The 288,358-nt window shown below is 42.4% G+C and overlaps 5 protein-coding genes across 5 annotated transcripts; all 5 read right to left on the bottom strand.

Moving 5' to 3' along the window:
• Positions 1-20,620: 20,620 nt before the first annotated feature.
• LOC138770486 (vomeronasal type-2 receptor 26-like) lies at positions 20,621-34,899 on the bottom strand. The gene is made up of 4 exons (XM_069949591.1): positions 34,828-34,899; positions 27,316-27,511; positions 22,202-22,325; positions 20,621-21,528 (listed from the first exon to the last, which is right to left on the bottom strand). The coding sequence occupies exons 1-4, from the start codon at positions 34,833-34,835 to the stop codon at positions 20,621-20,623; spliced, it is 1,236 nt and encodes a 411-aa protein (XP_069805692.1). The 5' UTR covers positions 34,836-34,899.
• A 20,676-nt stretch (positions 34,900-55,575) lies between these two features.
• LOC138770485 (vomeronasal type-2 receptor 26-like) lies at positions 55,576-85,885 on the bottom strand. Its single transcript, XM_069949590.1, has 6 exons — positions 85,638-85,885; positions 84,223-84,514; positions 83,027-83,463; positions 82,666-82,861; positions 61,079-61,202; positions 55,576-56,486 (listed from the first exon to the last, which is right to left on the bottom strand). The coding sequence occupies exons 1-6, from the start codon at positions 85,883-85,885 to the stop codon at positions 55,576-55,578; spliced, it is 2,208 nt and encodes a 735-aa protein (XP_069805691.1).
• Positions 85,886-88,474: 2,589 nt separating this feature from the next.
• Positions 88,475-89,434, bottom strand: LOC138770483 (olfactory receptor 10A7-like). The gene has a single exon (XM_069949589.1). The coding sequence runs from the start codon at positions 89,432-89,434 to the stop codon at positions 88,475-88,477; it is 960 nt and encodes a 319-aa protein (XP_069805690.1).
• A 47,168-nt stretch (positions 89,435-136,602) lies between these two features.
• LOC138770482 (scavenger receptor cysteine-rich type 1 protein M130-like) lies at positions 136,603-199,041 on the bottom strand. The gene is made up of 9 exons (XM_069949588.1): positions 198,951-199,041; positions 184,261-184,569; positions 180,648-180,950; positions 168,120-168,434; positions 143,020-143,334; positions 142,626-142,940; positions 142,050-142,359; positions 139,792-139,845; positions 136,603-137,158 (listed from the first exon to the last, which is right to left on the bottom strand). Exons 1-9 carry the CDS (start codon positions 199,039-199,041, stop codon positions 136,603-136,605), a joined length of 2,568 nt encoding a protein of 855 aa, XP_069805689.1.
• A 35,791-nt stretch (positions 199,042-234,832) lies between these two features.
• Positions 234,833-280,658, bottom strand: LOC138770481 (antigen WC1.1-like). The gene is made up of 19 exons (XM_069949587.1): positions 280,594-280,658; positions 278,653-278,765; positions 275,475-275,628; positions 274,008-274,123; positions 264,793-265,095; positions 261,829-262,137; positions 259,594-259,908; positions 256,424-256,735; positions 255,991-256,305; positions 251,829-252,137; positions 250,770-250,829; positions 248,997-249,322; positions 248,065-248,079; positions 247,851-247,885; positions 247,418-247,548; positions 245,708-245,806; positions 243,519-243,587; positions 240,995-241,066; positions 234,833-234,901 (listed from the first exon to the last, which is right to left on the bottom strand). The coding sequence occupies exons 1-19, from the start codon at positions 280,656-280,658 to the stop codon at positions 234,846-234,848; spliced, it is 3,174 nt and encodes a 1,057-aa protein (XP_069805688.1). The 3' UTR covers positions 234,833-234,845.
• Between the last annotated feature and the right edge of the window lie 7,700 nt (positions 280,659-288,358).

Below are 288,358 nucleotides of genomic sequence, written 5' to 3'. Positions count from 1 at the left end.
TGCAGCTAATTATATCACCTGTGTTTGCAGTGAGGAGATTTTCCCATTCATCTCTATGGGGCGCCTCTCTTTCCCCTTCCCCTCCCCTCCTGTACATCTGGCGGGGACGGGACCTTCGCAATAACCTTCCCGGGCACCCAATGTATCTGTGTGCCAAATTTGGGGTCAAACGGTTCAGGCGTTTGGAAGTCTATAGAGGACAAACAGACAGAAGGACAGACAGACAGACAGACAGACTTTGATTTTTATGATATAGATAGGAAGCAGCACAGGGGCTAGTCTGCATCCACACTGCAACTGAGTATAGGGAAAGCAGACAGAGAATTTGCGTTTGCAGAGTGGTAACAAGGGGGTAAATACTCGCGATAGAATGGCCAGAACTAGCACTGCTCTTCATGTACAAACACAGAGCCAGGGGCTTAGGCAGGAGGCCCGCATAACTGCAGATGTAGGAATTCTCCAGGGGTGATGAAGGTCTTTAGAAAGGGCTAAAGGGGGGTATTATAGGGGAAAAGTGAGAAAAGCAGCCCTTCCGCGTGGGTTAGCAGAGTTGCTCACCCTCCTACCCTTTGATTTTCCCCATTTTTTAAGTAGTCCCATGGAGCGCTTACCTAGTTGTGACTGTGGCCTTGGCTTGGGTTACTGCCAGGGCAGAGTCAGCTTTGGGGGGAAAATAAATAGCTAATAAGGGGATTCGGTGCGGGATACGGTCCCCTCATCCTTAAATCATGTTGCAATTGGTGTCGTCTGCCATATTGTTGGCTCTCCCAAGAGGGGCGGTCCTTCTTGGGGAGTCAGTGGTTAATTTTTTCCATTATTGTGGTTTGGTGTCCTCGACCCTGTGATCGTTGCTGGTGATAAGGGGGCAATGTAATATTGCATTATTAGTGCTGTACTGGGTGAATAAAGAGGTCAGAGTGTAGACTTTGGCTATCATGGGTGAAGAAAGGGGGCAGGATTGTGGAGTCCTTCTTTACTGGGTTAAGAAAGAGGTTGAAAGATCTGGGGTACAAATATATTTATGGGTCTGGAGTATGAACATTTCATGGTGTTTCCATAAAGGCTGAGGATGAATGTAGAGGCAATGAGCCAAAGCTATCTCAGCAGCAAACTTGCAGTTGTCAGGAGAATTCATGATGGTGGTCTGGGCCAGATGAAGAAAAAAGGAGAATAACTCTGTAAGTCACTGAATATTTCTACACTGCAATCACATATGGTTGCATATGTTTGTAACTGATTTCCAACTCTATATGGTCGCAGTATTGTATGGATGGGGAACATGCGCAAACGTGCTGCTGGTGTAGTGGAGAGCTGTAGAGAGCACATGTGGCCATATCATGGCAGTCATTTTCTGGCAGTAATGGTAATGTTTATGAGGTTCTATGATGTGCTTTATGGCCTACTTTAGTACTTAGTATGTAAATGTGTTTTTGTCACTTTTTTATTTTATTTTACTAAGGCCCACACAAACTAAATCCAGGCCAACAAAGATATTTCTCTTACTCTACATAGAAGTTTTTTTAATGTCAGTAAAAAGAAAACAGAAGAACCTGTAGCCATAGCCTCAAAATAGGTTAATCTGGGGCTCTGTTAAAGGGGTAATCCACTAAAAATGTTCATATGTCGCTGCCCATGGTGAGACTAACAATTCCTTCTATACGTGTTAGGGTATGTTCACACTGAGAGAAATTCTACAAAAAAGGACACCACTACAAATATCCAAATCACAAGTCCTTTATTAAACATATTCAAAAATTAACATGATTAAAAACATATAAAGCAGAAATGCAGAAGTGGTATGGGTACACCACAGATCCCACCTGGACAATACAATTATAAGGGAAGCACATAAATATCAGAGGGGAGCATGAAAATAAATATAAAGTGCGAGTGCTGCAAGCGTAACTCCTGTAGTCCCCCTGACATGAAATGCTGCTCCTGTATCCGTTCCCCAATGGGGCAATCAGCTTCCAAAAATGAGTAAACACAAAGCAAAGTGCCAGTGCAGCTAAATAGGTATACCTAGATGTCCAATGGTCCGTGGGCACCTTCCTTTCCCCTACGCACGTTTCGCGTACCAGAGCTTCATCACGGTCTGGTACGTGTGACGAAACTCTGGTACGCGAAACGGGTGACAGTGGCGGAGCATGCGCCCTCCCATAGAAGGGATATGACACACTGAGAAAGGCGGGATTCCGTCTGAATTATTTAGTGTGAACGTACTCTTATTATCTATATAGTCTCCTTCTCCCAGTTCTGAACTGCTGCTTTCTGATGAAGACTGTGTGTGAGCTTTACTCTCTTGTAATGCTGTAATTCTGATGGACTCACTGTGATTAATCCTCCTGGCAATACAAAAACTGAAGTTCTAGTTATATGACAGAAGAAGAGTGGTGGGGGGTAGAGGAGGATGATGATTAAGTACAGGGTCCTCTATAAGGCTATGCTTTTTAGTAGGGGGGTGGGTGGGAGGGAGTAGGGGGGTGGGTGGGAGGGTAAATAAGGGGAAAGGTCAGATATATTTGATTCCTTTTGGCAAAATAACTATAATAAGAAAGTTTATTCCTGCTATTCTAAACCACACTATCTACTATTCTACTATTTAGAATCGCTTTGGCACCAAAGAATTCTGAATTGGCAAAAAATTAAAAAAGAAATGATGAAATATGGTATAAAAATATTTGTGATCAATCACCTTTCTGGGTGGCAGTGGGTATACAAGAGTTGGACAATGGAAGGAATATACACATTTGAGTTGAGGATACACTCTTTCTCATTAAGGGTGAGAGTTAAATTTAGTCAGTTTATATTAATTAATAAAGGGTCAACACAAGTTGAGACATATTGCAATGCACTAAAAGCCTTTTTAAGAAGGATCTTAGTGAGAAATTACAAATTACTAAGAAAAAGAATGGAATAACTGCTATACTTTCTTTTCAATAAGCAGCCAGGGACAGCAACTATTAGCTGGCACGAGCTGATCAGCGGCATTTAAATGCTCTAATAATGGTATCCCAGGTGGTCTAGTGGACAGAACCCCCCCCCCCCCTGCGCGCAATGCGATTGTTAAGGGGTGATCTGTGCTTGTAGCAGGCGATCAGGACCATAATGATGCTGATCCGTTTGATTCGTTTAATTCATATTCCCGGTAAATAGAGCAAACTGTACTAATCAACACTTTACTGCGGACCAGCGAAGAGGACACATCGGGGTGAGTATAAAGCTCTCCCCACCCCCTCCCCAGCACTGCACCCAACCCAGTAAGGACGGGGGGTCACTTAACCCCTTCCTTGCTGGGATGGGTGCAGTCTGACAACCGTCTGGCCCCAAGCGGTTAAGGAGGATGCAATACATCCTCCCTTAACCCCTTGGGGGTCAGACTGTAAGCAGCGATCTGTAAAGATGCTGCATACTGTAAGGAGCACAACACCGCTCACAATGATGGGTGTTGTGCTCCTGTTTGTGTGTTTTTTGTGTGTTTCTCCCTTTTTGTTTTTCAGATATCGGTATCCTGTGGATTACGTCGGATTCGGTGGACTACGTCGATGACCAGCGGTTGTTTGGTGTGTTTTCTTTTTTATAAAATGGTCAATGAGGGGTGTGGGGGTGTTTTTATTTGAATTAAAAAAAAAATCCACTTGTGTGTTATCTTTATTTCTTTACTTTATAGACTTAGTAGTGAAAGCCGTCTAATAGACGGAATCCATTACTAAGTCGGGGCCTAGTGTTAGCCGGTATTAAATGGCTAACACTAACCCCCCATTATTATAATTTAAAAAAAAAACGCATAGGGTCCCCCCTATTTTTATAACCAGCCGGGTTAAAAACCAAACGACAGCAACCTGGTAACTCCAGGGTGGGAAGAGCCATTGGTTTAGGCCCTCCCCAGCCTAAATCTTACCAACCTGCTGCCGCCCCAGTCCAGGAGCACCAATTTTGATGCTCCGGGACCACTGGCACCCGGCTCTTCCCAGTACCCCTGGTGGCATTGGGTACTGGGGTAATAATGGGGGGTTAGTGTTAGCCATTTTATACCGGCTAACACTAGGTCCCGCCGTAGTAATGGATTCCGTCTATTAGACGGCTTTCACTACTAAGTCTATAAAGTAAAGAAATAAAGACAACACACAAGTGAATTTTTTTTTATTCAAATAAAAACACCCGCACACCCATCATTGACCATTTTATTTAAAAAATAAAAACACCAAACAACCGCTGGTCATCGACGTAGTCCATCGAATCCGACGTAATCCACAGGATACCGATATCTGAAAAACAAAAAAGGAGAAAAACACAAAAAACACACAAACAGGAGCATGACACCCATCATTGTGAGCGGTGTTGTGCACCTTACAGTATGCAGCATCTTTACAGATCGCTGCTTACAGTCTGGCCCCCAAGGGGTTAAGGGAGGATGTGTTGCATCCCCCTTAACCCCTTGGGGGCCAGACTGATGTCAGACTGCACCCATCCCAGCAAGGAAGGGGTTAAGTGACCCCCCTTCCTTACTGGGATGGGTGCAGTGCTGGGGAGGGGGTGGGGAGAGCTTTATACTCACCCCGATGTGTCCTCTTCGCTGGTCCGCAGCACAATGAAGTCACTGTACTGCGGATTGGCTCTTTATATGTGCACTCAGCCGATCAGCCAATCAGCTGAGCGCACATATAATTCAAAATGTTTCTTCTAATAATGCTATTGTGATAACATAATTAGAAGAAACATTTGATGTTTTAATTAATGTAAAGTGTTGATTAGTACAGAATGCTCTATTACCGGGAATATGAATTAACCGCTTAATGGAGCTTCCTGTACTAATTAATTTTTAATTAATAAAACACATTTTTGTTGTAATAAAATCAGTTTCGTTGTTCAATAATTTAATTTAAACAAATCCATCATTGGGCAATTAAATATACTGTCAAAAAATAAATATATATAAAAATATACATTTATTTATTTATATATATATATATATATATATATATATATATATATATATATATATATATATTTATTTATTTTAACAGTATATTTAATTGCAAAATGATGGATTCATTTAAATTTAATTATTGAACAATGAAAGGGACTTTATTACAACGAAAATGTGTTTTATTAATTAAATATATTAACCATGAGAGGCATCGGCATTACTGCAGAGGATCGCAAACCCCGGTAATAGCGATTCATGTAAACTGTTTCCCTGCTTTCCCAGATGCATTCCAGAGGTGTTTGCATCACTTTCTAAAGATTTTATTTGTTATTTTTAGTTGAACCAGATTTCCAAGTAAATGACCGTATGTTTTGAGCCGCATGTCTATTTTTCCCACGGCTGTAGTTTCATCCGCACATTTCCAGCCGCATAAAAATCACAGCCGCACAGATACATAGTGTGAACATAGCCTTAAAGTGTATTTTAGGGGACTGTATGTTAGAAAGCCCCACAAAGCATCCCATTTCAGAAACTGCACCCACACACTCTGCAAAAGCACATCCAGAAAGTGTTTTAACCCTTTAGGGGAGTCACAGAAATAAAAGCTAAGTATGTAAGAAATTTGAAAATTTTAATTTTCTGTGCAGAGATTTTATTGTAATCCAATATTTTTCATAATTATAAACCTATTACCAGAGAAATGCACCCCAATATTTATTGCCCCGTTTCTGCAGTATATAGAAATACCCCATATGTGGCCCTAATGCATTGTTTGAGCCTCAGATATAAAGGAGTGCCCAGGGAATTTCAATGGCTCCGTTATATTTGGTCATTTCTGACTGTACCACTTCAGGTTGGTGGAGGCTCTGGGGTGCCAAAACCTAAAAAAACACCCCTAAAGGGACACCATTTAGAAAACCACACCCCTCAAGGAATGTAACAAGGGGTGCGGTGAGCATCTGGACCCCACAGGTGCTTCAAAGATTTTCCGAACAAAATGGCGTGAAAAAAGACAAAAGTATTTTTTACACTAAAATGTTGTTCTAGCCTTCAATTTTTCATTTTCTCAAAGGGATAAAAGGAAAAAAAAAACACAAAACATGTAGTGCAGTTTCTCCAGAGTCCGTAAATACCCAACATGTGGACATAAAGTGCCAAGCGGGCGCAGGACGAGCCTCCAAAGGGAAGGAGCGCCAATTGGCTTTTGGAAGCTGGATTTCACTGGAATGGATTTCAAGGGCCATGTCGCATTTACAGAGCACTAAAGAGCTGCTAAACCTTTGGAAACACCCCACAAGTGATCCCATTATGGAAACGACACCCCTTAAGGAATCTAACAAGGGGTGCACTGAGCATATGGACCCTACTGGTGACGGGCACAAATGTGGAAAAATGTGACGTGAAAGTGAAAATTTTAATTTTTTCACTTTCACAGCACAAATGTGCCCGTCATCAAGGGGTCCATATCCTCATTGCACCCCTTGTTAGATTCCTTGAGGGGTGTAGTTTCCAGAATGGGGTCACTTGGGGGGTTTACAGTGTTTTGGCAGCATGAGGGCTCTGTTAATGCGACATGGCGTTCATCATCCATTCTACCCAAATCCAACCTCCAAAATCCAAATGGCGCTCCTTCCCTTTGGAGGCTTACCCTGCACCCGCAGACATTTTGTGTTTTTTTTATCTTTTAGCCCCTTGTGAAAATGAAAAAATCAAGACAAGATCAATGATTTAGTATAAAAAAATTTAAAAAATTACACTAAATGTTTGTCTAGCTTTGATTTTTTCATTTTCACAAGGGGCTAAAAGATAAAAAAAAAAAACACAAAATGTGTAGAGCAATTTCCCCTGAGTACAGAAATACCCCACTTGTGGATATAAAGTGCCATATGGGCACAGGGCAAGTCACCAAAGGGACAGAGCGCTATTTAAAGGCTGGAATGGAGGATGGAGGCCTTGTCGCAATTACAAAGCTCCTGTGCTGCCAGAACAGTAGAAACCCCCAACAAGTGACCCCATTTTGGAAACTACACCCCATAAGGAATCTAACAAGGGGTGCAGTGAGCATATGGACCCAACTGGTGACGGGCACATATGTAGAATATGTGGTGTGAAAATAAAAAATACCATTTTTTTTTTTCATTTTCATGTCCCAAATGTGGCCGTCACCAGGGGGCCATATCCCCACAGCCCCCCCATTCCTTATGGGGTGTAGTTTCCAGAATGGGGTCACATGTGGGGGATTATACTGTCCTGGCCGCACAGAGGCTTTCTAATTGCATCATGGTATCCTCTAATGGGAATGGCGGCCATACCTATTTAGTTGGGGAAAAGGGACAATTCTAATTTATTTTGGGGGTATTAGGCCAATTATTAGTTTATAAGGTTGGAAATGACAGGTGTCCATCAAATTCAACCTGTGTTGATCCAGAGGAAGGCAAAAAACCCTCGTGAGGCAGACGACAGTGGCCTCATCACTGGGAAAAAATTCCTTCCCGACTCCATAATGGCGATCAGAATAATCCCTGGATCAACGTGACCCCTGAAATAGGAATAAGGGACAGAATTTAGAAAATGTAGAACCCCAATGACGTGTGGTGCGCCTGGAAGCGATCCAGTATGCAGAGGTCGGGGTGATGAGGACAGGTGTCACACTGGAAAATGGTGTCCTTCCTGATCCCCCTGTTACGCCACACTCTGCACTTCTTCTGGGGTCTCCTGTTTTCCAGTGTGGGGGACGTCACCTGGAAAATGTTATCCTGGTGCGATACGGGGTCCTTCATATCCAGAAGCGCTGGGTCCGCTTCATGGCTGCTAAATATTAGGGCTTTATTACTGCTTCTCATATGTTCGGATCATGATGCAAGCTACAGTAGCTCGGGCAGCGAGGGACCGAAACAGGGGGTGCTGGTATAAAAGTTATCCCCGTACAGGAGGTGACCTTTATCGAGCAGTGGGAAGATCAGGTCCCAAACGATCTTCCCACTAACTCTGAGGATGGGGGGGGGGGGCATTTGGGGACTGGATTTGAGTGTCCCTTCCTTCATACACTCTAAGGGTACGTGCACACTGCGGAATGGAGAAGGATAACCCTTTGTGCATTCTGCAGCTGGCACCCGCCCGCGGACTGATGGAGGCGCTCTTCTCCCCCCCCCCCCCATGTCATAGACTCCATTCTATGCACGGGCGGATTCCGCTCTCCGTCCAATGTATTCATTGTTTGGATGGACGATGGAATCTGCCCGTGCATAGAATGGAGTCTATGACATGTGCGGAGACATGCGTACCCGCATCAGTCCGCCTGTGGGTGCCAGCTGCGGAATGCACGAAGGGTTATCAGGGTGTACCCTGAGGTACTCTCACAGAGTTTGTAGAATTTCACGCCATACCGCCATCTCTTATTGGGACGGTACTGGCGGAAAAGACGTGTCTGGGGGGCAGCGTACGCTACGCTACCCCCAGACACATCACTGGATGATGAGGATGAATAGAGGAAAAGTGTAATATAGTTTTTTTAACGTTTTTTTTTACATTCAGTATAAAAAAAAACCTATGACAAAAATGGTGTTGCTGATAAATGCTGCACTTATGTTAGCAGCGCACTTACAAATACAAAAAAATACAATACAAATACAAAAAAAATTGAAAAAAAAATTGAAAAAAAAAAAAAAAACATTTACTACATGCTGAACATCCCTATAGCTGCTGATAAGTGTATAACAGTTATCAGCCGCTAGAGGGCAGCAGAGCGCCGAAAAAAAGTTGAGGACATTCGAGGGGCCAACGGAGAAGGCCGAAGTCCCGAATAGAAGAAGATGACGTCACGGAACCCGGAAGACACCGATCGGGCCCCCCAGGATCCGTTGAGTATGGCCAAATTCCTGCTCTGGACCCCTCGGCTACCTAGCTGAGGGGTCCAGAGCAGGTATTTATTACTTTTGGGGACTTTGATTGCCGTGATCGGCCGGCCGGTACCGGACAGCGACGGCCGCCATTATTTTCCGGGTCATCGGGTCACCGATGGCCCAGAAAGGTTCTGATCGCCGCTATTGGCTGATCTGAACTGATCAGCCAATAGCGTCGATTGTCGGCATGGGGGGGGGTTAACAACCCCCCATGCCGACAGCGAGAGATGGCCTGCAGTGTATTTCAGCAGACCATCTGTCGCAATCGTGTACCGGCCGGCCGCGGCGCCCTCTTGAAGGACCCGCGTACCGGTACGTCATGGGTCCTTAAAGCGTAACTGTCATTTCAGGGTCATTTTTCTGAAAAAATTAATTATCAACAGTACAAGCGATTTTAAGAAACTCTGTAATAGGTTTTATGTACTAAAAGAGTTTCCTTCTGTAGTGAAAAAGCAATCTCCCAGCCTCCCCCCTCACATCAGATGAAGCAGGATTTCTGTCTCCATTATGTGGCTATAGAGAGGGGAGGGGCTGTTAGGAGTGACTGAGCACGGAGCAGTCTTGCACAGCACAACACCCTGCAATCTTCTCTCAGTAAGTTCATAGACAAGCACTGACCTTTCTGACACCTGAATTTAGCGTTTTAGGTGCCCAGAGAGTCTACAAACAGCTGACCTTCATGTCACCTCTTCCTGCTCCCTCATCTCCCTCAGCCCCTCCCCCCTTCATAGGCTTACAATGGAAAGAGCAGAGCCCATCTTCACTGGCTTCTCTGTAATGAAGACGTGTTTCCCTGATGATGCACAGATAAGAAGTCGGGGGGAGGGGGGGGGGGCTGGGAGATTGCTTCTTGAGTACAGAAGGAGGCTTTTTTGGCTGATGAAACCTATTACAGAGTTTCTTAAAATCGCTTATACTACTGATTTCTGCAATAAAAAAAAAAAACATGACAGTTACACTTTAACCCCTAGACGACCCAGAGCATATAATTATGCCATGGAAGTCTGTCCCCAGACGACCTAGGGCGTAACTGTACGCCCTGGGTGTTTCTCCCGCTATGAAGCATGCTCCGGAGCGGAGCGCGCTTCACAGCAGGTGGGGGCCGGCTGCAATCAGCAGCCGGGACCTCACCGGTAATGACACGCTGCAGCGATCGCGGCGTTTAAGTGTAAGTGACAGGGGGAGTCCCCTGTCACTTACCGATCGGGACCCTCGCAGTGTGACTGCGGGGGTCCCGATTGGTAAAACGGACTGCCGGAGGTCTCTCACCTGCCTCCGTGTGGTCTGATCGGCGATCTGCTACACTGAGCCTGCACAGGCAGGCTCAATGAGCAGATCGCCGATAACACTGATCAATGCTATGCCTATGGCATAGCATTGATCAGTGTAGAAATCAAACTAATGTATGTAAAAGTCCCCCAAAGGGACTTCAAATGTGTAAAAAAAAAAAAGTTAAAAACACCAATACACTACCCCAAAACCCCTCCCCCAATAAAAGTTGAAATCACCCCCCTTTCCCATTATATAAATAAAACATATAAAAATAAATAAACAAATAAACATATAATATACCGTAGTGTGCATAATTGTCCGATCTATTAAAATATAACAAGCCTCATTGCGAACGGTAAACGGCGTACACGAAAAGAGGGAAAAAAGTGCGCGGATTACCGATTTTATGTTACATTATATATAAAAAAAAATTAATAAAAAGTGATCAAAACGTCCGATCTTCACAAATATGGTATTAATAAAAACTAGAGATCATGGCGGAAAAAATGACACCCCATACAGCCCCGTAGGTGAAAAAATAAACCGTTATAAGTGTCACAATAGGCCCATTTTATTTATAATTAATTGCCAAAAAAAAAGGATTTCATTTAAAAAAATTTATAACATTAGAGAATCTGTGTAACCTGCATATGGTTGTGTTCGGGCTGACCTATAGAATAATAGTATCATGTCGCTGTTACCATATAGTGCATTACGTAGACACAATAACCCCCCAAACGTTACCATATTGCATTCTTTTTTGCAATTTCACCAATTTATATCTTCATAAATAATATATTTAGAATTCCATCATACATGTTATGGTAAAATGAATGACGCCATTACAAAGTAAAACTATTCCTGTAACAAACAAGCACTTACATGGCCTGTAGATAAAAAACTGAAAGTGCTAGAGCTCTTAGAAGGGGAGGAGGGAAAAACGGAAACACTAAGATTAAAATTTGCGCGGTCCACTGGGTCATTTTGGGCCTGGTCCTCAAAGGGTTAAGAGGCTAAACCAAAGCAATGCTCTTAAACCAATTCACAATTTTTAAAAACTGTGAGCTCTTAAACCAAAACGCTCTTAAAAGAAAGGTACCACTGTACTGTAAATATTATATATTACAGCATGCATTATCGCCCGACCTATAGAATGACTGCTTTCCTGATCTTGTATAGTAAACGGCGTAAGCTAAAAATAACTGCCAACATGCAAAATTTTTGGTCACATAAAATCTAAAAAATAGTAAAAAAAGTGTTCACAAAATCACACATACCTGTATGCAAGCAAGATACCCATAGAAAGTACAGATCATGACACAAAAAATATTACACCCCATATAGCCCCATAGACCAAATAAAAGCGTTATAAGGATCATAATAGAGTACTTTTAAAAACATTTAGTTATTTTTTAAAGGTTTTAATTTGTTAAAAGTAGTCAAATAAAATAAATTGTTGTAATCGTACTGGCTTGAGGAACATAGATAACATGTCTGTTTTACCATAGGATGACCGGCGAAAACACGAAACCCTTCTAAAATATATTTCCTTATATTCCCTTTACTTTCACCGTACAAATAACTTTTTTCCAGTTTGGCAGAATATTTTATGTAAATTTTTTTTTGCAAAGTACAATTGTTCTTGTAAAAATAAGAGCTCGTGTTTCTCTGTAGGTTAAAAAAATGCAAACGCAATGGCCTTTTAAACACAAACAAGGGAAAAAAAAAAGGAAAACTGAAAATTTGCTCCGTCCTTAAGGAGTTAAACAAGTGCCCCTTCAGTCAGTTGATTGGCGATTGTGCAAAAATTGGATCCCAACAACGGTCACTGAAAAAAACTTCCACCTAAATAGTTGATGGATGTAGATACACTACATGAACATAGAAACAACTATCACTGAAAAACATGTAGGTTTAAAACTTCTAACAGATTTTATTGGATATACATTAAAAACGTGGTCCAAAGAAAAAGCAAAATATATCACCAAACATAGAAAAAACATAGAAGTAGTGTGTCTATTTATTCATCTATTCCCACACTACACCCTAATCGTTGCATAAATATACAGTATAGTGGCATCAATCTACCACCCCGGTCTCAACGCGTTTCTCCCCTCCGGGATCATCAGGAGACCAAAACCTGTAAACTCAAATGACAACAAACATATGTTGCCACTATATCCCGTGTCCCTAGGGACAATTAGGGATGGTATTGCAAGGGCACTGTAAACTTTCACTCAATAAATAATGTATAAGTTATGCTTAGAAAGTGTCACAATCGACCAACCAGTGCCATAATAAAACCGGGCTCAAACGAGCCACTTACGATCCCCACAGACAGATGTCCGGTCTCACATAGTAGTGCCGAGGACGCGGAGGCTCGATCCCGCCCCGCTAATGTACTGGAGCGGTTCGCGCCCTTAGAATGAACGGCGCCGCCCCCCGCTCAAGTTACTGCATCTCAAGGTGGAACGCAGCGTCCCAGGTGGAACGCAGCATCCCATCATGGAACGCAGCGTCGGGAGAGACAAGGTGATCTCCCGCTAATCACATGGGCTAATCACATGACCGGCCCAGTGCTAGGTCACATGATGGAGCTCTGATAGAATGCGTGTCAGGGTGAACCGCATATCTAGTGCATACCCGGCACGCATCCACAACGCTCACAAGATTCAGCATACTCAATCTTAAATTCCACCAGTCAAATACATAAGGCACCAGTAGATGTTAAATAAACCTACACAGCAGGAAATGTGCAAATCAAATCAACACCAACGTGTCTATACTTGTGTATATAGCACATCCCTGTCTGTAAGAATATGGGAGGCATAAATAAAAGGCACAACGGGCTTATTGGATTAGTGAAGGGAAACCTAATAAAAAGAGGGCCAATGATTGCCATACAGGGGGGACAGGCATGATACCACAGAAGGACAGCTAGGGTATGAGTCACTATAAATTAGTGAAAAAATGGTCAGGGGGCTGGATATCGGAGAAAGTGTAAGTCCCCGGGATTCCCGAAGGTCTAAATTGCCCGGTATGAAGCGACTAACTGTCCTTAAATTGCCCTAACAGTTCCCCTAATGTCCTATTCTAATACGGAGCACTCGCCCTAAAAAGGGCGACCCCGTCCGGAACCTGTCCCTACCCTGTCCCCAACACTCGCCCTGAACTAATTATTACCGAGACAAGGGGATATAAAATTAAGGGACCATTCATAAATAGGTGACGTCACTAGGTCTAACTGACCGATTAAAAGATTTCAAAAAGTGTCGCACCAACATCATAATGGAAACGGGGGCGGTGCCTCTCTTGCACTATATCCCCACAAACTGAGCTACTCAAATTGACGGCACTAAACTGTGGAATTGGAGCTAAATGAAATTAACTCTGAAAGAGGTTGTGTGGTGACCACAGGTATCTTAATAAGTGTTGGCACAGATATTTAACCTGTACTATGTCTCAATAAAGCAAGTAAAGGTGAGGCGTTCATTAAGTCCTCCCGGAGTTTGAGATCGGAACCTATAGATCCATTCGCTTTCCTTCTGCAGTATCCTCCTGTCCCAATCTCCTCCCCGCACTGACGGCCGAACTCTTTCAATGATGGAAAATTTAAGACATTTGGGATCTCCGTCATGTACGGAATTAACATGGCGTGCAATGGGTGTATCCCTCTTGTGCTGAATGTCTCCTAGGTGTTCAAGGATCCTTCTTCTAAGCTCACGCTTCGTCTTTCCCACATAATCAAGGGGGCAGGTGCAGGTACATAAATACACCAGCCCCTTGGTTTTGCAATTCACCAGGTCCCGGATTAGGAAAGTTTCCCCAGTGTTAGCACAGATATTGCTTTTAGTAGGAGCTACAAAGGGACATGCTTTGCATGTGCCACAACGGTACATGCCCTTTGTCCTACCCTCCAACCAAGTCGGAGCCATATGGGGTCGCGTGTAATGACTGTGTACTAATCTGTCACGTAGACTTCTCCCTTTTCTATATGTGACACTCGGATGTTGTGTAATGACTCCTGCAATATCATTATCGGCAAGTAAGATAGGCCAGTATCTACGAAGAATTTCCAAAACTGATGTCGCTTGGTTATCATAGGTGCCAATCAGCCTCAGGGGTTCTGCATCATGTGGGTTATCTCTAGGAGTAAGTAACTCTTGTCGATTGCAGTCTCTAGCATGTTTAAATGCTTTAGACAGGACATTCTGTGGGTATCCCCTCTGCAGAAACCTCCTCTGCAAATCTCTCGCCTGGGTATGGAATTCCTCCATTTGGGAGCAGTTACGACGAACCCTGAGGTACTGCCCTTTCGGGATACCCTTGCGGAGGGTCATCGGGTGGTAACTACCCCAATGGAGGAGTCCATTGTTCGCTGTGGGTTTTCTAAATAGAGTAGAACACAAACGACCATCCCGTTTAGAAATTTTTAGGTCAAGAAAAGCGATTGTCTCTTTTTGTATTTCATAAGTGAACCTAAGTCCAATTTCGTTGTTATTAATCAGGGTCATAAATTCAGTAAACTCCCTCTCTGTGCCATGCAACGATTAGGGTGTAGTGTGGGAATAGATGAATAAATAGACACACTACTTCTATGTTTTTTCTATGTTTGGTGATATATTTTGCTTTTTCTTTGGACCACGTTTTTAATGTATATCCAATAAAATCTGTTAGAAGTTTTAAACCTACATGTTTTTCAGTGATAGTTGTTTCTATGTTCATGTAGTGTATCTACATCCATCAACTATTTAGGTGGAAGTTTTTTTCAGTGACCGTTGTTGCGATTTTTTTGGCCTATGAGTTATGGCTGAGTTTTTGACTGGCACCATTGATACTGATACTCTCCTGAATGAAGCTAAAGAGGTTTTTTCTGAATGTGAACTGACAGAAACTAGTGGTGTGTCCACGTCTTTAAAGACGCTATTTAAAGAACTTTACGTCACATATAGAGACAATTTAAAGTCCTGGTGGGAACTCCAATCCCTGGAGAACTTTATCCAAAATCGGATAGTTCCACAGGGGTTGAGAATTCAAATCATCCCAGCCCAGAGATCAAGCTCCTCACTACTTCTGGAAAAGTGGGAAAAGGAGTCAATTGACAGCTCAATACGCTTTATGCGTCTCCTACTAGACGAGGAAAAACTGATTTTTGAGACTACGTCTAGAAAACTAAAAGAACTTACTGAGAGAGTCCTAAGTCAGAAATCAGACCCGGATTTCTGCCGGAGGGAGACGATTCTTAAAGCATCCATTGAGAGGTATCGGGCACAATTGAAAGATAGGAAACATAATCGCTTTGTCAAAGATTTGGCAGAGTTTAGGGCAAAAAAAGCATATAACTTTAGCCCAGCCCCAGATGCCCCCATTATTGAATCTGAGGTTTCCTCCTCTGACTGTGACCCCTCCGACTCAGAAGCAGCACCAGTGGGTGGTGCCCGACGCAGGGAGACTAGACCCACACACAGTCAGGGAAGACGAAGATGGGGAGAGCACAACAACACAAGTTATGGGCCATCTACCTCATCATATCAATCACAACCTCCCCAGGAACGCAACCTGGGGCAGGAGTATGTAGCACACACCTTCCCGGAACAGACACAACGTCCTTTTTTGGAGGGAGGCACAGCATACCACCTTCGGGAGAGACCTCCTCGCCAAATGCCGCAACCCCAAAGAGGGAGAGGGAGGGGGAGAGGAGGACCCATAGGGGGGCGGGGACGCAGGAAATATTAAATATAGAAAACACCATGCAGATTATCAACCTATCACATAGACCCTTGACAGCAATGGAAGAAACGGTGCTGAGGAAGGGCCTATCATTTGTTCCCACCACGCGCTTTAGTCCATTCACGTGGATTAAAGATCTGAATTTGTTTATTCGCAAGCTTAAGTGGCACAAATTCTTCAGACACCACGATCGCCGTGTGTGCACTGAGTTAGGGGTGCCGCTTGAGGACTTGCCTGATATCCAAATACTAACTGACCTGTTGGAAGAGGGCTCCAGACCCCCTGGGGAGGGTCCATTTACAGGGCTTCGCCCTAAGAGTACAAGGCTGCCCCCAATAGGGAACACGGAGAATATGGACATTTTCCTTGAGATGGTGTGTCGAGATATTGAACGTCTATCGCCAAGGAAAGGATTACAGAATAACCTCTCCACTGATGAATTAAAGGCCCTCCTGACTTTGGAGGGGGATGATTCCATTATAATTAAACCCTCGGACAAGGGGGGGAATCTGGTTGTTTTGGATCATCCCCAATATCGAACTATGTGCCTGGATATCTTGGGTGATGGGGGATGCTATGAAGTATTGCATCAGGACCCCACCCGCGTTTATGCACATAGACTACAAGGGATATTGGAGGAGGGTCGTGATAAGAGGTTGATTTCAAAAGAGGAGTTCAACTTTATGTACCCCAAGACACCTCAAACAGCAAAATTTTATGGACTCCCCAAAGTACATAAGGGGATGGACCCTCTAAAGGGGAGACCTATCGTTTCAGGTGTCAACTCCATTTCACAGAATTCAAGCCTCTACGTCGATAAAGTTCTCCGCCAGTTTGTTACATCATTACCATCGTATACACGTGATAGCATGGACCTGTTGAACAAGATTGAGTCCATAGAAGTAGAACCACACGTGTTGCTGGCCAGTATCGACGTAGAGGCTTTGTATAGTTCTATCCCCCATGAAAAGGGCCTGATGGCCGTGGAGTATTATTTGAACTCACGGGGGAGCCATTGTCGGGCGCATAACGGATTTGTTTTGCAGTTAGTTGAGTATATTTTGACACACAATTTCTTTTTGTTTGACAACCGCTTCTACCACCAGCTTAGGGGGACGGCAATGGGGAGCCCATGTGCCCCCACTTATGCCAACCTCCTCCTGGGCTGGTGGGAGGACACGATTGTGTTTCCGGCTGAGGAAACATGGTGGACTTCCAGGATCATATCATGGTCAAGATATATTGACGATATTCTCCTCTTGTGGAATGGCACAGAGAGGGAGTTTACTGAATTTATGACCCTGATTAATAACAACGAAATTGGACTTAGGTTCACTTATGAAATACAAAAAGAGACAATCGCTTTTCTTGACCTAAAAATTTCTAAACGGGATGGTCGTTTGTGTTCTACTCTATTTAGAAAACCCACAGCGAACAATGGACTCCTCCATTGGGGTAGTTACCACCCGATGACCCTCCGCAAGGGTATCCCGAAAGGGCAGTACCTCAGGGTTCGTCGTAACTGCTCCCAAATGGAGGAATTCCATACCCAGGCGAGAGATTTGCAGAGGAGGTTTCTGCAGAGGGGATACCCACAGAATGTCCTGTCTAAAGCATTTAAACATGCTAGAGACTGCAATCGACAAGAGTTACTTACTCCTAGAGATAACCCACATGATGCAGAACCCCTGAGGCTGATTGGCACCTATGATAACCAAGCGACATCAGTTTTGGAAATTCTTCGTAGATACTGGCCTATCTTACTTGCCGATAATGATATTGCAGGAGTCATTACACAACATCCGAGTGTCACATATAGAAAAGGGAGAAGTCTACGTGACAGATTAGTACACAGTCATTACACGCGACCCCATATGGCTCCGACTTGGTTGGAGGGTAGGACAAAGGGCATGTACCGTTGTGGCACATGCAAAGCATGTCCCTTTTTAGCTCCTACTAAAAGCAATATCTGTGCTAACACTGGGGAAACTTTCCTAATCCGGGACCTGGTGAATTGCAAAACCAAGGGGCTGGTGTATTTATGTACCTGCACCTGCCCCCTTGATTATGTGGGAAAGACGAAGCGTGAGCTTAGAAGAAGGATCCTTGAACACCTAGGAGACATTCAGCACAAGAGGGATACACCCATTGCACGCCATGTTAATTCCGTACATGACGGAGATCCCAAATGTCTTAAATTTTCCATCATTGAAAGAGTTCGGCCGTCAGTGCGGGGAGGAGATTGGGACAGGAGGATACTGCAGAAGGAAAGCGAATGGATCTTTAGGTTCCGATCTCAAACTCCGGGAGGACTTAATGAACGCCTCACCTTTACTTGCTTTATTGAGACATAGTACAGGTTAAATATCTGTGCCAACACTTATTAAGATACCTGTGGTCACCACACAACCTCTTTCAGAGTTAATTTCATTTAGCTCCAATTCCACAGTTTAGTGCCGTCAATTTGAGTAGCTCAGTTTGTGGGGATATAGTGCAAGAGAGGCACCGCCCCCGTTTCCATTATGATGTTGGTGCGACACTTTTTGAAATCTTTTAATCGGTCAGTTAGACCTAGTGACGTCACCTATTTATGAATGGTCCCTTAATTTTATATCCCCTTGTCTCGGTAATAATTAGTTTAGGGCGAGTGTTGGGGACAGGGTAGGGACAGGTTCCGGACGGGGTCGCCCTTTTTAGGGCGAGTGCTCCGTATTAGAATAGGACATTAGGGGAACTGTTAGGGCAATTTAAGGACAGTTAGTCGCTTCATACCGGGCAATTTAGACCTTCGGGAAACCCAGGGACTTACACTTTCTCCGATATCCAGCCCCCTGACCATTTTTTCACTAATTTATAGTGACTCATACCCTAGCTGTCCTTCTGTGGTATCATGCCTGTCCCCCCTGTATGGCAATCATTGGCCCTCTTTTTATTAGGTTTCCCTTCACTAATCCAATAAGCCCGTTGTGCCTTTTATTTATGCCTCCCATATTCTTACAGACAGGGATGTGCTATATACACAAGTATAGACACGTTGGTGTTGATTTGATTTGCACATTTCCTGCTGTGTAGGTTTATTTAACATCTACTGGTGCCTTATGTATTTGACTGGTGGAATTTAAGATTGAGTATGCTGAATCTTGTGAGCGTTGTGGATGCGTGCCGGGTATGCACTAGATATGCGGTTCACCCTGACACGCATTCTATCAGAGCTCCATCATGTGACCTAGCACTGGGCCGGTCATGTGATTAGCCCATGTGATTAGCGGGAGATCACCTTGTCTCTCCCGACGCTGCGTTCCATGATGGGATGCTGCGTTCCACCCGGGACGCTGCGTTCCACCTTGAGACGCAGTAACTTGAGCGGGGGGCGGCGCCGTTCATTCTAAGGGCGCGAACCGCTCCAGTACATTAGCGGGGCGGGATCGAGCCTCGGCGTCCTCGGCACTACTATGTGAGACCGGACATCTGTCTGTGGGGATCGTAAGTGGCTCGTTTGAGCCCGGTTTTATTATGGCACTGGTTGGTCGATTGTGACACTTTCTAAGCATAACTTATACATTATTTATTGAGTGAAAGTTTACAGTGCCCTTGCAATACCATCCCTAATTGTCCCTAGGGACACGGGATATAGTGGCAACATATTTTTGTTGTCATTTGAGTTTACAGGTTTGGTCTCCTGATGATCCCGGAGGGGAGAAACGCGTTGAGACCGGGGTGGTAGATTGATGCCACTATACTGTATATTTATGCAACGATTAGGGTGTAGTGTGGGAATAGATGAATAAATAGACACACTACTTCTATGTTTTTTCTATGTTTGGTGATATATTTTGCTTTTTCTTTGGACCACGTTTTTAATGTATATCCAATAAAATCTGTTAGAAGTTTTAAACCTACATGTTTTTCAGTGATAGTTGTCAAAAATTGGATCCCCCAGATCTTGATGGCCTATGCTAAAGATAATTGTGCAGAGCTGTAGAATTTTTTTTAGATTGTTGTCCCTATTTTTAAAGTATTCAGTAATTTGGACTCTATACCACTTGCATCTAATGATTAAAAAAAAATCTGATAAAAAAAATATAGGTGACAATAGTTTATTTTTTATCAATTAATAAAATGCACAGAAAAGAAATCTAAATCAGATCAGGATTTTGTGTGGTCAGCTCTTTAAGGTACCCCTGTACACAGCTTCTGAAGGAACTCAGAGAAGAGAGGTTGTTCTAAACATCTTGGAGAACTAATCCCAGATCTTCTGTGGATGTCAGCTTGCTTGGATTGTTCTGTCTCTTCATGTGATCCCAGACAAGCTGGATGACAATGAGATCAGAGGTCTATGGGGGTCTTAGTATCACAGCCCTCAGTCAGCACTGTATATACGGATATATCAAGACTTACATTTCATTTAAACTCTTTAAATACCTACTCCCTCTCAGCTTGTGTGGTTTTCTTCTTGGTAAAATTTAACAGAAGACTGGTAACAAATTTATTTATGCAGGCCTATAGTCTATCTAAATAGTGGCTGCCTTCTATGTTACCTTTACTAGTTTACAATAATATTTAATTGATTTCTACAAAATAAAAAGCTTAAACAATAAAACAACACTACACACTGTACATAAAACAACAATATAGAAATATTGTATTAGAATGTAATATATTGCAGTTCATTTAGCCTATGCTGCAAAATATAGGTAAAATACTACTACTACTACTACTACTACTACTACTACTACTACTACTACTACTACTAATAATAATAATAATAATAATAATTGAAACTTTGTTACGTTTGGCGCCTTTTATCATGTATTGTCTCTTTGATGTTAAGATCAGGTCTTACAAGCACAATGTAACATTTAGGAAAAAATATGCATACGAGCAATCCTCCAGTGGAAGCTAACATAGCAAATAGCTGAACTACTACCAGATATTTTCCTTTGACACTAAGATATGCCGGTATAAATGCAATCCAAACACTACAGAACACTAGCATACTAAATGTAATGCACTGAGCCTCATTGAATCTATCTGGTAGTTTTCTGACCTTAAAAGCAACAATAAAACTAGAAAGTGCTAACAAACCAATGTAGGCAATTGTTGTATAGAAAGCAGCGATGGATCCTTGGTTGCACTGCAAAATCATTTTGTCTTTTATGGCGGTTACATCAAAATCAAGAAATGGTGGAGCAACTATCAACCACGTGATACATATGATAAATTCGCCCAATGAAAAGACTATGACCAACGAAAGAGAAAACATAGGACTTATACATATTCTCATGGTGTTACCAGGTTTTATAGAGTTAAAAGCAGCTATAACTGTCAAAGCTTTTCCTAGAACTGAAGAAATGGCTGTAGCGTAGGTCACCAAAAAGAAAGCTTCTCTTAGACGACAAATCAGTTCTGTTGGATGTCCAATGAAAAGCAAACAGCTTAGGAAAGAAAGCATAAGACATGAGAGCAAGATATAAGTCAAGTTCCGGTTGTTGGTTTTAGCTATAGGAGTATTTCTGTATCGTACAAATATCCAAAGAACAACGGCAGAAATAGCACACATAGTGACAGCAAAACTGGTCAGAAGAACTCCAAGGCTATCCGCAAAGGAGAGGAAGTCAGGTTGTCTTTTCACGCATCTGTCTCTTGTATAGGACGAATAATGATCAAGGGGACACTTCATGCATTCGTCTCTGTCTTTAAGAAAAATACAAATTTTATAATTTATATTTATTTCAAAGAACTGTATGAAAAATTTAGTTTACCTCAATATTGCAATAGAGAATAGGAACTCAAGTGTTAAGAAGTAATGTATGTAGGATGGCACCCTATGTAGGAGCATGTGACCATCAGTCAGCCCCTTTGCCTTCAGCAACCAACATCTTCCAAGAGATCTCTCATTGAGTTTATCTTCACCAATCCCATTCCAGACATCAGCATTGGTAAAAGCTAAACTGTTCTTGCATAGAAACAAGATCCACCCAAAAGCTGTTATTATTTTTTAGTTATTTTTCAGTATCATGGTCAAAACTCTTGTTGTTAATTTTGCATTATGCGTCTGGTTTTGGGTTGTCAATGATATATTTAGAGCCCCAAACCTTCTACTTTTGCTCCAAAATTACATTACATTATTTGCTTCTAGTAAATCTATTACTCTCTATATGATATATAGATATTGGGGGAGATTATTCAAACATGGTGTAAAGTGAAACTGGCTCAGTTGCCCCTAGCAACCAATCAGATTCCACCTTTCATTTTTCAAAGCGCCTGTGAGGAATGAAAGGTGGAATCTGATTGGTTGCTAGGGGCAACTGAGCCAGTGTCACTTTACACCATGTTTGATAACTCTCCCCCAATGTGTCCATCTTACCTGTAAGGTTTGTAAATTCTCCTTCAGGACAAAGAAGACACATAAAACAGCATTTTTGCTTTCCTCTGTGAAAACTTTTTCTATGACCAGTTGAACAGGCTTTACTGCATGTTGAAGATGGAGTCTAGATAGATAAAAAATAATATTTTGAGCCTTATTAATTAAAAAGCAGACACAACATTTTTTACCGTATGCAGTGTACAGTATGTAAGGCAAAGCACATCACATAGATGGCACTGAAACAGCAAAGGCACAGATACTGTCATGTCAGAATGGGGGCTGTGATCCCTAAGCTGAACCCAGCCTTTTAGTCTTGTGTACTTGACGTGACAAGTAACACGCCAAGGGTCAAAACAGAGAGAGCAAACAAAGGACAAAATCAGAACCAAAGAGAGACCCGTTAAGCTGAGGCCATGAATCACAGACTGGAACAAGATCCAAAATCAGAAGCAGAATCAGGAAACAAGCCAAGGTCAGGCCACGGTCAGGCCACACAGTAAACGTAGGAGAAAGCTAGTGACATGGGGCAAATCGCAAACAATCATAGGTGCAGCAGCATAGCTATAGGGGTCACAGTGGTCGCCATGACAACTGGGCCCAAAGCTAGGGGGGCCCGCCGGCCTCTCTTTACCACTTTCTATCACTCAGCAGTTCTCCCCAATCTCTGTGATAATGACAGACCCTTTGAAAGATCTGCACTAGGCAATCCTGCTCTCCTTCCATGCCCAGATTGTCAGTCCATAGGGGGTCGCCTGGGTTGTACAAGTACATGTATACAGAAAGTATACAGTGGGTTACAGGGCAATTACCCTATGCAGAGAAAAATCTGCCCACACACTGCCTGGCAACATACAGGAGGGGAGAGAAGGAATACATGTATGGACTGTATGTAAGTGCCTTAGTGTACAGAACTGTGTGTTTGTGTGTGTGCCTGTTTGTGTCCCTGTATGAGTATATATGTGGCTGACTGTATGTACAGTATGTGCCTCTGTGTACAGCATGTGTGTGTGTCCCTGTATGAGTATATATGTCCTGACTTCTATGTGTACATGAGGCTGTATGTATGTGCTTCTGTGTACCGTGTTGTGTGTGTGTGTCTGTATGAGTATATATGTCCTGACTTCTATGTGTACATGAGACTGTATGATGTGCTTCTGTGTATCACATTTTGTGTGTGTGTGTGTGTGTGTGTGTGTCTCTCTCTCTCTCTCTGCATGGGTACATATATGCTTGACTATATGTGCCTGTGTATATGTAATTGTATGTGTCTCTCTGTATGTATGTTCATGTTCTTATGTGTATACGGGACTGTATGTATGTATCTTTGTATACAGTATGTGTGTGTGTGGGTATATGTGCCTGTCTGTATGTGTGCATGTGACTGTATGTATGTGCTTGTGTGTACAGCTTGTGTGTGTATGGGTATATATGTGGCTGTGTGTGTGTGTGTGTGTGTGTGTGTGTGTGTGTGACTGTATGCTTGTGTGTACAGCTTGTGTGTGTGTGTTCTCTGTATGGGTATATATGTGCCTGACCGTGTGTACATGTGACTGTATGTGTCTCTATGTATGTATGTATGTGCTTGTATGTATAGCATATGTGTCTCTGTATGGGTACATAGGTGCTTGACCATATGTAGTTTTGTGACTGTATGTGTAAGACGTATTCACATAGAGACACACATATACATACACATATTAATATGTATAAGTGTGTGCCTGAATGTCAATTCTTTGAGCGGCGAGCCGCACAAGAGATCCCATTGAATCAATGGGACAGGCAAAATTTCAAGTGGAGTTCATGGGGCGAGCTCTTTTTCTCTCTGTGAACAGGGCATATGATGATTACCAGCATAGATAGACACATAGGAGATAGATAGACACATAGGAGATAGATAGATAGATACATACATACATACATACACACATACATACATAGCCAGACACATGGCTGATTAAGCCTTATGTTACTATTTAATAAGAGAATGTTAAGGAATGTGAGCGAAAACAACTAAACTCACTGCAGTGCACATTTACGTGGTGGGGGAGAATTATGATATTTTTATGGGGGCTTTAAGGGTGCTTTGTATGCCAGGGCTGCTTTTGAGTCCCAGTCCGGCCTTGTCTCCTTCCCTATTCAGTTGTGTCAGCAATTGCTGATACAGCTGAAAATACTGCTGGCAGCTGCCCTGTGCTCCCTCTCATGCCCCCAGGCACTTCTGCTCTGTGTAATGAGGAGCAGAGCGATTAGCTCCACCCCCATACACAACAGCCAGGCCTGAACAGAGGAGGCCAGAGCATCCAGAAAATGAGCTTTTAGCTACGTGCCTGTCTGCATTTAAATATATATGATTTGCATTGGGCTACTTGTGATTGGTCTAGAACTCCTGTATTAATAATTGGCTGGCTAGCGCCTGCACCGCTGGGGCTGGCTGAAACCACCCACCCTGTGGGGTGGTGCCATGTTATTGCATTGTTCTTTGAAATGCATAAAAAAAAGATTTTGAAAAAAGAATCAATACTTACCCACCCCAATTTCCCCGCAGCACCACATCACTACCTTGCCCTTACCCTCCGGTCACCAGTTTATCCCATCATCCGGTGTTGTCCGTGAGTGGTGATGCAACGATGCAGGATCACAGGGATAGGTAAGTATAGATTTTTTGTTATGTTTCCACACCACCTGCCCACACTGGATTTTTGGAGTTCTCCTTTAACAGTTTTTTTCTGTGTGCAACATACTAATTTTTTTACTGGAAAAAGGGAGGAGAGAGCAAAGGGAGCAGTTCATGTAATTCTTAAACTGATCACAGCCAGAAGTAGAGTGTTATTGTATATATGTCTCAAGCAGCACCAGTAAAGTCTGCTATGTACAAGTATTACACAAACCCAACAGCAGTAAATTGATAAAAAAATATTTGAAGACTTTTTTTAAAAAGTTGTTAAATTTAGGAATGGAATTAACAATAGGAATAAATAAATCTAAGCAGACACAATGCTCATTGTTACTGTCTATATCCACATAGTAGGACATTGAAGGTTGCCCCTGAGGAGACCATTAGAGGACTAAATCTTTGCTAATATGTGAGAGCTACTAAAGGCTAAAACACCCAGAGCTCACAACCAGCATGTATTATTGGAAGGAATACATCTACAATCCTCATTACTTATTAAATTATATTTGTTACAATGTGACACTTACTAAAGAAAACAACAATGTTTACCTCATTAAATGATGGGTTCCACAAGATCTGTGTGTCATTTATATAACACTGTGGGTTCAAGGAAATAAAGAATTTCCCAATTTGTACTTTTTGTATTACATTATTTTTATAGACAAACCAATTTAAAAAGTCAAAATTTGCAGGGGCATCTCCTTTGTGATCAAAGAACATTTCTTCCCCAGATACAAACCGGAAATATAGATTTCTTAAATAGTATTTTAACTATTTAAACAGAGAGAGAGATAAGTCATGATTACAACAAGATCGGAGTTTAATATAAGTTCAATCAAACATAATAATTAATCCACCTAACCAGACACCCTAATATTATAGCCTGCACTACAATACTACAGCCTCTAAACCATGAGAAGCTGATATTGACACCTTCCCCTCAAGTCTACATTAATATCATTAATATCATTAATAGGCTGGGGTCCAATTACTGTTCTGTGTTCTCTTTTAGATCTTTTATTTTTCCTTTTATAAGCATTTAAAAGAGAACATCAGTATACTACAGTGGTACCTCAGTTCTCAAACACCTCTGTGTTTGAATAATTCCGTGTTCGGACCGCAATTTTCCCCAAGGAAACTTGCTTGTTATTTAAACAAACCTGGGGAAGATAACTGTCGGCTGAAGTATTATTAATATGTAACTTGCGTAGCCCAATACAGCCATTTGTGGCAGTAAAGTGACCTTGTTGCCCCGTATTAGGTATTAGGTACAGCTGCAGTGGACAGGGAAGACTATTAGGTACAGTAACAGGAGAAAGGGGAGACTATTAGGTACAGCAATGTAGGATGGGTGGCGATTAGATACAGCAACAGAGGATCAGACCATGCTGTGTTTATGCCTACTTTGTGCTGGGGCTGTTCTTATCTCATGTGACCACTCACTGACTTCACTCACAGTTAAATGGTTAAACTCATTCACATGCATGTACATTACGTTGCACTAAGGTGCAGAAAACCTGGATGTACATGCATGTGAATATGCATTAAGGTGTTAAGGAATTGTAAAATACCCCCTTTTAATGAAATCCTGATTCAGAGTGCTCTGGCTTACCTGGGAGCTGCTTATCGACTACTCTATGAATGTCCTTAGTAGCCCAGACAGAGCCCTAACCTGAACCCAATGGAAAATCTCTGAAAAGATCTAAAAATTGCTGTAATAACTGCCAAAGGTGCTTCAACTAGTGAAAACACCCTGAATACATATGTAATGCAGAAAAAAAATGCATTTTTTTGTCTATATAGTTTACCTTTTGCTAGGGCACATTAAAAAAAACAAACAAACATGTAACTTGCTCCCTCGGGGTCCCCTTGCTTGTTATTTCTGAGACAGACTCATCAGTGACAGGCCAATCTCCAACTGAGGTAGGACACTGCTAAAGATTTTGATTAGCCGAACAGATCATCACTGCCAAGATCAATTTGAGAATAGCTGCCAATTAGGGATGGTCCGAAACTGCCGAGGTTGGGGTTTATATGAACCCGAACGCTCGGCATTAGATTCCCGCTGTCTGCCCGCTCCTTGGATACAGTGGTAGGACCGCCTGGAAAACTGGCTATGGCTATGGCTGTATCCCAGTTTTCCAGGAGGTCCTCCCGCTGTATCCACCCTCTCCACGGAGCGGGCAGACAGCGGGAATCATTACCGAGAGTTTGGGTTCGTACGAACCCGAACCGAACTTGGTTCGGACCATCCCTACTGCCAATGTATGTAGATATGATATGTGTGTGTGTGTTTGTGTGTTTTTCCCTTTCTTTTTTTTCAACAATTGTAGAAAGAAAGAAAGAAAGAAAGAAAGAAAGAAAGAAAGAAAGAAAGAAAGAAAGAAAGAAAGAAAGAAAGAAAGAAAGAAAGAAAGAAAGAGAATGAATACAGGCTTACCTCATATTTGGCTCTGGGGAGCCATTCTTTAGAAGTTAATACTTTTGGGGCCAAATCCATTTTATTTAAGGCATGCGCTACAGCATATACAGCAGCATATAATGTAAATGTCATATGGTAGATTTCAGACTTATCTTCCAATAAATGGTGATTCCATAAGGTTTTCTTGGAGCAGCCACCTGTTCCACTAAGGTTACTGAGGAACAAATGAGGACAATACATATTAAATAATAGAAAATGTCTAATGAATCTGTTACTTGGATTATCGGTCCATATTGTTTCTAAAGTAAACTTTGGTAAGCCCGGGATTTTACCGCCGTGCACAGAAATCATAAGGGATCCATTTATAACATGTGAATACCTTGTAAAGTCATAGTCAGTAAAAATACTCATCGATACGGATAATAAATAGACTTTGTCAACAAATAGATGATCTGAGGCGTAGTAAAGTAGTCTTAATAACAGAACAGTACTACAGTATAGTAAAATCACATTACTGGTGGATTTATTAATAACCTTGACAATTCGAGGTATGAGGAGAGCATTTATTTCTAAATCCAGAGGAATGTGCATGTTGAATTCTATACAGATTCCCATCATTTTTAGTTCATGTTTAAAATATTCACTAGCATCATCATTCATACCATCTGATGATATAAATCCTACCCAAGTCCATCTAAAATGAATCAGAGGCTGAATGATAACATTAAATCGGGAATATTCATTTGGGACAGTTCGGTAAATTTTTGGAAGCCCAATATATTCCTTATTTTCTGGATTCAGTGCACTGTAACTTATCTATATAGACAAAAACAATTTAAAATATACTTAGTATCCAGTATGGGACTTACGGGACTATATTAACAGTTTGAACACCATGTCCAAGCATCAATCAAAAAGTGACTACATGCTATCAATCTTAAAATTACTATATATGGGGATTTTTCTACCCCAATATTATACCCAATTATTTTTCTCTGTACACAACTTTAAAGAATACCTGTCATTAGGAAGAAACTTTTGACATGTCACAAAGGCATAACAAGAGTCCAACAGTATTGTGGAACTTGGTCCAATTGTGCAAGTAGAGAGGATGCATGCTGGAGTGTGTTATTCCAAAAACTGACTAATGAAAGAGGATTGAAGAATCCAACAGCATCCAATATTCAGAAGTAGTCTTCCAACTTTATTTTCTTTTTCCAAAAACACAGTACACAGTACACATCAGCACATTGTGTCCACAAATCACACAATACTTTAAAAGCAAATACTACAGACCTTTACCGTTTGCTCTTTTCGGCAGACTACCCGGGACATGGCTACATGCACAAATGGGAGCGGGACCACCCAACATATTTTCTTCAACTCTTTCCAAGTTTTCACTAAACCCTCTGACCATGATCCACTTCTTCCATACTCCCCTTTCTAATATCCCTGGTTACAATTTCTGGAAGATATCTAGGGAGGCATGCACCTCGCTCTTCCCCACCATCTCCAAGAAAATGCTTCTATTATTCGACATAAGCCAGTAACATTGTGGCGCTAGATGATTCAACTTGGCCTCTTGTATCCGTCCTGACCCCTTGTAGCACACAGGAGATCCAGTTTTATTCTGACCCTCCTCCGACCCCATATCAGAAAATTGAAAATTGTTTTAATCCTCCTAAAATATTTCTCCTCAATAAACACTGTGGATACACCAAACAAAAATAACAATTTCGGTAGACAAACGCTTTTGAGCAAAACAATTCTATCAGCTTTAGTAATGGGGAGTTTCTGCCAAGTATCAACTTTTCTCCCTATTTCTTCAATAATGGGGCTCGTGTTTAAAAGGTCAAAGTCTATCTATAACTGGCATCCCTCTCAAGTTGTTTCATCAGGTAAAAGTCAAATGATTTCTCTGGATTTAAGAGGCATTAGAATGGATTTTGACCAGTTTATGTCCAAAACAGAAAAATTACCCTCCTCCCCAATTATTTTTATTTTCCTGGGAACTGCAATCATCGGATCTTTTAAATACAACAGCGGATCATCCGCATAGAGGGACACCCTGTCCCCCTCATCTGCCGCCCCCAAACCAACCGATAGAGGGTCTGATCTTAACTTAATTGATAATGGCTCCATACTAAGAGCGAAAAGCAAGGGGGAGAGGGGACACCCCTGATGCGTCCCCCTGGTCAAAAAGAAGGATTCAGAAGATTTACCATTTATATTATATTTAAGGAGGCACACACTCCACTACAGCCACTTTACCATTTCAATAAATTTCTGCCCAATTCCAAATTGTCCCATAACCTCCCACAGATATTCCAACTCCACCCTATCAAACGCCTTGGTTTGCGTCCAGCGACAGGATGGGAGCCTGGACCCCTCGTAACCTCTGTGTATTCCCAGAGCTGTCTCACATTATATTTGGTTATACGTCCAGGAATAAATACGCACTGGTCCTGATGTACAATCTCCACCACCACCTTACATAACCTACTTGCCAGCACCTTTGCGAAGAGCTTTGCATCCGCAGTAAAAATAATAATGGCTTCCCTCATTGAGGCCGGGAGAATCCTGATGAGAAAAGAGTGTTTCCTGAATACCCTAAATGGAAGCCCATCACTTCCTGGTGCTGACCCTCTGCTTAAACCATCCAGGGCCTCTTCAAGTTCACTAATCATAATGAAACCATCTAACATTTCTCTTTGTGACCCATTTAATACTGGAAATGAAATGCCCCCAAGAAAGGTTTTTGTAGTTCCTCTTTACAGTTCCTTCCTAAGTGTATAATTTAGGAAAATAATTTCTAAATATTTCTCTAATGTTAACATCTGGTGTCAGGACAGTTCAGGGCACACAAAGGAAACACTCACAAAGACAGGTGAAGCCCTGACACTGTCCCACTCCCGCTGTCCCTACCTACTTTCCACTAGACCAACCTAAATGATGGCGGACAACTAGGTGATGTTCCCTGCACTGCAATAGGGTGACACGTGAAACAAGACAAGGACTATAACAAAGACAGACAAAACACAATGGTGGATAGTCGGGCAAAAATGGGTCAGAACCAGGAGAATCAAAATATAGATCAGAATCACTGAGCCAAAGAACAGTCAGAAGCAAGCCGAGGTCAGGTAAAAAAGAAGTTCAGAATACACAGGAATCGCAAGCTTGAAACAGGTACACCAAGCGATCTGGCAGAAGCATGCTAGGTTTCCGCTGCAGGCTCTGGATAGGAAAAACAGGGGCTAAAAAAGTGACAGGTGAGGCAGCAGTGTCAGATGAATGGGTAGTCATGGCATTTAGACATTGTAAAATTTGATCAACAACACCCGCCAATCCCTGGCACTGAGTTGCCAACTCAGCCAAGCGGTCACTGACTAACGGATCAGCACTCATAGTGAACCGCCAGGAGGGTTGGCTGGAATAGGAACCTGCTATAATGTCAGGACAGTTCAGGGCACACAAAGGAAACACTCACAAAGCCAGGTGAAGCCCTGACACTGTCCCACTCCCGCTGTCCCTACCTACTTGCCACTAGACCACCCTAAATGATGGCGGACAACTAGGTGACGTTCCCTGCACTGCAATAGGGTGACACGTGAAACAAGACAAGGACTATAACAAAGACAGACAAAAATGGGTCAGAACAAGGAGAATCAAAATATAGATCAGAATCACTGAGCAGGGCCTTAACCTGAATCAATAGAAATGCCAGAGCAGAATAAAACTGTGTTCACACTAATAAAATGATGCAAGTAAACAACTAGTGTGCACGTAAATTTTGCCGCCATGATCGTAGTCGGTGACCAGAGCTCGAGAACGTTGTTTTACCAGGTACAATCCTGACACCTGGTCTATTATCTGTCCACTCTTCAACCTGATGGCATCTATTGTTTACTTTCCCTCCTGAGATTTAATCAGGGCCATCAGTCCCTTCTTAGGAACCCCTGACCCCAAGTATTCTTTTTGCCCCAAAAAAGGCCATCTGATCTTTAGCTTTATCCATTTGGTACCGATCTAGTTCATTCTGCCCTTTTTCTAACCTCTCTCATGATTCCGGTGAAGGTGACCTAATATATTTTTATTCAAATTTCCCCAAACTATTTTTCAAGTTCATTTCTTTAACCTTTAGTGCTTTTTTAGTGCTACAAATTACCCCAAAATAAATTCCTCTTATAATTGCTTTAAGAGTATCCGATACCACCTGTACCGAAGAAGTCCCCACGTTAGTCTCCCAGGCTTCCTTTACCTCACTTTTAATTTTTCCCCTATCTTCTATTAATTCTAGCCAGTGCGGATTTATTTTTATTATACGTGGTAGTATATCATTACCAGTGAAAATCTCTAATAAAAGTGGAGAGTGATCTGATAAACAACAATGTAAATACTTAATTTGTTAAATTTTTTTGTACCATAAAAAACGTTACTAAACCCATATCTATCCTTGACATAGTGTTACTAGATTTGTTCCAACATGAAAATTCTTTCTTATTGGGATTTCTTACCCTTTATAAGTTAATCAATCCTAGTTCATTTAGGAGAGAAGTAAAGGGGGAACTACTTGGGGGTTTCACTGTATTATTCATTCTAAGCCTGTCCAGCTTCTTATTTACTACAGTGTTGAAGTCTCCTGCAACTAGGATCGGGCAATCCAAGAAATCCTTCGAGAACCCGAACAAAGCTTCCAACACTGCAGCACTGAAAGGTGGAGGGACATACACAAAGGCCAGGACACAGACCAAGCCGTCCAAGCAACATTGAAAAAATATAAAGTGGCCTTCATGATCTACCTATCTAACACAAGGCAGGTAATCTCTTAACTTGGAGCTATTCCGATTAGCTTCTTACCTTCACATAATAATTATTGTAATTTTTACATGCCCTTCGACTCCATCCATTTTTCTGCCTCGCTGGGAGAAAAAAAACCTGCATTCATTAATCACCCTCAGTTTTGCTGAAAAAAATAAGGGAGTACTTGACCTTTTTTTAGTTGTAACCTTTTTTTTTTTATCTGTATAACAGCTGCTATTTTCCTCTGGTTTTCCATGGCAAAATCTGGGAAGGCATTATTAGGCTATTATTAGGCTATGTTCACATCACAAAAGAGCCGGCCGGGTCACGGAACGGCCGGTCTCTGCAAAGATCATCCTGCAGTACCGGCCGGATGATCTTTCCGACCGCAGTGTAGGATTTTTCCCTACACTCCCTTCAGAGAAGCCTACAAACCTTTAAGTTGAAACGTCTCGACTTGTCCTCCAGGTCAATCATTTTCTTCTTAAGATCTTGATGGCTTCTCTTGAGGTTTTTCCACTTGTCTTTTATGCCTCTTACTTTCCCCTCTAAGTATGTTATGCGAGTTTCTGCCTCAAAAAATTTTTCTCGCATTTTATTCAGATCCATCTGCATTGTCCCAATTTCAGTGCCTCAGAGTCTCTACTTGATCCTGATTTGACAATTTATCGAGGAGTCACATTTTTTTTATTGCAGACAGAATTTCACCTAGCCAACTAGGCTGCTCTGACCCTTCTCTCCCCTCCATACTAATTAATGTCTCAAGGAAAGAGTTACCACCTGGTCTCCCTCCCCCTTTACCTTTGCCCTTGCCCATTATACCAGGGTAGGTGTACATTTTCTCAATTTTCCCTGTAGTATTGTTGTGACTGTTTCCTTTATTAGCTTTTCAGCTCATGATTAGCCCTGTGGGTAGTCACCCAGTGCTGTTGGCTTCGCACTGCCCAAGCCCACACCTTTTACTCTAAAAAGCACTACCACCCTATTCCCCAAGGCCAAACCACCACTACAGCCCCTTAGAATAAAGTAAAGCACCGCCACACCAGCACCGGACTCATCCCAACACAAAAGTACACTCAACCTACTCAATATTACCTAAAACCAAAGGTTAGTTCAGTTATAATGGTTCCGTATTAAGAAAAACAATCTACTCAGACTTTCTTGATCCCTTAACCAGACTGAGACCAATTTCTAGACCAGGAGAGATGGTGATTTTATTTATTTTTTAAACTTTATTGCATTATTGCAAAAGGTTTAAGTGTCACTGCAATGTACTTTAACCCCTTAAGGTCAAAGCCAATTTTCGTTTTTGTGCTTTTGCTTTTTCCACTTTATGCTTAAAAGGCGCCGTTAAGAGTGGGGTTCCGGTGGGACCCCTCTCTGAACTCCCCCCGCGGCACCATGACGTATCAGATACGTCATGGGTCGCTAAGGGGTTAAATGCAATAAAGCTTGAAGATTACTTCTGATTACTGGATAATGTTGGACTTTTCCATCTTTTATGTCACAGAGACATGTTAAAAGGTTTGTTTTGTCAGGGTTAGAGTGTTAAGGCCATGTTCACACTATGTATAACACCGGCTGTTTTGTGACCTGAACGGATCACTGAACGGCTGGTGTTACTGAAGATCATCCTGGCCAGTACTGGATGATCTTCACTACTAATGAATTCTGATGCGGGTGCATCAGTGTGCGCCCACATCCCAATTTCCCACTGTACGCTGCATTGTATGAACCGACAGGTTCTCTGTTGCTGCTATTCGATGAATAGCGGCCACAGGAAACTGACATGTCAGTCTTTTGCATGGCTTCTAGCAATCCCGGCCGGAGTGTATACTATGTGCATACACTCCGGACAGGATTCCCTCTCTCTGCAGCACAATGTAAGTAAATCGGTAACAACGGCCGTGATTAATACTTTACTTTACGTTGTTGAAACATGGCCTAAGACTGCAACTGATCAGGGAAAAAAAACAACAGCATGTCCCCCTCGGCTCTGTGTCACATGACCCAAACGACCGCATAAGGAGCAGTCCCACTCACACAGACACAGAACAGGGAGAGGAATGCATGGAAGCTTGGCTGTCTCAATGCTAATTTAATGCTCATTCTCCTCATCAGTCAACTTTTGACATGTCAAAGGAAGGTTATGCCAGCTGGAGGTACAACCGTGCAGGAAGATCCAGGACATTTAGTGGCGCTGATGGCATCAGATGGACATCACTCGTTCAATGATGGGAGTAGTAGTACTTTATGAAGAGGCTGTGCCTTGAAACGCGTAATTCCTGCAATAAAACTTTAATTATACATCAAGCTTTGATTTTACATCAAGTACTACTACTCCCATCATTGAAGGAATAATGTCTATCTGATGCCGTCAGCTGGCATAACCTTCATTTGATTCTCCACCGGGATCTCCCGGCCCGCGGACTGGCTGCAAGAGGCTCGTTATTTGATTATGCGATTGGCGGTGCGGGCTCGTAGCACGACCATCCCGGGTGAGCGGCTCCAAAGCCACAATTTCTATTCAAATGTCCAGTTTGCAGTAACACACTATGTGCGCCCACGGTGTTTTTTAATCTCTCCAGTTTCAACTTTTGACATGTGACATATAAAAACAGAAAAATACTGCAGCAAACTGAAAGTGCCAGAACTTACCATATATGCTACCTCTGTCGTACACACAATAAAAAGCTGTTCTAAAGATTTTTTTTTAAATGAGGTCCTTACCAAACCATTTGATCTAATAGAGTGTACCATCTCACCACGTTAAGGGGTCTTCAGAGAGAGGTGATTCCTAACACTGGACACAAAGGAGGAGATTTATCAAACATGGTGTAAAGTGAAACTGGCTCAGTTGCCCCTAGCAACCAATCAGATTCAACCTTTCTTTCCTCTCAGACTCTTTGGAAAATGAAAGGTGGAATCTGATTGGTTGCTAGGGGCAACTGAGCCAGTTTCACTTTACACCATGTTTGATAAATCTCCCCCAAAGGATTTAAGTAAATTCTGTTTAAAACAGCCCCAGGAGATGGGAGGGGTACTAGCCAAAAGGAGGTAGCCACATACCCCACATATAGCACAAAAAGCAAGAAAATGGCCAGCACTCCAATGCCACTATTCAAACAGTATATATACTAAGTCCTGATACTTGCAGGTTGCTGCATCATTTTTCTTTTTTTGTCTGTATATTAGCAAAGAGGAGTTACCTTGCAACTACATCTGATATTAAAAAAAAGTTCTACAATTCTTCTGGAAAAAAATGTTCTGCGAACAAGAGTGGGGCACAAAAAGGACTGTGATACACCAACACCAAAACATCATCCCAACTGTGTAGCATCATGGAAGGAGCATTATGGGTTGATGTTGCTTTGCTGCCTTAGGGCCCTATTCCACGGGCCGAGCAGGGACCAATCAATGATGTAAACGAGCGCCGATCTGCTAGATCGCCGCTCGTTTACTGGGCCTATTCCATGGCCCGATGATTGTTGAGCGAAGGCTGCAGGGACATCGTTACCGATGTCCTTGCAGCCCTTGCAGCATACATTACTTGTCAGGTCTTCTCCTCCACTCTGTCTTCCTCCCCGGGTCCCGCGCACTGTAGCTTCAGAATGACCTGTCAGCTGACAGGCCACTCAGCCAATCACAGGCCCTAGTGGTCCCAGCGCTCCGTCAGCTGACAGGCCACTCTGAAGCTAGAGCGTGTGGGACCCGGGGAGGAAGACAGAGTGGAGGAGAAGCCCTGCAGGTAATGTATTGTGCTTCTCAATTTGTCGGTCGCCCCGGGGGAACGATGATTTTAGGTCTGGCCCTAAATGAACAATCAACCGATGACACGATCTTTGGCTGATAGTTCGCTCTATTCCACTGAGCGATAATCGGCCGATTATTGTTCCTGTGGAATAGGGCCCTTAGACATAGGTCATTGACAATTGACGGAACAACAATGGTGTATTAAAACATTTGACAGGTTATTATAAGAACAGTAGTCCATGTCCTATAGTTAAAGGGACATCAGGTGAGGAAGTAAGACAATGTTTCATAAAATGCAAGCAGATCAGCAAAAAAAAATGGTCTAAAAAGAAGACTTTTGTTTTAGAAGTAGTCCTGCCTTTAAATAAGCTGATCAAATCAAGATCAATCAGATTTGGTTTAACCTCTTAAGGACGCATGACGTACCGGTACATCATGCGTCCGCAAGAGGTGTTCAGATCAGGGCCGCGGCTATTAGCGGGCATGGTCCGATCGCCGTGCCCGCTAATACAGTAATCAGATGCAGCTGTCAAAGATGACAACTGCATCCGATTACCGGATGCAGCACTTCCCTGGTGTCTAGTGGGGTGGATCGTTCCTCCGTGACGTTGTCCTGGAGGAGTGATCCACACATCATTACCGCCCGGGTGTCAGCTCCAAAATGGCGCTGATCACGGCTCGGCACTCGTTTGTTTTCGGCTGCAGCAGCCTAAAGCATCCGAGTGCCGATCTTATTGATCTTTGCTGTATAAGTATACAGCAAAGATCTCAATGAGAGATTAGTATAAGGGGGGCTTCTAGTATAAGTGTAAAAAAAAAAAAAAGGGTTATTAGTAAAATGCCCCCTCCCCTAATAAAAGTTTGAATCACCCCCCTTTTCCCATGTTTTAAATAAAAGTAAATAAATAAATATGTTTGCTATCGCCGCAAACTGCAAATTGCTCGAACTATTAATTTATCACATTCCTGATCTCGCACGGTAAACTGCGCAAGCGCAAAAAAATCCCAAAGTGCAAAATTGTGCATTTTTGGTCGCATCAAATCCAGAAATTTTTTTATAAAAAGCGATCAAAAAGTCATATGTATGCAGCAATCAAGGTACCGATAGAAAGTAAACATCATGGTGCAAAAAATGACACCTCATACAGCCCCATAGACCAAAGGATAAAAGCGCTATAAGCCTGGGAATAGAGAGATTTTAAGGAACATATATTTGTTCAAACAATGGTTTGAATTTTTTACAGGCCATCAGATAAAAGAAAAGTTATACATGTTATATATCGTTGTAATTGTAATGACTTGAGGAACATGCATAACAAGTCAGTTTTACCCCAGGGCGAATGGCGTAAAAACAAAAAAACCCTAAATAAAAAAAATGCCTGTTATTGCAAAGTACAATTAGTGACGCAAAAAAATAAGGGTTTATGTGGGTCTCTAGGTGGAAAAATGCAAGTGCTATGGCCTTTTAAACACAAGGAAGAGGAAAAAAAAACGCAAAAACGCAAAATTGGCTCCGTTCTTAAGAGGTTAAATTTGAAATTGCTTATAATATGATTCCAAAACCTAATTAAAGGGCTGGTGATTTACATACAGCAAACTATTTTATGTCATGTCACTATAAAACCAAAAACATACCTGGGGATAGCCATAAAGCTGGGCAATCTGTGATATTACTTTAGTAACTGGAAATAATAAATGTCCGATGAGACCAAGCATTTTTTGTCTCTTTTGGCAAAAATAGTTTGGTGTTGGTAACTCATCTTCCGATATGATACAAAGAACGCTTCTCAATGCTATTACTTCATTCTCACAAGCATCATAGATATTGAATCCCAGGGTAATGTTTGGAAGGATTTCACTGCTGTTATTGATCTCCTCTATGGCGTACATAAAGGCCAACATATGTCTTAGGTAGTGAAACGAAGATCTGCAAAAACAAAGTATCAAGTGTTATGGTGCCTGTTTTGATCAACATTTTTTTGCTTTACTTATATAAATTTCCTTTATGACATTTCCCATACAAAATGACACTCTAGTTTCTTCTTCTTACTTATCATGGTGTATATATTAACATCACTGATAACTAGTAGATATAAAATATCTCAACAAAATTTTTGTAAGCATAAAACTGTTGAAAAACATGGACCAGCTGTAATAATAAATCTAAATCTTAACTGTCTCCATTTGGACATCTGAGTTATTAGAGAGTATGCTGCTAGTGTGCTTACCACTGTTACTCATAGTAGTTAACGTAATAACAGTAATAGTATTACATATTTATTTATTTTTTAACACAATATATTGACCACTTCTTTGGTACTTACATAAGACAAAATGGTTCAATCGGATAGTTATTAAACTCATATTTTTCTTCTCTATGGTGTAAAGATATCTGCAAGATTCCACCAATTATAATGTCTCCATCTCTTGAGTAACTATTAGGCCAGTCGTCTGATGTTTTCTTTATATTGTTGTTATGTCTTTTCATATAGTCACCATATTTTGCCTGTGAGAACCTAAGAGAAACAAAAACTTTGTCTATTGAAAATAAGGTGCAGCACCATATAACAAATATGTGTTTAATCTTCATTTTCAGTAGCTTCTGACAGACAGCATCAATGTACAAAGAGGATAAATCTATCAAATCAATTGCCTTGCTTATATAGTATTGCTGATCTTTTTCACAAACATCCAGGGACTTGAGCAGTTATTACAGTGTCTAAAATCATATGATTTTTTTTTTACCGGTAATAGAACATAACTGAATAACACACGTTACTTTTATTTATTTCTATATTGCATTGTATTTTTTGTATATTTTTGTTCCAGATAACAATCATTCAGATTCCAATTCCTATACCCCCCCATTTCTCTAAAAAAAATTGCTGGCAATGAACAATTAGGGGGACATTTACAAAAGTCCCGCCAACGGCGTCCGACAGGAAGGAGGCACAGCCCCCTCTCTCTGGAGTATGCCTGCCATATTCCCTTCTCGCCAGATGGGTGGCAAGGGGCGCTCCAGGGGCGCAGCAAGGCTGGGAGGAAGTGTGGACTCATCCTGCCCCCCATTTATCTTGAATTACACCTGCTGATCCAAATCTACACCTGCTGAGACCAGGTGTAGATTTAGGGCACCCGGCTGGCCAGATTCACTAAAAGGCGTGTGTCTCTTAGTAAATCTGGCAGGGGAAAAAGGGTGTGGCCTAATGAATTTTAATACCCCCCAATGCTTCTTAGCAGAGTCTATTGAATTCAAATATTTATAAGATGCTGACTGTGGTGTTTAGGTTAGGGCTTTATACTATATACTCAAGTTCATTCACATTAAACCCATCAATTTATGGTTTTATGGTCTTTGCTTTGATCTTAGCAAAAGATCCTCTTGAAACTATTGCCACAGATTGGAAGCCTATTGTTTAAAATGTACATACCTGGCCACGCTCCAGTGGCGGTCTCCTCTGCAGCAATGGAAATGGGCTTCCAGCCCCATACCTACAGCACTGGGTGCAAATCAACAGAACTTTTGCGCAGAGAATGCAGCAGCAGAAGGTTTCTCAGATACATAATGTTTCTGAAAATCACGCTATCCCACTAAAACCCCCAGTTCAGTTGACCGATGATATTGTTTTTGACCTATCAGGAGGGATGTAGATTATATATTTTTTGTCTCCGTCCCTGTTGTCCGGTGATGATGCCCAAAGAGTGGGTATTGTGATGTTACTCCTGTAGAGCCAACTGCTGAAGTAGGCCTTCTCACTTTCTCTAGATGCTGCTAAGTTGATATAGGTTAATGCATTGTTTTGAAGCCGTCGGTCTGTTATATGATGATCCTGACAAGGTGGCGGTAGCTGAGACATAATAAACAACCTTGAAACAGGGTAGAAGTACTGTGGAGTATTGCTCCGAGTTTTATTGGTGGTGTCTACCATCTGGGTGGATTGATCTGTCACTTGCCAGACATCAGTTCAAAATAGGATTAGCTTACCATCTAAAGTAGATGCCTCCAAATCCATTATGAATAATTACAATTAATATTGACTCTAATCCCTTAGTGAAGGGAGTAATCCAGTATTGCACTCTTAAGGCTGAGATACAGGTTGGTTCAGTACATTAAGAAGTAGGTACGTTATTAGTGGTGAAGGGATTACCTACTAATATGGTGCTGGGGTTAGCTGTTTTCAATTGGAACTCTGGAATTAATTAAATAGGGTCAGAATGTTTTTGAAAATGTTTCCGGATAGCACACAGCAATCTTGAGGTTGAGCAGGTTCCTGCCTCCTATTCAATATAGGGTATGGTTGTAGAAGATGAAGGCTATCTAGCCGAAACGCGTCCTCCTGTATATACTGCACCAATAAACTAAGCAGAATTCAACTTAATGTGTGCCGGGATCTATTTTTCTCCTATTCATTATAGGGCATTGAATAAAATTACTTAAAGAATCAATATCCCTTACCCCTTCCAGACTTATACAATCAGATCCATGAAGAAGTGGATTTATGAGTTAAACCTGGGAAGGTGGTAGTGGGGGGTCTGTGTCTTTTTCTCCCTGACGTTTTCTTCGGCTGAGAGGAATTATGATGTGGGGAACCACAAACTCTTGACTACTAAATGGGCTTTCGAGGAATGGCGATACTTAATTGAAGCCAGCCGTCACAGTTCTTACTGATCATAAAAACCTAACCTTTTTGGAGAATGCCAAGTAGTCAAACCCACATCAAGCGCAATGGGCATTGATTTTTTTTCTTTACACTTTTTAATTCAATTTTGTTAAAGCTCATGTTTTATCTAGGAGTTCTTGTGCTAGCCACTCTCCTTGGGAGGAATCTGAGCCTACTGTGCCCCCAGGAGACCATTGTCTCAGTCATTGCCACTGATTTAGCACTCCATATTTTCTTTCAACCTTTTGCCCTTTTACTATCTTTACACCTCTACAGTTCCAGTCTCAATATATTATCCCCCACCCTTTTCCACTCCATAAGCTTTGGAGTGCTTGTAGATGTCTAGTTTCTTGCGAGAATTAAACGGCTGAAAAAAATAATTCATACACAGTCCCCTAAAAAATATTACTTATATGAATCCAAATTATAGATGCACAATGGAAAACTCGGCATACAGTGAAATTTGGGTTGTTTATTCCGGCAAAGTCTACTACATTGCAGGTATTGTCATTGTGGGAGCGTTACACTAGAGCAAAGTCTGTTTCGCGAACATGCACATGGGTGAAACAGACGAATATTGTGGACCTGCAAAACGGCTGTTGCATGTGCATGTATTTGTGTCCCAGTACCACGTGTGTTTTTATTAAAACAAGCTGCATTTATCACAATTTTTTTTTTACATCTATCCAAGCAGTTAGTAGCCTAATCCTAAAAAAATCTTTCCCTGTGCAGTACAGCCTATGAGTGACAAAATATTGCACTTTTTGACTTTTATTAGTGAGACCCAATTCCCCCTATCTATAAACCTCCTCCAAATAAATTTAATGAAGGCCGAAGAGTAATCTGAGGAAATGTGTTTTCAAGTTGCTTTTATAGGTTTTAATGGTGGATGACAGTACTATCTGCTTAAGTGAGGAGTTCTAAAGTATGGGGGAAGCTGGGGAAAAGCCTTGTGGACATGGGAAAAACACAAACGGAGATCTTAGATGTTAGATCAGAGCTAACATGAAGGGATGAAGCTAGAGATTAGTGATGAGCGAGCATGCTCGTCCAAGCTTGGTACTCGATCGAGTATTAGGGCACTCGATGGTACTCGTTACTTGGACGAGCATCTCGGGATACTCGAGAAAATCTCATCATCTGTTTCCTGTAAGTTTGGACACTATTTCTCAGCCAATAAACATGCAGGAGACTCTTTGGTACATCATGCGATCACGTGGGACCAATACATGTCGATAGCAGTGATTGGTTGGCCAGTAGTGCTCGCTTCAGACGAGTGCTGGAAGAGATTAGGGACAGAGCTGCTGCTGGTCAGGGAGAGCGTCAGTGTAGGATTTAGCGTTCCAGTAGGCAGGGAATACTAGCAATACAAACAAACAGCCCTTTTCAGGGCTTCAAATCTTTTTTTAATAGTATTACTACAGACTGCTGGCTGGGACTTGCAGTGCTGCTACCACAATTTCACCAACACACTGTGGTGATCAGCTGCTGGCAGAAAGGGGACATTACTATGGTCACATTAGGAGTTGCATACAGACCCCTAAGAGGTGTTAAGTGTACTCTTTTTTTATTTTGTGGCTGGTGGTGCTGCTGTACTACATTGTATTGCTGGGATTTATGGTACACCTGCATAGAACCTCACTGCCCATTGTAAGGGTGTGTCACAGAGTATGTATAGGTGCAGCCACTACCGGATTGTATCCCATAGCCCCCCAAAACTAGTGGGACCCCAAGTATTTTTCCTGATTCCTGTATTTCATACGCAAGGTGTATCTAAGTTCACAACTGCTTGCACAGAGTAAAGGATGTGTCACAGAGTGTGTATAGGTCCAGTTTCTACCGGATTGTATCCCACAGCCCCCCAAAACTAGTGGGCCCACAAGTATTTTTCCTGATTTCTGTATTTCATACGCAAGGCCTATCTAAGTTCACAACTGCTTGCATAGAGCAAAGGGTGTGTCACAGAGTGTGTATAGGTGCAACTACTACCGGATTGTATCCCACAGCCCCCAAAAACTAGTGGGACCACAAGTATTTTTCCTGATTTCTGTATTTCATACGCAAGGCATATATAAGTTCCATACTGTGCAGTGTCCATAAAATGGTGAACCCCAGGGGTAAGGGTCAAGGAAGAGGGTGTAGGCGTAGGGCTCCAAGCGATGCCATTGGCAGAGGCCGTGGTTCAGGGCAGGGTTACACAGCAGCACCCGTTGAGGAGGGAGCAACGGCACACCGCAGACGTCCACTCCCTAGCTTCTTTGCCCAACTTACACAGTCTCAGGGTAGACCGATATTGAAACCGCAGCAGTGTGAACAGGTGATCACGTGGATAACGGATAATGTGTCCAGTAACTTATCCACTACCCAGTCTTCCACGCAGTCCACCCACACTACCCAAGGGAGTGGAACACTTGCTCTATTAGTTCAGCCTCCTTCCCCACAGCCTGGCCCCTCCAGGGAAAGAGGGGATTCAGATCCACCACCACCACCATGCTCCCAGGAACTCTTTTCTGGACCCTTCCCTGAGTCTGAGCAACCAGAGGAGTCGATCTGTCCCGATGCCCAAACTATGCAGCTCATGCAGTCAATGGGTGATAAGAGTGGAGACGCGGTTGTCAGACAGTGAGGTTGTTGTCATGGATGTAACTCAAAGTGAGGAGGAGAGTGAGGAATTGGAGGAAGAGCTGGTGGATGAGGACGAGGTGACTGACCCAAGCAGGGTGGATAAGCCTAGTGAAGATCGTGCTTCTGAAGGGGAGGCAAGTCCACCCATAGGACCGGTTGGAAGAGGCAGAGGGAGAAGCAGGGGCAGAGAGAGTAGATCAGCAACTGTTTCCCGGGGTCAAACTCCTGTGGCCAGGGCTAGATGTTCCAACTCTAGAGGTTTTTTAAAGAAAGTGCGGATGATCGACGGACTGTAGTGTGCAATGTGTGCCACGCCAGGATCAGCAGGGGAGCCACCACTACCAGCTTAACCACTACCAGCATGCGCAAGCATATGAGTGCTAAACACCACATTTAGTGGAACCAAGACCGTTCAGTGACTGTAAGTCGCACCCCTGCTCCTTCCCCTGTGTCATGTGCTGGCTCTGTCAGTCCCCCCGCCCAGGCCCCAGGCATGAGTGCCTCCCGCCCTACATGCACCCCTCCACCTCCACTATGCTCCACACTCTCCAGCAAGGTGTCCAAGTGCAGTGTTCAACTGTCCCTGCAGCAGACCTTTGAACAGAAGGGCAAAAACACTGCCACTCACCCATGCACCAGCCATTAATGTGCACATAGACAAACAGCTGAGCTTGGAGATGCTGCCCTATCGGTTGGGAGAGACAGAGGCTTTTAGGAACCTCATGGCGGTGGCTGTCCCTCGGTACTCTGTCCCCAGCCGCCACTACTTTTCACAGTGTGCTGTCCTAGCCCTACACCAGCACGTGTTGGATAACATCATCCGTGCCCTCAAAAACTCGGTCAGCGACAAAGTCCACCTAACAACGGACATGTGGACAAGTGCTGGAGGTCAGGGACACTATATCTGCTTGACGGCACATTGTGTCAACTTGGTGGAGGCTGGGACAGAGTCTGACCCTTGTTCCGCTCATGTGCTGCCCACACCGAGGATTATGGGGCCCACCTCGGTCACGGTCTCTCATGAGTTGTACACCTCTTTCTCCTCCTCTTCTATCTCATCCTCTCTATTACCCTCCACGAGCATGTCGCCTCCATTTCGTAGCGCTAGCTGCATCAGCAGTGCGGTGGGTCAGCGGCAACAGGCGGTGTTGAAACTGCTGAGCTTAGGCGACAAGAGGTACACAGCCCAGCAGCTATTGCAAGGCATCACGGCGCAGTCAGATTTTTGGCTCGCGCCACGGAGCCCCAAACCAGGCAGGGTTGTGTGTGACAACGACTGGAACCTGGTGGCGGCTCTGCAACTCGGCAGCCTCACACATGTACCATGCCTGGCCCACGTTTTCAAACTAGTAGTGCAGCGGTTCCTTAAGACCTACCTCAATTTGTCTGACTTGCTCACCACGGTGCGGCGCATCTGTGTGCATTTCCGCAAGTCAACCATGGATGCTTCCACCTTTAGGGCAATGTAAAGGCGCTTGCAACTGCCAGCTCACAGACTGCTGTGCGACGTGCCCACGAGGTGGAATTCCACCTTTCAGATGGTAGCCAGTGTTTACCGGCAAGGCAGAGCCATTGTGGAATACGAGATGTCAACCTCGGTGCGAAGCGGTAGTCAGGTCAGTCAGCTACCTCAAATCTACAATGAGGAGTGGACGTGGATGTCTGCTATCTCTCAGGTACTGGGCCCCTTTGAGGAGTCAACACAGATGGTCAGCGTTGATAAAGCCATCATCAGCCTCACCATCCCGCTGCTGTGTCTGCTTCAAAACTCCCTGCTCAGCCTGAAGTCTGACACTTTGTCTTCGTCTCAGGAGACGGCAGAAGAACAGCCTCCGCTAGATAGCCAGACCACCCTGGCGTTAGTTTCTCACCACGGAGTAGGGGATGAGGAGGATGAAGAGGAGGAGGAAGAGGAGCAGACTGCTGCCGCCACTGAAGAGGGTACCCATGCTCAATCCTTAGTTGTTAAGTGTGTGTGGCCTGAAGAGGAGGATTTGGTGGAGGAGGAGGAGGAAGAAATTGAGGCTAGTAAGGAGAGAGAGTTCTTGCGTGTTGGGACCCTGGCGCACATGGCTGACTTTTTGTTAGGCGGTCTTTCCTGTGACCCTCGGGTTAAAGTTTCTTTTGACAACACAGATTACTAGGTGTTCACCCTCCTGGACCCTCGGTATAAACACAACTTTTCCACTCATTCCTGCCGAGGAACGCAGTATGAGAGTGAATCAATATCAACAGGCCCTGGTGCAGAAGCTGAAAATGTACTTCCCATCTGACACCACTAGCGCCATAGGACGTAGAGCAGGGGAGAGGAGAGGTGGAGCAGGCAGCTTGTCAAGGGTCAGGGGAACACTCTCCAAGGCCTTTGACAGTTTCATGGCACCCCAGCAAGACTATGTCAACCGTACCCAGTCTAGACAGAGTAGGGGGGAAGCCTTCAGGGAGATGGTGAGCATACCAACGTCCTTCCCGATCACTCTGCTACCTACATTTACTGGGTTGCAAAGCTGGATACGTGGCCCGAACTGCCCCTTTACGCCTTGAAGGTGCTGTGCTGCCCTGCTGCTAGCGTGTTGTCAGAGCGGGTCTTTAGTGCAGCTGGTGCCATCATCACTGATAAGCACAAAGGCCTGTCCACTGACAGCGCTTACAGGCTGACGTTTATAAAAATGAACAAAGCCTGTATTTCACCTGAATTCAACCGTCCACCCGGGGAAAGCAGCTCAACATGAAGATTCTTGGTATCTCCTCTCCTCCTCCTCTTCCTAATCTTCCTTCAATTATCAGCCAATTATTGGGAGGCGAAATTGCTTCCTCACTCACTTCTAATGGTTCTCTGTGTCCTCACTGCCATGCTCTGACGTCACACTACATCTGCAGAGGAGCGGGACTGGTTGCCGGGGGCCCGCTGATTGCACCCCCAGCAACTAGCCCGCTGTTTTTTTGTCTAGCTGTGGCCGGGCCCTCACCACCTCCGGTCAAAAGGCATCAGGTGTATCCTTGATGGTGACTGACAGCTGGCCTAGCCAGTTAGCTGTCAACACCTAGGTTCGTGTCCAATAAAAATCCCAGCCCCTGGACTCACTCCAATTTTTGGCTGGGCTCACTTGCTTCCTGATTCACTTTTAATGGTTCTCTGTGTGCTCAATGTCATGCAGTGTCTGGCCTAATTTTTAGGAGGCTCACTTGCTTCCACACTCACTTTAATGGTTCTCTGTGTGCTCAATGCCATGCAGTGTCTGGCCTAATTTTTGGGAGGCTCACTTGCTTCCTCACTCACTTTTAATGGTTCTCAGTGTCCTCAATGCCATGCAGTGTCTTGCCTAATTTTGGGGAGGCTCACTTGCTTCCTCACTCATTTTTAATGGTTCTCTGTGTGCTCAATACCATGCAGTGTCTGGCCTAATTTTGGCAAGGCTCACCTGTTTACTCACTCACTTCTAATGGTTCTCTGTGTCCTCACTGCCATGCTCTGAAGTCACACTACGTCTGCTGAGGAGCGGGATTAGTTGCCGGGGGTCCGCCGATCGCACCCCTGCCAACCAGCCAGCTGTTTTTTTTTTTTGTCTAGCCGTGGCCGGGGCCTCACCACCCTTGGTCTAAAGGCATCAGGTGTAACCTTGATGGTGACTGACAGCTGGCCTAGCCAGTAAGCTGTCAGCACCTAGGTTCGTGTCCACTAAAAATCCCAGCCCCTGGACTTATTCCAATTTTTGGGTGGGCTCACTTGCTTCCTCACTCACTTTTAATGGTTCTCTGTGTGCTCAATGCCATGCAGTGTCTGGGCAAATTTTTAGGAGGCTCACTTGCTTCCACACTCACTTTCTTTTTTTTCTTTTTTTATATTATATTATTTTTATTTTATTTTCCATAAAAAGACAATACAAATAGTTCTCCTCGCAGGGAGTACAAATACCTACTAATCCAAAGTACTATAAATCCCCCCCACCCCTGAGACTGGCGAGAGAGGGAAAAAAAAAAAAAACATACAACTCCTTTATTCCTCAGACCATTTCCCCCAGGTTTTCAAATATTTTTTCCTGGGTTTATCCCTTGCCCCAGCTAATATTTTTTCATACTTTTGTATTTTCCCCATGAGTTTAAACCACCGTTCAAACACAGGAGGATTGGGGTCCAGCCAAACCCTCAGAATTACTATCCTGGCTAAGAGCAAAGCTTTAAGTACAAAGGTCTGATGGCTATCCAAGCCCACCGAGCAGCCAAGTATAATATATTTTGTACAATATGGTACCACAATCTCCATTTTCTCAACCATACAGTCCACAACCTTCCTCCAGAAGGCCTGTATTACATTGCACCTCCATAACATGTGGATATAATTTGCCCCAACCTGGCGACATATAGGACATGTGTCATCCAATCTAACCCCAACCTTACGTAAAAAGGTCAGATGATAATGTAAACGATGTAAGATTTTAAACTGGACCATCTGATGGTTTTTATTCAAACTAGACTTCCTAACATTACCTAGGATATTATCCCACTCTACTTCTGTCACCTCTCCTACTTCTTCTTCCCACTCTGTTCTTTTCTTACCACTAATAAACCAATCTGCGTATAAATTTTCTGTGAAAATCATATATAGTCTCTTCAGTTCCCATTTCTTATTACTGTGCATTTCTTCTACTGTCTCCATAAAACTAAAAATATGAAACTTAGCCCTACTCCCACCCATCTTGGTTTTCATTGCGCGAAATAATTGCCTAAATCTTAACCAGTGAGATTCGTGTAGTGCAAATTCTATTTTAATTTCCTCAAAGGTCTTCAAATATCCAGTCTTAAATATATGCTCCACACGAGTGATCCCGTGAGTGTACCAAAAACCATGATCACTGACCGTATCCAATTGTGTCAACTGTAATTTCCCCCACAGGGGTGTATAAGATGTGTACCCACAAATTTCTTAATTTTTCCCCATACTTTTTCCCACATTCGGACCATCTTCCAATCTTTATATGTGGGAAGAGACCACCTATGAGATTCCAAAAATTCAAACAACGATTGATAATTCAAATTTTCAATCCTAAAAACCACCTCTATCCAGTGTACATTATCATTACCCCTAATCTGAAGAATTTTATACATAAAAAAATAAAAAGAAAATCTGGCAAAGACCAACCCCCCATATCGGATGGAAGAGTAAAAGTATGATACCTAAGTCGGCATCTCTTACCTCCCCAAATCAGTTTACCTAGCAACACTTCAAGACGCACAAAATATCCATCCGGGATCCAGGCCAATGCTGCCTTAAGAAAATAAAGTACTTGTGGCTGAACCACAATTTTCACCAGTCTAAGCCAAACCTTGATCTTTCCCTCCAATCTATGCAAATAAGGCTTAAGGTTTAACATGGCATATCTTTCCAGTTTTGCAGAAACTTTTACTCCCAAATACTCTATAAAGTCCACCCGTCTCTGAAGCTCTAGATTCTCTGCTGTTTCCATTTGAGGGTGGTCAAGTTCTAACAGTGTTGATTTGGACCAATTAATCTGAAACCCTGAGTAGGAGCCAAATAATGTAAATAGTTCCATCGCGGCTGGCAAGCCCGTACCTGGGTCCCGGATGAACATCAGCACATCATCGGCATACATAATCACTTTACTATCTCTGCTCTTTAGCCCAAAACCCTCTATCCTTTGATCTTTTTTTAATAACTGGGAAAGGGGTTCTATGTAAAGAGCAAACAGGACTGGCGAAAGGGGACAGCCTTGTCTAGTACCTCTATTTAGGCAAAATGCCTCCGAGACTTCCCCGTTCACCATTATGCTCGCTACAGGCTTTAAATACAACATTTTTATATACCGACAGATTCCCTCCCCCAAACCAAACGCCCTAAGGGCTTCCCACAAGAACCCCCACTCCACCCTGTCGAACGCTTTAACAGCATCTATCGACAGGATGGAGCAGGGAATCCCCCCAGTCATCTGAATATTAGCAAATGTCTCCTCTATATTGCAGAATACTGATCTGCCAGCTATGACTCCCCTCTGATCTTCACTAATCAATACCGGCATTAAATCTATGAGCCTTTGAACAATTACTTTTGCAAAAATTTTAGTATCCGTATTTAATAATGAGATCGGCCTATATGATCCTACATCAAGAGGGTCTTTCCCTTTTTTTGGTGAAAGTATAATCGTAGCTTCATACATTGAAGGGGGTAGTTCACCTAGTATACAGGATTCTTTAATCATCTCATACATTATGGGCAGGAAAGCTTTTTTATATTTCTTGTACACTGCAAATGGAATACCATCAGGGCCAGGCGCAGAATTTTTCCCCAACGATCTCAGGGAACATTCTATCTCAGATTCTGTAATAGAAGAATCCAGCTCTGTTTTTTGTTCCTCTGAGACCTTTGGAAGATTCAGATCCTCTAGAAACTGAGAAATCAACTCCGGCTCAGGATGACTTTGGCTGGTATATAGCCCCTCAAAATATCTTTCCAGGCCCTGGGACACGGATGAGGTGCCCAGCACGAATTCTCCCCTCTCATTCCTAATAGCCGGGATCTCAGGTCTAGAGTCCTGGGCCCTCACTACGTCTCCCAGAGTTTTATTTGGTTTCCCTGACTCAACAAAATTTTTCTGCCCCTGGAAAAACAACTTATGCTGAGCTTTTTCCAAGAGAAACCCAGTGAGTTTATCTTGAGCTAATTTAATCAGATCAAAGGTCTCTATTGTCTCTTATAAGAAGCCTCTGAGGTCCTAACCTCCTCTATGAGTTTATTTTCTTCTTGTCTAAAGTTCTTTTTAAGGCGTACTACCTCCCGATAGAGGAGGCCCTTAACAAAAGCTTTCAATGTGTCCCAAACTATTAGAACCGAAGTGGACCCTTTATTAATAGCCCAAAATTCATTTATTTCCTTATTTATTAGTTCTGTGTTGTTCATCAGTTCTAACCAGTATGAGTTGATCCTAAAACAATTAATTTTTACATTCCCAGGATCCCCCACCCTGGCTGGCCTTATTTCGAATGTAACAGGGACATGGCAGACAGTGATTTACCTTCGTACCTCATGTTATTGATTTTAGGGAGTGCAAGTGCATCCGACAAAACCATGTCAATTCTAGAAGCCGTTTTATAGGATGCACTATAACAAGAAAAAGCTATCCTATTAGAATAAAGAGAGCGCCACACATCCCTCCACCCCACCTCCCCAGCAAACCTCGCAAGGGAGGAGGGATGCGGGGAGGGGGGGACACCCTCTGAACGCCTGTCCAATTCTGGACACATTACTGCATTAAAATCCCCTGATATTATCAGGGGGGTGTTAGGCTTATCCTTCATATATTCAACCAGCGTTCTAAGTACATCCGTTTTAAATGGTGGAGGCAGATACACAAATGCTAGGATCATTACTTCTCCATTAATTTTTGCGTGTAAGAAAAAATATCGACCCCTTTTATCCATCCTTTTATGTATCAAAGAAAAATAAATCTGTCTGTGAATATAAATGGAGAGACCCGAAGAGTAACTTGTAAAGGGGGGGTGAAATTCCTGTGCCGCCCATCTCTGCTGCAGTCTGAAGGTTGTATCCTCTGTGGCATGAGTCTCTGTCAGACAGACTACAGCAGGGAGGTGGCGCTTTACCAAGTCAAAAACTGCTCTTCTCTTAACCTCTCCCCTTCCCCCCCTTCCCCCCTTCCCTGCCAATCCCCTTCCCACCCCCAAATTGTCCCACAGGAAGGTAGTCCCTCACTGTTCACCTCTATCTTCCACTAGCACCCCCTCTTCCCCCTCCTCTCCGACCAGCAGACCAACACTGATAATACAAAAATCATAAACACATCAAATCAAATCAGCCCCCCCCCCCCCCCCCCCCCTTCAAACCACCTCTAAAGCCCCTTGCTTTCTATCCATTCATTTGCATCTTCAGGAGACACAAAAAAATAAACTCTCTCCATATAGGTAACCCGGAGCCTAGAAGGAAAAAGCAGGGAAAAGGGTATATGCAATTCTCTGAGCCTACGTTTAACATCCCTAAAAGATTCCCTCCGCTTCTGTGTATTTTTAGAATAGTCTGGGTACAACGCCACCTTGTTACCATTGACTGACACTTCACCCTTCTGTCTAAAGCATCTAAGAATTACATCCCTATCCCTGGAGGACATGATTTTTACCAGGATAGTTCTAGGTGGGGAGCCCGGAGGTAACGGTTTAGAAGGCACCCTATGTGCCCTTTCTATATCAAAATGTGGAGAGAGAAGAGATGCATCCATATTATCCCTTATCCATTGAACACAGAATTCAATGCACTTCTCTCCCTCCGTCCCCTCCGGGAAACTCACCATTCGTATGTTAGCCCGCCTAGACCTGTCCTCCATTTCTGTAAGACCATTAGCTACTGCCCAGTAGTTAGATTTAAGCGACTTCATTTCAACCTCTAAACCCTTAAGTTGAGACTGAATAGGATCTACAGTTTTTTCCACATTATGGACCCGGTCTCGGATTTTGTTGAGATCATCCCGGATCAAAGAAACGTCCGTAACTAAACCACCTATTTGTAGTTGCATTTCAGACATTCCAACATTGCATCTCTGCACTTCGGACCGAATTTTTGAGAGTATAGGATCCTCTGTCTCTTGTCCCTCGGATATAGAGGCCCCCGAAAGTGAGGCACCGTCTTCTGATTCCAAACCTGAACAGCGAGATCCCTTATTTGCAGCAGGCAAGTTGGGTGAAACATTTTTCTGACCTCTAGACTTATTGTTCATTGGAGGTGACTTTAAATATTTTTCTATTTTCTGGGGTGGTTGGAGTTCTTGCACTCCCCCCGATTTCCTAGGTTGAGCCTTTGGAGGCATGCTGATTCCCCAAGTACTATCTGAATCAGCAGGTGACTGATAGACGGTCCCAGAAAAGTCTGAAGCTGCGACCAGGTAGCCAAATCAAGTTATACAGCTTTTATGGTGGAGGCTTCATCAACAACCTACCAGTCCCCACAGAAATATTTCATTTAGGGAACCTGCCCAATAGAAAAAATAAAGTCAGACATAAATCCAAGGCTGCCTCCAACAGGGAGGGAGTAGGGGAGAGGATACCAGCCATGGCGGAGTTAATTTGCAGTAATAAATAACTTTACTCCATTAGTAACAAGGCTCTTACCCCGCTATGGCAACATATATCAAACACTGCAGCAGGGCGAGTTGATCATGCTATTAGCTTTAAACCAGGTGTTCTGAGCAGTGTATATACTCCTTTTTAGGGACCTGTTCAAGCAAAACAATGTGATCAGTGCTGGCCAAGGTTACATAAAAAAAAAAAAAACTCCTTTTATGTCCCTCCATTCTTCCCCACACAAAAATAAGGCTAAGGGGTGGGTAACCATAGCAGGATAACCGCAACAAGGACAGTCAGAAAGTGGTGTGGGGCAGTCAGAGTTCTCTTACCCCGTCCATGTGCCAAACAGTTCTAATTAGAAGTCTCCGGTGGCAACCTCTGTAGCGTCCTCTGCTCACTGTGGTGCTGCTCCGTGTGCAGGTCCGGACGCCATCTTGGATCACACAAGCGCCGGCTCTACTTGTACGCCAGGATAACCCTCCGCGGCCAAGGACCCCAGACCGGGCCCGAGCCATCCACTGAATTCGCCGGAGCGGCCTCCATTCTCCACCACAGGCCCCCGGCATCTTCATCCAGCTGTACCCACACCAGGCACCCGGCTGAGACAACCGCCATCCACGCAGGAGCCCTAGAGCATCCGCAGCCAAGCCATCCACTGTCGCTCCCGATACAGGCACCCCAAACACAGGGCTCCCCCCGCCAACAGCTGAAAGGGAGGGAAGCGGCCAGACCAGCAGACATCACCCGGTCAGGGGGGCAGGGCTCGGGCTGTCAAACAAAACAGGTCCCGCTGGTCATTCCTGGAGGGGGAGAGAAAGCGCACTCAGCAGCTTTTACATGCTGCTACGTGGCCACACCCTCTGTCTGACTTCCACATTTACTTTTAATGGTTCTTTGTCTGCTCAATGCCATGTTGTGTCTGGCCTAATTTTTGGGAGGCTCATTTGCTTCCTCACTCACTTTTAATGGTTCTCTGTTTGCTCGATGCCATATAGTGTCTTGCCTAATTTTTTGGGAGGCTCACTTGCTTCCTCACTCACTTTTAATGGTTCTCTGTGTGCTCAATGCCATGCAGTGTCTGACCTAATTTTGGGGAGGCTCACTTGCTTACTCACTCACTTCTAATGGTTCTCTGTGTCCTCACTGCCTTGCTCTGTGGAGGAGCAGCACTGGTTGCTAACCAGCCAGCAGCCAGCCAATTTTTTTTTGTCTAGTTTTGTCTAGTTATTTTTAATGGTTCTCTGTGTGCTGTGGATCACTGGTTCACTGTCATGCTGTGTCTGATATAATTTTTGGAAGGCTCACTTGCTTCCTCACTCACTTTTAATGGTTCTGTGTGCTCACTGCCATGCTGTGTCTGGTATAATTTTTGGAAGGCTCACTGGCTACCGCTTCTACCTTGTTCACTCTGTTCTCACCGCCATGCTGTGTCAGGCAAAATTTTGGTGTGGTTCATCATATGCTACCTCTGTTTTAATGGTTTCCTGATTTCTCACTGCCATGCTGTATCAGGTTTTTGGGTGGTCCATATGTATACCTCTTTTTTAACCAGGCTGTTGCACAGAATTTGGCACAATGGTGCAATTAGGCAGCCTCAGAGGCATGCATACATGCTGCCCCTGCTGTTTCCTGTCCATTTCCTTTGTGTTTCATTCAATTTTTGAGGTTAACAGGTTTTCACACGACCTTCCCTCTACCGAACTTGAGTCTCCTGCAAAAATGCTCAAGTCTCCCATTGACTTAAATGGGGTTTGTTACTCGAAACAAGCACTTGCATATCGGGAAATACTCGTCTCGAGTAACGAGCACCCGAGCATTTTAGTACTCACTCATGACTACTAGAGATATTGTCAAAGATATATAAAGAGGACAGGATGTGAACAGCCTAGTATGTTGTCTTGTAACAACAGCTTGAATTGAATCTACTAGACAATGTGTGACCAGTTAAGGTACTGGTGAGGCAGAAGAGGAGAAAGGGACGGGGAGGGTGTTTTTTTTAATCATGTTCTAATAAAGATGGAATTGTTTCATGTTTTTTTTTTGTTTTTTTGTTTTTTGGGGGGGGGGGGTGCGCTTGCGTGTATAGTGTCTAGCTTTCCCTTTCTTTTGATAATTGGTATGTGTTTAAGACACTACTGTAAATTGCACCCCATTGTATTGTGATTTTTGTGAGATCTCCCTTATTTGTTAATTGAGTGTCACTTCATTTTAAGCATTACTTATAGGGGTACTTCTGCCAAGTTTACTTTGTATAGAGCCCTGCTGCCAAAAATGTGACGGCCAGACACGACTGCGATCCAGAGCCAACATTTTAGGGTTGTGGCTTCAGCTGCAGAGGGTGTCACTTTCTTCAGGCTGTGCCGTCCTCCTCTTCAGGCACAGCAGTGCGCCATACTCAGGCAATAAGCGAGGGAACAGCTGACATAACAGAGCCCTACTCTTGCTTATCACTGAGTACGTCACAGCAGCAGCAGAACTCCGTACTAATTAAGCTTAGCCAGAGTACCCCTTTAATTGCTATCTAAAAAGTTAGTAGTTTAGAATGTAAATTGCAGATAAAAATGTTACCTTGAGCATAGAATGGAGATTGAATGGCCACAGTGCAAGATGTTGCAGTAGTCCATGCAGGAGATTATGAGACTAGCATTTATGTTGAATTACTTTGAAGAAAAGTGCATATGTAGGCTAAGTTCACATAACGTAAATTTTCTATTAAAGGCAGTTGTTGCTGATTTCTAACAATGGTCGTGTTTAAAATAGAAAATTTATGTTGCACTGCAGTCAATGGAATCCCTGCCAAAGTGTATACACATACCATACACTCGGGCCTGGAGTCCTAGAGGCTGCATGAAAAACTGACATGTTTTTCGCATTCTCTATTGTGTGCTATGGTGAATTGAGATGAGAGCATACGTGGATATGCCCGCATCCCAATTCGGCACAAATTAAGTTCAGCCGGGATGATATTCACTGACACCGACCTTTCTGTGACACCGCCAGTGTCATACAGCGTGTTAACCGTCCTTAAGAAACATTTTTGAGGTGGAAAAAGAAGGAAATGATAAGGGCCTGGATGTGAAGTTTGAAGTAAAAGACAAAGGTTTTCCTGAGGCAGTTTATTTGTTGAATTGGATGTCCTATGGAGCCTTCTAAACCTTAAAGGAGTTATCCAGAGAGCAGAAAAGGTTCTAACGTCTGTGATCACGTCTGCAGGCTTGGTTTTACCCACATACAATTCCCACAACATGTATCTTCCCTCTCATCTGCGGAAGTTATCAACACGAAAGGGCAGAGGGAGTAAATACAGCGCAGGAGAGTGGAAGAGCTAGGACCTGCTCTCCAGTTAACCCCTTTAAACTCAATTAATTTGGTGCCTTTTAGCTTTAATTGCCTCTTTGATGTTAAGATCAGGTCTTACAAGCACAATGTAACATTTAGGAAAAAATATGCATACGAGCAATCCTCCAGTGGAAGCTAACATAGCAAATAGCTGAACTACTACCAGATATTTTCCTTTGGCACTAAGATATGCCGGTATAAATGCAATCCAAACACTACAAAACAAAAGCATACTAAATGTAATGCACTGAGCTTCATTGAATCTATCTGGTAGTTTTCTGACCTTAAAAGCAACAATGAAACTAGAAAGCGCTAACAAACCAATGTAGGCGATTGTTGTATAGAAAGCAGCGATGGATCCTTGGTTGCACTGCAAAATCATTTTGTCTTTTATGGCGGTTACATCAAAATCAAGAAATGGTGGAGCAACTATCAACCACGTGATACATATGATAAATTCGCCTAATGAAAAGACTATGACCAACGAAAGAGAAAACATAGGACTTATACATATTCTCATGGTGTTACCAGGTTTTATAGAGTTAAAAGCAGCTATAACTGTCAAAGCTTTTCCTAGAACTGAAGAAATGGCTGTAGCGTAGGTCACCAAAAAGAAAGCTTCTCTTAGACGACAAATCAGTTCTGTTGGATGTCCAATGAAAAGCAAACAGCTTAGGAAAGAAAGCATAAGACATGAGAGCAAGATATAAGTCAAGTTCCGGTTATTGGTTTTAGCTATAGGAGTATTTCTGTATCGTACAAATATCCAAAGAACAACGGCAGAAATAGCACACATAGTGACAGCAAAACTGGTCAGAAGAACTCCAAGGCTATCCGCAAAGGAGAGGAAGTCAGGTTGTCTTTTCACGCATCTGTCTCTTGTATAGGACGAATAATGATCAAGGGGACACTTCATGCATTCGTCTCTGTCTTTAAGAAACAAATATAATTTTTATTTTATTTAATATATTAGCAAAAATATCAGCTATATATTAGCAAAATATTTAATATATTAGCAAAAATATCCTGTCTAAAACGTTACTATGGCAAGTTATTCCGATATACATAGAAATCTGGGATAAAGTGAAAAAAAGGTATTCAAACTTATCTTCCTGCTTGTATAGATATTGCTGATGTTCTAGTGAGGGGAAAGGTTTTGAGATATGCAGCAATATGGTAGAATTTTTGCATGGAAATCAATGGTTTGACGGCTGCCCAATAAACAAAGTGGGGCTTTAAAAGCCGTTATGCTGTCAGTGGTGTCTGTTTTTTTTTCCATCAAAAAAACGTAAAAATAATAACGGTTTGCCTAGTAAATCTGTTGGCTGTGGGTTTTAAAGGACACACTCTTGACACACCCACGGTCACCCACTTGGCTTTTTGGACAACAATTACAGATTTAAAAAAAAAAATTGTGTTGTACACCTTTATGTCAGAACACTAAAACCGGAATACATTAGTAAATCAATCCCAGTATATTAAATATTGGACATTGTTTGGGTGGACGTCAAAACAATGATCTTGACAATTATTGGCGGATGTCTTTTGCAAACAATAGGCGGGTATTTTTTTGTTGTTCACACACGGTTCCTCTTTTTTCATCGTCCTTTCACCGTCTTTACTAATAATTTCAATGGACTTTTTAATTAAAGACACATCCAATTAGCAATCAGTCCACCTAAACTATAATAATGTACCAACAGCCATCACTGTAATGGCGGGCAGCCAAAACGCAAAATGAGTGACGTAATTTAAAACATAATAAACGGAAAGGAAAAAATGTCATGCGAATATAGCCAAGGGCACCCTAACCTGCTGTTAGATTGTAATAGAGGATGTTACAAAGCAACATATGGTACTGCTACTAAGGGACTTAAGTGTGCCAATCCTATTTTATTCATATGTATTTATGATGAGACAGCACTCCAGGTACAACATTTGTTGATGTGGAATTTTCTGGATTTGATGCAACCAAAAAATGCACAAATTTGCACTTTGGGATTTTTTTTTGCCCCTACGCCGTTTACCGTGCAAGATCAGGAATGTGATAAATTAATAGTTCGGTCGATTGCACACGCGGCGATACCAAACATGTTTATTTCTTTATTTTTATTTATAACATGGGAAAAGGGTGTTGATTTAAACTTTTATTAGGGGAGGGGGCTTTCTGCTAATAATAACATTTTTTTTTTTTTTACACTTATAGTAGAAGCCCCCCTGAGGGAATTCTAGCATAAGTACACTGATCTCTCATTGAGATCTATGCTGAATAGAAATACAGCATAGATCGATGAGATAGGCACTCAATTGCTTTTAGCTGCTGCAGCCGGAAGCAACCGAGTGCCGAGCAGGGGTTAGCGCCATTGCGGCACAGACCCTGGACGGCAGCAGACACGGAGATCGCTCCTCCAGGATAACGTCCTGGGGGGTGATCTCAGCCACTAGACCACAACGGATCGGGCTGCATAAGTAATCAGATGCAGCTGTTAATTTGACAGCTGCATCTGATTACTTTATTAGCGGGCACGGCGCAAATTAACGTAATGTTCCTCCCCGTCTTCTAAGAGCCATAGTGCTTTTATTTTTCTACCTACAGGGCTGTTTGGGGTGTCATTTTTTGCGCCATGATCTCTAGTTTTTATTAATATCATAATGGTGTAGCAGAAAAATTTTGATAGCTCTTTATGATTTTTTTTTGTGATATAATAAAATCCGCAATCCTGGTGCTTTTTTTCAGTTTCCATTTACGCTGTTCACCGTGCCGGAATAATAATGTTATATTTTTATATATCGGACAATTCTGCACGCTATGATATGTAATATGTTTAGTTTGTAACACTTTTAACACTGCAATATATGCAATCATTAAATTACATATACTGATCTATGCTATGCCATAGCATAGCATAGATCAGTGTTATCGGCGATCTATGTATAGAGCCTGCCTGAGAGCAGACTCTATACATAGATCGCGGATCCGACAAGATGGAGGTAAGGAGCTTGATCTGTCACTGAGGACCTTAAACGCTGCGATCGCTGTAGGTTGCGGCGTTAAAGGGATTGATGAGAGTCAGCTGCGAGATTGAAGCTGACTCTCATTACCTGCAGCCCCGGACACAGATGAGAACGGGATCCCTATCCCTGCAGCGATCTCACTCTCATCACAAAGCCCTGTCAGTGTAGGAACATATATATTCATTCCTACTGCACGGGGTATGTGCAGTAGGAACGTATATATACAGATTACTGACGTGAAGAGGTTAAGATTGCTGTCTTCAACCAAATCCATTGTTTCGAGGACGTCAGATTTTTTTTAACCCTTTCCCGCACGAGGACGTAACTGTACGTCCTCGCACGGGTGCGGGCGTTCAGAGCGGCTACAAGCGGCACCCGGGACCGCTGCGGTTCAGAGCGGGGTCGCCGCGCGGCCCCGCTCCGAACACCCGCACCCGTGCGAGGACGTACAGTTACGTCCTTGTGCGGGAAAGGGTTAAAAAAAATCTGACGTCCTCGAAACAATGCAGTAATCAGATGCAGCTGTCAAACATGACAGCTGCATCCGATTACCGGATTCAGCACTTCCCTGGTGTCTAGTGGCGGAGATCGCTCCCCCGGGACGTTTGCTCCAAGATGGCGCCGTCCCCGGCTCGGCACTCGTTTACTTCCGGCTGCAGCAGCCAGAAGTAAACGAGTGCCTATCTCATGGATCTCTGCAGCATCTATGCTGCAGAGATCTCTATGAGAGATCAGTGCACTTATACTAGAAGTCCCCCAGGGGGGCTTCTAGTATAAGTGTAAAAGTTAAAAAAAAAGTATTGTTATTAGTAAAAAGCCCCCTCCCCTAATAAAAGTCTGAATCACCCCCCTTTTACCAGGTTATAAATAAAAGTAAATAAATAAATAAATAAACATAATCCAAAATAAAAAAACGCCCAAAAATAACTAGTCCCAAAATGCACCAAAAGCATCAAATACAACAAGAAAAAGATCCCATTACGGATCAAAGAAATGCGGGACAATCATAAATCAATATATCAAACAAAATTTTTATTTAGACAATTCATATGAATAAAATACAATATAATACATTATCATCGAAAGAAAAAACACAAAGGAATAAAACACGACCAAACAGATGAAAAAACATACAGATGGTGAGGTTAGATCTACACATACTTTATAGGATCATATATTGCACATGCTATTCAGGATATATGTAATTGAAGGAATGCAGGCAGCCTCCACTAGATGGCGCACTAAATGCAATTATATACAATACTTGATGTCATCCCTTGATAAAGCCACGCGAAACGCGCGTAGGGTGAGTGGGTGAGTGGGACTATATCGAATGCAGTCATCCTCCATTACTTATAAATTTTGGATATTAGTTTATTTTTTGTGGGGGAGACACTTATTTGTGTATCTCCCATACTCTTTTGCCAACGCTTTTGCCAGGTTATACACTATCAAGTATTGTATATAATTGCATTTAGTGCGCCATCTAGTGGAGGCTGCCTGCATTCCTTCAATTACATATATCCTGAATAGCATGTGCAATATATGATCCTATAAAGTATGTGTAGATCTCCCCTCACCATCTGTATGTTTTTTCATCTGTTTGGTCGTGTTTTATTCCTTTGTGTTTTTTCTTTCCATGATAATGTGTTATATTGTATTTTATTCATATGAATTGTCTAAATAAAAATTTTGTTTGATATATTGATTTATGATTGTCCCGCATTTCTTTGATCCGTAATGGGATCTTTTTCTTGTTGTAAATAAATAAACATGTTTGGTATCACCGCGCGCGTAATCGCCCGAAATATTAATTTATCACATTCCTGATCTCGCACGGTAAACGGCGTCAGCGCAAAAAAATCCCAAAGTGCAAAATTGCGCATTTTTGGTCGCATGAAATCCAGAAAAAATGTAATAAAAAGTGATCAAAAAGTTGTATATGCGCAATCAAGGTATCAATAGAAAGTAAACATCATGGCGCAAAAAATGACACCTCACACAGCCCAATAGACCAAAGGATAAAAGCGCTATAAGCCTGGGAATGGAGCGATTTTAAGAAACTTATATTTGTTAACAATGGTTTGAATTTTTTACAGGCCATCAGATACAATATAATTTATACATGTTATATATAGTTTTAATCGTAACGACTTGAGGAACGTGCATAACAAGTCAGTTTTACCCCAGGGCGAATGGCGTAAAAACACATTTCCCCCAAATAAAAGAAATGCGTTTTTTTTTTTTTTTCAATTTCACCACACTTTGTATTTATTTCTGGTTTCGTAGTGTACTTTATGCAAAAATTCAGCCTGTCATTGCAAAGTACAATTAGTGACGCAAAAAATAAGGGCTCATGTGGGTCTCTAGGTGGAAAAATGCAAGTGCTATGGCCTTTTAAGCACAAGGAGGAAAAAACGAAAACGCAAAAACGAAAATTCGCCAGGTCCTGAAGGGGTTAAAAGTGACAGTTACTTTTTAAAAGGCAGATACATTGTACAACTAACCTGTGAGATTGGTGATTTCTCCTTCTGGACACGGAATACAGTCAAAACAACATTTCTGCTTTTCTCTGTGAAAACTTTTTCTATGACCAATTGAACAGGGCTTACTGCATGCTGAAGATGGCACCTGAAATTAGACACAAAAATTTGAGCCCTATTGTTGAAAAATATTATACAACATGTTGTGGCAGTTATCATGGTGGCATTAAAGGGGTTATCTGGCATTAGCAAACCTTTGACATAAAGCTGCAGTATAGAAAATAGTAAAGAGACTATGTTTACCTCTACATGCCCAGGTGTTTCCTGCTGCGACTCTGGTTCCCTGCAGGTTCCACCACTTCCAAAACAGACTCGTCGACTAACTGAGACATAACAGCGCCATGGCCAGTAATTGGCTGTGCTGGCTGTCACTCCCAAGATGATTTTCTCTCAGAAGTGGTGGTGGCTGCGGTCACTGGGGGACCCATAGGCACTACAGGAAGACACTGGGGAGTGCTAAGAGGTAACTTGTAGCTTTTTTTTTTATGATGTCATATATAACCGCATAAATATCAAAAGTTTTCTAAGCCAGATAACCCCTTTAAGGAAGTAAGTTGCAGGCAGGGCCGCCATCAAGGAAATATTCACAGTAATGCCATAAGGGGCTCAGTAATGCATTCTACACTGCACTTGTGTTGGTAAGAAGACCTGTATTGGGGGTAACTACTGTGTGGGGGGCACTATTAGGGAGCAAACTATTGTGTGAGGGCACACTGGGAGGCACTTTTATAGTTTTGTGCACTATGGATAGGACATGTATATAAGCATAGGATGCGTAAAATGTGCAGAGCCTAAGATGTTTGTCTGGCGGATTCTGCGGAGATGAGTCATGGCTGGAAGAAGTCCCACTTATTAATCTAGACAGAAAAGAAAAGGAAAAGAAAGGGAAAGCCTCTGATCAGAGAAGACATCATCTATATGGAGCAGCGTTGTAGTTAGTTTATTAGGCTAATGTTATCCTTTGCATTGTATTTTTTGTACTGTGACTGGACATACTGTCCAATCATCTGTGGGTGGTAATTTGTAGTCATGCTGTAGCTGATTATTTGGTGGTACAGTTAAACACTGCAGATTTTCTGCACTCAAACCTGCTGCAGGAAATAGTCACTGTATCTGCCCCTTTGTTAACATACACTTGGCTTATGTGGTTCTCTGCTTCTTTGCTCTTTTAAATAAAAAAAATGTTCTAATTTGTTTTACCAACATATCATGCCACATCAGCAAAGCGATAGGTACTATTTAACCTCTTAAGGACATATGACGTCCCCGTAGGTCATATGTCCGCATTAGCACTTCAAAGCGGGGCCGCACGGCGAGCCCGCTTTGAAGCGCAGCGGTCCCGGGTGCCGCGTGTAGTCCGGGACCGCCGCTTTTAGCGGCCACGGTCTGATCGCCGTGCCCACTAATTAGCTAATCGGAGGCAGCTGTCAAAGTTCACAGCTGCCTCCGATTACCGGAGGCAACCGTTCCCTGGAGTCTAGTGGGGGAGATCGCTCCTCCGGGACGTTGTCCCGGAGGAATGATCTCCGTTACTGATGCCGGCCGGGGACTCGTCCAAGATGGCGCCGTCCCCAGCTTGGCACTCAATTACTTCCGGCTGCAGCAGCCAGAAAAAATGTAATAAAAAGCGATCAAAAAGTCGTATATGCACAATCAAGGTACTGATAGAAAAATCACATCATGGCGCAAAAAATGACACCTGACACAGCCCCATAGACCAAAGGATAAAAGCGTTATAAGCCTGGGAATGGAGCGATTTTAAGGAACGTATATTTGTTAACAATGGTTTGAATTTTTTATAGGCCATCAGATACAATATAAGTTATACATGTTATATATCGTTTTAATCGTAACGTCTTGAGGAACATGCATAACAAGTCAGTATTACCCCAGGGCGAATGGCGTAAAAATACAGTTCCCCCAAATAAAAGAAATGCGTTTTTTTTTTTCAATTTCACCACACTTTGGATTTTTTTCTGGTTTTGTAGTGTACCAAATGCAAAAATTCAGCCTGTCATTGCAAAGTACAATTAGTGACGCAAAAAATAAGGGCTCGTATGGGTTTCTAGGTGGAAAAATGCGAGTGCTATGGCCTTTTAAACACAAGGATGAAAAACCGAAAACGCAAAAACGAAAATAGGCCCCGTCCTTAAGGGGTTAAAGGGTTGGCCACTTTATAGTAAAATAGATCAGTACAAAGTATTAGTAAGTGTACTCACTGTATATTCTGACAGCAGCTCCCTGTGTACCTCATAGAGCTAAAATCAGACTCCTCTCCTCCAGGCTGTGGTGCCCTGCTCTGCTTTGTTTCTGTCCATAAAATGGCCGATATGGAATAGCATGTGACCATGCCCTGCCCCCTGTGTCCTCCATAGACATATATAGGCTCAGTGGTGGACACAGGGGGGTGGAGCATGGTCACATGCTCCTCCATGTAAGCAATCTTATGGACCAAGACACCACAGAGCAGGGCAGTCCAGCCTGGAGGAGGGGAGTTTGATTTTAGCTGTATGAGGTACATAAGGAGCCCCTGTCAGGAAGGGCTGTGAGTACACTTACTAATACTGTACACTGATCAATTTGACTATAAAGAAGCCAACCCGTTTAATGATCCAATACAGATGCTCCGGTGTCAGCAATGATATACTATAACCAACCAATCACAGCCCTGCTATGAGAATATGTCCCAAATTGACTTAGAAGTTTTTTTTTTTATTTATTGCTTTTGGCAAGGTGGGGGCCTAGACAAGTCATTAGTATGGGACCCTGAAATTCCTCATGGAGGCCCTGACTGCAGGATCCATAAATGGCAGATGCAATCTGTTATCTAATAAAATCAATTTCTCGGCACTCACCAATATGCTGAATTCGTAGTGTTTATTGCATCTTCAAAGATGAAAACAAATCAGGTACAGAAAAATATGGAACGCTTCACGAATCGTGAAGCGTTCCATATTTTTCTGTACCTGATTTGTTTTCATCTATTAAGAAGCAAGAAACACTACGAATTCAGCATATTGGTGAGTGCCGAGAAAATCCTTGTTGCCTAACCACAGTAATGCCTTCGTAAATAGCAACTGTGACATCTAGGCAGTTATATAATATCGACCATTTCAGGTCTCAGCTGAATAAACTTCCAACACCTACACCAATGCCATTTGGTTTTCCAGGTATCCAATACAAAAGTACTGCATTACCATAGCACTGACCACATATTCTCATATAAGAATCAATAATCTCATAAGTCTCATACAGGAAATAAAAAATTTAATTAAATTTAAAAAAGGCCAACATATTCTACAGCTCTTTACATATACAGGTTCATAAACAGACAAAATCAAACATTACAAAAAAATATGTATAACCGTCAAACATGAAGGAGTGAGGACCCTGCTTGCAAATGCTTACAATATTAATTTATCAAAGAAATAATAAAAATAAGGATTGCTACTCAACCAAAGATACTTATATTTTTGCTGTCACTGTAAGTCCATCTTTAAAGAAGTGGATACTATGGTGAGTGGGGCACCAAAACACCATAGAGGGACACTGGGGGAACATGGAGCGGTAAGGACAAGATGTTTATGACATCTAAGGGCAGCAACATACAAAAAGTTTTTAAGTCCCAGATAACCCCTTTAAGATCCAGAAAAAGTGCTAATAAAAAAAAAATAGAACAATGTTTACCTCATTAAAAGATGGATTCCATGAAATCAGTGTGTCGTTTAGATAAAGCTGTGGGTTCAAGGAAACAAAGAAATTTCCAAACTGTACTTTTCTTACTGTGTTATTTTCATAGATAAGCCAGCTTATAAAGTCAAAATTTGCAGGGGCGTCTCCATTATGATCAAAGAATATTTCTTTGCCAGACTCAAGCTGTAATCTTATATTTTTTAAATAGTATTTTAACTAAATCAACACAGATATAAAAAAAATTGAGGAATTTTCCAAGAAGATCACAGTTTAACATAACCACAATTAAAGTAGTTTTCTAGCCACCATCTATAGATTGCTTACCTACACGATAGACAAATGTCCATCAGTGGGGTTCCGACACTCAAGACCCCGTCAATCAGCTGTGACACAAGATGCAAATAAGGGAGACCAAAGTTGTATGTTGAGAGGGTAAGGCCACTAACTGAGAAGTAATGTTACAGAATCAGGCTATGTTCACACTACGTATATGTCCGGCCCCATATTTTTTGCGGACGGTCATATATGCGTAAAACTCCGGTCGGGATTTACGCAAGTTGCGGCTTGCTACGTACGGTCCGTGAACTTACGCCCATAAGCTACGTATGCTTCCCAAGCGGCGTAAGTAGCGATCTGAAAGCGGTATTTTACTTGGATATCTTCGGCTAGCCCCGGACACCCCACAGAACCTTTTGGATCGGCAAATCAAAGTGTAAAAAAGAAGAAATCACCACTCCGTACGGGACCGCATGTTACGCTACGGGGGTAAGTTACAGCATTTCTGTCCCAAAACAATGGTCTGGTTCATTTTTTGCATACAATCCGGCCGTAAGTTCTTACGTAGTGTGAACTGTGCAGCCGTAGATTGTATACTTTCCATTGTACGCAAACTACGTAAATGTCCGGCTGGTTATTCACGGAGCGCGCTACGGCCGGAAACTTACGTAGTGTGAACCTAGCCTTACTGTCATGAAAAATCAGAGAAGGCTAGAAAATATGAAAGGTGCCATAGGGTGATAAAAACTAAATTAATGTATAGATAAAGATGATCAAAGATCCAGAGCCAAGGGATCCTTGATGGATAGGCAGATAAGTGTGGTTTCCTCTGAGATTACCGGAGAGAAAAGCAGGAACCTTGAATGGCTTTGGATGGCTTAGAAACAGATGAAGTAGAATTAGCATATATAAACGATTTATTGGTCTCAAGGAGCAATGTGTTTCGGGGTGTGCACCTGTGGTGTCCTATTGGTATTGGTTACACCCTTCGTAAAAGCCTGTACTTATTGTTTGCATGGGGCAATGAAGGTAATGATAAAGTTGCACAACTAGATGCCGCTGTATTAGATATATGTACTTAGATGTATGCAAAGGGTTATTGTTTATTTGTGTGTCACAGGGATCTGTGAACCTATAGGAATCTTTTCTTCTTCTCTCCTATCATCTCTCTCTTTACTTCTATTGAACTCTTCACCCTTTCACAGCGCACTTTAGGTACGCTGAGGAAGGAAGTCACATGGGTAAAGGAGGTGCATGGCACTTTTGTGTTGGACATTGTAAAGGAAGGATGCAAGCTAGAAAACTCTGCCAGGTCCCCCTTCCTTGAGGTTCAGTCTTAGCCAGAACCCAGCATGGGTAAGAAGCAACACAAGACACAGCTAATGGTTTCTACTCAGTAACGCTACACAACACTATGCAGAGTTAAACCCCTTTCAGGAGAGGACAAGTCAGAGACAACCTCAACCCACGCCATGGACTAGGACAGTCACAGAGCAGGACATTATCTACAGACAGCATTAAGCTAGGAACTGATCCGGATAGAGCAAAGTTCCTAAGGCCTATGAACTCTATCTTGTTGCGGTTGTCAGCAAGAAATTCTCAGTATTCCTCTCATCCCAAGAAACAAGGTCTGGGGCCTTGTGTCACCCTCATAGGACGGTTAAGCCGACACTGGTGGGCATTAGGTGATGTGAAAACCCAAAGATCAATACACGATCACAAGTATTCTCTTCTTCTTCTAAGTATTCTTCTACCTCATCCTCTAACATCCTGGCAGAGCACAGTACTACTTGGGTTGGGACTCTCACAACATCCTCTCTGCTACTCTGCTTCTCTGAACTTCTCAACACGCTACTCAGTCGGCACGACTGTTTTCTTCACTGTATTCCTATCACAGATCTGGTTGTTGTATTGTCGAGTGTCTTATTAAGTGCTTTATCAAGGAAACTCTCAAGTGTACCATACTCTGTCAAAGTGAAGCTGTATAACTTGCTGCACACAAGTACCCTTCAAGTAAAAACAAGGTTGTTTATGCTAAAGACACTTTGTCATTCTTCTCTTCACATGGATACAGTATACATATCTGTGGGTGGCAGTTCCGATAGGCAGGGAGGGTCACTACACCACGACCAACCATTATATTATCCCAAGAGACGAGGTAGCCACCCTGCAGGACACTCTCCACAGGGGAAAAAGGTTCAACCGGCCTTCTAAAATAAAAGCAGGCGTGCCAGCACACATGTGTGCCTACTCAGCACTTTTCTCACGACATAACATCTTAAGGTCCAGCTGTATCTCGGCCAACCACCACCGGAGTGGTGTCACACTTCACCACCTAGCAAGTAATCGGCTGATGCTCCAACACAACACCCCGGGGGCATACCACACACCCCTTTCTCAAGCTAAGGTGTGTCTCTTTTAGCTTGAGAAAGGGGTGCCCTGTATCGCTTTGCTCCTTGAGACCAATAAATTGTTTATATGCAAATTCTATGTTGCCTGTTTTCAAGCCGTCCAGCGCCGTTCAAGGCTCCTGCATACCTTTTCAGTAAGTTTCGAGGAGAAGACACTTAAAGGAGAAGTCCAACAAAAGTTTTTTTATTAAAGTATAGTATTGTCCCCCAGAAGTTATACAAATCAGCAATATACACTTATTATGGGAAATGATTATAAAGTGCTTTTTTCCCTGCACTACTGCATCAAGGCTTCACTTCCTGGATAAAATGGTGATGTCATGACCCGACTCCCAGAGGTGTGCAGGCTACGGCTGCTTGAGAGGATGATGGCATGATTAGGGGGATGCTCAGTGTCCCTCCAGTGCCCTGTGTCCCTCAGTGTCCCCCTGCCATCATCCTCTCCAGCAACCACAGCCCGCACAGTTCTGGCAGTAGGGCGTGACATCACCATTTTATCCAGAAAGTAAAGCCTTGTTGCAGTAGAAAGTGCAGGAAAAAAAAAAAACTTTATAAGAATTTCCCATAAAAGTGTATATTGGTGATTTGTATAACCTTTAGGGGGCAATGCAATACTTAAAGTATAAAAATGTTCACTGGACCTCACTTTTAACGGTCATGAAAAAGAGCTTCTGACATGTCATTAGGCATATCAAAAGTTATTGATAACAGCAGGTCTCACTGCAGTGACCCTCTGTGATCAGAAGATATAGCCGGGGAGAGAGCGTGGCTATCCACTTATCAGACGGCCACTAATTCCGACAATGTAAGTCTATGAGGCATTGGTCATTACGGAGATACAGCTGGGGAGGCAATTTGGCTCTTTCCATGACTATATCTCTTGATCACAGAGGGTCCCAGCAATGCCTGATGACATGTTAAAAGTAGGGATGAGCGAACTTTTGAAAAGTTCGGTTCGGTTCGATCCGGCGAACTTTCGTGAAGTTCGGATTCGTACAAACCGAACCTAAAACGAACCTTGCTAATAGTGATGAGCGAATGGTGAAATATTCGAATATTCGATATTCGTATGCATATCTCCTAAAATTCGAATATTGATCGAATATTCGATGCCATTAAAGTCTATGGGAACAAGTATTCGATTATTGAAAAACATCTATTGGACCACTTGGAGGTCACCAAGTCCACAATGACACCTCAGCAAATGATGCCAACACCACTGGAATGCAACTGGGACAGCAGGGGAAGCATCTGACACCCCAAAATCGCCGGTAATAAAGTCACAAGTCGATGTTATACAGGTGAATTACCTGGTTATTAGAGATGAGTGAATAGTGAAATATTAGATTCGATTGGATTAGATTGAAATAGCTCCCGATATTCTACTATTCGAACGAATATCGGATCCCATTATAGTCTATGGGAGAAAAATCCTTGGGACCTGGAAATCAAGATTAGACAAATTGGAGGTCACCAAGTGCACAATGAAACCTCAGGAAATGATGCCAACACCTCTGGATGCATATGGGACAGGAGGGGAAGCATGCATGGATGCCTCTGAGGCTGCCTACTCGCACCATTACGCCAAATTCTGGGCAACAGCATGGCAGTGATCACACAGTGAACCATTATTTCTTTTTTTATTTAATTATCTCTTTATTATTATTATAAAAATCGGGATACCGGCAAAACAGAGCTTTCACATCATTACACATATAATACCGTCAAAAAAATAGCTGATAATGGTATATAATATATTAACAAATATCTATATAAACCGTATAAAACCCCGATGACATACACCCACCCACCCATCCCCATCCGCCCACCCCAGGTCTGGTGACCGTAGTCAAGAAGAAGAAAAAAAGAGAGAAAAAGGAGAAAGAGGGGGAAAAAAAAGGAAAAGAAAAAAAAAGGGAAAAGAAGGGGGGGGGGGTACCAGCAGATTAGTTATCTCTCCATCTTCCCAAGATTTTATCAAAGGTCTTGAGTCGGTTTGTGACACTGTAGTACTTCTTCTCATAACTCATGACTTTACACGTTAGAGCTTCCCATTCCTTCACAACTGGCGGCTCTTCCCTCATCCATGCTCTCATAATAATAACTTTAGCAATAGTTATTACACGGAGTAATATCAACCGATCTTTCTATGTCCCGTCTATCAGGCCCAGTACAAGAAAAACAGGATTGAAAGGTATACTCTTACCCAGTTTGCTTTCATTAAGTTGAACAACGGCCCCCCAGAATCCCTGTAGTCGAGAGCAACTCCAAAGCACATGATGCATATCTGCATCATCTATCTTACATCTCGGACATCTAGTATGGTTCTGGAAACCCATCTTAAAAAGGGTGCATGGGGTATAATACAGGTAGCAGACAATTCTAAATTGCAAAAGTCTATAACTAGAATTCAGGGATGCAAGCGTAGTGTTTTTGTGAATCTGTGTCCACTCTACCTCTGATAAAGTCCCCACCTCTTTTTCCCATCTAACGTGATTTTTTCTATATAGCTCATCCCGATTAAAGTGTTTAATGCTTCGATATAGTTTCCCTAATTCCACGGCTTTATTGCCTCTATAATTAATCAGTGCCTCGATTAAATAATGTGTCTGAATTTTTAAGTATTCTTTATTCTGACTACTCTCTAGTGCATGTGAAAGCTGATAGTAATAAAGTATGTGATTTATATGAATATTATATTCTTGCGTGAGAACATCCCATTTTTTTCATTTTACCCCTATCAATAACTTGATATAATTTTGTGATACCCCGATTTATCCAAAACCTTTTGTCTATAATTTTATTCACCTCCACCAAATCAGGATTCCCCCATAATGGTGTATATTTAGTCCCTGCTGATATCCCTGCATAGCCCCTAAACACAGCCCATGCTCTACGCCACATTTTTAGATATGTAATTATACCTCCTTTGCCTAAATCGGCTTCCTCCATCTCCAAGCAACTCCATAAATCTAATTCAGGGATGCCAACCGTTTCCCTTATTCTCTTACCCAAATCTGACTCCGCATGGTATATGATTTTCAAAATTTGAATTGCACAAAAGTATACACAGAGATCGGGTAGTTCACAGCCACCCTCTTGATTTAAATCTGTCATGGCCCTGTATCCGATACGCGGTTTTTTACCTTCCCATATCAGACGATTAAGGATGACATCTAAATCCTTAAACCATTTATTCCCAATCCATATCGGGGCAGCCCTGAGTAAATATAATATTTGGGGTTGTAGAATCATTTTGATTAATGAAACCCTGTCCGACATGGATAGGGGAAGACGGAGCCAGACCTCTATTTTTTTTCCTTAATTTGATGAGTAAAGGCTTTAGATTTTGTTCAGCAAAGAGCCCGATATTACCTGTTTATATTTACTCCCAAGTACATAAATGACTCTTGTGGAGCCAGTACCTTTAAATTAAAATTTGATGAATCGTGTTCACCCCATAAATTCATTAGAACGGATTTGCACCAATTAATCTGCATACCAGATACCCCTCCAAACTCCTCAAATCTGGAAATGATATGTGGGATGCAGACTGAGGGATGACGTACAAAAAGCAATACGTCATCCGCATATAACATGATTTTGTCACTAGTACCCCTCAAACCAAATCCCTCAATCCTCTGATCTTGACGGATAAGAGCAGCCAGCGGCCCTATATACAAGGCGAACAATAAAGGCGATGCAGGACATCCTCGTCTCGTGCCATGTGTCAAGCCGATCTCACCCGACATTTTGCCATTTATTAATATACGTGCAGATGGCGAAGAATATAACACTTTAATCCAGCTGATGAGAGCTCCCATCTTAAATTTCTCCAAAACCTGCCAGAGAAAACCCCACTCCACCCTGTCGAAAGCTTTAACAGCATCGATCGACAGGATGGAGCGGGGCGCCTCCCCCCCAAGCTGGAGATTTACAAAAAGTCTTTCGATGTTGGTGCCAGTAGACCGTCCGGGGATAAACCCATTCTGATCGTCCTGCACCAAGGCCAATATGACCTGCTGTAGTCTAGTAGCTACAACCCTTGCTAGTATTTTGTAATCTGAATTCAGTAAAGATATAGGACGATACGAGCCCATATCAAGAGGGTCTTTATTTGGACGATGGCAGAGAACCGAAACTACAGGATTCATCTAATACTTCCCTTAAAATTGGCAACAATACTTCTATATATTTCTTATAAAATTCGATAGGGACTCCATCGGGACCTGATGCAGACCCATTAGCTAGAGAACCCACAGCCTGTCGTATCTCCCCGAGCGTTAAAGGACCATTAATTTTCGCCCTATCATCATTAGATAATTTAGGCAGGTGTAATTTATCGAGAAATTCCCTGATCCTAAACGTCGGCTTCTCTCCTTCGGACTTATACAGGTCTTCAAAAAAGATTTAAATTCCCTTTCTATCTGTTCTTGTCCTTGCACTACTTTCCCCCCGGCATCCCGAACTGCTGCAATATGGGACCTAGCATCGTCTTGTGCTTTCACCACTTCTGATAACAGTTTCCCAGGTTTCTCGCCCTCACAAAAAAATTCTGTCCAGAAAAAAAAACGCGATGTTGAGCCTTTTCATTCATAAAAGTCGCAAGTTTACTCTGCGCATTTTTAAGCTCAGTCAAAGATTTGTCCCCGAGATCCTCGCTAAATCTCTTCTCACATTTCTGGACCATCTCACCAAGATTCCTTTCCTTCTGCCTAAATAGTTTTTTGTTCCTACAGATCTCTTTATAAACTATACCTCTAATGAACGCCTTAAAGGCGTCCCATACAATTTGGGTCCGAGCTGAGCCTTTATTACACTGCCAGAAAAAAACTGATCTCGTGAGTTATCTTCTGTTCCTCATCTATTATTGTTAACCAATAGGGATTAATTCTAAATGGCTTGATTTCCCGGTCTCTGCAATAGTCCACTTCAAGCCTAATTGGAGCATGATCCGAAATCGAACAACTTTCATATCTAATTTTGATTACCCTGCCCAGCGCCCCCTGATTACAGAGACATAAATCGATACGGGAGGCGGCATTATAAGACGTACTAAAACATGAGAACACCCGTGTATTGGGGTTAAACTTCCGCCACGCATCCTCCCAACCCACCTCTCGGGCGAAATGTTCCAGGGGGGAGTGTTGGGAGGAGGTAATACCTTTACTACCCCTTCTATGCAGGAGGGGATCCCAGACCTCATTGAAGTCTCCGATTACATATAGTGGTATGTTTCCCTTATCTTTCATAAAGCTAAGTAACTGCATAAAAATTCCTAGGGAAAAGGGAGGAGGTACATATACAAATGCCAAAACAATCACTTCACCCTCCAAATGACCAAATAAAAAAATATATCTTCCACTATCATCGATCTTTTTCTCTTTAACAACCAGCGAAATAGATTTGTGCACTAGAAATCCCCTAAGAATAAGTAGAAAACCCAGTGTGAAATATATGAACTGCCCATCTACGATTTATCCGTTCAAAATTTTCTGAGGTAGTATGTGTTTCGAGCAATAGCTACTATTGCTGGCAGATGCTGATCTATTGCATCAAATATAGCGAGCCTTTTTAATCTATCACCCGTCCCTCTTACATTCCAGGCTAAGATCTTACAAACCATATTCGACTAGAGAAGAGAGAGGAAAAAAAAAACAAGCGAAAAACCACTGTATCATCACGGCCACCATACCCCGCCCACCCAGCCCCCCCACCCCACTACCTGCCCTAACCCATCTATTCCCTCCCAAACCCCACAACCCTCTGCGTTGGCTCCTCCGGATCAAGAGCCTTAAATCCACCACTTAGCTTTGGAATATCCACCCATCCGACCAGAATAATATAACTCAAATCCTCATAAACTATTACAACGCTGTGCAATCCTGTATCATCCTCCCATTTCTTAATCCCTGACTATCAAGCCACTCCATCGCATCCTTAGCTGAATCAAAAAAATTAGTGCGTCCATTTACTACTACTCTCAATCTAGCGGGGAATAATAAGGAGAAGGCAATTTTCGCTTCAAACAGTCGCTTTTTGATTTCCTTAAAAGATTCACGTTTTTTTGCGTTGGTCTGGAAAAGTCGGGGAACAACGAGACTTTGGCCCCATTGTACATGATAAACTTTAACTCACGTGCTTTACACAAAATCAAATCTCTGTCCCTATCATGCAGCAACTTGACCAACATTGTTCGCGGCGGAGAGCCCGGAGGGGGCGACCTAGAGGGGACGCAGTGGGCTCTAATTACTTCAAAGAACTGAGTGAAATCCACTTCCCCAAAATATTCTTTAAGCCATGTAGCACAGAATCTTGTGGGGTCTGCTCCCTTCACCCCCTCCACCAGCCCGATAATCCTAATATTGGCTCTGCGGGACCTATCTTCCAGACTAATAATTCGATAATATTGCATCCAGGACTGAAGGGTGTTGTACATATGATTCATCAGCATTGGCCTGTTCAGAGCTAATAGTATTATCGAGCAAACTCGCTCCATCCCCACGAGCCCCCCCGTGCTGCATACCCGGAGACTTTAGATATTTATCCATTTTTTGTGGTAGCCCCCCATTTTTGTTATTTCCCCCTGTCTTTCTACCCGCTCCTTTTGTTGCCATCCCACCGTCCCTCAACAACAGCACAGTGGTTCACAGAGAATACCGCCAAGATTAGCGCATTGCCTCCCAGAAACACAAAACGCTTCCTCCTCCCCCAGACAAGAAATCCGATCCCTGAAGTCCACACTTAGCCAGTCGATATACAGATATTTGACAAATGCCAAACCCACACACTGACAGACCCCAAACCCACACCCTCTGCCGGCGATAATATCGGTTCGGCTACAGATCATCATATAAAGCACATTGATAATACAGCCGTTGTGTCATTACTTGGTAAACCACGGATTAGCTCATTCCCATCCACTTTGCAGATAAAATATTCAGTTGGGGTAGTATATCACCATTATGTTGTTAGTTAGTAATACACAACTTTATTCAGTCTTTTCCTAGGCCGAGAGTAAGATCACTTCAAGTGTCAATAACTTGATTAATATGCGGCCATTCAATTGTTAGTTGTTAGGATCCAATTTATCTGCACCCTTCCACACTGCAAGTGAGGACAGATCGGGGTTAGTTCATATTAGCTCAATTAGTTTATGGTCATGCATGGGTTAATCAGAAAACGCTGTTTCAGTTAGTTACAACATACAAGCTCTCCAGGACCAGTCTTATCCAGAGATTCCCAGCTCAGATTCCCCTTGATTGAAAGTGCTGCTGATTCAATTTCTCATAAAGGCCAGCCAACACTTTCTCCCATTCAGCCGGCTGAGCCAAACATGCGGGGAGAAAAACAAAGGAGAAATAGGAGAGCACAGGGAAATAAGTATATAGTTCCAATGCCAATCCGAACGCGCCTTATCTTATTGTTAGCCAAACAGTCAGCAACATTGGCAGCATCCCATGGTCATTGCAAAGTACCTGGAGTCTAATGGAGGGTACATGCCACTGGCACTTATTCTAAGAGTAGGGCCGATCAGGTTCATCCTTAGTCCAGGCCGCGCTACCTCTGGGCCACCAGAAAAAACTCCGACCGCGCAGTCCAGCTCTCACCTGTCCCTGCGGGTCGATCCTGACTGCAGCACATGGTGGGCGGGCCTTTTCATAGCGCCGGCCGACATCTCCTCCCTGCTTGCTAACCAGGAAGTCTGGAGCCCGCGGACAGCACATTGCACCTTCACAGCAGAGACGCTGGCCGGTCCTCGCCGCTTCGGCCATAACCTCCGCCATTTCATCGCCCTGGAGCTCAGGGTCTGCAGCGCTCCTCCTCCTCAGCGTTGTCCTACATCGGATAGGTGGATCCGGAGCCCCGACGGCCTAGCGTGACGTCATGCCGTCACGAGGACGTCTCCCACACAGTGAACCATTAAAACAGAGGTAGCATATAAACCATGCTAAAATTGGTGACAGCAAGCAAGGTTACTGTGTGTTTTCATTCAGTGACAGCAAACAAGGCTACTAGGTGTTTCCATTCATTGACAGTAAACAAGTGTACTGGGTGTTTCCATTCATTGCAGCAAACAGGGACACTGGATGTTTCCATTCATTGACAGCAAACAAGGTTACTGGGTGTTTCCATTCAAATATGTGGTAGCAAATCTACAAGGGGTAGTGCAAGCACTCTGCTGGCCAAGTGCTTTGTGCTGCTGATATGTGCTAAACTGCTTGATCTAAAAAAAAGAGTAGTACGTGTGTTCATCCAGTGCTATGTGCTGCTACGTCATACATAAATACACAGGGTGGTACAAGCAGGCTGCTGTGCTACTATAAGGCAACCTGTTTACCAAGTGCTACCTGCTACATAATAGAGCCGCCCAGCTTTACCTATAAAATATTCATACACCCTTTAATAACCAGGTAATTCACCTGTATAACATTGACTTGTGACTTTATTACCGGCAATTTTGGGGTGTCAGATGCTTCCCCTGCTGTCCCAGTTGCATTCCAGTGGTGTTGGCATCATTTCCTGAGGTGTCATTGTGGACTTGGAGACCTCAAAGTGGTCAAATAGATGTTTTTCAATAATCGAATACTTGTTGCCATAGACTTTAACCCCTTGCCGCAAAATGACGTTTGGGAAACGTCATGTAAAGCAGGTAGTTCCCGCAACATGACGTTTCCCAAACGTCATATCTTCCCTGCCTCCCCCCGCTAACCCTAGGTGAGATCGGGCAGCGGGAGGAAGCTATGTCACATAGCCTCCTCCCGCTGCCTCTGCCCGGAGGGGAGCCGCACTCCCCCCGGGCAGTTAACCCCATAGACGCCGCCGTCAATGCGACCGCAGCGTCTATGGGGATATTTCTGCATTGGGAGGCGATCGGGCGGCGGAAGGGGGCTGTGGCATGTTGCTTCCTCCCGCCACCACTACAGATCCTCCCTCGGCAGTTCCCTGCCCCCCCCCGGTACTGGCGGATCGCCGCTATTACCGTTATAGCGGCGATCCGCCAGTACCGGCGCCGCCGCTGCATTTCATTTCCCCCCACCGTGATTCACGGTGGGGGGAGATGAAATAAGTATTAATCAGACTTCAGATCAGTCCCCTAGTGGCCGATCTCTAACCCCCCCCTCCCCGGGCGGCCATCAAATCCAAGATGGCCGCCCCCATCGCTGCGAACAAACGATGTTTGTTCGCAGCGATGGAAATAAAAAAATGAATGAAAACCCCATGCTCTCCGCCACCGGAGGTAGCGGAGAGCATGGGGCAGTGGGGCATTTGGTCTCTGTCACTAAACTATGATTACTGTGATAGAAAATATTACAGTAATCATAGTAATATAGTAAAAATGAAAGTGTAAAAAGTACAAGTGAAAAAGTGTAAATGTGAAAAAGTGAAAAACATACAAACAAAATAAAACACACTTTTTATTATAGTAATAATTGCGGTTTACTCCCAGATTACCCGTAACCACCGCAGGTTGCCCGTATCCGCCCCAGTTTGCCCGTAACCGCCGCAGGTTGCCCGCAAACACGCCAGATTACATGTAACCACCGCACGTTGCCCATAACCACCACATCTTGACCGTAACCACCCCAAATTGCCAGTGACCCCCTCCAGATTGCCCGTAACTACCGCACGCTGCCTCTGACCACCGCACGTTGCTTCTGACCACTGCACGTTGCCTCTAACCACCGCATGTTGCCCATTACCTTTGCACATTGCCTATAACCACCGCACGTTGCCTGTAACCACCACATGTTGACCGTAACCACCCCGAATTGCCAGTGACCCCCTCCAGATGGTGCGTAATCAGCCCCGATTGCCCGTAACCCCCCAGATTGCACGTAACCACCGCACGTTGCCTCTGACCACCGCACGTTGCCTCTGACCACCGCACGTTGCCTATAACCACCGCACGTTGCCTCTAACCACCCCAAATTGCCAGTGACCCTCTCCAGATTGCCCGTAACCATGCCAGATTGCCTGTAACGGCCCCAAATTACAGGTATCCATCCCAGATTACCTATAAGCACTTCAGTTTATCCGTAACCACCCACGTTGCCTGTAACCACCCCACGTTTCCCGTAACCACCCCACGTTGCCCGTAACCACCCCACGTTGCCCGTAACCACCCCAGATTGTCTGTAACCACCACAGGTTGCCCATAACCACCCCAGGTTGCCCATAACCACCCCAGGTTGCCCGTGACCACACCAGGTTGCCCGTGACCACCCCAGGTTGCCTGTGACCACCCCAGGTTGCCAGTGACCACCCCATATTACCTGTAATCTCATTTTTTATTGTATTTTAGTAACTGCGCTATTCTAATAACTATTACTAGCTGCGGTTTTGCTCCAGCAAATTGGCGCTCCCTTCCTTCTGAGCCCGGCTGTGTGCCCATACTGTGGTTTATGCCCACATATGGGGTACCGTTTTACTCAGAAGAAGCTGTGTTACAGATTTTGGGGTACGTTTTCTCTCCTGTTCCTCGTGAAATTAAGAAATTTTTAACTAAACAAACATATTATTGGAAAAATTTGAGTTTTTCATTTTTACTGTCTTATTTTGAATACTTTCCTCTAATACCTGTGGGGTCAAACCGCTCACTGCACCCCAAGATGAATTCTTTCAGGGGTGTACTTTCCTAAATGGGGTGACTTTTGCTGGGGTTCTATTCTGCTGACACTACAGGGGCACTGCAAACGCACCTGGCACTCAGAAACTTCTTCGAAAAAATCTACACTGAAAATGCTAATTGGCGCTCCTTCCCTTCTGAGCCCGGCTGGGTGCCCATACAGTGGTTTATGCCCACATATGGGGTACCGTTCTACTCAGGGGAACCTGCGTTACAGATTTGGCCATGCAGATTCTCCCCTGTTCCTAGTGAAATTGAGAAATTTCAAACTAAACGAACATATTATTGGAAAAATTCTAGTTTTTCAATTTTACTGTCTTATTTTGAATACTTTCCTCTAATACCTGTGGGGTCAAAATGGTCACCACACCCCAAGATGAATTCTTTGACGGGTGTACTTTCCAAAATAGGGTGACTTTTGGGGGGGTTCTCTTCTGCGGACACTACAGGGGCACTGCAAACGCACCTGGCTCTCAGAAACTACTTCAGCAAAATCTGAACTGAAAATGCTAATAGGAGCTCCCTTCCTTCTGAGCCCTCCTGTGTGGCCATACAGTGGTTTATGCCCACATATGGGGTACAGTTGTACTCAGGAGAACCTGCGTTACAAATTTTGGGGTGCAGATTCTCTCTTGTTCCTTGTGAAATTGAGAAATTTCAAACTAAACGAACATATTATAGGAAAAATTCAAGTTTTTCGTTTTTACTGTCTAATTTTAAATACTTTCCTCTAATACCTGTGGGGTCAAAATGGTTACCACACCCCAAGATGAATTCTTTGAGGGGTGTACTTTCCAAAATGGGGTGACTTTTGTGGGGGTTCTCTTCTGCGGACACTACAGGGGCGCTGCAAACGCACCTGGCGCTCAGAAACTTCTTCAGCAAAATCGGCATTGAAAAAGCTAATTGGCGCTCCTTTTCTTCTGAGCCCGGCTGTGTACCCATACAGTGGTTTATGCCCACATATGGGGTACCGTTGTATTCAGGAGAACCTTCTTTACAAATTTTGGGGTACTTTTTTTCTCTTGTTCCTCGTGAAATTGAGAAATTTCAAACTAAACAAACATATTATTGGAAAAATTCGTGTTTTTCATTTTTACTGTCTAATTTTGAATACTTTCCTCTAATGCATGTGGGGTCAAAATGCTCATCCTACCCAAAGATGAATTCTTTGAGGGGTGTACTTTCGAAAAAGTGGTGACTTTTGGGGGGATTCTATTCTGCGGACACTACAGGGGCTCTGCAAATGCACCTGGCACTCAGAAACTTCTTCAGCAAAATCTGCATTAAAAAAGCTAATTGGCGCTCCTTTACTTCTGAGCCCGGCTGTGTGCCCATACAGTGCCCACATCTGGGGTTTCGTTGTATTCAGGAGAACCTTCTTTACAAATTTTGGCATGCTTTTTTTCTCATGTTCCTTTTGAAAATGAGAAACTTTAATCTAAACGTATATATTATTTGAAAATTTAAATTTTCGATTTTTTTACGGCCTACTTGTGAATACTTTCCTCCAGCCCCTGTAGGGTTAAAATGCTCATTATACCCCTAGATTAATTCTTTAAGGTGTCTAGTTTCCAAAATGGGGTCACTTATGGGGGTTTCCAGTATACAAGCCTTTTAAATCCATTTAAAAAAAGAACTGGTCCCTAAAAAAAAATCAGTTTTGGAAATTTAGACAAAATGTGATAATTTGCTCATAAATTTCTAAGCCCCGTAACACCCTAAAAAAGTAAAATATGTTTCCCAAATTATGCCAGAATAAAGAGGACATATTGGTAATGTGATTTAGTAACTAATTTATGTGCTATGACTTCCTTTTTTAGAAGCAGAGAATTTCAGAAGTTCATAAAATGCAAAATTTTAAAATTTTTCTTGATATTTTGATGTTTTTCACAAAAAATACACAAAGTAGTGACCAAATTTTGCTACTAATATAAAGTGTCATATGTGACGAAAAAACAATCTCAGAATCGCTAGCATACGTTAAAGCATCACTGAGCTATAAGCGCATAAAGTGAGACAGGTCAGATTTTGAAAAATTAGCCTGGTCATTAAGGCCAAAACAGGCTTTAGAGGCAAGGGGTTAATGGGATTGAATTTTTGATCAAATATTCGAATTTTAGGAGATATGCGTACGAATATCGAATATTCCAGATTCATTACGAACTTTCTCAAAGTTTGGTTCGGTGATGAACCAAACTTTTTGCAAAGTTCATAACGAATCTGGTTCGTTACGGTTCGGTTCGCTCATCCCTAGTTAAAAGTTATTTTTCATGACAAGTACTTTTTGTGTAATGTGCTAGGATAACTTATTTTGACTTCAGCAGTGTAGTTGAATATTTTATCAAACAAGGATTGTGATGAAGCTAGCTATATCTGTAGATACCTAAATAGATACTTAAAAGGACTCTGTACCCACAATCTGCCCCCCCCCCCCAACCCCCCCGCCCCAAAACTACTTGTACCTTCAGATAGCTGTTTTTAATCCAAAATCTGTCCTGCGGTCTGTTCGGCAGCGGATGCAGTTATTGTCATAAAAACAACTTTTAATCCGGCAGCGCTGTGTCTAACGGCCGGGGCTTACATTTGAATATGCATTAGGCTGGCACACCCTCTCTGTCCTTTCTCCCCACCCTCCTCATCATTAGGAATGCTCCATGCAGATTGCCTCCTATTCCCCACCTGGGTGAATAATGAACATGAGCTGGATCGTTAAGACACCTTTGCAAAGCTCAAACAGCAGAAAATGTTCCTGGAACATTCCTAATGATGAGGAGGGTGGGGAGGAAGGACGGAGAGGTGGCGCCAGCCTAATGCATATACAAATGTAAGCCCCCGCCGTTAGACACAGTGCTGCAGGATTAAAATTTGTTTTTATGACAATAACTGCATCCCCTGCCGAACAGACCACAGGACAGATCTTGGATTAAAAGCAGCCATCGGAAGGTACAAGTGGTTTAAGGGGGACAGATTATGGGTACAAAATCGCTTTAAATACATAAATGATGCAGAGTCTCCTATAATTAAAGCAAATCTACCATCAACAGATTGGCTTTAATTTTTGCCCATGGATGGACCGACACCAGCGTGGGGAAGCCGGTGTAGCAGTCCTTTTTTTTGAACTGCCGTTCCCGTGTACAGAGCTGTTCTATTGCCAGGGGTGTAGCACAGGAGGTGGGCCAGCCTATGCCCAGTGGGAGAAAACACCTGCCCCTCTTTGATGCAGCTCCATTGATTCTAAAGGAGCTGCGTCATAGAGGGGCGGGGCTTTCCTCCCACTGGCGGGTGGCCGGGTGTCTGGGAATAAAACAGCTCAGTAGGCAGGAATCGGCCAGCGGTTCCAAAAAAGGACTGTGGCACTGGCTTTCCTGTGCCAGCGCCGTTCTATCCATGTGCACAACTTAAAGCAAATGTACTGATGGTACATTTGCTTAACCCTTAGAGGACCGGGCCAATTTCAATTTTTGTATTTTCGTTTTTACCACCTTGCTCTTAAAAGGCCATTTTTGCATTTTTTTTTACCTAGAAACCCACGTGATCCCTTATTTTTTGGGACACTAATTGTACTTTAAAATGACAGGCTGAATTTGCTCATAAAGTACACAGCAAAAACAGGAAAAAATTAAATGTGTGGTGAAATTGAAAAAAAAAAAATGCATTTTTTTATTTGGAGGGTTTTTGTTTTTACACCCGTTTACCCTGGCGTGAAACTGGCTTGTTATATATGTTCCTCAAGTTGTTACGATTACAACGATATGAAACATGTATAACTTTTATTTTATCTGATGGCTTGTAAAAAATTGAAACCATTGTTAACATAAATATGTTCCTTAAAATCGCTCTCTTTCCGTGCTTATAGCGCATTTATCCTTTGGTCTATGGGGCTGACTGAGAGGTCATTTTTTGCGCCATGATGTTTTCTTTCTATCGGTACTTTGATTGCCCATATGCAAGTTTTTGATCACTTTTTATTTACAATTTTTCTGGATTTGATGCGACCAAAAATGTGCAATTTGGCACTTTTTTACACTTATACTAGAAGCCCCCCTGGGGTTAGGGTTACTCCCCCTTGGGTTATGGTTATTCCCCTGGGGGACTTGTAGTATAAGTACACTGATCTCTCATTGAAATCTATGCAGTATAGTTATACTGCATAGATCAATAAGATCGGCACTGCAGCTGCAGCCGAAAGAATTCAAATGCCAAGCCAGGATCAGCGCCATTACGGCGCAGACCCCGGCCAGGTAAGGACACAGGGATTGCCCCACTAGACACCGGGGAACGTGCTACAAGTAGTAATCAGATGCAGCTGTCAACTTTGACAGCTGCACCTGTTTACTTAATTAGCGGTCACGGTCAGATCGCCGTGCCCGCTAATTAAGTAATCAGGTGCAGCTGTCAAAGTTACAAGTGGCACCCGGGACTGCGGCGGTTCAGAGCGGGGCTGCCACGCGGCCCCGCTCTGGACTCCCCTAGGTGGCCCAGAACGTGCCTGTATGCCCAGGGTCGTCTAGGGGGTTAAAGTGTGCATACTCTCTTACCTTATATGCAGCGCTGGCGATCCATTCTTTGGACTCTACTACTTTTTGGGCCACATACATTTTATTTAAAGCATGTGCTACAGCATATACAGAAGTATACATTGTATATGTCATATAGTAGGTTTCCGCCTTATCTTCCAATAAATGGCGCCTCCATAAGGTTTCCTTGGAGCAATCTCCTGTTTCACTAAGATTACTGAGAAATAGATGAGGGCAACGCATATTAAATAATAAAAATTCTCTAATGAACATGTTACTTGGATTATCTGTCCAAACTGTTTCTAGACTAAACTTTGGTAAGCCCGGCATTTTTCCGCCGTGCACAGAAATCATTAGGGATCCATTTATAACATGTAAATACCTTGTAAATTCATAGTCAGTAAGAATAGTCATTGATACGGATAATAAATAGACTTTGTCTGTAAAAAAGTTGTCTGAGGTATACAGAAGTAGACCTAATAAGAGAAAACTATTGCAGTATAGTAAGACAACATTACTGGTGGATCGATTAATAACTTTCGCCATGTGCGGTATTATAAGATGATTTGTTTGGGAATCATGAGGAATGTGCATGTCGAATTCTATACAGATTCCCATCCTCTTCAGTTCATGTCTAAAATATTCACTAGCATCATCATTCATACCATCTGATGTGATAAATCCTACCCAAGTCCATCTGAAATGAATCAGAAGTTGGATGATCACATGAAACTGGGAGTACTCGTTTGGAACAGTTCGGTAAAGCGTTGGAGCGCCAATCTTTTTCTTGAATTCTGGATTTAATGCACCGTAACTAATCTGCATAGACAAAGTGTCAAGTATTATGTCTTACTACAAGGTACAATACAGCTATGCTATTATATGAGTAAAGCACTGGAGGCCTAATATGAATTTATTTAAAATAGGAAATATCAGACACAAACACTGAAGGAGCCATGGTAGGTATTGCAAACTCTCAACGTAGCTGATTCTGAGGGACTCTATGGTTGGTTAATCTTAAAGAGGCCGACGAGTGTTGTTATTTTTCGTTCGTTATTTTCCACTGACGGCAGTCTACAATGATCATGATCATTATAAACGGCTGTTAATGGCAAATAACGGACCTCTTTTTTACCCAAGGCTGGATGCACACACTGTAAAATGTAAAAGAATAAAGAAAAAAAAAAGCACAAAAATAGATATAAAAAAAGCATTAAAATAGATATAAAAATAAAAATACAGGGTGTGTGTGGGGGTTATCATTGCTTTTTTTTTTGTGTGTGTGTTAATCTCTGTACTTGTTTTTTTCTGATCTACCGTATTTGTGATTTAAAATTCACAACGTGTGTACAATTTTTTTTTGTCTTTATACTGTGCCTAACTAAATCAGTTTGTAGTCTGCTTGGTTAGACAAAATCATTTTATTTTTCTTTGAAACTGCAAAAATCAGAAAGGTCTCTGCACATAGAAGATACATTTTGTGCAAAAACAAATCTGCAAACAATAAGTACACCCCCCCCCCCCCCACACACACACACACCCCCTTTCCAATGAACACATTATTAGATAATTTCATACCTGGGGATAGCCATATAGATGGGTAACTTGTGATATTACTTTGGTAATTGGAGATAATACATGTCCGACTACAGCAATCATTCTTTGTCTCTTTTTGCAAAAATAGTTCAGTGTTGGAAATTCATCTTCTGATATAGTACAAAAAACACTTTTTAATGCTACCAGTTCATTTGCACAAGCATCATAGATATGGAATCCCAGGGTAATGTTTGGAAGGATTTCAGTGCTGTTATTGATCTCTTCTATGGCATAGATGAAGGCCAACATATGTCTTAGGTAGCGGAATGAAGGTCTGCCAAAACAAAGTATAACATCCCTTTATGAGTGTTATGGTGCCTGTTTTTGATCAACAATGTCCCCCTATGACGGGACACTTTTTATTATTATTTTATCTAAAATACATTTTTATTAGGATTTTTACCATCTAAAAATCATAGTATGGATACTGCACATTAGCTGCCATAATAAGTATAATAACATCACTGATGACTGGTTCATATCAATATGTGCATTTAGGTAAATTTTTGTAAATCTAAGACTATTTTTAGATGAATATATGGATTTTTTGCCCAGTTTTCGCCTAACTCTATTTGTAAACCAGTATTCGACAGGCGAATTTTTTTAGATGCTACTTTTTTAAAAAAATCGGCCTGTTTTGAGTATTCACCCAAAAGTTTGCATAATGCAGGATTAGCGCCCAATTTATCGTTTGCGACTTTTTTATAAGTCGCACAAACAGGTGCAGGTCTGGTCAGTACCAGGCGAATATGCTTGCACAATTTTTGTGCGACATTTTTGTGAGTTTTTACTTAGATACATACTCTGGCAGTGCTACATATTAATAAATCAGTTACAAGCTATTGGAACAAAATATACACCAATGCCCATTAGAATAGTTGCACACATTAGATTCCTTAGTAAATGTCCATCAGTGTTTCCACACACACAATTTTTTTTTTTTTTTTTTTTTTTATAATCACGATCATTATTAATATGCAACATTCTAAAAAAAAAAGTAATTTTTTTGCCTTTAAAAAAGTTTAGAGAACATAGATGGAAATTGCTGAAAAACATGGACCTGCTGTAATAATACTTTTTTTTTTTTTTTTTTTACAGATTTAGGCTTTGTTTACACAATGTTGTTTTGCTGCCTTCCTTTTGGACGGCCATCATTCTAACTCTGAAAGACAAATATCGTTTGATAATGAGGGCCCCAAATAATGATCATGGTCACTATTTTTGGCCGTTATTATCAAAAGACATCTGTCTTTTGGCATCAAAAGGATGACCCTATAAAAAGAAATAGTGTTGAACAGACCCTGAATCCTAGCTGTACCCTTTGAAAATACAAATTATTAGGAGGTGTAATGCCACTATGACAATAGTAATAGAATGATCACTGCTATGGTACTTACAAAAAACAAACCGGTACAGTAGGATACTCATTGAATGTATAGTCAACATCTCCGTGATGCAAAGATATCTGCAGAATTCCATCAATTGCAATATCCCCATCTTTAGAATAACTTGTTGGCCATTCATGTGAATTTTTCTTCAAGACGCAGCTTTGTCTTTTGTAATATTCAGTGTCTTTTGCAAGTGGAAACATAAGAAAATCCAAAACTATTAACAATAGACACATAATTACATGCAGAGTCTTCATTTTCAATTGTTTCTGACAGGTGGCAACAATATACAAAGTGGAGAGCTAAATCCATCAAATCGATGTGCCTTGCCTTTATAGTATTGCTGATTCCCTTCACAAGCACCCAGGGATTTGTCTGGTTGTTACATTGTCTAAAATCATATCTAAGTATATATTCTGGTAATAGAACATAATTGAAAAACAAGCATTATTTTTTTTCTTAACACAATATGGCATTACATTTTCAACCTGGTTTCAAAATCACAGAAAATGGGAAGTACGTTTTTATACATTGTTTCAGAACTTGGGGAAGTTTTTTGCATTAGTAAATCCCTACTTGTTAGAGTCCCTTGATCTGCTGACCACAAAGGGTACCAAGCAATCTGTTAAGAAATTAGTCAGTATTGGTCAATTTCAAAAGTGGTAAATTTTACATGAGAAATTTGTGGTAGAAAATTCCTCCGGCACCAGAAATTATATTTTTGGCAGATTGGCTGGTGGCTGGCTCATCTACCGTTATGTGGATGACCCTATTTATAGAAGATTGCTGGATCATTATACAAAACACTTTCTGTCTTTTGTCTCAGTCCTGTTTCCTCCTGGTGCGGTATTGCAGGAAAAAAATGCTTTGAGTCTTGCGGCGCAGGATCAAGGAGGCGGGCCTAAAATATTTTTGCCCTAGGTCTGTAACGCCTCTTTCTTCTTGCTGCCAACTCCTCTTTTCTAGCTACGCCCCTTGTTTGGCTTTTCCTAATTTGCACCAAACCAGTCACAAGCATGCGCCATTGCAACATGAGGCAGTCCAGGGAGCAGAAAGTATCTTTTTCAGGTACATGCAACTTTTTGGTCATTATTAGAGAGGAGCAAACATGCTCGTTCAAGCTCACTATTTGCTGGAGTTCTGTAGTACTTGAAAGTACTCAATATTAAAATGAATTCTGGGACATGCAGCATGGTGGCTTGGTCTTTAGCACTGTAGCCTTGCAGCGCTGGGGTCCTGGGTTCAAATCCCATAGAGGGCAACAGCTGCTAAGAATTTGTATGTTCCCTTTGTGTTTGTGTGGGTTTCCTCCCAAAACATACAGACAGGTCAATTTAGATTGTGAGCCCTTATAGGGACAGGGTCCAAAATTGGTAAACCTCAGTACTTTATGTAAGTGCTGCATGCATAGCAGTGGTTACCTGGGTGTAAATAGTACAATATAGTTTATTTATTTATTTATTTGCGGGGTTGGCGGTCGCTGACCGACACATTGTGGAGTTAGCGTAGGGACCCGTGTGGACCAGAGGACCTGCGCGGTGGTACACGGGGCAATATGGCTTGATCAATTCATATACAGACACTCTGGTGTTGATTTTTAATATAGGCCTAGCGGCATTAGTATCAGCCATAGATGGGATGTGCAGCCGTTCCACTCTCTCCAGTTCGTGTTTCACAATATAGTTTATACTATAGGTGGAATGGTATATAGCTAGTAAATGTCAGTTATATCCACAACTATCCAAAAGTCCTTTTTAGGGCAAGAAAAATAAATCATCGGCCATGTAGTATATTACCAGAATTATACAGTCTAACCAGTGTCTAATCTAGTGTGACAGTCTAGTGGTGGTGCTTGAGTATACACCACTGTGGTACTCTTTTTTGCTGACAGTAGTATACAGTATGTACTACTATCCAAAACTTCAAACAGTTATTTTTCCTACTAATGTTATGCTTTCTTGAATAATAAACCCCAAAGTTCATCTGCCATGCAATATAATACCAGTATTTTATAGTCAAACCTGTGTCCTAGTGCGACAGTCTAGTGGTGCTCACTGAGTATACGCCATTGTATACTGTGGAGTATGTGTTAAATAAAGGAATGTTACGTGTTGTAATCTGATAGTAACAGAAATCATGGGCAAGACTAGTGGGAAGGGATGAGGATGTGGGTGTGGTGAGTCACGGGCTGCTGAGAGACCACGAGAATGCAGCTTAGCCAGGATCTCTGACTTTGTCTGTCGGTTCTTATTAAGACCCTATGGTGCCTTTCATATTGTTTTAGCCCTACTGAGCTGTGTGCATCATTTTGCAGATTTTAATTTTTGGTAAGGGCCACAATGGAAATATTTCTGATAAAAAGCGATATGGAGTAATATTCTTAAGTGAGGTTCTTCATAATCATGTGGTACAAAAAAACGCATGAACACGTTCATGAAAAAAATTGGAATTTTTTTTTAACAATTTAAGAGGTAAAAGCAATAAAACAAAATTACACTCTCCCGTGTTGAAATGATTACGTGAAATACATCGATTGACTTAAAACTTTTTTTCTTATGAGAAATTTACCAATCAAATCCATTGTTTATTGTATATTCAGAAGATTAATAAGATGTGGTGGTAGAACAACAGATTCTAGTAGCATCTTGGTCCTGGTTAATGACGGCATTTACGTAAGAAGCAATAATGTTTCATAGGTGGTAGGTGGTAATATGTGTGGAGAGTATATTACAGATTTGATATCAAGACCCAAACTATACCTGTTCTAGGGTCATTGGATTAAGTTTAAAGTGACATATGGGCACAGTAGGTTTGACACCCTACCCTAGTTTAACATCTACTGTATATCATGAGGATTTTTCTAAGAATATGTTTGATTGGAGAAGATCTTGCATTATGTTTTTTCTTACGGTGCCTATGACAACTTTATTTCTGACACTGTAGATAATAGGGTTTAGCATGGGAGTCACAGCTGAGTAGAGTACAGAGACAGATTTGTCCAGGTCTGGAGAGGAATGTGAATGTGGACGTAAATACAGAATCATAATGGTCCCATAGTAAACAGTGACCACAATGATGTGGGAAGCACACGTGGAAAGAACTTTATACCTCCCATCAGAAGAACTGATTTTTAAGATGGTGGAAAGAATATGAATGTATGAAATCAGAATTAGAACGAATGATAGACTGACTATGATCCCTGCTGTAATATACATTGACAGCTCATGGAGCCAGGTATCACTGCAGGATATTTGTAAAAATGGGGGGACCTCACAAAAGAAGTGGTTGAGATGGCGGGAATGGCAGAAGGACATCTGGAAGGTGTAGACCACTTGTATCATTGAGTTGATGAAGCAAGAGGTCCATGATACTGTAGTAAGACCAATACATAGCTTTTTGCTCATGATAGTATTGTAGTGTAGTGGCTTACAGATGGCAGCAAATCTATCATAGGCCATAATGGTAATTATCAAACACTCGGTAGAACCGAAAGCCAAATGAAAGTACATCTGGACCACACATTCTGCTAGAGAGATACTCTTGTCCTTGGATAATGAGTTCTTCAAGATTTTAGGTACCACGGTGGTCGAGAAGCAAATGTCGATGAAGGAAAGATTAGTGAGAAAAAAGTACATGGGAGTGTGAAGTTTTGTATTAACACTCACCACAAGGATCAGTAGAAAGTTTGCTAACAACGTAATGAGATATATCACCAAGAATGTAAGGAAGCCAATAGTTTGTAAGTAGGGAATAGAGGACAAACCAAGGAGAATAAATCTTGAAGAGGATTGGTTAAACAGTTCCATAACTAATAAAGTAGAACCTGTCATGGACAAGAAGTTAAAGGGGTTATGTAAGCAGTGTGTAAGCGACCCAATGTTCAGAAGACAAGGAGATCTTTGCTTTACTGCTGGTTCACTGATAACCCCTGACCTCTGCACATTTTCCTACTTGATTGCAGAAGCCCAGAGGTCAGGGGTTATCAGTACAGTGAAGCAGAGCTCTCTTTGTCTTCTGCTTGTTAAACCTTTTTTGTGTTGCAGCATGTAAGTAAACATTGGGTCACTTACACACTGCAGTACATTAGGGGTTAAGCAGAAGGACACAGGACAGCTCTTACTTTCTCCCCTGGGCCCCCCCTCCGGCACCGGTCCCATAGCAGATGCCTACCCTGGTAGGTGCACCACTGCCGCATTTACACATTCAGTGATTTTTAAGGTCCCTGGATAAAGTCCACTATGTATCTCCGTGATCCGTGAAAAAACATTGGTTTTGCATCCGTGTCTGTGTTTTTATCAAGGCTCTGTTTAAAGCTTTTTTAAATTACACTTATTACATCACAATTGTGTTTTTAACAAATTGCAGGGATGTACACGCCTGTTAGAATGTGCAGTCCCTGAAAAACACAATAGATTCCAGGTGGGAAACTTTGGCGTGATCTTGTACTAGTTCTATTTTTTCATGAAAGGGATTGTGGATCCGTGAAAACAACAGACCAGGTGAATAGCCCATTCGAAAGCAATGGGCTATAAAATTGTCCACAACTTGTTGGAATGTGTGAATAAGACTTTATTCTTACATCATGACCTTTTTGGTACAGCAGTGTAATCTCTTTTTGCCATTATTAAGATTTCTCTAAAGGGCTGAAGATTCCCCATCCCCGATATGGTGGCTAAAGTTGTTAAAGCAAAACCTGAAAGCTAAGGGTTATGATCTGTTTTTCTGTATATCTTTTACATCAATGAACTGTGTTTTTGTACCTGTGGATTATGTTTCTTGATGTTCAGCTATCCAGTTGTGTGGTTTCCAATATATGGTAGTACTGTAAATACAGTACTGTGTGCTAGAAATGTGCCCTTACATATATATAATGTTACAAAATCTCTAATTGTCCCTGGAGCGATCACTGGACCATGAAAACAAATCCCACTGTCTTTGGGGATTGTTTCTTAATTGGAACATTTATTTCCTTTCTATGCTTGTATTTTATGCAAATATTGATGTAAAAAATGTAATAATATTTCACTTTAACCCCTTAACGACATCGGGCGTAAGAATACGCCCCCGCAGGGTGGGCTTTAACGCAAACGGGCGTATACTTACGCCCGATATTTCCCCGATCGCTGTGTGTTCACACACAGCGGTCGGGGAAGATGGCCTGCTATAATGTATAGCAGGCCATCTCTGCTCGTCGGCACGGGGGGTAATTAACCCCTCCCGTGCCGACAATCGCTGCTATATGCTGATCAATACAGATCAGCATATAGCAGCTAAAAACAGCTTTCCAGGTCATCAGTGACCCGGTGACCCGGAAAGCAATGGCGATTGGTGCTGTCCGAGATAGCACCAATTGCCATAAGTGTCCCCACCAAAGATGGCGCCGATGCCACCCCCACGATCGCCGTGATAGGCCAGCCAGTACCGGCCGGCCCATCAAGGCGATCATACTGTAAAAACACAGTTTTGCCGGGTTCTGCACCCCTCAGCTAGGTAGCTGAGAGGTGCAGAACAGATGTGTGTGGTGCAGGTGTACCATACTCACCTGATCTGGGCGTCCGGAGCGACGATCTGCGGTCCGCGCCGTCCTCGTGTCTTCTTCGCTTCACTTCCGAGTTCGGTCGTCCAGCGTCGGAAATCTTCGGAAACGCTGGGGTCCTCGGGTTCGGCGGGTCTCGGCAATCTCCGGCAGTGTCGCTCTACTGCCCCCTAGCGGCTGATCAGTGAATATCATTCACTGATCAGTTGCTTTGGGTTAAAAAGATTTTTTTTTATAATTTTTTTTCCGAATTTTTTTTTTTTTTGCACCCTAACGCCGCTGAGTGCTGATCAGCATCGCACATAAGTGCGCCGCCGATCAGCAACTCCTCCATTTTGGTGTAGGGGTGTTTTTTCCCCCCTATATCCTAGCGCCACTGTCTGCTGATAAGTGCCAACACATAAGTTCGGCATTTATCAGCAGCTCCTTTCTTGGCGTAGGGATATTTTTTCTTACTGTCAAAAAAACACGTAAAAAACACTACACTACACCACACTACATGGAATAAAGTTTTACACTACACTACATTACACATTTAAATACCCCATTTACCAATCCCCATATAAAGATTGCCCCCAGGGTGTTTTCGGTGGCGGAGGCATACGCTATTATTGCCTCCGACACCGAAACAACCAGTGAGGATGAATGGGGGGATCCTTCGTTCCTCCATTCATCCTCATCGTCCTCATCATCCAGTGACGTGTCTGGGGGTAGCGTAGCGTACGCTGCCCCCCAGACACGTCTTTTCCGCCAGAACCATCCCAATAAGAGATCACGGTATGGCGTGAAATTCTACAAACTCTGTGAGCGTACCTCGGGGTGCACTTACAGATTTAGGGCACGTGCACACTGCGGAATGGCGAAGGATAACCCTTTGTGCATTCCGTAGCTGGCACCCACCGGCGCGCGTCTCCGCCCGTGTCATAGATTCCATTCTATGCACGGGCGGATTCCGTTGTCCGTCCAAAGAATGAACACGTTCATTCTTTGGACAGAGGGCGGAATCCGTCCGTGCATAGAATGGAGTGTGACACGAGAGGAGACGCGCGCCTCCATCAGTCCGCCGGTGGGTGCCAGCTGCGGAATGCACAAAGGGTTATCCTTCTCCATTCCGCAGTGTGCAGGTACCATTACAGTGTATGAAGAAAGGGACACCCGAATCCAGCCCCCAGATGCCCCCCCATCCTCGGAGTTAGTGGGGAGATCATTTGGGAACTGATCTTCCCACTGCTGGATAAAGGTTACCACCCGTACGGGGATAACTCTTATACTAGCACCCCCTCTTCTGGTCCCTCGCTGCCCGAGCTACTGTAGCTTGCGGCACGATCCGAAAATATCAGAAGCAGTAATAGAGCCCTAATATTTAGTAGTCATGGAGCGGACCCAGCGCTTCTGGATATGAGGGACCCCGTATCGCACCAGGACAACATTTTCCAGGTGACGTCCCCCACACTGGAAAACAGGAGACCCCAGAAGAAGTGCAGAGTGTGGTGTAACAGGGGGATCAGGAAGGACACCTTTTTCCAGTGTGACACCTGTCCTCATCACCCCGACCTCTGCATACTGGATCGCTTCAAGGCGTACCACACGTCATTGGAGATCTACATTTTCTAAATTCTGTCCCTTATTCCTATTTCAGGGGTCATGTTGATCCAGGGATTATTCTGATCGCCATTATGGAGTCGGGAAGGAATTTTTCCCCTGTGATGAGGCTACTGTCGTCTGCCTTACGTAGGGTTTTTTTGCCTTCCTCTGGATCAACACAGGTTGAATTTGATGGACACCTGTCATTTTCAACCTTATAAACTAATAATTGGCCTAATACCCCCAAATAAATTAGAATTGTCCCTTTTCCCCAGCTAAATAGGTATGGTCGCCATTCCCATTAGAGGATGCCATGATGCAATTACAAAGCCTCTGTGCGGCCAGGACAGTAGAAACCCCCCACAAGTGACCCCATTCTGGAAACTAAACCACTTAAGGAATCTAACGAGGGGGGAAGCGGGGATATGGCCCCCTGGTGACAGGCACATTTGTGGCGTGAAAATGAAAAAAATTGTATTTTTTATTTTCACGGTACATGTTCCACATATGTGCCCGTCACCAGTGGGGTCCATATGCTCACTGTACCCCTCGTTGGATTTCTTATGGGGTGTAGTTTCCATAATGGGGTCACTTGTGAGGGATTTTTACTGTCCTGGCAGCACAGGAGCTTTTTAATTGCGACATGGCCTCCATCCTCCATTCCAGCCTCTAAATGGCGCTCTGTCCCTTTGGTGGCTTGCCCTGTGCCCATATGGCACATTATGTCCACATGTGGGGTATTTTCGTACTCAGGGGAAATTACCCTACACGTTTTGTGTTCACTTTCTTTTTTAACCCCTTGTGGAAAAGGAAAAAAATCAAGGCTAGTCTAACATATAGTGTAAAAAATTTTTAATTTCTACACTAATTTATTGATCTTGTCTTGATTTTTTCATTTTCACAAGGGGTTAAAAGATAAAAAAAACACTAAATGTGTAGAGGAATTTCACCTGAGTATGGAAATACCCCACATGTGGACATAAAGCACCATGCGGGTGCAGGGTAAGCCTCCAAAAGGAAGGAGCGCCATTTGGCTTTTGGAGGCTGGATTTGGCTGGAATGGATTTTAAGGGGCCATGTTGCATTCAAAAGGCCCCTGTGTTGCCAAGACAGTTGAACCCCCCCACAAGTGACCCCATTATGGAAACTATACCCCTCAGGGAATGTAACAAGGGGTGTATTAAGCATATGGACCCCACTGGTGACGGGCACAAATGTGGAACTATATGGCATGAAAATAAAATATTAAATTTTTTACACTATAATGTTGGTTTAGCCTTAAATTTTTCATTTTCACAAGAGGTTAAAAGAGAAAAAAACACACATAATGTGTAGAGCAGTTTCCCCCGAGTCTGTAAGTACCCCACATGTGGACATAAAGCGCCATGTGGGTGCAGGGCAAGCCTCTGAAGGTAAGGAGCGCCATTTGGATTTTGACGGTTGGATTTGGCCAGAATGGATGATGAACGCCATGTCGCATTTACAGAGACCTCGTGCTGCCAGAACATTGGAAACCCCCCACAAGTGACCCCATTCTGGAAACTACACCCCTCAAGGAATCTAACAAGGGGTGCAGTGAGGATATGGACCCCTTGATGACGGGCACATTTGTGCCGTGAAAGTGAAAAAATGAAAATTTTCACTTTCACGTCACATTGTTCCACATTTGTGCCCGTCACCAGTGGGTCCATATCCTCATTGCACCCCTTGTTAGATTCCTTGAGGGGTGCAGTTTCCAGAATGGGGTCACTTGTGAGTGTTTTGGCAGCACGAGGGCTCTGTAAATGCGACATGACCCTTGAAATCCATTCCAGTAAAATACAGCTTCCAAAAGCCAATTGGCACTCCTTCCCTTTGGAGGCCCGTCCTGCGCCCGCTTGGCACTTTATGTCCACATGTGGGGTATTTCTGTACTCGGGAGAAACTGCGCTTCACGATTGGTGTTTTTTTTTCTTTTATCCCCTTGTAAAAATGAAAAATGAAGGCTAGAACAACATTTTAGTGTAAAAAATAGAATTTTTCCTTTTTTACACCACATTGTTCTGAAAATCTGTGAAGCACCTGTGGGGTCCAGATCCTCACCACACCCCTTGTTACATTCCTTGAGGGGTGTCGTTTTCTAAATGGTGTCCCTTTAGCCTCTGCCAACCTGAAGTGGTACAGTCAAAAATGACCAAATATAACGGAGGCGTTAAAATTCACTAGGCGCTCCCTTATATCTGAGGCTTGTGGTTGCGTCAAAAAGCGCAATAAGGCCACATATGGGGTATTTCTATAAACGGCAGAAACGGGGCAATCAATATTGGGGTGCATTTTTCTGCTAATAGGTTTATCGTTATGAAAGATATTGGATTACAATAAAATCTCTGCACAGAAAATAAAAATGTTCAAATTTCTTACACACTTAGCTTTTATTTCTGTGACTCCCCTAAAGGGTTAAAAAACTTTCTGGATGAGCTTTTGCAGAGTTTGGAGTTTGGGGGGTGCAGTTTCTGAAATGGGGTGCTTTGTGGGGCTTTCTAACATACAGTCCCCTCAAATACACTTTAAAGTAAACCTGAACAGGTCCCTAAAAATATCTGATTTTGAAATTTTACAGAAAATTTGGAAAATTGCTGCTAATGTTTTAAGCTTTCTATTGTCTAAAAAAAAATGAAATATAGTTTAATAAATGCTACCAACATAAAGTAGAGATGTTGCTAATGCTATTTAATATATAATTTATGTGGCATAACCATTTTCTGTATAAGCAGAAAGGTTTCAAAGTTGGAAAAATGCATTTTTTCACATTTTTTCACGTTATTTTGGTGTTTTTCATAAAGATTTGTTATAAGTATCGACTTCATTTTACGAGAAATGTAAAGTACAATATGTCACGAGAAAATCTCAGAATCAGCCAGATAGGTAAAAGCATCCCGAAGTTATTGATGAATAAAGTAACACTGGTCATATTCATAAAATTTGTCTCTGTCCTTAAGGCCATTTCAGGCTCTGTCCTTAAGGTGTTAAGACTACACATAAACAAAGTTTGCTTTGCGGCTGTATTTTTAGTTCTGTTCGTCAGGTTCATAATTTTTTGTCGTAAAAATTGAGCTTGCCCGAGCTGAACCCTAAACAGCCCACACAAAAACAGCTACTATGGCAGCTACACTACTGTGATGGTTGGGGCTCTTTTGTAGTGCCCATTATCAGTCAGTGGCTTCTCTGAAACTGGTGTCCATTATCAGTCAGTGGCTGCTGTGAAACCAATTTACATTATCAGTTAGTGGGTGCTCTTAAATCAGTGTCCATAATCAGTCAGGGGGTGCTGTGAAGCCAGTGTCCATTATATCAGTGGGTGCTGTTAAACCAGTGTGCATTATGGGTCAGTTGGTACCCTGAAACCAGTGTGGATTATCAGTCAGTGGGTGCTGTAAAAACAGTGTCCATTATCAGTCAGTGGGTGCAGTAAAAACAGTGTCCATTATCAGTCAGTGGCTGCTGTGAGTTCAGTGTCCATTATCAGTCAGTGGCTGCTGTGAAAATAGTTTCCATTATCAATTAGTGGCTGCCGTGAAAATATTGTCCATTATCAGTCAGTGGCTGCTGTGAATTCTGTGTCCATTATCAGTCAGTTGGTGCTGTGAAGCCTGTGTCCTTTATCAGTCAGTGTGTGCTGTGATGACAGTGCCCATTATAAGTCAGTGGGTGCTGTGAATTCAGTGACCAATATCAGTCAGTGGATTCTCTAAAACCAGTGTTCATTATCAATCAGGGAGTACTTTTAAATCAGTCTCCATTATTGGTCAGTGGTTGCTGTGAATTAGGTGTCTATTATCTGTCAGAGACTGCTTTCAAAATAGTTTTGAGTATCAGTCTGTGGAGGCTCTGAAACCAGTGTCAATTATCAGTCAGTGGGTGCTGTGAAACCAGTTTACTTTATCAGTTAGTGGGTGCTGTGAAACCAGTTTACTTTATCAGTTAGTGGCTACTCTCAAATCAGTGTACATTTTCAGTCGCTGAGTGATGCAAATTCAGCGTCCATTATCAGTCAGTGGCTGCTGTGAAACCAGTGTCCATTATATGTCAGTGGCTGCTGTGAAATCAGTGTCCATGATCAGTCAGGAGGTACTCTGAAACCAGTGTCCATTATCAGTCAGTTGGTGCTGTGAAGCCAATGTCTATTATCAGTCAGTGTGTGCTGTGATGCCAGCAGTCGCGCAGCTACCAGCTACCGCCACTGCGACCCCGCTCACCATGAAGGGGGCCCGCGAGGACCCCCCCCCCTTGCCACTGCACCCCCTCCCCCGTTAATCACTCTTGTGACCGCAAGCCTTGTTTTGATGACCCCCTTCTAATCTCTGTACAATAAAGTATTCAACCCATTCCATTCCCAGTGGACCACCCTACCTCCTATTAGGTTACATCTGTAGACTGCCCCTTCTATTGAGGCACCAGTAGTGGCACTATCCACCATATAAATAAAATATTTAGCTCCCTCTTAATTTATTTGGCTCCCTTAACCATTCACATGTGAATGCACACAAAATTAGGCAAGGTAACCTGCCTTTCAGCAAAAAATTGCTGCTGGTAGTAGCTTTAGAAGGTTGTCAGAGGAAATCATCCTCCTTGATATACAGTATACCCCATAAAAAAAAACCTCCCTAAAGCCTTATGTCACTTAAGAAACTATGAGAGCCATTAAAAGCTCACACAATAAGTACCCTTTGTTAAACCATTGTGCAACATCTAACTACCATGGCTATATTATAAAACCCCCAAGAAAATTCATCAGCCAGTCACTATGGCTGTAAAAATGGAACATGAAAGCTACTATTCCTTGTCCCAAATACCAGTGAATAAAAACCCCATTACTATGGTAACAAAAAGGAAAATGTCTGACTGCTGGCTGATTTTTTTTAGTCCTTAACATCAGACATGGGGGTGTTGAAATCTGTGATAACCAGACGAGGTGTTGGAGGCTGACAATGAGTTCTCTGGATGATGTCCACATAGAATTCTAGGAGGAGATAGCAGTTTGACCTCCATTTCTTGTTGCTACTGATGCAGCTCTCCCAGATGGACTGTTATCCAGTGTGCTGTCACAGACATATACTTTTCATGGCCATTGCTGGAACTTCAGAGGTCTGTTCCTAGGTACACCCAATGTAGGACAGAAAGCGGCAAAGAGTCACCAACCTTCTTCTGCAGAGAATAACCTTGTTGGCAAAGAAATGGTGACTTGGCACTCTCCATCTCGGTTAAGCACAAGCTCAGGTCCCTAAATGGCTTTAACTCCAATGACTGAAATGGTAGAGACTGCAGGGCAATAAACTTAGCCAGGTGGGTGCTAATGGTGGTGTGTTGTATATAGTAGTGTATACAGTTCATAAATATGTGATGGTTAGAAGTAGTTAAATTTTTTGGGGGATATATTGTAGATAAGATTGTATAGGTTGTTAGCGGAGAGGAATGACTGTAGGAATGGACTCATTTAACTTCTGGTTCTTATGGTGCAGGTAATAATGTTTTGAAAATTTTTATTGTTTTGTACACTTAAGAAATTGTATGTTTATTTTTGTATTTGGTTATTATTATATTTAAAAATGTAATAAAAGAAATACATGACAATAACTTAGCCAGTTGTCCATTTATCATCTTTGCCGTAAGGTGGTTGTTGGAGTAGTGCTGTCTCCTGGTGATGGCTTTAGAGTGCGACTGTTGTCTCTGCAGTGGCAGTGTTTTCCCCCAGTCCAGATGTTGGAGTCAGAGGTAAATGTGAGGGACCTACTACTTTCAATCAAGGCTGCATAATCCTGACTTGCAGAGATGAGACTGCATGATGGTAGCTGCAAAAAGTGAAAAGGGGGTCCTGGTTTATCCAGGTAATGGGGTGGTGGCATTCCAAGTGCTAAAGCATAGATGTAGTACCAGGGTTTGAACCCGAGCCAACCCACTTTATGGTCACAATTGCTACAGACAGCATCATGATCTTTGCTGCCACTGCCACAGAAAAACTGCCACACTACTTATCACAGTGGGTGGTTCTTTGTAGCAGGTGCACTGCTAGACTGTTGAGTTCTGCTGTTGCCTTGGGGTACCCATTGAGTGCCTGTGCCTTCCTGAACATCAGTCTGGCGACTAGCTGATGCTGTACCCCTCTCCCTTTTTCCTCTGGAATGACAAGCTGTGGATGGGATCTGACGCTTGGTCAGTGGAACAAATACTTTAACCCCTGATGATGATGGTGATGACATCTGGGGACCAAGATTTCACGGAGGGTTTGCTACCTCATCATCATAGTCTGCAACAATGTTATATTCTAACTTTTCTTCTTCTAGTGGCATGCAATGCGATCCTGTACTTTTGTCATAGGCCACCCCTCCCTTGCACTCTTGACTGCTTTGTGGCCTAGAAACCCCTGGAATATCAATGCTGCCTTCTAATTGCTGACTGACCTAACATTGCTCTAAAAGATTTTCAGAGTACAGTGTCTGAGACTCTGGCGGGAGGAGGGTGCTAGGCTTGATAGAAGCTCTTTTGCTGATGGTCCTTCAAAGCTGACTTGTGGCTGAGACACGGTAGGAGATGGGGCAGAGGAAATTTTCCACCCTTGGCATGTATTGGTTTGTGAACTGCTTCGTGAGGACCCTTTTGATGATTGATGGCTCCAGGATTGACTTCTGACTGCCGTGGAGCTGAACTTTGAAGGATCTTTTCCACAATACCAACCTAGCTAGTAGTCACATGACGACTGGGTCTTACTGGGAGCTGCAACCTTCATCCAAGCCTGTGAAGATGGCCATTACCATGACCCTGTGTGCCTATTTTTTCCCAGGTGAGTGATAAAAAGCTGCAACATTAAGTGCAGAGCACACTCACCAGTCCCACCAGTCATTCCTGAAGGCCATTAAAGATCATGGCCTGGCATTTGAACTGTTACCAAACTGCAGCCCATGCCGGGTCACTCTACATCTACAACCTAATTAGGGAGGCCGAGTGAGCCCACGGATGTGCCACCTACTATGTCTGACAGCCTTCTCCTTCCAATGACCTCAAGCTGAACACTCAATTATAGAAGTCTGACCTAATATCACATGTATCCAGATCAATCTATTCACATATGAGTGGCAAATCCCTGCAAAATATTTAAGGACACTGTGGAACCTTTAGATGATTGCTGGCTCTGGGATTAACTACTGACTGCCATGGAGCTGAAACTTTGAGGGATCTTTTCAGCTTGGCTAGTATTCACTTGACCACTGGGAGCTGCAACCATCGTCCAATCCTGTTAGGATCGCCATTGCCACAATCCTGTGTTTCACCACTTTCACCCACTTGACTGCTACCTCTCCTGCTGCCACTGACCAAACCTTGAAAAGGGCGAGACTCCTCAGACGCTTTGAGGGGGAGAATTTATTGCAATCAAAATTAACTTAATAAAAATCAGCAAGAATAAAAATCAGCAAAGGCCGCAAGCAAGGGAGGTCAAAGATACAAAGGCAAAGATCAGGAGATGCAAATAAACAGAAGACACTAGCAGGCAAAGACAAAGTCAATAACCAGCAATGAGTGCACAGACTGGGGTTAGTTATATAGGAGGCCAGGGCTCTGGTCCAGAACACAATGGGCCATTCCCCTGATCTCCAAGCACATAAACCTGAGAATAAACACATCCGCTGGCAGGGAAACCTGTCAGTCACAGCAGAACCAAAACTCAGATAACCCATGACATGGCCAGATAGAATTCAGCAGGTGAAGTCGGGTGTGTCCACCAAACCAAGTGAGCAGATAAACCAGTGTTCAGACACTACAAAGCAAAACAGAATCCAAAAAAATGAGCACCTTCTCGGCCGCACAGCACAAGCCGAGGGGCGCATCACGCTCCGCAAAGATACAATCCTGATACAGATATAACAGAAGCTCTATGTTATAATATTACTCTTGTGATAGATTTATCAACAATCTAAAGTTAGTCTTCTAGTTTACGTCTGGGTCATGCAGACATGGAGTCATCATAATCTTGGTCATCAAAAAGAAGAACCTTATCCTGGTTGCCAGGTCTGAAGTTATTTTGATCATTGCTCAGGTGAATGTAGCCTAAAACAGTAAAAAGAATAAAAATAGGAGTATATTATACACTTGTATAAGTCTTATCATACACCTAGGAACAAGAGTGAAAGCCCGATCAGCCAATCACTGGCTGACTGGGATGGACAGCAGCTGAGGCCACTGATTGGCTAAACGGGCTGTAACCAAAGAATAGGAATTGGAGAATATGGATACCGAGGGGTGTGGACAGGTAAGTATAGATGAGTGAACTTTGAACCTGATTAAAACAGCCAAATGCCTGCAATCGTTTAGCTCTTTTAGTGAGGTTTGTTTAAAGTTCGGTCCAGACGAACCTGAACTTTACATTAAAGTGACACTGTCACCCCCTTTGTGCATTCTGACATCTCTACACAGGTGTAAAGGGTAAATTTTGCGGTTTTCATACCTTTTTTTATATCATACGTCATGGTGCTTGTTTAAGTAAAAAGTGATCTTTTATCAACTGCAGATTGTGTTAAGTGGGCTGGGCCTCGCGGCATTAGCGCCACTTAGCCCCGCCCACAATGCCACCATTGGCCACACACCCTTGATGCCCATTGGTGGCCTGACCTAGAGGGGGTGGGGCCTAGACATTTTGGCCAGCCTGTTCCAATGGCCGGTGAGGGGGCGGGGCCAATGGAGACGTTCTGGGCGTCTCCATTGGTGTATCTGCAGTTGATAAAAGATGACTTTTTACTTGAACAAGCTCCATAACGTATGATATAAAATAAGGTATGAAAACCGCTAAATTTACCCTTTACACCTGTGTAGAGATGTCAGAATGCACAAAGGGGGGTGACAGTGTCACTTTAAAGTTTGGCAAACCTGCTGAACCAAACGTTTGAAAAGTTTGCTCATCTCTAATATATTATATATATATATATATATATATATATATATATATATATATATATATATATATATAATATATACATTTACACCTTATAGACGTGATATGTTAATGTTACTTTGTCAAGTTTAATTGTGGTCCGTAGTTCGCAAACTTTGTCAAGGTTTACAAACCCCAGAAATTGGTATGATAAATAACATGTCTGATTTTTAATATTATTTTTTAGATTAATGGCCACTATATACATTGTTTGAGTGCAGGGAATAATTAAAATGGTTCATAGACACAAAATCCAGAAGGTATAATGAAAAGCCGGATTATGGACAGGCTAAAAAAAAGTCAACATCTCAACAAGTTTCTCTTAGCATATGCCAGATTCATCAGGACATCGATACTGGAACAAAAAAAACTGACTAGATATATGACAGATATTCGGTGTATATTGGCCGCAGAAAACGGATGCTCCATTGTGTGCAGTGAAGAAGTCGGATGTGGGCGCACATCCGAATTCAACTGCAGTGGAGGATCTTCTGTGACACCGGCCGTTCCATGACCAGGCCGGGTCACGGAACGGCTGGTCTCTTACTACCTGGTAACATGGCCTCAAAGTGAACGCACAATCTCTTAAAATATATTCTGACAAGATTTTACAATAACAAGTCTTATGTTCTGTTTATTCAGTTGGACAATAACAAAAACAGTTGTCATTATGCCGCCAGATAAACAGGATGTGAGCAATTATTTTTTTAAATTGACATAGTACAATGCTGATACGTGTGGTGCATTTACGTTAAACAATTTTTTTTCCTGTCAAATTATTATTTTTAGTTCAATTCTGAGTAACCCTGAGGGTATGTTCGCACTCTTTGGAGTTTCATAGCAGTAACACAATGAAGGACGGCTAGAAAGAAATTAAAAAAATAATTACTACAATTAAATGATGTCTGAAAGTCAATCCAATTTCTGTGTTCTAGTTACTAAATATTTTTATGTGCGAAGGGCATTTACAAGGTTAGACTACTCGGTTACTAATAAATATATGTGTTTATATTTTATCAATACAAACCTTTTCCCAATAGTCCCAACAGGTTGTTGTTACCATGAGCTCTGACTTCTCTATCAGAACTTGAAAGCCGAGACAAATCATTAATATCCAAATCATCATATCCATCTTCTTCTTCTTCTGGTTACAGAATCACAATGAGATGTTATTCATTGTTATTACATGGACACTGCCATTGCCAAAAAAATTATGTTAAATCACCAGGAGAGGAGATATACTATATCTTTGCAACTGACTTCTTTTTTTTATTTTTCATATGTAATGAAATTTGGTAACTATGTGTCTCTCTTACTGACTCTTACTCTTTAATGGCCAACACTATAGCCATTTGGGCTTTAGTAGTGATGAGTGGACCCGTGGATATTCGGGTTTACTCAAACTCGAATAAAAAACAAGTTTACCGACCTGGACTTTTACCCGAACTTTCGGATGGACCCAAACCCCATTGAAGTCAACAGTGACCAGTTAAATTAGAATAACGAAAGAAATAAACAATATGGAAAGAGGACACGGCCATCCAGGTGAAAATAAAGAAGGAGGAGTAGGTGGAGGTAGCAGTAAAAGGTAAAACAACCCTGTAGGTTGGTATTTAAAAGCGCTTTGGCTCTTAGTAAGTGCGAAATAAAAATGAAAGTGCAAAAATGAAAATTGGTGTGGACCAAAATCCTTTGTGTGCTTAAGAATTTAAAGTGACACTGTCACCCCCTATTTGCAGTTTGACTGCTCTCCACAGACGTAAAGGGTAAATGTTACAGCTTTCATTACTCATTTTATATTATACCTCATGGTGCTTGTTCTGGTAAAAAGTCATTTTTATCACCTGTGGATTGGTATATGTGGGCAGGGCCTCGCGCCCTATGTGCCACATCACTCCGCCTCTAGCACCACTTAGCCCCGCCCCATCGATGACGCCATAACCACATAGGCCCCGCCCCCTCTGCAGCCATTGGAAGGGCCAGCCTAAAGCTCTAGGCAATGATGACGGATGGGGCGGGGCTAAGTGGTGCTAGGGGCGGAGCGATGTGGCACATAGGGCACGAGGCCCCGCCCACATATACCTATCCACAGGTGATAAAATGACTTTTTACCAGAACAAGCACCATGAGGTATAATATAATATAAGTAATGAAGGCTGTAACATTTACCCTTTACACCTGTGGAGAGCAGTCAAAATGCAAATACGAATAAAGACGAATTACAGTGGACAGAACTATGTAACAGGCCTCCCACTTTTACAAATTTAAAGATTTTAAGGAATCAGTGGACTAAACTTGGCCTTTTCACTTAGCCTATAGCCATTTTCAATCAGCCCAGCTGTAGTTATTCTCATGTAGCATAGACTCTATTTGCAATACACTTGCTAAAACTTGGTCCCCCTGCTTCCTTCTCACTGATGATCTGACAGCTACCTGCTGCTCAGCACAAACAATCCCACTTTTTCCTACCCTTTCCTCAGTTTTCCAGTTTGGTGAAACATATGCTCAATCGACCCCCCCAACCCCCCCAACCCCCCCCCCCCCCCCCCCCCCCGCACACACAGACGGCTCTGGAGACTAACAATTAATTGAATACACTTCTTTACCTGTTTTCTCTCCTCTTAGTTTTGAGCATGCTGCTTTCTGCTAAAGACATAAAGACTGTATCTGAGCTGTTCAGTCTCTCTTTGCTCTCTTCCCACCTTCCTTCTAAGACAATATGTGGAAACAAGTTCCTATCTGCAACTCTGTAGCCACTTTGGATTAATCACGGCAAGTTCATCAGCAACTTGACCCCAGATTAACCTCCAGGGTATTACAAATAAGCTAAAAAGTTGCAGAAAAAGCCTTTCAGGGACTTGTCTACATCAGCTGTCGCGGAAAGGAGGGGGAAGGAGGAGGAGGGGGAGAGAGCAGCTGACACAGAGATTTTTGTGTCTTCAGGAGAAAGCAGCAGCTCAGAACTGGGGGAAGGAGAATAAAAAGATAATGGCGTGTATGAAAAAAATGTTATTCTTTAGGAGGGGGATGATTGATATATTTTACCTAACTGAATAAACCCATTAAGAAAGCTCTGTACAAAGGTTGGATTTGTGCAATGTATATAGTTTTATGCCTATAGTTATATGTATATAAATGCTTCCTCAAGGCAAACAAACAGCGACTGCTGGGATCATTGTATTCTACTTGACAAATGTCAGAACTGGTCTCATATTATGTGACTACTGATAAATCACAGGACAACAACCATAAAAACAATCCATTCTCACCTCTGCACTGGGTTCTTTTGAATTTTAGCAGAAGGGGTACAGGGAGGTACCGACTCGGCTTTCAGACTAACAGCAACAAATTTCAACTATAAACTTCAGCATCAATGTCTTCTTTGTTTGCAAATAAAGGCATTTGCTTTATTAGAAACAGAATAAAAACGCCTGTGCACAGTGTTATAAAATGCCTACATTTTCCCAATGTATACTGTTTCTAAAAAAAAAAAAAAAAAAAAGAAAATCCACCCAAGAAGACATTGGTGCTGAAGTGTATGGTAGAAATTGATGGATGTTGTCACTGCTGAATATGATTATTATTATAGTCTCATTCATTATTGGGGTCGAAATTGGAAATAATATCAATTTGTATTGTCCATTTTTATATTAAAATTCCCCTGTTTTTATAATTTGCTAAAAGAGTAGACTGTAAAGTATATATCATTTTTTGAGATTATAAAAATCCTGACTCTAAGACCAAAAAAATAAAAGAAATATCTTGCTAATATAAATTTTCCTTGTGGACTAAAGAGGTGGAGGGGTTATTAATACTAATGGTGCTCTAGCCTGGATGGAATTAGGGTTAAATGTTGAGTTTGTGAGCCAAAAAATTATTGATGACCTATTGATCGGCAGGGTGCTTAGATCCAATGATTTAACTGGTTAGCACATCTGTGGCACCTGCAGCACTGTGTGAATGGGGGCAGAAGCAGTTGGCCACGCCCCTTAATGTCAGCCCGATTTTGTACACAAAACCTACAGCTTCACATACGAAATGTATAGACAGAAAGATTCCCTGTGCCCGTAGTCCAGCACACACAGAACTACTGCAGGATTATCACCCACAATCATGCCGACCTTATATTCTCCTCTTACAGGTATCTCTCTTCCTGTGGTCCCAATGCAAATTAGAATCTAAGTAGAGGAATAAGTGACTGAAAGTGTACAACTAAAACTCTCTGCATGGATCTCTCAGTGACAGAAAGCTGAACATGAAGTGAAAAGAGAACCATAATACTCGTCCATTCCACAATAAGACTATGTTCACACACAGAGTATTTTGATCAGTATTTTTTCAACCAAAACCAGGAGTGAGTTAAAGACACAAAAACTGTGCAAATCTTTCTATTATGCATTTCTTCTCTTGGTTCCACACATGATTTTGGCTGCAAATACTGACAGAAAAACTAATCTACTATGGGGGAGATTTATCAAACTGGTGTAAAGTAGAATTGTCTTAGTTGCCCCTAACAACCAATCAGATTCCACTTTTCATTCCTCACAGATTCACCACTGTCCCAACTTTAAGATGGCATGGAGTCAGCCACGAGAGGATTTCCGTCTCGAGCAGGCGGTGCAGCTCTTCCCCTGTGTGTCTCCTTTCCCCGTGACACCCCAGTGCTACACCCAAGTGGTACAAGGGAGGACCACAGGCGGTTGAGGAGGCTTTGGACCTACTGGAGGAGGTGGAGGAGGACCGCGACACAGGATTCCTGCTGTGACAACAGGGTGGTGTCATCGCCCTTCCCTGGCCAAGTTGCTGGGGGTCCGCCGGCCATATTACATTTACCCACTGAGCAGTAATGGACATATACTGCCCTTGCCTGTTATTACAGTTCCAGATGTCTGTGGTTAAATGTACATTTGCTTACTGAATGGCTCAGCGAGTCAGCAACCTTTTGGCGAACATAGCTATACATGGCCGGGATAGCTGTGTTGGAAAAGTAGTGTCGACTCGGCACCTTCCACCGTGGCTCCGCACATGACATCGGTTCACGGAAAGGTGGTGAGTTGACAACTTTAAACGGCAGAGCCTGGATCACCATGAACTTAGCCAGGTGGGCGTTCAGCTTGACTGCTGAGGGATTGCTGGGTGCATATGTCTGCCTCCTGTATAGGGACTCCATGATGCCAGGCTCCCTACTGCTAGCAACACAGGGGCCACCAGCCGAAGAAGGGAGTGAAGCCACACTCCCTTCCACAGAGGAGGTCTGACTCTGTGAAAGGCCCCCCTGACTATTGCTGCTTCCTGCTGCTGTTGACGGCGGCTCTGCCTGGGCCTGCTGTGACCCACTATCACCCCGTTTCTCCCAGGCGGAAAGGTGGTGGCACTTCATATGGGCAGCCATGGCGCTGGTGCCAGGATGGCAACTCTTGCCTCTTTTAATGCGCCTGCCGCACAGGCGACAGATGACCACATAGGTATCCTCCAGACACTTTTTGAAAAACTGCCATACAGGCGAGGTGTAGAGTCTGGTACCGACAGGCTGCGAGGATGGGCGGGCGCTGCCGATACCAGGACCTGCAGTGGAGGAGGTTTCCCCAGTGGTCATCTGCTTGTCCCCGCTACACTTTCGACTTATTAGTTGACTACTGCTGCCTGTCTGCTCTTTAGTTGTGGCGGGCCTGCTGGCGGACGGATTCCCGGTTGACGAATCCGTCAAATAAGCCAAATCCTGCCTACTGCTCTCCTGCCTGGCCTAACATGGGCCTGCTCTGATATCGCCGCACAGCTGTGCCCTGCACTTGATTGTCCCCTGTCTCTTCCTCCACGTGCTCATCATCATCAAAGAGCAGTTGGCTGCTCATAGACGCCAACAGTTCCCTTGCAGGCGGCGGTTCAAAAGTTAGCGGGATGTTGCCGAGGATGTCAGATGGAGGACGTGTGGAAATTGCTGCGTGCCCGTGCCAAGTCAGGGTCGTGTTCGAGGTACCCACAGATACCTGGCTGGCTGTCTCACTACTCATCCTTGTGGATGTCGAAGTGTGAGCCAGCCACTCCAGGACTGTGGAATTAGATATAGTGAATGAGCTGTCAGCTTTACAGCTGACAGCTCATTCAAACACTCAAGTCCCTACAGTGCAGGGACCAGATTGTTAACCACCGGGAGGAAGCCGGAGCCGGGCGGGGGTGAGCCTTGGGAGGGAAAGGAAGCTGGGGAGGGGAGCCGAAGCAGGAGCGAGGGGGGAACGGGGGAGCACGGGGAGTGAATGCAAAGCCGGATCTATGGGGTTAACTGCCCGGGGGGGAGCGGCACCCGTCCGGGAAGATACGGACAGCTGGAAGAGGCAGAGAAGGCATGAGGTACAGGGACGTCATGCTGCAAAATGGCACTGCTTTTAATGACGTCCCTGGATGTCACATTGGCGGAAGGGGTTGATGAATCAGTGCAGAAAGGTGAAAAAGACGGGCACCAGGTACTTTATATACTCAGCATTTAGGCTATGTTCACACAATGTGTGTGTATATATATATATATATATATATAATTATTATTCTTTTTTTACAAGAATTGTCATTGTTAGACAATTTAAACAACGGCCGTTCTTATAAAAAAAAAAAGAAAAGAAAAAGAATTCACTGTGTAGAATCCAATGGGTAACACTGGCTGCCATGCACACAATGTCAATTATTTCCAGCCGGCAGACTGTGAACAACGGCTGTTGTTCAACATCTGTTCTCACAATGTATGGCCGTTCTCACAGTTTTAGGCTATGTTCACACTATGTATGTGTGCGGCTGTATTTTTTATGCAGCTGGAAATGTGCGGCTGAAACTACGGCCGTGGGAAAAAATAGACATGCGGCTGAAAACATACGGTCATTTACTTGGAAATCTGGTTCAACTAAAAATAACAAATAAAATCTTTAGAAAGTGATGCAAACACCTCTGGATGCATCTGGGAAAGCAGGGAAACAGTTTACAGGAATCGCTATTACCGGGGTTTGCGATCCTCTGCAGTAATGCCGATGTCTCTCATGGTTAATATATTTAATTAATAAAACACATTTTCGTTGTAATAAAGTCCCTTTCATTGTTCAATAATTAAATTTAAACAAATCCATCATCTTGCAATTAAATATACTGTTAAAATAAATAAATAAATAAATATATATATATATATATATATATATATAAATATATATATAAATAAATGTATTTATATATATATATATATATATATATATATATATATATATATATATATATATATTTCTTTCTTGACAGTATATTTAATTGCACAATAATGGATTCGTTTAAATTAAATAATTGAACAACGAAAATGTGTTTTATTAATTAAATATTAATTAGTACAGGAAGCTCCATTAAGCCGTTAATTCATATTGCCGGCAATAGAGCTTTCTGTACTAATCATCACTTTACTTTAATTAAAACATCAAATGTTTCTTCTAATTATGTTATCACAATAGCATTATTAGAAGAAACATTTAGAATTATATGTGCGCTCAGCTGATTGGCTGATCGGCTGAGCGCACATATAAAGAGCCGGTCCGCAGCACAGTGACTTTATTTATTTATTCGGACCAGCGAAGAGGACACATCGGGGTGAGTATAGAGCTCTCCCCACCCCCTCCCCGGCACTGCACCCCTCCCAGCAAGGAAGGGGGGTCACTTAACCCCTTCCTTGCTGGGATGAGTGCAGTATGACATCAGTCTGGCCCCCAAGGGGCTAAGGGGGATGCAATACATCCTCCCTTAACCCCTTGGGGGCCAGACTGTAAGCAGCGATCTGTAAAGATGCTGCATACTGTAAGGAGCACAAAACCGCTCACAATGATGGGTGTTGTGCTCCTGTTTGTGTGTTTTTTTTGTGTTACTCCCTTTTTTTCCCCCAGATATCGGTATCCTGTGGATTACGTCGGATTCCAGGACTACGTCGATGACCAGCGGTTGTTTGGTGTTTTTTTTAATAAAATGGTCAATGAGGGGTGTGGGGGTGTTTTTATTTGAATAAAAAAAAAATTTCACTTGTGTGTTGTCTTTATTTCTTTACTTTATAGACTTAGTAGTGGAAGCCGTCTAATAGACGGAATCCATTACTAAGTCGGGGCCTAGTGTTAGCCGGTATAAAATGGCTAACACTAACCCCCCATTATTACCCCAGTACCCAATGCCACCAGGGGTACTGGGAAGAGCCGGATGCCAGTGGTCCCGACGCATCAAAATTGGCGCTCCTGGACCGGGCGGCAGCAGGCTGGTAAGATTTAGGCTGGGGAGGGCCTAAACCAATGGCTCTTCCCACCCTGGTGTTACCAGGCTGCTGTCGTTTGGTTTTTAACCCGGCTGGTTATAAAAATATGGGGGACCCTATGCATTTTTTTAAAATAAATAAATAATTAAAAAAAAAACGCATAGGGTCCCCCCTATTTTTATAATTAGCCGGGTTAAAAACCAAGCGACAGCAGCCTGGTAACACCAGGGTGGGAAGAGCCATTGGTTTAGGCCCTCCCCAGCCTAAACATTACCAGCCTGCTGCCGCCCGGTCCAGGAGCGCCAATATTGACGCTCCGGGACCACTGGCACTCGGCTCTTCCCAGTACCCCTGGTGGCATTGGGTACTGGGGTAATAATGGGGGGTTAGTGTTAGCCATTTCATACCGGCTAACACTAGGCCCCGACTTAGTAATGGATTCCGTCTATTAGACAGCTTCCACTACTAAGTCTATAAAGTAAAGAAATAAAGACAACACACAAGTGAAATTTTTTTTTATTCAAATAAAAACACCCCTACACCCCTCATTGACCATTTTATAAAAAAAAAAACACCAAACAACCGCTGGTCATCGACGTAGTCCACGGAATCCGACGTAATCCCCAGGATACCGATATCTGAAAAACAAAAAAGGAGAAACACACAAAAAACACACAAACAGGAGCACAACACCCATCATTGTGAGCGGTGTTGTGCTCCTTACAGTATGCAGCATCTTTACAGATCGCTGCTTACAGTCTGGCCCCCAAGGGGTTAAGGGAGGATGTATTGCATCCCCCTTAACCCCTTGGGGGCCAGACTGATGTCAGACTGCACCCATCCCAGCAAGGAAGGGGTTAAGTGACCCCCCTTCCTTGCTGGGAGGGGTGCAGTGCCGGGGAGGGGGTGGGGAGAGCTTTATACTCACCCCGATGTGTCCTCTTCGCTGGTCCGCAGCACAATGAAGTCACTGTGCTGCGGACCGGCTCTTTATATGTGCACTCAGCCGATCAGCCAATCAGCTGAGCATACATATAATTCTAAATGTTTCTACTAATAATGCTATTGTGATAACATAATTAGAAGAAACATTTGATGTTTTAATTAAAGTAAAGTGATGATTAGTACAGAATGCTCTTTTGCCGGCAATATGAATTAAGGGCTTATGGAGCTTCCTGTACTAATTAATATTTAATTAATAAAACACATTTTCGTTGTAATAAAATCAGTTTAGTTGTTCAATAATTAAATTTAAACGAATCCATTATTGTGCAATTAAATATACTGTCAAAAAATAAATATATATATAAATATACATTTATTTATATATATATTTATTTTAACAGTATATTTAATTGCACAATGATGGATTTGTTAGAATTAAATTATTGAACAATGAAAGGGACTTTATTACAAAGAAAATGTGTTTTATTAATTTAATATATTAACTATTAGAGGCATCGGCATTCAGCATCATTGTCAGCTATTTTTGAAGTACTCCGTACGGACCGCCTGTCAATCCACGGCCGTGAATTTGCACCTTTCCAGCCGCAAACCATGGTCTTGTTCATCTTTTACGGGTCCGTTTACGATAGGGCCATAGATTCATACATAGTGTGCACTGTGCAGCCGTTTATCGTATACTTTCCAGCGTACGCATGAACCGGAAAAATCCGGCCGATGATTTACCGCCCGCAATACAGCCGCACAGATACATAGTGTGAACCTAGCCTTACATTGTATTAAGGTCAATAGTTAATTGAAATGCAGGCATACCCAAATGTGCCTGAAATCAAAATGCAACAAAAATGATGTTCGTCCAGCCCATACTGCAGTAACGGCCGGGTGAACATGTAAGACAGCGGCTTTTGTTTGACAAGGCCATGTCAAACAAAGGCCATTGTCATTACAAAGTGTAAACATAGCCTTAAAGTGAAATGAGGAACCAGAGGGCTGCTTTAATTCACATATAAATCTTCCCTTTATAATCAGTATTGTGTGTTTGAATAAAAATGCTTTTCAGTAATTCATCACCATGTCTCGCAGATGTAGCTGTTAAATCATTGTTGCTCAGATTTTCATAAGATAATCCAACGTCATCATAGCCATCTTCTGAAGTCTTGTTTTTCAGAGGAAAACCTAAAATAATACAGAAATAGTATATTTAAAGTCATGATAGTTGTTATAGATATATAATATGTTACTAATAAAAAAATAAAAGTCATATCTTACTAATATAAATTTTCCTGATGGCCTAAAGAGGTGGACGGGTTATTGTTGCTAATGGCGCAATACCATGCATGGAATTAGGGTTATATGTTGAGTTTGTGGGCTAAAAAATAATTGTTGGCCTATCCCCAGAAAAGGCCATGATTTGCTGCTCGGCAGGGTGCTTAGATCCAATGATTTAACCGGTTAGCACATCTGTGACACCTGCAGCACTGTGTGAATGTGGGCAGAAACAGTTGGCCACGCCCCTAAATGTCAGCCTGATTCTGTACACAAAACCTACAGCTTCACATACAAAATGTATAACCAGCAAGTAAGTGACTGAAAGTGTACAACTAAAACTCTCTGCATGGATCTCTCAGTGACAGAAAGCTGAACATGAAGTGAGAAGAGAACCTTAAAGGGATTATCCAGCGCTACAAAAACATGGCCACTTTTTCCCCCTACTGTTGTCTCCAGTTCAGGTGCAGTTTGCACTTAAGCTCCATTTACTTTAATGAAACTGAGTTTCAAAACCCCACCCAAACTGGAGACAACAGTAGGGGGAAAGTGGCCATGTTTTTGTAGCGCTGGATAACCCCTTTAATACTTGTCCATTCCACAATAGGACTATGTTCATGCGCAGAGTATTTTGATCAGTATTTTTTCAACCAAAACCAGGAGTGAGTTAAAGACACAGAAACTGTAAAAATCTTTCCATTATGCATTTCCTCTCTTGGTTCCACACTTGATTTTGGCTGCAAATACTGACGGAAATACCAATCTACTATGGGGGAGATTTATCAAACATGGTGTAAAGTGAAACTGGCTCAGTTGCCCCTAGCAACCAATCAGATTCCACCTTTAATTCCTCACAGACTCTTTGGAAAATGAAGGGTGGAATCTGATTGGTTGCTAGGGGCAACAGAGACAGTTTCACTTTACACCATGTTTGATAAATCTCCCCTATGATGAACATAGTCTAAGAGGGCTGTGTATTCGAATCCTGAAGCATAATGTTGCATATGGTAATGTGAGCAGGAAGGTCGACATCCTATATAAATGAAGAGGTGATATGACATTTAATGAATCAGTGCAGAAAGGTGAAAAAGACGGGCACCAGGTACTTTATATACTCAGCATTTAGGCTATGTTCACACAGTATGTATATATATATATATATATATATATATATATATATATATATATATATATAATTTTTTTTTTTTTTTTTACAAGAATGGCCATTGTTAGAAATTCAAACAACCGCCATTCTTATTAAAAAAAATAATTCACTGTGTAGAATCCTACGGTTAACGGGCTGCCATGCACATAATGTCAATTATTTCCAGCCGGCAGACTGTGAACCATGGCTGTTGTTCCCAATCTGTTCTCACAATGTCTGGCCATTCTCACAGCTTATGGCTATATTCACACAACGTATGAGACCGGCCGGATGTTCTTTGAGGCTGCAGAGTTCTGATGCAGGCTCATCCACGTGCGTCCGCATCAGAACACTCCACTGCACGCTATGGAGCGAGTGGCCGGAGCCGATCACTCCATAGCGTGCACTAACATGGTTTTCTGTGGCCACTATTCAGTGAATAGCGGCCGCAGAAAACTGACATGTCAGTTGTTTGTGGCGCCGCTAGGGATCCCGGCTGGAGCGTATACCATGTGTATATGCTCCGGCTGGGATCCCATAGACAGCAAGGTAACGTATATTTTTGTAATAATCACAGCCGTTGTACAACGGCCATGGTTTTGCGAAAATATACGTTGTGTGAACATGAGGAAAATGAGGAACCAGAGGGCTGCTTTAATTCACATATAAATCTTCCCTCTATAATCAGTATTGTGTGTTAGAATAAAAATGCTTTTCAGTAATTCATCACCATGTCTCGCAGATGAAGCTGTTAAATCATTGTTGCTCAGATTTTCATAAGATAATCCAACGTCATCATAGCCATCTTCTGAAGTCTTGTTCTTCAGAGGAAAACCTAAAATAATACAGAAATGGTGCATTAAAAGTCATGATAGTTGTTATAGATATATAATATCTTACTAATAAAATGAAATGAGATACCATATCATTATAACCGTCATTATAATGTTTAATATATTAACCCTCAAAGTCTATTCTAAGAAATAATCCTTAACAACGCATTTTTATACGTTTTAAATATATACATGAAGATCTTTACAGTGATGTAAGAAACGATGAAGCAGATTTCACAATATAGGAGAAACCAACTGACATCATCTCATATGATCAAACATGATCCTCCTATCAGTCACAGGTTACTATCTCTTCGCTCATGCTGGGTTATACAGCTACAGTATACAGTTATTATATTCTGCACTGCCAGAAGAGTACAGAAGGTCAGCTGGGTTTAACCAACACCTTTTGTCCACACTGGCACAGGAAGGCTGGTAGCACTAGCACCAGCTGCTAGTTTAAATATAATATTATATCAGGCCAGAAACCGGCCCTATTGCATGTAGTGTTAGCCTGAGAACACAGACATGTGGATTAGTAGATCAAGATAAAAGAACAACCCAAGAGTAAATGGGATTTTTAATTGCCTTAAAGGGGTACTCCACTCACCTCCCCGGTTCCAGCGGCGGGTCCCGCATCGCGGCGCTACGGTTCCCGGTTCCCATCTCAGGTCCGCTCAGCCACTCAGTGAAGGAGGCGGGACCTGGGACATTACGTCTCGGGCCCGCGTCAGACACCCGGAAGCCGCCAGGAGCCGGGCACCGGAGCGCCGCGATGCGGGACCCGCCGCTGGAACCGGGGAGGTGAGTGGACGTCTTTTCTTTCAGCCACCTCCTCCCCGGCAATATGTAAAAATAGCCCCGATGCTGGAGTACCCCTTTAAAGCGAATGTACCATCAGGTACATTTGCTTTGAGTATTACCCATGTATGGAATGGCGCTGGGAAGCTGGTGGTACTGTCCTTTTTTTTTAACTGCGGCCCGGGTCCCGTGTACGGTGCTGTTCTATTCACAGGTGCTAGGCCAGGGGTGAAGCACTGGAGGCGGGATGGACGGCCCCCCAGTGAGAGGAAACCCCCACCCCTCTATGACGCGGCTACCTTGGTTTTAATAGAGGGGGTTCTCCCTCTGTGGGTGGGCCAGCCCGCTTCCAGTGCTTCACCCCCGGCCCGCTACCCGTGAATAGAACGGCACCTTACACGGGAACGGGCCACAGTTCAAAAAAAGGACTGCAGCACTGGCTTCCTGGCACCGTTCTATACATGGGTAATACTTAAAGTGAATGTACCAGATGTTACATTTGCTTTAAAGTGTCACTGTCGTTAAAACTTTCTAAATCTAAATCAGCAGTAGATGTGATATAAAGCAAGTTTGCAGTTTACATTCTTTTTTTTTTTGTTGTTGTTATTATGCTTAAAAACAAAGCTGAACTTACCAGAAATCCAGGTCCAGTCTCCTGAAGGCCGATTTTCTGACTTGTGCTGGTTGAAAAAATCAAACTAAACACAAGAATTCCGGCCAGTACAGAGAATCGCGGTTTAATATATCCATCACATGACTGCCTTCTCTCTGTGAGTGCTCAGATGGCCTGGAATATACACAGGACTTCCTGTTTTCTGACTGTTTCCTGTTTTTTGAGAAAAAAAAAATGCTGTGTTTTCCCTGATAACTAAAAAAAGAAATAATGAATGTAAATTGAAAACTTGCTTTATATCACATCTACTGTTGATTTAGATTTTGAAACAAGATACTACATGCATGTTGACAGATATATACAAATGTCAGATGGAGGGTCACCGCCTCCCCTTCTCCTGGCAGGTGACATACAGGGAGGGTGCAAGCCTCCCGCTCATGATGCTGCTTCATCATGCTCATGGGGGCATGTCCTGGACAAGTACCCACACCCTTTGACCCACCTAATATGTCCTCTCACAAGTATTCTGCTCATACAGTACTATCACTGAGCTTGAGCCATATTATCATGCACTAGCTGGGTCAAAGGTTGCATCTTGTCCCAAAATTACACAACATACCCTATGACTGACACCTAAAGGGTGGCTAATTTCCCCTCATTGGCTTTCTTTACCAGAGACAGGGGCTTTGCAACTAAGACCCGCATCATAAGGATAAATTACTACTAATAGAACTGTTGTATCACTGCCTGTATTCACATCAAGGAAAAATATTCCATACTCCTCACCGGGCCCTTCACACATTCCATGCACGGTCCGTATATACAGACAATGTGCTACGGAACAGACTTTGGAACTCCTGCCATTATGATTGATGATTGAGTTCCAAAGTCTGTTCCCTAGCACACTGTCCTTGAAGAGACAAAGAGAATGAATGACCCCTAAGGGTACTATTACACGGAACGATAATTGGCCAAATCGGGCCGATTCGGCCAATTATCGCTCCATGTAATAAATACAACGTTCAGCCGATGATCGTTGTCATCGGCTGATCGTTTATATAGGTTTGGACCTATATTTATCGGGCAGCGACTGACGATATACATTAACTATCCACGTCCCAGGGCTGCTGCTGCGGTCTTCTCCCCGAGTACCGCTCGCTCTAGCTTCAGAGCGGCCCTTCAGCCGACAGGCCACTGGGCCAATCATAGGCCGCGACGGTCCCGGCCTGTGATTGGCTGAGCGGCCTGTCGGCTGACAGGCCACTCTGAAGTTAGAACGCGTGGGACCCGTGGAGAAGAAGACCGCAGCAGCAGCCCTGGAACGTGGATAGGTAATATATATAGTTAAGGAAGGGCTGCAAGGACATCGGTAACGATGTCCCTGCAGCCCTTGTTTAACGATTATCCGCCCGTGTAATAGGCCCAGTAAACGAGCAACGATCTAGCAAATTACTGCTCGTTTACAGGTATTATTGGTCCCCCATCGGCCCGTGTAATACCACCCTAAGGCTGTGCCAGCATTATAAGCCACAATTTGCCACCTTATCAATAGATGGTTGCCTTTTCCCGATATAATCCCATAGTTGGAACATAGCAATAGGCTTTAGTTTCAGATTACTCTATCTAGCTGTTAAACAGCATTGATAGATATGGGCCATTTTAATAACCTTAATGAAATAATTACCTTGTGAACCTTCTATATTGTCAATGAGGTCTACATCATCATAAGAAGGTATCATGTCTCTTTCTGTTCCTAGAAATGAAAGGTTCAACAGAAGTAACAAACTTATAGATATAAAATTAAAATTCAGAGTATAAGAGCTGACATTATCTCCCACTCCTCTCATCCCCCTAAACTGCTGGGGTGTGGGCACTGAACTCCTTCTGTTTAAAATATGGGGGGATTAGTATGTATATCTGTGTATGGCAATGTTCACACCACGCTTTTTCAGCTCTGTTTAAAATGACATCAGTCATTTTGAGTCAAAAATGACGGACGTCATTTAGCTGTCTGGCCTCCCCTTTAGTGCAATGACAATATTTAAGCTCAGGTGGACAAATTGGCCTTTGGGTGTTTCTATAATTGAAAAGTCCATTGTATTTAATAGTAAAAACGGTGAAAGGTGACAAAAGATAAACTGTGTGTGAAAAACGAAAAATAACGTCCACTGTTTGCAAAAGACAGAAAATAATTGTCATGATCATTATTTTGATGTCTGCGCAGACAACGTCCGTTATTTAATACATTGTGTGCATTGGACGTCCGTCATCCCATTGACTTCAATGCATTGCATGTTTCTTTGTTATGGAAGCAGAAATGAATATATGAAAGTTACCATGCGTCTCCTTGACCTAACAGCTATGTAACTTTGACAGTAGTTTTGAACTTGAATTGCACCTGATACCCCCCAACCTCCAAAACGTAGCAATAACTAAGGACCTTTACTTATAAAATACAATGTATATTACCTTGGTCTGGCATCTTATCACTTCTCCCTTCAGATGTATAATATTCCAGCTTCTCATGAAGGTTACTGAGATTATCCACTACAGGAAATAATGTACAATAGCTTCATATATATATATATATATATATATATATATATATATATATATGTGTATATATATATATAATCTGACTTTAGGCTTCAATAGAGGATCTGATTTAAAGTATCTTATTCATTATGTATATGGTTTCTGTTCAGTAGTGTGTTAGTATTTGTAAGTTACATTAGGTCCTGTCCATGTCGGGAACTGTCCAGAGTAGTAGCAAATCACCATAGAAAAACTCTACTTTGCTTTGGACAGTTCCTGCCATGGACAGAGGTGGCAACAGAGAGCACTGTGTCAAATTGGAAAAAATACACCACTTCCTGTAGGACAGGGATGGGGAACCTTCGGCCCTCCAGCTGTTCCAAAACTACAATTCCCATCATGCCTGGTCAGCCAAAGCGAAGCTTCGGCTGTCCAGGCATGATGGAAAATGTAGTTTTGCAACAGCTGGAGGGCCGAAAGTTCCCCATCCCTGCTGCAGGTCATACAGCAGCTGATAAGTAATGGAAGACTGGAGACTTTTATATACAAGTATTTTATACATTTATATAACTTTCTGACACCAGTTGATTCCCCCTCCCCCTCCAGAGTGCCCCTTTAATAAATGACTCCTGGAGCTCTTATCTTTAGGGGTTTATCTGTCAGCTGTGTTTGGTGTTTCCGATCTATCCACTTATATGAATATATATAAGCTGTTATAACTGTTGTTATACAAGCTAGACATAGCTATTTTGCTTTGAAAGTTAGGCCACAACTGTCTATAGGTTGTATTTTTTTTATTTATTTATTTTTTATGCAGCTACAGTTTTCTTATCCTATGAAATCCCTAAAATGAAACATTGTGCAAGAAAGTATTGCTACACTTGAAGGGGTTATCCAGCAAAAAAAAATAAATCATTCAGATCACCTGGTTTCAGAAAGTTATATAGATTTTTTTTAATTTACTTCTATTTAAACATCTCAGGTCTTCCAGTACTGTGAGCATTGTGTAAGACTGAAAAGAAAACAACATTTCTTGCAGGACATACAGCAGCTGGTAAGTAGGGGAAGACTGGATATTTTTAAATAGAAGTCAATTACAAATCTATATAACTTTCAGGAAACCAGTTGTTTTGAAAGAAAAATTTTTTCGCTGAATAACCCCTTTAAAGTATTTGTGGAAAATCAGCTTTTTTAGCAAAGTGAATTTCAACGCACTTTGTTTTAAAAGTGGCTTAAAAAAATTAAATAAAAATGATATGCTCACCTGTCTGGGCTTCCCCAGTGTCATCTTCTGTGTCTCCAACATTTTGTGTGTCTCCGGTTCACTCAGATGATCAGTTACTGACTGAGAGAGGACAATTGGTGATTGGCTGAAAGGGCTGTCACTCATCAGACATCACTAACCACCGCCGTCCCGTCTATGTCAGTCCCTGGTAGCTGGGCGGGCTGAAGATGTAGAAGACACCAGAGACACAGAAAAGGACACCAGGGGAGCCCAGACAGGTAGGTATTGCATCAAAACTGTCGTTTTAGTGCGGCTTGTTAAGGTTCGGAGAGCAAGTTTGTGAATTATGTGCAAAAAATTTGCAAACCTGGCAAAACTGCTCTTATCTACTTATAATTTATTAATGTGACGTCACACTTTATATCACCTAAGTTATCATCTTACTACTACTACTACTACTACTACTACTACTACTACTACTACTAATAATAATAATAATAATAATAATAATAATAATAATAATAATAATCAGATATTTCTATATAGTAGAATTCTAAGTTCCCTGATTTCACCTGATTTCTGGGACAAACTCTTGATTTTTTCCATCATCTTGAATTCTACTTCTTCATACACTTGCTCCTGGAAAGCAGCTGAAGTGACATTTCTGGGGACTAAGCAAATAATAGAATAAAGATAGATAGATAGATAGATAGATAGATAGATAGATAGATAGATAGATAGATAGATAGATAGAATAAACAAATTTCCAGCAGCACTTCCACGGTTAAAAATATCTTCAGTGATTTATTCCATAAAAATTAGAAATACGAAAGTGCAGCACAGCAAATCAAGATATGATGCGACGTTTCAGTAGCCTCCGCTACCTTTTTCAAGCATATCTTGCTAGTATACAACTTCCTTCTTATACAAGTGTGAGTAATTAACAAAGCAAACTGATTGGTGCATGCATATGCAAATGCGTGAGTATTCATCAAGCCGTGATCAATCCCATGTGTAAGGTACGCCCCTTCCAACTCGGCGTACTACATATCCCATAATGTCCATTGTATCCTAAGTGTCCTCTTAATTTCTATAATAGAGAAAACAGTAAGTATAAATAAAGTTGTTAACTATATACTGTTAGTAACAAACAACATCCTACGTGGAGAAATTATGGACCGATATATCACCTTCTAATATGTTTTGATGTCTTGTACTCTACATTTAGACCATAAGGTCCGAGTGCATCTGTATCGAAAATCCATTTCAATTCTCTCTTTTTCAAAATTAACTGTCTATCACCCCCTTTGTCCAAGGGTGGAATGCGATCTACTATCATACATTTAAGGTCTTTTTCACTATGATTTGCATCTGAAAAATGTTTTGAAACCGGCAAATCTTGTTTTTTAGTTCTCACCGTATACCTGTGTTGATTCATTCTTGTCTTAAAGTCGTAACTTGTTTCCCCGACATAAATTTTGTTACATGGGCACCACAATATATACACTACCCAATCTGAATTACATGTTAGATATTGGTTGATGTTAAATTCTTGACCTGTATGGGGATGAACAAATTTGGGACCTTTTTCCATGTACTTGCAATTGATGCAATTCAAACATGGGAATGATCCAGTTTTCCTCTTCTGTGTTAAAGATTGTTGTACTTTGATTTTACTGACATCAGTTTTAATCAATCTATCTTTCAGGTTAGTCACACGTCTGTACGAGGCTAGAGGCAGTACTTGGAAATCAGGAATGTGCGGGTAAGTGTTTTTTATGACATACCAATATTTATTCACTATCCTGGTGATCTTTGGAGAGAAGTGTGTATATGTTGTTATAAATGGTATTCTTTGTGTCGATTTCTGTTTGGATTTCTCCTGTAACAGTTTCTCTCTGTCTAATTGTATTACCTTATTTCTTCTCTGTTGTATAACTCCACCAGGGTAACCTCTCTCTTTGAACTGTTTGGTTATTCTGTCTAGAGAAATCTGTAAGTCCTGTCTCTGATCTGTTATTATGTGTGCTCTAAGCATCTGGCTTTTGGGTAGAGACTTTTTCATTTTTGGAGGGTGGCAGCTCTGGTATTGTAAAATATTATTGCAACCTGTGTCTTTCACAAACATTTTAGTTGTAAGCCTGTTGTTTTGTTTTGTAACTGTCACATCTAGATAATGTATGGAATGTGTATCATAAGTTATAGTAAATTTAATTGTATTATCAATTGTGTTTAGATATCTCATGAAATCATGTAATGTTGTTGTATCTCCCATCCATATCATAAACACGTAGTCTATGAAACGTTTCCAAGTTAATACCTGCTGAAAAAAAGGCACATTGTAAATGCGTTGTTCCTCTAATTGGGCTACCACAATGTTTGCATACGTGGGTGCTGCATTAGCACCCATGGCCACGCCCCCTGTCTGCATATACCATTTACCATCAAATTTAAAGTAATTGTATGTCAAAATTACCTCCAATAGTCTCATGACAAAATCCTTTTCTTTTCCTTGCAATGACAGCGTCTCCATCGCTCTATCTATTGCTCCTAGTCCCATTGATTGTTCGATCGATGTGAAGAGGCTAGTTATGTCCATAGTTACCAGTATCGCTGTCTCTGGAACCTCTAGATCTTTAATCACTCTCAAAAATTCTGTCGTATCCTTTATATATGATTTAGCACTTGTAACTAGGGGTCTCAAGATCTTGTCCAAAAATATCCCCTAATGTGAACACGGTGGAACCGGGGTTTTTTAATAAAAAACTTGTCTTTACAGGCCCTAGATCTAAGACTAGAAAGTACATTTAACCCTACCAATGTGTCACCTGCAATAGAGGCATATACCAAATTGATTAGGATGGAAGTAAAAAAACGACAAAGTCTATATGATAAGGGTGAGGTAGTTTTCCCCAATATGTCTGCACAAGATCTAAAGGCTCTTAACTCCCTGATCCATGACCACAGAATCGTTATTAAACCGGCTGATAAAGGCGGGGCGATAGTGGTCATGGACAGGGAGTTATATATGGAAGAAGCACACCGACAGCTTCAAGATGTTAATGTATATCAACCTCTGACTAATGATCCCAGATTTAAAATAGCAAAAATCATTGAAAACATCATAAATGAAGGTATGAATAATGACATTATTGATGAAAAAATGAGTGAATATTTAATTGTGAAATATCCTAAGACAACACAATTGTACTTCTTACCAAAAATACACAAACGCCTCACTAGACCACCAGGGCGACCGATTGTATCGGGACGTGACTCGGTTTTTACTCACGTCTCGATATTTTTGGACAAGGTCTTGAGACCCCTAGTTACAAGTGCTAAATCATATATAAAGGATACGACAGAATTTTTGAGAGTGATTAAAGATCTAGAGGTTGCAGAGACAGCGATACTGTTAACTATGGACATAACTAGCCTCTACACATCGATCGAACAATCAATGGGACTAGGAACAATAGATAAAGCGATGGAGACGCTGTCATTGCAAGGAAAAGAAAAGGATTTTGTCATGAGACTATTGGAGGTAATTTTGACATACAATTACTTTAAATTTGATGGTAAATGGTATATGCAGACAAGGGGCGTGGCCATGGGTGCTAATGCAGCACCCACGTATGCAAACATTGTGGTAGCCCAATTAGAGGAACAACGCATTTACAATGTGCCTTTTTTTCAGCAGGTATTAACTTGGAAAAGTTTCATAGACAACGTGTTTATGATATGGATGGGAGATACAACAACATTACATGAATTCATGAGATATCTAAACACAATTGATAATACAATTAAATTTACTATAACTTATGATACACATTCCATACATTATCTAGATGTGACAGTTACAAAACAAAACAAAACAACAGGCTTACAACTAAAATGTTTGTGAAAGACACAGGTTGCAATAATATTTTACAATACCAGAGCTGCCACCCTCCAAAAATGAAAAAGTCTCTACCCAAAAGCCAGATGCTTAGAGCACACATAATAACAGATCAGAGACAGGACTTACAGATTTCTCTAGACAGAATAACCAAACAGTTCAAAGAGAGAGGTTACCCTGGTGGAGTTATACAACAGAGCAGAAATGAGGTAATACAATTAGACAGAGAGAAACTGTTACAGGAGAAATCCAAACAGAAATCGACACAAAGAATACCATTTATAACAACATATACACACTTCTCTCCAAAGATCACCAGGATAGTGAATAAATATTGGTATGTCATAAAAAACACTTACCCGCACATTCCTGATTTCCAAGTACCGCCTCTAGCCTCGTACAGACGTGTGACTAACCTGAAAGATAGATTGATTAAAACTGATGTCAGTAAAATCAAAGTACAACAATCTTTAACACAGAAGAGGAATACTGGATCATTCCCATGTTTGAATTGCATCAATTGCAAGTACATGAAAAAAGGTCCCAAATTTGTACATCCCCATACAGGTCAAGAATTTAACATCAACCAATATCTAACATGTAATTCAGATTGGGTAGTGTATATATTGTGGTGCCCATGTAACAAAATTTATGTCGGGGAAACAAGTTACGACTTTAAGACAAGAATGAATCAACACAGGTATACGGTGAGAACTAAAAAACAAGATTTGCCGGTTTCAAAACATTTTTCAGATGCAAATCATAGTGAAAAAGACCTTAAATGTATGATAGTAGATCGCATTCCACCCTTGGACAAAGGGGGTGATAGACAGTTAATTTTGAAAAAGAGAGAATTGAAATGGATTTTCGATACAGATGCACTCGGACCTTATGGTCTAAATGTAGAATACAAGACATCAAAACATATTAGAAGGTGATATATCGGTCCATAATTTCTCCACGTAGGATGTTGTTTGTTACTAACAGTATATAGTTAACAACTTTATTTATACTTACTGTTTTCTCTATTATATCTTATAGATAATATGAATCTTTTTGCCCGGCCGACGAACTCACCACCTCAGGGATGGGAGAAGAAGTTATTTTGTTCATTTTAGACAATGTTCAGACGGACCAGAGGGACGTGCGGTATTCCGTTCAAGATGTCGTGTACAATAGCCTGGAGAGGCTTAATGGCCAGGTACGAGTGGACGAACAGATCGAATGGATGTCAACCGGGATGGCGGCCAGCTGTTGAGGAGGACGTCCTGAGGAGATATGTCTTCACTTTACTACCTGTGCCACGACATGGATACGGTACTTACGTTACTGCAACGCCCCCTGGACGGTCCAACTGACGTAGGGACCTAGTGGTCTAACCTGATTACGTCAACAAAGGGAACTGTTGATCTTCGAGTTACCTCACACTCCTGATATCCACTGAAAGTGTTGTGGTGAGTTCAGACGCCGCGTTTATACTGTAAAGGATCTCTGCAATATTTTTCAAGTTTTCTGCACTGATAACACTTTATGGAAAATGTGGGACTTTTTTCACAAGATAATAATGAGGACACTTAGGATACAATGGACATTATGGGATATGAAGTACGCCGAGTTGAAAGGGGCGTACCTTACACATGGAATTGATCACGGCTTGATGAATACTCACGCATTTGCATATGCATGCACCAATCAGTTTGCTTTGTTAATTACTCACACTTGTATAAGAAGGAAGATGTATACTAGCAAGATATGCTTGAAAAAGGTAGCGTAGGCTACTGAAACGTCGCATCATATCTTGATTTGCTGTGCTGCACTTTTGTATTTCTAATTTTTATGGAATAAATCACTGAAGATATTTTTCACCACGGAAGTGCTGCTGGAAATTTGTTTATTCTAGCTATAAAGTATCGTTGGTCAGATACTATCCCGTGGGCACTCATACTCAATATCTGAAGGTGGTGCCACTTGCATTACATTGGACTAGATAGATAGATAGATAGATAGATAGATAGATAGAAAGATAGGAGATGGATAGATATAACATGATGCCAACAGCTTAGGTAGCATTTCAGATAGATAGATAGATAGATAGATAGATAGGAGATGGATAGATAGATAGGAGATAGGAGATAGATAGATAGATAGATAGATAGATAATCCCGAAACCAAGATTTGTTCCGAACGTTGCAAAAAATTTGACTCGGGAACAAACAACATTTTTTTGAAAGTTCACCCCAAAGCTCACCCAAAACGGTGGCCACAAATAGTACATTACATTACAGGAAAAAAAAAACAGGTGCAAGAGGTTATCCATAATCCCTTGCAGCCGGGAAATTGACTGCAAGGCATCCCCCCTGTGACATTTCACTTTCTCCTTCAAAGAGACACAGATTCACAGAGGGCGTAAACACAGAGGCAGAGATGCAGCTCTCTAGGGGTATGTTCACAGTGAGCAAATTCGGTGGAATTCCGCGGCAAAGCTCTCCACCACGGAATTTCCCCTGCCTCAGTGTCAAACAGTGTGTCTATGGGAGGACTCGGGCGCCTCTTATAGAGATGCTGTGAGACTCGTGAGCCCTCCCATAGTGATGCTGTTTGACACTGAGCCAGGTGGCATTCCATTGAATTTGCTCAGTGTGAACTGGCCCTAATGGTGTTTAGCAGGCTTTGTTTGCACTCGTTTTGATGCGTTTTTTGTTGGGGGGAGTTCTGCCGCAAAGTGACACACAGAAACAGCGGCTTCACTTTTTTTTGCCACGAAAGAATGCGCATTTTATAATACCTTCTAACTTTTCTAACCACTGATTTCTATTTTATTATGTCCTGATACATAAGAATACAATATACGTATAATAAGGGACATAGAGGGAGAATTATCAAACATGGTGTAAATTGAAACTGGCTCAGTTGCCCCTAGCAACCAATCAGATCCCACTTTTCAATTTCAAAAGAGTCTGTGAGGAATGAAAGGTGGAATCTGATTTGGGGTTGTTAGGGGCAACTGAGCCAGTTTCACTTTACACCATGTTTGATTAATCACCCCCATAATTCTTCATTGTATTTGGGGCAGGTTTATTGGACATGATATTCAGATACAGTTACACGTTTGTATATTATACTAATAAAGTGACTCCGCTATACACATATTTTACAGTATTGGTGTCACACCTGTTCGGTTGGCTGATGCTGCAGATACGCAGTGTATCAGCAGCTGTGGGGTGAATGCTTTCAGCTAGGTCCAGTCACATGGGCATCAGCCAACCTATCAGCTGTGCAGGTGAGCAAGGCCAATTGGGAGTGGCCAGACACTCTATGCAAATCAGGGGTGGGAGATGTAAGTGAGCAGCTCATGTTTCATAGTAGCCTGTGATATTTTTTGGCTTCCCGACAACATTTTCTGTATTGCTCTCCTGTTATTCTGACCTTGGTTAATGTTTTCTAACTTTGGACTGTCTTTTGACTGGGTTTGACCTTGGCTAGTTCATGGTTTCCCCTCTGGCTCCCCTCTTGTGTACAGCTTTGTTATTCTTATTTCTGGCGCATGTTACTGGTTATCGGTTAGCACCAGATTGGCAAGTAAGCAGGGCACAGATTGGTCACAGATGAAACTATAATTATTAGTACTTTACTCACCTCTTCTATACCATATGGATTTTCTTATCAAGTATACTATTATAATAACTGCAATCAAGAGAAGGAACAGGAAAATAATGGTGGTTATAAGAAAAATACTGGAAGTAGATTTCAGCGCTGGACCTTGAGCTGTAAGAAATGATAAAAAGGATTATCTCTATCACACATTGGAATATAATCTAATAAATGCAAAGAGAACCATCCACATATAGTAATAATTATTCTAGTTCACTAGTCATTAATGTCTATAATCCATGATAAATACAGGAATGTATGGAGATTAGTCATATAACATTATCTGTATAGCACATACTGTATATTATCTGTGTATCATGTTCTCTGGTATCGAAAGAAAGGAAAGAAAGTTACCCTGGTCGGCCATGCTTGGTCACTGGTATTTGTGAAAATGTGACAACTATAATTTATTTTTATAAAATATCACAATGTCTTTTACAGAGGTCCACATCAGTGCCAGGACCTTTAGTCCTTAAAGGCAACCTGTCACCAAGACAATGTTATCTAATCTATTGCCATCATGTTTTAGAGCAGGAAGAGCTGAGCAGATTGATATATAACTTTGTGGGAAAAGATTCAGTATAACTTGTAACTTATTGGTTGAAATCTCTGCTCCGTTCTGTTGTGTGGAGTCCAGTGGGCGGTGCCACTCAATAAACTGGACTCTTTAGCATGGAAACATCAGAGATTTCAATCAATAAATTACAGGTTATACTGAATCTTTTCCAATAAAGATATATATATATATATATATATATATATATATATATATATATATATATATGTATATCAACTCCTTCTGCTCTATAACATGATGCCAACAGCTTAGGTAGCATTTTCATGGTGACGGGTGGTTTCCTTTAAAGGACAACTCCGTGACAAAGGTAAAAAAAAAACATTTCTATACTCACCTTCATTCCTGGGTTTCTCTCCATTCAAATTTCCCTCTGATTGCTGGTCCCTGTAGCTTCCACCGGCATCTTCTCCTCCAGCACTTCCTTCTTCTTCCGCTAGCAGCATCAGATGACTGACAGCTTGCTCAGCCAATCGGAGCTGAGCAAGCTGTCAGTTATCTGCTGTCCCGCTGTGAAGACCTCATCAAAACAAGATTGCACTGGTCGTGGACAACAGGAGTCAGGTACATATGTGTTTTTATACTTGCAGAGGGGTAATTAAAACACATTACAAAATTGGATACATAGTGTGTTTTACTTACCAGGAAAAAAATCACCGGAGTTGTCCTTTAATTTATACAGTCAAAAACTGGGCATTTACTGTTGAACGGATACAGAGGCCCTGAGTCTAAGGGTACTATTACACGGAGCGATAATCGCCCGAATCGGCCGATTATCGCTCCGTGTAATAAATGCAACTATCAGCCGATGACAACGATCATCGGCTGATCATTGATATAGGTTTAAACCTATAATTGTCAGGCGCCGAACGTGCATCGCTACGTGTAATCGGCGGCTGACTATATACATTACCTATCCAGGCTGCAGGGCTCCTCTTGCGGTCTTCTTCTCTACGGGTCCTGCGCACTCCAGCTTCAGAGCGGCCTGTCTCAGCTCACAGGCCGCTCAGCCAATCACTGGCCGGGACCTCTGCGGCCAGTGATTGGCTGAGCGGCCTGTCAGCTAAGACAGGCCGCTCTGAAGCTGGAGCGCGTGGGACCCGGGAAGAAGAAGACCTCAAGAGGAGCCCTGCAGTCTGGATAGGTAATGTATAAAGTTAAGCAAGGGCTGTAAGGACATTGGTAAGGATGTCCCTGCAGCCCTTGTTAAACAATAATCAGGCCGTGTCGTTTACAGTTATTATCGGGCCCCTATCGGCCTGTGTAATAAGACCCTAAGCTACATATACTGCACCTGTGGATGCTCATAAATAAATACTGTAGAATTAATCCAAATGGCTATGAGGGTTTACCTGAGTAATCATTGTATCCCTATGAATAGTTGATCCATAGTTCCTTTTGTTGAATGTTTCAACTATAAATTATGTGTCATATATAATCAGATTTGTCATCATTCATTCATTAGATATCGAAAAAGGAGTCAATCCATGATATCTACTAAATATACAACATATTTTATCCTTTCTAATATATAATGTGGTTAGAAAAGTTTATGGAGAGTGAATCAAATATATTCTTTATTGAATTATACATTAATGATAAGCCACAGTAAGAAGTTCTCATACCATGACATGTGACTCCAGCATCTTCCTTATGGAGACAATCACTTTTATTCCAGCCTTTAGATGAACAATCCTGTAGAGCTCGCTCATATCCGTTACATTGTACCTCACTCAGCCATATGGGGCCATCTCCTTCTCCGTACACGGCCTCTGTAGTGGCGTTCATAGCTGAGCCACATCCTATCTGTCTACAGACGACTTCTGCATCTCTGATATCCCAGTCATCATCACACACTGTTCCCCATTCTCCCTGGTGAAACATTTCTACTCGGCCTGAGCAGTTGTTCTCTCCTCCACTGAGACGAATCCTGTCATTGTCTGGTGTAGAAAAGAATAAAAAAAAGTCCCACCAACTGGTCATGTTTTGCGGATATCCCATACAATGAACAGCTGTGGCAGTTACTGGTGCACTGACTGTAATTATATCACCTGTGAAATCCTCAAAACATGACCTGTTAGTGGGTCTTGAGGACTGGAGCTGAGAAACACTGATCCATACTTTATTAGTTTTTTGTATGTTACAGCTGACACCTGTTTTCAATTACTAGTCCGACTTCAGTCTGGTACCAGCAGTGGAATCCTTTACATACCACCATTACATTTGATCGTGGCATGCAGAGAGTGTATTGACAATTCTGCGGTTATCAGAGGTCAGCTTGGTACCTCTTGCAACACAGTTGTAAGATGTAAATTAATTCTCATGACTGCCCAAAGCCTCCATACCATCCATAGTCCCTCTACTCATTGTGTCTGCCTATAAGGAAGAACATCAGAATCCCACCATGCTCAGTGTCCTGCAGTGTCTCTTTGTAAGTGTGCACGTGCCTCCGCTTCCTCCCCTTTCCACTCAAAGCATTGACATGTCAAGCTTCCATAGAGATACTGCAGGACACTGAGCAAGGTGGGATTCTGTGGCGGGGGGGGGGAGTAGTAGTTACTAATATAGTGTTTGCAATGATTCCCTTTACAGGAAGCTGAATATTTCCTCCAGCTCCCTGGCTTTTCCTATTCTCTGTAGACAGCACATGATCCTCTGATGTCACAGGATCCTTGGCTGGATCTTGTCTATGAGCTCTAGCCCCACCCTCATCTCTGACCAGCCCGTCCTGCCTATTCCAACATCTTCCAAATAACAGCTGGGCTTCTGGAAGTCCGTCATTACACTGTTGGAGTGGGGAATCGTGTGTAGCAGGTGTGTCAAAGTGGTGAGCTGGCTTGACTCGATTTACTTACCATCTCCATGCTATATACATGCATAAATTCATGGTTTGTCAACTAGTTAACATAATATCACAGGGAGCGCATACGTAGCGTAACAAACAAATCTACAGTGCAGACAGATCCTGGGACATCTCACAATTCTAGAATATTAATTACGTCCTTGTCCGGAGTTCTCTCTCTGTCTCAGAGCCCATCAAGGCCACTTTCATTGTATTTCTCCTTAAAGCGTGCCATGCCCATGTTGCTGCCGTGTGAACCGATCCTAACATGAGCCAGCCTTGTCGCTGCCCAATGCAAAAATATTGTAATTAGGGGGAAAAAAAGAAAATGCAGAAAAATAAAAAGAAAAAGGTAGAAATAATGAAACGGTCCACTGTCTTGGTTTTGCATGTGTGGTGAGTCTTTCAACTGTGTATCGTTTCCACATTATTCTAAATATAAGGAAATGAAGATAACTTAAAATACAAGGATACATTGTTTTGGGACATTACACTGAAGGACTATGCAAGTAATTTACTGTATAGGACATAGAAAAAGCATACCATCCATTAATCTCATCATAGATTTGGAAGTCTTGTACAACTCGACATTGAGTCCAACAGGGTCCAGTGGAGCAGTCTTAAATATCCACTCTAACCCCTTAAGGACCAGGCTGATTTTCGTTTTTGCGTTTTTGTTTTTTCCTCCTTGTGCTTAAAAGGCCATAGCACTTGCATTTTTACACCTACAGACCCAAACGAGCCCTTATTTTTTGCGTCACAAATTTCACTTTGCAAGGACAGGCTGAATTTTTTCATAAAATCTACTGCGAAACCAGAAAAAAATTATATGCGTGGTGAAATGAAAAAAAAAAAAAAACACAATTTTTTTAGTTTGGGGGGTGGGGGTGGGGTGCTTCGTTTTTACGCCGTGTGTCCTATGGAAAAACTGACATGTTATATATGTTCCTCAAGTCGTAACGATTACAAAGATATGTAACGTATAACTTTTATTTTGTTTGATGGCTTGTAAAAAATTCAAACCATTGTTAACAAATATATGTTCCTTAAAATCGCTCTATTCCCAGGCTTATAGCGCTTTTATCCTTTGGTCTATGGGGCTGTGTGAGGTGTCATTTTTTAGACCAATATGTGTTCTTTCTATCGGTACCTTGATTGCGCATATGCGATTTTTTGATCGCTTTTTGTTACAATTTTTCTGGATTTGATGCGACCAAAAATGCGCAATTTAGCACTTTGGGATTTTTTGGGCGCTTACGCAGTTTACCGTACAAGGTCAGAAATGGGACAAATTAGTAGATCGGGCGATTATGCACGCAGCGATACCAAACATGTTTGTTTGTTTATTTATTTATTTTTATTTATAAAATGGGAAAAGAGGGGTGATTCAAACTTTTATTAGGGGAGGGGATTTTTTATTAATAAAAACACTTTATTCTTTTTTACTAACAGTAATATGAAGCCCCCTGGGGGACTTCTATATACACAACACTGATCTCTAAATAGATTGCCGAGCGGGGATCAGCGTCATTCCGACGCTCAGCCCCGGCCGGTTCATTAGAACGGATCTCCCCTCCGCGAACGCATCGCAGGGGGGAAGATCCCCCACTAGACACCAGGGAGAGGGGCCACATTCACTGTTCAAATGCAGCTGTCAGCTTTGACAGCTGCATTTGAATAGTTAACTAGCCGACCACAGCGGCTAATACCCGCGGTCCCTGGCTGCACATAGCAACCGGGGACCGCGGGCTGCAGAGAGGGCTCATGCCGGGAGCCCTCTCTGTTTACCCTTAACGGCCGCATGACGGGTACACCCGTCATGCGTCGTTAAAGGGCTAAGTCCCTTTTGCAGAGTGCCAGCTGCCTGTTATCCCCTCTATGTGGGAATCCCAGTTCATCCACAATCCTAAATTTTACATCTCCTTCAGTATTCCCAGTCTCGGCAAAGTGTTTTGCCACAGGTAAGACTAATTTACATTTTCTTATGCTATACCTATGTTGGTATCTTGTTTTAAGATTCCATGTGGTTTTCGCCACAAGAATTTTACTGTACGGGCACCATAGGATATATACAATGTGGTTTGCAAGTCAAAAAATGGTTTAATTTAACACCGGGCCGTTTTTCATGAACCTACAATTGGTGAATCCCAGACACGAGTATGAACCCAATTTTGGTGTTGTAAGAACAGTCTGTGTGTTACCAGGTTTTTTCTTTATTTCACCTATCACAAAGTTGTCTCCCCTTCTATACGAAAAGACAAAGTTAAAGTAAAAAAGAACTTAAAAGTAACATTTTTTGACTTGCAATTCAGACCAAGTTGTACATATCTTATGGCGTTTGGGCAATAAAATCGATGTAGGGGAAACTACATGGGATCTTACCTTAACTGACTCTATACCACCAATCTGACCCCCCCCCCCTCAAACCACTTGTACCTTCGGATAGCTGTCCAAGATCTGTCCTGGGATCCGTTCGGCAGGTGATGCAGTTATTGTCCTAAAAAACAACTTTTAAACTGGCAGCCCCATGCCCAATGGGAATATCTGTGCCCTAACTTTGCACCACCCCTCCGTCCCTCCTCCCCATCCTCTTCATCATTAAGAATGCCACTGGAACATTTTCTCCTTTCTGAACTTTGCATAGGTGCCTTAACGATCCAGCCCATGTTTACTCTTCACACAGCTGCTGAATAGGATACAATATGCCTGGAGCATTCCTAATGATGAGGAGGGTGAGGAGGAGGGACAGAGAGGTTGTGCCAGCCTAATGCATACACAATCTAAGCCCCGGCTGTTGGACACAGGGCTGCCAGTTTAAAAGTTGTTTTTTTTAGGACAATAGCTGCATCACCTGCCGAACAGACCCCAGGACAGATCTTGAATTAAAAAAAAGCTATCCGAAGGTACAAGCTGTTTTTTTTTTTTTTTTTTTTTGGGGGGGGGGGCATATTGTGTAACAGAGTCACTTTAAAACAATAATGAGCCAACATACAGTAGGAATAGCATAAGGAAATGTAAATTAGACTTACCTGTAGCAAAACACTTTTCCGAGGCTGGGCACACTGAAGAAGATGTAAAATTTAGGATTGTGAATGAAGTGGGAGTCCAAAATAGAGGGGATAACAGGCAACTGGAACTTCTCAAAAGGGAGTTAGAATAGATATTTAAGACCGATGCATTGGGCCCTGTTGGACTCAATGTCGAGTACAAGACTTAAAAATATATGATGAAATTAATGGATTGTATACTGGTTTTATGTCCTATACAGTAAATGACTTGCATAATCCTTTAGTTTAATATCACAAAAACAAGTTATGGCTATGTTCACACTTGGTCTAACAGCGCTGTCAAATTGCCGGCCACCAGGTGGCATTTAGGATGTTACTGCAGCCGATAACTCCGTATCAGCTGCAGGAACGTTCTTTTTTTAACATTGATTGACAGGCACTGTCGGATGTGCTTGCAAATCAATTAGCCCTCCACTTCAATGTAATGTGCGGCCGCAGCTGCACATTACATTGTGTGAACAGCTGTTACTTCCGGATGCAATTCAGTGGACAGTGTCTGGAAAAATTAGGCAGGTACATTAACATAACAACGCTGCGTGAACACAGAGGGCGGCATTGCATTGACTTTAATGTAATGCCGCCCCTGCAGTAAAAAAACAGGCGCTGATTTAATCGCGATCAACGTCCGTCCTTTACTTAAAAATTATGTTATGTGAACATAGCCTTTCCTTGTATTCTAAATTATCTTTGTTTCTTTGTATTTAGAATAATGTGGAAATGATACTCAGTTGGAAGACTCACCACACATGCAACATATGAAGAACCAAGACAGTTGACCTTTTCATTTTTTCTACCTGTTTCTTTTTATTTTTCTTTCTCTTTTTGCGTTTTCTTTTTTTTCTTCCCCTGACTGCAATATTTGTGTATTGGGCAGCGACAATGCTTGCTCAAGTTATAGTCTGTTCACATGGAGGTGACATGGACCGCATCACGAGTATAAAAAAAAAAAATGGTTATATAGTTATTCAGGTTAAAAAAAAACTACAGTAGAACCCTACTGTGTTGATCCAGGGGAAGACAAAAACCCCTATGATCCAGATGCCCATTGCCCCATATCAGGGAGAAAATTCCTTCCCGACTCCAAAATGGCAATAAAAATATACCCAGAATAAACATCCTATTACATGTAATCTTGTGTCCATTAGAGATGAGAAAATAGTGAAATATTCAATTTTATTGGTTTCGAATAGCTCCCGATATTCGACTATATCGAATCCCATTATAGTCTATGGGACAAAAATCCTTGGGACCTATAAATCAAGATTCGACGAATCGGAGGTCACCAAGTCCTAGACATCTTTAGAAAGTGATGCTAACACCTCTGGATACATCTGGGAAAGCAGGGAAGCAGTATATTACAGGGCACGGTATTAGCGATTCTCGGCAATAAAGCAGATTCCTTTAATAGTTAATGTTTAGTTAATAAAACAAAGTTTTGTTCTAAAAAAAAGTTATTGTCATTGTACAATAGCTTAATTAAAACAAATCCATGCTTTTGCAATTAAATATACTGTTAATAAAAAAATAAATATATAAATAAATATGTTTATTTACTTATTTACAGTATATTTAATTGCAAAAGTATGTATTCGTTTTAATTAAGCTTTTGAACAACGAAAATAACTTTATTAGAACAAAAATGTGTTTTATTAATTAAATATTAACTGTTACAGGGATTGGCATTATTGCCGGCAATTGCTTATTGCTGGTAATACCGTGCCCTGTAATACTGCTTCCCTGCTTTCCCAGGGAGCATAAACTTTATTAAAACAGATAAGAAATTGTTTAGCTCTTTTAGTAAAGTTAATTTAGATTAAAATATTCGATCACATATTCGATCAAACTTGATTCTTTCGAATTGTGCAGTATTCGATCGAATTGCTATTCGATCAAATACTATTTGATTATCTCTAGTGTCCATTTCTTGTAATATTGTATTTTTTAAGTAAAGGATCCAGACCTCCCTTGAACTTATTTAAATGAATGACAACATTATGTGGCAAAGAGTTCCATAGTCTCAGTACAAAATCTGCGTCTGTGCTGACGGGGAAACCTTATTTCCTCTAGAGAATGCCCCTTTATCATGATTACACACCTAGGAGTAAAAAAAAATCACTACTAGTCCTCTGTACTGTCCATTATTATATTTGTACATTGTAACCAGATCGCCCCTAAGACGTCTTTTTTCTAGCGTAAATAACCCCAATCTTGATAACCTGTCCTGGTACTGTAAGCCATCCATTCCCTTAACCCTAGAATGCATGACCATAAAAATCTACACTTTCACATACCTGGGGCCTTTTAGGCCCGTGTGCAAATAGCATGGAATAACTCAAATAAAAATACTTTTCAAAGTTTATTTTAAAATTGCAAAGTAAAGATGCATTCCCACTAGTGCTGGTGTCTTCCAGGAGGGGATCTGTAATGGATCTGACCTCCTGGTGACCCCAGCTAAGGCTTATAGAATCTGGGCATTCCGGCAGCCTTAACTGGAGTTACCAAGAGATCAGATCCATTACAAATCACCTCCTGGCAGACACCAGCGCTAGTGGCAATGTATCCTAAGATGTGAATAATTCAAAACATTATTATGTGCAAAAAACAACAAAAAAGTAACTGAACAGGCTTGAAACGCCCAATATACACATTCGATATAACTCTTTATAATAAAGTTTTTTGGCTAAAAGTTGCAGTAAACATGCTGCAGAAATATCTCTTTTCAAAGTTTCCTTTTCAAATTTACTAATGACCGCAACATCTATCACACGTTATCTGTTCGGAAGAATGATCCTTGCAGACATTTTGTCCACAAGTAGTACAGACACGCTCCTATTTCCTGTCCTTCCTTGCTGGACAAATGTAACATCGCTTTCTTTCTTTTCTCATCTCTTGGCTCTGGATGTTCCGGAAAACGTATACCACATCTGATCATAAGTTCTGTTGTTTGCTTTGGCAAGCATTTTTTGCTGCTTCTCTCCATCATGGTAGGCATTAAAAGTTCATAGCAAATTTCCGTCAAGTATAGAAGTCTCTTGTCCTTTCTGTTGGTATGGAATTTTGGATGAGTCTCACTATAAACAATATAGGTATTGAGGGCTGACACATGTAGCATATTATAAAAAAGAACTATAGGCCAACGTTTTGTCTGCCTCTTGCACGTATACTCTCCAATCATTTCGTCCATCTTGTCAACTCCTCCTTTGGTTTTATTAAAATGCAAGATTATTTCGGTTTCAGTTTCCTGTTATTGGTGTCTATACTTGCATCATGGTGCATTGTACTCAGTAATATCACCGATTTTTCCTTCTTAGCTTTATAAGACACCATTGTCGCTTGATTGCAGAAGTCAAATACACGATCATAAAGTTTTCGATGTTGATTGTGCTTGATAATTGGAGGAATTTCTCTGCGGTTTTGCTTCATTGTACCAACAAGTGTAATTTGTTTTTGAAGCAAAAAAATGGCCAGTTCTAGATTGCTGAAGTAGTTTTCCATTGTTATATTTTTTTCCAGAAGTGTTTTTACTACGTCAGAACATAGGTCCTTCTGGACTGGAGCATCAACATCTTTGCCACAGTAAATCAGACCATTCATTCCATAACAGCTTGCAGCATCACACATCCAGAAAAATTTTATACCATATTTAGCAGGTTTGCTGGGCATATACTGAATGAATTTGCAACGTTCCCTAAATGCAAGAAGTTGCTCATCCACTGTCACATTTTCACTAGAATGGTAATGCTTTGTACAGTTCTTGATAAAAAGATTCCAGATGTAGCTAATGGGGGCAACAGTAAAGACAAAAAGAAGTAGGATCACATGTAAACCTAGTACGGGCCTAAAAGGCCCCAGGTATGTGAATATGGGGTATTCACAAAAAAGAGTTTTTATACCGAAATGCCTGTAACATAAAAATATATGAACAACTGGAAATGACTAACAACTATATACCTGAGCAATACCTAGAGTTTCAGAATTCTAACTAAAATAATCTTGCAGTAAATAGAAAACAATTAATAGAGCGGGCCTGCAAGGCCCCAGGTATGCATTCTAGGGTTAATGACCTTTGTCGCCCTCCTCTGCACCTGCTCCAATTTAGTTGTGTCCTTATATACCGGTACCCAAAACTGTACACAAAACTGTATGTGGTCTGACAAGTGATTTATAAAGAGGCAAAACTATGTTCTTATCTTTAGCATCTATACCTCTTTTGATGCATCCCATTATTTTATTAGCCTTAGCAGCTGCTGCCTGGCACTAATCACTAAAGTTGAGTTTACTGTTCACCAATTAGAGTTGAGCAAACCGATTCGGCCGGAATGTGATCCGGTTCGGATTTTTCCAAAAATCCGAGTCCGATCGGATTCAGATTTTTGGAAATCCGCTCCGATTTTTTTTTTCTTGCTTTCTAAAATGAGAAGCGCTTTCCCATGATGCCCGGAACACATCCAATCAGCAGGGATCTTATACTAGCCCACCCCCTGTGTGACGTCGGTATTGCTTTAAAAGGATCGGTCGCATGACCGCACCACGAAGTGTGTAAAGGGAGAGAGAGAGAGAGGAAGCAAGCTGCTGTTGTGTTCTACAGACTACTGAGAATATATTGAGGGAAAGGAAAGATTAGGAAAGTGGAGAGGAGAAACATCTAGTGATTGAGAGAGAAATATTGAGAAGGCAAAAGATATATAGATTAGGCATAGGACAGCAAAGGGTGCACAGAACCAAAACGTGCAGTACAGATATACAAGTCCTATATTTCTGATAGTGTGTATATCACATCTGTCTTATCCTGAGAGACAAAAAATACCTGGTTCAGGTGTATAGCATTGTATCTTAAAAAAAAAGTGCTATATACCCAATTTCCATACTTGGACCCTTCCGATTGAAAGTGTGTATATCACATCCGTCTTATCCTGAAAGACTAAAATACCTGGTTCAGGTGCATAGCATTATATCTTAAAAAATTGCTATATATATATATATATATATATATATATATATATATATATAGACAATTTCTATAGTTGTCCTATATATTACAAGTCATATATATATATATATATATATATATATATATATATATATACACAAAAGTCCTATATATTACAGAAAATACTGTTCTCATCTACCAAGTTTAGAAATCATAATTTGATTATAAAGTCATGGCACAGCGGCAGCAAGAAACATCACAAAGCGTTTCAGGCAGAGGGCAGGGCAGAGAGTCTGGCTCAAGTGGCATAATAGGAAGTAGCGCAGGAAGAAGGTCTAGTGGCAGGCCTGAGCTTTCTTTTTCACACCAGGGTCGTGTCCACACACATAATTCCAAAGTCCTGGAGTGGCTGGCTCACACTTCGATGTCCACAAGGATGACTAGTGAGACAGTCAGCCAGGTATCTGTGGGTACCTCGGACACAACCCTGACTTGGCATGGGCACGCAGCAATTCCCACGTCCTCCATCTGACATCCTCAGCAACATACCTCTAACTTTTGACCCGCCTCCTGCATGGGAACTGTTGGTGTCTATGAGAAGCGAACTGCTCTTTGATGACAATGAGCACGTGGGGGAAGAGACGGGGACAATCAACTGCAGGGCATAGCTGTGTCGGAGGCGATATCAGAGCAGCCCCATGTTAGGCCTGGCAGGAGAGCAGTAGGCAGTAGACGAGAGAGGGCTGGGCAGGAGCCTGATGAGGATGATAGCATCATTCTGGAACAGGATGATGCTACAACGGATGTTACATGGGATGGCTTATTCAACGGATGGCTTTGGCTTATTCGACGGATTCGTCAACCGGGAATCCGTCCGCCAGCAGGCCCGCCACAACTAAAAAGCAGACAGGCAGCAGTAGTCAACTAACAAGTCGGAAGCGTAGCCAGGACAAGCAGATGACCACTGGGGAAACCTCCTCCACTGCAGGTCCTAGTATCCGCAGCGCCCACCCATCCTCGCAGCCTACCAGTACTAGACTCTACACCTCGCCTGTGTGGCAGTTTTTTAAAAAGTGCCCGGAGGATACCTATGTGGTCATCTGTCGCCTGTGTGACAGGCGCATAAAAAGAGGCAAGAGTTGCCATACTGGCACCAGTGCCATGGCTGCCCATATGAAGCGCCACCACCATTCCGCCTGGGAGAAACGGGGTGATAGTGGGTCACAGTAGGCCCAGGCAGAGCCGCGGTCAACAACAGCAGGAAGCAGTAGTAGTCAGGGGGGCCTTTCACAGAGTCAGACCTCCTCTGTGGAAGGGAGTGTGGCTTTTGAAAAGTTCGCTCATCTCTACCACCAATACCCCCAGGTCCTTTTTGGATGCAGTTTTACCCAGTGTTTTATTATTTAGCACATAACTGTACTTACTGTAATTACTTATTATTACTTATTTATTAAAAATGTCTAATATTTATTTCTTCTTACCTGATGAAGGAGGAGATGTTGGGAATCTCTGAACTGATATAGCACTTATCCCACCTAAATATCATAAAAAGAATTATAAAAAAGGTTTTCCATAAAAGCATAATGACTGTAGTCATAACATTCCAGCATATAAAGAGACACATACAGACAACATTAAATTAACTGAAATCAGGCATGCATTAAAGTGTCACTGTCATTATAACTTTCAAAAGCCTAATCAACAGTAGATGTGATATAAAGCAAGTTTGCAATTTACATTCATTATTTTTTTTTTATTATTATGTATCATGGAAAACACAGCACTTCCTGTGTTCTGACTCTTTTTTTTTCCGAAGAGTCTTAACACAGGAAGTCCAGTGTTTTCCAGGTCATCTGAGCGCTCACAAAGAAGGAAGTAATCTGATTGATGAACACATTGAGCCGTTACTCTCTGCGTTGGTTGGAAATTTATATATTTAGTCTCTTTTTTTTTAACCAGTAAGAGACTAACTTTGTATAATGAAAACAACAGGGCACTACTGCTCAAATCAGATCGAAAACTATAATATAATTTTCGGGGTGCTCAACCCAAAATGACATAACAAAAGGCAGCTGTATCCAAAAAACAAGAAAAAAGTATGTCATATGAGTATGGGTGGCACATCCCAAATAATAAATGACTGTATCTCTCACAATTAGATAGAATAATTCTTTATTAATGTATCAAAAAACTACAAGTGCAAGACCGACATCTAAAAACATTTAAAAACAGAAAAAGATTCTATTGGACTGGGCAAGGTAGCCACAGTACCACAAAACCCCGACTGGTACAAGTGTAAACCCCCTCCCATGAAAAGACAAATAATATATAAAGGCAAAACAATAACCAATAAGACCAAATGTATATGGAATATGGCTATAGCTGTAACTCAACCAATGTCTGAGATGGACAAAAAGACCAAAATAACTCAAGGAAAATAGAAAAAATACATGGTAGAGCATAAGATCAAATATCACCATAGGAAGGAGACCAAGTCGGGAACTGACAACCCCACGCGTTCCGTCTCTGTACCGAGACTTTCTCAAGGGTACTGTTACAAGATAATGTGAAGTATAAATAGCACTTGCAATTAACACAGATTGGTTTCCATACCTAAATCAAACTGTCAATATTCCTCCCCACATGGATCACCAATCACATGGATTTAGCCAATCACAGGTGCAGGCACTCTAAACTCTCTCTTTTGTCTACTCTTCCTTCTTCCTGTCATATGACCCTAAATAGGATAGGGGGTTTCCTGTTTCGGGAGGGGTTCGATTCTAGTCAGGATAGTGTGAGATGCCTTAGTTTTACAAAAGAATCCACTAGTATGCAGTGCTAAGCATTAGAACTAGGGCACGGGCATGATTTAAATTTTTATTAGGGGAGGGGATTTTTTTTTTTTTTTTTACATGCACTAATTAGAAGTTCCCTTGGGGGACTTCTAATACAACTACACTGCTCTCTCATAGAGATTAGTGTAGTTTACACAATACAAAACCGGTCCATCAGATAGGTGCTGTATGACTCTGGTCTGCAGCAGATCAGATTCATGGTCTATAAATTGCTTAGTAGAAGGGATCTCCCCACTAGACACCAGTGAAAGGGGGCCAAGGACTATTTAAATGCAGTTGTCAGCTTTGACAGCTGCATTTAAATAGTTAATTAGCCGAGAAAAGCACACAGCAACCTGGGACCGCACGCTGCAGAGAGGGCTCACACTCTTAACTGCAATAAAAGACAGTGTTAGCCACCCTACACATACTGTACATAAATGGGCAGCAGTGAACATGGGTACTGGGACACTACATTTGACCCTGCCTTTGCCTGACAATTTAGTCCTGACAGGATTGATCTAGCCTGCCCGACCTGTTTTTTTTTATTTGACTTCCTGGTTTTGACCAATTGGAGAAGACCAACTGAAGGCAGATTGTGGCCTTCTCCCTAGAGTACACCTGTCGGAACCCCTGCTTGCCTGGTGGCCTCCTCCCTTGCCTCCTTTAGCAAGGCCTAAACTAGTCAAAAATGTACGTCGTATTTACCATGAGGTGCGCGTCTCCTGCTGAAGCTGGTCAGATAAGTGGAACCTGGCCTAATTTAAGAGCGGAGTATACTGGTCTTAATAAATGTTCCCCAAAGTGTTTTTGCTCATAGGTGCCTGTGTGGTGTTAAATTACATTATAAAGTTATGCCAAGAAAACCAATACATAATATATTACATACAAATAGAATAGAATACTCACAAATTAAATAGGTTAGTTCTCTTTCACTGCAGGATTCTTTGTTCCATGGAGATGATGGACACTCCCATAATAGTTTACTATGCTTGGTGCAGTTAATATGATCCACCCATTTGGGTCTTCTCCTATTCTCATATAGTCCAGTCTCCAGTCGTCCTTTTGATCCACAGTTCAGTTGTTTGCAGATAACAGAGACTGACAAGTCTGGCATTACATTATGACACACCGAGCCCCAGCTTCCATTATAATAGACTTCAAGCCATCCTTCACATTCCAGGTCTCTTCCAACCAAGCGGATATCCAAAAATTCTGCAAGAAAATTTATGGTCCTTGTTTACATTGCACATTTTTTTTGACTGGAAAAAATACACAATTTCTATCAGTCATGTAGTTGGGGCCTGTTCACATTATGTTCTTATGTTCTAACCTCGAAAGAAAAAAGAACTTTCAACAGAATGTAAAAGTGTTCTATAAAGGCACTTATTTCATACAAATTTTGCATATAATGTAATTAGAGATAAGAATACTGTTACCTTACATGTTGTCTGTCCTAAAAGCAGCCAAAACTCTCTTACCTGAGCATAAAATACCTGCATCTTCTTTATGACCACAGTTATGGTCTCCGAGTGGGTTTGAAGGACAGTCCCAGATGTGGGTTTCATTTCCTCTACATTGTACATCATCCAGCCAGATGTCCCCAGTTCCTCTCCCATAATAGGCTTCTGTTGTAGCTGTGACAGCAAAACCACAACCCAGCTGCTTACAAACCACATCTGCATCTGCTTTATCCCAGGAGTCATCACAGATAGTCCCCCATCTTCCTCCATGATAAATCTCCACTCTTCCAGCACATCGGGCAGAGCCATTTACCAGTCGTATCCGTTCACTTGCTGCATTAGGATGAACAAAAATAATAAGATACATATAATCCTAATATCTAGCTATGATAATATGATGAACCTACAATACCTGAGCAGATGACTTCTATATTTCCCTGACCACTCCATGATTTCATATCAGATGCTCCAGTAACAGAACACTCCTTCAGTTGGGTCTCATTCCCCTGGCAATTTCCCCTTAGATGCACATGACTACTGTTAGTTGTCAGTGATGTGATAAATGTATCAATCGCATGACCACAATGTAATTCTCTGCAGACAACCTGAGTCTCATTGATGCCCCATTGGTCACTGACAGCTCTGCTCCATGTACTATTAGTGAGAATCTCCAGTTTTCCGGCACAGTGATCTTTTCCATCCACCAGCCTCACTGTCTCCTTTTTACCTGTGGATATATAGTATAATGTATTTTTTTTTCTTGAATATATCTTTAATATATATTACATTCCATAACACAGCAAATAAATAAAATATATAACATAAAATATGCCTTAAAATATCAATTCACTTACCCTCCCTTAATCCACCCACCACTTAGACCCAACCCTCCCCCCTATGGGCAGGAGGAGGGGATAAGAGGCGAAGATGAGGGGGGGATATATATATATATATATATATATATATATATATATATATATATATATATATATATAGTATTATTACTCTCTACCTTCTCTACCTAAGTTCTGTGAAAGTTTTAAAATGTCCATTCCTAAATAAATGATTAATAGTATTCACATTATTACATAACTGCAAGAAAATTCCCCCACACTTTTCCCCATACCTTCGTCTTAAATCACCGTAAAGTGAGAGAGGGAACCATGCTCCCATTTACCTGAGTCCAACATTTAAAGAAGTGACTTAAAGCGACTCTTTACCCACAACCTGACCCCCCCCCCCCCCAAAAAAAAAAAAAAAAAAAAACAGCTTGCACCTTCGGATAATCCAAGATCTGTCCTGCGGTCCATTTATCAGGTGATGCAGTAATTGTCCTAAAAAAACAACTTTTAAACTGGCAGCCCTGTGCCCAATGGGTGTGGCCTAGAGTGTGTATGCATTAGGCTGGCACAACCTCTCTGTCCCTCAACCCCACCCTTCTCATCATTACGAATGCTCCAGGCAGATTGTCTCCTATTCCCCACCTGTGTCAGCCTGGCACATGGGCTGGAACGTTAAGGCACCCGTGCAATGTTCAGACAGGAGAAAATGTTCCAGTGGCATTCCAAATGATGAAGAGGGTGGGGAGGTGGGACGGAGGGGTGGTGCAGATACTCTAGGCCACGACCGTTGGGCATGGGGCTGAAAGTTTAAAAGTTGTTTTTAACTGCATCACCTGCTGAACAGACCCCAGGACAGATCTTGGAATAAAAGCAGCTATCTGAAGGTACAAGTGGTTTGGGGGGGGGGGGGGGAAGATTGTGGGTACAGAGTTGCTTTTAAGGGGCTGTCCGCTATACCCCTAAAATATTCCTCCATTAGTCGAATTATGTTTCCTAATATTAAAGAGGATTAATGCATAAAAGTCAAATCTAAAGTTGGGTAAATCGATTCCTCCTATATGTGCTGAAGTGGAGAACCATTTGTATCTTGCCCTTACACTATTAGTGCCCCACAAAAACCTCCTAGTATCACCGCAAGATCTCTTAAGTATTTATTTTTTTAATTTGTTTTTTTTTAAGTTTTAATATTTAGGGTGCAATATTCATTAGGTATTCAAGGTATTCAAAACTGCCTTCCACCCTTTCCAGATCAAAATCTGAGTGCACTGTACTGTTTGTCCCCTCCAGATTTTCCCCAGTTTATTTCTAGTCCTGCGTGTTCTCCAAACTGTATAAATTTACCCATAAATGTTGCCAGGCTATCCCTTGGTTCCCAAACAAAAACCAACAGGTCATCGGCATTCATCTGGTAAGTGGCTCAATATAAAATCTCTCAGAAAGGTTCCCATTAATAGAGAGGCGCACTGTAGGGGCAACCAGAGGATAGCCCATTCCACCCTGTCAAACATTTTAACAACGTCAATAGACATGGAGCTGGGGACCTCCATTTCCAACTGTAGATTGTACATCACCCTTTCAATATTAGAGAACATTGATCTGTCCGGAACAAAACCATTTTGGTATACTAACTAGATTCTGAACAATTTTACTTAATCTCTGTGCTATCAACTTTGCAAAAATGTTAGCGTCTGCATTTAGGAGAGAGATCGGCCTATACAAGGTGAGAAGGATTCTGTGCAGCTGTACTATTATAGATGACTGACCATAGAAGATGGCAGGGAACTGATTCTTATTATAGGTTTTCTGCTGGCAGAGGCGAGACCTGACCCCCCCCCCCCCCACACACACACACACACACACACACACACACCAGTGACCATACTGCCCATACCTGGCGCCCTCTCCATTTCTGTTTCATATACACATTATACCCTCTGAAACTACTAGGTTACCAGGGTCACTTTTGTCAGATTAGCTGGGAAGAGCACCACCCCTTACACTTAAGGTGGATCCGAAATCAGTTTCCAATAGTCTGGTTCCAAAATCTCCTCATGTATTTTATTTGTTTTGGATTCAAATCAAATATTTTACTACTATCAAAGTATTGTTAATCACACAGGAATTTGCTGTGCTTCCTCTTCTTTATCTTACAATGTGAATACACTCAAATCCTTTCTAAGTAGAATTTGCATTATTGTGCCAACACGTTTTCGCTTTATATAGTACATCAAAAACAAGCTTGAGAGGGCATGAGAAAGGCTTGTTTCTGATGTATAAGCTGAAACGCTTTACCACAATAGCAAACTTTTGTTTTTGAATGTGATGGAGTGTATACATGTTTGATGGCTGTACAGACCTTGCAGCGTTTTTTTTATGCGTTTTCCTATTTGCACCTGTGCTTTCCTAAAGGTATGTTCACACTGAGTAAATTATGCGGAATAATCCCTCCTGTCTCAGTGTGCCATAACCCGTCTATGGGAGAGCGTGTTCCGCTCCTCCGCTGCCGCTGCTCTCCGCTCAAAGAAGTGACGTGTCACTTTTTAGAGTGGAGAGCCACAGCAGCCAAGGAGAGCACACTCTCCCATAGAGATGCTATGGTATGGTATTTTTCCTGTCTGTTATCCTCTATCTCTTGTATAGTGCCCTGGAATCAAGGGCACTTTATAAATAAATAATAATAATAATAATAATAAAAATAATAATACCCCAAGAGAGGGGAAGTTGGTGAGTTCCTCTGGTCCTTAGCGGACTCTTGCTGTTTCATAGATCAACCTCCTGGCTAGTCCAGGTTGTGATACCCCCAATGAGAGCTGCGCTGCTTGTGTTCTTGCTGAGTGTACAATAGAGTTGTGCCTATCACCTAGAACAACTTGCAAAGGAGAGTGCACACTACTATTGATTTTAGCATCGACATTTGGCCCTTAGATGTTAACCCCTTGCTGCATAATAACGTACTAGCACGTCTATTTCTGCACAGCTTTCCGGCAGATGGACGTGCCGGTACGTGATAAGGATAACACAGGTGCAAGAGCTGCGCCTGTGTCATCTGCAAGGGGGCCCGGTTGTCAGTGAAAGCCGGACACCCGCTGTAACTGCCCTATAGGTTCTGTGATCAATGTGAATGCAGCACCTATAGTGCTGCAAGAAGGGAGAACCCCTTTGCCCCATTGGGGCTGTGCGGTGAGATCACACAGCCCCGATGGTTACTGTGATGTCAGAAGGTTTCCCGGAAGCCTCCTGGTGTCACAGCTATGGAAGCTGATCAGGCTGAGCCTAAGGCTGAGTCTGATCAGCTTTGCTTATTACAGGCATATTGCATTGCAAAAAAACACACACAAAAAAAAAATATTTATAATAAAGTTAAATTCACATGTAATCCCCATAGCCCCCAAAACAATAATAAATGTTGGAAAAATAATAAAAATATTGCTGCGTGCGTAATGACGTTGGCAATACAATTATTACATGATTAAACCTGCACGGTGACTGCAGCAAATTTTAAATGAGAAATATGCTAATTTTGTCATTATTTCATGAAAAAGTAGCATTTTTCACAAAAAACTTTTTTGCATATCGGCCAAAATTTACCATTAACCTAAAGTACAATATGTCACAAATGTCTCAGAATCAGAAAGAAAAGTTATAGCATCATGTAGCTACAACTGCATAAAGTGAGACAGGTTGGTTACATTCTTTTCTTTACACATGAGGGAGCACAGAACACATTGAATACAGAGGGCTAAAACCAACAACTGTATACAGAAATAATAATGGAGGGGCATTAGAATTCATCCTACCATAAAATCGGGTTGGCAAATAACAGAAATCATGCAATGTTATCAGGGCTGGGACAAGGAGTTTTGGTGCACTAGGCAGAGGGGGCAAATGGCGCCCATAGTATAGCCCCCACTTGGTGTATAATCCGCACACAGTATATCCCCCACATAGTGTATACTCCCCACACAGTATAGCCCCCACATAGTGTATAGTCCCGACATGGTATAGCCCCCCACATAGTGTATAATCCCCACATAGTATAGCCCCCACATAGTGTATAGTCCTGAAATAGTATAGCCCCACATAGTGTATAATCCCCACATAGTATACAGTAGCTACCACATATTGTATATTTCCCACACCGTATACCCCCCACAAAGTGTATAGTGCCCACATAATATAGCCCCCACAAAGTGAATAACCCCTTACATAGTGTAGTCTACACCCCCCACATGGTGTAGCCCCCACATAGTGTAGTCTTCACCCCCCAAATAGTATAGCCCCCACAGTGTATAGCCCCCACATAGTGTAGCCCCCACAGTGTATAGCCCCTACATAGTGTAGTCTTCACCAACACAAAGTGTAGCCCCCACAGTGTTTAACCCCCACATAGTGTAGTCTTCACCCCCCGCATAGTGTATCCCCCACATTGTATAGCCCCCACAGTGTATAACCCCCACATGGAGTATACCCCCAAATAGAGTGTATAGCCCCCATATAGTGTATAGCAGGGGTCCCCACGCAGATATGGTATAGCTGCACCCACAATCAGCACTAGATGATGGAGCTGGGCAGTATGCTGCAGACTGGGGGCTGAGGGAAAGGGGCAGCTGCACTAAAGTATAGTATAGGACTCCCCCATGCTCTTTGAGGTATCTGGGCATGACTGTCAATCTTTTACCAAAGAACTTACTGTGCTTGGAGGAGAGCATGCTCAGAGTAAACAGTATAGAGGTGGAGCCTCATACTGGCAAGATGGGGCTGGTTTCTGCCAGTGACAGAGAGACTATAGCCTTATTGCGGCCTGCTCTCTGCACACACAGCATCAGATGAGACAGATGAGGAGGATCATACTCCTCATTTGTCTCCATGGAGGGGGCGGGGGTTGTTGGTGGGAGAGGCTGTGGGGGCGGGGGATGGTGTTGGGCTGCAGGGACAAGGAGATTTCTCCTTGCTGTGTCTCAGCAAGGCTGCTGGACAGAGGTGGGGGCTAGATGAATGAACTGCGCCTCCTGTAATTAACCACCAGATGGCGCCCTAGGCCATCGCCTACCGCTGCCTGCCCTTTGTCCCGGCCCTCAATGTTATAGTCTGTTATCCTCCATCTTACCAAACAAACAAGGCATATGAGTAGTCAGACAATCACAGGCCTCTACCAGTGAAGAGGTATGTAAACAACAAGACTGTAACCAAATAATAAGTGTCACCATCATTACAAAAAACTTTTGACATGTCATAGAGACATCAAAAGTTTTAATAAGTGTGGGTCTAAGTGTTCAAACCCGTACCAATCGGGAGAACGAGTTATAAAAAAAAGTGTTAGGCTCCATAAAGCGTCTTCTCCCTGCTTGTTCTCCAATCGGTACACTCAGACCCGGATCAATCAAAACTTTTGATATATCTCGTAACAACAGTGTCACTTTAACACCTTAACGACCACGGGCGTAAATGTACGGCCCCGAAGCCCGTGTATTTACACAAAGGGACATACATTTAAGCCCGTGGCTTAGCAGGCCATCTCTGCTGGTCGGCACGGGGGTGGTTAAGCCCCCCCTCATGGCCAAAATGAAATTTTTCGCTTTCACGTCGCATTGTTCCACATTTTTGTCTGTCACCAGTGGGGTCCATATGCTCACTGCACACCTTGTTAGATTCCTTGATGGGTATAGTTTCTAGAATGGGGTCACTTGTGGAGGGTTTCCACTGTCTTGGCAGCACGAGGTCTTTGTATATGCAACATGGCCCTTGAAATCCATTCCAGTCAAATCCAGCTTCCAAAAGCCAATTGGCGCTCCTTCCCTTTGGAAGCTCGTGCTGCACCCGCTTGGCACTTTATGTCCACATGTGTGCTATTTCCATACTTGGGAGAAACTGTGCTACACTTTTTGTGTTTTTTTTTTCTTTCATCCCCTTGTAAAAATGAAAAATTGAAGGCTAGAATAATGTTTTAATGTAAAAAAAATAAAATTTTTCCTTTTTCACGCCACATTGTTTTTAAAATCTGTGAAACACCTGTGGGTTCCAAATGCCCATTGCACCCCTTGTTACATTCCCCGAGGGATGTCGTTTTCTAAATGTTGTCCCTTTAGGGGTGTTTTTCATGTTTTGCCACCCCAGCGCCTCTGACCAAATATAACGGAGGCATTGAAATTCACTAGGCGCTCCTTTATATCTGAGCATCAACAGAAAGATCCCGGCACTCGCCAATATTCTGCAAAGTGATTTATTTATCAGTGCATATACAAACAGGCGGATATGGACGCGTTTCGGCGTAGAGCTTGTTGAGAAAGGCTCTACGCCGAAACGCGTCCATATCCGCCTGTTTGTATATGCACTGATAAATAAATCACTTTGCAGAATATTGGCGAGTGCCGGGATCTTTCTGTTAATGCTCTATATTTTTGCTCGGGCACCGCCTGAGATCGGAGTGCCGACCTTTTCCAGTTTTCACGTGTTTCCTTTATATCTGAGGCTTGTGATTGTGTCAAATAGCGCAATAGGGCCACATATGGGGTATTTCTATAAACTGTAGAAACGGAGCAATAAATATTAGGGTGCATTTATCTGGTATCAGGTTTATAATTATTAAAAATATTGGATTACAATAAAATCTCTACACAGAAAAATTTAATTTTCACATTTCTTACACACTGAGCTTTTATTTCTGAGACTTACCAAAAGGGTTAAAAAAAACTTTCTGGTTGTGCTTTTGCAGAGTTTGGGGTGGGGGTGTAGTTTCTGAAATGGGATGCTTTGTGGGGCTTTCTAACATACAGTCCCCTTAAATACACTTGAAACCTGAACAGGTCCCTAAAAAAATCAGATTTTGAAATTTTACAGAAAATGTGGAAAATTGCTGCTAATGTTTTAAGCTTTCTATTGTCTAAAAAAATGAAAGATAGTTTAATAACCGCCACCAACATAAATTAGACATATTGCTAATGCTATTTTATATCTAATTTATGTGGCATAACCATTGTCTGTATAAGCAGAAAAGTTTCAAAGTTGGAAAAATGCGATTTTTTTTTATGTTTTTTTGTTTTTTTTCATAAGGATTCATTATAAGTATCGGCTGCAATTTACCAGAATTGTAAAGTACCATGTGTCACAAGAAAACGTTCTCAGAATCAGCTGGATAGGTATAAGCATTCCCAATGTATAAATGAATAAAGTGACACAGGTCATATTTATAAAATTTGCCTCGGTCCATAAGGCCATTTTTGGCCCGGTTCTTAAGGGGTTAAGTCGGAAAAACTAGACAATACCAAAATGTGAATATGGAAGGAGAAGCGATCCCGGCACCAAAAATCTGAGTATCTGAGACCCATGAAGAGGTTAGCAGATAGTTTGCGGACCACACGTGGGACAGGGTTTTCAGTGTTGCGATTGCTCCTCCTTCCTTATTCACAATTAGGTGTTGTCATCTTGTCATCTTGTTGTTTACCTACCTCTTCACTTTTGTACAGGCTTTAGATTGTCTGTCTATTCATATGCATTTTTTTTTGTTTGGTGAAAGGTAGGTTCACCATAACATTGCATGGTTTCTGCTGTTATCGTACCCATTTCGATGGTGGGATGGATTCTGATCCTTCTGTATACAGTTGTTGGTTTTAGCCTTCTGAGTTCAATAAAGTAAATTGTTCAATTGGCTGTCGCAGCAAGTAAATACGCAAGTCGCAGCAGTAAATACGCAGCATATACGCCGTGTGTGTTTGTACCCTAAGGATAAAAACGTAATTATACAGCAGTCGTCCAACTTTCCTGGTTCAATTTAATTCTTACAATCACCTGTCAGGTGACATCTTTGGTGCCGTCTAAAAACCATGTCTGGCAGGATAAAAATGTTATTAGACAGCAGTCATCCAACTCTCCTAGATCAATTTAACCCTGTGAAGCAACTGTAAGGTTAATTTTCCTATTGAAAAACTCATTGTGTTCAAACGTACAAAGTATGGCTCTTTTCAGGAAATGCCCAGTGGCTCAAAAGTGGCTCAAAAGGCCACTGTAGCTGTGTCCTCTTCCTGGGGGATGAGGGGTTGTGGTGGCATTTGGCTTGTTTAAGGTTTGATTCAGACAAATCCAAATATTATGCCAAAAATTTCCTAAACCTGCCAAACTGAACTCTAAAAAAAAAGTTTGCTCATCTCTAATCCGGACCATTCTTTTTTTTTTTTCAATCGTTGGAGAAGGACACACAGAGCAGATGTCCATGCTGTAGCCAGGGCCTAGCTCTGCCAGTTCAGTTCAGAGAGTGTGTTTAGTGAGTCGAGTCTAAGACCCGTGTATGTAGAAGCCGCTAGAGACACTTAGTTCTTCCAGTACTTATCCTATATCTTCTACTAAGTGCTAAAGTGCAGGGCAGTATCCTGATACACAAGAGAAATTAGCCTGGATAGGACAAAGCTACCTGGGGGTCTACGTATCCTATTCTGGCAGAGTACAGTTCTACATTGGGTTGGGACTCCATTGACAAACTCCTCTCCTCTACGCTGCTGTACTCTAAACTCTTCAAGCACTGCTACAACTACCTCTACTCCACTTCTTCAAGTATGTCCTGAGCACAAACGTGTTTAGGCGCTAAAGTCTGTACAAAGATTAATCTATGTAATTATATGACGAAAACATTTTTTTGTTATCCACACGGGGCTATTTGCTAATACAAAAAGAACTTGGGGTAGTATGACCATTTTGATAATACTCATCCGAGCCGCCATACCAATCGGAAGTTTGTTCCATATTTGAATTTTTTTTCTTATTTTGGAAAAGAGCGGTATCACATTGAGGCCAATAAATTTTTCTATTTCAACCGAAAGTTCTATCCCCAAATATCTAATTGATTCCCCTGGTGCACATACTCTCAATTGTCCAAAATCGCCACGGTCACTTTCATGAAACAACATTAATGATGATTTGGTCCAATTGATAGCAAAACCTGAGTAATCCCCAAATGTATCTATAAGTTGTATCAGCTTTGGGACCGAGGTTTTAATGTTAGAAAGAAAGAGCAAAAGGTCATCAGCAAATAACGATATCTTCTCAATTCTGTCTGAATATACAAAACCCCCTATATCTACCTCATCCCTAATCATAATAGCCAAAGGCTCTACCGCCAAATTAAACAAGAGCGGGGACAGAGGGCACCCCTGTCTCGTCCCTCTCGTCAAACAGAAAGCATCAGACAAAACAGAGTTAACAAGTACCCGAGCCCTTGGAGCCGCATACAAAATCCGTATCCACTGCATAAAACTCGGGCCAAATCCCATACGCTCCATAACGGTCCACAAATAGTTCCACTCGACGCGATCAAAAGCTTTGACCGCGTCGAGTGAGACCAACGCCCTACCCTCAGAGCCACCCCTGACCTCCTGTATATTAGAATACACTCTACGTATATTAGAATATACTCCCCTCTCCTGTATGAAGCCTGATTGGTCCCTATGTACCAATGATGTTATAACCCCAGCCATCCGCTTTGCCAAAACTGTAGCGAGAACCTTGACATCCGAATTGATCAGGGATATAGGCCTGTATGACTCCGGGCTCAGTGGGTCTTTTCCCTCTTTAGGTATTACTACTATCACACTATCACTCAACGAATCAGGCAATATTCCTACAGAGTGAGAGAAGTTTAGCACTTCCAAAAATTCCTCCAGAAAGGAATCTTCCATTGCCTTGTAGATCTCTACGGGAATCCCATCTGACCCCGGAGCCCGACCATCCCTCATACCCTTCAGAGCATTTTTCAATTCCAACTTAGTGATGGGTTTCTCGAGATCCTTCATCTGTTCCTCAGTAAGTCTAGGAATTGAAACTCCCCGTAGAAAATCCCCAATAGCCTCACACCCCCACTTCAACTCCGATGAGTATAATGCTTCATAATAGTTCTTAAACACCTCTAAAATTTCCTTATTAGATGTAACTATCTTATCTCCACCTTTCATGGCCACAATCCCCTTACTGCTTTGTTGATGGCTAATTACCCGGGACAATAGCCTCCCCGGCCCCTCACCCTCTATACCATTTTTGGCCTTCCGAAACTGATCTTTAATTTCTACTTTAAGAGCTAACGCTTCATCTAATTTATCTCTCTCCTGCATCCATTCCTTCCAATTATCCTCTGACGTTACCTTCCTATACCTTGCCTCAGAATTTTTAACCACATTGTATAATTCCTCCTCTCTTCTCTCTGCATCCTTCTTCCACCATGATATTTTGTGATGTATTATACCTCGTAAAGTCGCCTTGAACGCATCCCAGACAGTACTTAAGCATGCAGTGCCCTTGTTAGTCTAAAAAAAAAAACTTATTTTCATCTTCTAGGTCTATCTGAATTAAATTAATCCAAAATGCATTTATTCTTATAGGTTTACAGGTAGTGCTCTCTCTCTTGTACAGTTCAAGTATTAACAGGGCATGGTCTGACAATCCTCGCCTTCCAATCTTTATCCTCTTCACTAGGGACACACTATCATCCGTACCCAGCGCTAAATCTATGCGCGACATCACCTTGTGAGTTTTATTAACACAGGTATATTCTAGGCAGTCTCCATTTACCTCCCTCCATAGGTCTCTCCAACCCAGTTCTCCTGTCATTTTATAAAGCTGTGTACTTCCCTGCTTCCCCAACCTCCCATCCATTCTAAATCTATCCAGAGAGTCCACAAACACCTCATTAAAGTCTCCTATGATGTATTTAGGGCAGCTAGCCATTTTATGCATATGATTATCTATCTCGATAAGCATCCTAGAGGAGAAGGGGGGAGGGAAATACACAGCCGCTAACACCATCTCTATACCCTCACACCACATATGGACTACAACAAACCTTCCCAGTTTATCTATATGAGAGTTGATTATTTCTACTTTTAGAGACCTATGGAACAGGATACTAACCCCTCTGGAGTAAGAGAAGAAGGTAGAATGATAGTTTTCTGCCATCCATCTCCTTTTTATCTTTTCAATTGTCTCTGGGACTAGATGAGTTTCCTGCAGTATAATAATTGCTGGCAAATAATGATTAAGAGCACTAAATACTGCAGCCCTCTTAACTTTACCAGACAACCCCCGTACATTCCAAGAAACAATTCTAAGGGTCTCTGTCATTGTTCAAAACAGAAAAGTTAGTATACAAGACATGGGCACACATATACAGGATGCCAGAGCAAAGGAGGCTCCAAGGAAGGAAGGAAGAAGAGAGAAGAGATAGAGAAGAGAAAAAAAAAAGGAATACCCTCCCCCCCAACCCCCCCCCCCCTCACCACCCCTAACCCCCACCCCCCCTTCTTCCCTCCCCCCTCCCATCAAAAAAAATAGTAGTATCTGAGTAGATCACTCTAAGACGTGCTGGGAATAGCAAAGCGTACTTAATCCCTGCTGCCAACAATCTTTTTTTTACCCCTATGAAGCTCATCCTCTTTTTGCGTGTATCATAGGAGAAGTCTGGATAATGTGCTTATATGGAAGAATAAGAATGTGAGAATTAGATATGATACGTTGATCCAGGACAGGAGTAAGGTTGGCTTCAAACTACCAGACTATGAGCTTTATTTTCTAGCTGCCCAAATGGTGTATATTGTAAAATGGAAGGTATATGACTTTACGGGAATGTGGGAGCGGCAGGTGAATCAATTTCATCCTGATTTGCCGACTTTGCTTGAGGCGGACAAGATTGGTAATAAAAACAAACCTATAGACTATATGATAAAAAAAAGTGTGGTATAGTGTTAAAAGGAAATTAGAACTTAAGGGGATAAAACACATTACACCGTTATGGAAAAATTCACAAATTAGCGAACTGTACAAAATAGACGATCCTATATTTTGGGTAAAGAAGGGAATTCACAAGATAGATCATTTAATAGATAAGAAAGATAGAAATATTAAGAAGTTTGAGTTATTGCAAAAAGAATTTGGAGTTAGTTATAGAGAACACTTTAGATATATGCAAATTAGACATGGATTTAAGGCAACACAAGATAAAGATATATTTAATACACAAGATCACATCATATTCCAGCCACAAATAATACACGTTAAGAAAGGTCTTATAGGGAAGATATATAAACTTATTGCACAGAAAATTAAATATAGAGTTAATACACAGTACAAAATAAAATGGGAAGAAGATCTTGGGATAGAAAATATAGATTGGTCTGTAGTTTTTGAAGCGGCAAAGGAGTGTAGTCCCGGTTTAAATCACACGGTCTCACAGCTGAGAGAGATCTAGGTTTTAGGAATTTTTTTTTTTTTTCTCTTCCTCTTTTTTTTTTTTTTGGGGGGGGGGGGGGGAGTTGGGATAAAGTAATTTTTGTATTTTTTTCTATATTCTTCCAATATATTTGTAAAAGCATGTTGTTAAAGGAGGGCAAGAGATTGTGCATGATTATAACATTTGTGTATAATTTAAGTTAAGGAGAAGGTCTGCTATAGTTATTTGGGGTGGTACATCCATGACAGATTGTGATCGGTGGAGTGCTCGCAGAACTCCTGGGTTGTGTGATAAAATATTGGGGATAGTTTTGGGGGTGACCGTGGGGGTGGCCGCTTTCGCCTGCCTGGGCGGGGGGTGTGCCCCGGGCTGAGATGTTTTGGTATGAATGGCCTTGTTTTTTTCTTTTTTTTTTTTTTTTTTTTGTTTTTTGTTTTTTGTTTGCGTTGCTCTGTATATAGGAAAGTATAAAAGGAATCAATAATATACAATATAGGGATAGAAGATGTGAGAGTCCCTTTTCTCTGTCTCTTTCTGCAGATAGACCTTGTCCATGAGCAGCCCCAGTGTGGTGTGTGTATGGTTCCTGCATTCCAGGGTGTCAGACTTGATCATAATATATGGTTGTTTGTCATCAGGGGAGAGCGGGATAAGCGTGAAACCTCCACAGTGGTACTGGAGAGGGATTTGCGCAGTTTTTAAAACTGGGATGGATTTGCTGTGTGTTGGAAATCCATCTGAGAAAGGTGGGTGACTGACGCTGGCGAATATACCGATTGTGAGAAGGGGGGCTGCCGGGGTTTTAGTCTGCTGAAAAGAGGTGAAATGTACTAATAGTTATATTATATATATACAGAGGGTGTGTATGTTTTTTTTTTTTTTTTTGTTGTTGTTGTTTGTGTGGCTTGTTTGTCTGGCCTGGGGCGCTTCCCGTGCATGGGCGGGGGGGGGGGAGGCGGAGACCCTGCACGGATAGAATCAATAAACTAACCTCATAAGCTAGTGGGAGGTGGAAGCGTGAGCTAGAACTACAGCACCTCATAGTAAGAGGACTTATAGAGGATGTTCCGCGGGTTCGACTCCATGGGAAAAAGAGGATATGTACTGTCCTAAGGGCTTTATTGGAAGATATTTTTTATTTTTTTTTTTTTTGGAGGGGATGGGTCTGTGTGTGTGGGGGAATGGGGTATAGTTTTATTTTTGTTTTTGGATATACTGTTGTAATTGTTTATGGATATATTAAAAAAAAAAAAAGATTAATCTATGTGCTGCCAAAGTGTTTTGTGCTATCAAGAGACTGTACAGAAAAGCTGTTCTGTTTTTACATCACTGGGACTCAGTTATCCTTTCCTCCGTACCAGCACCTATACACACAAACCGTACTCCTTGGGTTATTTTTATCCTTTCTGTGGGTGGCTGTACCGATAGTCTGGGTGGGTCAATTGCCACTTAGAACTACCATGACAAGATCTCAAGGGACCCACTAAAATCCAGCAGGTCACCGACCATTTGGGGAACACTACAGACCGGCTACACTAAAGCAGGTATCAACATCCCACCTGTGTGCTGGACTAGCAATGGTGTTACGACACTACCATCAATGGCCGAGTAGCACACCACATCTGTATATCAAAAATGGGCTAATGTGGACCTTTAGACTTCCGGTTCCGGCGCGCGGATGCTAGCAGCGTGAGGAAGCAGCTCCGTGCCGGGCACCACATATATCTGTCCTCCCGCCGCAGATTTTGTCTGGAGAGAGTCCACGGACTTACCAACAGCATCCTAATCACCTCCTGCACCTAATGGAGAAATTCCTGCAGCGTGGCGGTGAGGCGGCATCACTATCACAGGCTGCGGCGATAACATTGCGTGTGAAGACGAAATCTAAGATGGCGCCCGCTACCTCAGACACAGAAGGAGCGGCAGCTCCAGATCTCCAGCTACCTTCCTCCCAGGATGCGGGACTGCTCATAGATGATTCGGGTGAAGCACTCATCCCGGGACTACAGAAAAGTTGTAAATCGCTGGCCATAGAAGTGGCTCGCATATTGAGCCCGGATCTGAAGGCATCACTAGACTCCACAATAACTGCAGCCCTCACACAAATACGTGGAGACATTGATAAGCACACTAACCAGATAACTGAGCTGGAAACACGCTTGGAGACTGTAGAGACAGAGCTCACTTAGGCTAAAGTAAAGATGCAGCAATCTGCCCGGGTTATAAAAACTTTGCAAGATAAGGCGGAGGATCTGGAGAACCGCTCCAGATGGAGCAACATGAGACTTGTGGGGCTCCCTGAGTCCGTCGCAGCTACTTGTCTGTTCAAAATATGTGCAGAAGAAATCCCCCAGGCACTGGGGCTGCCAGCGCCATGTACCGTGGAAAGGGCACACAGGCTGGGTCCACCCCGCACGAATAAGGGCAATAACACGGCGCCAAGACCACGTCAAGTTATAGTAAAATATCTGAACTATGCTGACAAAAATGTGATTATGCAAACAAACAAGAAAAATCAGGCAGATGCCATTGTCAGGGGCTACAAGATCCTGTTATTTAATGATTTTTCAGCTGATGTTGCGAAGAGGAGGAAGGCCTTTGCCCCACTTTGCACTGAATTAGTCAAACACCAGATCCGCTTTGTCCTGCAATTCCCGGCGGCTCTATGCATCTTCAGAGCAGACGGCACCTCGGAAGTTTTCCATAATCCGGAAGATGCAGCACACTTCGTAGGCGTTAAGATACCTCAAAACGTGCCAGAGAAGCACAAGAGGCGCAGACTGAACAGCCCGGAGTCCTCCCAAGATACTATGGACTGAGGGACTTACACCCGCAGTATCCTTCATTCTGGGGAACACCCCTATTTGTTGCAACGACTGCTTTCTGTTATTAATGTTTCTGTTTTTTCCTATATAGCTAAGATCTTCTCCTTATTTAGTTAGAGTGTTAGGTGAAGTCTTCGCACACTATAATTAGTTGTATTTAGTTTACCAGTGTTGTGGCCTGAGTACAGTACAATATGGCTGCCGTGACGGAGAGAGTTCCTCTTATGTGCCATAACTAGTATGTTACTGCTCATGTATGTGTCAGTGGAGGAGCGAGATCCACTGCACCCCGTGAAAAAATTGAAGTCCACAACCCATTTACTTCTCGCAGATCTGGTTAGGGCCTTTTGTTTTCTGTTTTGTTTGTTTAGTTGTTTGTTTATCATTTTTCCATCCAGCCTGTATATATATATCTTATCTTCCATGACAGTGTTAGCCAGCTGCCTCCATACTATGCCTAGGTCATCCAAACGCCTCATGAATCCCCTACGTGCTTGATTAAGATATTATGAAGGTGGTGATATGGAATGTAAAAGGGTTGCGCTCCCGGCCAAGCGCACCAAAATCCTGCGCCATTTAGGACGCTTGCGAGCTGATGTAGCAATGTTACAGGAGACGCATCTTACCAGTGCAGAGTATTTTAGATTGAACAAACTTTGGGTGGGTGAGGTGTTTGGATCACCGGCGGTTGACAAGAAAGCCGGAGTAATTACGCTTTTACACAAAAACCTTAATTACTCCGTCATTTCACATTCCAATGACACTGAGGGCAGACGTCATAGTTTGCTATTAGATACGCCTGCAGGGAGAATATCCCTCTACAATCTGTATGCTCCTAACTCAGATAGACGCCCCTTTTACACCCAACTGGAATCTTTGGTATTACAAGACTGGGAAAAATGTAAATTGCTAGGTGAAGACTTTAATTCTGTCGCACATGTAGATGAAGACCGTAAGAGAGCCCCTCTAATCTAACCCATGACACATTTATCCAACCTCTTCTAGACGCGACAAGTCTCACTGACATATGGCGCCACATGCACCCCACGGAGAGAGAATACACACATTATTCCCACTCTCAGAATGCATGGTCGAGGCTTGACTACTTTTTCATGTCATCTTCTCTCATCCAGAAAATCTCCGACACGCAAATCCACGATCTGGTCATATCCGACCATTCACCTGTGAGCCTGGTTGTCAGGGAGGACTTTCCTGTAGGTCAGGATAGAGTGTGGCGGTTCCCTTCTTACCTGGCAGGAGACACAGATTTTCAGCAGCTGTTACAACATTGGTGGCTAGAGTTCTCATCTGACAACGCGGCTCACACTGCGAACCCAATACTATACTGAGAGACCTCTAAAGCAGTCATGAGGGGCAAAATTCTGGCCTATGCAGTGGCCCACAAAAAGAAGGTAAAAATAGAATATGATAAGGTGACAGCTACCGTTAGGACGGCTTATACCTCATTTTTACTTCAGCCATCATCGCGCAATAAGGATACATGGGTTACGGCCAAACATGACTTCGACAGGGCTCAGGATAACCTAGAACAATGTTGCAGGGATCAAAGGTTTGCCGACCTGTACCGCTTTGGAACCAAGGCCGGAAAGCTCTTAGCCAACCTAGCAAAGGGACGCTGGAAGCCCACTCACATAAAAGCATTAAGAGATTCCTCAGGTACTATCAAAACTTATACTCACAGGGACCTCTAGACTTGGAGGCCGGGCGACTTAATCTTGATTCCCTGCAACTCCCTCAATTGACAGGGGAAGATCTTGACTCCCTAAATGCACCCATCTCACTGGCTGAAGTTAGCACTACCATCAAATCTCTAAAAAATAACAAAGCACCCGGACCAGACGGATTTTCTGGTGAATATTATAAGATACTGTCTGAAAAATTTGCCCAGGACTTAGTTAATACGTTTAATGCTATGCTCATAGACGGAGAACACCTACGTTCTGGGGAAACGGCTCACATTAAGGTCTTACATAAGGGAGGTAAGGATCCTTCTCTCCCGGACTCCTACAGGCCAATATCCTTAATTAATCAGGACCTTAAACTGCTATCGAAGATATTGGCCTGTAGGCTTGGCTCTTTTCTCCCAGACTTGGTGGGTCCACATCAATCTGGATTTGTCCTGGGGCGGTCTGCAGTGACAAATTTGAGAACTGTGTTAGCAGTCCAAACTGCAATAGCCAAACAGGGATACTCCAACCATGCCCCAGCTCTCTTCGTAGTTGACGGCGAAAAGGCATTCGATAATGTTAGCTGGGCCTGGTTGGACATGTCACTGGAAAAAATTGGCATCAGGGGTCACTTCTGCACATTCCTCAGATCACTGTATTCCAAACCTATGGCGAGAATACATACACCGGGGACCCTGTCTGCAGCCTTTCCTCTTCAGAAGGGAACCAGACAGGGTTGCCCACTATCCCCTTTGCTTTTTAATTTAGCTTTGGAGCCTTTGGCCAGATACCTCATTCAATCCCCTACCTATAGAGGGATTATGGTCGGTAATCAGGAGGTGAAGGTGGCGTGCTTCGCCGACGACACTCTGATATTTATGGACTCTCCCCGCGACCATTTACCTGCACTGCTCAAGGTCCTTTTCAGGATACAGAGTGAATGTAGGTAAATGCCAGCTACTACCATTAAATGGGAACTTAACTAACAAGGATTTACCTGATGCTCTGCCGGTCACGATAAACAATTCATATGTCATGTATTTGGGAATTAAAGTAGGTAGATCTCCCGCTTCTATGTACAATCTAAATTACCTCCCACTCATCAAGAAAGTGTCACTAGAGCTAGCAAGATGGACCTCCCTCCCTCTCTCTCTAATTGGTCGTATTCACCTTCTAAAAATGATCTCCTTCCCCAAATTTCTCTACCCTATGCAAACTATTCCCCTACTCCTAAGGGCTTTATTGGAAGATATTTTTTTTTTTTTTTTTTTTTTTGGAGGGGATGGGTCTGTGTGTGTGGGGGAATGGGGTATAGTTTTATTTTTGTTTTTGGATATACTGTTGTAATTGTTTATGGATATATTAAAAAAAAAAAAAGAAAAAAAAAAAAAAAGATTAATCTATGTGCTGCCAAAGTGTTTTGTGCTATCAAGAGACTGTACAGAAAAGCTGTTCTGTTTTTACATCACTGGGACTCAGTTATCCTTTCCTCCGTACCAGCACCTATACACACAAACCGTACTCCTTGGGTTATTTTTATCCTTTCTGTGGGTGGCTGTACCGATAGTCTGGGTGGGTCAATTGCCACTTAGAACTACCATGACAAGATCTCAAGGGACCCACTAAAATCCAGCAGGTCACCGACCATTTGGGGAACACTACAGACCGGCTACACTAAAGCAGGTATCAACATCCCACCTGTGTGCTGGACTAGCAATGGTGTTACGACACTACCATCAATGGCCGAGTAGCACACCACATCTGTATATCAAAAATGGGCTAATGTGGACCTTTAGACTTCCGGTTCCGGCGCGCGGATGCTAGCAGCGTGAGGAAGCAGCTCCGTGCCGGGCACCACATATATCTGTCCTCCCGCCGCAGATTTTGTCTGGAGAGAGTCCACGGACTTACCAACAGCATCCTAATCACCTCCTGCACCTAATGGAGAAATTCCTGCAGCGTGGCGGTGAGGCGGCATCACTATCACAGGCTGCGGCGATAACATTGCGTGTGAAGACGAAATCTAAGATGGCGCCCGCTACCTCAGACACAGAAGGAGCGGCAGCTCCAGATCTCCAGCTACCTTCCTCCCAAGATGCGGGACTGCTCATAGATGATTCGGGTAAAGCACTCATCCCGGGACTACAGAAAAGTTGTAAATCGCTGGCCATAGAAGTGGCTCGCATATTGAGCCCGGATCTGAAGGCATCACTAGACTCCACAATAAATGCAGCCCTCACACAAATACGTGGAGACATTGATAAGCACACTAACCAGATAACTGAGCTGGAAACACGCTTGGAGACTGTAGAGACAGAGCTCACTTAGGCTAAAGTAAAGATGCAGCAATCTGCCCGGGTTATAAAAACTTTGCAAGATAAGGCGGAGGATCTGGAGAACCGCTCCAGATGGAGCAACATGAGACTTGTGGGGCTCCCTGAGTCCGTCGCAGCTACTTGTCTGTTCAAAATATGTGCAGAAGAAATCCCCCAGGCACTGGGGCTGCCAGCGCCATGTACCGTGGAAAGGGCACACAGGCTGGGTCCACCCCGCACGAATAAGGGCAATAACACGGCGCCAAGACCACGTCAAGTTATAGTAAAATATCTGAACTATGCTGACAAAAATGTGATTATGCAAACATACAAGAAAAATCAGGCAGATGCCATTGTCAGGGGCTACAAGATCCTGTTATTTAATGATTTTTCAGCTGATGTTGCGAAGAGGAGGAAGGCCTTTGCCCCACTTTGCACTGAATTAGTCAAACACCAGATCCGCTTTGTCCTGCAATTCCCGGCGGCTCTACGCATCTTCAGAGCAGACGGCACCTCGGAAGTTTTCCATAATCCGGAAGATGCAGCACACTTCGTAGGCGTTAAGATACCTCAAAACGTGCCAGAGAAGCACAAGAGGCGCAGACTGAACAGCCCGGAGTCCTCCCAAGATACTATGGACTGAGGGACTTACACCCGCAGTATCCTTCATTCTGGGGAACACCCCTATTTGTTGCAACGACTGCTTTCTGTTATTAATGTTTCTGTTTTTTCCTATATAGCTAAGATCTTCTCCTTATTTAGTTAGAGTGTTAGGTGAAGTCTTCGCACACTATAATTAGTTGTATTTAGTTTACCAGTGTTGTGGCCTGAGTACAGTACAATATGGCTGCCGTGACGGAGAGAGTTCCTCTTATGTGCCATAACTAGTATGTTACTGCTCATGTATGTGTCAGTGGAGGAGCGAGATCCACTGCACCCCGTGAAAAAATTGAAGTCCACAACCCATTTACTTCTCGCAGATCTGGTTAGGGCCTTTTGTTTTCTGTTTTGTTTGTTTAGTTGTTTGTTTATCATTTTTCCATCCAGCCTGTATATATATATCTTATCTTCCATGACAGTGTTAGCCAGCTGCCTCCATACTATGCCTAGGTCATCCAAACGCCTCATGAATCCCCTACGTGCTTGATTAAGATATTATGAAGGTGGTGATATGGAATGTAAAAGGGTTGCGCTCCCGGCCAAGCGCACCAAAATCCTGCGCCATTTAGGACGCTTGCGAGCTGATGTAGCAATGTTACAGGAGACGCATCTTACCAGTGCAGAGTATTTTAGATTGAACAAACTTTGGGTGGGTGAGGTGTTTGGATCACCGGCGGTTGACAAGAAAGCCGGAGTAATTACGCTTTTACACAAAAACCTTAATTACTCCGTCATTTCACATTCCAATGACACTGAGGGCAGACGTCATAGTTTGCTATTAGATACGCCTGCAGGGAGAATATCCCTCTACAATCTGTATGCTCCTAACTCAGATAGACGCCCCTTTTACACCCAACTGGAATCTTTGGTATTACAAGACTGGGAAAAATGTAAATTGCTAGGTGAAGACTTTAATTCTGTCGCACATGTAGATGAAGACCGTAAGAGAGCCCCTCTAATCTAACCCATGACACATTTATCCAACCTCTTCTAGACGCGACAAGTCTCACTGACATATGGCGCCACATGCACCCCACGGAGAGAGAATACACACATTATTCCCACTCTCAGAATGCATGGTCGAGGCTTGACTACTTTTTCATGTCATCTTCTCTCATCCAGAAAATCTCCGACACGCAAATCCACGATCTGGTCATATCCGACCATTCACCTGTGAGCCTGGTTGTCAGGGAGGACTTTCCTGTAGGTCAGGATAGAGTGTGGCGGTTCCCTTCTTACCTGGCAGGAGACACAGATTTTCAGCAGCTGTTACAACATTGGTGGCTAGAGTTCTCATCTGACAACGCGGCTCACACTGCGAACCCAATACTATACTGAGAGACCTCTAAAGCAGTCATGAGGGGCAAAATTCTGGCCTATGCAGTGGCCCACAAAAAGAAGGTAAAAATAGAATATGATAAGGTGACAGCTACCGTTAGGACGGCTTATACCTCATTTTTACTTCAGCCATCATCGCGCAATAAGGATACATGGGTTACGGCCAAACATGACTTCGACAGGGCTCAGGATAACCTAGAACAATGTTGCAGGGATCAAAGGTTTGCCGACCTGTACCGCTTTGGAACCAAGGCCGGAAAGCTCTTAGCCAACCTAGCAAAGGGACGCTGGAAGCCCACTCACATAAAAGCATTAAGAGATTCCTCAGGTACTATCAAAACTTATACTCACAGGGACCTCTAGACTTGGAGGCCGGGCGACTTAATCTTGATTCCCTGCAACTCCCTCAATTGACAGGGGAAGATCTTGACTCCCTAAATGCACCCATCTCACTGGCTGAAGTTAGCACTACCATCAAATCTCTAAAAAATAACAAAGCACCCGGACCAGACGGATTTTCTGGTGAATATTATAAGATACTGTCTGAAAAATTTGCCCAGGACTTAGTTAATACGTTTAATGCTATGCTCATAGACGGAGAACACCTACGTTCTGGGGAAACGGCTCACATTAAGGTCTTACATAAGGGAGGTAAGGATCCTTCTCTCCCGGACTCCTACAGGCCAATATCCTTAATTAATCAGGACCTTAAACTGCTATCGAAGATATTGGCCTGTAGGCTTGGCTCTTTTCTCCCAGACTTGGTGGGTCCACATCAATCTGGATTTGTCCTGGGGCGGTCTGCAGTGACAAATTTGAGAACTGTGTTAGCAGTCCAAACTGCAATAGCCAAACAGGGATACTCCAACCATGCCCCAGCTCTCTTCGTAGTTGACGGCGAAAAGGCATTCGATAATGTTAGCTGGGCCTGGTTGGACATGTCACTGGAAAAAATTGGCATCAGGGGTCACTTCTGCACATTCCTCAGATCACTGTATTCCAAACCTATGGCGAGAATACATACACCGGGGACCCTGTCTGCAGCCTTTCCTCTTCAGAAGGGAACCAGACAGGGTTGCCCACTATCCCCTTTGCTTTTTAATTTAGCTTTGGAGCCTTTGGCCAGATACCTCATTCAATCCCCTACCTATAGAGGGATTATGGTCGGTAATCAGGAGGTGAAGGTGGCGTGCTTCGCCGACGACACTCTGATATTTATGGACTCTCCCCGCGACCATTTACCTGCACTGCTCAAGGTCCTTTTCAGGATACAGAGTGAATGTAGGTAAATGCCAGCTACTACCATTAAATGGGAACTTAACTAACAAGGATTTACCTGATGCTCTGCCGGTCACGATAAACAATTCATATGTCATGTATTTGGGAATTAAAGTAGGTAGATCTCCCGCTTCTATGTACAATCTAAATTACCTCCCACTCATCAAGAAAGTGTCACTAGAGCTAGCAAGATGGACCTCCCTCCCTCTCTCTCTAATTGGTCGTATTCACCTTCTAAAAATGATCTCCTTCCCCAAATTTCTCTACCCTATGCAAACTATTCCCCTACTCCTTCGCCATGTAGACCATAATAAGATTCGGAGCATCTTTGTAAAATTTATATGGCAAAGTAAAAGGCCCCGCATATCGTATGAAACCTTATGCCTATCTAAACTTACAGGGGGTGCGCAACTACCACATATTAGGATGTATAACCTAGCGGCCATGTTCCGACATGTTAAGGATTGGATCTTACACACTGACTTCCACTCAAACTATGCCTTGAAATCCGGGCTGGTTTTTCCGTGGTCACTGACAGCTTTATTACACTCCAAATATGCAATCTTGCCTAAGTGTGTAAGATCCAATCCACTCATCATTGACACTATTTCCACTTGGAAACAAGTCAGAAAGCTCTATAACTTGCCCTACACAGTCTCTAAATATAGTCCTCTGTGGAATTCCCCTGCTTTTCCCCAGGGTTCGGCCAATAAGTTCTTTCAGGAATGGAAGGACCTGCAAGTAAACTGCTTTGGAGATCTTCTAGATCTATCTGCTGGTAAATTTCTATCCTGGGAAGAATGCTCCTCTAAATTTAGATTAGCACAATCTTGGCAGTTCATACAATTACAATCCCACTTTAAGGCTTTGGCCTCTCACTGTGATCAGTTGGAAAAAATGAACAACTTTGATGCTCTTATAGGGCCTGCGAGCAGACATGACTCTCTGTCTGACATTTATAAAAACCTAAAAGACAAGCATCTTCAGTCGGTGGAGCACAAAGCCTTAAATAAATGGGCCCCTTATTTCCAAAGTGACGACTTACCGGACAAGATAAGGAAAGGCATTCTATATGTTAGATTGGCGACTCTAAGCAAAACAATACGGGAAACACATCTTCGGATGGTACATAAGGCTACTTATGCATTTAACATCCGCTTTAGGGATACGCACACTGTACATCTTGACAAATGCCCCAAATGTAAACTACCTAAGGCAGACCTGCTCCATTGTATATGTCAGTGCCAGCAAGTCCAAGCGGTTTGGAAAGATGTACAAGCCTTCATAGAGAAGGTGTGGCATGTGAAGGCCCCTCTAGACCCCCTTGCATACATCTTCCATTATATCCCCAGGGATGCCTCTGTTCCACCCCCCTCATTAGTAGCCCACAAGGGAATACACCTATTCCTGCTAGTTGCTCTCAAGAGCTTACTGCGACACTGGCTGCAACCTACCACCCCAAAGATTGAGGAAATACAAGTGTATATGGATTCTCTGTTCCATTGTGAGCTGACAACAGTGCTGAGAGATAAGGAGCACTCTGCAAAGACCTTTTTTACCAAGTGGAAAAGTTACATTCAGGCATGGCAATCAGAGGAGAAGAGGCACCAGTTAATGAGTCACTTTAGACTGAGCTCTTGGTATTTTCAAGAGGACCTCAAAGGCTCCCTAGGCAATCTCAAGATTCGAGATGCTGGACAACCGCCTAATACCACATAGATGCAGGGGCCTATCTTTGGGAGGTGATGTGGGTTTTACCTGTTATGACCGGTGTATACTAGAGACTGGATGGAATGGTTACACAAGTTTTTTTTGTTTTTTTTTGTTATTGTTTGGTGAAGTTTTGTTTACCTGTCCTTTTGAGACGGAATAACCAGCAGTACTAATGTCATTTTATTAAGCACTTTCAACTCCAAGCTAGTGCGCCATATCGCCTCGAGGATACCAGTAAAGTTGTTGTGTATGTGGCTCAATTGACAAGCTATCTCTTGAGTTCCGTGATAATGATTGTATGATAGCTCCGAGGCATGTTTATGTTTATTTTTATTTTTCTTTTCTTTTCTTTTCTTTTATTTTGTTCTTAATGGCAAAACTAATAAAATATGTTTAAAAAAAAAATGTGGACCTTTAATAAAGTTGACTTCTCAGCAAAAGTCCTGAACGACTATGTAATTTACAGTCCAAAAGAATAGGTTTTAATTTATCTGATGAATAAAATTACATGTTTAAGCTCTGCAAGCATAATTATTAAAAAATATATAATAATAATAATAATAATAATAATAATAATAATAAGTTTATATATATATATATATATATATATATATATATATATATATACTGATAGACAATAACTCTTACCTGTGCATATAACTCCAGCAGTATCCCAGGATGGACATTTGCTATTTCCAAGTGCAGTTATATTACAATCCCCTAGGTGGTATTCTGTACCTGTACAATGGAATCTCTGGGTGGTATTTACATTATATTCTCCAAAGTGGCCTCCATCTGGTACAGACACAGCAACTCCACATTTCATTTGTCTACAGAGTACATTAGCTGCTTGTAGAGTCCAATAAGATCCGCACACTGCCGTCCATTGTCCATTATATATCACCGCCACTCTCCCAGAACAGTCCTGACTGCCATTTACTAGTCTGTAGCTATTCCATAAACCTAAAATAATCAAAGAATGAATAAAATATATGAAGAAACACATCATTATTATTATTTTATCATCTTACTACAAAAAATTGTATATATATTTATTAGGGCATATTTATCAATTGTATCCATTGTGTACACATGGGTCAGGCAAAAATCTGCTCCTTTTCCGTGGAGTACACCCCGCTTTCCTGCTGATGAGCGGAAAGGGGGGCTCAGCTTGGTATGGAGGAGGCATGGCCTTGTTTTGACCCAGATTTATTGAGATTAATGCCTGGAAACTTAATTCATGACAAAAAATAGATATCTGGTATTTCGGGTGTGGTATGCCCCGTGTGCCGGTCCCGTGTATTTCCTAACAACTATAAACCTTTAGGAACTGCTAAGAGTTCTAGTCCTCCCTACAAATTAAATTGCATCAGTATTTTAGGCTGGTGGTTTCACAGTGTTATTGCTATGCAAAGCCAGCCTTACCTTTGCCAATCAGCTGTTCAGTGTCTTGGCTACACAAGACTGGAAAAAGTTCGTCTCAATACACTGTGTAGTGGTGGCGAGCTCTAAGAGCTTGAGAAAGGCCTCCTTTGACATGGTTAGCCAAAATGCATTGTGAAGCATAAATAAAGCCTTGTATATTTCCAATTACCTATGGAATATGGATGTTGTGTCCCAACCTTGAATACCTGTGCCCTATGATCTGCTGGGACACCCCCATGGTCCAGTGATCCACATATAAGAATCTTCTTGTCGCACCACCCCGGTTGATGCATCCCAGTGTGGAGCTGCGGTATCCCTATACACCTATGTTCAGTAGAGTTGTGTCTAATTTGCACAACTCCTCTAGGGGAGTGCATTCCTTTTCCTCTGTGAAAGCATTTACCCAATGATATTACACCTGCAGGCGCCCTTTCCCTCACAGACCTGTAACTGCAGCTCAGCTAGACAGTACAAAGACAGACTGCTTCTGACCCCATTTACTGTGTGATTATCTGTAATTCAAGGCATGGCTGTGGCGATACAACATATAGCCATGCTGCACGCACAACAGTGTCTAACTTTTTATCGCACAACATGTGGGTCTGTGTGCTTTAAAATGCCAGGGCTGATTTTCAGTCCCAGTAAAGCTCTGGTAGGGACCAAATAATAAAGTAATTTAAAGTATTTGGAGAAAGCCCCGTGATACTAAGCTTTGAAGCGACTCTGTACCCACAATCTGCCCCCCCCCCAACCTCTTGAACCATCAATTAGCTGCTTTTAATCCAAGTTGTGTCCTGGGGTCCGTTCGGCAGGTGATGCAGTTATTGTCCTAAAAACAACATTTAAACTTGCAGCCCTGTGTCAAATTGGCATGGCCTAGAGTACCCATGGCCTAGGCCTGACCACCTCTCTGTTCCTCTTCCCTGCCCTCCTCATCATTAGGAATGCCCCAGGCAGGATTTCTCCTAATTAGAATTTGTCTGAACACTGCACATGTGCCTTAACGATTCAGCACATGTGTAGTATTCAGACAAATGATGAATAAGAGAAATCCTGCCCATGGGCATTCCTAATAATGAGGTGGGCAAGGAGGAGAAACAGGGAGGCGGTGCAGGCATAGGGCATGGGTACTCTAGGCCATGGAAATATGACACAGGGCTGCAAGATTAAAAGTTTTTTTAGGATAGTAAACTGCATAAACTACATCACCTGCCAAACGGACCCCAGGACAGATCTTGGATTAAAAGCAGCTATACGAATGTACAAGAGGTTTGGGAGGGTGGGGTCAGATTGTGGGTACAGTGTGGCTTTAACCTGTCTTTGACCCGATAGAGTTAGGGATGAGAGGATCAACCCATGATGACATTGGGAGTTCACTCGACGTACAATTTCAAAGGGGGGGGGGGGGGGTTGTAGGAAACTTTCACGACTGTGCCAAAGACATTCTGGCAATTAAAATATGGTGCACAGGGGTTGCAGGACCACAGTGAAAAGTATTGAGAAGAAACATTCAGTACAGCAGGAGCTGGTTCAGGTAGAAAATTTCAGTCCAGAAATTGTGTAGATATGGTCATAACCGCCACATATGTAGCTGTGAGGCTGTTTCGCGACACCTTTTCTAGCAGACTGAGAGATAGTTAGGCAGTATATGGTATATGTTTTAGTAACTTTACTAACATGGGGGGCTGAGTGTCTATTAGGAGCCCGGTACTTTTATGGACATTGTATCCTATTAAATCCTATGATATCTTATTAAAGGTCCTTTTGTAATGAAAGAGTGGTACTAGCACCTTTAATATTATTTTGTCTTCTTTACCCATTTTCCTTTGCTAGTGTTTACAATTTCTCTATTTATGTCTCATCCGGGTACATATGTATTATGTACTATATGTATTTTAACCCTTTGAGGACCAGGCCCAAAATGACCCAGTGGACCGCGCAAATTTTGATCTTAGTGTTTTCGTTTTCCCCTCCTCCCCTTCTAAGAGCTCTAGCACTGTCAGTTTTCTATCTACAAGCCATGTAAGTGCTTGTTTTTTACAGGAATAGTTGTACTGTGTAATGGCGTCATTCATTTTACCATAACATGTATGATGGAATTCCAAATATATTATTTATGAAGATATAAATAGGTGAAATCGTAAATAAGAATGCAATATGGTAACGTTTGGGGGGTTCCTGTGTCTACGTAATGCACTATATGGTAACAGCGACATGACACTATTATTCTATAGGTCAGCCGGAACACAACCATATGCAGGTTACACAGATTCTCTAATGTTATATATGTATTTTTTTATGAAATCCTTTTTTTTGGCAATTAAATATTAATAAAATGGGCCTATTGTGACGCTTATAACGGTTTTATTTTTTCACCTACGGGGCTGTATGGGGCGTCATTTCTTCCGCCATGATCTCTAGTTTTTATTAATACCATATTTGTGAAGATCGGACGTTTTGATCACTTTTTATTGATTTTTTTTAATATATAATGTAACATAAAATCAGTAATCTGCGCACTTTTTCCCCTCTTTTCGTGTACGCCGCTAACCGATCACAATGACGCTTGTTATATTTTAATAGATCGGACAATTACGCACGCTACGGTATATTATATGTTTATCTATTTATTTATTTTTATATGTTTTATTTATATAATGGGAAAGGGGGGTGATTTAGACTTTTATTGGGGGAGGGGCTTTGGGGTAGTGTAATAGTGATTTGAACTTTTTTCTTTTACACTTTTGAAGTCCCTTTGGGGGACTTCTACATTCACTACTTTGATTTTTACACTGATCATTGCTATGCCATAGGCATAGCATTGATTAGTGTTATCGGCGATCTGCTCATTGAGCCTGCCTGTGCAGGCTCAGTGTAGCAGATCGCCGATCGGACCGCACGGAGGCAGGTGAGCGACCTCCGGCAGTCCGTTTCAACGATCGGGACCCCCGCAGTCACACTGCGGGGGTCCCGATCGGTAAGTGACAGGGGACTCCCCCTGTCACTTACACTTAAACGCCGCGATCGCGGCGCGACCGCGGCGTTTAAGGGGTTAATGACACGCGGCAGCGCGATCGCTGCAGCGTGTCATTACCGGTGAGGTCCCGGCTGCTGTTTGCAGCCGGCCCCCACCTGCTATGAAGCGCGCTCCGCTCCGGAGCACGCTTCATAGCGGGAGAAACACCCAGGACGTAAGGTTACGTCATGGGTCGTCTGGGGACAGACTTCCATGACGTAACCCTACGTCCAGGGTCGTCTAAGGGTTAATGCATCATTTTTAATACAGAATTTTATCAATATATGTTTTGTAGGCCAGTCTTAAATTAGGCCCCATCCCCCAAGTACCCCATTGGATTTACTAATAGACTTTTAATTTGGCAGCAACTGCGCAAAAATGCACACCTGCTCCAGACCAGGTGTTAATTATTGCCTGGTTTCTGCTTGTTTCCAGGCATAAACCTTGATAAATGAGGTGTGATCAAGCCTTGCGGCTCTACCCCTGTCTGCCCATCAGTTGAGTAGGAGATTATGGCAAGTATAGACCATAGAGAAGGCCACAATCTTCACCTTCTCCATGGCATACACCATCTTTATATGTGTTCCTTGGTGTTCAGTAAACTTTTTTTTGTAGGCTGCATGTGAATTAAAGTTGAGGTGGTGGTAAGGCTGAAGTATACATGGGAGAATAACAAAGAATAACTTGAGTTACATAACTCTATGTAGATCAGTTATATGCCTTGTAGGTTAATATAAGCCTTATAGGTTAATATAGGTTAATATTAATTATGTTTTCCAGACAGCCTTAGGGCTGCATCCAACTTCTTCAGCCACTGGTAATCAAATGCTGAGGGTTTGAGTTCAGTTGAAATTGAGCATAATCAAGGTTTTCTCATCACTAGACGGGAGTAAAAACTTGATTGGACCAATAAGTTATCTTCCAATTATATAGTTTATGTTCACATTATGTAAAATTCTTTGTCACTGGATATTGTTGTTTATTTTTCTCTTTATTTTTAGTAGCGGCATACTGACATATACTGTGATGGGGTCCTTGAGAATTATCCGTAAAGAAGACCTGTCACCCCCCGTGCCGGAGTGACAGGCTCCCGACCCCCTGTTACAGCCCCCTATACTCACGTGATCCGGCCGGGTCCCACTTCCTGAGCCGGTTGGGTCATGGAGATATCAGCGCCCCAAGCCCGGCATGAAAAGCTGGGTACCGAAATTAATGCAGACATTAGATGAGTTTGGTGGATATTCAGGATTTGCCGTAAACAAGTCTAAATCATCATTGATGTTATTCAATCAACAGGATTGGTTTGATTTCGGACAACTAAGAATGCCTGATCCAGGAGAAGCAATAAGATATTTGGGAATTGAGATCTTTGTGATTATAGATCAGTATGTTGGCCTTAACGTGGTATCGCTCCTTTCTAAACTAAAAAGAAAAAAAAAAGATATGTGCCTGGAATAGGCTTCCGATAGGAGCTGCAGCTCGTATGAGCATCATTAAAATGGTCATCTTGCCGCAAATACTTTATTTGCTGGCAAATAGTGCAGTATGGATAACAAAGACCATTTTTCGACACATAATTACTTTATGCAGCGGGCTCATATGGAAAAATAAAAATATTAGAATTAGATATAATATACTTACTCAGGAGAAAAACAAGGGGGAATGGGTAGGATGCATAGTTTTGAACTATATTTTCTGGCTGCCCAAATTATGTATATAAAGTAGTTACATGGAAATCATTCGATTTTACAGGAAAGACGGTTTCATTTGGATTTGCCCACACTTTTGGAGGCTGATATGTTAGGAGGTAAAAATAATCCTATAGAGTATATGATAAGGTATTGTGTAATGTTGAAACAAAATTAGGGATTAGGGGCACAAATCAGTTTACACCACTATGGGGAAACTCACGCTTAAAAGAATTAAATAAAATTCACGACCCAATATATTGGATCAGAAGGAGAATACATACGATTGAGCACTTGATAGATGAAGAGGGTAGAATTAAAACTTTTGAGGTGTTACAAAGAGAATTTGGGGTGTGACATTGTTAGGGCCACGTCGGCGTCCCGTGCTCCGGACCGCCGCCGCACCCTCTCTCCTGCATCTGCAGCAGCCGGTGTCCATAGGCAGGGACCTGGCGCTGCTGTTGCTTCGGCCCCGGGGGGCGCCTCACCTCACCGCGCTCCTCTCTGTCGCTGTGCCGGCCGGCGCGCGCGTCCCCGCCTCCTAGGGCGCGCGCGCGCCAGCTGTCTCAGGTTTAAAGGGGCAGTGCGCTCCTAATTGGCCTGTATGTCAATCACTCCCCTATAAGTTCCAGCCATGCCCCCTTCCAGGTGTTGGAGCCTCTACATGCTTCCCATAGCGTTTGGCCCAGCTCCCTGTTGTTTCTGATTCCTGTCCGCTACCTGGTCCCTAGTCCTTGTTCCTGGTTCCTGCTCCTCTGTTACACTATTGATCCTGTGTTCCGCCTGTCACCCGCGGTTATGCCTACAGGCCTCTGCCAGCACCTTCTCCTGCCTACTGCTCCTGCCACGCCTCGCCTGCCCTCACTAGCAACCAAGCCAGGGGTAGCGACCTGGGGGTCGCCTGCCGCAGCAAGTCCATCCCGCCTTGCGGCGGGCTCTGGTGAAAACCAGCGGCCCCTTAGACTCCGCTCCCTGGTGAGGTCAGTGCCATCGCTAGTGACGGTCCAGTGGATCCACTACTCCAGGCGTTACAGTAGACTCCAACCATGCATCCCGGCGAGGTGCCTGATATTCGTGAAGTAGCCCGAGTGGTCGCCCTACAGGCTCAACAGATCCAGCAACAGTCACAGCTGATCCAACAACTGACTGCAGCCGTACAACAGCATACCACAGCGCAGCAGTCATCACATCCTGCAGCCTCTTCAAAACTACGACTGGCTCTCCCAAGTAAATATGGAGGTGACCCCAATTTGTGCAGAGGATTCCTGACCCAATGCACTATGCATATTGAACTTCTAAGCAGTCAGTTTGCCACCGAGCACTCTAAAGTGGCTTTCATCATCAGCCTATTGGAAGGTAGAGCTCTGGCCTGGGCCACACCACTGTGGGACCGTGATGACCCTGTTGCTGCTAATCTCTGAATCTTCCTGGCTCTGTCTTTGAGGAACCTGCCCGTGCGTCTTCGGCTGAGACTGCTCTCCTCAATCTATCTCAAGGAACATCCTCCGTTGGTGATAACGCCATCCAGTTCCGCACCCTGGCCACAGAACTAGACTGGAATGAGGCCGCCCTAATTGCCACCTTTAAAAAGGGCCTGTCCAGTCGAGTGAAAGATGTGCTCGCTGCCCGAGACCTTCCTTGAACAAACTCATTCTATTGGCTACCAGAGTCTACACCAGGTTTTCCGAGAGAGAGGAGGAGGTCCGGCAAGAACGGCGTCTGAGTCTGCCCCGTCGCCATCCCCGGCTGGCACCGGTGTTGCAGAATCCCGTTGCTCCTATGCCCCAGTCATCTACAGAAGTTCCTATGCAGGTGGAACGAGCTCGCCTGACGACTGATGAGAGGGCCCGTCGACTAGAGCTGAATCTCTGCCTCTATTGCGGTGGCGCTGATCACTATCGGCAGAGATGTCCCCAACATCCTCAGCGTCCGGGAAACGCTCGCACCTAGGTCCGGTGGGAGAGGCCTCCCTAGGTGTGAATGCCACCTCTCCAAGGTTGACTATGCCAGTCTCCATCCAGACACCCTCAGGGCAAGTTCTTCAGACTACTGCCCTCATCGACTCTGGCGCTGCTGGCAGTTTCATTTCTGCTTCGTTGGTCCAAAGATGGCGGCTACCCATGATCCAGCTAGCCCAACCCCGGTCCATCTCTTCGGTCACGGGCGAGATTTTTACCGAAGCTGTGCACTGCCAGACTGCACCCCTAGTCCTCCAGGTGGGCGTCTTACATCAGGAGAGGATCTCCTTCTACGTCTTGCGCCATTCCTCTTCCAACATCCTGCTGGGTCTTCCTTGGCTGCAATTACATACCCCTAAGCTGGACTGGAGAACTGGGGAGGTTTTCAGCTGGGGTCAGGACTGTCCAAATGGGTGTCTGAGGTCTCCTCAACCCATGTGCTCTACGAGGTCACCTGCTTACGCCAAGCCTCTATCCGGACTACCGGAGGAATACCAAGACTTTGTTGATGTCTTCTCGGCCAAGGAGGCGGACTCTCTACCACCTCATCGGCCCTATGATTGCCCTATAGACCTTCTTCCAGTTACTTCTCCTCCACGTGGTCGAGTATACCCTCTCTCTGTGCCCGAGACTGAAGCCATGTCCTCCTACATCCGGGAGAACTTACAGAAGGGCTTCATCCGTAAATCCACGTCTCCCGCTGGCGCTGGATTTTTCTTTGTGCAGAAGAAGGACGGTTCCCTCCGCCCATGTATAGACTACCGGGGCTTAAATAAGGTGACTGTCAAGAACCGTTATCCTCTTCCGCTAATCCACGAACTATTCGACCGTCTCCGTGGAGCTAGGATCTTCTCCAAGCTGGATCTCAGGGGAGCGTATAACTTGATCCGTATTCGTGAAGGAGACGAATGGAAGACCGCTTTCAACACCAGAGATGGGCACTAAGAATATCTGGTCATGCCATTCGGCCTATGCAACGCCCCAGCGGTCTTCCAGGAATTCGTGAATGATATATTCCGCGATCTCCTCTATGTCTGCGTCATTGTCTATCTTGACGACATCCTGGTCTTCTCCCACGACCAGCAGACCCACGTGTCCCATGTACGGTAGGTTCTACGAAGACTACGGGCCAACCATTTGTATGCCAAGCTGGAGAAGTGCGTTTTCCATCAGTGCAGCCTGACGTTTCTTGGATACATTGTCTCCGACCAGGGCCTACAGATGGATCCAGCCAAGCTGTCAGCTGTTCTCCAGTGGCCACGTCCTGTGGGACTTAGAGCTATCCAACGTTTCCTTGGATTTTCCAACTACTATCGGCAGTTCATCCCTCACTTCTCTACCCTGGTCGCACCCATAGTGGCTCTCACCAAGAAGAAGGCGGATCCCAGACGTTGGCCTCCAGAGGCCGAACAAGCCTTCAATAGCCTAAAGTCTGCCTTTGCCTCTGCTCCTGCTCTAGTCCGTCTGGATGTCTCCAAGCCGTTTTCTCTTGAAGTCGATGCATCTTCTGTGGGTGCAGGACCCATCCTCTCGCAAAGGGACACATCAGGCAAGACCAGAACCTGCGGGTTCTTTTCTAAGACTTTCTCCCCTGCCGAGAGGAACTATACGATTGGAGACCGTGAACTCCTGGCTATTAAGTTGGCACTGGAGGAGTGGCGTCATCTCCTAGAGGGGGCTAGACATCCCGTTAAAATCTACACGGACCACAAGAACCTCCTCTACCTCCAATCGGCTCAACGCCTCAATCCCCGGCAGGCCAGGTGGTCCCTCTTCTTCTCTCGGTTCAACTTTACCATTCATTTCCGTCTAGCCGAGAAGAATATAAAGGCCGATGCATTATCCCGAGCATCTGATGTCATGGGGCAAGAGGAATCCCCTCTTCACATAATACCTTCCGATCGCCTAGTACCAGTTGCCACTTCTACTCTGCAGAGACTGCCTCCCGGTAAGACTTATGTGCGCCCCGCACTCCGAAAACGCATCTTGAAGTGGGGTCATTCCTTTTTGGTGGCCGGGCATCCAGGAGCTCAAAAGACCGGGCAATTGATCTCCCGTCACTACTGGTGGCCCAATCTCCTTCAGGATGTCAAGGACTTTGTGGCTTCCTGCGCAGTCTGTGCCAGGAATAAGTCACCCCGTCAAAGACCTGCCGGCTTACTTTTGCCTACTCCCGGACCGTCCCTGGCACCACATAGGGATGGATTTCATCACGGACCTACCTCCATCCGCGGGCAATACAGTCATTTGGGTGGTGACTGACCGCTTCTCTAAAATGGCTCACTTTGTGGCCCTTCCTGGACTACCCTCTGCTCCTCGTCTGGCTCAGTTGTTCTTCCGACACATCTTCCGCCTGCATGGACTTCCTCTTCACATTGTGTCCGACCGAGGCTCTCAATTTGTCTCCAAGTTTTGGCCTGCCCTCTGCTCGCAGCTCCAAGTGAAACTGGACTTCTCATCTGCCTATCATCCCCAGACCAACGGGCAAGTGGAGAGAGTCAATCAGATCCTGAGTAACTACCTACGTCATTTTGTTTCCAGCCGCCAAGACAACTGGTACGATCTACTTCCATGGGCAGAGTTTTCTTATAACCATCTGGACTCGAGTTCCACAGGCAAGTCTCCTTTCTATATGGTCTACGGGCATCACCCTCGTCCTCCTCTAGCTCTCTCTCCATCATCTGAGGTTCCTGCCGTGGAGGAATTGATCTCTGACCTTCAGTCGATCTGGGAACAGACTCGACAGTCCCTACTCAAAGCCTCTGAACGCATGAAGGACCAGGCTGATAAGAAGAGAAGACCTGCCACAAATTTTCTCCCAGGTGACAAAGTCTGGCTCTCGGCCAAGTATGTCTTGGTCTCAAGATTCCCAGCTACAAGTTGGGTCCTCGATTTCTTGGCCCTTTCTCAGTGCTAAAACCCAGTCATCTACAAACTCTGTCTACCCCCTACTATGCGAATCCCGAACTCCTTCCATGTCTCCCTCTTGAAGCCAGTGGTCCTCAACCGATTTTCCAGTAAAGCTTCGTCCTCCACTCCACAAGCCGTCTCTGACGACGTATACATTGTTGAAGACATCCTAGCGATGAAAACTGTCAGAGGAAGACGTTTCTTCCTAGTGGACTGTAAAGGTTTTGGTCCTGAGGAGAGATCCTGGGAACCCGAATCTAATATCCTGGATCGGGATCTCATCAAGGAATTCTTGCAGACCAGAAAGAGGGGGAGGCCAAAGAGGGGGGGTACTGTTAGGGCCACGGCGGCGTCCCGTGCTCCGGACCGCCGCCGCACCCTCTCTCCTGCATCTGCAGCAGCCGGTGTCCATAGGCAGGGACCCGGCGCTGCTGTTGCTTCGGCCCCGAGGGGCACCTCACCTCATCGCACTCTTGTCCGTCGCTGTGCCGGCCGGCGCGTGCGTCCCCGCCACCTTGGGCGCGCGCGCGCCGGCTGTCTTAGATTTAAAGGGGCAGTGCACTCCTAATTGGCCTGTATGTCAATCACTCCCCTATAAGTTCCAGCCATGCCCCCTTCCAGGTGTTGGAGCCTCTACATGCTTCCCATAGCGTTTGGCCCAGCTCCCTGTTGTTCCTGATTCCGGTCCGCTACCTGGTCCCTAGTCCTTGTTCCTGGTTCCTGCTCCTCTGTTACACTATTGCTCCTGTGTTCCGCCTGTCACCCGCGGTTACGCCTACAGGCCTCTGCCAGCACCTTCTCCTGCCTACTGCTCCTGCCACGCCTCGCCTGCCCTCACTAGCAACCAAGCCAGGGGTAGCGACCTGGGGGTCGCCTGCCGCAGCAAGTCCATCCCGCCTTGCGGCGGGCTCTGGTGAGAACCAGCAGCCCCTTAGATTCTGCTCCCTGGTGAGGTCAGTGCCATCGCTAGTGACGGTCCAGTGGATCCACTACTCCAGGCGTTACAGAAATAGAGAATATTTCAGATTTATGCAAGTTAAACACCCGTATGGGTTATCACAGAATAAAAAAAATTATAGGAGAGAAAAACACTTAGTTTTTCAGCCACTTATGACTAATGCTAAGTGATTTGAAGAGAAAATCTATAAGAATATATTTGCAAAGTGTAATAAACACAAGGGGAATGAATGATATAAAGAAAAATGGAAAGAGGATTTAGGGATGGATGATAAAGAATGGAAGATAGTGTTTGAGGCGGCAAGAAACTGTAGTCCTCGTCTAAATCATATTTTGTCTCAGTTGTTCATACTCTATAGGACATATTATACCCCCTGAGACTCTTTAAGATGAAAGGGAGGAGCTGAGAGAGTTGTACCAGATGCCAAAGAGAGAGAAGATCTGATACACATAATATGGAGATGCCCAAAGCTTTTTAGATATTGACAAGGTATAGCGGTAGAATTGGATAAAATTGTAAATATTAAGCTTCATCTACATCCACTTAGTTGTATATTTGGGGATTTTACATACTTGAATTGTCCATCTTATATGAAGATAATGATTGTTAAAACTCTGTTTTTGGCAAGAAATTGTATTTTAAAAACACTGGAGTCAGTCAAGCCCTCCAGAGATAAATTAATGGAAAAGAGCAGTAAAAAGATTGAAAGTGATGGAATATTTGCAGGTTAAAAAAAAAAAATAGTATCATGAATTTTAAGAAGTTGTGGTCGATGAGGACTATGGGACAATGTTAAGGGAACTTTCGGCATTTGATTAGCAGTGGCTGCTGAACTTGGATAAAGCCCTAAGGCTATGTGGAAATCATGGATATAGTCATTGGCTGTATTCATGTTTTCCAGACAATCTTAGAGCTTTATCCAAGTTCAGCAGCCCCAGCTAATCAAATACCGAACGTTCGGGTTCGGATCAACTCGAACCCGAACCCGGTTCGCTCAAAGATAAATAAATAATCTTTGGAACAGGTGCAGCAGCATAAACAATATAGTAAATGAAAAAAGTAGAGATTTCTATTGCAACAAGATACGATGTGTAAACTTATCAACATATTTAGCATGTAACCGTATAGCACAGATATATGAACCAACCATTGTCCAACCATGGACAACGCTTCATAAAAAATGTTCACAATGACAATATAGAAATGTATTGTGTAACATACCTTTACAATAAATAGAGGGAGGACTTGGTTTGGTGCATTTTACCCCAGGAACTCTTATACAGTCATATAGTCTGGACTCATTTCCAGTACAATGAATTTGCTCTGTCCATATTGGTCCAGGTGTTCTTGTATAGTTGAGTGATGATGGCACTGCTTCTCCACATTGAAGTTCCTTACAAAGTACATTGGCCGCTCTTAGCTCTGGATCAATCTCACAAACAGATCCCCAGGTATCACCATGGAGCGCTACTAAATGTCCTGAGCATGCGTTAAGCCCATCTGCTAGACTGTAGGCTACGTTACCTGATGATAAATCATAATTTGCTGAACACATTACTATACAGACTCTGTACACATTAAACACGATTCATATGAATCTCTAGAAAGAAACCTCTTCATTTTGAATTTTTGAAGTTCTGTTGGTGACCAAATCAAACTTCTTACTTAATTTGTACAAATCCAGTCCAAAATGGTGGCCACACATTTAACATTACGCAACAGCAAAAGCACGGGTGCAAGGACGATTGGCAGATGCAATGTCACACTTCCTCCTTCAGGTCATGTTCACACAGCGTAAATTAAGTATTAATCACGGCCGATTTGCAACAACGGCCGTGATTAATACTTAACTTGCATTCCATCCGGAATCGCTAGAGGATGCACGCTCCATTGTGTGCAGCGGTGAATTGGGATGCAGGCGCTCAATGATGCGCCCACATCCCAATTGATCAGAGATGAAGATCATCCGGCCGGGATGAGCTTGTCATGGACCGTCCGGGTCACAGAACGGCTGGAGTATTACAAAGTGTGAACATGGCCTCACTATATATACAGAAGCATAATGGCAGCCCGCCAGTCAGCTCCTGTACAGCAAACTGAACACATACCTACATTAGGTAGAGAGGGAGGTAGAGGGAGGTAGTGAGAAGGTTTATTAGGTATCAGATAGAGGATAGTTGTATGCCAGTACATGTAGTCCACACATTCCTTTGTGGTTTTAAGCTTGTTAATAACCTTTCAGGTTACATCTTTTGCTCCTTAGTAAAACCGTATCTGGCAGCATAATAACCTTCATTGTACATCAGTGATTCACCACTGTTAAGTGAATTTCAGCCAGTGAATCTTCTGGCACGTTACTTAACATAGAAACTAGAAGATTGTTGGCAGAAAATGACCATTTGGTCCATCTAGTCTATGCTTTTAGTATTTTCCTGTCTTATCATCTTTGAATAAATACTCTATATATTTATCCCAGGCAGGTTTACATTCTGTTATTGAAGATTTACCAACCACATCTGCTGGAAATTTGTTCCAAGCATCTACTATTCTTTCAGTAAAGTAATATTTTCTCACGTTCCTTCCTATATTTCCCCCAACTAACCTCTTACTGTGTCCTCTTGTTCTTGAATCCAGTTCTTGGAAAACTTCACTCCTGAACTTTATTTAGTCCTTTAACATAGTTAAAGAGAATCTGTCAGCTCCTGGGCCCTACCTGAGGCACTGACAGTGTGCTGTAGCTGACAGTCCCATAGTGAGCATGGTGCCTTTTGGTAATTCTCTGTGCAGTGGATGATGTACAATCTCAAGTATCCTACTGCACTGATTAGGCAAAGAGGAGTTGTTTGTGGCACACTCTGACACACCTCACCACTCCTTACTCCTCCCTCTTCTTCATGAATAATCAATACCGCCCAGCCTCCTGCTCACTCAGCAGTCAGCCAGTGTCTCTGATTGCAGATCAGACCTCTGTAAGCAGTTTATGTCTGAAAGAAACATTCAGATATAGTTGAATGTCTGACCCCAAACTTGGAGCTGTGGTCTACAGGTAACTGACCTGTCTAGATATCTGCCAACAGATTGGTCTCTGGTTCAAATCCCCTAATGGACATGAAATAGAGGTCTTTGTTTTTTTTCCTTCATTATTGTATCATTGTTAAGGCTCTGTTGAAACACAGTATTTTTTTCAGTATTTTGCAACCATAACCAGTAGTGGATTGAAAACATAGAAAGGCTATGTTCATACACTGTTGAAATTGCGTGGATGGCAGCCATTTAATGGCAAATAATGTCAAATAAAACAACGACTGATATTTGCCATTAAAAGACGTCCATCCGCTCAATTTCAACAGTGTTTATATAGCCTTTCTATGTTTTCATTCTACTCCTGGTTTTGGTTGCAAAATACTGACCAAAATACTATGTGAACAAAACCTTACTGAGCAAAAATACTATGTGAACAAAACCTTAAAAATGATACGATAATGAGAAAGAAAAAAAAAAAGAAAAAGACCTCTACTTCTTTTCCATCAGGGCATTTGAACCAGAAAATGAACTGCTGGCAGGTCTCTAGACAGTTCTTTTAGATATAAACTGCCTAAAAGAGGTCTGATCTGCAATCAGAGACACTGGCTGACAGCTGATTGAGCAGGAGGCCGGGCAGCATTGATTATTCATGAAGAAGAGGGGGAGTAAGGAGTGGAGAGGTGTGCCAGAGTGTGGCACAAACAACTCCTCTTTGACTCTTCAGTACAGTAGGAGACGTGAGATTGGGCATAATCCACTGCATGAAAAATTACCAAAAGTCACCATTTTCACTAAGGGACCGCCAGCTACAGCACACTGTCAGCACCTTAGGTAGTGCCTGGGAGCTGACAGATTCCCTTTAACCTGTTAAGGACCCATGCCGTACCCGTACATCATGGAGTCTGCTGGTGCTTTGAAGTGAGCTCAGGAGCTGAGCTCACTTCAAAGCACGTGGGGACCTGCTGCTATATGCTCACTATATGCCCCCCTTCATTAACCCCTACAGTGCCGCGGCACTGACATCAGTGGCAGGAGGCTCGTGCACCTCCTCTCTCCGTGCTGAAGAATTGACATGCCCATTCTTCCGCGCTGAGAGAGGAGGCTTGCAATCCTCCATAGACTCCCAGTATGACACGAAGGCTGAAATTATGTGGCGGAATTCCGCCAGTTTTACTCTGTGTCCCATATGTTTAATAAATAACCAGCAGACTAACCAGCAGTATGAGAGGCTGGGTTCACACTACGCAAGACACTGGCCGTTCTGTGTCACAGAACAGCCAGTGTCAGTGAAGTTTATCCTGGCCAGTACTGCAGTACCGGACAGATAAACTTCAATTCTATTGAATTGGAATGTGGGCGTACCTGTGTGCTTCTGCATGCCAATTTACCATTGAACACGAGCCGCACTCCCTATTGTGTGACTTGTCAGGCTTGTGCGGCTGCTATTCAATAAATAGCAACCGCACAAAACTAACATGTTCTTGGGATCTCGGCCGGAGTGTATACTATGTGTATACACTCCGGCTGGGATTCCCTCTGACTGTAGTACAAAGTAAGTTTTGTATTAATTATGGCCGTTGTTTCAAATGTTGTGTGAACATAGCCTAAAGGTTAATTTCTATCATCTTCTCTATGTAAACCATCGGATGGGACTGATATCTGATATACATGGTATTTGGATGAAGCGGCTGCACATCTGAAATCAGGTGTTTTCTTCCCGCTGGTTGGAGGTGCAGGTATTGAGCATAGTGGAAGGTATAATGCTTGATCTAGTCTGGTGGGATGTGTGGGGCAATTAAACATCTTTTACCTGAGCAGGACACTGCCAACAGATTTTCTGAAGGAAATAAAGTCTTGTATGCTACATATGTACATTGTGACAAGGACGACTCTTCTCCTGTACAGAATATTCCCAGAAACCTCCTGGCAACGTATACAAATGTGTCTCCTCTGGTCAAACGATGTTGTGCGTTTGAAGTGACACATCCCAGCTGTCTACACAGCACAGTAACAGTGTTTTGGGGGTTGTCTGTGGTTGCTACTCCTCTCCATTCGTCTTCATATTTTACTTCCACAAACCCTTCACATGCAGTGGCTCCAAACGAAAGTCTCACTGGAACTGTACAGACAGATAGAAACAATTACGGAAATACAGGAATATTAGATTAAGAACAGTAATAACATTAAGGAGCAATATATATTAGAGCTCACAGAAGAGCTCACAGTTTTTCATAATTGTAACTTGGTTTAAGAGCATTGCTTTGGTTAAAGAGCTCCCTGTACTGGGTGGGAGGGAAAGTCAGGGAGGGGCAAAGTCTACATAGCAGGGGTCTACAGCACTGTATTCTGACCCAGTAAGTCTCACTCACCTTTCAAATCATAACAGATCCACTTGGGCTGGGGTTTGCATGAGGGGACAAAACTGTGGAGGTAATCTCTTCATAGCTGTAACCCCTCTTTACCCCAGAAAGAGAGTGCTGCTATACTGTGCCCCGATATGCCCTGCTCATTTCTCATTGCAGTCTGTCAGCCCTTGTGTTTCCCATCTTCTCCATTCCTGCTATGTGACTACACTTACACTCAGCTATATACACTGCTAGGCTGGGTTCACATTAAGTATATTTCAGTCAGTATTGTGGTCCTCATATTGCAACCAAAATCAGGAGTGGATTGAAAACACAGAAAGGATCTGTTCACATAATGTTGTAATTGAGTGGATGGCCGTCATTTAACCCCTTAAGGACAGGGCCCATTTTCGTTTTTGCGTTTTCGGTTTTTCCTCCTTGTGTTTAAAAGGCCATAGCACTTGCATTTTGCCACCTAGAAACCCATATAAGCCCTTATTTTTTGCGTCACTAATTGTACTTTGCAATGACAGGCTGAATTGTTGCATTAAGTACACTACGAAACCAGAAAAAAGTGTGGTGAAATTGAAAAAAAAAAAACGCATTTCTTTTATTTGGGGGAACTGTGTTTTTACACCATTCGCCCTGGGGTAAAACTGACTTGTTAGGCATGTTCCTTAAGTCGTTACGATTAAAACGATATATAACATGTATAACTTATATTGTATCTGATGGCCTATAAAAATTCAAACCATTGTTAACAAATATACGTTCCTTAAAATCGCTCTATTCCCAGGCTTATAACGCTTTTATCCTTTGGTCTATGGGGCGGTGTCAGATGTCATTTTTTGCGCCATGATGAGTTCTGTCTATCGGTACCTAAATTGCGCAAATACGACTTTTTGATCGCTTTTTATTACATTTTTTCTGGATTTGATGCGACCAAAAATGCGCAATTTTGCACTTTGGGATTTTTTTGCGCTGACGCCGTTTACCGTGCGAGATCAGGAATGTGATTAATTAATAGTACGGGCGATTACGCACGCGGCGATAGCAAATATGTTTATTTATTTATTTATTTACTCTTATTTAAAACCTGGGAAAAGGGGGGTGATTCAGACTTTTATTAGGGGAGGGGGATTTTTACTATAAACAACACTTTTTTTTTTTTTTTACACTTATACTAGAAGCCCCCCTGGGGGACTTCTAGTATATACACTTTGATCTCTCATTGAGAAGTAAACGAGTGCCTATCTCATTGATCTCTGCAGCATATCTATGCTGCAGAGATCAATGAGATAGGCACTCGTTTACTTCCGGCTGCTGCAGCCGGAAGTAAACGAGTGCCGAGCCGGGGACGGCGCCATCTTGGACGAGTCCCTGGCCGGCATCAGTAATGGAGATCGCTCCTCCGGGACAAAGTCCCGGAGGAGCGATCTCCCCCACTAGACACCAGGGAAAGGTTGCCTCCGGTAATCGTAGGCAGCTGTCAACTTTGACAGCTGCCTCCGATTAGCTAATTAGCGGGCACGGTGATCAGACCGTTCCCGCTAATAGCGGCGGTCCCGGGCTACACGCGGCACCTGGGAAGTGCTAATGAGGACATATGATGTACCGGTACGTCATATGTCCTTAAGAGGTTAATGGCAAATATTTTCTGTTATTTTAAAACAACGGCTGTTGTATTGAAATAATGGCCGTTATTTACTGTTAGATGGCGGCCATCCACTCAATTTCATCAGTGTGTGAACAGATCCTTTCTGTGTTTTTAATCCACTCCTGGTTTTGGTTGCAATATGAGGACCACAATACTGACTAAAATATACTTAGTGTGAACCCAGCCCTATAATGTGCCTGCACTGACTGCCATTCACACTGCTGTATAGAAAGGTTTCACTGCACAGCTCTGTGATTCTCATTTCCTGATTGGTCCAGGCTGAACACACACCCCTTCCCCATTGCTGTCATGTGACTACACAGACCTCTGAAATTAGCCCTGCTTCTCTATTCTAGCCTGTAGTACTACGCTACTGCATTATAGGGATCTACAATTCTATCCTGTATCTACAAAATGCTGTTTTTTCATTCGTATGCCCTTACTATACATTATACTCCATATGCTGACTGCTATACTGTACAGTAACTTATCATATCACAAATCCAGCTTTCTAAATGTTTGTTTCATTTGTCATGTTTGTACTCTTTTCTATGTATATTCTATATTACACCAGGCTATATTTGGTAGAAATATTAAGTTAAAGTGTAACTGTCGTTTAAGTTTAAATGCACATATACAGCTATTTCCCTTAATTTAGTAGATCAGGGAGTCTTCAAATTCTGTCAAAAACCGTGACCGTCACAAATCAGTTGTAATTCCTATGGAGTTTCCAGCAGGGGGCGCACTATATATATATATATATATATATATATATATATATATATATATATATATATATACATATATATATATATTGTGGACATGTCACTGGAGATGTGTTCGAGGGGGTGTACATCTCACCTAGGCTGATGCGTAGTGTGAGGTGGTAAGTCCAGGAGGGATCTGTTGCTCAGCAGTGCTATGCTGCTGAGTTATTATTTATTTTTACCGGGCCTGGATTTACTGGAATGGTGGATAGGTTGGTAGTGGGATCTGCCATTCCCTCCCCCTCGATCCAGTATGGGTTTTGGGATCAGGTGAGCTCTGATCCCAATCAGCCTGAGAAGGCAAAAGGTGAGCTCAGTGTGCAGGGGAGTCTCTCAGACAGGAGTGAACAGCCTGTATAGTGTGTTCGCTGGGAGCTGGGGCTTATGCACACCCTGCAATATTACCTGCCAAGTGAAGTGACAGAGAGGTAACCTGTTGTATTAGTAAGCGCCCAGACGGGCAGGACTTTTTGTTTTGTTTATTCTCACTGCACGGTGTTGCTGTATTTACGTTGCTGGACCGTTTATGCTACAAATAAACACCAAAGCTGTTTTTAAGTCCAAGTTTGCTGCCTGAACTGTGTCCTAACACACCATCCCCCGGGAAGATCCCTACAATTGGTGCTGCGGAGCGGGCAAAACGGTTGCTAGGGGCAACGGTGTGCATCAACTTGGCTACAGCTTATGTCCTGGGTGAAGGCTGCGGCTTCACTCCAAAAACAGTCAAGCAACATGGAGGAGATGATGAAGCAGTTAATGCAAGTGAGTCTGCAACAGCAGCAGGCTAATATGCAGCAACAACAGGCTCTGACAGACGCTAACCTACGCCATGAGCAAGCATTGGCCGCACAACAACAGGCTCAGGCAGCCGCTAAACAGGATCAGGCAGCCGCTAATCTGCGCCACGAACAAGCGATGGCTCAACAACAGAGACTTATTGAGCACCTGATAGCAAAGCAGGAGGCGTCTGCAGGTGCTAATCCCCAGCTGGTGGCAGCAGCCGCGCCAGAGACTTTGTCTGTGAGAAGAGCCGTGCAGCGTGCGCTGCAAAAGATGACTGCTGATGACGATGTTGAGGCCTATTTAACTGTCTTTGAGCGTGTGGCTGAGCGAGAAAAGCTACCCTCCACTGAGTGGGCAGAAGTGATTGCGCCTTATTTAACAGGCGAACCTCAAAAGGCCTATTATGACCTCAGTGAGCAAGAGGTCAAGGACTATCCTCGGCTAAAAGCAGAGATACTCGCCCGACTAGGAGTTACTGCTGCTGTCCGTGCCCGGAGGGTCCGCAACTGGAGCTACAGTCTGGACAAGTCAGCGAGGTCCCAGATGTACGACCTGATTCATTTGGCAAGAAAGTGGTTGGAGCCAGACACCTCTACTCCTGCACAGATCCTAGAGAGGGTCGTGATGGATCGCTACCTCCGCGCACTTCCTGCTGATCTGCAACGCTTGGTGGGACAAGGCGACCCTAGGAGTGCCGACGAACTCGTCAGCCTTGTGGAGAGGTTCCAGGCGACCGAGGACTACCTCCGTGATGTTCCTGCAGCACCGTCACCTCCCCGGAGTGCCAGACCTGTGCCTTCAGCTGGTAAGAGACTTCCATCTATTGGGGGAGTGTGGAGGGGTGCTGATAGAGGGAAGAGCGCTCAGGAGGTGTCTCAGGGGCAAAAGACTGGTGGTGGTCCCCGGTGGCTAAGTGGCCCTAAAAAGGACTCCCTGCCAAGGAGACCAGGCCCTATCCAGTGCTGGAGATGCCATGAGACGGGACATATGTCTGCCCATTGCCCTCTTACCACTGAGCCCATGGAGTGTGACGCTAGCCGGCGTCAGTCGCTATTTGCGGAGCCGTCTTTTGTTGCAGTCACTGGACTAGAGACTGAACCACAAGTCTGCAACATTACTGTAAATGACTTTCCTGTTAAGGCGTTGCTGGACTCAGGAAGCCTTGTCACCCTGGTGCATGCCAGCCTGGTGGCTGGGGACTTTGTGCCAAAAAGACATATGAGTGTGGTGTGCATACATGGCGATACAAAGGTTTACCCTATAGTGCTGGCTAATGTCGGGACTGAACTAGGCGCTGTACAATATGAAGTGGGTGTGGTTAAAAACCTTATGCATAATGTGATATTGGGGCGTGATTTTCCTTTGTTCTGGGCTCTATGGGGAAAACAACAATCCCCTGAAAGGAGTGAGGAGACCCCTAAGTCTATTGCATTACCCACGGTAAATGATAAAAATGTACAGGATGAAAGTGATGCTTTTCCTTTGCAGGTCCTGGCTGGTGAGGAAGAGGCTCCTCCCACTGCGCAGAATGTTCCAGACTTAGAGGTGTCTAGGGATAATTTTGGTACTGCACAATTACAGGACCCCACTCTCAAAAATGCTAGAGAGCAGGTCACTGTTATGAATGGGGTACCTCAGGAGCCAGAAGCTGAGAAAAAATTTCCACATTTTTCTATGACTAATGATCTCTACTATAGAGTCACTAGGATTAATGATGAGGTGGTGGAACAGCTTCTGGTGCCTAAGTCGTACCGGCGTCAGGTACTCGACATGGCCCATAATCATGTCCTTGGGGGCCACTTGGGGACAGATAAAACACAGGAGAGAGTCCTCCAGAGGTTTTATTGGCCTGCGATTTATGCTGACATAAAAAAATACTGTGAGTCGTGCCCCACATGTCAGCTTAGCGCTCCAGTATCGCATTTTCGCAGTCCTTTGGTCCCACTCCCCATCATAGAGGTACCTTTTGACCGGATCGCAATGGACTTGGTGGGCCCCATTGTAAAGTCGGCTAGGGGACACCAGTACATTCTAGTTGTGTTGGACTACGCGACCCGCTATCCTGAGGCTGTACCCCTAAGAAACACTGCCTCTAAAACAATTGCACGGGAATTGTTTTATATGTTTTCCAGGGTGGGGATCCCCAAGGAAATCTTGACCGACCAAGGTACCCCATTTGTGTCAAAGGTAATGAAAGAGCTATGCAAACTGTTTAAAATCTCACACCTACGAACCTCTGTATATCACCCACAGACAGACGGGTTAGTGGAGAGGTTTAATAAAACCCTGAAACATATGTTAAAGAAAGTAGTGGAAAAAGATGGTCGGGATTGGGATCACTTACTACCTTACCTGATGTTTTCTATTAGGGAAGTACCCCAAGCGTCCACAGGGTTCTCTCCCTTCGAATTAGTCTATGGTCGTCACCCTAGGGGTTTGTTGGATATAGCGAAAGAGACATGGGAAAGTGAGTCCACCCCATACAAGAGTGTTATAGAGCATGTAGCACAAATGCAGGACCGTATAGCCACTGTAATGCCCCTAGTAAGGGAACACCTCCAGAGGGCGCAAGAGGGCCAAAGCAGAATTTACAATCGTTCTGCAAGAATCAGGACATTTAGCTCAGGTGACCGGGTACTCATACTTGTTCCCACGGTAGAAAGCAAATTCTTAGCAAAGTGGCAGGGTCCCTATGAAATTGTAGAGAAGATCAGTGAGGTCAACTACAAGGTACACCAACCAGGTAGAAGGAAGCCTTTTCAAGTTTATCACATAAACTTGATCAAGCCCTGGAAAGACAGGGAATCCTTGGTGGCGACAAATCCTGTTGGTCATCTGTCACCACCAATCCCTCCGGTCAGGATTGGTGACACCCTATCAGTGTCCCAGAAGCAGGAAGCTAAGGAGTTCCTGCAGAAAAATAAAGACAAGTTTTCTGACCTACCAGGGCGTACGCATCTCATTAGTCATCATATTGAAACTGAGCCTAGAAGCAGAGTAAACCTTAAGCCCTATAGGATACCAGAAGCACGGAGGGAGGCGGTATCATCCGAGGTAAAACGTATGCTTGACCTAGGAGTCATTGAGGTGTCTCAGAGCGAGTGGTCCAGCCCGATTGTGTTAATCCCAAAGCCCAATGGAACTTGGAGGTTCTGTAATGATTTTAGAAAGTTAAATGAGATCTCCAAGTTCGATGCCTACCCCATGCCCAGGGTAGATGAGTTGATAGAAAGGATGGGTAATGCCAGGTACATAACTACCCTCGATCTCACTAAGGGCTACTGGCAGATCCCACTCACTCCTAAGGCTAGAGAGAAGACTGCATTCTCCACCCCTGATGGGCTCTTCCAATACGTAGTGATGCCATTCGGGTTACATGGAGCCCCTGCCACTTTTCAGAGGTTGATGGACTTGATTCTGCGACCACATCGTGATTACTCCGCTGCCTACCTCGATGATGTGGTCATTTTTAGCCCGGATTGGGAAAGTCACCTCTGTAAGGTCCAGGCGGTGTTAGATGCCATAAGTGATGCGGGGTTAACCATCAATGCAGAGAAGTGTGCACTAGCCTTAGAGGAGGCCAAATACTTGGGCTACATTATTGGGAGGGGGTTAGTGAAACCACAACTAAATAAAATTGAGGCAATACAGAATTGGCCTCAACCCCTCACAAAGAAACAGGTCAGAGCTTTCCTGGGTATTACGGGCTATTACCGAAGGTTTGTGCCGAATTTTGCTTCAGTTGCAGCCCCACTAACTGACCTGACAAAGGGTGCGAAGTCCGCAATGGTGACATGGACTCCAGAGGCCGAGAAGGCTTTTCAAAGCCTTAAGTCTGCCCTGTGCCAACAACCTGTGCTAGTTACCCCTGACTTTAGGCGAGAGTTTCTAGTACAGACAGATGCCTCTAACACAGGGTTAGGTGCCGTCCTCTCACAGGTCGTGAATGGCGAGGAGCACCCGGTGATGTACTTAAGTAGGAAGCTATCCCCGGCCGAGAAAAACTATGCCATAGTTGAGCGAGAGTGTCTGGCAGTGAAGTGGGCCCTCGAATCCCTGAAGTACTACTTGCTAGGCAGGAGATTCAAGTTAGTGACAGACCATGCCCCCCTAACATGGATGAAGCTTAACAAAGAAAAAAACGCAAGGGTGACTAGATGGTTTCTGTCCCTACAAAACTTCAATTTCACTGTAGAACACCGGCCAGGGAAATTACAGGCGAATGCTGACGCCCTATCAAGGGTACACTGCCTGTGGGGACAAAACGCTCAGCCCTCCGGTCTGAAGAAGAGGGGGGGGATATGTGGACATGTCACTGGAGATGTGTTCGAGGGGGTGTACATCTCACCTAGGCTGATGCGTAGTGTGAGGTGGTAAGTCCAGGAGGGATCTGTTGCTCAGCAGTGCTATGCTGCTGAGTTATTATTTATTTTTACCGGGCCTGGATTTACTGGAATGGTGGATAGGTTGGTAGTGGGATCTGCCATTCCCTCCCCCTCGATCCAGTGTGGGTTTTGGGATCAGGTGAGCTCTGATCCCAATCAGCCTGAGAAGGCAAAAGGTGAGCTCAGTGTGCAGGGGAGTCTCTCAGACAGGAGTGAACAGCCTGTATAGTGTGTTCGCTGGGAGCTGGGGCTTATGCACACCCTGCAATATTACCTGCCAAGTGAAGTGACAGAGAGGTAACCTGTTGTATTAGTAAGCGCCCAGACGGGCAGGACTTTTTGTTTTGTTTATTCTCACTGCACGGTGTTGCTGTATTTACGTTGCTGGACCGTTTATGCTACAAATAAACACCAAAGCTGTTTTTAAGTCCAAGTTTGCTGCCTGAACTGTGTCCTAACACACCATCCCCCGGGAAGATCCCTACAATATATATATATATATATATATATATATATATATATATATATATATATATATAATATAGACAAGTCTTTCAAATTTATGAGCAGCACTACTCCGGTTTAGAATCCAGGGTGCCCGAAGGTAGTCTTGACCAGGACTTTTCACAATATTCCAAAGGATCACCCACAGCACTCCAATTTGTGGTTAAAGAAAAAGTGTTTTATATGTGCAATTGTAAATTTAGTCTTTTTTTAGACAGAAACTCAAAATTTCTCTGTAAGTCCAGTGCAGCTGGTTTGTCCAAGTAGGTGGTGTCTTCCTCTATTTCTCCCAGTATTTTAACCGTATCCTCTGCAGTGAGAATGGGTGCATATGCTGCTTCCAAAATATTATCCAGATTTATTTCAGATGTCGATTCCATAGTAGAACAAAAATCAAAAAACAGATAGTGTGCCTGCTCACCGGTCTGTATATGCAAGTCTTTCAAATTTATCAGCAGCACTACTCCGGTTTAGAAACCACAAATTGGAGTGCTGTGGGCGATCCTTTGGAATATTGTGAAAAGTCCTGGTCAAGACTACCTGCGGGCACCCTGGATTCTAAACCGGAGTAGTGCTGCTGATGAATTTGAAAGACTTGCATATACAGATCGGTGAGCAGGCACACTATCTGTTTTTTGATTTTTGTTCTACTATGGAATCGACATCTGAAATAAATCTGGATAATATGTCGGAAGCAGCATATGCACCCATTCTCACTGCAGAGGATGCGGTTAAAATACTGGGAGAAATAGAGGAAGACACCACCTACTTGGACAAACCAGCTGCACTGGACTTACAGAGAAATTTTGAGTTTCTGTCTAAAAAAAGACTAAATTTACTATTGCAAATATAAAACATTTTTTCTTTAACCACAAATTGGAGTGCTGTGGGCGATCCTTTGGTGTGTGTGTGTGTGTATATATATATATATATATATATATATCTCAAAGAGTTCCATTGACTTCTATATATAGTGTGCCCCCTGCTGGACACTCTATGGATTCATAGATTTCTATGTAAAAACATAATGTAATGTAAAGTATGCTTTTGATTGAATACATTTATGGAATACTTTGGGGAGCAAGTGTCCTTGCTCCCCAAAGTATTCCACACATGTATTTAATCAATACATTTGGAGGGCATTGAGCAGGGAGGGAGAGAGGTGCCCATGCATCTAACTACCTCCCCCCTCCCTCTCTGCTGGACACATGTACACTGTACTACTCCTCCCATCATCTGCTCATAGTATGAGCAGATGATGGGGGAGTAGTACCAGGGCAATCACTAAACAGATCGCCCCCCTTCGCTGCCATCCATTGAATCCATAGAGTGTCCAGCAGGGGCCACACTATACATAGAAGCCAATGGTACTCATAGACTTCTATATATATTTCACCCCCGGATGTACGCTCTATAGGAATTACAACCGATTCGTGACATCATGGTTTTTGAGAGAATTCTAACACTCCATGATCTACTAAAGGAAAAAAACAGTATATGTGCATTTCCCATAATTAATGTACATTAGGAATTTGTCTAACTTTCCATAAGTAATAACATATTAAAAAATACTCTTGGCCGAACTTCTCCTTTAATGCTATTTTACGGGTCACTAGCATCATAAATTACCACCGGTCATCACAGGTCATTGGAAAGAGAGAAAATATGGTGATAAAAATCTGACAGCAGCAAGGGAGGTAAGTATATAGATTTTTTTTTTTTTTTTAGTTAAAGATTCACCAGCGCAAACCTTTTATATATATATATATATACACCAATTCATAAAAAATACATAAAACCACAAGGAAAAAATATTCAAGTACTAAATCATCTAACTTGCGTTATGGATATATATATATATATATATATATATATATATATATATATAATATATATATATATAATATATATATATATCTCCATAACGCCGTGGTCCCGGGTGCTAATATGGTCTGATCGCCGTGCCTGCTAATTAGCCTTTTAAATGCAGCTGTCAAAGTTGACAGCTGCATTTAAAACGTTGTTTTTTCCTTCCCTGGTCCGTGGTCCGTGGTCGCGGAGGATCGATCCCCACATCTTTTACTGGCCGGGGTCTGCGCAGTAATAGTGGTTATCCCGGCTCAGCATTCTATTGCTATCTCATTGATATTTCATTGATCAATGCAGAATATATACTGCCTAGATCTTAATGAGAGATAAGAGCAGTCATGCTAGAAGTCCCCTAGGGGGACTTCTAGTATGTGTGTAAAAAAGAAAAAAAAAATGTTTATTTTTTTATTAATAAAAAAAATCGCCTCTCCTAATAAAAGTTTAAATCACCCCCCTTTCCCCATTTTATAAATAAAAATAAATAAATAAACATGTTTGGTATCGCCGGGTGCGTAATCGCCCAATCTATAAATTTATTTCATTGCTGATCTCTTGCGGTACATGGCAAAAGCGCAAGAATATTCCAAAGTGCAAAATTGTGCATTTTTGGTCGCATCAAATCCAGAAAAATTGTAATAAAAAGCGATAAAAAAAAAATCACATATGCGCAATCAAGGTACCGATTGAAAGAACACATCATGGAGCAAAAAATGACACCTCACACAGCTCCAAAACCTCCCCAAATTAAAACACAAAAACCTCCCCAAAATTAAAAAAATGTGTTTTTTTTTTTGTTTTTTTTCAATTTCATCACCCATTTAATTTTTTTCTGGTTTTGCAGCACACTTTATGCAAAAATTACGCCTGTCATTGCAAAGTACAATTAGTGGTGCAAATAAGGGCTCATGTGGGTCTGTAGGTGAAAAAACGCAGGCTCTTTGGCCTTTTAACCTCTTAAGGACATATGACGTACCAGTACGTCATATGTCCTCAAGAGCACTTAAAAGCGGGACCGCGCGGCGACCCCGCTTTGAAGCGTCGTGATCCCGCGTGTAGCCCGGGACCGCCGCTATTAGCGGGTACTGTCTGATCGCCGTGCCCGCTAATTAGCTAATCGGAGGCAGTTTTCAAAGTTTGACAGCTGCCTCCGATTACCAGAGGCAACCGTTCCCTGGTGTCTAGTGGGGGAGATCACTCCTCCAGGACATTGTCCCGGAGGAGCGATATCTGTTACTGCTGCCGGCCGGGGACCACTCCAAGATGGCGCTGTCCCCGGCTCGGCACTCGTTTGTTTCCGGCTGCAGCAGCCGAAAGCAAACGAGTGCCGATCTCATTGATCTTTGCAGTATAGATATACATTCTCAATGAGAGATCAAAGTGTATATACTAGAAGTCCCCCAGGGGGGCTTCTAGTATATGTGTAAAAAAAAAAAAGTGTTGTTAATAGTAAAAAGCCCCCTCCCCTAATAAAAGTCTGAATCACCCCCCTTTTCCCAAGTTATAAATAAAAGTAAACAAACAAATAAATAACATTTTTGCTATCGCCGCGTGTGTAATCGCCCGAACTATTAATTAATTGCGTTAGCGCAAAAAAATCCCAAAGTGAGCACATCATGGCGCAAAAACTAACACCTGACAGCCCCATAGACCAAAGGATAAAAGCGCTATAAGCCTGGGAATGGAGCGATTTTAAGGGACATATATTTGTTAACAATGGTTTGAATTTTTTACAGGCCATCAGATACAAGAAAAGTTATACATGTTATATATCGTTGTAATCATAACGACTTGAGGAACATGCATAACAAGTCAGTTTTACCCCAGGGCGAATGGCGTAAAAACAAATACCCCCCCAATAATAGAAATGCATTTTTTTTTTTTTCAATTTCACCACAATTTTTTTTATGCTTTTGCAGTGTTTTATGCAAACATTCAGCCTGTCATTGCAAAGTACAATTAGTGACGCAAAAAATAAGGGCTCATGTGGGTTTCTAGGTGGAAAAATGCAAGTGCTATGGCCTTTTAAACACAAGGAGGAAAAACCGAAAAGGCAATAGGCCCCGTCCTTAAGGGATTAAACACGTAGAGGAAAAAATGAAAGCGCAAAAACAAAATTTAGCCCGGTCCAGAAGGGGGTTAAAGGCTATATTGTGGGGGGGGGGGGGGGCGTGGTCTGGCTATGGCGGCGTGAGGACGCATGTGAGCAGAGCTCCCGCCGCCAGGAGAGAACAGAAGCAGATTGCCCGTTTCCCTCATCCCTTCTCCCGACCCTATGAGGGGGAAAAGAGCCACGGCATTGCCCGGTACACGCCGCACCCGATCGCAGCCCCGGCAGAGCAGCCTGGACGGCTTTGTGAGCTCCGGAGTACGGAACAGCAGTGCGGCCCACACAGACTCAGAGCCTGAGCTGGAGAGCGGACGGGCCGCACACCTCACCGGGACTCCACATAAACCGCAGAGGGGACAGAGACTCCCGAGGTCAGTACCTGCAGCTGCCGCAGCTGAGCTGGAGTCCTCGGTAACCTCCCGGTCTCCCCAGGCCACAACTCCTGCTGCCGACTCGGGCCGCACACAGATCGGCACTGCCGCGGGGTCACGTGACGCGGCTGGTGCGGCGCCATCTTCCCCACACACGGCTCTGCCTCCCCACACCTCCCCTGACATGGCACAAGGTGCTGCTCCCTCTCCTGACATGTCTTCCCCTCCCTGGGACTGGCAAGCTCACATGAAGCTTCTCCCCACTAGAGCTGAAATGGAGGACTTTGTCCAAAGACTGGAGAGATCCTATAAACAGGAGCTAAGCTCCATAAAGGCATCTATCCAAATGAGTGGAGGAATTGTCCGCTGATCAAAAATTGCTAGCTACTAAAGTGTCTGGAGTTACTAATAGAGTTGAGGCACATGAACAACACATTGCCCACCTATATCGTTTACATGACGACAACGAAAACAGGAGCCGCAGGAATAACATTAGGGTCAGGGGGCTACCTGAAGCTACCAAATCGCCTGATCTTATTCCCACTCTTCAAGGGATTTTCAGCTCTATATTGCAACGGCCTGTCTCTGATGATTTCGAAATCGATAGGGCACATAGAGCTCTGGGCCCTGTGAGCAGTGACCCCAACAGACCGAGGGACGTGATCTGTAGGCTTCACTACTATGCCGTAAAAGAGGAGATCATGCGTAAAGCCAGGGGGAGCGATACAGTGGACTTTGATGGAGCCTCCTTAACGTTGTTACAAGATCTGTCGAGACATACTTTACTCCAAAGACGGGCTTTGAGGCCTTTGCTGGAACTGCTCCGGGAGAAAGATATGCCGTACATGTGGGGATTTCCATTTCATCTAGTGGTGCGTCACAATGGCCGACCACATGTGTTGAAAGATGAGTTGCCAGCTTTTTTGTCCGCACTGCAACTCCCCTCAGTTAGACTGCCGGAGTGGTCTCTTATTCCTAATCTACCTGACAGAAGGGCCCCGCTTCCACCTAATGCCCCTGAAGTGGATGAAGACGGCTGAATGCCATTGTTTCTCATCAGGTGCCCTACTGTTTCCGAGGGGCGCTTCTGCTGGACGTTTGAAGTTGGCTATTCCTCTTTGCAATATTGCTCGTTTTTTTTCGATCCAGTGGACGGTTCCAGGTTTTCACTATACGTTGACTACCCTGCTTCTATGTAACACATTGTGGAACACTTCTCAATTTTTGTTTGCCTCCCTAAGATCTCATTGTGCTCTGTTTTCATGATTATACATTCTCATTGTTTGGGACGTTCTGATATGACTAGTGCAGGCAGACGGGGTGGTTCTAACTGGGGATGGGAATGGAGTGGATAATGGAACCATCATGGGGGCGAGTGACGGAGGTATATTTGTGTGGCTCACGGGGGGGGAGGGGGAGTTATTTGGGCTGATTTAAGTTGTCAACAGATTTTGCTCTCCTTGCGGGGGACTCTATCACTGATAGGGTCAGCTCGTACCTACTTAGGGTTAGCGCCTTTGGCGCGGGTGTGCTATTTACTTACCTGTGGAGCCTAGGTCTCTACAGTTCAGGGAGTCCGCCTGTGATTCCCTGTTTTTTTCTTTGTTTGTGTCTTCCTCTTCTTTTCTCTTCTCTCTTCCTTTTTCTTCTTGGGTCTCTCCCTCCGCTCGATTGAGGTGGTTTAAGGTTGATGCTCTGATGTCTTTGCTTACTCTGAAAACTGCGTCTCTGAATGTCAGGGGTTTCAATGATCCCTCCAAGAGATCTAGAGTTCTTTACTCTATGCATAAACAGCATGTCCATGTCCTTTTGTTACAGGAGACGCACTTCCGCACCGACCACCTGCCTCGGCTTCAGTCGCGCCACTACCCTCATTGGGTGCACAGCACGAATCCGGAGTCCAAGGCTAAAGGGGTGTCCATCGCCTTACATAGATCTCTGCAACATGCCCTCCTTGATACACTAGTGGACAAAAATGGCAGGTATGCCTTCCTTAAGGTGAGAATTGCCTCCTCTTTATTTACCATTGGCAACGTGTATCTCCCGAATGCAGATCAGGGTAGGGTCCTGAGAGACATCCTACTGGAAATAGATAGCTTTGTAGAAGGCATCTTGGTGTTGGGGGGAGACCTAAACATGACTATGGAACCGACGATGGATACGTCCTCTGGGCGCTCCACAGTCCCAAAGTCCTCTCGGACTCTGGCCAAGACGGTACTGCATGCACATGGCTTGGTGGATGTATGGAGGGTGTTACACCCTACGGATAGGGACTTCACCTACTTTTCCCCTGCGCATGCATCCTATAGTAGAATAGACATGCTTTTTGTGTCACAGCACGCACTGATGTTCAACCCATGTGCCACGATTGGAACGCGCTTATGGTCAGATCATGATCCTGTGTTTCTTACCATGGGCATTCCGGATGGAATACCTAGGGAATGGACTTGGCGTCTTAACGAGTCGCTACTCCAAGATTTAGTGTGTAAACAAGCTATTGAAACTGCCATTTCCGATTTCCTCGTGGTGCATGGCGAGGACAACACGTCGCTTCCTATGCAGTGGGAGGCCCTAAAATGTGTAGTGAGAGGAATCCTTATCCAGCAAGGGTCTAGACTTAAAAAGGAAAAGTGTGCTAAATTGCAAAAGTTGCTCGCAGAGCTAAGGACGCTATCCTCCACCCACAAACGCACGCGGTCGACAGACGCGTTGGATAGAATGACGATGGTGAGGGAACAGATCAAGACATTAATTCAGAAGATCGAATCGGTCCGTAAGACACAATTCCGTAGCTATCTCTATGCTCAGGCCAACAAGTGTGAGAGGGCACTGGCTAGATATATCCATCCCCGCACTGCCCCTACCTACATCTCTCATGTAAATGATTCTACTGGAACCGCGCAGCATAATCCTAAATTAATTGTAAAAGCTTTTCAGAATTACTATAGCTCTTTATATTCCCTTAAAGGTCATTATGATGACGCCCCACCACAAGCATATAAGGACAAATTGAGCACGTATATGCGGGCAATGGCGCTACCCACAATAGATGAGGAAACGAGGGTGAGCCTGGACGAACCCTTCTCGGAGGGGGAGATAGGTGCCGCGATAGCAGCGTCTAAAACGGGAAAGAGCCCGGGCCCTGACGGGTTTAAAATTGCTTTCTACAAAGCTTTCAAGGATCACCTGCTCCCCTTTCTGACAAGAGTGTTTAATACAATTTCCCCCTCGGTTCAGTTTCCCAAACAATCACTAGAGGCCCACGTGGTGGTCCTGCCCAACCCTGGGAAGGACCCAGCTTATTGCTGCAGTTATAGGCCCATTTCGCTGATCAATTGCGATGTCAAGTTCTATTCAAAAGTTCTGGCGACTAGGCTAAACCCAATCATACCACAAGTGATACATCTAGATCAGGTGGGTTTTGTCCCGGGCAGGGAGGCACGGGATAACACCCTGCGTACCCTTTCCCTGATTGCCCATACCCATGCAGCGCACATTCAGGCCTGTTTGTTGTCGGTGGACGCGGAGAAGGCCTTCGACAGGGTCCACTGGCGATTTTTAGAGGAAGCTTTGTTACAGCTGGGCCTGAGCAATGCATTTGTTCAGAAGGTTATGGCCCTCTATTCAGCACCTTCTGCAAGAGTCAGAGCCAACGGGATCCTGTCGGAGGCCTTCTACATACGGAACGAGACAGTCCACTCTCCCCCCTCTTGTACATTTTGACCATGGAGCATTTAGCAATAGCGCTACGCCAGAACACGAATGTGCAGGGCATACGGATTGGGCAGGACCATCACAAACTGGCATTATACGCGGATGACCTCCTGCTTTATGTCACCTCCCCGCACACCTCTCTGCCAGTGGTTTTGAAGGAATTCGAAACCTTCGGCAGATTGAGTAATTTTAAAGCAAATTTAGCTAAGACAGAAGGTCTCAACATTTCCCTTCCAGAGAACGATCTATCCAGGCTCAAACGCAACTTTAGCTTTCGCTGGCAATCAGAGAGCATTACATACCTGGGCATCCAGGTGCCAAGCAAACTTGAACTCTTATTTTCTCTCAATTACCTCCCATTGCATAGGAAGACGATGAATAACCTACAGGCATACCACAGGAAGTTCTTGTCCTGGTTCGGAAGGATGTGTGTTTTGAAAATGGATATCCTCCCCAGATTTCTCTATGTCTTTCAGACGGTGCCCATCTGTGTACCAGCCACCTTTTTCAAATCACTGCAGAGAGCGTTTTCTAAATACATTTGGGGAGGTAGCAGGGCGAGAATCAACAACAAGACCTTGACCAAACCGAAGGGGATGGGGGGAGTTGGCCTTCCCGACCTTAAAATTTACCATGAGGCTGCTGTGCTGGCCAGGATAGTGGACTGGACCCACAAAGGCTCATCTAAACAATGGGTGTCAGTGGAATCGTCGTTGGCCCCTAGAGATTTGGCCACTTCTCCCTGGTTACTACCGCGACATAGGGAGCCCCTGTCCCCATGGCCATTTTTGGTGAAGCATACCTTATGCATCTGGGACAATTGGGTCAGGAAACATCATATTTCCTCTTGCCCGGGATTGATGACACCTCTCTTTCAAAATCCGGCCTTCGGACCGGGGCAAAACTCACAGTCCTTTTTAGTGTGGCAGAAGGAAACCTCTCCCCGCCTACGCAATGCATTAGTGAACAGTTGCTTTCCATCTATGCAGGCGCTGAAAGACGCTCACCCCGACATGACTCTCTCGTGGTTTCAGTATTTGCAATTACAATCCTTTTTGCAATTCGCTCCTGTGAGTGCATCTCTACGCCTTCCATTGACGGATTTCGATAAGTGGATCTTGGAATCGAGTGGGGGGCCTAGGACACTATCGAGACTTTACTCTCTTTTGATGTCTCTGTGCAATGCTGGTCGAGCCCCGTACCTCGACCACTGGGAGAGAGATCTGGGGACTTCCTTCTCGGATGAGGAGGTTCTGAAAATATGCACTTTTACTCATGGGATGTCCATGGCCTCCCACTCGAAGGAAAAAAACTACAAGATTGTTTCGAGATGGTATAGATGCCCGTCTCTGCTAAACAAGATGTATCCAGAATCTTCTGATAGGTGTTGGAGGTGCACTCGGGAGGAGGGTACATTACTGCATGTGTGGTGGGGTTGCCCGGGTATTAGACCTTTTTGGGATGGGGTGCTGAGGATTTATGAGACATTCTCGGGGAAACACGTTGCCAATATGCCTCGCATTACACTCCTTTCTCTCCTACCTGGCACACTGGCCACCCACAAGAAGGGCATGTTGAGACATTTTCTAACTGCTGCAAGGACTGTAATACCCAGACATTGGAAATCGGTGACTGCCCCCTCATTGATGGAGTGGTTCGCCGCTTTGTCTGAGATTCGTCGCGCTGAGGAGATGGTTGCGGAGGCAGGTAGCCGGTCAGACGCTTTCAAGGTGACATGGACAGCTTGGATACTGCACAGCGAAGAGCCCAGTTTTTCCGACACGTTACGCTAAAGTGGGACGGGGCTATCGATGTGCTTGGTGCGTACCTCAATTGAGCCCTCTATTCTTTGTCTGCTTTCTTTTTCACTTCTTTCATCTTTTCTCTATTTCCCCCTTTTTTTTTTTTTTTTTCCTTATACGTACACTAACGAATATAAAGTGGTTTGACATAATATCTTAGGACGTTAACATGTTATGGAAAATGCATTATTATGGTTTAAATGTGCGCAACTCTGTTGTTTTCGCATCATAAGGTGTTGTGGGATCGCCTTCTGAGTCATTGCTGTGACATTAACAGTATGGCATTGTACGGATGCTTATGTGATCTCATGTATCTGCTGGTCCACCTGTTCTGTACTACTTTTTTCTTGAAAAATTAATAAAAATGAGAGTAAACTTAAAGGCTATATTGTGATTTGGTTAATGAGCTTGAAAATGGCCGTGAGAGACGGTTAAACCAGGGCTGTGGAGTCGGAGTCGTGGAGTCAGAGTCGGAGCCCATTTTGGTGGAGTCGGAGTCAGAATAAAATAGACCGACTCCGACTCCCAAAATATATAATAAATTGGTGCCGTTAGTTCATTGCAGTATGTGCTGAATATATTTTCATAAGAATTTGTGAAAATAATAAAATGTCCTGTAAAGGTCTGCTCTATTATATAAGGATCTAGGCTCTTAACTGAAATGAATGTGTGCTGCACCTTATGCACATGCTCAGTAGTGAAGATTCTTGCTACAGATCAGAGGAAAAGGTACTGGGAAGGAATAGCTGCACTCATCACAGATCTGCTAGAGAAAACAGGTACAAATTAGAGAAAACAAGTACAATTAAACTGATGAATGAGAATAAGGAAGGTGAACAACAGTTAGAAGAAAACTTAAGATTTTAAGATGGAATGCCAAAGTCCTGATCTTGTAACTGAGGAACGGACAGATATTTCTACAGAACAACAGCAACATGATACTCTAGAATTAGATCTTGCTGAAGCTGCTTCAAAATTCTGTCATATTTATCACATGCACTGTGCTGTGCACACACTGCAGCTGGCGATCAGAGACAGTCTGCAAGAGGGACATGCTGGAACTCTGATTGGCAAGGTGAGGCAATTGGCTATTGCTGCCCGAACCCCTAAAATTGAGACGTGCTGGGAAAGGGGCAATTGTAGATCAAGCCACTCCATGGGGCAGTACCTGTTTGATGATTGAGCGATTGGTTGAGCTTAAACTCTTTCTTGTGGACATGGCCAACCCTCAGATAACATTAAGTCAAGGTCAATGGACACAGGTGGCTGAATAAAAGGAACTGCTTCAACACCCATTCACAGTGACTAAAAAATTGCAAGCTGAGGATTTAACTCCTGGAACTTTCATAAAGGAGTGGAAGAACTTGCTTTTTAGCCTGTCCCAGAGAGGAGGCTTAATCGCAGATGGCATTGCGGCTTCAATGAGAATGTTTATGTGGACCCAAGTCATCGTATATTGCTGGATGAACAACAGATTACGAAAGGAAAAGAAGCTCTGACTGAGGTAGCAGTTAGGATGAATGGGCTACAGGACTGCCAAGAGGAAGAGGAATTGAGTCTTGCCAGTGCTGCTGCCATATCTTCAGCCTCATCAGATGAAGAGTTTAACTTTGAAAAGTATTTGGATGACATGGAGCAGGCAAAGCGTTGCCGCAGGGAAAAAAAAAATTACACTCCCACAGAAAACAGACTGACTGTATTTCAGCAAAATTTTTCACTTGCTCTCAAAGAAGTAGAAGAGTTCAACCGATCATCAAAACTGACTGTGCACGAGGCAATTCCTTTATACCCCCAGATTTTTAGAGATGTTGTCCATGTGGTCACCGCTTTGCCACCAACCCAAGTTAGTGTAGAGAGGCTGTTCTCTAGCCCTAAAATAATCTATGAAAGAGGATCTATTGGAGGCAATACTTTTTCTCAGAACAAATTCATAGACTCCATGGTATTCAGGACGTTGTTGTTGAAAACTGTTTTTTTCCCCACTTACTGCAGCGTTTTGCATATTTGCAATTTAATAAAGTTTTTTGTGTTCTAATGTATCCAATAAATATATTTTATGTTCTACCTAAATCTACCTTAAACATGCGCCATGTATGAGGGAGTCGGAGTCAGGAGTTGGAGTCGGGGTTAGGGGAAATTGAAGAGTCAGAGTCGGAGTCGGGACTTTGGTTTACCGACTCCACAGCCATTTTAGTCATCAAACTCTTTAAAGACTTTGAATATTGCTTTCTCTTCATACATTTTTTTTTATTAAAGTTTTCTTAAAATAAATATAAGAACAGGGTACATATTGTGCTTATTTTAACCCTTTAAGGACGGAGCCAGTTTTCATTTTTGTGCTTTTGTTTTTTTCCTCCTCATGTTTAAAAGACCACTGCGTTGCATACTTTCCCCTACAGACCCACATGAGCCCTTATTTTGTGCGACAACAATTATACTTTGCAAATACAGACTTAATTTTTCTTTATAAAATATGCTGGGAGACCAGAAAAAAATATATGTGTAGTGAAATTGGAAAAAAAGGTGCAATTCCTTATTTTGAGGGGTTATGTGTTTATGCTGTTCACCCTGTGATAAAACTGACATGTTATCTATGTTTCTTAAGTCAGTACGATTACAACGATATGTAACTTGTATAACTTTTATATTATTTTATGGCTTTTAAAAAATTAAAACTTTTTTTAAAAAAATGTGTTTAAAACTGCTCTATTCCCATCTTATAACGCTTTTATTGTTTGGTCTATGGGGCTGTGTGAGGTGTCATTTTTTGCGTGCATTTTGAGTGCATTGGACGTCCGTCCTCCCATTGACTTCAATGCATTGCCATTGCTATCAGTTAAATGTGGCAAAAACAGACGTTTTGTAACGGCCGTTGTTTTCCGTTGCGTGAACCTAGCCTTAGGCTATGTTCACACAGTGTTTTTTCAGCTCCATTTAAAATGACGTCCGTTATTTTGAGTCTAAAATAACAGACGTTATTTAGCAGCCTGGCCTCCCCTTATTATTTTAGTTTGGGGTTACTAATTACCCTTTGGTTGTGGCTTAACTTAACAGTCCATTGAATTTAATAGTAAAAACAGAGAAAGAACAGTGACAAAAGAAGAACTGTGTGTGAGTAACTAATAAAAAAAAGTCCGCTGAGTCCGCTGTTTGCAAAAGACATCTGAAAATAATGTTCATGTTCATTATTTTGACGTCCACTGCAAAACATTCGTTTTTCAATGCATTGTGTGCATTGGACGTCCGTCTTCCCATTGACTCCAATGCATTGCCATTGCAGTCAGTTAAATTGTGGCAAAAATGGACGTTTTTTTAAATAGCAAAATCGGACGTTTTTTTTCTACATTTTTGACGTTGTGTGAACATAGCCTTATACTGGTCTGCAGCAGACCAGATACACAAATTTCCGAGCTGGGATCAGCATCAAAGCTGACAGCTGCATTTAAATAGTTAATTAGCCAGGAGCGGAGATCGGCCGCGACGGCTAATACCCGCGGTCCCCAGCTGCACATAGCAATCGGGGACCACGGGCTGCAGAGAGGGCTCACCCCAGGAGCTGTCTCTGCCTACCCTTAACAGCTGCATGACGGGTATACCCATCACGTGTTTTAAAGAGGTTAGAAACTAAGAGATACTAAAGATACTGCAAAGAACAAGAATTTTTGGAATGCTAAGAATGAAAAATTTTAAACTGAAATGTAAAAGAATGGGTCCCAAAAAACATGAACATAGTCCGTAGAATTATCCAAATATGAAATATAATCACATAGTAAAATCCTTTGTATCCATATAATAAAGTGACCTGACAGCTTATTATATTATATTAAAGAAAAGACAACTGTCAGGACCAGAGATGAGCGAACCTGGAGCATGTTTGAGTTCATCCGAACCCGAGCATTCGGCATTTGATTAGCGGTGGCTGCTGAAGTTGGATAAAGCCCTAAGGCTATGTAGAAAACATGGATATAGTCATTGGCTGTATCCATGTTTTCCAGACAACCTTAGAGCTTTATCCAAGTTCAGCAGCCCCAGCTAATCAAATGCCGAACTATCGGGTTTGGATGAACTGGAGCATGCTCGAGGTTCGCTCATCTCTAGTCAGGACTCTATGGGCAATGTACAGATGCAATAAGAGGAAACTTTACCTTCACCCAGAATGTCTTCATACAAATCCTCTTCAACCTTAGTTTCTTTTTCCTTAGTATTTTTAATCAAAGTGACTTTAATCAAAGTCTTTTCACCCAAAGTCTCTTCACCCGAAATTTCTTGACTCAAAGTCTCTTCACTTGGATTGGAATATGTATTGACCGTGTAATCATATATAACGCCATGACTGCCGTATGAGATATCTACAATGATAATGAGACACCAGAAACAACAAGAGAACATTTTATCCCTTACACAGCACAGTGGATGTGTGAGTACAGGACACAATGGGATGGGTGAGTACAGGACACAATGGGATTGGTGAGTACAGGAGGTCTCTACCAGCAGTAAACGTAAAAAATGCTTATTACCAGTGATCACATAAAGATCTATATAGTCAGATTCCTACAGTTTTTTTTTTTTAAACCCCACTTAGTATACGTAACATCTTCTACATAACCACAGTTTATATCTGTCTATGGGAAATGTATTTCACATGAACAGAACTGACAAAAGTTTTAGAATATCGAGTTATGTCTGACCTCGAAATCTGATATCATCACATAAACTTGCAGTAAAGAGTGATATAAATCAAGTGTTGATATATGTTCAAAATCTTATGCAAGGCAGATGTGAGACATAGGGGGAGATTTATTAAACTGGTGTAGAGTAGAATTGTCTTAGTTGCCCCTAGCAACCAATCAGGTTCCACTTTTCATTCCTCACAGACTCTTTAGAAAATGAAAGGTGGAATCTGATTGGTTGCTAGGGGCAACTGAGCCGGTTTCACTTTCCACCATGTTTGATAAATCTTCCCCTATGTGTATTGGACAGCCATCATTCCATTGACTTCAATTATAATTCGGTAATAAGAGACGTAGTAAAAAAAAAAATATATCTCTCTCTTTTGGTATGGTACTTTATTTTGATGGTACTATGTACTATGCCCCATGCAACGACCCCACCACCACCTTCCTCCTAAGTTTCTAAGTCAATAGCATCTGTGTAATCCAAGTGACTAACCACTTAGGCTATGTTCACACAATGTATATTTTCGTAAAAACCACGGCCGTTGTACAACGGACGGGATTATTATGAGAAAATACGTTACCTTGCCTTCTATGGGATCTCGGCAGGAGGCGTATACGCATGGTATACACTCCGGTCGGGAGTGCGCCACAAACAACTGACATGTCAGTTTCTGAGTCTGCTATTCATTGAATAGCGGCCGTAGAAAACCATGTCAGTGCACACTGTGGAGCGAGCGGCTCCGGCTGCTCGTTTCATAGCGTGCTGTGGGAAGTTCTGATGCGGACGCACACGGATGCGCCCGCATCAGAACTCTGGGGCCATAAAGATCATCCGGCCGGGATGATCTTTTCAGAGATCGGCCGTTCTGTAACCCGGCCGGGTCACGGAACTGTGAGTCTCTTACTGTGTGTGAACATAGCCTTAGACTTAATTAATTCTTTCTTACATTCATTAATTCATTCATTTACTCATGTTCACACATTGCTTTTTTTATTTCCTTTATTTATTTTACATATAAAAATATAGGCACAAATGCATTTTCCAAAAAATAGAATCTCCACAGGAAGCTTCATTAAAATATAAATATTTCAAACGCATTTTATTTCCTTGTTTCCAAACATATTCACCTTGTAAACTAAGAAGTTTAAGTCTCTGTGGGAAGTATGGACAGGAAAGTATTATTGTATTACTCTTCTGTGTTGCTGCCAGTTAAGCAGTAATTTGTCTTATTGTACTGTGCCTTTAAGGAAATTTTACAAGTAAGGTTGCAGCTGTTTAATTCTAAGCTGCACACTGTAGTTCCTCGCAATACACCTGCCCCTACACCAACTTTAAATAGGCATGTGTCGACTAGTATCCATGGAGGGCACATACCATTCGGGCACCGTGACAAGAGCTGAAGAGGTAACCACCTGCCCTAGCTAATACCACCTGGCTGCCCTGGGCTACCACATACGCCTCTGGGTGCTGAGACTGTTTCTAGTGCACTGAGCAAGCTAATTTGTAGAGATAAGTAAATCACTCAGAAATTTGTTTTGTGAAGTTTGCAAATATTTGCGTAAATTGGCAAATATTCGCAAATCGCATACAAACGAAACTCAATAAAACAGGCAAACTACAGTAGCTACAATAGTGAGAAAATGTCATTTTTTTATTATGTCAACCAGCCTGTCAATCATTCAATTTCCAATATGGACAGCAGTGGATCTCGGTGGATCAGCAGTGTAATATAAATTTTCTACCCGGGAAGAAGTGGACATTAGTTAAAGGGGTTGGCCACTTTATAGTAAAATTGCTCAGCGTACAGTATTAATAAGTGAAGTCACTGTATATACTGACAGCAGCTCCCTGTGTACCTCATAGAGCTAACATCAGACTCCCCTCCTCCAAGCTGAGCTGCCCTGCTCTGTGGTGTTTTGGTCCATAAGATTGCTGACATGGAGGAGCATGTGACCATGCCCCGCCCCCAGTGTCCACCACACAGCCTGTATATGTCTATGGAGAACACAGTGGACAGGGCATGGTCACATGCTCCTCCATGTCAGCCATTTTGTGGACTGAAGCAAAACAGAGCAGGGCACCCCAGCCTGGTGAAGGGGAATCTGATATTAGCTCTATGAGGTAAACAGGGAGCTGCCGTCAGTATATACATTGAGCACACTTACTAATACTTTGTACTGACCTATTTTACTATAAAGTGGCCAACCCCTTTAATGAGTAGAGATGAGCGAACCTCGAGCATGCTCGAGTCGATCCGAACCCGAACTTTCGGCATTTGATTAGCGGTGGCTGCTGAACTTGGATAAAGCCCTAAGGCTATGTGGAAAACATGGATATAGTCATTGGCTGTATCAAAGTTTTCCAGACAACCTTAGAGCTTTATCCAAGTTCAGCAGCCACCGCTAATCAAATGCCGAACGTTCGGGTTCGAATCGACTCGAACCCGAACCCGGTTCGCCCATCTCTATTAATGAGTGGCATAAAATAACACTTTCTCCCAGGACAGCAGTGGACATTGGTGGACATCAAATCAGAGTTTCTGGGGGGAGTGCTCGGTGCTAGGCTCACCATGATCTCTTTTACTGACGATCCTGGCAAGTGGAATTGGCTCTGAGACACCACAGGAGAGGGGGCAGAAGAAACATCCTGACCTTGCCATGAAATGGTGGTGGCACCACTTCGGGATGACCCTTCAGTTGTCTCCGGAAGTGTCTACCGCCTGCCATGGAGCTTGAACTTTGAAGGATCCAGTCTACAATTCCAGCCTTGCTGGTGTTCAACTGCCCATTAGGTGTAAATGATAGCTTAAACCTTCCTCTGAAAGGTTGGGTTCATATTGAGGAATTCTCATGGATAATGTCTGCGGAATTCCGCTGTCCGTCCGCGCGCCTTTCCGCCAGCTTCATAGACACCATTCTATGGGCCAGCGTATTCCGCTATCCACCGAAAGAAGTGACATGTCCTCCTTCCCTCTCTGCTCCCTCCCTTCCTGGACCCTTTTCCTCCCCCCCCCTTTTCTTTCTTCCTTCAAGAGCAGCCGCCCTTCAAGTGGACAATTCGCCCTTCGAGTGGATGATTTCAGCATGGACTTTGTGGTTATGTAATTTTTTTTGTAGAGGATTTTTCTATTCTTCCCTGTTTGTACTAATTGTTTGATTTGTTTATTTCTCTATGACTGTCAAAAAATAAAAACAATTTTACAGGAAAAAAAAAAAAAATAGCCACTTATATTATTTTTCAGTGAAAATATTCTATATTTGTGAACATAATATTAGTATGAACATCACATCCTGATGTCAGAACCGGACAAATATACAGAGATAAGTGGTAAAACACAAGGCACTGCTTATTTCTTGTAGCAAAGCACTGCAAATCACAGATCAGGTTTGCTGACAGTTTCTTCAGTGACAATAACCGACTTACAGCACACGCTCCCTGTTCTCTTGCTTTACTAAGATTTTTTCCCCCCAATATATACAATGTATATTATACAGTTATACAGGTCTCAGCTGTATGGAACTTCATAATAAACGCTTCAGATGCTGTAAGAAAGAGCTTTAGGCTGGGTTCACATACATCAAGTGGTCCGGCTCCATCATTTTACCAGAAATTGATGACAACTGATGGCAAAAATTCATTTGCTGTCATCAGTTTTCCTATCCTTTTTTATTACCCATCAGTTGTTAGACATCACAGAAGGAACAATGCTGGAATCCTGCTTACAAATTCATTTAAACTGTTCCATTGAATTGAATGGGATCAGTTCATAAATCAGTTTCCCGCCGGCACTTTGCTACTGCGCCGGAAGAAAACATATCCCAACAGCCTGATATATGGGAAGGGGGCCTTTGTGGCAACTGGTATGTGTTTTGTAGGAATATGCCCACCAACACTATCAATTATAAACAATGTTAGCCGTCCAACTCTTTCAAGACTTTAAATAATGCTTTCTCTACATACATTTTTTATTAAAGTTTTTTTGTTTGTTTGTTTGTTTGTTTTTGTTTACTTTTGTTTTTGTTGTTTTCCCTCAGCTTCTCATAGCGTGGAAGGGGAGGGGGGGGCGTTAGGGTTGATAACACGAAGTATTAAAAAATAAGTAATTCCAACAAGAAACAACTCAGCACTTAACCCCACAACCGCATTCGGGCACTGTCTTGGTAAGTGAACACTCACTGCCCCCGGACTTGTACTACTGGTGGTGCTCAACTTGCATAGTCCCATATAGAAACAACTTCTCCAAGATAATAGACGTGGCACTCACCATGTAGCAAATAATCTTTAAACTTTATTTCATCACCAACACAGGTAACATGGAGTGGCTAAAACAAAATAGGCGACAGATGTTTCGCCACATCACATGCTTTTTCGCAGCCCTGACCTCATCATGTATTCTTACCCTTATATACTGAACACAGCATCACCATAATTTACATATTAAAAACAGATCACCCGTGAACATAAAAAAGATAATTATACAAAAGATCATATTTGCATAATACAACGTAACTGGTAACATATAGTCCATTCTATTACCAACAGGTACCGTGTATGCCCGATCTATCATTTAGACCTAACGGGCCCAAAGCGTCCGATTTTAGTATTAATTCAGTCTCTTTTTGAAGTAACTTAAGTCCACGGTCTCCTCCATTTGGTGAATGCTTAATCTGAATAAGGCCCATTAAGCAAAGGTCTAAAATTTCTCCTTTATGTACACTCTGAACATGAGAGATTAGGCGAGGACATCCCTTTCCAGTGCTTAGCGAGCGGATATGTTCTGCAAAGCGTACGTGCATAGGGCAGATGGTTTTGCCTAAATAATAAAAACCGCACGTACAAATTATAGCATAAACTACATATTGCCTTTTACATGTAATGAAGTCTTTCACTTCCCATTTTAGACTTCCCAATTGCACATATTTCACATCATTTAGATATTCACAAAATTTACATCTTCAGCACTTATAGTTCCCTACTTCATTACTAAGTCTACCTAGCCACATGTTAGAACCTTTTTCAGCTTCAGAAAACCTTCCTCTTACAATCTTGTTGCGCAGATTTCTGCAATAGCGAAACAATATCAGGGGACGTTGTTCAGTTAACCCATGTAGGTCAGTGTCACTTTCAAGTAACCGCCAATGTTTCATTATGGCTGTCTTTATCACGGAGTCCATAGGCGTATGTCTAAAAGAAAAGGCAAATCTAGAGGTATTTTTATTATTAATTTTTTTCTCCTAACAGATTTTTACGAGGGATTATTCTGACTTTTTCTCTTGCCCTACTAATTATTGTTACTGGATAGCCACGCTCAACCAAACGTCTCTCCAATGCCGTTGCATGGCTCTCAAAAAGAGCATCACTATTGTTAATCCGGCGTAATCTAATAAATTGGCCATAGGGGACTGACTTCTTAACATGTCCAGGATGGTAACTATCATATTTCAACAATAAATTGTGTTCTCATATACTGTATGAAATCTTGAAAATCACTTTTAGTCCCAGTCCACACTATTAGCACGTCGTCTATATACCTGAGATATAATGCAATTTTAGGCCCGTTAGGTCTAAATGATAGATCGGGCATACACGGTACCTGTTGGTAATAGAATGGACTATATATTACCAGTTACGTTGTATTGTGCAAATATGATCTTTTGTATAATTATCTTTTTTATGTTCACGGGTGATCTGTTTTTAATATGTAAATTATGGTGACGCTATGTTCAGTTTATAAGGGTGAGAATATGTGATGAGGTCAGGGCTGCGAGAAAGCACATGACGTGTGAAACAGCTGTCGCCTATTTTGTTTTATCCACTCCATGTTACCTGTGTTGGTGATGAAATAAAGTTTAAAGATTATTTGCTACATGGTGAGTGCCACGTCTATTATCTTGGAGAAGTTATTAAAAAATAAGTTTTCTTAAAATAAAAATAAGCATAATAAGCAAAAATAATAATATAGCATTTATTTAAAAGTATAGATACTAAAGAAAGAAAAGTGATTTGTGACAAAGCTATTTTTTTTTAACTGAAATGTAAAAGAATGGGTCCCAGAAAATATGTACATAGTTCATAGAACTATCCAAATATAAAACATAATCCCATAGTAAAATCTTGTATTTCCATACAATAAGATGACCTGCGCAGGTTATATTATATTACAGAAAAGGTTATATTATATTACAGACAGCAATTGTCGGGACTCTATGTAACAAATGGATTAGTAGTGTACAGATAGAATAAGCGGGAACCTTACCTTCACCTAGACGGTCTTTATCTAAAGCCTTTTCAACCTTGGAATTTATAACGCCATGGCTGCTGTATAAGATATCTAGAATGATGATGAGACACCAGTAACAAGAGAACATTTTATCCCTTATACAGCTCAGTGGGATGGGTGAGTACAGGAGGTCTCTACCAGCAGTAAATGTGGGAAATGCTTATTACTAGTGGTCACATAAAGATCTGTATAGTCAGATTCCTGCACCCCACCCTCCCGATTTAGAATGCATAACATCTTCTACATAACCACAGATTTTATTTATCAATAGGAAACATCTTTTACATGAACAGAACTGACAAAAGTTTTATGTTCAGATTAGAAGAGTGAGTTATGTCTGACCTCAAAATCTGATATCACATAAATGTGCAGTAAAGAGTGATATAAATCAAGTGTTGACATACTGCCAAAATCTTATGCAAGGCAGATGTGAGACATAGAGGGAGATTTATCAAACTGGTGTAAAGTAGAATTGTCTTAGTTGCCCCTAGCAACCAATCAGATTCCACTTTTCATTCCTCACAGAAAAAAAAATGAAAAATGGAATCTGATTGGTTGCTAGAGGTTGCTACTGTCACTGATTGCAGAGCAGTCCTCTGTAGGCAGTTTATGTCTGAAATAAACATTCAGATATAGTATATTTCCAAGCCCAAATGTGTTAGAGCTGTGGTCTAGGAGTTAATTCAAATAAATTCAAATGAATCTTTCTCTCAAGTTTTGAGATGCTCGAAAGTACTCGATAAACGAGCACCGTGTTGTAGCAAGTTTCCTTCCTGTATGTTTCCTGGCTAAAAGTAGCCAATAAACATGCAGGGAAGAGGCTGGCACATCCTGCTATGCCACAGCCACGTCGGCTGTTGGCCTAGCAGTGATTAGTCAGTTGCATCAGGTGACCAGGGTGTTTATAGACCCAGGTCACCTGATGCTTGATTCACTTACATTCTGTTAGCTGATAGGGAGAGTTGCTGGAGCAGGTACAGAGCAGGTGTAGGGCTTAGTTTTAATAGGTAGGCGGCAAGCTAACAAACACCCAAAAGCCCTTTATAGGACTAGTAATCTTACTGTGACAGAAAAAAAAAAGTTCTTACATTGCAGTCGTATACTATGCTGCTGTTTGTGTTATTGGAGTACGCAGTAGGAGTACTAGTGTTAATCCAAAGCTATCCAAATTTTTTTTTATTGGGCATGATTGCTGGACATCTGACATACAGTATAGTATAGTATACCAGTATTAGGTGGTACAATCAGACTGATATTGAAATACCTACAACAACCTATCTCTCTCTCTCTCTCTCTCTCTCTCTAGCTGCCTATTAACATAAATCATATACTCCTACAAAAAGAAGGCCAGTTTTAACATTGTACATGTAAAAATTAACACATTTTAACAATTTCACATAATTAAAAAAAATACCAAATCATGAAGATAATTAAAACATGGGGGGAGATTTATCAAACATGGTGTAAAGTGAAACTTGCTCAGTTGCCCCTAGCAACCAATCAGATTCCACCTTTAATTCCTCACAGACTCTTTGAAAAATGAAAGGTGGAATCTTATTGGTTGCTAGGGGCAACTGAGCAAGTTTCACTTTACACCATGTTTGATAAATCTCCCCCATAGACATACACAGAAGAATGTAGAAAAAGATAGATAGATAGATAGATAGATAGATAGATAGATAGATAGATAGATAGATAGATAGATAGATAGATAGATAGATAGTGCAGTGAGTACTAATATTGTAGACTGAAAATTTTAGTATAAAGTAGCCAACCCCTTTTAGGGGGTAATAATGTTATAAACATATATTCCCCCTGTTATATATACACTGAATTAATGAAATATTTTCATTGAATACTTTGTTCTGTGCAAAGCTGAATGTGCTGACAACAAAATCACACAAAAATCATTAAGGGAAATCAAATTTATTAACCAATGGAGGCCTGGATTTGGAGTCCCACACAAAATTTAACCTCTTAAGGACATATGACGTTGTCCCGGAGGAACGATCTCCGTGTCTGCAGCCGGCCGGTGTCCGCTCCAAGATGACGCCGACCCCGGCTCTGCACTCGTTTGTTTTCTGCTGCAGCAGCCGAAAGCAAATGAGTGCCGATCTCATGGATCTTTGCTGTATAACTATACAGTAAAGATCTTAATGAGAGATCAAAGTGTATATACTAGAAGTCCCCTAGGGGGGCTTCTAGTATATGTGTAAAAAAAAAAAAAAAAAAAAAGTGTTGTTATTAGTAAAAAGCCCCCTCCCCTAATAAAAGTCTGAATCACCCCCCTTTTCCCATGTTTTGAATAAAAGTAAATAAATAAATAAACATGTTTGCTATCGCCGTGTGCGTAATCGCCTGAACTATTAATTAATCACATTCCTGATCTTGCACGGTAAACGGCGTCAGCGCAAAAAGATCCCAAAGTGCAAAATTGTGCATTTTTGGTCGCATCAAATCCAGAAAAAATGTAATAAAAAGTGATCAAAAAGTCGTATATGCGCAATTAAGGTACCGATAGAAAGCAAACATCATGGAGCAAAAAATTACTCCTGACACAGCCCCATAGACCAAAGGATAAAAGTGGTATAAGCCTGGGAATGGAGCGATTTTAAGGAATATGTATTTGTTAACAATGGTTTGAATTTTTTACAGGCCATTAGATACAAGAAAAGTTATACATGTTATATATCGTTGTAATCGTACGACTTACGGAACATGCATAACTTCAGTTTTACGACAGGGCGAATGGCGTAAAAACAAATACCCCCCAAATAAAAGAAATCTGTGTTTTTTTTTTTCAATTTTACCACACTTTGAATTTTTTTCTGGTTTCGCAGTGTACTTTATGCAAAAAATCAGCCTGTCATTGCAAAGTACAATTAGTGCCGCAAAAAATAAGGGCTCATGTGGGTTTCTAGGTGGAAAAATGCCAAGTGCTATGGCCTTTTAATTACAAGGAGGAAAAAACAAAAACGCAAAAACTAAAATTTGCCCCGTCCTTAAAGGGTTAAAGGGGTTATCCAGTGCTACAAAAGCATGGCCACTTTCTTTCAGAAACAACACGACTCTTGTCTCCAGTTCAGGTACGGTTTGCAATTAAGCTCTATTCACTTTAATGGAACTGAGCAGCAAAACCCAGCCCAAGCTGGAGACAAGAGTGGGGCTGTCTGTGGAAGAAAATGGCCATGTTGATGTAGTGCTGGATAACCCCTTTAAGTGGAAAAAAACACTAAAGGCTGATCCAACTTTGATGTAATGATTGTCTACTATTACACAAGATGATTATCGTCTGTAATAGCCTAATTGGAGAAATACACCCGATAATGGCTTCATGTAATAGGGCCTTTATGATATCTCAATGATAAAAAAAAACAATATTCAAATATTCTTACCTGTGCATATAATCCCAGCAGTATCCCAGGATGGACATTTACTATTTCCAAGTGCAGTTATGTTACAGTCCACCAGATGGTATTCTGTACCTGTACAATGGAATCTGTATGTGGTGGTTAAATTATATCGTCCAAAGTGGCCTCCATCTGGTACAGAAGCAGCAACTCACCATTACCGTCCATTGTCCATCATAAAACACATCCACTCTCCCAGAGCAGTCCTGACTGTCATTCACCAGCCTGTATTCTCTGTGGCCTGATGATAATTCATAATTCAATAATAATTCAACACTTCAGGGGACATTTATGTCCCCGCATCTCCGGCACTACAGGGATTTATGTAGAGGCGGACTGCCTCTACATAAATGCCGTGCGCTCCGGTGCGCACAGCTGAACACCTACGCCAGCTGAGGACTGGAGTAGGTTTTCGGCGTATCTTTTGGCGGAACAAATGGTGAATTGCGCGGACTCTGAGTCCGCACCCTCTGTTCCTCCCCCTTCACACACCCTCCCCGCCCCCCGGCGTACTCGTCGGAAAGTGCCGATTTGCGAATATTTTATTCGCAATTCGGCCATTTGCAAATAAAATAATGCGCAAATCGGCACTTTCCGCCGAAAATCATCCGTACGCCGGATGATACATGTCCCCCTTTACCTTTATTTCCCCCTTGTCCCCTGCCAATAGAGAGCAAATGAACAGGGATCAGGATGACACATCTGCCAGTCACATGGTCACACGCCACATTGTCATTGCAGGAAGAGATTGATGTGAAGCAGCACTACGGGGGACTTTCTCTAGTAGTAAATCCAAGGCAACTTTCAAATCCAAATTCAAACAAAATAACCTTTGTTCCTACCATGATGTTTCCATATACAACCTTTTTCGAGTAGAGACTGTAGTTTATGTAGCAGTCCTATTTATAACACACGGCAATAACAATCAAGTTATCAGTCATTAACAAATCCTTTTTCTTCTAGGGTCAGGTCGGTGTAGTTGTCTCCTAGGTGTGACAACTGACCTGCTCTATCACATCCTTGTCCTAGAGGTGTCTAGCATTCACCTGGGTTTTTACTGGGCATGATTGCTGAAATCAGATATTAAAAAGAAATCTGATTTGAATAGCGGGACACAAAGTGGCATTACTACTAAGTGGGGCGGTGCAAGGCAATAAGGGGCACCATTACTTAGTGGGCAAATTAATAGAGCAATGCTACTTCTAAGGCCTCGTTCACATGTCCGTGGACCCATAACTTATGGACAGCACTACAGATGTGAAACCATACTGTCTGCAAATGCATGGACCCATTTATAGGTGAATGTTGATTCTTGCAGTAATTGGCCCCCACTTACCCGTAACATCTATGGGCTTGTGAAAAGAGCCGTACAAATGAATGGGTCTGTAGTCAATCCTGCTTCTTTATTTGAAGGCTGGTGTCATACATAGTGTGAACCCAGCCTTAAAGTGTACCTGTCGTTATAACTTTCAAAATGTAAATGAACAGAAGATGTATATAAAGCAAGCTTGCAATATATATTCTTTTTTTTTTTAGGTATCATTAGTGATGAGCGAGTACTAAAATGCTCGGGAGCTCGTTATTCGAGATGAATGTTTCCCGATACTCGGGGCTCATTTCGAGTAACGAACCCATTGAAGTTAATGTGAAACTCGAGCATTTTTGCAGGGGACCCAAGCTCGGCACAGGGAAGGTTGTGTGAAAACCTGTCAACCTCAGAAAATGATGGAAACACCACGGAAATGGACAGGAAAAAGCAGGGGCAGCATGCATGTTTGCCTCTGAGGCTGTCTAATCGCACCTTTACGCCAAATTCTGGGCAACAGCATGGCAGTGATCACACAGTGAAGGATTAAAACAGAGTTTGCATATGAACCACCCCAAAATTAAGCCTGACACAGCATGGCAGTGAGAACAAAGGGAACCATGAAAACAGAGGCAGCATATGAACCACCCCAAAATTTAGCCTGACACAGCATGACAGTGAGAACAAAGGGAACCATTAAAACAAAAGGTAGCATATGAACCACCCAAAAATTTAGCCTGACACAGCATGGCTGTGAGAACACAGGGAACCATTAAAACAGAGGTAGCATATGAACCACCCCAAAAACTTAGCCTGACACCACGGAACACCATGGAACACCACGGAAATGGATAGGAAACAGCAGGGGCAGCATGCATGGATGCCTCTGAGGCTGCCTAATCGCACCATTACACCAAATTATGGGCAACAGCCTGGTGGTCAATCTCAAGACAATAGTACTGGCCCAGACCAAGATGGGCAAGGAACATGCGACCAAGGTCAAAGGCCTGGAGGTCACTTTGAAGATCAAAGGCCTTGGAGACTGTTCCCCTGCCAGTGCCTGACAAGCTGACTGCTCCGCTCCTCCCCCCTTAATAACTTGTATTTTTAAGTTACTAAACTGACATGGGCTGGGGCATGTTCTTGATTTTTTTTTTTTATCTGTATCATGTCACTCACCACTTCTCCACATCACTGATTTGATTTTAAATATGAATTTGAGTTTGAATTTGAGTTTGTATTTGAGTTTGAGTGGCTCAGTGGTTAGCACTGTAACCTTGCATCGCTGGGATCCAGGGTTCAAATCCCATCAAGGACAACATCTGCATAAAGTTTGTATGTTCTCTCCACGTGATCACGACACCCACTTGACTACCTTTGCAGTTGGAGTAATTGTCCCTGAATCATGTGACTCACCACTTCTCCCCACTGCGGATTTGCTTTTGAATTTGAGTGGCTCAGTGGTTAGCACTGTAACTTTGCAGCGCTGGGGTCCGGGGTTCAAATCCCATAAAGGACAACATCTGCATGAAGTTTGTATAATCTCTCTACGTGATCACGACACCCCGTTGACTTCTTTTGCAATTAGGGTAATTTTCCCTGTATCATGTGACTCACCACTTCTCCCCACCGCTGAATCGATTTTAAGTTTAATTTTGAATTGGAGCTTGAATTTGAGTGGCTCAGTGGTTAACAGTGTAATCTTGCTGCGCTGGGGTCCGGGGTTCAAATCCCACCAAGGACCACATCTGCATGGAGTTTGTATGTTCTCTCCACCTGATCATGACACCCCCTTGATTACTTTTGCAGTTGGGGTAATTTTCCCTGTATCATGTGACTCACCACTTCTCCCCACTGCTGATTTGATTTTGAGTTTGATTTTGAATTTGAGTTTGAATTTGGGTGGTTAAGTGGTTAGCACTGTAACCTTGCAACGCTGGGGTCTGGGGTTTAAATCACACCAAGGACAACATCTGCATGAAGTTTGTATGTTCTCTCCACGTGATCACCTGCTCACACTGCTGCGGTTTCAATAGCGGTGTACCCTGAGGCCCCCTAAGTTGCGAGAAGAAACTAGGGAGTGAATGTCTGCAGTGTGCTTTGAAAAATGAAATGGAACATAAAAAAAAAGACCATGAAGTGGCCTTTACCGGCCTTTAGATGAGGCAGGCATGGAACCTCCCAAAATTAGGCCTGACACAGCATGACAGTGAGGACACAGAGAACCATTAAAAGTGAGGTAGCAAGTTAGCCTCCCAAAAATTATGTAAGACACAGCATGGCAGTGAGGACAGAGTGACCAAGGTAGAAGCAGGAGCAGTGAGCCTCCCAACAATTATGCCAGACACAGCATGGCGGAACAAGAATTAGCTGTTGGCTGAGAATTGAAGGAGTAGGAGGAAGGGGAGGAGGAGAGGATATGAATCATCATGTTGAGCTGCTTTCCCCGGGTGGGCAGTTGATTTCAGGTAAATCCAGGTTTTGTTCAATTTTATAAACGTCAGCCTATCAACGATGTCAGTTGACAGGCGGGTGCACTTATCAGTGATGTGGTAAGTCACAACCAAGCTCACTGCTAATTGCCCTGTGTAACAGAGTGACACTATAGTGACACTATATACCTGCAGTTACCCCCAGATTTTATATGACAACCAACAAAAACTAGTGAGACCAGTATATTTTCTTATTTCTTCATTTCTTACTGCAGTTACATCCAAGCCCACTGCTAATTGCCCTGTGTCAGAGGGTGGCATATACTATATATCTGCAGTTACTCAAAGATTGTATACGTTGGTATGGTCAGCAAGGTACTCCCTCATCATCTTTCAGAAGGCCTCCCCCCTACTCTGTCTCGACTGGGGATGGGTAACATAGTCTTGCTGGGGTGCCATGAAACTGCAAAGGCCTTGGAGAGTGTTCCCCTGCCCCTTGACAAGCAGGGAGGTTTAAAACAGACACAGCAGCGGGATGGTGAGGCTGATGATGGCGGCATCACCGCTGACCATCTGTATTGACTCCTCAAAGGGGCCCAGTACCTGACAGATAGCAGACATCCACGTCCACTTCTCATTGTAGATTTGAGGAAGCTGACTGACCTGACAACCGGTTTTGCCGAGGTTGACATCTGGCATTCCAGGTGGAATTCCACTGCGTGGGCATGTGAACTACCCCAAAATTTTGCCTGACACAATGGCAGAGATAACACAGGGAACAATTAAATCAGAGGTAGCACTTCTGGTTCCGGCGGCGACATGGGAAGACGTACATAACAGCTCTCCTGTGCCCATCGGCCCCCGACCGACCGACTGACCTGCCGGAACCTGCAATTTGGGGTGCAAACTACTCGGAAGAGGTGTACCTTATCCCGGAGATCCCATATGGATGGCTACGTCCTGCGCAGCAGCATCACCGCCAGACCCTAGGAGGCAGACCCTCTCAGCGGGACCTGTTTGACAGCGAGACACAGGAACTGCAACACCCGCCTGCACCATTTGACTATTCCAGGACAGCGGCAGAGGTCTCTCTCAAACTAGTGCCTGACATACAGCATGCGGTGGAGGCAGCCCTGCAGACTACGATGGTGAAATTGCAGGTGGACCTGACAGCAACTAACAGTAAGGCAGAAGCAGTGGAGAAACGAGAGGGGGACATGCAGGCAACACATGTGAAGGTGGAGGACACTGTTGTCACATTGCGCAATGGAAATGTCCATTTATGGCAGAAGCTTGAGGACATTGAAAACCGCACGAGGCGCAACAATTTGCGCATAGTGGGCATGGCTGAATCCAATAAACCATCGCAATTGCACTACATATGTGAGAGAGAGCTAGGAAACATGTAGTTAGCGAGGTTTGGTGGGAAACCTCCTTTAAAGTAATGTATCATGCCTACTTTGGCTTTAACCTACCAGCCAATCCATTGTACCTTGACAGGATCTTACACTGTCTCAAGTGCAAAGTGCCAGCCACTGACTTTTGGCACAGTATATGTTCCTGCCCGTCTACACAGGCTTTTTGGCAAGAGGTGGTGACTTATGTGTCCTCCCACTGGAAACTCAAACTGCCTCTTGATTTTCCAGTGTGTCGACCCTGCGGTGGCTGAGGCTTTGGGTCTGTGTTCAGTGCCAGCTTTAGTGCATGTCATTTTGTTAATAGCCAAACACATTTTATTAAGTGAATGGCTGAAGCCAGCAGTGCCTACTGTGCCGATGCTAATTGATGATCTGAAACTATTTCTGGCATCTGATCGTTTAGAGGCTGAACGCAACACGGATAAGCATTTTCTACCTGGTACCTGAAGGCGGATATTAGTGGGACTTTAGGGAGGCTTCGGCTGCCTGAGAGGCGCACACTAGCAGAAGTGCGTTGAGCTGGATTGAATGACCTTTTGTCAAATGGGAGCTTTAGAGGGTAGGATGGAGTGGGCGTATGTGTAGGCCTCCCTCCTAAACATCCCTCTTCTTTCCTCATGCCATCCCCCCCTCCCCCCTCCCTTTTTTTCTTTTTTTTCCTTTCCTCTTTTTCTCTTTCTCTTTTTCTTTCTCTTTTCTCTACCTCTTATCTTTCTTTCTCTACTTTCTTGATCTGTTCTCAATGGATGCAGGTCTTTTGACCACTGTTGGTTGGCTCTGTGGCTACAAGTGTTTTATATTATGTCTATTGTTGGGTGTCTCCATTGAGACGTACATGTTGATTTTGTCCCATGGGAGTCTTGTATGGCCCCATGCTTCTCTATGGGTTGGAACTGCCGGTTTATGACTTTTTTGTGATGTATCAACTATAAAACAGAAAATGAGCGCTGTGACGCTTAGCTGGGTTATTTGAACTGCTTGTCTATGCTCAAATAAAAATGATATTAAAAAAAAACAGAGGTAGCATATGAACCATCCAAAAACTTGACTGACACCACGGAGATACAATAAATGACCAGACAGCCCTGCAAAATAGTCAAATTTGAATTCGACTATTAGTCAAATTGAAGTTGATTTGATTTTAAAATTGAAGTTTAAGATTAAAAAAAGCCATAAAGTGGCCTTTAACGAGCAGCTGACTACTGCTTTTGAAACAGCTAAAAAATAAAAGGATGGCAGAGGACACCCACAAGTTGACATCCACAGATAGTATGGTTTGAAAAGAACAACACAAGGATGCTAAATTAGGATCCACCATTTTCACTGTCTGTTCCTTTGAACGGTGGCGTGTATCTTGGAGATACAATAGATGACCTCACAGACCTTTGAAAATTTAAATTAAAGATTAAAAAAAAAAAGAACATAAAGTGTCCTTTACCGGCCTTTAGATGAGGCAGGCGTGGAACCTCCCCAGAAATTAGGCCTGACACAGTAGAGTACTGAGGGGCAGCCACCGCCATGAGGTTCCTAAAAGCCTCTGTCTCTACCAGCCGATAGGGCAGCATCTCCAGGCTCAACAGTTTGCCTATGTGCACATTTAGGGCTTATACATGTGGGTGAGTGGCAGTGTATTTGCGCTTCCGTTTAAAGGTCTGTTGTAAGGATAGTTGAACGTTGCGCTTGGACACCTTGCTGGAGGGTGTGGAGCATAGTGGAGATGAAAGGGTGGGTGTAGGGCGGCAGGCACTTGTGCCTGGGGCCTTGGCAGGGGAACTGACAGAGCCTGCACATTAAACAGGGGAAGGTGCAGGGGTGTGAGTTGCAGTAACTGAACGGCCTTCATTCCACTGAGTGGGGTGTTTAGCACTCATATGTCTGCGCATGCTGGTAGTGGTTAGGCTGGTGGTGGTGGCTCCCCTGCTGATCCTGGCGTGGCACACATCGCACACTACAGTCCGTCGGTTATCCGCACTTTCTTAAAAGAAACTCCAGACTTGCAAACATCTAGGCCTGGCCATGGGAGTTTGAATCTGTGAAACAGTTGCTGATCTATTTGCTCTGGCCCTGCTTCTTCCTCTGCCCACCCCTCTTCCTCTTCCAACCGGTTCTGTGGCTGAACTTGCCTCCCCCTCAGAAGCACTGTCTTCACTAGGCTTATCCACCCAGCTCGGGTCAGTCACCTCGTCCTCCTCCACCAGCTCTTCTTCCAATTCCTCACTCTCCTCCTCACTTTGAGGAACATCCATGACAACAACTTCACTGTCTGACAACCGGGTCTCATTGTCATCATCAGACACCTCTTCCGACCCGCTTGCAAGTTCCCACTCTCATCACCCACTGACTGCTTGAGCTGCATAGTTTGGGCATCGGGATGGATCAACTGCTCCGATTGCTCAGACTCAGGGAAGGGTCCATAAAAGAGTTCCTGGGAACATGGTGGTGGATCTGAATCCCTCCTTTTCCTGGAGGGGCCAGGCTGTGGGGAAGGAGGCTGAGCTGCTGGAGCAAAGGTTCCCCTCCCTTGGCTAGCGTGGGTGGACTGCATGAAAGACTGGGTGGTTGATAAGTTACTGGAAACACCTGTTCACGCTGGTGTGGTTTCAATAGCGGTGAACCCAGAGGCCCCGTAATTTGCAAGAGGAAGCTAGGGAGTGAATGTCTGCGGTGTCCCACTGCTCCCTCCTCAACTGTGTCACTCTGCCTAGAGCCATGGCCTCTGCCCACTGCCCTCTTCCTCATCCTTGACCCTTACCCCTGGGGTTACCATTTTATGGATACTGCACAGTCAAGACTGAGATAACTGCACTACAGATCACAGCAAGCTAAGAAAATATATTACTCAGACTACTTTTGGTGGTAGTTGTATAGAGTCTGTGTGTAAGTGGTGCTATATGGTGTATGCCACCATCTTACACAGGGCGATTAGCAGTGAGTTTGGATATGTCTGCACTGAGAAATGAAGAAATAAAAAAATATACTAGTCACATTAGTTTTTGGAGGTTGTCGTATACAATCTGTTGGTAAGTGTTGCTACTGTATATATTGTATGCCACCCTCTTACACGGGGCAGTTAGCAGTGAGCTTGGATATGGTTGCACTAAGAAATGAAGAAATAAGAAAATGTACTGGTCACACTAGTTTTTGGAGGTTGTTGTATAAAATCTGTGGGCAACTGCAGCTATATACTGTATGCCACCTTCTTACACAGGGCAATTAGCAGTGAGCTTGGATATTGCTGCACGAAGAAATGAAGAAATAAGAAAATACACTGTTCACACTAGTTTTTGGAGGTTGTCGTATAGTCTGTGTGTAAGTGGTGGTATATGGTGTATGTTACCTGTTACATAGGACAATGAGCAGTGAGGTTCTATGCAGCTGTACTACAAATCACAGCAATACAATGTACAACAGCAGCAGCACCAGCCACAAAAAATATAATAATACTGAGGACTTCTTTGCGGTCTGTATGCAACACCAGCTGTCCCCTTTCTGCCAGCAGCCGATCACCACAGTGTGCTGCTAAAATCGTGTTAGCTGCACTGAAAGTCCCAGCCAGCAGTCTGTAGTAATACAGTGCATGTTGATTGGCTGAGAAATTGCGGCCAAACTTACAGGAAACGGATAATGCCATTTTCTCAAGTATCGCGAGATGCTCGTCTGAGTAACGAGTACCATCGAGTACCCTAATAGTCGAACAAGTACTAAACTCGGACGAGCATGCTCGCTCACCACTATATAGAACCTATCATCACCTGTCCCCTTCCCTGCAACCATCCCCTCTTTGTATATCCCCCTTCCCTGCATCCATCCCCTCCTTGGTTGAACTTGAGGGACATGTGTCTTTCTTCAACAGTATTAACTATGTAACTATGTAACAACTAATAAAATACGTCCGCTGTTTGCAAAAGACATCCGAAAATAATTGTCATGATCATTATTTTGACGTCCACGGTGATAACGTCCGTTATTTAATGCATTGTGTGCATTAGACATCTGTCTTTCCATTGACTACAATGCATTACATTGCAGTCAGTTAAATCGCGGCAAAACAGACAATATTTAAATTGCAAAATCCTCTGCCTTTTCTCTATTTTTGACATTGTGTGAACATAGCCATAGACTGAAAACCTTTGTATCTACAGTAATGTATCTTGCACACACTGTTAACTTAAATGTTTCACCTCAATATTGTGCTATGTACAGAACTAGATCAATTAATGGTGCTTTATACTGTAGATAAATAATGTTTTACTTATTACCATATCAGCTCCATATTTCTACCATGTGTTACATTGTTAATATAACAACATAAAATCAATCATTATACTTTAGTATTCTTTAAAGTATTCCACACAATAGTCTTGAACTGTTTTAGAAAAATCTGTCTAAATAACATACAAATTATTTATTCAAGCATTTGTGGTACAAAGTCTACTTCCTTCTAACTCAAATCAATGGATCCACAAAGGGATCACCAAAAAATGCAGGACAATCTAAAAAATATGTATCAAATATACTTAATTAATATAGTTCATAAAAAATACATGTAAAAAGAAGGCATGAAACAGTACCATACACAAAAATCAGTAAGGTGACATATATAAGATATTCATGTAATTATACTGTATATTGCGCCTGCTAAATAAATATGCATATGTAACAATACATGTAGCCACCACTAGATGGCACCAAATATCCACAAATAAATAAAATTGTATGTATAATAAGTGTATAAGGAGGCAAATGAAAAAATATATATGGTATAATGACCACAAGGTCAAAATAATATACTAAACAGATATGAAAGATATAAAGATATGAAAAATGAAAAACAAGAAAGGTGGATGCATGTATTGAAAGTCCCACCCACCTACTCACCCTACGCGCGTTTCGCGTTGGTTTGTCAAGGGATAATCCTTGCTGTCTATGGGATCTGGGCCGGAGGGTATACACATAGTATCCGGCCTGGATCCCATAGACGGCAAGGTAACATATATTTTTGTAATAATCACGGCCGTTGTGGTTTTACAAAAATATATGTTGTGTGAACATAGCCTAAAATAGTTTGGTCTTTTCACCAACACCCCCCCAAATATTGCTATACTTATTATTCACTAATTCATTACAGACTGCAGCAGGATTACAAGCAAAGCTTTGGCTTCTATAGCCTATGTTCCCACTACTTTTTTACCTCTCTGTTTTTGTAAAGAAAAAATTACATCTATCATGTTGAGTTCAAAATGAGGTCCGTTATTTTGCTTGTTGGGCGCCCCTGCAATGACGGCTGTTGGGACATTATTCTACTTTAGGTTTACTAATTGGCCTTTGGGTGTGTCTTTAATTGAAAAGTCCCTTGGCCGTAAAAACGGTCAAAGGACGGTGAAAAAAGAAAAACTGCGTGAACAACTAAATAATAACGTCCACTGTTTGCAAAAGACGTCCGCAAATAATTGACATGATCATTATTTTGCTGTCCGTGGGGACAACGTCCGTTATTTTATACATTGTGTGCATTGGACGTCTGTCATTCTATTGCAAACCTGCAACTACGGCCGTTGTTTAATTAAATTAAACGTAGTGTGAACTTAGCCAAATTGTGAATCTATTTATACAATGTGACAAAGAAAATGAGTGAATATTGTGTATATAGACAGAATTAAAAAAAACAATGATTTCATCCAACACAGAGAACCAGTCACATAAATCATAGACTGTGACCGTTAATATTATTTTGTATCCGTATATAAGAATGACACATGGTAAGATCTTACACAGTTACTTTCACATGTCAGTTTTCTGCGGCCGCTATTCAGTGAATAGCGGCCATAGAAAACCATGTCAGTGCACACTATTGAGGCAGCGGCTGTGGCCGCTCGCTCCATAGTGTGCAGTGGAGAGTCCTGATGCAGGCACGCATGGATGCACCCGCATCAGAACCCTGCGGCAGGAAAGATCATCAGGCCAGTACTGCAGTACCGGCCGGGATGATCTTTTCAGAGACCGGCCGCTCCGTGACTCAACCGGGTCACGGAACGGCCGGTCTCTTACACCATGTGAACATGGCCGTACAGTGCACATTACTAATCCAGATACTATAAGAGGGGTCTTACCTTCATCCTCAGTCTCTGCTGTTATATAAGAATCCGATTTCAGAAGAAAAAGTTGTAAACCAACAAATATCAGAAATCTCTCCCGGTCCATGTCCTCCTGTGTAATCCTGCTGTATGATATCTACCATGATGTTGATGAGTGGCAGCAGACACAACAGGAGAACATTATCCACTAGATCTATCTTATATACAGCTAAATGGAATACAGTACAGGAGGTCTCTACTAGCATTGTTACTCTATGTGGGGAATGATTATCACGCTTCTTTTTGACCCCCCCCCCCCCTTCCCCTTTTTGCTGTATGTAAGAAAATGTATCCTACTTAACCACAGTTCATTTATTTATCTACGAGACATCTTTGACATGAAGACAACGGACAAATGTATTATATTAGATGAGCGGTAATGTTTGACCTCAGAATCTGATATTGTCATATGTATATGTGCGGCTCATCTCCACAATAAAGAGTTGTATGTCTCCACTGTAAATCTACAGGAAATATCTGTAAGCACCAGGTGTGACATTGGCTCTTTACTATCTTTACTTATTTTGGGGGGAAATAACACACATCTGATTCATTCCAGAAGCACAAAAAAAAACTAAAAAACTTTTCACTTGGATTATTTTATTTAGGTTACAGGACAAAAAACATAAACATTGCAAAATAAATGCTTCCCTGTCAGGTAGTTATTATACACCATATGTCCCTGTCTGACAGCTGGAGAGCTTTCCTGTTCTTACCAATCTAGGAAATGTTCACACAACATATATTTTCATAAAAGTACGCCCGTTGTTGCCGATTGCAACAACGGCCATGATTAATACAAAAATATACGTTACCTTGCCTTCTATGGAATCCCGGACGGAGCATGTACACATAGTATACGCTCTGGCCAATATCTCTAAGGGTGCCGCAAACAACTGACATTTCAGCTTTCTGCAGCCGCTATTCATTGAATAGGGGCCGCAGAAAACCCTGTCAGTGCACACAGTGGAGCGAGCGGCTCCGGCTCTGCAGCACAAAAGATCATCCGACTGGTACTGCAGAACCGGCTGGGATGATCTTTTCTGAGACCGGTCATTCCATGACCCGGCCGGGTCACGGAACGGCCGGTTTCATACTAAGTGTGAACATAGCCCTATACTGTAACAACTAGAGATGAGCAAACCGAACCTGTTGAACCCAAGTTTGTTTCAAACTTTGCAAGTTCAGAACAAGTTAGGCAAGATGGCAGCTGCACATTAAAAACATAACTTGTCCACACTCCTACAATTTACTCCTCTGGTCTTCTGAGTCTTCAGCCCATTCAGTCAATGACTGACTAAAAACGGGACAGCACCATGCACAGTGATTGGCTGAGCGGACTGTCACAGAAAAGGAAACCAGAAAAGACGGACTTCGCAGTGTGAGGAAAGGTTAGTAAAATGAGTTGCTTTAACAACTGTAAGTGTTTAGTGCGGTTCATTAAAGTTCAGTTCGGCACAAACCCGAACTTTACATTAAAGTTTAGCTGTCCTGCCAAGCTGGATTTTTTAAGAGTTCCCTCATCTTTAGTAAAATACTTTTCCTCTTTACCATCTCCTCTTAGGCACTTAAAATAACACATTCTGGTTGTTGGTAATAAGTAATATGTACATTCCCCTTACAACACACATATTCCGTATTGCTATGTCTGTAAAGACCCAATTATTCTGAATAATAACTGGTACTATACAATACATTTTACAATTTTCTTCAAGCTATCTGTCTGTTGGACTTTTGGGACAGTGCTGACCACTGCTAGTACCAATTATTTTCATTTTATTTTATTTTTTTGCTTTATTAAGAGTTGTTTCATTTTTTTTTTTTTCGCTACTAACATTGCTGTGAGAGTACAAGTGATAGGACTGATGCCATGGAAAATTAAACAACAAAGCAAATATACTGTATACCAAGGGCCCTTTGTTGTACAGATCAGGCTGAGTGCTTAAAAACCATTCAAATCAGTAAATATTAGGGATGGTCCGAACCTGCTGAGGTTCGGGTTCGTACGAACCCTGACTCTCGGCAATGATTCCTGCTGTCTTAAACCTCCGTTGAGAGGGTGGATACAGCGAGCGGGAGGACCGCCTGGAAAACCGGGATACAGCCATAGCCATAGGCTGCATCCCAGTTTTCCAGGTGGTCCTCCCACTTTATCCACCCTCTCCACGGAGGTTTAAGACAGCGGGAATCATTGCCGAGAGTCAGGGTTTGTACGAACCCGAACCTCGGCAGGTTCAGACCATCCCTAGTAAATACACATTTTATTTTATTGATATATTTTTTTTTATATAAAGCATCAAAACTAATACAATGTTAACAGATGTATCAGAAGCCAAAATCTCAAAACAATCATTACAAACATTTAACTATACACAACCAAAATAATATGCAACCATGTAAGCCAGAAAAATCTCTACATCCCCGAAGACAAAAGTGTTTTAGTACTAATAACTATTGGCTAACCAGAGAGAAGTAAACCATAAAGTGATTACTCCTACAATATTTAGGTTTTTCAAAATTGCATGTTTTTGGGAAAGTTTAAGGCTATGTGAAACCAGCCTAAAAGAGGGTAATCCAGGTAAAAAAAAGACAGCCTATCCACATAGACTATCAATCATTGATCAGTGGGGGGACGACACCTCATTTTCCTTCTGATCAGCTGATCAGCTCCAGGTTACTGCAGATTTGTTTTTGGTTGAAAAACTACTGAACAAAATGACTGGCCGAGATACTATGTGTGAACATAGCCTTAAAACTAAATTTTCATAAAAGACTTTGTATATAGATGTAAGAGAAGTAGTATTTTCCTTTTCTTCTTTTGTGGTTTATTTATTAACAGTGTGATGTTAACCCTGTAGTTCCAGCTTTGGTCATGCAGACATCATGATCACAGTCCACAAAGAGAAGAAATATATCTTGACTGGAGGATATGAAAATATTTTTATCATCACTCAGGTAAATGAGGCCTAAAACAGTACAGAGAGTATAAATGTAAATATATTATACACTTTCTCATATATACACAATTCAATTTAAAGGGGTATTCCCCCCAAAAGCAAAAAAAATGTAATGCACCCAACCCTAGCTGGTCTTACTCACCAAGTCCCCCTGAGTATTTTGAGCCGTCTCCCATCTTTCTAGCTGCTACCGTTCCTGAGTTACACGTTTTTGTAAAAGATGTTCTATATTCAAGTCGAGTGGGTGAGTGACGGACGGGGGGTGGGGGTGGCCTGCGGGGTGCCGCGGTTAGAGCGATGGAGTGATGGAGCAGTGGGTCACAGGGGGCAGTGAGCCACGGGGGGGGGCGCAGGTAAACGAGTGAGCGGCACGAGTGAGCTGTGGGTGACGGCGATTGAGCCCCGCCGCCGGTGACGGGGGGGGGGGGGGTGAGCCGCGGGTGACGGGGGGAGGTGAGCTGCGGGTGATGGGGGTACCGCGAGTGAGGGGTCACAGTCAGAGGGTTAGTTCTGGGACTGGGGGGGCACACGGTAGCGGTGACTGGGGTGGCTGCTGTTAGAGAAGGAGACAGAGACAGCTGCACTGATCACTGTCTCCCTCTCTAACAGCAGCCACCGCCGTCCTCCTTCTCTTCAGTTTGGCTGGGTTAGAAGCGCTAACCCGGCCCATTGAAGAGATGGAGGACACGTGATGCCGTCTCGGAGGGTGCGGGCCAGGAGCAGGGAGCCTGTCGGAGTCGACTGAGAGCTGATGATTCTATGCGTTTGGCGGGGGTTAGGGCAGCTAGATAACAGCAAAACTGTGCAGAATCCATAATAACTTTATATTGGAAAGATGGAAAGCTACAGGTGGGCAACGTATTAATGCAAAAATTATTTTGGGGGGAATACCCCTTTAATGTAGCATTGTGAAATACAATTGTGCTTATAAGATTACAAAACCCTAAGGCTACTTCTTACACAGTAAGGCTATGTTCCCACACAGTACTTTTGCTAAGTATTTTGGTCAGTAATTTGCAACCAAAACCAGGAATGGATTAAAAACCCACACACTGAGGAAGTTGAGTTTATGGCCATAATTTAACGGTAAATAATTACCCTTATTTTAAAGCAATGGCCGTTGTTTTGAAATAACAGCCCTTACATGCTATTTAATGATGGATGTCCACTAAATTTCAACAGTGTGTGTGAACAAAGCCTTTCTGGGCTTTCAATCAACTCCTGGTTTTGTTTAAAAAATACTGACCAAAATACTGAGCAAAAATACTGTGTGGGAACATAGCCGGTAAATAAATGAACGCAGCCATAAAATAAGGACACTTAAATATAAGGACAGTATTCCTAAGTTAAGGGGGCATTCCCCCTTGTGTTAAAAAAATTAAATGCTCCTAAGCCTAGCTGGTCTTATCCCTAGGTACTCCTGAGTGTTTTGGGCTGTCTTTGTAGCTGCTGCCGTTTTTTTCTAAAAAGCCCGTCTATAACAAAGATGGCGCCACAAACCTACACTTCACATCATGCAGTGCCTCCCGCTGATTGGTCCGTTTGTACCGGCCCCCTTAGCTTTCTTTCCTGCCCACTAGGGATGAGCGAATAGTGAAATATTCGAATATTTGATATTCGTACGACCGAATATTGGAATATTCGATCGAATATTCAATCCCATTAAAGTCTATGGGAACAAGTATTCAATTATTGAAAAACATCTATTCGACCACTTGAAGGTAAAAACCGGAAGCTGGGGGATTTGAACGCTTATCGAATATTTATCGAATATTCGGCTAACAATTTGATAATATTCGATAGATCGAATACCTTACTATTTGATCGAATATCTATTCGATTGAACAGTATTCGCTCATCACTACTGCCCACTGATCCTCATTACTACATTGCACATTAAACTTAGGACTGTGAGGGGAGACTTGGGGGGGGGGGGGGTCATTTCCATACAGCTGTCAGAGAGAAATACTGATCTGTAGGATCACTGTTTCCTTCTCTCTCACTGTGTGTGTAGCCCGGTCGCCGGCAGTGAACACCTCCTTTGTAGTCCTGGTCTCTAACAACTAACACTTCCCCTGCCCAGCTGCTGCATAATTACTGTTTCCACCTCCCTCACTGTGTGTAGCCCAATCCCTGACAGCAAACATCCCCTCCACCTAGCCCCTGATGTAGATCAGTCTCCCTCTCGAACAGCCTTATGGCAATGACACCGAGCCCTTGGCTACACACAGTGAGGGAGGATGAAACAGTGATAAGCAGGGGCCGGGGAGGGGGTGTTAGCTGGGAGACCCCGCTACACACAATGAAGAGACAGGGAGAAGGAAACAGTGGTGAGCCAGGCAGGGAGAGTGTTGAGGAGCTGTGAGGAGTGAGGAAACACACAGTTAGGAGACATGGAAAATAAAACACACGGTAAGGAGACATGGAAAATGAAACAGGGATCATCATGGGCCATGTTTTCTGTCAGAGAGACCAGACCGGGCAACACACAATGAGGAGACTGAGGGGGATGGAGACAGACATCTGCACCAGGGACTGTCAGGTGTCCTCTGTCACTTTAGCCTACTAAAGAGAGGGAGGACACAGATCCCTGACACGGAGGGTGGGGGCCAAGAGGAAGGAGTGGTGTCGGAGTGGACTGCATTGAGCTCATTTTTGCATCCAGAGTCGGTGAGTAGGCAGTAGCTGCAAAAGAGCACAGAAGACATAATAACTTGTATTGACCAATATGTGAAGCTGTGGGTGGGCTATTACATTGTGCAAAAAAGATTGTGGGGGGAATACCCCTTTAATAGTGTTAAATAGTGTTTTGCTAGATCACTCATTTTTTAAATGTGTATAATTCTTGATGTGTTAAAGAGGAACCATCAGCAGGTTAGACTTCTGTAACATGCTGATAGCCCCCTAATGCACATGGGGCACGGAGGGGAATGTCTGTCTCTTATCTTCCTCCTTTGCGCTGTTCCCGTGCAGTTAGTAGTTGAATCCATGGCCCGGAGCAACACTAGCAGCACTGCCCCACCCCCATCGCACTGATCCGGCTTGCCTGCTCCATTGATTATCATTAGATGGAGCAAGCATTTTCGGTGTGATGGGGGTGGGGCAGCACTCCTAACGGTGCTGAATCAAAGGCCTAGAGCAACATTAGGAGCACTCCCCATCCCCATCGCACACAGACTGCTTACAACTTTCAATAATCAATGGAGCAGGCAGGCCGAATTAGCATGGCAAGGCAGTGCTCCTAACGGTACTCTTGAATGTGGATTCAACTACTTACTGCATGGGAACAGCGCTGAGGAGGAAGGTATGACATACCTTTCTCCTCGGCACCCCATGTGCATTAGTGCGCTATAGTTCCCCTTTTAGTCTGTTAATGCAGAATAGCTCAAAAAGACACAAACTCTGACATTAATACATGCACTTGCTTATGTATAAATACAAACCTTGGCATCAACATTTTTTTCTTTTTTTTTTTAATCATGACCTCTGGGGAAAATCATCAATATCCACATCATCATAATCATATTCTTCTCCTGGTTACAGAATAATGATAATATGTTATTAGTTTGATCCCTATTAGTATTCATTATATACAGTACTGTAGATAATTATTATAGTATGTCAACATTTTATATTTGTGGTCAAAACAAAAGAAAATGTTTCTCCTTTTTTTATAATAAAATGCACTATAACTATATAACGCAGCCAGGTTTAGGCTATGTTTACACTACCTAAGTTCCGCAGAAATCACGGCTGTTGTAACAACGGCCGTGATTTCTGCAGTACTTACGTAGTGCTGCAGGCTGAGGGAATCCCAGCCGGACTTTTATTAGGGGGAGGGGGCTTTTGATTAAAAACATCACTTATACTAGAACCCCCCCTGGGGGACTTCTAATATAAGTGCACTGATCTCTCATTGAGATCTATGCTGCATAGATATGCAGCATTGTCACGGCCGCGGCCGCGGCCCGTGCTCCGCGCCGCCGCGACCTCTCCATGCAGCTGCCGGGGTCCATGTGCAGGGACCCGGCGCTGCTACTAGTTCAGCCCCGGGGGGCGCCTTACCTCGCCCCGCTCCTGTCACCCGCTGTGCCGGCCGGCGCGCGCGTCCCAGCCTCCTAGGGTGCTGGCTGTCTCAGATTTAAAGGGGCAGTCCGCCCCTAATTGGTTGCTGCACATCACACTCTGCTATAAGTTCCAGCCCTGCCCCCTCCCAGGGGTTGGAGCCTCTATATGCTTCCCATAGCGTTTGGCCCAGCTCCCTGTTGTTCCTGATTCCTGTCCGCTACCTGGTCCCTAGTCCTTGTTCCTGATTCCTGTCCGCTACCTGTTCCCTAGTCCTTGTTCCTGATTCCTGTCCGCTACCTGGTCCCCAGTCCTTGTTCCTGGTTCCTGCTTCTCTGTCACACTATCGCTCCTGTGTTCAGCCTGTCACCTGTGGTTACGCCTACAGACCTCTGCCAGCACCATCTCCTGCCTACTGCTCCTGCCACGCCTCGCCTGCCATCACTAGCAACCAAGCCAGGGGTAGCGACCTGGGGGTCGCCTGCCGCAGCAAGTCCATCCCGCCTTGAGGCGGGCTCTGGTGAAAGCCAGCAGCCCCTTAGACTCCGCTCCCTGGTGAGGTTAGTGCCATCGCTAGTGACGGTCCAGTGGATCCATTACTCCAGGCGTTACAGTAGGCTCCAACCATGGATCCCGGCGAGGTGCCTGATATCCGCGACACAGCCCAAGTGGTCGCCCAACAGGCTCTACAAATCCAGCAACAGTCGCAGCAGATCCAGCAACTCACTGCCGCCTTACAGCAGCATACTACAGCCCAGCACACACCACCTCTTGCTGCTTCTTCGACACTTCGATTGGCTCTCCCAAGCAAATACGCTGGTGACTCCAAGTTGTGCAGAGGATTCCTGACTCAATGCACTATGCGTATTTAACTCTTAAGTAGTCAGTTTTCCACCGAGCGCTCTAAAATGGCTTTCATCATCAGCCTATTGGAGGGTAGAGCTCTGGCTTGGGCCACGCCGCTGTGGGACCGAGATGACCCTGCTGCTGCCAATCTCCGAACCTTTCTGGCCGAGTTTTGCTCCGTCTTTGAGGAACCTGCCCGGGCGTCTTCGGCTGAAACTGCTCTACTCAATCTCTCACAAGGGAGTTCCTCCGTTGGCGACTAAGCCATCCAGTTCTGCACCCTGGCAGCGGAATTAGACTGGAATGAGGCCGCTCTAATAGACACCTTCAAGAAGGGCCTGTCCAGTCGGGTGAGAGATGTGCTTTCCGCCCGAGACCTACCTACCTCCCTCCCTGAACGAACTCATCCTACTGGCCACCAGGGTCAATACTCATTTTTCTGAGAGAGAGGAGGAGGTCTGGCATGAACGGCGACTAAGCCTGTCCCGTCGCCATCAACAGCTGGCGCCGGTCTTCCAGAATCCTGACGATCCGGTGTCCCAGTCGACTTCTGAGATTCCTATGCAGGTGGAACGGGCTCATCTGACGCCTGATGAAAGAATTCGTCGTCTGGAGCTGAATCTCTGCCTCTACTGCGGTGGTCCGGATCACTTTTGGCTGAGATGTCCCCAACGTCCTCAAGCGTCTGGGAAACACCAGCACCTAGGTCCGGTGGGAGAGGCCTCCCTAAGTGTGAATACCACCTCTCCAAGGTTGTCTATGCCAGTCTCCATCCAGACACCCACGGGACAAAATCACCAGACTACTGCCTTTCTCGATTCTGGGTCAGCAGGCAGTTTTATTACAGCTACATTGGTCCAAAGATGGCGGCTACCCGTGATCCAACGAGCCAGACCCCTGACTATCTCCTCGGTCACGGGCGAGATTCTTACCGACCATGTGCACTACCAGACTGCACCTCTAATCCTCCAGGTGGGCACTTTACATCAGGAAAAGATCTCCTTCTATGTCCTGCCTCATTCTTCTTCCACCATCCTCCTGGGACTCCCTTGGCTGCGATTACATGCCCCTAAGCTGGACTGGAGAACCGGAAAGATTCTCAGTTGGGGTCAGGACTGTTCCAACCGGTGTCTGAGATCACCTCAGCCCAAGTACTCTATGTTGTCTACTGACCCCGCCAAGCCTCTATCCGGCCTACCGGCGGAATACCAAGACTTGCCTGATGCCTTCTCTGCCACGGAGGCAGACTCTCTACCATCTCATCGGGCGTACGATTGTCCCATAGACCTCCTTCCTGGAACTTCTCCTCCACAAGGTCGGGTGTACCCTCTCTCCGTACCAGAGACTGAGGCCATGTCCTCTTACATCCGGGAGAACTTACAGAAGGGTTTCATCCGCAAATCCACATTCCCTCGCCACATAGGGATGGACTTCATCACTGATTTGCCTCCATCTGTGGGCAAGAAAGAGGGGGAGGCCAAAGGGGGGGGTACTGGGGTACTGGGGGGGTACTGTCACGGCCGCGGCGGCGTCCTGTGCTCCGGGCCGCCGCCGCGACCTCTCCATGCTGCTGCCGGGGTCCATGTGCAGGGACCCGGCGCTGCTACTAGTTCAGCCCCGGGGGGCGCCTTACCTCGCCCCGCTCCTGTCACCCGCTGTGCCGGCCGGCGCGCACGTCCCGGCCTCCTAGGGCGCGCGCGCGCCGGCTGTCTCAGATTTAAAGGGGCAGTCCGCCCCTAATTGGTCGCTGCACATCACACTCTGCTATAAGTTCCAGCCCTGCCCCTCCCAGGGGTTGGAGCCTCTACATGCTTCCCATAGCATTTGGCCCAGCTCTCTGTTGTTCCTGATTCCTGTCCGCTACCTGGTCCCTAGTCCTTGTTCCTGATTCCTGTCCGCTACCTGGTCCACAGTCCTTGTTCCTGGTTCCTGCTTCTCTGTCACACTATCGCTCCTGTGTTCAGCCTGTCACCTGCGGTTACGCCTACAGACCTCTGCCAGCACCATCTCCTGCCTACTGCTCCTGCCACGCCTCGCCTGCCGTCACTAGCAACCAAGCCAGGGGTAGCTACCTGGGGGTCGCCTGCCGCAGCAAGTCCATCCCGCCTTGCGGCGGGCTCTTGTGAAAACCAGCGGCCCCTTAGACTCTGCTCCCTGGTGAGGTTAGTGCCATCGCTAGTGATGGTTCAGTGGATCCACTACTCCAGGCGTTACAAGCATAGACCAATGAGATTGGCACTTGTTTGCTTTTGGCTGCTGCAACAAACGGGAGGGGGGGGCGATTTCCGCCACTAGGCACCAGGGAAGGGCTGCAAACGGTAATAGGACTGTGCCCGCTAACAAGGTAATTGGATGCAGCTGTCAGCCGCTAATAGCCGTTGTCCCGGGCTACATGCAGCACCCGGGATCGCAGCGGTTCAGAGTGGGGTTGCGACGCAGCCCCGTTCTGAATGCCCTTACCCACAACAGGGCATAAATATACGCCCTTAGTCGCTAAGGGGTTAAGATAGCAAAACTAACAAATATTTGCTTTTAAGAAAACCTGTCACTTTCCCCCGTTCCCCTAAAAACAGTCTTTTTACTATTACCAGTGTTATGTAGTAATATATATATATATATATATATATATATATATATATATATATTAAAAATAAAAAATAAATACTTTTATATCATGCGTAAGTGCCTTACTGTACCTGCCTTTAATGTGTCATATAGCATCAAAGAGCCATAGCTTAAAGTGTTATGTGTCTTAAGGTTGCAGCACCTCTGTGCTGGAAATGCATCTCCTATTTCTTGATGGACAGGCAGTGCTTAGTTTAAAAAGCTAAGACTATCAGGAACAGCAAAAGGGGACAGGGGACAATTTTAGGTACAGCAACAGGTGTAAGGTGCAACTATTAGATACAGCAACAGTTGACAGGGCCATAATCAGGGTAAGAAGGAGTTAACGTCTGTGTTATACTGTACTGGTGCTCCTGATACTAAACTCCTCCCACACACAACAGAGGAAATCAGAGATGATATAGCTGTCAGAAGCAAGCCCCTACTGTTTGTTCATCTTTAATTACAGACCGATTTCAGGCAAGTGGTTATAGGTTCCTGGTTCGTTGTTAGGACCCGTCACTATGTTACTCAAAGGTAAACTGTTACTGCGCAATTATATACAGGTTGTGGATTAGATCATCTCTGTGATGCAATCCCCCCTATTGCAATTCTTGATAGACAGGCAGGGTTCAGCTTACTGCTAAAGCTTTCGCTGTCCATGCATGATGGGAGTTTCAGTGTTGCAATAGCTAAAATATGGACGCTAAAAAATATTAAGACACTGTCAGCCGTTTATAAGCTATTTAGGAAGAGACAAATTAAATTACTTAAATTTTTCTCCACAAACCGTACACTGTAATAGACTAAAGATACAGTTAAAAAAATATTCAATATTAGGCTAAGTTCACACAACATAAAAAAAGAGAAGAGGCGTCTGCTTTTTTATTTAAAAAGACATCGGTTGGTCCTGTAAACATGGTGTAGAAGGTTTTTATTTAGAGTGGGGCTTCGCCCCGATGCCCTGTGTCCTCGGTGCCGGAGAGATGAGGGAGGGATCCTGCACATGTTCTGGCGATGCCCAAAATTGACCAGGTACTGGGAGGATGTTGCCTCCACCATTTACAAAGTCTACTCTATTCGCATTGAACAGTCTCCCTTAGTCTGTGTTTTGGGTTACGTGGAGGACTTAGTTTTGCCTAGCCCTGAAAAACTGGCTGTTGCTAGGATATTATATATGGCTAGAAAGTTGATAGCCCAGTCCTGGCTTGATCAGGTTCCCCCGTCATGTGCGGCCTTTATAGCTAAAGTTAACGGGCTCATTGCCACGGATAAATATGCTTATGAAAAGCGGGAGGCGATGAAAAAATTTGAAAAAATCTGGGCTCACTGGTTGGATACCCCCGGTATGGCACCGTCGTCGCTTACTAGGGGCAGGCTCTCTCCCTCAACGACCACCTAAGCATTTCTCTGTGGATGGTCCCATTGGGATGTTCCCACACCATTTTCCTCATCATTTACCATCCTGGTTTCTCTAGACATGTGAATAGACTCGGTGTATGTCTATATGTTTACATTCTTTATCACAGTGCACTCCCTCTCCAGAAGGGGCTTTTACCGTGACTTGTGGGATGTTGCCAAAGTAATGTTTGTATTGTTTTTATGTTTGGTTCTGTGCAGGGACTGGACGGATGTTATCGCCATCCCTGTGATTGTGTGTCGATAAAATGCAAAACCTTTAAATAAACACTATTTGAGTTTAAAAAAAAAAGACATCGGTTATTGCCGCAATTTAATTGACTTCAATGCAACTCATTGAAGTCAATAGGATGATGAACGGCCAGTGCAAACAATGTATAAATAACGGACATAGCCTGCACAGATGTCAAAATAATAATCATGTTAATTACTTCCGGACGTCCTTTGCAAACAATGGACTTTATTTTTTGTTGTACACAAACAGTTTTTCTTTATTCATCGTCCTTTCACAATTTTTACTATTAAATTTAATGGACTTTTCAATGAAAGACGTCATTGCACTGACAGGTGGCAAGACAGCTAATTGACGTCTGTCATTTTAGACTCAAAATAACGGATGTCATTTTAAACAGAGCTGAAAAAACTTTGTGTGAACATAGCCTAACTCTCAAATATAGCTGTTAATTCCTTACTGTTGGGGTCCTCAAAAGATAATCCAGTGTCATCATAGTCATGTTCTGATGTCTTGTTCTCCAGGGGAAAATCTAAAAAAAAACACAAAATTATTTGAAGCATAAAGGATTGTTGGCAGATAAAATCCACCCGCACCATCTAATCTGCCCTTTTTTTTTATTTCTGTCGTCGTTTCCGTTGTTATTGATATTATCATCTTCTTAGGATAGATATATGTTTATCCCAGGCAGGTCTCCATTCACTTACTGAATATTTACCAACCACATTGGCTGTAAGTTAAATTCTTTTATAATCCTTTCCTGATATGTTTTATACTTAAGACCACTTTTGTCGCTTTCTCGATATCTTTTTGGGAAGAAAGGATATACAAAATAGCTCCTTAAGGAGAGCCTGTCATAAAGGCGTGTGGAGACTTACAAACCATTGCTGCTCCACTGGAAATTCTGGGAAGAAAGGATATGCAAAATAGCTCTCACACCTCTTAAGCAAAGAGATGTCCGTTCAAGTCAAGTCTCGCTCAGTCAAGGAGCCTTAGGGCCCTATTCCACTGGACGATTATTGTTCAGATTATCGTTAAATCGTTCGAATCTAAACGATAATCGTTCGGTTGAAATGCAGTTAACGATTAACGACCGAACGAGAAATCGTTGATCGCTTTATAAGACCTCGACCTATTTTTATCGTTGCTCATTCGCAAAACGTTCGCAAATCGTTTGCATTGAATAAGACATTGTTCGGTCGTTCGCAATAGATACGAACTCAATAGCAAATAAATAGCGAAGAAAAACTATCGCAATTACGATCATAAGTAACGATTATCGTTCCATGGAAATGAGTGAACGTTTTCAGGTCTTTCGCAATAGCGGTTGTTTGAGATCGTTAATCGTTAACGATTATGCAAACGATAATCGTCCAGTGGAAAAGGGCCCTTAGAACATTGACTAGGTATTTTATGCCAAGCCAAACTATCTCTCCAAAAGGAAAGTTTTCCATCTGCAGATAGCTATTTCAGGGTTTTTGCCCCTCATCAGTGCAGAGCAGGGTGTTGGCTTGCTAGTGACAGGTCTACCGACGTGGGTCAAAGGGGGGCATCAAGGGACATCTCTTTGCTTAAGAGGTGTGAGAGCTATTTTGCATATCCTTTCTTCCCAGAAGAGCAGCAATGGTCTCTAAGGGTACTATTACACCAAGCAAGTTTTCAACGACTAACGATTAACGATAAATGATCTTAAACGACCGCTAAGGCAAATGACCTGAAATCATTCGCCCAATTACATGGAACGATGATCGTTATTTATGATTGTTCTTGCAGTCGTTTAGTCGTCGGTATTGCGTACATTTCAGCTGCAAATTCTTATTCCACCGAACAATGTGCAAACGATGTGCGAACGATCAAACGATAAAAATAGGTCCGGATCCTATTAAACGATCAACAATTTCTCGTTGGTCGCTTAATCGTTGCCTGCTATTACATGAAACGATTATCGTTCAAATACGAACGATTTAACGATTTTTCGAACGACAATCGATCCGTGTAATACTAGCCTAAGTCTCCACACGTCTTTATGACAGGCACTCCTTAAGGAGAGTCACTACCCTTTTGACCCACGTCAATAGACCGCTCACTAGCCAGCCAACACCCTAATCTGCATTAATGAGGGGGGGGCGGGGGTCAAAAACCCGAAATAGCTATCTGCAGATGGGAAATCTTTCCTTTTAGTGAGATAGTTTGGCTTGGCATAAAACTGCCAGTAAATGTTCTAAGGCTCCTTGACTGAGCGAGACTTGACTTGAAGGGATATCTTATTGCTTAAGAGATGTGAGCTATTTTGCATATCCTTTCTTCCCAGAATTCCCAGTGGAGCAGTAATGGTCTTTAAGTCTCCACACGCCTTTATGACAGGCTCTCCTTAAGGAGCTATTTTGTATATACCCCTTTGATCAATATATTTTTGTAAGAGAAGTCTCCAGAACTGGACCAGATCTGCTGTGCGGCTCCATCGAGAATGAATGGAGCACAGGCTAGAATTGATAAGGGTCCTGGGGGTGGGACTCTAATGATCTGCTTTATCTCCTATGCTATGGAGAAAAAAATAACAAGCAAAGGTATGTCCCTTTAAGAAAGGCATATGAATGCCATTTTTAGTAAATTTCTCTCTATGTTACTATATTGTAACTTTCTTATTAACCCTTAAAGATTTTCCTATAAGGCAGCTTGACAAATATCGGCAAATGTTCTTAAAATGTAACTGAAGAGAGTTTCCCACAATTATTTACACACATTGATAGCAGCAATTCAGATTCATATAATGAGAGATGGAGCTGACGTTTTGATACAATAGTAGAAACCAACCCGAACATCATCTCACATGATTCTTTTACAAATCACATATTATTTTACACTGGGTCAAATTGTTATTTATCTTTACTTGATTCTATGTACATCCTTGGATTCTTTTAGGTCATTGTCCTTGTAGACAATGAAATATAATGACATTGTGATAATCTTAATTATATAATTACCGGTTGAACCTTCCATCTTATCAGTGAGGTTTACATCATCATATGAAGGAAATGTGTCCTTATCAGCATCTAGAAATGAAAGGATCCACACAAAGAATAAAAATATAAGTAGAAAAAACTATAGTATAATATATAGCTATAGCTATAGTCATAAAACTGGTCGAACAGATGGTTAGAAAATCAACCTAAATATATCAAGCGAATCTACCATCAGGTACCTTGCTTTAAGTTTTTTACATGAATAGACTGGTGGCGGCGCATGGCATCGGTCTATTCGGGACACCGGCCCAGCCTGAAGCACTGGGGGCGGGGGTGACAAAACCCCCACCCCTCTGTAACGTTTCTCCATTCGGTTAAAAAAAAGGATGGTAGCATCGACATCCACGTACCAGTCTATTCATGTAAAAAACTTAAAGCGATGTACCTGATAGTACATTCACTATAAGCTTTCCTATAGAAAATCTTGGGAGACTAGCAATGGGTCAATAATCGAGAACGTTTTTTTAAAAAGCTTCATACATGGAAAGTATCTCAAATCTTTTTTTAGGAGACCATTACCACTTATCCATTCTGTGGGCAATCCTATCTCTACTAATATAGTTTATTAGTAAGATTCTTACTACTTCAGGTGTACAGTATAATATAGTCGTTCGGGTTCGGATGGACTCGAACCCGAACCCTGTTCGCTCATCTCTACTCCCTATGTAAAGGTCGTAATAGATGAGCCAATGTACAGTAATAATCCCTCCCTATGTAAATGTCGTGATAGGTGGGCCAATCTACAGTAATAATCTCTCCCTATGTAAAGGTCGTAATGTATAGGCCGATCTCTGTGATCGTAGCTTGTTTACTGAGCCTTCACAAGGTTTGATTTATTGTGCGCCCAGGTCACATGAACAATGGATAGTTTGTGGAGCCCCTGTCACTGTAAAAACCTTGAAGCTTCCGCGTGCAGATGGCGGACATTGGGTCACTGTGAAAATGCCTCACACATTGTCGAGTTCCATGCATGAGCCCTATTTTAACTAGATGGGGCTTATGCACAGAACTCGCCAACATATGGGATATTTCCACAAACCCAAACCAGCTCCATCTGCACATTGAGGTTTCAAAGTCTCATACATGACATTTATGATTCTCAGCCACATGAATAATCATTCACCAGGTATCGGAAATTCAAAATCCATTCAACATTTTACTTTAATATTGAAATTGATTGATATTTATGATGATGGATGCATCAGTATGTTATCCATTTTTACAGGAATGCTTTCTGCAGAGATGCAATATGTAGATGATAGCCTAGCCTAAGGCTACAAAAAAGAAAGTTTTATCAGCCATATATATTTTTTTAACTTTTGGTTCCTCTTTTCAGCCATTGGCCATGTTCACACTCAGCCCGTTCCTGCAGCTGATACTTCTATATCGGCTGCAAGAACATTCTTTTTTCATAATTGATTAGCGGGCACCGTCGGGTGTGTCTGCAAATCAATTATCCATTTACCTTAATGTAATGTACGGCTGCCGCTGCACATTACATTGTGTGAACAGCTGATGTTTCCGGGCGCTGTTCAGTCAGCATCGTCCAGAAATAATTGACAGGCACATTATTCTGACGCCTTTTCTAAAGAACGGGCGTTAGAATAATGATATGTAAACACAGTGGGCGGCATCGCATTGTCTTCAATGCAATGCTGCCCCTGCAGTAAAGAACGGGTGCTGATGCCATTGCAATCAGCGTCCGTTTTTTTACTGATAAAAAAACGATATGTGAACATAGCCATTTACAAAAAAAATTGTTGGTCAAAAAAGAGAACATAGTCTCCAATTTGGCCCTGAAACTGGAAAAGCCAAAAGCAATGAGGACCTTTATTCGTTACTCAGCTGCCATCCACCTGAACTGGAGACAAGAGTCATGTTGTCTCTGAAAGAAAGTGGCCATGTTTTTGTAGCACTGGATAACCCCTTTAAATAGTATTAGTACCCTGAGTATTTAGTTTATTGGTCAGTATTTTTTAACCAAAACCAGGAGTGGATTTAAAACACAGAAAGGCTAGGTTCACACACTTAAAATTTAGTGGATGGCTATCATTTAATGGCAAATAATTACTGTTACTTTAAAACAACAACCATTGCTTTCCAGTAAAAGGTCGGCCATCCATAATATTTTTTTTTTTTTTACAAATTACCTGATTGTTGTGACAAGTTCTTGTTTTTCTCCATGAAGTTGAAGTTTACAGCTTCGTACAGGGGGTCATGAAAAGGAATTGAAGTAAGGTTTCTGAGGACTAAGCAAATAGTTTAGATTTACATAACAAAATAAAAAATAAATAATAATGATAAGAATAATAATGTCACATTATAAATAATAATAATAATAATAATAATAATAATAATAATCATAATAATCATCATCATCATCATCCACCAGAAACAATGAACTTTATAATTTTCCACGAATACTTAGGTGTGAAGGATTGGTCAGATATGGTAACAGGCAGTTATAATAGACTATGTTCACAATTTTTTTTTTTTTCCTGTATTTTTTTTCTCAAAAAGCCCTCAGTACTTGGCTATGTTCACACAACGTCAAAAATAGATATGACGATTTTCTTATTTAAAATAACGTCAGTTTTTGCCGCTTTAATTGACTGCAATGGCAATGCATTGGAGTCAATGGGAAGACGGACGCCCAATGCACACTATACATTAAAAACGGATGTTTTTGCCGCGGACGTCAAAATAATGAACATAAACATTATTTTCGAATGTCTTTTGCTAACAGCGGAAGTTTTTTATTAGTTGTTCACACACAGTTCTTCTTTTGTAACCCTTCTTTCTCCGTTTTTACTTTTAAATTCAATGGATTTTTCAATTAAGACACACCCAAAGGGCAATCAGTAATCCCAAACTAAAATAATGTGCAAACATCAGTCATTGCACTAAGGGGAGGCAGGCTGCTAAAAACGTCCATTATTTTAGACTCAAAATAATGGATGTAATTTTAAACGGAGCTGAAAAAAACTTTGTGTGAACATAGCCCTTCAGTGTTCCAAATGTACCACATTTTGGTCGCCCATCATTACAATGACGGCTGTTGGTACATCGTTCTAGTTCAGTCCCTTTTGGGTGTGGTTCTTTTTTGAAGGTCTATTGAATTTAGTAGTAAAAACAATAAAAGGCTATGTTCAAACAACGTCAACTAAAAGAGAAAAGGCCTCCGCTTTTCTATTTCAAAAGACGTCCGTAATTGCCGTGATTTAACTGATTTCAATGCTATGCAATGTCCAATGCACACAGTGTATAAAATGATAGACGTTATCTTCGCAGACGTCAAAATAATGATCATGTCGATTATTTTGGATGTTTTCTGCAAACAGTTATTTTTTAGTTGTTCACACACAGTTTCTTTTTTCACCATCTTTTCTCCGTTTTTACTACTAGATTCAATGGCCTTTTCAATTAAAGCCTCACCCAAAGGCCAATTAGTCCACCTAAACTAGAAAAATTTACCAACAGCTGTGATTGCACTGACAGGCGCCAATCCTTAAAATAACAGATGTCATTTTGGAATCAAAATAACTTCCGTCATTTTAGAAATTATAAACTGACAAGAAAAAACATTGTGTGAACATAGCCAAAGGATGGTGAAAAAAAGTGTTAACAACTAAAAATAACATCCACAAATAATTGTTGTGCACATTAATTTGATGTCCGTAATTTAATACTGTGTCCATTGACTTCAATTATAATTTTGTAATATTTGAAGTTATTAAAAAAAAAGCAAACGCCTTTTTTCTTATTTTTTACATAGTGTGAACCTAGCCCTGTTAACGTGAATGTTACATTCACAAATTTCACAAATTAGGTCACAGATATTTTCTTAATAATAAACTCACCTCTTTTATACCAAATGAATTGTCTTATCAAGTATACTATTACAATGACTGCAATACCGAGAAATAGAAGAGAAACAGTCAAGATAATAAGAAGCACGTTGGAGATTTCGGAAGTATATTGCAGGACAGGACTCTGAGCTAGAAGAAAATAATAATAAAATCATTTGTAAAATTATCCTATTTATCATATTCAGTAATCTAATGTTAATAAGGTAAAAAAAGAACAATCTACACATTGAGGGGATTTATTAAACAGGCATAACCCCCATGGGTCTAAAGTAAACTCCCCATTGTTTGCTTATTATGAGGAATTGGTCCGTTAATAAATGTGCATGTATGGTGTTGGCGTTAAGAAACGGTAAATTACATCCTCCCCAAAATTATAAAAAAACTTATAAAAAAATTAGTGATGAACAAAGCGTATGACTGAGACAGGACAGCATTGCGGGGCGTGATTGGCTGAGTGGGCTGTCACTCTTGTCTGAAGATTGACAGCCTGCCCAACCAATCACTGGCCGCTGCTGTCCCATCTTACTAAGTAATTGGCTGAGTGGACTGGAAGCGGCTCAGAATGGGGGCATTGGAGATGCAGAAGACAACAAAGACACAGAAAAGGACACCGGGGACATTGATGACACCAAAAGAGCTAAACAATTCTTGAGCTGTTTTAGGGCAGTTTGTTAAGGTTAGGTTCACGAGTTCGCAAACCTGGCGAACCAAATTTTTTTTAAAAAAATTCTCATTTTTAGTAAGAAACTTTATTTATTATATAAGGATTATTAAGAACTGATTTATCAGTAGGTATAAAATATCTTGATATTACCTGTTTTGGTCAGCACAGTAGGGCCTATAAATGACAAATATAAAGCTTACAGTATCTCAAAAAAAGCAAAAATAAAAATGGACATTAGGATGGGTCAACTGATATGTCTTGCAAAAGTATTAAACCCATTGATGATTTTACGGATTTGCTGAATTTCAATTCAAACAAATTAAATATTAATTAATTTAAAGTTTCGGTATAAAAAAAAGAGAGAGAAGAGATGTCCGTTATTACAGCCTTTTAATTGACCTCAATAGAATGCTTTAAAGTCAATGGAATGACGGCCGCCCAATACAGTGTATTAAATACTGGACGTTGTTTGCACAGATGTCAAAATATTGATCATGGCAATGATTTGTGGACGTCTTTTGCAAATGCCGGACGTTAATTTTTAGTTCTCAAATATAATGAACTTTTCAATTAAAGACACACCCAAAGGACAATCAGTCCACCTGAACTAGGATAATGTACCAAAAGCCGTCATTGTAATAATGGGCGCTAGTTAAAAACAAACGGAAACAGAAAGGAAAAAACGTCATGTGAACGCAGCCGTAAACAGGTGTACCTTTATATATTCATTAGATACCTGAAGAAGGAAATCATTATCTAGTAAATGTCAAACAAGCATAATCTTTTTACTTCTCATTCTTGATCTATTATGTGAGGAAGAGAATTTATGACCAACTAAATTGAAGAAGAAATTAAATAATGCAAAGAATAGATTTATAACTAAAAAAAAAAAAAAAACAACAGCACATTGAGCATACCATGACATGTGACTCCAGCATCTTCCTTATGGAGACAATCACTTTTATTCCAGCCTTTAGACCAACAATCCTGTAGAGCTCGCTCATATCCGTTACATTGTACCTCACTCAGCCATATGGGGCCATCTCCTTCTCCGTACACGGCCTCTGTAGTGGCGTTCATAGCTGAGCCACATCCTATCTGTCTACAGACGACTTCTGCATCTCTGATATCCCAGTCATCATCACACACTGTTCCCCATTCTCCCTGGTAAAACATTTCTACTCGGCCTGAGCAGTTGTTTCCTCTTCCAGTGAGACGAATCCTGACGTTGTCTGGTGTAGAAATAAATTAAAAAGTAAGCAAAACAGGTTAACAGTATTTGTGCTGATCCTCTAATAGGCTCCTGGATAGACCTGACATGCTAATGACTACGTTACCAGCATTTAAAGCATTACTGTCATTTGTAGAAGTAACCTTTGACATGTCAATAATAACTGACATCTATGCATGCTCTCCCTGCTGTGACAGTTCCATTTCCGGGGTGTATCTATGACTTTCTGAGGTTTTCAGGTGCATCTAACCCTAACCCTCAGCTGAATAGGAGGCCCCCATTGAATAGGAGGCTTGAGTCTCCCATTGAATTTAACCTCTAGGGGACACAGCCAGTTTTAATTTTTGCGCCTTCCTTTTTTCCTCCTTGTGTATATAAGGCCATAGCGCTTGCATTTTTCCACCTAGAGACCCAGATGCACCCTTATTTTCTGCGCCACTAATTGCGCTTTGCAATGGCAGACATAATATTTACCTAAAATATGCCGTGAAACCAGAAAAAAAATTATATGTGTGGTGGAAAAAAACCCCCTCATTTTTATTTTGTGTGTGTGTGTGGGAGGGGTTATACACCGTTCACCCTAGGGTAAAACTGGTTTGTTATTATACATGTTCCTCAAGTCAATAAGAATATGATGATATGTTACTTGTATAGCTTTATGTTATTTGATGGCTTTTAAAAAATTAAAACCTTTAAAAAAATATATACGTTCCTTAAAATCACTCTATTACCATGCTTATAACACTTTTATCCTTTGGTCTATGGGGCTGTGTGGGGTGTCATTTTTTGCGCTTTTTTTGCATATATGTGACTTTTTGATCGCTTTTTATTACAATTTTTCTAGATTTTATGCGACCAAAAATGTGCAATTTTGCACTTTGGTATTTTTTTGCACTTACTCCGTTTACTGTGCAGGATCAGGAATGATATGAATTAATAGTTTGGTCGATTACGCACGTGGTGACACCAGACATGTTTATTTATTTTTATTTATAAAATGGTAAAAGGGGGGTGACTCAAACTTTTGTTAGGGGAGGGGATTTTTTTTTTAGTAATTTTTATTTTTTTTACAAACATACTTTAAGTCCCCCTGGGGGACTTCTAGTGTCACTACACTGATTTCTCATTGAGATGTATAGATAGATATACTGCATAGATTGAAGAGATCAGTGTTCTATTGCTTTTGGCTGCTGCAGCCTAAAGCAATAGAGTACAGAGCTGGGATCAGCCCCATTACGGAGCAGACCCCGGCCCGGGAAAGATGAGGGGATCGCTCCTCTGCAATCATGTCGCACACGGGTGGGGTTGGGGGGACCAGGGACCAGAAAAAGAAGCATTTTAAATGCAGCTGTCAACTTTGAATGACACAAGGGCATACATTAATGCCCTTGGTCGTTAAGGGGTTAAACTTCATGTGAATGATTAGCAAGTAAAATATTGGTACAAACCTGAACAAGACTGCGATGTCAGGCAGCTCTGAACTGAAGCTGAACTTTTGTTTTCCGAACCTACGAGTAATAGAAATGATGAAACTATTGATAAAATTGTCAATATGGTGATAACGTAAATCTGATTTAAACTACCTCTGTTCTTTCAAATAACTTCCCTCTATTTAATTTAATCTATTTAATATTTAATTTGAATCACTTCATATTAACCAAAAATGAATCCCTATGCCAAAAAACAGTTCTAAAGCCTTGGCCACTAGGTGTCTCTGTCCTCTGCAATCTGCTGTACAATGCCTTTTGTTAGAGAAACCCATCTGTAGGAACAGCCTTTGACTATGTTCACACGTTTGTTTTTTTTCCTTTCCGTTTATAATTTTTAAAACGACGTCCGTTATTTTGAGGACTTGCCACCATCAGTGCAATAACAGCTGCTGGTATATTTTGTTAATGTAGGTGGTTTAATTGGCCTTTGGGTGTGTTTCTAATTGAAAAGTCCATTGAATTTAATAGTAAAAACAGAAAAAGGATGGTGAAAAAAAAATCTGCGTGTGAACAACAAAAAAATAACGTTCGGTGTTTGCAAAAGACGTCCGGAAATAATTGACATGGATGTCGCTCATCCTATTGACTTCAATGCATTGCATTGCAATCAGTTAAATTGTGGCAATAACAGACGTCTTTTTAAATAGAAAAAGCTGATAACTTTTCTCTTTTTTTTGACGTTGTGTGAACATAGCCTTAGGTTGACAGAATACAAGTCTGGGCAAGGCTAAGCAAGGGTTATCTGCTCTTAGTGTAAGCCTCTGCCTTGTGGGTGCTGCTGCTATTTTACATTTGCTCACATATCACCTTGTAAACCAGTGCATCAGTAACCACCACCACCCCACATGCCGTATATAATAGGGTACTGTATAAATCATCAGAAATCGGTACAAGGGTGATGTTAGATATATTTTTTAGGTATAATTTTAGCTAAAATCGCAGTAAAATGAAGTCTTGTCAAATACACAACCTAAAAAAATAAATACGATGTATGGAACATATAATATAACAACTTACATATTATATAAGCAAGGTCTGTATCACTGCAGGATTCTCTATTCCATGGAGATGATGGACAATCCCATAATAGTTTACTATACTTGGTGCAGTTAATATGATCCACCCAGAAAGGTCTGCTCCTATCAACATCATATAATCCAGTCTCCAGTCGTCCTGTTGATCCACAGTTCAGGTGTTTGCAGATAACAGAGACTGACAAATCTGGCATTACATTATTACACACTGAGCCCCAGCTTCCATTATAATAGACTTCCAGCCACCCCTCACATTCCTGTTTTCCACCAACCAAGCGGATATCCAAAAAATCTGCAAGAAAATGTTTTGTTTTTAAATATGTTAGGATATGTTTACATGTAATGAAATACAATCAATAAGTAGAATTTTCTATTCACCCCTAGAAAAAGTGCAGAATTTGTAAATGACATAATTATATAAGTTTGGTTAAGTTTGGCTATTTTTCATAGCTTACTACCACATACTGTATCTAAATGAAACAAACAAAAAAATAACTTAAATAGCAGTTCACAAATTTTTTTTATATGCCCCCCCCCCTCCCCCAGGAGTGGATTAAAAACACAGAAACACAAAAACACATTTACACAATGTTGAAATTGAGTAGATGGCCGCCATTTAATGGCAAATATTTGCTGTTATTTTAAAACAACGGCTGTTATATTGAAATAATGGCAGTTATTTACTGTTATATGGCGGCCATCCACTCAATTTCAACATTGTGTGGACAGAGCCTTTCTGTGTTTTTAATCCACTCCTGGTTTTGGTTGCAATATGAGGACCACAATACTGACTGGAATATGACTAATATAGTGTGAACCCAGCCTAGAAGCGTGAGGGATGTATAAAGTGGCCTAAAGAGCCAAGCGCCCTCCCCCCTACTCCGCAGTTGCCAGATGCTTTTAGCAGTTGACAAATGCCACCAATAGCCTCAAAAGAGTGATCTTAGCTGGCGGCTGTTAAACCCTAACAGCGGCATTTACACAGATATTGTGAGCTTCCTTGTTGGTCCAGGGGTTGGATCATCCCCCCAAAATAGACTTAAGGCCCTATTCCACGGAACGATTATTGGCCGTATTCGTCCCGTGGAATAGAAGGCAATGATCATACGACATTGTTCAAGTCGGCTGATCGTTGCAGACATTTGTTTTTCAACATGTTGAAAAACAAACGACTGATACAGCAACAATCTGCTGCCGTCGCTCTATGGAACAGGAGCGGCGGCAGAAGACGCTGCTGTATGCTATGGGCTGCCCGGACGATTTAATGATCACCCGGGAAGCTCCCCCCGGACTCACCAGCTCTCTGCTGCCACGAGGAATAGCGGCGGCAGTGAGCGGGGAACAAGGAGCAAGATGGAAAGAGCTCCTCAAGTCGGCCTGTAGAATAGGGCCTTTAGTCAATGCAATTAGTGATTGATATTGCAGCCTGTCATAGGTAAGCTGTATTAGCACAGGATCAATTGAACAGATCAGTGCAACACACATATATTACATTGATCTGTATAAAAAAAAATCAAGTGATTGCTCGTAAATTTTGCTTAGGGGGCTAAAATTTTTTTAAATAAAGTAAAACAATACTGTTATTGGCTCAGGGAAGGGACGGAGAAGACACAGACAAAGGACCTTGCACTAGTCCCCACTCACTGTCCCTGCCTACTTGCCACTATCAGCCCTAGGTGGCTTTGTAAAACTGGGCGACCTTCCCTTACTTAAGGTATGTGACAACACAGAACACAGACCAACAAATAGAGGTGGTCAAATAGGTCATAACTCCCAGGCAGCAAAGATACAAAACCTAGATGAAGAGAAAAGTCAGTAACAAAGCCAAAAGGTCAGGACATGTAAAAAAAAAAAAAAAACAGGATAGTCAGGGTACGGATGCAGAGGCCACATAAAGCCAGAAAACTTTCACGGAAGAAACAGGGAACTCCAATCTTGCTAGGAGAACTATACTTAAGAGACAGAGAATGGTTAAGACACAGGAAATGCTTTATGTCAGGGGTCTGGTCCAGGACATAACTGAAACACACACACACATACACACACACACACACACACACACAGAAACAGACACAAGGTAAATAAAGAAATCAGATGTCAGTCACCAAAACAAAAACAGAGTTAACTTTAAAGTGACCGGAAGAAACGGATGTGACAGAGAAATCAATAAGCACTAACTCATGGCAAGGTGAACGGCATAAAGAGAACCAAATGTAAGAATCACATTCTAGAAAAACAAAATAGAATAAAAAGTGACCAAAAAGCTTCATGTACATGAAAATTGAACTGATAAAATGTACAGATCATGCGCAAAAAATAGCCGACACTGTGCTCTGTAGGCAAAATAAAAAGTTATAGGAGTCATAATAAGGCTATTTAAAACTTTATTTTTTTATGTTTCTTTTTTTCTTTTTTATTTCATATTAAAAAAAAAAGGTTATCTAAATTCTTATGAACTCTTTTCAATGCTATGCACAGAAATGTATTTCTTCTTTGAATTCCAGACTTGGTCTACTTGCATTTCTCCATACAGTATTTGCTTTAGCAAATAAATTTTAAAATACTAGTTGCACATCACCCAAGTATAAAAAAAATAACCTACACACACACCATATACACCATGTCATTCTCAAGCTAACATGGCTAAAGCGAATGTACCACTTCCCATAATAAAAACATATTATTATATGACCCGGTCAGTGCCGGATCCTGGTGGTGCCAATCCTTTTTACAGAAACCGCCACCTGGTTTCTGTTTCTCTATATGCACTGGAGCCCCCAGTGCACCAATATCTCCTCCTCTTGGTGAAACACCTCATTCAGAAGCAAGTCTAGCTTAAAGGGGAGGGGATTTCGATGCACTGGGGACGCTGGGCCCACCTCCAGTGCACCGAGCAACCCTCTTTTTCATATAGAGAAACCGGCACAGATGGCAGTGTGAGAAATGCACAGTGCCATCAGGATCCCAAAGCCGACTGGGTCAATTTTTTATTTTTTAATTAAGGGTTGTGGTACATTCATTTTAAAGTGTTACTGTCATTTAAATAAACTTTTTACATGTTGTATTTGACATGTTTAACCCTCTCCCGCCGCTGCCCAGTAAAATAACGTTGCTGCAGCCTATGCCTGGTGCTGCAGCGATGTTAATTTACTGCACAGGATGACACAGGCGCAGGAGCTATGTCTGTGTGATCTGCGGCGGGTCCCCGGCTATCACTGAGCTCCACCGCGCTCCAGTGGTGAGAGTTAACCCTATGGTTACTGCGGTCAGCACGACTGCATATCGATAGGGCTTCGGACAGACAATTCTCCCTCTACAGAATTGTCTCTCCGTTGTGCATCGGGGCTCTGCGAACTGATCGCAGAGCCCCGATGGTAGCCATAAAAAACGGAAGCCTAAGGCTTCTGGTTTCTAGCTACGGAGGTCGGCAGGATGAGCGCCGGGCGCGCAGCCATGCGCTCTGCCTCCTCCCTTCTCTCCCCTTGCGCTTTCACAAGATTATGAAAGCGGCAGGGGACATAGGAGAGGGGGCAGAGCAAGGGACATCAGCTTATGGGATCATTATGATCCCATAAGCTGATGCCTTAATGCCCAGGTCGTGATTTGACATCAATGATCCCAGGTCGTGAAAGGGTTAAAGTTTACATCGATTTTAGACCTACTCACACTTCTAGATATTAGGCTTGATCGAACAGCAGTAGAAGCTAAGTTTGATCAAACTCGAATCCAGATGGACCTTCCGCATTTGATTTCTGATGCCTTCCCGGTCCGTGCGGCAGGAAGAGACATCCCTGAGAATTCCAAGCGGTCCCTAGCTTTTTCCGCTGTTCGATCAAGCCTACTAGATATAGCCGGTGGCAGCGTGCTTCACTCACTAGCTCATCATTCGTCTGACATTGTAGAAGATGGGCTCCAAGGACATATAATAAAACCTGCAATTAGTCTGATTGGACTCTAAAACCCTAACCAATCTGTGCAACATGTCAAAGTTTATTCAAATGACAGTAACTTAACTTACTTGTTATTGATCTTGAAATATTTTCCGGTTTTCCTATAGTGGGACCTACTCTTATGGCTCATAGAGAAGAGCGATGAACAGAGAACCCTCTCTAAGATGATGACACAATAAAAAGAGGAGAGTATACCTGAGCATATTACACCTGCATCTTCTTTATGACCACAGTTATGGTCTCCGAGCTGCTTTGAAGGACAGTCCCAGATGTATCTTTCATTTCCTCTACATTGTATATCATCCAGCCAGATGTCCCCAGTTCCTCTCCCATAATAGGCTGCTGTTGTAGCTGTGACAGCGAAACCACAACCCAGCTGCTTACAGACCACATCTGCATCTGCTTTATCCCAGGAGTCATCACAGATAGTCCCCCATCTTCCTGCATGATAAATCTCCACTCTTCCAGCACATCGGGCAGAGCCATTTACCAGTCTTATCCGTTTACTTTCTATAGAGGGAGAAACATATAAATCATATACATTACATAGCGAACTATTATAAAAAATATTATTATTATCATCGTTGTTGTTGTTGTTGTTGTTATTATCACAATAAAAACAATATACCTGAGCATAAAATTTCAATGTCTTTTCCAGTCCATGATTTTATATCAGATGCTCCAGTAACAGAACACTCCTTCAGTTGTGTCTCATTCCCCTGGCAGTTTCCCCTCAGATACACACGACTATTATTAGTTGTCAGTGATGTGATAAATGTATGAACAGCATGACCACAATGTAATTCTCTGCACACAACCTGAGTCTCATTGATGCCCCATTGGTCACTGACAGCTCTGCTCCATGTATTATTAGTGAGAATCTCCAGTCTTCCGACACAATGATCTTCTCCATCCATCAGCATCACTGTCTCCTCTTCACCTGTGGTTATAGAATGCAGTAATGTAGCTACTTAAAAGATGCCAGACAACCTTTATGACCACTACAACCAAGTTTGCAGAGCAAAAAAGTGGAAATGACCTTTAACCAGATGTATAGGTCACATGTAGTATTCCCCATATTGCCACCCCCACCCCCGACCGCGGACCCAGAAGTGTGATGCTCTATACTCATGGAATCACTGTCAACCCCTTCTGTCCTGGTCGCCATCTTGGGATGATTACATCATTTTTTAGGAGGCCGACCGGACCGCTCCAGCCCTCATTCAGGCCGGCCCCCCTCCAGCGCGTCATCAGCTGCTCAGCCGCCATTGGCTGAGCATAACAGAAGACTTCCAGGTTAAGCATCGGGGGTTGGAAACATGGGGAAGGGGGCCAATCACCTAAATACCACACATTATAACTGTGTAGTGTGCGTTATTTAGTGGAAATTTTTTTTACACCGCACTACCCCTTTAAGTTGACTATGGCATTATTGCAGCCCTTAACCCTTTGAGGACCAGGCCCAAAATGACCCAGTGGACGACGCAAATTTTGATCTTAGTGCTTTCGTTTTTCCCTCCTCCCCTTCTAAGAGCTCCAGCACTTTCAGTTTTTTATCTACAAGCCATGTAAGTGCTTGTTTTTTACAGGAATAGTTGTACTTTGTAATGGCGTCTTTCATTTTACCATAACATGTATGATGGAATTCCAAATATATTATTTATGAAGATATAAATAGGTGAAATCGCAAAAAAGAATGCAATATGGTAACGTTTGGGGGGTTCCTGTGTCTACGTAATGCATTATATGGTAACAGCGACATGATACAATTATTCTATAGGTCAGCCCGAACACAACCATATGCAGGTTACACAGATTCTCTAATGTTACATATTTTTTTTTAAATGAAATCCTTTTTTTTGGCAATTAATTATAAATAAAATGGGACTATTGTGACGCTTATAACGGTTTTATTTTTTCACCTACGGGGCTGTATGGGGTGTTATTTTTTCCGCCATGATCTCTAGTTTTTATTAAAACCATATTTGTGAAGATCGGACGTTTTGATCACTTTTTATTAATTTTTTTATATATATAATGTAACATAAAATCGGTAATCCGCGCACTTTTTCCCCTCTTTTCGTGTACGCCGTTTACCGTTCGCAATGACACTTGTTATATTTTAATAGATCGGACAATTACGCACGCTACGGTATATTATATGTTTATCTATTTATTTATTTTTATATGTTTTATTTATATAATGGGAAAGGGGGGTGATTTCAACTTTTATTGGGGGAGGGGTTTTGGGGTAGTGTGTTAGTGTTTTCAACTTTTTTTTTTTACACATTTGAAGTCCCTTTGGGGGACTTCTACATACATTACTTTGATTTCTACACTGATGAATGCTATGCCATAGGCATAGCATTGATCAGTGTTATCGGCGCTCTGCTCATTGAGCCTGCCTGTGCAGGCTCAGTGTAGCAGATCGCCGATCGGACCGCACGGAGGCAGGTAAGAGACCTCCAGCAGTCCGTTTTACCGATCGGGACCCCCGCAGTCACACTGCGGGGGTCCCGATCGGTAAGTGACAGGGGACTCCCCCTGTCACTTACACTTAAACGCCGCGGTCGCGCCGCGTTTAAGGGGTTAATGACACGCGGCAGCGCAATCGCTGCAGCGTGTCATTGCCGGTGAGGTCCCGGCTGCTGATTGCAGCCGGCCCCCACCTGCTGTGAAGCGCGCTCCGCTCCGGAGCGCGCTTCATAGCGGGAATAACACCCAGGGCGTACAGTTACGCCCTAGGTCGTCTGGGGACAGACTTCCATGGCGTAACTATACGCCCTGGGTCGTCTAAGGGTTAAAGGGTTATCCAGTGAAATTAACTGGTTTTGGAAAGTTATATAGAATTGGAATTTACTTCTATTTAAATAATATTAGGTCTTCCTGTACTTACAAGCTGCTGTATGTCCTACAGGAAATAGTGTATTATTTTCAGTCTGACACAGTGCTCTCTGCTGCCACCTCTGTCCATATCGGGAACTGTCCAGAGCAGTAGCAAATCTCCACAGAAAACCTTTACTGCTTCAGACAGTTCTTGTCACGGACAGAGGTGGCAGCAGAGAGCACTGTGTCAGACTGGAAAGAAAACTTTTACTTCCTGCAGGACATACAGCAGTGATAAGTAGTGGAAGACTTGAGATTTTTAAATAGATGTAAATTACAATTTTATATGAATTTGTCAACGGTTCATTTGAAAGATCCCCCCCCCCCCCTCCAGCGCTGGAGTACCCCGTTAATAAAACAGACATGCCAGATAAATCTTGAGGTCTGCATACTTTGCAGACATGGGATTTTTTTTTTTTTTTAAACGGGTAGTCAGGTGAAAATCTTTTTCTTTTAAATCAATTGGTTTCAGAAAGTTATGTAGATTTTTCCCCCCCTTTATTTAAAAATAGTCTTCCCATACTCATCAGCTACTGCACGTCCTGCAGGAAGTGGTGTATTATTTCCATTCTCAAACAGTGCTCTCTGCTGCCACCTCTGTCCATGTCAGGAACTGTCCAGAACAGGAGAGGTTTTCTATGGGGATTTGCTACTGCTCTGGACAGTAACTGTGACAGACAGAGGTGGCAGCAGAGAGCACCAGTGTCAGAATACACCAGCGACTGCAGGACATACAGCAGCTGATAAGTATGGGAAGACAACATTTATAAATAGAAATAAATTACAAATCTATATAACTTTCTGAGACCAGTTGATTTGAAAGAAAAATATTTTTGCCGGAGTACCCGTTAACTAGGTTTAAGCTCTGCAGATATACATATGTAATAAAGATCTATATTCAATGACTCTTACCTGTACATATAACCCCAGCAGTATCCCAGGAGGGGCATCTACTATTTCCAAGTGCAGTTATATTACACTCCTCCAGGTGGTATTCTGTTCCTGTACAATAGAATCTGTATGTGGTGGTTACATTATATTGTCCAAAGTGGCCTCCATCTGGTACAGACACAGCAACTCCACATTTCATTTGCTTACAGAGTACATTAGCTGCTTGTAGAGTCCAATGGGATCTGCACACTGCCATCCATTGTCCATTATATAACACCTCCAGTCTCCCAGAACAGTCCTGACTACTGTTCACAAGTCTGTAGTTATTAAATAAGCCTGAAAAGAATCAGAAACATGAAAATCTAATATAAAAAAAAAACAGATAGTCATCAAGTAAATCAATCATGGTAAATGTAACTCTCTATTAGCATAGTACAGATCTCACTTGCCAAAGAAAATAGAGCCCAAAATGACCCAGTGGACCGCGCAAATTTTATTTCTTGCGTTTTCGTTTTTCCCTCCTCCTCTTCTAAGAGCTTCAGCACTCTCAGTTTTCTATCTACAAGGCCATGTAATGGCTTATTTGTTACAGGAATAGTTGTACTGTGTAATGGCGTCTTTCATTCTACCATAACATGTATGACGGAATCCTAAATATATTATTTATGAAGATATAAATTGGTGAAATTGTAAAAAAGAATGCAATATGGTAACGTTTGGGGGGTTCCTGTGTCTACGTAATGCACTATATGGTTACAGCGACATGATGCTATTAATCTATAGGTCAGTCCGAACACAACCATATGCAGGTTACACAGATTCTCTAATGTTATATATTTTTTCTTAAGAAATCTTTTTTTTTTTTAATTAATAAAATGGGCCTATTGTGACGCTTATAACGGTTTGTTTTTCACCTACGGGGCTGTATGGGGTGTCATTTTTTGCGCCATGATCTCCAGTTTTTATTAATATGATTTGGTAATCCTAGCGCTAATTTCCCTCTTTTTGTTTACGCAGTTCGCATTGACTATTGGTATATTTTAATAGATCGGACAATCACGCACGCTACGGTATATAATATGTTTATATGTTTTATTTATATAACGAGAAAGGGGGGTGATTTTAACTTTTATTGGGGGAGGGGCTTTGGGGTACTTATAAGCGCTGGAGTCCTGGGTTTAAATCCCGCCAAGGGCAACATCTGCAAAGAGTTTGTATGTTCTCTCCGTGTTTGCGTGGGTTTCCAACAGGTACTCTGGTTTCCTCCCACACCCAAAGACATACAGATAGGTGAAGTGCTGCGGAATTTGTGTGCGCCATACAAATAAAGAATTATTATAATAGGCGTTCTGCTCATTGAACCTGCCTGTTGCAGACTCAATGAGTAGAAAGCTGATCGGACCACAAGGAGGAAGGTAAGAGACCTCCGGCGGTCGTATATAGCAATCAGGACCGATACAGCGAGCCACTCCGGAGCACACTTCATAGCTCAATAACTTACCGGTACATCCAGGGTCGTCTGGGGACAGGCACCCATGGTGTACCGGTACGCCCTAGGTCACCTAGGGATTAATGAAGTTTTAAAAAATTATGTAAAAATGCCCCCCCCCCCAAGAAAAAGCAAAAAAATAAAATAAAAAAACACCCAAATAATAATAATAATAATAATAATAATAATAATAAAAGTGATTTGTTGCACATGAAATTACATCACTGCACCCTGAAGAGGAGAACACCCTGCTCATGAAGCCAGTCTACTCTACTTTTCCTGGTGTAGAGGCACGTGTACAGCAAAAAGCTAGGCATGCAATTCTAAGGAAACCACAGTTAAGGCTTATGGTGCTCATCCCTGGAAAAGGAATATGAAAACATTTCATTGCAATTTTTATAATTATTTATACAGACTTTGCTATCATTAATCATCACCTATTGTTGAACGTTTTTGTAATAGTTGGACCAACTTATCTAGTTACAATTTGTCTGTAAAAAAAGGCTTGACACTTACTCCCCTATCACTAGGCCCATGGAATAAGTATCTGATGAATTGTCCACTGAGCGGAATTGTCAGAGAGAAGTGAGAATAGCGCTATGGAGGCATGGGGATGGGTAAGGATAGTTTCTTTTTTATGTTCATGCACCCCCTGCCTGCAGGATATTTTTTATTTTCATGGGACTTACTCTTAAATTACATTAGATTGCATGTAAGGGCAATATCATAAGGACCCATGACATAAGAGCATAAACTGTGTAACATACCTTTGCACTGGATAGAAGGAGGACTTGGTTTGGTGCAGTTTCCGTCTATCCCAGGAACTCTTAAACAGTCATATAGTCTGGACTCATTACCAGTACAATGAATTTGCTCTGTCCATATTGGTCCAGGTCTTCTTGTATAGTTGAGTGACGATGGCAATGCTTCTCCACATTGAAGTTCCTTACACAGTACATTGGTCGCTTTTAGCTCTGGGTCAATCTCACAAACAGATCCCCAGGTATTACCATGGAGCACTTCTAGATGTCCTGAGCAAGCATTAGGTCCATCTGCCAGCCTGTATTTTCTGTGACCTAATGATAAATCATATTTCATACTATTACTATACTATTTTAGGACCAAAGAAATAATGATCTCCTTGGGGAGAGTAACTTAAAGACATTCCCAATCATATCCTAAGAACTCCCATTAGTGTCAGACCACTGATATGAAGGGAAAGCTACTCCGAGAGCTGTTTGTGTGTATCTTTCCCAGAATTCCCAGTATGTCCATAAATCTTTATTGTGATCTTCAGGCAAAATTTCTAAAATGAGAAAATGATGTCCATCTTTCTGGACAGCGGGTGGTATTATTAATAGACAGTCATCTTATGGTGCTAAAATGTTGCCCGCTCAGAAAGATAGACGTTATTGTGGGAACATAGAGTATATGTTCAAACACTGTCTTGAGGTTGAGGCCAAATAGCAGCTGATATTTGTATAATTACAGTCGTTATTATAAAATAATGTACTTTATTTGGCCTCAAACTGACGACCATCTTAAGACATGGTCATCAAATGGGCGAAAGGAGACATTAAAGTCCATGGAAAACTACTGTCTGTGAACATAGCCTAAATGTACACCATTTTCCGTTTCATAAGACCCATGCCTTTTAAATTATTAAAGCGGATTAAGAGTTTGTTTGTTGTTTGTTTTAATTGTTATGATGTTTTTCATCTGTTCACATTGTTTTATTTTCACTGTTTTGACTTTTGACATTATAAAAAGGCAGTATTTCTGACAGATCAAGGCTTTGTTCCTACATTGCCTTTTTTTGGCCATTTGAGGGCCATCTTTAAGAACGGCCGCCATTTAAGGCTAAGTATAGTCTGTTTTTTTAAAATGGTGGCCATTATTTTGGCTGTTTTAAAGCAGTTTTTTTTAAGAGCTATCATTTTGGTGACAAAGTGTTAGCTCTTCAAAAATTAGCCTTAAAACAGGCAAAAAAAAGCTGCTGTGGGAGCATAGCCTATAAAAGTAGCTTTTTGTTTTCCAAAAGATAACTCACTGGATGAAGGTGAGGCAACATGAGGCAAAAATATGGTCTGAATTTAAAATCAACTGTATAGGTAGTTTTTTTTTATTTTTTACTAATATATATAAAATAGGGACTTTTAAAGGCTATGTTCACACATTGTTGAAATAAAATGGCTAAAGACTTTTGATGTTCATGTCTCTCATGTCATATTTATTATTATTAACATTATTTTAAATAATGTTAAAGGGGTTATCCACCGAAGAGACAAAAAATGAAATGCTCCCAAACCTAGCTGATCTTTCTCATCAAGTCCACCTTAGTATTTTAAGCCATCTCTTGTCTTTCTAGCTGCTGCCATTCCTGAGTTACAAGTCTTTCTAAAAGCCAGTCTATATCCAAGATGGGCTGGGAAACATGCCATTCCATCATGCAGCGCTTCTCCCTGATTGGTCCATTTGTGTATGGCCCCCTTAGCTTTTTTACCGCCGACTGCTGTTACTACTTTTCCATAGTAAAGACAGGACAGTTTTTTTCCACTGATTTTGCATCACCCCAGTAGTATTCCATGCTAGCTGGCGATGTAGCAGAGCTAACGCATGAGATGCAGCAGAGCTGGGGGGGGGGGTGTAGCAGGCACTGATTACAGTGGATGTGGAGCTGACAGAAGCAGCAAAAGTTGTCTTTGTAATCAGAATGCCTCCAGGTACATAACAGCAGGTTTGTATGACATCGATCTAAGGATTGTCCAGGCCGTCCCCCCCTGCTGTTCCCTGTTAGCCGTCTGTGAGTGTAACTCAGTGCTCACATACCACTCATTATTTTGCTGTGTAATCTGGCCTTTATTTTCTTTTTAAATGATCTGCACCCACCAACCTTAACCAATGTGTTTTGGTCCATTAGACCCCTGTTTTCATTCTGTGTTCCCCCAGGTCTTTGTTCTTGTGCTATTTTACCCTACCCTGGTCTACTGTATTTCTCCAGACCCCTCTTCTTGTACCTTAGTCCCCCAGATCATGTTTTTTGTTGTGCTCCTCAGCCCACTTTTCTTGTGCTGTGATGCCCAAAATATGTATTCTTCTGTTTATCCATTCTCCTACTAATCCCTATAGCAGCAAAGGCTACTTCTTTGATCATACTGCTCTTTAATGGTTAAAAAAAAAAAAGTAAGAAGAAAAATAAAATGTGAGAAAGTAAAGAGTGAAAACAAAAAGTTAAACAAAAAGTTTGTCTTTGTGTATGTAAAACATTTATATCATCAGTAAATTCAAATATTCTTTTCTTTATAAACCATTGATCGTCATTAAAGAGGTTGTACTGACAAAATCAACTTTTCCCCTATCCACAGGGCCACCCAGCTTCTGTGCTATGAATAGAGGCGTGGGTACGGTATAATTATTCCTAAAGAGCTGCCCGAGAAAGCCAAGTAAGCCGGAAGACACAGTTTCTATGGTTCACTTGCTGCTTAATAAGTACAAGAGCAGGGACCATTGTCTTTGACAGGTGTTCCTGCTTCCTAAAAGATTCCCCCAAGGTGAATAAAAAAAAAATCAAATTCAAACAAATACGGATATTTTGTAAATATGTGTAACTAATTTGATTTATTCCAAATCAATTTGCTTTAGTCAGGCATAATGCTAGATCCAGTGCGGTGTGTGATGTGTGGAGAGAAATATTGGAAACACTAGGAACAATAGAAATACGTTCTTCTTACCTGAACATCTCACTCCTATATATACAAAAGAATTAAATTTCAAATCTATTAGCTTATAACCACATTGTGACAAGGATGATTCTTTTCCTGTGCAGTTCATTTCCAAAAAATATCCTTCCATAATCACAAATTCATCTCCTGAGGTTACATAATGTTGTACATTTGCGGTGACACATCCCAGTTGTCTACACACCACAACAGCTGTATTGCTGGTCTTGTCTCTTTTATGCACTCCTCTCCATTCTCCGTCATACTTCACTTCTACTAACCCTTCACAATTAGTTACTCCACCAGAAAGTTTAACTGGAATCGTACAAACAAACAAACAAACAAACAAACAAAAAAGAAATAAGTACAGGCAGAACAAAAACGGAAGAAAAATTAAAATGGATCAGCAAGTCTGGCAGACATAACTTTTTGACATACATCTTATTTATTACATTTTGTTCTGGGGGTGGGGTTAGGTGCAGCTTAACAAACAAAAAGATCAATTCCATAATTCCTTGTGCCCATCTAATCACCTGCAAGCCCCACTGTGAGGTCAGCACCTCCCTATCACTCTGTATATATAAGGTGATTGGCTTCCTGGAGGCGGCCAGTCGGCTGTGTATAGTGAAGAGAAGGTTGCAGCAGGCAGAGAAGGGAGAGAAATTCAGAGAGATAGAGATAGAGAAGAGAGGAGGGTGGATTGTGGATGGTTTTCTGTGGCAGCTGGGGAGCCAGTGTCCAGTATAGCAAGTAACTGGGTGCTGTTTTTTTTTTGCATTATGCAAAGTTACTGGGTGTGCACAAAAAATGACTGGGTGCAGTTTGTGCATTATAACAAATTGTTGGGTGTACATTATTAAACCATGTCACTGGGTGTACAGAACAAGTGACTGGATGCAGGTTGTGCATCATACCAAGTCACTGGGTGCTGGTGGGGCATTGTACCAATTCTCTGGGTGCTGGGCTAAATTTAACCTAGGAGTCCAGACTGGTGTGACCATACAGGGGATGAGTGCTTAAAGTGACTGTACCACCAGGCCCAGGCAGAAGCACTGGAGGCGGCCTGACCCACCCTTAGTGGGAGGAAACCCTAGCCCCTCTATGATAGGGTTCTATTGATTCTAATGGAGTCATGTCATGGAGGGGCTGGGGTTTCTTCCCACTAAGGGTGAGTCAGCCAGTGAACAGTGACAGGATTATATATACATTTATAAATATATATATATATATATATATATATATATATATATACACATAGCAGGAGCTGTATACATAACTAGCAGCACCAGCATGTTATATATATATATATATATATATATATATATATATATATATATATATATATACACACACACATACATATAGGAGGAGCTGTAGCAGGTCCTGCAGTGATATATATATATACTGTATGACATATGAACATGTTGAGACCTCTAGTTCTCCTGTATACAGGTCCTGCAGTGTTATATACCTCTATACACAAAACAACTAGAAGCTCCAGCACATACAGAAGACTATTAGTTTACAGAGCCTACCATTCTGCCCTCTATCAGTTCAGGTGTCCGATCACATGACCCGTGACATCATCAAAGGTCCTTCACCTTCCTATTCAAAGGTCCTTCTCCTTCCTACTCGGCTGTAGGGAATATTTGTGCAGGGAGACGTGTGCCTGGGGACCCCAGTATGTATTGGCGCCCCCTAACTGACACATGTGGCCTCTAGGGGCCCAGTCCCCTCTGTTACTACACTTTTTTTTTTTTTTTAACAGAAAAAAAAATTATTAACAGAGGGGACTGACCCCTAGAGGAGCTGTGGGCCCCGGCATTTGCCCTAGTTAGCCCCGTGCTGACGCCAGCTCTGCATCAGCTCTCCCTCATGCCGGCCCCCCTATGCCGCGTCATCTGCTGTTCAGCCGCGATTGGCTGAGCATAACATTGTGATTCTTTCAGCACGATTATGATGTATGCAGTTGTCTTTTACTTTGTTTAATATGGCATCACAGAGCTGTAACAGAGGGGCCTGAGGCAAACAATGAGCTGCCTGAAACTGGCCCCAATTTGACCTAGGAGTCCAGAGTGGTGTGACCTCTATTTGGCATTTATCTAATGTTCAGCTGACATTCATAATACATTTTAAAAATTATTTGAATACAATTGAAAAAAATTAATTGATTTAAAAAAATTTAATTAATTGAATTTGAAATTAATAAAAAAAAAATCCTATATCAAAAAATTCTAAATGTCAAAAGAAAAGAATCTCAATATTATTTGGATAAATTATAGCATCACAGAACCGTAACCGAAGTGCTTGAGGCGTAGAATGAGCTGCCTTAATACTGGCCCCAAAATAACCTAGGAGTCCAGAGTTGTGTGACTTCCATTTGGCATTACTTCCACAGCACCAAAAGGAGGAGGAGGGTTTATTTTATATGCAGCTGACATTCATAATAAACTTTTTGAAAATTAATTGAATCGAATAAAAAATAATATTGATTGAAAATGGAATTAAAAAATTAAATTAACTAATTGAATTAATTAACTTATATTAATTTAAATTTGAAATCAAATTACAATCAAATTAAATAAAAATAAATTTAATTAAATTTAAATAAAATTGACACTTAAATTGATGCCACTTAAACTATCTGGGAAACAAAGGTTGCCACACCAGGGGAGGTTTAAATGTACTTGAAGGGGGATCGGAACGTGTGAAATGTTTTATTAGAAAGATTTCTGATTTTATGCCGCTGATCCACCAATGTCCACTCCACCCTGGTAAAAAATTGATATTACGCTGCTCATCCACCAAGGTCCACTGCTGTCCATGGCGGAAATTGAATGATTGACTAACTGAATAAATGATTAAATGTTTTTTTTTTCCTATTAAATTTTCAATTTCTGACACTGTAATAGCAACATCTGTTAGAAAAACTGTTACTCTGTAATAGCCCCAGTATTATAGCTACTATAGTTTTGCTGTTTATAGTTTTGTTGTATAGCATTATTGGAGTAACATGAGACAAAAAGTCCATCATGTTCAACCTATCACTTCAATGTTCCAGGGGGGATGACAATGTGTTATTCCACATCCCTGCTGCGAGTTTGCCGGCTGCCCGCTCCGTTAACCCCCTGGCCACCGGAGACTATACGTCACCTGATCCCGGCTTCCTCCGGCTTGCTTTGGGGCTCCCAACGTCTTTACGGGCCGCTCAGCCAATCAGTGCGCTGCGGCGGGGCAGCATACTGATTGGCCGAGCGGGACGTGCCGGGAATCAGCGAAAGAAGCCCGAGTCGGGATCAGGTGACGTATAGTGTCCGGCGGCCGGGGGCTAACGGGGCGGGCTGCGGACAAACTCGCTGCGGATACGGCAAGTGTTTTTATACCCTAAGGAATTAATCACTGTGAACACGAAGGTTATTCCGGGGGGGAAAGGGGGGAGCATGTATTCGTCTCCTCTCACTGTGGATTCACGGTGAGAGGAGATTAAAGCGTTCAGCTGTGCTGGCAATGCCCGTTACCGGTGCCCGCCATTATACTGGTAATAACACCGATCGTCGGTGCGGGGACCAGCCCACACTCTGCCCAAACCCCTCAGCTACCTCCGGTAGCTGAGAGGAGGGAGCTGCAGGGCATTACCGGCGCCGCTGCACTATTCTGCGCCATCGCCATAAAGAGCTGATGGCAGCAGAATAGAGCCCATTAGTGATCGCCGTAAAAATCCGTAGCGGCGGTCACTAATAGCATAATACATGTATTCTCTGGGTCACTACGGTTACGGCGATACCATATTTCTGTAGGTTTTTTTTAACTATTACCACTTTGGCACAATAGAAACGATCCTCCTAGCAAAAACCCACTTTTTTTTACTTTTACACTAGTGTACATTACTGTACACTAGTGTAACACTTAGATTACATTATACAATACACTGTACTGCTTCTGCAGTACAGTGTATTGTATAATGGGACCATCCTGCTGACAGGCAATAGCCACAGCCACCCCTGTCAGCAGGATGGCATATGCATGGTGAGCCCGGGGGCCTTCATTAGGACCCCGGGATCACCATGACAACATCGGGGGACCGGACTTCGCCGCGGGACGTCGCGATCGCGTGAGTATACCCACCCGTTAGATGCCGCTCTCATACTTTGACAGCGTCATTTAACGGGTTAAACTTCCACAGGGGGGGGGGTCAGCGGTCTGACCGCTGATCCCCCGCACTACTGCCGCTGCCGGGCGGTAATTTATTCCTATGCGTCCGCCGTTAAAAAGGCGTCCGCATCAGAATAAAGCCCATTAGTGGCCGCCGTTAAAATACGTGCGGCGGTCACTAAGGGGTTAACTAATAATCACATATAAGACAATGGTATAACTACAAGGGGAAATTTGGTCATAAAAACATAAAAACTTCTCGAGCATGCTTAGGTTCGTCCGAACCTGATTGTACGGAATTTGATTATCGGTGGCCCTAGGAAGTGGGATTCAGCCCAAGGGATTCCTATAGTAAGATCTTTTCGGACACAGGTTAAATTAAGTCACTGTGCATTATATCTGTATCAGGCTATGTTTACATGACTTTTTTTCCTTTTTTTTGTTTTGTTTTGTTTTTTTACAATGATGTTCGTCATTTCACGTTTTGGGTGCCCGTCACTACAAAAATTTCAATGTTGATTTTTATTGGATAGCATGCTACAATTTTAAAAGGTTTTATTTATGCAGTTTTTAATGATAGGAACAACAAACTAGAGGGGGAAAAAAACAAACAATAAGCCTCAAACAGGCAACAAGTCATACAATAAAAGGCCAGGCAATGGAACGTAGTAAAGAGTATAGAGGAAAGCACTGAATTACTAGTCCTTATAGTCCATATTAACATCAGGATATCATATGCAAGGTCTAGTCTCTATCTCTGATTGCAACTTGTAAGGCGAACAACAAAATGAAGGGTAGAGCCCCAATGCCTAGGCCTCACCATATGGACAAAGACTAAGGGAAAGAACCACACACAAGAAGACACAACCACACACACACACCATCCATACTGTGCGACCTACCTGCCCCCGCCCCAAGAAAAGAACTATTCACCAACTTCTTCAACCACCAGTAATCAAATGCTGCAAGATCAGGTTTGGATGGACCCCAGCATGCTCAACTAGTCCCATTAATCAACTAGTAAACTATTGGTGAGTTATAAAAACATGATATGTCCAGTTATCTTACCACTCAAAACACAATGGGTAGTTTTGTTCATATATCAGACAAGAAAAAAGATTAAGGCTATGTTCACACACAGTGAAATAAAATTAAAAATATGGCTGTATTTTACCTTTATTTTACCCAACAACTGTACTAAACTGCCTCTATTCCGAGAAGGAAGAATTTCTTTCATTAAGAAGCTAATACTTTCACAAATATTTGACAAATTCTCCAATATACATAAATGATATTTTTTAATTATTAAAGGAGTCGGGAACCTGTCACCCGGCATTGTGGCGCAGAGCCTGCCCGACCCCCCGGTGGAGCCCCGGATAATTACCCTTTGCTGCAAGTCCCGCTCATGAACCCATTCCCGCGACGGAGATCTCGCCGTCAGAAGCCGTGCGCGCGCTCCAGAGATGAGTCCGATGCCCATAGAGAATGACGGCTCATTCTCTATGGGCATCGGACTCATCTCTGGTAATAAGCATACAGCACGCGCTCACCTTCCAGCACCAATATCTCCGTCCGTGGACCGGGTCCAGGAGCAGGACTTGCAACAAAGGGTAAGTATCCGGGGCTCCACCGGGGGGTCGAGCGGGCTGGGTGACAGGTTCCCTTTAAAATACATTGATCTCAAGTACAGTGAGCTCTGGACTAGTCAAAGCACTATGCTATTGAACTGACAAAGCTATGTCAGTTCAGTAGTGTACCCCTAGAGGGTCGAAACCTCACATGCTTACGGAGCATATATAACAGACATGTGAATCTGACCTTAATTTTTGCTCAGTGGCAGACACATTTGCTCTAAATTGTGCACATTTGGCGTAATCTAGCGTGATAACTTTTTTAACCTTAATGTGCAGACTCAACAATTTTAGTAAATCTGGGCCATTGTTAAAAACCAAAAATAAATAAAGTTGCCTTGTCCTAAGGGTTCTATTAATTTTAATACTAAATCTGTAAAATACATAAATCACTTAATAAATGCATTGATGTACAAATCTATGTACAAATGTTAAGGTAAAATAAAAAATAAAAAAAAATACACAGTTTTGAATTTGTCATTAATTATAGCAGAATTTTAAATGGAGTCCAGCGGAACTTCAAATGTGGTCCGTGGCGCAGACTCCGCTTGAAATTCTGCCCTATTTTCCCCTATGTGTAAGTATTGTAATGTGAGACTGGCACCCTGCGTGCTACACCATATTGTCTTTGTTTTTAATTCATTGTTTAAAAAATTTTTAAGCTATGTTCACACAACGTACAGTGTATTTTCTATTAATCATTGCCGCTGTTGCAAATTATGTTGCATTGAAGTCAGAGGAATCCTGGACGGAGTATACACTCCGGCCGGGATTCCTAGCAGCCGCACAGAACTGTCAGTTCCTACAATGGAAAGTGCAGCTCCGGCGCACTTCCCATTGTTTGCTATGGGGAATTGGGATGAGGGTGCACCGAATGCGCCCTTATCTCATATAAACAGAAATGAAGTTCATTAGGCCGGTACTGCAGGATGAACTTGAACAGAAATGAAGGCTGGGATGAACTTCACAGACAGCGGTCATTCTGTAAAACGGCTGGGTCACAGAATGGCTGGTGTCTTACTAAGTGTGAACCAGGCCTCAATATAACGGATGCCATTTTAAATGGAGCTGAAAAAAACGTTGTGTGAACATACATAGCCTATATTGAATCATCTAACATACAATATGTTAGATGATTCAATATAGGCTATGTTCACACAACGTTTTTTTCAGCTCCGTTTAAAATGACATCCGTTATATTGAGTCTGAAATATCGGACGTTATTTAACAGTCTGGCCTCCCCTTAATGCAATGACTGGTGTTTAAACATTATTTTAGTTTGAGATTACTAATTGGCCTTTGGGTGTGGCTTAATTGAAAAGTCCATTGAATTTAATAGTAAAGACAGAGAAAGAATGGTGACAAAAGAAAAACTGTTTGTGAACTACTAATAAAAAACGTTCGCTGTTTGCAAAAGAAGTCCGAAAATAATGATCACGATCATTATTTTGACGTCCGCGGCAAAAACGTTTTCAATACACTGTGTGCATTGGACGTCCGTCTTCTCATTGACTTCAATGCATTGCCACTGCAGTCAGTTCATTCACGGCAAAAACAGACATTGTTTTAAATCTGAAATTCACCCGCCTTTTCAATATTTTGACGTTGTGTGAACATAGCCATACTAAAGATAAAGGGCTGTACAAGAGGTGTTGCTCACAAGATACAGACATAATATTTCCTAAAATAGGAAAAAGATCTGGAAATAGCCAAAATGTTTGTTAATAAAGGAAATAAAAATACTATGTTATTGATTTGGTACATCTGTTTTTCGGCTACTTAAACTGGTAGATAGATAGATAGATAGATAGATAGATAGATAGATAGATAGATAGATAGATATAGATAGATAGATAGATAGATAGATAGATAGATAGATAGATAGATAGATAGATATAGATAGATAGATTACAAGGCTGCCTACAATTGTTTTGGCAAATGGTTTTGTAATCGTTCACAGGGACTTTTTGAAGGCTGTGTCGTTCTTACCTATTTTTTTCCACTGGTTTTTAACAAAACGACAATGCGATATATTTAAAATAAATAAATAAAAAATTGGGCGAATTGTAAACATTCTACAAGAACTAAATAAAAACTTTATTAATTTCATTTGAATGAGGTTAAGACTAACTAACTATCTTATGAATATCCTATTTAGTAACAAAAAATTTTAACATCTCACACAAAATACTGTTTAACCTCTTCCTATGTACTGTGGTGGGTAGGGGTGTTCAGGGGTCATGCTGTGACCCCGCTCTGTAGCGTGCGGCTTCTGGTGCTATAAGTAGCTGGGGACTATGGGCATTAGCCGATGCAGCAGATAGCCTCACCCTGCCAACAGGCCATTCAGATGCAGCTGTCAAAGTTGGCAACTGTATTTAAGTGGATGTAAAAAGCCATCCCTGATGTCTAGTGGGGCGGATCCATCCTTTGCAATTGTGGAGGGGCGATCCCTTCATATTACCTGGCTGGGCCTCAGCATCTCAATGGCCCTGATACCGGCTGAATGATGGATTACTCCAGGCTCCAGCAGCCCAAAGCAATCCAGCACTGATCTAATCAATCAGTGCTGGAAAACTATACTGCATTGATCTCTATGAAAGATCAGTGCAGTTATAATAAAACTCACCGGGGGACTAAAAGTTAGTGTAAAAAAAGTGGATTAAAAAAAAAAAAAAGTAATTTTTTTATTAATTTAAAAAAAGTCCTTCTCCCTAATAAAAGTTTGAATCACTCCTCTTTTACCATTTTTTTTTAAATAAACAAATAAACATATTTGATTACACCGCGCATGTTATCGCTTGAATTATTAAATGATTGTGTTCCTGATTTAGCACAAACAGCGTAAGCTCATTAAATCCATAAAAATACTAATAAAAAGTGGTCAAAAAGTCACATGTACGCAAACAAGGCACCAATCGAAAGTACAAGTCATGGCACAAAAAATGACACCTCACACAGCCCTATACCCAATAAATAAAAGTGTTATAAGAAGAGATACCTTTATAGAATATATAAAAAATAGTTAAAAAAAAACTATCAAATAAAATAAAAGTTATATAAGTTACATATTGTTGTAATCGTACTGACTTGAGAAACATAGATTTACCATAAGGACAGGGGTGAAAACACCCCCCCCCAAAAAAAAAAAAAAAAAAAAAAAGGAATTGCACTTTTTCCTTCAATTTCAGCGCACAAATCATTTTTTTTTTTTTTTCGGTTTTAAAGCTTATTTTAAGGAAAAATTAAGACTGCAAAGTATAATTGGTGTTGACGAAATTAAGAACTCATTTGGGTCTGTAGGTGAAAAGGCACCATGGCCTTTTAAACATAAGGAGGTGAAAATAAAAGCGCAAAAATTAAAATTAGCCCGGGAGGGAAGGGGTAAGTGTATGATATTAGAAAAATTAAAATGCATGTCTCACTGTTTAAAAGGGATCTTACCTTCACCCAGAGTCTCTGCAGTTTTATAAGAGTCGGATTTCAGAAGAAGAAGTTGTAATCCAGTAAATATTAGAAATCTCTCCAAATCCATGCTCTCCTGTGTAACTCTGTGACTACTGTATAATAAGAGATCTACAATTATCATTCTATCTTATATATAGCTCAGTGGGATGGGTGAGTACAGGAGGTCTCTATGAGCAGTAAATGGGGAGTGTTGATCTCTAGTTTTATCTGAACAGAACTGACACATGTTATCTGCCAAAAATAGAAGAGCGAGTTAGGTATAACCTCATAATCTGATTGTGCATAAACCTGCAGCTCTTCCCCACAATAAAGAGTTGTCTGACAGCACTGGAAATATCAGCAATTACCAGGTGTGATCTTACATAATATTGGAGACAATAATGTATTAATAAATCACCATATGCTCTATTACTAAAAAAAATAATAATAAAAAAAAAATTGCTGTCCTAAACACACCAATGGAGCATCAATCTAGACAAGACAGCAACACATTATACAAAATTCCAATCTGACTTATGGAAAAATACAATTTCTGACACCATAAAGGGCTAATTTTTCCCAAACATCAATTCAAATTGGAAACTCACATAAAAAAAAAAATGCCACTGAGCCAATCAATCATCCAATTTCCACTATAGACAGCAGTGGATCCTGGTAGATCAGCAGAGTGACATCAATTTATTTCCCAGGACAGCATTGCAGCTGAAAGAGCCAGATATGTGATGTACCTTGATTCCAGCAGAGAAGGACAGCCAGTGGGATCCGGGAGCGGTGTAATGGAGACACAGGTACAGGTAAGTATATATTGATATCTAATTTTCTGCACCCCCCCCCCCCTGTGGGTATGTCTGTTTTTATTTTTTCGAGACTTCCCTTTTAAATGCTCACAGATGACCAACTGTCTCTCCCAACTCTTGTCCCCCTCACTTGTAGGGCCCTCTCTCTCTCTCTCTCTGTCTCTCTCTCTCTCTCCCCCTCCCTCCCTCTCTGAAACAGTCCATCAAATACTGTTTTACTTTTTGTAATTTTTGTTTTTATACCAGAAATAAGGACTCACACTAACAATACCACTGGGATCCACCAATCAGAACAATCAGTTCAGATTTAAAATTGGTTGTGGAGCCAACAGGACTCTAATTTTCAATATAAGTAAATTCAAAATGAAAACATCAAAAGAAATCCATTAGTTTCTTATGTTTAAATTTAACAATTTGAACAATATTGACATGAGTAAAAAAAAAAAAAAAAAAAATGTTGTGACATGTTAAAGTTCCTTTTTCAACCATATACTGTATTTCAACAAGACATAGAAAAGCCTACTACAATGACTCTTTTGTCTGAATTTATAGTCAGTAATTAGATATTCTTCAATGATCTTTTAATAGAAATTCCTTTAAATGCTCCATTTACAGGTGTAAGAGAAACTCTGCTTTGTATTATTACTTTTGGGTTATATTATCTATGTTATGGTCATTTCTTAGTTCCGATTTTGGGCATGCAGATATTGAATCATCATAATCTTGGTCATCAGCGAGAAGAACCCTCTCCTGGTTGCTTGATGTGGAGATATTTTGATCATCCCTCGGGGAAGTTAAGCCTAAAATAAGTAAAGAAAAAATAAATATAGATCTATTGTACACTTACATATTACATACACGAAAATAATTGTGCTCAGTAATGTTTAGGGCCATGTTCAGACGGCGCATGACACGTCTGTTCTGTGACCCAGCCGAGTCCCAGAACGGCTGGGCTCAGTGAAGATCATCTTAGTCGGGACTGCAGTGCCGGTATTGCAGTATCGGCCAGATGAACCTCATTTGTGCTGAATTTGGATGTGGACGCACTCCGGACGGGATTTCCTCTGAATGCAGTGCACGCAAGTTTTGTATTAATCAGCAACAACTGCCGTGATTAATACAAAACTTACATTGTGTGAACATGGCCTAATATACAGTATATCGAGAGAAATCATAAGTGATTGTGAATAATCATTGTTCTTATGAAAAATGATCAATACAAATATTTTTAATTGATTAATATCGCAACAAGGGTCAATTGAAGAACTTTTTTTTATTTTATTTCTGTTGCTTTTAATTAAAATACAGTTTCTATGGTCTTACAATCCGGTCACCCGCAATTTGTAAAGTCCTTGCAGGTTATGTAGTGTGTCCTGGTAGATCTCAAACTTGTCATCTTTTGTGTGAGGCTATGTTCACACAACGTCAAAAATAGAGAAAAGGCATCCGAATTTGATATTTTAAAAAACTTCAGTTTTTGCCACAATTTAACTGACTGCAATGGCAATGCATTGAAGTCAATGGGAAGACAGACGTCCGATGCACACAATGCATTGAATAACGGACGTTTTTACCGCGGACGTCAAAATAATGAACATGATCATTATTTTCGGACATCTTTTGCAAAACAGCGGACGTTTTTTATTAGGTGATCACACAAAGTTTTTTTTTTTGCACCGTCCTTTCTCCATTTTTACTGTTAATTTCAATGGACTTTTCAATTAAGCCACACCCAAAGTCCAATTAGTATCCAAACTAGAATAATGTACCAACAGCCAGGCTGCTAAATGACGTCCGTTATTTTAGACTCAAAATGACGGACGTCATTTTAAACGGAGCTGAAAAAACGTTGTGTGAACATAGCCTTAAAAAGGGATGAGCGAATCACTAGGAAATTCAATTTGCAGAGTTTGCCAATATTCGCACGCATTTGCGAATATTTGTGAATCGCATACAAAAGAATTCAATTAAAAACAGGAAAACTATAGTATCTACAATAGTGGGACTACAATTTCCGCCATGGACAATAAAGGACATTGGTGGATCAGCGGCATTAAACTCAATGTTTCCCCAGGACAGCAGTGGACATTGGTAAATGAGCACCCAGAGAAATATTAAGATGGACACTGTGTTCACTGTGACTTCCTATAAGGCACACCCAGCACCCAGTGGCTTGGTTTACTGGACAATGGCTTCACTGCTCCCCCAGAAAACCACCCACAATCCACCCCCTCTCCTATCCTCTCTTTATCTCTCTGTATTTCTCTCCCTGCTCTAACTGCTTTCCGCTACCTACTCTCCACTATACACAGCCGACTGGCCGCCTCCAGGAAGCCAATCACCTTATATAGAGGGTTGGGGTGGGGTTGCAGTTGCTAACATCACAGAGAGTCTTACAGTTTATGGATAATCCCTTGCTCTTGCCAAAAGACAGTACTGTAAGCTACCACGTGCATTCGCCATTGTGGTGCCATGTCTAGTGAATTTGCCAAGTGATTCTGTTGAATTCACAAATTGTAACGAGGCGAATTAAACGCCCGATTCGCTACAAATTGGAATTAATCAGATTCACTTTTTTCATCGCTAGTGTTACATATGAGGCTCTATTTCATGGGATAAACTGCACAATCCTCTTGGCCAAAGACTTTAATGTCCCAACTTTCTAACATAAACTGCATATGAGGCTCAATAGAAGACTATTATGCAAAAATAGAAGTCCAGAACCTTCAATTTCTTCTACTGCACCCTATAAAGCTGTGTTCCCCAGGTCGTGTTTTGAGGATTTCCTTATTATTTCACGGGTAATACACTTATACTCAGTGCATAAGGTGTCGCGACAGGTGTTCTTTGTATAGGTTCTCCTCAAATCATGACATGCTGGTTGTCCTTGAAGATGGAGTTGAGGCACTTTACATAGCCTTCTCCACCATCTTCCTCTGTCCATCCTGATTGTCATCACAGAGAGTTTTTTTTTTTAACTGATAGGGAGTTGTGGAAGGACCATATAAAACTACCAGAGCTACCTACGGGTTGATTACAATATAACAGTGTTTACAGTTTGATATGTGACAGTTTACCTTTAAGTCTGCCGATGCTGAATACCTAATAAGACCTATGAAGCAAAAAAAAAAAAATAAAAATTGCAAAGTCCTACGTCTGATAATTATACAACCAAAAAAGATAAAAAATAAGTATAGGTAAAATAAATAAGATTAGATGCTGTTCAAAACAATACGTAAAAACAATCCACATAACTGACATAGATAGCAACAGAGCCCGGTGACAACAGAAAAAATACACACATAAAAGTGGGGAACCTCCTATCTAGGGAAACTACATGTAACAACACAGAGTGGTATATATGATCATTGAAAGTTGATAAACTAGTAAGCAAGTAAAAAAGCATCTCTGTTGTCCTTGTTCATACCACACCATGTTAAAAAACTTTACTGTGCATAAATGCAGATTAAGTAACATGAAGTGTGGGGTCTGTGTATCTAATACATGTGAGACCCTACTCCAAGCAGTATATAGCGCACAACCAACACAAAAACATTGGAACCAGACACCATAAAAGATAGACAAAAATATGTCTAGAGATAGGAAGGAACCCCAACCATACCCAATGCACAGTTACCCTTGAAGAAGTGATTTGCATGCGAAACATGCTTTGGGTATGGTTGGGGTTCCATGCTATCTCTAACATATTTTTGTCTATCTTTTATGCTGAATAGCTGAATCATATCTATCTATCTATCTATCTCCTATCTATCTATCTATCTATCTATCTATCTGACATATAAATGTGTTGTATTAGTACAAACTGTTCCCAGATGGTCTTGGCGGGTTCTTGTTATAAGGTGATCTACTTTGCCCATCAGAGTTTAAAGGCCGAGACAAATCATTAATCTCCACATCATCATATCCGTTGTCTTCTCTTGGTTACAAAATCACAATAAGATGTTATTGGTTTAGTCATTATATTTATAATAGATTATTCTATGGTTAATAGTAAGATCTGTGAATTGGTCTCATAGTATGTCACTACTGAACTTTATATGACATGATCACTTCTAATTGAGGTTCAAACGGAAAACAATATAAATCTATTTATACAATATAATCTATTTTATATCTTTTATAGTGAGAGAGAATAAGAGACCCCTAGATAGCCATGGAACATGAACCTAATGCCTATAAATGATTAATCCACAGTCAAAACTGACTACTCAGCAGCCCGTCCCAACTGGACAACACACCAGAGCAGACCTCTACTGCAATCCAAAATATGATTGTGTTTATAAATTGTACCAGTCTCCAAACATGTACCCAAACGTCCCACCATAGATGAGCAGTGACATAGCAGCTCTGCCTATTCCAGTATAATAAGTGATACAAAAAAAAAATAAATAGGCTATGTTCACACAACGTCAAAAATGGAGAAAAAATGTCCGATTTCGCTATTTAAAAAAACGTCCGTTTTTGCAGCAATTTAACAGACTTTAATGCAAATGCAATGAAGTCAATGGGAAGACGGACAGTCTATGCACACAATGCATTGAAAAACGTACGTTTTTGCCACGGATGTCAAAAAATTGAACATGAATTTTCGGACGTTTTTTGCAAATAGCAGACGTTTTTTATTAGTTGTTCACACAGCGTTCTTCTATTGTCACCATTCTTTCTCCATTTTTACTAATAAATTCAATGAATTTTTCAATTAAGCCTCACCCAAAGGGCAATTAGTAACCCCAAACTAAAATAATGTGCAAACACCCGTCATTGCACTAAGGGGATGCCAGGCTTCGAAAAACGTTTGTTATTTTACACTCAAAATAACGGACGTCATTTTAAACGGAGCTGAAAAAAACGTTGTGTAAACATAGCCATACAGTGGTTTGCAATAAATTAAATAACAAAAAGTTTTTTTTTCAGTAATTTAATTAAAAAAGTGACCTCACATATTCTATAGAGTCATTACATACAGATTGAACTTTTTTAAGCATTTATTTCTGTTAAAGTTGATGATTAAGAATTACAGCCAAGAAAAACCCAAAAGTCAGTAGTTCATAAAATTAGAAAAATTAACCCAAAACACCTGCAGTGGCTTCCTAAGTGTTATAAAAGGTCCCTTAGGGCCATATTCCACCCTATGATTATCGTCCAGATTATCATTAAATCGTTCGAATCTAAACAATAATTATTTGTTTGAATAGCAGTTAAAGACTAACAATCGAACGAGAAATCGTTGATCGTTTAATAAGACCTGGACCTATTTTTATCGTTGCTCGTTCGCAAATCGTTCGCATTGATTAAGAAGTCGTTCGGTCAATTGCAGTAGTGACGAACGCAATAGCGACGACAAGACGACCGCAAGAACGATCATAAGTAACAATTATCTTTTCATGTAAATGGGCGAACGATTTCAGGTCTTTCGTAATAGCGGTCGTTTGGATTGTTTATCATTAACGATTATGCGAACGATAATCATCCAGTGGAATAGGGCCCTTAGTCTGGTTCAGTATGCAACACAATCATGGAGAAGACTGCTGACTTGACAGATGTCCAGAAGGCAGTTACTCACACACTCCACAAGGAGGGTAAGCCACAAAAGTTCATTGCTAAAGAAGCTGGCTGTTCTCAGAATGCTGTATCAAAGCATATTAATGGAAAAGTGAGTGGAAGGAAAAAGTGTGGTAGAAAAAGGTGCACCAGCAACCGGGAGAACCGCAGTCTTAAGAGGATTGTAAGGAAAATGGACTCACAAAGAGTGGACTGCTGCTGGAGTCAGTGCTTCAAGAGCCACCACATACAGACGTCTGCAGGACATGGGCTACAAGTGTTACATTCCATGTGTTAAGCCACTCCTGACCAATAAACACCGCCAGAAGCATCTTATCTGGGCCAAGGAAAAGAAGAACTGGACTGTTGAACAATGGTCCAAGGTGCTGATTTCAGAGGAAAGTAAATTTTGCATTTCATTTGGAAATCAAGGTCCCAGAGCATTGAGGAAGAGTGGAGAGGCTGCACACAATCCAATCTGCTTGAGGTCTAGTGTGAAGTTTCCACAATCAGTGATGGTTTGGGGAGCCATGTCATCTGCTGGTGGAGGTTCACTAAGTTTCATCAACACCAAAGTCAACGCTGCCGTCTACCATGGAATTTTAGAGCACTTCATGCTTCCCTGTACTGAAGAGATTTTTAGAGATGGAATTTTCATCTTCCAGCAGGATTTGGCACCTGTCCACACTGCCAAAAGTACCAATACCTGGCACAGCCTCACTGTGACTGATTATCCAGCAAACTCGCCACATCTTAACCCCATAGAGAAGTTATGGAGTATTGTTAAGAGGAAGATGAAAGACACCAGACCCAACAATGCAGACAAGCTGAAGGCCGCTATCAAAGCAACCTGGGCTTCAATAACACCTCTGCAGTGCCATCAGCTGATCACCTCCATGCCAAGCCTCATTAATGCCACCATTCATGCAAAAGGTGCCCTGACCAAGTATTGAGGGCATTTACTGTACAGACTTTTCATTTGGTTAACATGTCTGTGTTATTTTTTTTTTTCTTTCAGTTGGTTTTATATAATATTCTAATTTTCTGAAATATTGACTTTTGGGTTTTTCTCGGCTGTGATCCACAATCATTAACTCTAACAGAAATAAACGCTTGAAAAAGTTTACTCTGTATGTAATGACTCTATAGAATATTTGAGGTCACTTTTTGAATTGAATTACCGGGGGAAAAAAAAACTTTTTGTTGATATTTTAATTTATTGCAAACCTCTGTAATAAAGGAAACTTTGAAACTTCTTATGCAATTAATTTTGAGAGGTGAGGTGGTCAAAAAATAGCAATTCTGTTATATTTTTTATAGCATTTAATATGCAGGATAAATAATAAGCCAAGTAGTCAGTAAAGCTGCCCTACACTCCTGCTCTCTGTATAGTAGCCCTGCAGTTTCCATCCTCTTACTTATTTCTTGAACACTGCTGACTCAGTTCTTTTAAAGGCAAAATTATCACCCATCAGAAGGCAAGAAGGAAACTCCACCTGAGGCTCAGTGCTTATCTTGCCTCCTGTATAGTGCACTCCTGTAGTTATAAGCTGAGTACTTTATAATAAAATTAACTCCAAAGCTACAAGATCACCTTCTATTCTGTGAAAGTTTGGTCCAGTGTGATGTTCTGTTGCAGCCGTTGCGAGCTGCTCAATAGATGATTGTAACTATTAATTTTTCTCTCTAAGGCTGGCATTCTTGGCCGGAGGATCAAGAGATCAGATGTACCCCTCAAAAAGCCTCATAAAACCCCTCATAAAAAATTGTGAATGTACTAATAGTACACTGCATGTGTTTGTTTTTTTTTTTTTTTACATGAACAGACCGGCACCGGCAGAGGGAGGGAGTGCTGGTGTGCTTTTTTCTGAGCACCTGAGCACGGTGCCATTTTTTCCCAGGCACCAGCCTGGTATTAAGTACTGGAGGCAAGCTGGCCGTCCGGCCCCCAGGAGGACGATCTGCCCTCCCCTCTGTGACGCGGCTCCATTTGGTTCTAATGAAGCCACGCCACAGAGGGGAGGGCAGATTGTCCCACTATACTATCTACAGGGATGGTAGCTTGCTACTTTGGGAACAACTTATAGGTGGGGACCTTGCTACAGGCAATACTACCTACAGAGCTTGTACTGGCTACTGAGGATACCATCTAAAGGGGGGATATAGCTACTGGGATACTAAACAAGGTGGACCTGGCTACCAGAGATACTACCTATAGGAGAAACCTAGCTAATGGGGATACTATCTGTGTTGGAGACCCAAATACAGGGGTCTCCAACACAGAGAGGTGATAAAAACTGTAAATAGTACCTACAGGGGAAACCTGGGGTACTTACTACCTGCACCCACACACACTTGTTTCTACCTTTTTAAAGTCTAGTGTTAATATACTTAGGAGTGGGCATAACATTCCTGGTCACCGTGACAAATGCCTAGTCAGTACACCCCATCACCTAGCCCACTGCTAACACCACCTAGTAACCCTAGGTTATTGCACTTACTTAATGTTGAAGACTAGCTATTGTTGGGCCTAATAATGGGGGAAATAAGCAACTGGGGGCATCTTCCTATGCATTAGAGTGACCTATCTACGTAAGATAGACTTTTGACTTTACTGTGCGCGATATCAAAGGGGCATTATTATCATTCGGGGCACCTTTTGTGAAAATAAAATTAAGGAGGGAAGATGCTTGCCCCATTACCAGGTTTCCCCTGCAGGTAGTTTCCTTATTAGCCAGGTTCTCGTGCAAATAGTATGCCCAGTAGCCACGCTCTCCCTTGTAGGTAGAATTTCCAGTTACCAGATCCTCTCCAATACAGAGCTTCTTCTACTAAACAGTCTACACATGTACCAGTTTCATTCATCAGCCTGAGCCATTTTCATAAATCTGCCATATTTAAAAAGGGTCCGAATTTGCTTCAATAATTAAGGCCTTTTTACACAGGCCGATTATTTACAAGGAGCATTACTAGGAACACTCCTTGGCTGATAACATGCAAAAGTTCCTTTGTGCGGCTTCAGGCTGGGTTCACACTACATATATTTCAGTCAGTATTGTGGTCCTCATATTGCAACCAAAACCAGGAGTGGATTAAAAACACAGAAAGGATCTGTTCACACAATGTTGAAATTGAGTAGATGGCCGCCATTTAATGGCAAATATTTGCTGTTATTTTAAAACAACGGCTGTTATATTGAAATAATGGCCGTTATTTACTGTTATATGGCGGCCATCCACTCAATTTCAACATTGTGTGAACAGATCCTTTCTGTGTTTTTAATCCACTCCTGGTTTTGGTTGCAATATGAGGACCACAATACTGACTGAAATATACGTATTGTGAACATAGCCCCCAAATGTATTGACCATCTCCCAGTATAAACAGAAGAGCCCAGAAATATCAAAGGGTGTAAAATATACACTGGTGTAAACTGCCCACAGCCACCAATCAGAGATCCTCTTTCATTTTACTTGAGCTGAAAACTGAGCTGTGATTGGCTGCTGTGGTCAGTTTACACTAGAGAATATTTTACACCCTTTGATAAATCTCCCCCTTGCTTCCATCCTTACATGGTTCTATATCGGGCCATGAAAAAGGACTCTTAGACAGTAGTACAGTAGTAAATTTATCTATATGCTTCAATGGAGCTGGTATACCACACAACCTATGGATAAATTTGAAATGTTTTCTGGATGAAATCATATTTTTCTAATCCTGGACAACCCCTATAAAGAATAGGTAAATACTGTTACTAATATTGAAGATTGGATTTTATCTTATTATAGATATTCATAGAAATAAGTTGCACGTTACCTGTTATTTGTGGCAATCTGTAGATTTGTTCCATTAATCTCAAATTTACATCTTCATACACCGGGTCATAGGAAGAATCTGCAGTGATGTTTCTAAGGACTGAGAAATTAATTTGTTTTTATTTAAAAATAATGTTACATTAGACTCTATAGAGTCCCATACACTATATATATATATATATATATATATATATATATATATATACATATATATATATATATATACATATATATATTCGACATACAACTAAACTCTATAATTTATCATAAATATTTATAGGACATGTTAGACAGGTAGGTTAGCAGGTTTCTATAATATAGTGGTAAGGTTTCTATATTCAGTTATGTTACTCACCTCTTTTATACCACATGAACTGTATTACCAAGCATACAGTTACCATGCCACGAAGGATCAGGGAAACAATGAGGATTATAAGAAACACATTGGGGATATTGAAAATAGGTTGCAGTGATATTGCCTCTCCCGTAAGGGGGTCCCGATCATTAAAACAGACCGCCAAAGATCTCTCACCTGCCTCCGTGGGGTCCGATCGGCGCTCTGTTCACTGAGGCTGCACAGGAAGGCTCAATCAGCAGAGCGCCGATAACACTGATCAATGCTATGCCTATGGCATAGCAATGATCAGTGTGTAAAATCAAAGTAGTGTATGTACAAGTCCCCCAAAGGGACTTAAAATGTGTAAAAAAGTAAAAAAAAAAAGTTAAAAATCACTAACACACTGCCCCAAAACCCCTCCCCCAATAAAAGTTTAACTCACCCCCCCTTTCCCATTATATAAATAAAACATATAAAAATAAATAAATAAACATATATATACATAATATACCATAGCGTGCGTAATTGTATTGTATTGTATCTATTAAAATATAGCAAGCGTCATTGCGAACGGTGAACGGTGTAGATGAAAAGAGGGAAAAAAGTGCGCGGATTACCGATTTAATGTTACATTATATAGATTTTTTTTTTATAAAAAGTGATCAAAACGTCCGATCTTCACAAATATGGTATTAATAAAAACTAGACATCATGGCGGAAAAAATGACACCCCATAGAGGTCCGTTGGTGAAAAAATAAAACTGTTATAAGCGTCACAATAGGCCCATTTTATTAATATTTAATTGCAAAAAAAAGGATTTCATAAAAAAAATATATATATATATATAACATTAGAGAATCTGTGTAAACCTGCATATGGTTGTTTTCGGGCTGACCTATAGAGTAATAGTATCATGTCGCTTTTACCATATAGTGCATTATGTACCCCCCCCCCCAAACTTTACCATATTGCATTCTTTTTTACGATTTCACCAATTTATATCTTCATAAATAATATATTTGGGATTCCATCATACATGTTATGGTAAAATGAAAGACGCCATTACAAAGTACAACTATTCCTGTAACAAATAAGCCATTACATGGCCTTGTAGATAGAAAACTGAAAGTGCTAGAGCTCTTAGAAGGGGAGGATGGAAAAACGAAAGCGCAAAGATTAAAATTTGCGCGGTCCACTGGGTCATTTTGGGCCTGGTCCTCAAAGGGTTAAAGAAACATACGGTTGATCAGGGAAATATAAAATATCAAGAGAAGTGGCAGAGGGATGTAGGAGGGGAGAGGATTGATTGGGACACTGTTTGCAGCTCTAGATAAGTGTAGCCTTAGATTAAATGATAGGGTATCTCAGTTATTTATTATTTACAGAACTCACTATACACCAATTAAATTATGTCATATGAAATTGCGGTTATGCATTTCTGACTACTTAGTGGTCAGTTGAGGGGGGCCAATCAAAAGTTTGCTATGGGGCCCAGGAATTTCTAGTTACGCCCCTACGTCCACCCTTTCTCAGTCATGCTTAATTGGCAAATAATTTTAAAATCAGTAAGAAGATTAACCCCAGACAATATAAAGCACTCTCTACTTATAAACAAGCCTTTTTAGGTCCTTAAAACTACCATGAACACCTAAAAATTATTATTTTTTTTTAATTCCAAAAAATTGCATCATATCCCATTGGAAAAAAAAAAAACATGTACACAAAAAACAATTTGAAAACAAGATAGTGGGGCATAACATAATTCATATTATATAACATCTAAAGTATATAGGGAATCAAATGATAAATAATAAATTCATAAACGTGCAAGCCTAGTCAGTTGCTCAAGGTGCAAAGATTGTCAGTGCAATTCCAAATCCATCCTATCAAGGTACATTCAAGGGCCAGTTTGTTACATAAACCAAAATTGCACTGGGCCCAACAGACCAGGACTATGTTCCTAAATAACAATAGTCCCTCCACCTCACTTTGGTGGCTTGCTTGTTATGAATTTGTTATTAATCATTAGATTCCCATCTTGTTCTTAAGTTGTCTTTTGTGTAAACAACAGAAGTGGGCGGAGAAGAGGCTAGAAGAGGGCAGACTCAGCGTGACTATGTGCCGCTCAACACCCATGTTAAGTTACAGTTAGAGACTGAGGATTAAAGATCGATATTTTGAAATTGCTACTCCTTTGGGGAGCTGTGCCCGGCAGCTGTAATAAACTGGGGCCAAGTCACGGAGCTGTTTGGTTCCCTTTAAGTGGAGATTGATGGGAAAATTGGGAACATTTCCATTGGCTGTAATTTGCTTTTAAACAGGTTTATATGCTAATCACTAGATCATGACTAAGCGCGCATGCGCGAAATGCGTCGATCCTGCCACACAGCATGGATTGTCCTATAGATTTTAATATTTATTAATAAAGTTTATTCATTTTAATATACTTTGAACCGCCGGAACCACACTTCTTCCAGTTCATCGGAAAATTTTAATGTTTCTATTCATATATTTATGTTTACTATTCTATATTATGGGTCACATCTTTAGGAACCAGAATATATGCATGAAGTTAATGTGTGCAGAGTAATCTTATATTATCTATACAGCCCATGATATGAACAAATTTAATTGTCTCTGGTATTCACCATGTTCTTATATATTACAAAGTTAATATGAGTCCCTATAATTTTTTAAGATTTCTCTGTTCAACTTTACCTGTTTTTCCAGTAGTGTTTCCTACTCCTTCGGGACCTGTCAATGACAAAATCAAAATCTTACAGCTAAATATAAAACAAACAAAAACAGAGAAATAAACATGAAGTAAATGTGTGCGGAGTAAATGTATCATAAATTGTAAACAAAAGTGGTATTGTTATGTCCGTGCCTGATATGTGTCATCCTCTAGGGTGAAGTTTCGACCTCTGTGCCAGAGATTACGCTTTTGGCCATCATCATCCGCTCCAGGTTTTTCTCTCTCCTTTGCATTTGTCTTTGCTTCAGTTGTCCGTTCCATGTTTTTCATGCACTTACCTTTACTCTTGCCTTGTTGCTAATTGTGCCTGCTGTGTTTTGATGGACAGGTATCTCCTTCTGTGTCTCTCTGCCTGGACCTATGAGCTTTGAGTCCAGGACTTGGTTCCCGTAACAGGGTTCTCCCTTTTTTTCTGTTCAGGCCTCTTGATAGCTTTGTCCAGCTTAGTTTAGTTCAGCGTGATATAGCAATTTTTTTTTATCTTGTATTCAGTATTTCTGGTTTCCTTATCTTTTGCCTGTTTTAGTTACCTTTCTCTGTTTATCTCATTTTTTAACTTGCTTTGTCCACTGTTTATTTATTTTAGCACCATCTCTGGCTTTCGCCCTCCATTTACCTTGTTACTGTCTCTTGCTTTCGTCCTCCATTTGTCTTCTCCACCATTTATCTTGCTACCGTCTCTTGCTTTTGTCCTCCGTTTGCCTGTTTCTAAATACCCATTTTTTCTTACTTTGCACCTTGCTTTTCGGTTCTGAACTCTGCCTGAGTTTGTGACTATGCCTTTGTCTGCCATTATTGTACCTTGCTCGCCCTCTCTGTTGCTGACCAGCCATGTCTGACTATAAAAGTTTGTGTTTTTTGCTTGTCATTTTTGTCTGTCCATGTTTCGTCTTTTTTTTTAACTTATTTCAGAGCAGGGACTGACGCATAGTTGGGCATGGTTGTCTAGCACCTGCTCTGCAAGTAGACAGGGACAGCATGGAGGCTGCTAGCATTAAGTCCCACTTGTCCTGTCTCTTTTTGTTCCCCTGGGCCCAGACAAGTATAAAATAATTACTAA

Source organism: Dendropsophus ebraccatus, chromosome 13, assembly GCF_027789765.1.
Source record: "Dendropsophus ebraccatus isolate aDenEbr1 chromosome 13, aDenEbr1.pat, whole genome shotgun sequence".
In the NCBI taxonomy this organism is placed as follows: domain Eukaryota; kingdom Metazoa; phylum Chordata; class Amphibia; order Anura; family Hylidae; genus Dendropsophus; species Dendropsophus ebraccatus.
This window is presented reverse-complemented; position numbering and strand designations above follow the sequence as displayed.

Coding starts and splice junctions, on each gene's coding strand:
- LOC138770486 (XM_069949591.1), bottom strand. Junction 22,326..27,315: donor TCCCCAGAGCCAAATATGAG/GTAAGCCTGTAT, acceptor TTATCTATCTAG/ACTCCATCTTCAACATGCAG. Junction 21,529..22,201: donor AGAATTTACAAACCTTACAG/GTAAGATGGACA, acceptor TTTTTCTTAAAG/ACAGAGACGAATGCATGAAG.
- LOC138770483 (XM_069949589.1), bottom strand. CDS start 89,434: ATGGAACTGTTTAACCAATCCTCTTCAAGATTTATTCTCCTTGGTTTG.
- LOC138770482 (XM_069949588.1), bottom strand. CDS start 199,041: ATGGACATGCTGTTTATGCATAGAGTAAAGAACTCTAGATCTCTTGGA. Junction 168,435..180,647: donor TCCCTCTATTTATTGTAAAG/GTATGTTACACA, acceptor TGATTATTTTAG/GTTTATGGAATAGCTACAGA. Junction 142,360..142,625: donor TGCAGGTATTTTATGCTCAG/GTAAGAGAGTTT, acceptor ATTTTCTTGCAG/AATTTTTGGATATCCGCTTG.
- LOC138770485 (XM_069949590.1), bottom strand. CDS start 85,885: ATGAAGACTCTGCATGTAATTATGTGTCTATTGTTAATAGTTTTGGAT. Junction 83,464..84,222: donor ATCTATATGGCTATCCCCAG/GTATGAAATTAT, acceptor TTGTCTATGCAG/ATTAGTTACGGTGCATTAAA. Junction 82,862..83,026: donor ACTGACTATGAATTTACAAG/GTATTTACATGT, acceptor TCTATTTCTCAG/TAATCTTAGTGAAACAGGAG.
- LOC138770481 (XM_069949587.1), bottom strand. CDS start 280,658: ATGTCCTGCAGACGTCTGTATGTGGTGGCTCTTGAAGCACTGACTCCA. Junction 262,138..264,792: donor TATAGGAGTGAGATGTTCAG/GTAAGAAGAACG, acceptor ATTTATCATTAG/GTCACAGAAAATACAGGCTG. Junction 245,807..247,417: donor ATTCATTTGGTATAAAAGAG/GTGAGTTTATTA, acceptor CTATTTGCTTAG/TCCTCAGAAACCTTACTTCA.